At 38.1% G+C, this 232,748-nt stretch overlaps 1 protein-coding gene and 1 non-coding gene across 2 annotated transcripts; one reads left to right on the top strand and one right to left on the bottom strand.

The window, feature by feature from the left end:
- Positions 1-15,327: 15,327 nt before the first annotated feature.
- Positions 15,328-217,316, top strand: AFG1L (AFG1 like ATPase). Its single transcript, XM_047102407.1, has 14 exons — positions 15,328-15,394; positions 15,523-15,666; positions 50,262-50,485; positions 72,075-72,126; positions 82,956-83,057; positions 84,235-84,365; positions 94,590-94,689; positions 121,206-121,264; positions 157,071-157,153; positions 180,054-180,124; positions 180,381-180,481; positions 210,240-210,380; positions 212,878-212,991; positions 215,793-217,316. Exons 2-14 carry the CDS (start codon positions 15,531-15,533, stop codon positions 215,919-215,921), a joined length of 1,443 nt encoding a protein of 480 aa, XP_046958363.1. The 5' UTR covers positions 15,328-15,394; positions 15,523-15,530; the 3' UTR covers positions 215,922-217,316.
- LOC124529510 (small nucleolar RNA SNORA70) lies at positions 71,164-71,301 on the bottom strand. Its single transcript, XR_006966397.1, has one exon. It is a non-coding gene; the product is annotated as a small nucleolar RNA SNORA70 (small nucleolar RNA).
- Positions 217,317-232,748: the final 15,432 nt, after the last annotated feature.

Genomic DNA, 232,748 nt, shown 5'->3' with positions numbered 1-232,748 from the left:
ATAGTGTAGTATATGGTCTATCTTGGGGAGACATAATAAGTCAATAAGTCAAATAAATAATAAATTTGCCAATATGATTGGTGCTGTAAGGAAAGTAAAACTGCAAAAACAAAGAACAAAAAAAAAAAAAGGAAAATAAAACTGGGATAACGTAATAGAGAATGAGACAAGCTCATTAGACAGGGTGGTCAGAAAAATCCTCTCCAAGAATATACCTCTTTCAGAGACTGAAGGGAATAGCAGAATAAGTATGCTCAGACAGGACTCTTCTGGGCCTGTGTCCTGTTGCCAGAGACCAAATGGGAAGTTGGCTTGTATTATTACAACAGTGAGTTCAAGAAATGAGTACAGATTGTGGGGGAGGAAAAAAATTTCCTTCTACCCTTTAAGATCTTCCAGCTGGTTTGAGAGTCAAACTGACATAAGACAGATTAACAGGAGAAAAACACCAAAATTTAATTACATGCTCATGGAGGCCCAATGAGAATGAAAATTGAGATCCAAAGAAATGACTAAGGCAGGCAATTTTTATACTTTTTAGACAAAAAGCCAATAAATCTGTGAAGAATTGACACAGAGCTTAATTAAAGCTTGGGAGCTTTAATTAGTAAGGAATTCTGAGCAGAATTTGGGCTAGGATGATAGATTAGTAAAAAGTACCAAGGTTTTTTCTATAGCATTCTAGGCTTTAAAGTCCCTATCTCTGGTGATAAGGCTTTTTTTTTTTTTTTTTTTTTTAACTTAGTGTGAAAAGGATACCTTTCATGTGGGAGATTTATTTCCTGCTTTCAGGGGGCAGAGAGAAGGGTCTGACTGTGCTTGCACCCACTGTTTCCCAAGTAACTTTTATGTAAAATAACATGCCAGGGGCACCTGGGTGGGTCAGTCGGTTAAGAGTCTGACTCTTGATTTCAGCTCAGGTAACCATCTCACTGTTCTTGAGTTCAACCCCCCATCGGCTTTCTGCTGTCAACAGAGACCTGCTTCGGATCCTCTGTTCCCCTCTCTCTACCCCTACCCTGCTTATTCTCTCTCTTTCTCTCTCTTTCAAAACAAACTCTAAAAAAATTGAAAATAATATGCCAAAGTAGCATATTTTAGGATGGTGTGCTCTTGGCCCCTACAAGATGACACTTTGAATTAGAGTATATGAGAACTAAGAGATCAGGAACTGCTGCATTGTGCTGTCATCTGTGACACTTGAACAAAATATCCTGAGGTGTTCTCATAGAAAGCTCCTGTCTCATTCATTGAAGGCCACTCAGAGCAGTTTTGGACAGCAGCAACAGTTGCCTGCAGTGGGAAGCAGTCAGAGAGGATAGTAACCCAGCATTATAGCAGTCATACAGCTAAGAAGAGCTTCCTGGTATAAACATTGGCAGGAAAATTGTTTTTCAGGAGATATGATTGTATTCCTAGAAAGACCCAAAAAGAATAAGCTGCTAGAATTAACAGGAGAATTTAGTGACTGAATGAAAGTAAAGACCCTATTTATAGTTTTTCTCTGTCCAGGCAATGTCTTAGTCAGAATGAAGACTATATCTATTTTTAGTTATTAGGATTAAAAGAGGAATATCCATGGTGTATTGGTGAAGATCACAGAAAAATATGTCCAATATATTATCTCATTTGGGTAAACAAACAGAACAAAAAAATAATAAAGATATGTACATCTATATGTGCATATTTTTGTATGTTCATGGGAAAAAGTGTGGAAAGATATATAACCAGGGTATTAATACTGGTAACTCAAGAGAGATTGGCAATTGTAGTGGGGATAGGAATGGGAAGACATCAGCATATTCCAGGGATAGGCTAAGATGTTAGAAATATATTACTAATTTTATGTTTTCCTAAGCGCCTAACATTAGAAAAAATAAATTATAGTGTACCTGTATTACTATGGGGCCATGAGAGATAAAAATTGTGTCCCTTCAGTAGTCTATTAGGGTATATATAACACCATAGGATACACAGTTTTGTATCTTATTTCACTTAACAATGTATCTTGAAGATAGTTCCATACTTGTACTGCAGCAAAATATTCCATTACGCGGTGTGCCATAATTTAACTTGTCCCCTATTAACAAATATATATGGGGTCTCAACCTTTCATTATTACAGTATTGTGATGAATTGCCTTGAATATGCCATCATTACACACACATGGTATTATATTTATAGGATAAATTGCTGTGAATGGAATTACTGGGTCTAAAGGATATACAGGTATAGATACTTATCAGAGATATTGCAAAATTTCCTCTGTACAGGTTTAATCAGCTTACACCCTGTTCAGCAATGTACGAAGGTACCTCTTTGTCCATACCTTCACCAACATGAAGTGTTATAAAACTTTTTAATCTTCACTAATCTAAATGGTATTTTTATTTGCATATTCCTTATTCAACTGAGCACAGTTGAACATCTCTTCATATGTTTATAAGCTATTCATATTTCCTTTTTTGGTGATGTACATGTTCAAATTCTTTGCCCATTTTTCCATTGACTTCCTTTTTTTAATGTTGGAGTTTATTAAATATTAAAAGGTAACCCTTTCATGTGATATAAATTGCAAACATCTTCCTGAGTTTAACTTTTGACTCTGCCGATAACGGTTTTTACCGTGTACTCTGTATATAACTTATGTAGTGGAATTTATCAATCTTTTATGGGCTTCTGAGTTTTGAAGCATGCTTAGAAAGTCCCCCTCATCTTATAAAAAAAATTCGTTTTTTTCTAGAATATTTATAGTTTTTTTAAAATATATTTGATCTATCTAGTATTTCTTTTAGTATAAGTATGGATCTAAATTTCCCCCCATTTGACTACCTAGTTGTTCCTACACCATTTATTAAGCAATCTATTTTTTAAAAATCTATTATTTACTCAATGATTTGAGATGGTTTGGTTATTAATTTTTGTTAATGTTTATTTATTCTTGAGAGAGAGAGAATGCAAGGGGGAGAAGCAGAGAGAGAGGGAGACAGAAGATCCGAAGCAGGATCAATAGCACAGAGCCCAATGCGGGGCTTAAACTCATGACCTGAGTTAAGTCAGATGCTTAACCGACTGAGCCATCCAGGTGCCTGGAGATGGTTGTATTATTACACTTAAAGTCACATGAGAATTGTATTTCTCATTCATTCGTGTACCTGAGACTGTATCTGGTGTAATAAAAAATATATTAGTTTTTATCCCTGGATCCTAGCACTGAATTCCTAAAACCTTTGGAATTTTCTGAGTGGTAGGAGTGTCTTTTGTTATTTCTAAGGAACCCCTTTTGATCACACCTGAGTTTATGTTAATGAGGTGAGTCAGGGCAGGTCCCCTAGATAGCTTCAGGATGGGAGCTGGTCACCAGAAAGACCAAATACTTGAGGAGAGGATGGGAAATGTTAACCCCCTCCCCTACCCTCATCTTCTGGAAGGTGGCAGGCAGGAGAGGAAATAAAAATTCCACACATCCCTTCCCCAGACCTTGCCCTATGCATCTCTTCCATTTGGCTGTTCCTGAGCCAAATGGAAGAGACAAACCAGCAAGCATAAGGAAAGTGTTTTTCTGATATCTTTGAGTTGAATTATCAAACCTGAGAGGGAGGAGATTATGAGAAAGCCCCAAATGTGTAGTTGACGGGGCAGAAGTGGATAGCTTTGGCACCCCGTTGGAATAGGCTGGTGTCTGAAGTGTTCAGGCAGTTTGTGTCAGAATGGATTTGAATTGTTGGACACTGAATTGGTGTTGGAGAATCAAAGGCTTTGGAGATGATGTTACTCTGTTCTAGTTGCACATCAGACAGATCCTTCTACTCTCAGAGGTTAACCTCTCTACTTCCACAGTCAAGGAGATCAGCATGTGGTTGCTCCTTAAACAGTCTAAGAGTTTGGAGTCTCTGGGAGGCTTATACTTTAGCTAAATACATCTTAACACTGATTTTCTTTGTATATTTGTTTACAGTTTTATTTAAAGAGGCTAAGTGTTCCTGGAACTGGAGCTAGCCAGGCAGGCCCTGGTTTCATACCCCACTCAACAAAGAAAACCTACGGGTAAAGTGACTCTAAGTGTCAGCAGGCAGGTTAGTAACCACCTGCTGTGTTTTAGGCATGCCCTTTGAGGAGTCTTAATTCCCACCCTGAGATCCCGTACAAAATATCTCTTCCAAAACAAATAATTCTGCCCTCCCCCCTTTTTTTTTATTTAGTGCCTCTTCTGTTTTGGTAAAGCAGGCAGTGTCCAGCTGGTTGTATTAACATCAGAACCACTCTCTTTTGTTTTTTTCAAATTCTTCTCCACTAATTATTCCTTTTTTCCTATATCTTCTCCATTCTCTTTGTGGTAGCCATGAGAATGTGCCTCTCAGATCTCCAGCCTCAGGAAACATAATTAACCTATGGCCTCAGCTGCTGTGCTCTGAAATTCATTACTGCATTTGCTCCAAGGCCACATTTCCCATGAGCTGCTCCCAACCAATGGCTGAAGACTGCTCAGATATCAGGGATATAAGTCCTATTCCTGGGAAAGGAGAGATTCTTCTGATAGACAGTGCTGGATTCAATGTCTAGAAGTCAGAAGCAGCCATGACAAGGAGCTATTCCTGTTTTTAGTTGAGTGGTTGATTTCAGGGCCGGGGAGGGGCAGGTACAGGATGCCTTTTGCAATAGGGCCCCTGACATGCAAAGTAACTTATTTCAAACATGTAAGGACAGGCAAGCTTGGTATACACCTGGATCAGGGCAAAAATAAGTCCTCAGCTGTGGGAGCACTGGAAACCAGGATTACCAACTTTCTGACTAAAAAACTACCAATGTTATCTAGAGCAGTGTTTCTCAGATATTAATGTGCATACAGATCACCTGGGGACCTTGTAAAATGCAGATTCTGATCCAGGAGTTCCAGGATGAAGTCTGAGATTTTATATTTCTAACAAGGTCCAGGTAATGCCAATGCTGCTGGTCTCCAGACCACAATGAGTAGCAAAGATCTAGAGAATTTCAAGAATGCAAGATTAGTTGATGAACTGGTGGGGTGGGGAGCGAGTCCCATTCCAGAAACAGTGGCATCATATGGTCTCTTTAGGTGAACAGATATGTTCCTCTTTGGACTTTTAGGTCCTTCTGGCCATTCATGTGACAAATATGCACTGAGCATCCACAATAAACCAATGTTTTTGGTGCTAGGGGAAGGAGGAGCATGGAGAAGAGGGAAGGTGGTACACAAGACACAGTTCTTGCTTCCAGGATCTTTCAGAATGGTCATAGAGACATAAAAATGAACAAGCCATGTGAGTGGGGTGTGATAAGAGCTGTATTGCCCAGTCTTGAGGGTAGTAAGGGAAGAATGCCAGAAGGAAGTGGCAAGAAGACTAAGACAGAAAGTTGGCGTCTGACGGCCAAGGTGCCTGTGATGGGGTGTGCATGTGTGTAGGAGGTGCCTTCTGGAGATAGAGATAAACATGCAGGGGCCCAGAGGAAAGAAAGAGCATAGCTCAGGAGCTACACATAGTTCAGTGCTACTGGAATGAAAAGGGAATAGAAAGGACTAAGGCCAGAGGGACAAGGCCATGAGGACCATACAGTCCATGTATATGGTTCTGGATGTTATCTAAAGGCATTCTAAAGGAAACCACTGAATAGGAGTGATTTGATTTGATTTTTAGTTTAGAAAGGTCACTTCGGCAGAACTAAGATGGTTAATGGTGGGAATGTAGAAAAGTGAATGGACTTGAAAAATATTTACCCCTGCTTGACCCTACGAAAGTACCGCACTAACAATTGAAAACTGTTCAGACCAAAAGTTTGTGAGATGCCAAGTCAAAGGAGGATGTCAGGATACAAACAGCGCCACGACTCTTATTGGAACATGGAGGGCCTGGCAAATAAATATCTGTGGATTGGTGCTAGTGTTCTAGTGAAAGATCTTAGGCACCAGGACATACACTCCCAGGCATACCAGGTTGATTCCTAATTGTATTTGCAAAAGAAGTAAACTCTTCTAACTACTCATTTGGAAACATATCTGCATAAGAGATATATTTGTCCAGGACCTGTGGGTTGGGTTTGGTAGAGAGCTTGACCAAACCTGCTGGACCAGGGCTTGATCCACTCTAATGCTCCCAAATCTATAAAGATCTCAACTTGGAGTGGGTGTATCACTACAATACTTACCATGCATCACACCACACAGATATCCACACAGATATCACACAGATATCCATATGCTCTTTCCATTTGTTGTCTTATTGTCTAATTCAAGCTCAACATGTCTAAAATTGGTCTCATCCTATTTGCCCTTACACAGTATCTCTAATATTTAAATCCTTTTTGCTGTAAATATTACTTTTTGTCCACCCCTGACTCCCCTGCCATAGCTTAGTTTTGGTTGATGTTAGACTGCAAAGATCTCGTACTTCCTTATTTTCTCTAGCCTATCCTATCCATTATGCATAATACTAGCATGATTTAAATATTACTATTCTGATATGTTTTTATATTATAAATATCTCTTGGCTATATAAATGTGTCTGACTGGAAGACAATACTATGAGCAAATCAATTCTATTTAATCAGGGTTCATGAGAGGAGATGGGCAAAATACTTATAGCTGTGTAACCCTACAAAAGGTACTTTGCTTGTCACTGCCTCCATTTCTTCATGTATAAAATCAGGAAAATAATAGTACCTACCTTACAAGGTGGTTATGAGCATTGAAAGAGTTAATATTTGTAAAGCAATTAAAGCAGTGCTAGACACATGCTAAGCCCTGAAATCTATGTAGGAGTCTGTAAGGAAATCGATTTATCTGGAAAGAAAGAACATGGATGGAAATTCATAGGATGAGGCCCTGAACGCCATTATCAGGAATGACTGATCTTATGTGGCTAGGTTTGTGAGCAGAGGATAGTGAATGTTGTATCTAGATGAAATCTAGTAGTGGAAAGCTTGATGATCCTCTTGACCAGAAACCTGAGCTTAAACCTATTGACAGAATTTTTCAAAGCCTTGATTTATTTACTGTTGTTTTAGATTCAAAACATTGGTCACAGGCATTTCAGTGTAAGGTAATGTCAATTAATTAGGTCCCAAGTAAGACAGCTGTCATAGGAGGTTTACACTACTATAGCTTACATTTGAGAAAGTCACAATTTTCAAAATATGGTTAGTTCCAAAGTATACTTTTGATAAACCAGCTTGGATACTGCATTGTGGATAACAAGGTTAAATAAAGGTTCTAATAAGACAAACAGCGACAATTTAAATAAATCAGATGTTTTTGCCGAAGATTACTCTGTGATTTTCTCCAATTATTCATGACATTTCACCCATTCATATTGTGATCTGCTTTAATAGTGGAAAGAAAAAAAAACCTTGTCTCCTTGTTTATTCTTTGTTCTCAAGGAGATAAGCTGTTTATAAAGATACGTTATTTGTTATTTAAATCACTTTTACTGAAGTTGTTTATTTCCTTGTTTCAGTTTCTAAAAATATTGCAACAATTGCAATGCTTCATAGAGATGTCTATTCAATTCAAAAATGATTTGTACTGAAATTCTTTGCTAAATGGGCACAGGTGCTGATGTGTATAACATGCTAGAGTGAGTCAAAACTAATAAATGCTAAAAAAAAAAAAAGATAAGGGGGATATACTTGTGTCAACTTTTGAAATCTGCAATTAAAAACATTTTAGACCTAAAGTCTCAGGTATTTGTAAAGGTTATCTCTATACTTGTCATTTCATAACTATTTAATAATAGTAATAGTAATAATGATAATAATGAATTAGATAACACCAAAACTCTAAGCAGAAAAATTGCATAATTTAAATCCAGAAATCTATTTCTTAGAAAATGCCCTTTAATCACTTCATAGACTTTCAAGATCATAATTATTATATAAAAGTAATTACATTAGAAGATAATTTACCTGGTAGTAAAGTATCAAATTAAAGCTGAAAAACAGTACTTGTAAACAGAATTATATTTTTAAAAAATTGTTGAACAGCAAACATGGCAAATTATATCTCCTGCTTCTCTCTTTGCTATGCATAAAATTACCTCCAGAATAAATTCTGGTAATCTGATACTATAATGCTTCAGAGTAATATAGTATATAGCTGTGTATTACAAGTCTTGCATATCAATGTATAAACTCAAACTATGGCATATCCTAGGTAATCAACAGGACTGATGTGTAAAATAAAGCCAAAGGAATTTAATATTTTAAGGGACAGTTGATTATTTGTAAGAACTCAAGCTTCAAAATCCAGCTGAGTTGATTTGGACTAAAGAAATGAAGCCTGGTACCATAAATTATAGTATGTATTCCTGCTGAGTAAGCCCTGGATACTGCAAACTTGGGTCTGTGGATGCACATCTCTCCCTTTGAAGTTGATGAGAATTGCTTGGCCTAAGTGAGATACATGCTGGGAAAATTGGGCCCTTACAATTGGTGTGTATAGACATTAGAGGTCTCATGACACTTTCCTCATCTGTTCCCTTAGTTTTCTGCACAGTCTTGGTTTTGGCAGAAGATACTCAACTTCGGAATGAACCCTTCTTGAATTAGATATGTCCTATGATTAACAGATATTCAAGTTTTATCATCTAGAGAGTCTAGATTAGGAACTTCTCTGTTGTCAGTAAAGTTGGGTAAATAAAACTCACCTTGATTTAAAACTTATCCAAGTAATCTCCCCAAGATGTCCAATCGAAAGTAAAACAAAACAAAAGAAATACCCAGCTGATTCCTTTGAAGTCTAGGTCAAATCATTGCTAATTCTGAGACTAATCATCTGCTGCAAGTACTAATATTTATTCAAACAAATGAGTTCATACAATTTTATGATTGCATCTTTGAGTTTTAAATATTGGCTGCATTTCAGGCCAACTTCTATTCCTTAGAATATGCAGTCTATAGAACTGAAAAACATTTGGTCTATTTGGTTGCCTGTATTGCATCCACCAACTAAACCAACTGACAAAACTAGATTTGTTATGACCATCACTGAGTGTCAGTCAAAATTCTATGTAGCATGGTCTACTTTCTTTTTGTCTATATATAGATCTGATTTAAGGGCTGTTTGAAGAACTAGCTCATTGAATAGACAAGCTTTCAGCCTCTATTACTAGTCAGTTAACTTCAAGAAGGAGTAATACCTGTGTTATCTTGGGTAAGTTATTTTTTCTAAGTCTGGATATCCACGTGAATAGTCCATAGTCCATCTATGTGAATGTTGTGTGTGTGTGTGTGTGTGTGTGTGAGATGAATGCTGAACACGTATGCAGTATTAAACCTGGAACATCCTTGGAATTGCCCTGGAAGTACTCAATTTCAATTTTTTTTGTAAGTTGTTTTTGTAATTATTTTATTAATATGATCTTTTTTTCTAATTACACAAAATACCAGAACATACTTAGAAAATAAAGAAGGGGGTAGGGAGTTGGGGCTGGGATCAGTTTTCCAGTTTTTCTAAAATAATATAGAGAAAGTTTCATGAAAACAAATGAGATATTTGGTAAATCGCCCAGTACATGTTTTCTGAGTCTAAGTCATTTGACTGACAGGAGAAAATGGTAAGTTAGGTAGGGGCCAGAGTTTGATTTTCCAAAGGCTTATAATAAAGAAATTTTATTTCATTCTGTAGATAGTAGGAAGGCATTGCAGGTTTAGATTGTGTGATGGGATGTGGTCAGATCATATTTTTGGAAACAAATCTGACAGCAGGCTGGAATGGAGGAGAAAGAGATGTAGCCAATTAGGAAATGGCTGCAGTTAGCCTTGGAAAGACAGGAGGAAGATCCAATGATAATGGATGGATTTAAGTCATATTAACATTATAGGATTCAGGCATATCTGGTGAAAGACTGGATTTGAGGGATGAGGAACAGAAACTAATTGAAGGTGGCTACCAGATTACAAATTTGCATGTGGAGTTGAAGGAGGTTAGAATTGGTTGGGGGTCGCTGCTCTTTTAAAAAGAAAGATGGCAGAGAGGGCATGTGGAGAAATTATATAAGGAAAGCTTCCACTCTACCCTCAAAGTTTAGGTAAGGAACACTTAAGGAGGAAAGATATAGGTAAATACAGACTTGTCATGTGGTTCAAATTAAAAAAAAAAAAAAAAGAATATCCCAGTAAAGGATATTGGAAACTGAAAAACAAACAGAACAAGTTATTTTTAATCTGTTGTTGAAAATAAGTGGAAAGGAACTAAATAAAGATTTGAGCCCTGGACTTGACTTCAAGTATTTTGTCTTGGTAGTCTTTAGTTACAGGTTAAACAAGGTTTCAATAAAGGGAAAAATGGTAACTTTTGTTGGAAAGTTAGCAAATATATAATTCTTACTTACTAGAAGGAATGGACTGCTTGAGACAAAATTTATACTTTATGTAAATTTATGTTACTGAAGTAGGTACTGTATATTGTGTTTAGAAGTTTCCATAGTAGGGTACTTAACCATGTTTGATTAGTTTGTTGAAATTAAGTAACTGAAATTATATTTAAAAATTTTTTAATGTCTATTTATTTTTGAGAGAGAGAGAGGGAGGGAGAGAGAGAGAACGAGAGAGAGCGCGAGCATGAGCGGGGGAGGGGCAGAGACAGAGAGGGAGACAGAATCCGAAGCAGGCTCCAGGCTCTGAGCTGTCAGCAAGCACAGAGCCCGACGTGGGGCAAGAACCCACAAGCCGTAAGATCATGACCTGAGCCGAAGTCAGAAGCTTAATCGACTGAGCCACCCAGGCACCCCTGAAATTATATTTTTGGTTCAGAATCTTTGTGTTTTTTTTTTTAAGTTTATTTATTTTGAGAGAGAGAGAGAGAGAGAGAGAGAGAAAGCGAATGGGGGGGGCAAAAAGGGAGACAGAGAGAATCTCAACATGGGGCTCAAACCCGTGAACTGCAAGATCATCACCCAAGCTGGAAATCAAGAGCCCGATGGTCAACTGACTGAGCCACCCAGACACCCCTTGGTTCAGAATCTTTTAAATACAAATTGTTGGAATTTAGAAGCTAGATATTTGATTCTACTTTATAAAATGAGTTATTATGGTTTTAAATCATTCCTTATGTGTCTTTGAATGAATCATAGTGTTTCTTATAGCTCTGAAGTATTTCTTTGTTACAAATTAGAAGAACCTGTAATTATGAGGAGCTGTAATTATGAGGATCTATGTGTAATGACAAATCAGCGAATAAATAAATAAGTGGAAAATAAGTGCTCTTTGTTTGTATTCCACTTCTGTGATACTGAGTTTGATGGTGTTTTTAATAAATCTTTAAAATGGGCTCAAAATATGAGGAGTATAACTGATTTCATGAAGCAGGTTATTTGCTTTTTTGCAGAGACTAAAACAATAAATTTTGTGTTTTTTATTAAGACTGCTTATTCATTCAACAAACATTGAGTGTCTGCTAATCTAGGTACTCTCCTAAACTTTGGGGATATAACAGTGAACAAAACAGACATAAATTCCTGTTCACATGGAGCTTAAATTCTAAGAAGAGCAGATAATAAACTAATAAATTTGTACAGTGTGTATTATGCCATGAGAGTAACTGTTGTGGAGAAAATAAAGCTGGGAAGGAGGAAAAGGAGTGCAGGGTGAGATTGTAATTTTATATAGGTAACTAGGGAAGGCCTTAACTGAGAAGATATAAGGAAGTAAGGACATGAAGAAGTGAACCAAGTAGATTTCTGGGAGGAGAACATTCCAGGAGAAGGCATAGGAAATGCAAAAGCTTTGGGGTGATAAGCAGGCTTGTGAGTTCCAGGAATAGTAAGAAAGCCAATGTGGATGGACTGAAGGAGGGTAAGGGAGAGGGGCTTGAGATGAGATCACAAAGCCAGTTGGGGTCCAAGTCATGAGGTCTTGCAGGATGTTTGAACAATTGAGTGACAGGGGAAGGCATTCTAGTGGATGTTAAACACAAGAATGGCATGATTCAACTTAAAATTTTAAAAACAAATCTGGGGGAGTCTGGTTGGTTCAGTTGGTAGAGCATGTGACTCTTGATCATGTGGTGGTGAGTTCAAACCCCATGTTGGGTAAGGAGTTTACTTAAAAAAATAAAATCTTTTTTTTTTTAAACGTTTATTTATTTTTGAGAGACAGAGAGAGAAATAGCATGAGCAGGGGAGAGGCAGAGAAAGAGGGAGACACAGAATCCGAAGCAGGCTGCAGGCTCTGGGCTGTCAGCACAGAGCCCGACGCGGGGCTCGAACCCACAAACGGTGAGATCATGACCTGAGCTGAAGTCAGATGCTTAACTGACTGAGCCACCCAGGCACCCCTAAACAAAATCTTTAAAATAAAGTAAAACATAAATCTGGCTGCTGTGTGGAGGATGGACTGTAGGGGACAAGAATGGAAGTGAAGAGACCAATTGGAAGGTAACTGCAGCAATCCAGGAGGGAGGTGATGGTGACTTAGACCAATATGGCGGTAGCAATGTTGATGGTGTAAAGTAATGGGATTCTGAACACTTTCTAAGGTGAAGCTACAAATTCATTGTTGGACTGGATGTGGGATGAGAGAGGAAGAGGATAACTCTCTTATGAGTAGCCTTCCAGTTGCCATCTACTGAGATGGAGAGGGCTACAGATAGGATAGTGGAAGTGGGAATCATGTATTAGGGTATCCTCTTCCTTCAAAGGAATTGGTTTTAGAACAACAATAATAACAGTGTTAGATTTATACTGGGATCCTAGCTAGTTCCTGCCAATGGCTTATTATATCTGTTCCTCTACAGTGTGTCTCTGACAGTGGCTAAAAGGCACTCTAAAATGGCAACCTCATGAACTTAGGGATGAAAAATCATAGTGTATTAGAGTTGGAGAAGAACTAAATATTCCAAATCACCCATATTTATTATGGATTATCATCCTGATTTTTTTTTTTTTGCTTTTAATGAGTTTCATAAATTTGCTACTTGAAGTATTAAGGTTCAGTAGAACTTTCTTCTATTTATTTAAAAAATTCTCCCTACCTTTTGCAAGCTTAAGAGTACATTCCTTATTTTTATAATTCTTGGATATCATGAATCCATGCTGTCCTAGACTCATTATTTTATATTTTGACCTTATCCTCTTTCAGTTTCTGTTTATAAGTGTATATGATTAACCCTTTATGTATATACATTATCTCATTTAATTCTCAGAAAACCTCTGGATGGTAGCTAGGATAGACATTATCTTAATTTTATAGATAAGGAAAACAAAGGGAGAGTTTAATTTAGTGACAAAATCAGAACCCAAATATAATTTATGATTTCTATATAGTATGTTGTCTATTGACTACTTTCTTTCCCATTTCCTTCATTACTTTGTCATCTGGGTTCTTTTCGTTTGGTTTTGACCATGAGATTAGATGCCAACACCACTTGGCATTTTCTTTAGGGAGATTTTAAAAATAAGGACAAAATAATGCTTTCTGATTTTCTGATTTCCTTCTATTACTTTTTCTGATAATGTTCAATGAATTTCAGGGTTATTTTTGCTTTTTTTAATTTGTTTTAGCAATTGCAGGAACTGCAGGAGCACAGGATTGATGTTTTAATAAAATGGTTTATAATGGCTACTTAATTATTCTTCTGGTCATAATGAATTCTCTTGAATACAACAGATGTAATCTAAGTTACCTCATACTGGCACGCAATACTGGCACACAATAAAGTTTATTTGCTATGTTTCTGTTCACTTGCACAGCCATGTGAAAATTTCCTGTAGATATTCCCGCCAATTTGGCATTAAACTGTCTACGAGTGCTTATTTCACTTCCATAATTGTTAAGCTGTTGGAATCTCTAATAAAAAGTAATTTCAGGGGCACCTGGGTGGCTCAGTCCGTTGTGTCCAATTTTGACCCAGGTCATGATCTCATGGTTCATGGGTTCGAATACAGCGTCTGTGCTAACAGCTCAGAGCCTGGTGCCTTCTTCAGATTCTGTGTTTCCCTCCCTCTCTGCCCCTCCCCTGCTTGTGCTTTCTCTCTCTCTCTCTCAAAAATAAATGTTAAAAAAAATTATTAAAAAAATTTAAAGTAATTTCATTGACTAAGGCAAGCAACTATTTTTCCAGAGCAAACAAAATGACACACAGATACTCTCTGAAAATCTTGAATGTGATAAATATGTAAATCAAGGAAGAATAGATTTTTTTCAAAAGATCTTTTACAAAGTGTCACACTCCAAATTAATAGTATTAAACGCAAAAAAGAAATGTTCACTATAGCATGGAGGAATAGTTTGTCATGTCAGACAATACAACTTAAGATAGATATCAAATAGTAAGTGAAAATTTATTTTGAAAGATACAATCAAAATAACTTTTCCATAAACAATTTGACAGTAGAGAGTTTCCAAATTATTATTCTATGCTGTGCTCTTTTTCCTGTTTCTTAGGAATCTTCCACTGTGGATGAATTGTTTGACTTCCTGGAACTCTTTCTAGTGTAGTCTTTTTAATTTTCACTCAATCGAAATGTGGCTTTATCCTTTCTGTAATTCATACTTTCTTGCCTGCCTGCCTTGGTTCACTCTATTTCCTGTTCTTGGAAGGTCTTCATCTCTTGATAAAAGTAAAGCTTCCAGAACGCCCTCCTGATTTCCCAGCCAAAGTGCTCTCCTTAAGTGTTCTCCTTTCATTGATTCCATAACATCTGGTAGAATCTTTTGTTGCTTTTTTTCATCCCTGCTGATGGATTGCCAGCCTCTTCTGGACAGGAATTTGTACTCTCAATACACTTATAATAACTCAAACATTTTTTGTTTAATCAAATTAGGGCAATCACTTAAGAGAAATTCCTCTTTGGACACACTATCCCATGGCCACTCCATCCACTCATTGTCCATCTTGGGCCATTGGCTTTCCTATGCCAGTTATACACTCTTTAAAAACATTTGAGTGTATGCCATATTGAAAATGATTTATGCTATTCAAATATAGAAGAAAAAGTGGAAGGTGCTCATTTCAGGTACTCTGGCAAAGATGAGTCGGACGCTGGAGGCAAAGGAATTAGGGCTACCATTTAGGGAGGTGTGACCAAGTAAACATCAATATTTCATTAAAACATGAGTGCCCACTGGGTCACCTACATCTTACTTAGGTTTCGAAATCTCGGTCAGGTACGCAAACCGAAAAATGCTCAGGGGTGGTGACGTGACCGTACGTCACTACCGCGTTCCACGTTCCAATTCCCTGAAAACGTTTTAGGATCCAGTGCCACGGACGCGGGCTGGCTCTGGGCGCAGGACCGCCCTTCTCCCCAAGCCTGTCCCTCCCCTCGCTCTGCTCCGCCCCCGGCGCTGCCGCATTGCATGCTGGGAGTCGTAGTCTGTCTGGCAGCGCCCGGAAGGACGGAAGGGCACCCGAGTCTAGCCGGTCCTCTTGCTACCGGAGGTCGCGTTCTTCCTCTGCTTCCTTTCGTTCTTTCCTGCGTAGCCTTCTGTGAGCACGGCTTGGTTTGTCTGTGCCACCGTTTCTCTTTTGGGTTTCAATAAAGTTTTCCTCTTCCTCCCTTTGTACAGAGCTCAAGATGGCGGCCTCCTGGTCGCCCTTGGTTACACTGCGCTTAGTGCAGAGCCGGCTGAGAGGGAGATGTGTTGGGTGCGGGGCCTGGGCTGCTGCTCTCGCCCCTCCGGCCACCGCCCCTGGAAACACCTTTTGGAAAGGTCAGTGACTGTGCCATGAGTAGCCCGAGCCGACTGCATATGACCGGGGAAGCCTCGGGTCAGTCACCCTCTTACCTCTCCCAGTTGCCTCCTGGTTTCACGGTTTTCGGAGCTAAGGGTCCCTGGAGAGGAGTTTCAGCCTCTCTTGTCTTTGGCTGGCTGCCCATGAAGGAGCCCTGAGCACTGAGGAAACTGACCCAGAGCAACTTACATTTTTGAGGTCAGAGGTCAACTCAGAGTTTGTTCCCTTCAGGCTTTCAGAGAGTTAACACCTACCTGGTGAGCCCAGGCGTGGGAGTGCCTGGCTTGAATGGATACAAATGTGGGATTGGGGGCCGAGGACCCTTACACCTGCGCCTTACCTACTCTCCTGGCTGGTGACCCTGGCCTGGATCTAAAAGCCAAACCTCGGACTTCTGAGGGCCCTGCTGGCTCTCAGGATTCTGGGAACACAAATGTGCAAGCTTTCTCAGATGGAGTGATCAATTCTTGTTCTTTTCAAGCCACTAGAGGCCTTAGTGGGGTATATTTTGTTACCAGCCTTGCTCATTCATTCATTCATTCATTCATTCAAATTGTTAAGTGTTCAGGAGTGAATGAACATATACTGTGAGTAACCGACTCCCAGGAATACTGATTTTGCTGCTTATATTCATATACTCTCATGAAACTATGCGCCACTTAAAAACAAGGACTAAGTGTCTTGTTTCTTCAGCACAGTGTTTAGTACCTGATGGGCAAGATATATTTTCTGAATGAATGAATGAATGATATTCTTATTGTCTCTTCCATCCACATACCATTTTTTTCTCATCTCCAAGCACCCCTTCTTCTGTGTCTTAATCAATTAACTCTCATTGGCTCATTTAGTTAAAACCTTATCAGTCTTTCATTATTATCATCAATAGAGTTGAAATTAATACTAGAACTCTGATTAAGTCACCTTAGGGTTTTTGTTTGTTTGTTTGTTTGTTTTTTGCAGTTTCACATAATCTACTTACTACATAATGAAATATTTTGGTAGCATAAAGGTTGGGTCATAATATAAACTTTATTATTTTTAATTTTGGAATAGGTAATAAAAACAAATGATACAAGAAAGAATATGGTAAAATGTTAAGACTATTCCACCCCTATCGCTTAGCCACTTAATTTTCCTCCCCAGAGGCAACCTCTAATACTAGTTTCTTTTGTATTCTTCCAGAGACATTCTGTGTATGTACAAACATATATGCATATAAACATCTGTATTTAAAAAACAAAATAGAAGTGGTAACATATACACACCCCTCGATACCTTTCTTTTTTTTTCATTTAATATATCTTGGAGATCATTACATATCAATCAATTTAGAACTGCCTGATTTTAAATGGTTGAAATAGAATTCTATGGATGTATCATAATTTATGAAAACTAAGATATAAGGAACATCATCACAATAACATGCAGTATGCTAAGTGCTTTCTACATATATTATCTCATTTAATTCTCATTATTCTCATCCATTTTGGAGATGATGAATCCAGGGTTGCAGAAGTTATATGGCTAGTTAAGTCAAGTAAAGGCTGTATTTGGATTTATATCTTACAACAAAGGCTTTGCTATGAACCTGTATTCATATATATTTTTTTAATTAAATCAAGATTTTGTTGTTTTCAGAATTATCATTTGGAATTTCAAAACTTACTGGTAACCAAAGGGTTAATGGGACTAATTACAGCAGCAAGCTAATAAGCACAGCTGCAACTTTTCCTCCAGACCTTTTCCATTTGCCTTCAAATTTCCCTCCTCCTTTGGAGAGGTGGATTTGAGGCTTGCTCCTTCATCTCCTTGTTTGGCTACCTCTCAAGCAAACCCTTTTCTGGCTGCATACTTGATGTCTTGGTGATTGTCTTTGCTGCAAGTTGGGCAACCAAACCTGGGTTCAGTTACACATTTGGCAAGCTAGCCAAGACTTTTTTGCCTGGCCCTGCGTGGTTTGTTGGCCGCCCGCTGGTGATGGGGGCCTCGTGACAGGTTGAAGCAGCTGCCTAGGTGACAGGTTCTTTGCTCTAGGAACTGTCCCTAGGGTCCCACCTACCTGGGTACCTCTGACCTTTGGTGCCTAATTTTCACTCTTGTGGCAAGGAAATGTTTTTTTGGGTTCAGTTTGGACAGATGTCTCTTGGTGACTACTTCGTGTGTGATGGACAGCATGTGAGTTTATTTCTTTCTCCCTTTGGTTCGGCTCTCAGATTTCTTACTCCCATTTGGTTGCCATCAAATAGTGGGTTTTGGTTCTCTTAGCCTCCTTTCTTGTTTAAGAAAAGGCTGACTAGGAAGCCATTTGGTTCAGTCAGTGAAGCTCTGATCTTTAGGGAGGAGCCAGAAACTAGGGAGCCATTTGGTTCAGTCTGTGAAACCCCAACTTTTGGGGAGGAACTGATTTTCACAGAAGTACTCTGGGCTTCATGTGTTTTTTTGTTGCTGTAGATTTTGGTATTTTTGAATAAAACTAGCCACTTTCTAACTGGAAAATGGAAAGTGACAATTTGATCCCCACATGCAACCTTTTGGACTGTATTCTCCAAAATTGGGCAGTCTTTTTTTGCAACACCGTTGGCCACATCCATTAATTGTAATACCATCTTGCAATTAGATTTGTGTTGTAAAAGGGGGATATTTGAAATTGGGCCTTTAAGATTTTGTTTGCATCGTGTGTGTGTCCATGTATATTGTAAATTTGAGATATTTTCTCTATCTCCAGATGTTATTGCTGAAATTAATTTGTAAAAGAGCTCTATTTAATTGGTTTAAAGGCTAGCACTTATAAGAATTGGGCATTCTAAAAGAAAGATAGAAACTAACCCAGACGTTTTTTAAATTCACATGATCTTGGAAAATATTTGGTATTAAGGCTAATTCATGGTTATTGGTTTAATAAAAATGACATGTCTTTAGAGTTATCAGCATTAAATGTAAAACTTTTATTCTGCCTGTCTTTACTTAAAGTCAAATAAATTAATGTTCTCTCCATTGAGAAAAGAAAAGAAAACATTAGAACTTTGTCTAATGCCTCAAGAAGTTTTATGAGTATTCTAATAAATATAAATAATTTAAATAAATGTAATTAAGACTACTGGAAATGATAAGGGAGACAACTCTATATCTGAGGAAAGTGAGACTGGTTATTTTTTTTAAAGAGGAATTAAAAAAATTTTTTTTAAGTTTATTTTTGAGAGCAAGGGAGAGCACTTGCATGCAAGTAGGGGAGGGGCAGAGAGGGATACAGAGAATCCCTGCTGTCAGCACAGAGCCCAATGTGGGTCTCAAACTCATGAACCTAGATCAAGAGTCAGATGCTTAACTGACTGAGCCACCCAGGCACCCTATTATTATTACTTTTAAATGGTTATTTAATTTGAGTGAGAGAGGGAGAGAGAGAGAGCACGCATGCAAGCATGCCTGCACTGGGGAGGGGCAGAGAGAAAGGGAGGGTGAGAATCCCAAGCAGGCTCCATGCTCAGCACAGAGTCCAGTTGGGGCTCAATCCCATGACCCTGAGATCATGACCTGAACAGATATCAAGAGTCAGACGCTTAACTGACTGAACCACCTATGTGCCCAATAGCAGGTAGTTTTTGATATTTGTTAGTATTTGTAGACAGCCCTATAAGTTGGGTTGAAACTTCCATGCCTTTCAGAGAAGGCCTCATCAGAATTTTTCAAAAATACTTTTAAGCAAAATTATTCCTAGTTTTGGATTCTCACTAACAATTCAGAGCAACAATGGAGTGGCATTTGGGGCAAAAATCACACAAGCAGTGTTGAGTGCCTTGGGCATTCAATGGAAATTCTATGCCTCCTGGAGAAGCCAACAGATTGGAAAATAGGAAAAATGAACTTTGGCAAAAATATGCCAAGAAACCAACTTAACTTGGGAAGAAGAAGCCTTGCCAGCTTCTCTGCTTTGAGTAGAGTGGCCCCTAGAAGTAAGCTTGGTTTAAGCCCCTATGAGGTGTTATATGGAAGACTCTTTCTATACTCATTTCGTGACTTAGGAATTCCTGATGGGGCTCACGTTAGGGAACACTATCAGCTACATTCGCTATGTAAATTCACGTCCAGGAGGTTGATGTGCCTTTATACCACCTGAATCCTGGAGACTTGGTGTTATTAAAGACCTGGAAGAACAAGCACCTGGAGGACCAGCTCCAGCCACCATAGACAGGACCTTAATGAGATGCTGTTGACTACCCATTTTTCAGGGAAACCAAAGGGAATTAAGCCTTGGATCCATCACACTTGAATAATAGAAATCTACAGGTTCCCTATATCTTGTCAGCAAGAAGAACATCAAAAAGAGTCCTGCTTGGACTGGCAAGCCTTTGATGGACCTGAAACTACTTTTTAGGAGAGCTGGTCTGAAGAAATCAATAAGTACAACAAGCTAGTTGGTTACAACAAATCTCCCCTGAGACCTAGATAAAATATTGTCTAATATTTTAGACTAATAACCAAAGTACAAAAATCTTGGTAATGCAGGATGTTGGGTTTCAACCTGGAACCAAGGAATATTTCTAGATGACTGCAGAAAGGTTCTATTCCTCTAACCCTGATCTTCACCCCCATCTCAGCAGGAAGTAACTAATAGAGGTCATTGGCCCAATTCTCTTAAGAATGAGGAATGGTCAAAAGACAGTGGGGATTGAAACCAGTAACCAAAGGGTTAATGGGACTAATTGCAGTTGCAAACTAACAAGCCCAGACCTCTTCCTTTTCCTTTAAATCTCCCTGACTCTCCTTTGGCGAGGTGGATTTGAGACTTGCCTTCCTGTCCTCTTGTTTAGCTGCATCTGGAATAAACCCTTTCCTTGCTACATACTTGGGATCTCAGTGATGGTCTTTGCTGGGCATCAGGGCAGACGAACTTGGGTTCAGTTATAATACTGCCTCTTATACTCAGAATTTAGCCAGTTTTGGGTGTGGAGATTTAATGAAAATACAGGTAAGGGAGAGGTAAATTTAGTTGTAACTACATACACTCCCTTCCTCTCTTTAAATAAAAAGAAAATTTTAAGTTGAAATGTTTTTCCGTATTTAGAGTACAATTTTAAAATTGGTCTTGTATCCCTCAATCTTGGGAGTGGGTGTTATTTACTGTTTACATTTATATTTATCTCCATTTTTTCATCTTTTCAAGTCTACTCTTTACTGCAGTATAACGTGAGGGAAGCATTGGCTTAATGTTAAACAACGGAAGGAAATACATAAAGGAAAGGAATGAGGGGAAAGGAAGAGCATGTTCTTTGTTTTTATGTCTCATCTAAGCTTTCGTGCCAGCCCTGGCTCCAAGATGTTTTGGAAACTGACCTATGAAGACTTGGGGGGTCCTAAAATACTCTTCATCCAAATTGCCTACTTGATTGCTTAACTTAAAATTCCTTAGGAAATACAATATTATGAATTCCATTTTGGGATCTGTGTATTTCCATTAGTTTATTAAAAATTTAAATTGAAATTTGGTTATCTTATTGTAATTTAAGTAATATGCTCCATTTTTATTTCACTGCCTGTTTTCTTTTAGGTCTAAGTGTATCTTCATTTAATGTAATGTTTAACATCCAGATAGTTAAGGGGAAACATTTTATTCGAGATTAGAGTGGCCATAGTGTGGGTGAAAAATGCCTCAAATTCAGTTGGAGCCTTGTATTTAGGGTATGTGTGTTGGGTGAGCGGAAGTGAATGAAATGGGGTCCCAGCCCTTGAATAGCTCACGGTCTTGGAAGGGAGATGAAATTATAATAGCTAATATTTATCAAGCCCTTTCTATGTTCCAGGCCATCACTGGCAGTTTCTTTTTCTCATAATTTAATCTTCACAAAAGCCCTGTAAAATACTTGTTAACTCTGTTTCATAGATGAATAAACAGGTATGGCCACCCAACTGGGATTTGAACCCAGGTACTTTTTACTCTAGAAGCACAAACTTAACCCTTATCTTCCAGCTCCTTAACATTGGACATTAATAACCCATCATTTCGGTTCATCTTAAGTGTTGTAGGACTACAGAGGGGAAGGCAGCTCTGCTAAGAGAGAGAAGGGGGTTGTAGCACAAGTGTAGAAGTGAGCTGTACATGGCCCTTACTGGTTTATGGGCCCTCAGGGAGAGCAGCTAGAGATGAAGCTGGGAAGGTGGCCTGGCTCTGGTTAAAAGTCCTGTATAGTGTGTGAAGATGTCTAGGCTCAGTGGGATGCTGATGGAGGTTTCATAAGAAGAAAGGTGATCAGATCAGTTTTAGCATGATTATTCTTATTCCTGCCTGAAAAACAGATCAGGAATGACTGAGTGGGGAACATTGGAAGTGCAGTGGTTATTTAGGAGGAAGTTGTGGTTCGGGAGAGAGCTGTTCAGGGCCTGAATTACTGCTGTGGTGAGGTGGAGAGCCGGGCAGCAAGGTGGGGGAAGGGGGGAATTCAGAGGCACTTGCTTGGTAGAATTGCCAGGCTTTGGGGGAGACAAGGAAAGAGAAGGGTTAGGATCAATTCAGATATCCTAGTTTGGGTAATTTGATGGCATCACCGTCCATCTAATCAGGGTAATCAAACCAAACAAAAAATAGGGCCAGAGGCATTTTAGGGAGAGATTCCATCTCGGACTTGTTAAATTTGAGGTGGTTATGACATCCTGGGTAAATAAGTTTAATTAGTTCTGGGAAATATGAAGGTCTGAGACTGAGAAAGGAAATACGATATGTCGAGAGCCACGAGAATGTAAGAACTAGCCTGGGAGTATTTGTAGAGTGCAAAGGAGAAAATTTTCCTTGAAGGAAAGCTGACACTTTATGAGAAGAACCTGACCTTGTCAGAGAACATTAAGAGAGGTCCTAGGAAAACGAGAAGAGAAGCCAAAGAGGAGAATTTTACTAGGTTTTCTAAAACTGAAAATTGGCATATCTGAAAATTATATTTTATTTAAGCTAGCCTTGGAAATTAAGTTTGTTTCATAAAGGCAAGGTAATATGAGAGTCACGTCTTGTGATTTCTTTTTATTATAGAGTCTTTTTGTATCTCAGTGTTGTATTTTTAGGTGTCTTTATTAAATGATGACTCATATTTACCTTTGGCTCCACAGTCTTGTCTTTACTGTATGTATGTATACATGAGATCTCCATTAGGCATTAATATGAGAACAAATGCACCTCAGCCATATGAATTGGTATAATTAATTGGTAGTATATATTAGTGATTAAGAAAATGGGCATTTGACTTTACTACCCAATTAGATGAATACCTTTACGTGCAACTTTGTTTCTTGGATTTTCATTAATATCTATTATTATATTAGAAGAATGTTCATGCCTACTCTTGAGACTGATAACTTTATGATAATGGTTTCTTCCAAATAGTTTTTAAAAAGGATAGCAGAGCCTATTACATAGGCATAGCTGGTACCCTAGATGTAGTTCTGGGGTGGTAGGAGGGGCAGATGAAACAGGGCATGTCTAAGAATAGAACTGGTAGAAAGGAATGTAAGAGGTCCAGATATGGGTTATTGAGCTACTCTAGATTAGCACTGCTTTATACCTCAGGAGCTTCATCCTCTTTGTTTAAGAAAATAATACTTAAATGGGGTATAACTATTTTCTTGATTTGTCTTTTTACAAAAAGTACCACAGAAGTAATAGGTATTAAGACTCTGAAACCTGGTAGTTCAGCCTTGGGTGCAGTATAGTGATATATTCCATATATTTGCTGGCAAGTGATCTAGTCTCTGCTTGAATATATCTAACACTTGTTTTCCTAGGTCACTCATATTTTTCACTGACCTGTATCTAATATTTGCCCCAATGTCTCTCTTATAAACCTTTTGGATATATCTGTTCTTCCTACTTTGTTATGTCTTCCTTACCTAAGGTCCTTGATTGAGGTCCCCTTTCTGCATCTATTCTGCTGGTGGTACCAGATTCTTTAATCTCCAGAATCTTTTTCATAGGTTTTCTTTCCTGTCCTGCTCATGCTGCCTTATTTCTTTTCTTCATTGAGCCCTTTCTAGGAGTTACTTTTCAACATATTATCTGTTCATATACTTTTTTAAAAAATATTTATTTATTTTGAGAGAGACAGATGGAGCACAAGCTGGGGAGAGGCAGAGAGAGAGAGAGAGAGAGAGAGAGAGAGAGAGAATACCCCAAGTAAGCTCTGTGCTGTTAGCATCTATCTATCCATATTCTTCTTTTTTAAAAAAATGTTTGTTTATTTTGAGAGAGAGAATGAGAATGAGATGGGGAGAGGCAGACAGAGAGGGAGACAAGGAATCTGAAGCAGGCTCCAGGCTCTGAGCTGTCAGCACAGAACCCAACGCAGGGCTCGAACTCATGAACTGGGAGACTGTGACCTGAGCCAAAGTCAGATGCTTAACTGACTGAGCCATCCAGTTTATCCATAGTGGATAACCACCCAGGCTATCCATAGAGGGCCATGTATCTATTCATATTCTTTCCTGGATGGCAGTTTTCAACAACTTTTAAAGCCTGAATGTGTATTTCTTTTAGAGTAGTTCCTTCGTAACTCCATAATGCAACTATATCTTAAATGTAAACTGTGTAGATTGCATTAAAAAATTCTTATATGTATGTGTGAGTGTATAAAATTTAAAGTAAATGAACATAACATAATAGATGTTATTTTTCTTTATCATTTGAAAGAAAATAGATCCCTTAGATCTCATTATTAAATAGTGTGTGAACAGGGTGAATATTAAGGAGTTACTCAGTATGCTAGGCCATGCCTATAATTACTTCAGAATAGCTTTATTCAGATTTTTAGGCGGTATTTTACTGATTTGTTATCATGAAATTTAAAGTACTATTTTTTTCCTTTTGTAAAGTTATACACTGGCACATTAAGATTAACTAGCTTCTAAAGCAAAAGAATGATAACCAGCAAGCATTTAGTTTTAATTTTCATAATTTTTCTATTTAAATCAAAAGCACCCTTTTAAAGCCCCTAAATCAGCCTTTTATAAATAAAGTAAATCATCTTGTGATGCATTCCTTGATGATGGCTTATGTTGTTTTTCTAAAGAAAGAGTTTAATTAAGATTTGATTTTCTTCTATTCTGCACTTTGTTTATTCATCACTGAATCAAACATAGGTCTTTAATGCCGCTGGTAAGTCTTGACTTTTTGGGTCATTGATGACCATTGCAGTTTTCAACGAAACAGCCGAATATTTATCTTTCAGGTATGATTTAGAACATAATAAAAGAATAAATGGGCTGCCTATGACCTTAGTATGGACTTCTGTCATTGTAGGGGAAAATTTCTGGTCAGTGGCCACTGTTTACAGTTTTTTAAAATCAACACAAATGTACAAATAACTCATGAATAATTGTGAACACAGTATTTGAATGGATGTTTAATAAATATGCATTAAAAATCTAATTACAGTAATGAAGTTTACAGCTGAAATTTTAATCCAGCCCTTTAGAAATATTAAACGTGCTTTTCCTGATTGTGCATTTTTCTCACAGCAGTTGGGTAAACATTTTAAACTGGAAATCTAAATTTCTTATATAGTTTTGATTTCATTTAACTAAGCGTGTGTTCTTTTTTGGCAACAAGCTTCTTCCTCTTTGTGAAGAAGTGAAGCTCCTTTTATTCCATAACTGTTACTTTGAAGAATTTTGATCAGTTCTATCTTAGGACTGATGAACATGCGGGATACCAGATGAATAATAAAATGTGACCTGCAAAACTAGATGGTGATTTTGGTTTCATTTGTTGTATGAAGACAGTCATTTAATTGGTATTTCCATTTTCTCATCTGTAGAATGGGATTAATTATCCTAATTCTACCTTCCTTACAGGTCATTTATGAGGCTCAAATAAGTTACTATGTGAGAAAATAATTTGAAAACTATAAGAACTGTTACATAAATGTGGAGCTATGCTGGGAGTAATTGAAATATTATTAAAATACCAGAGGTGGTAGATTCCAGTCAGTGAACAGAAATGGAATGAATTCAACTCTCTACAGAATTACTGGAGTCATTTTAATTTGAGAGGAGGACTCTGTTATAATAACAACGGGAAAGAACCCAGTCTGATTTCAGTGCTTTGAATTCTAGAAAATGAAGCTTTTTTTTTTTTTTTTTTTAACGATTGTGGAAGGGGCCTCTGTAGGTAGCCAGGGATAGTTTTTGTTCTCCTGGACTTAACTACCTTTTCTTGGATACTCTGAATACCTAAAGGTTCTTTGTCATGATGTTTCAAAGAAACCTGTTGAAGTTTGATTTATAGTATGAAGGTAAAATCTCTTCATTTAGTAAGAAATTGATACTGTTTTCAAAAGTAACTCAACTACTTGAAAATTATTTTCTGTGAAGAAGATATAAAGATAATATTTTATAGAATCATAGAATATTAGAGCTGAAGAAGTCCTTTGGGTCATGTAGTCAAAGGATATTAGATAGGCGTGTAGTTTCTGCCTTAACTGTTTCTTTCATTTTTGGAGAGCCCTACATGTGAGAAAATTCTTTTTTTTTTTATTTTATTTATTTATTTTAAGTAATCTCTACACCTGACATGGGGCTTGAACTCACGACCGTGAGATCAAGAGTCGCATGCTCTTCTGACTGTGCAGCCAGGTGCCCATAGAAAATTCTTTAAGTAGACTGAAATTTGAGATTTTCTTTACCTTCTCTCCATTCATCTTGAATCTTTCCCCAAGCACAACCTATACAACTCCAGTCCTGATTGCATATATGACAGTTCTTTAAGCATGTCAAGACTGATAATATTGTTACCTTATTTACTCATTTTTTCATTCATTCATCAGATTATTGGGTGCTTCTTTGTCTTGATTCCATTTGACAACTTTTCAAACATTAAAGACTTAGATTTCTTCCATTCATTCATTTATTCCCCAAATATTTCTTGATGCCATCTATATGCTAGACCTAGGGTGCTTGGATCTTGTTACTGTCTCTTCTCAATGTCAGCCATCCCTTGTCCTATTGGTCAACTCTTATGAAATGGTTTCTAGATCCCTGGAACAATTTCCCTTCTTGAGATTACAATCTACTTTCTGAATGTCACTCTATAAATATGGCCCCTGTATCTCAATATATTCCTTCAGATATGTCTGGCTAGAGTACTGTTGTAGGTTACCTTTCCTGTGTCCTGTTAGATTCTGTCTCACCTTAAGATTCCTAGGGCTGTTAAGACTGATCTCTCCAATTCATATTTGATTACTTTTTTCTTTTTTAAAAATAAATGATATTTAATTACAAAACATAGTATATGTGCATAGTAGAAAATACAGAAAAAAACAACCATTAAATATACTTAAAAATTAAGTTATTGAGATATAATATTCAGAAAAGTACACAAATAATAAGTGTAAAGCCTATTGAATTTTCATAAAGAGAATAGATCTGAAATAGAAATCTAAATCAAGAAATAGAACATTTATAGAGCCCTAGGCAACTGTTGTAGACCCTCTAAGTCCCTAGCCCTTGACTTATAATGGTAATCAACATCTTGATATATATATTACTATTGATTTATTTTGCCTGTTTTTGAATTTTATATAAATAGAATCACAATTCTGGCTTATTTCACTTAAAATTATGTTTGTGAGGTTCTTTGATCTTTTTTACACATAGCAACTGTTAATTCATTTGCTGAATATAACAAGATATCGTATGATTATGTCACAATTTTCTTAAAGGTCTTCTATTTTTTTTTTTTTAAATTTTTTTTTTTCAACGTTTTTATTTATTTTTGGGACAGAGAGAGACAGAGCATGAACGGGCGAGGGGCAGAGAGAGAGGGAGACACAGAATCGGAAACAGGCTCCAGGCTCTGAGCCATCAGCCCAGAGCCCGACGCGGGGCTCGAACTCCCGGACCGCGAGATCGTGACCTGGCTGAAGTCGGACGCTTAACCGACTGCGCCACCCAGGCGCCCCAAGGTCTTCTATTTTTTTAATTGCAGTATAGTTGACATACAATGTTATGGTAGTTTCAGGTATACACTATAGTGATTAGACAACTCTATATGTTATGCTATGTTCACCAAAAGTGTAGCTACTATGTGTTACCATACAATGCTACTACAATACCATTGATTATATTCCCTGTTTCTTTCATCTTCATGGCTTATATGATCTATAACTGGAAGCCTGTACCTCCCAATCCCCTTCACTCCTTTTGCTCGTCCCCCACCTCCCTTTCCTTTGGAAACCACCAGTTCTGTGTTTATGGGTCTGTTTCTGGTTTTTTTGCTTGTTCATTTGTTTTTTGGATTCCACACATAAGTGAAATCATATGGTATTTGTATTTCTCTGCCTGGCTTGTTTCATTTAGCGTAATACTCTCAAGGTTCATCTATGTCGTTGCAAATGGTAAGATCTCATTCATTTTTATAGCTGAGTAATATTCCATTGTGTGTGTGTGTGTGCGCGCGTGCGCATATATATTATATACACCATATCTTTTTTTATCCATTCATCTATTGACGGACTCTTAGGTTGCTCCATATCTTGGCTATTGTAAATAATACTTCAATAAACTAGGGATGCATATATTTTCTCAAATTAGTGTTTTTGGTTTTTTTTGGATAAACACCCACTAATGGAATTAACTGTATCAATATGCATTTCTATTTAAAAAAATTTTTTTTTAATCTTTATTTATTTTTGAGAGAAAGCGAGACAGAGAGAGACAGCTCGAGCAGGGGAGGGACAGAGAGAGAGGGGGAGACACAGAATCCAAAGCAGGCTCCAGGCTCTGAGCTGTCAGCAAAGAGCCCAACACGGGGCTTAAACTCATGAACTGTGAGATCGTGACCTGAGCTGAAGTTAGACACTTAACTGACTGAGCCACCCAGGCGCCCCTATGCATTTCTATTTTTAATCTTTTGAATAACCTCCATACTGCTTCCCACAGTGGTGTACCAATTTATATTCCCACCGACAGTGCATGAGGGTTCCCTTTTCTTCAGATCTTCACCAACACTTGTTATTTCCTGTCATTTTGATACTTGCCATTCTAACTGATGTAAGAATTCTACCACAGTTTTTAAATCCATTCTATAGTTTTAGATATTGGGGTTTCCAGTTTTTGGCTACTACTGTTCATCGTACTGCTGTGAATGTTTGTACAAAGTTTTTGGTGTACATATGTATGCTTTCTGTTGGGCAGATACCTGAGAATTGCTGAATCATACAATATATGGTCATCTTTAGCAGATAAGGCCAGTTTTCCAAAAGTATTATATCAATATGTATTTCTACTAGCAGCGTATGAGATTTCAGCTGCCACGCATCCTCATCAATACTTGGTATTCTTTTTAATTGTAGTCATTCTACTAAATGTGTGGTGATACCTCATTGTGGTTTTATTTTGCTTTTCCCTGATGACTGTTGAGGTTGAGCACCTTTTTTACATATTTATTGGATACTTGAATTACAGTCTTTTGTTTAGCTTTTCAGGTTTTGTGCCCATTTTCCTAATGCATTTTTTGATCTCTCTCTCTTTTTTTTTAAAAATGTTTGTTTAGGGGCGCCTGGGTGGTGCAGTCGGTTAAGCGTCCGACTTCAGCCAGGTCACGATCTCGCGGTCCGTGAGTTCGAGCCCCGCGTCAGGCTCTGGGCTGATGGCTCGGAGCCTGGAGCCTGTTTCCGATTCTGTGTCACCCTCTCTCTCTGCCCCTCCCCCGTTCATGCTTTGTCTCTCTCTGTCCCAAAAATAAATAAAAAACGTTGAAAAAAAAATTAAAAAAAAATGTTTGTTTATTTTGAGAGAGAGAGATAGAGTGAGCGGGGAAGGAGCAGAGAGAAAAGGAGATAGAGAATCCCAAGTAGGTTCTGCCCTGTCAACACAGAACTGATGCAGGGCCTGAACCCATAGACTGTGAGATCATGACCTCAGCCAAACCAAGAGTCAGACACTCAACTGACTGAGCCACCCAGGTACCTCAAGGTCTCTTTCTTAATAATTGTAATTCGTTATATATTCTGGATATGAGTCCTTTGTCAGATGTGTAAATTGTAAATATTTTCTCCCAGTCTGTGGCTTTCATTTTAGTTTTTTTCATGGAGTCTTTTCATGGACAGAAGTTCTTAGTTGTAATGCCCATTTATTAGCCTTTTTTTGTGATCCTATTTAAGAAATCTTTCCTTATCTTAAGGTCATGAAGGTATTCTGATATCTTTTAGAAGTTTTATTGTTTTACTTTTCACACTTAGATCTATGATCTATCTGGAATTTTTGTTTATGATGTTAAATTGGGGTCAAGATTTTTTTTTTTTTTTTTAATGTGGATATTCATTGACCTGGGAACATTTTTTGAATAGAGAATCTCTTTGCCAGGCTACTGCGGCATTACCTTTGACATAAATCCAGTGACCATAAATCCACAGTGAAACAGTGACATAAATCCAGTTTCTGTTTTGTTCTGTTGGTCTATTTTTGTGCCAGTACCACAGTGCCCTAATTATTTAGCTTTACCATCTTAGTATCTGTCTGTATGAGTCCTCTAAATTCACTCTTTTTCAAGATTGACTACACCTAAATGAGCTGTCTGGTACCATAGCCACTAGCCACACATGGACATTGAGTACTTGAAATGTGGCTGGGGAACTAAATTTTAAATTAATTTAATTTTAGTTAAATACAGATTTTAAAAAGGATACTTGATTCAGCTATTGGAAGACATTTTTAAAAAAGATTTTATCTTTAGAGCAGTTTTAGGTTCACAGTAAAATTGAGCATGAGGTACAGAGATTTCCCATACCTCTTTAAAAAAAATTTTTTTTTTGATGTTTATTTATTATTGAGAGACAGAGACAGAGCATGAGCAGGGTAGGGGCAGAGGGAGACAAAGAATCTAAAGCAGGTTCCAGGCTCTGAGCTCACAAACCACAAGATCATGACCTGAGCCGAAGTTGGACGCTTAACCGACTTAGCCACCCAGGCACCCCGAGATTTCCCATACCTCTTGCCCTCACACTTACATAGCTTTTGTCAGTAACATTAAGTAATCTTGGAACAATTTAGGAAGGTGAATCTACTTTCTCAACTGTAGATTTTGTGAAGTCTAAGTACAGATTAAATATTTCCAATGAAAATTTAGCATCCAAATTGAGACATGTTCTAAGTGTAAATTACATACTTAATTTGAAGACATGAAAAAAATAATTAAAAAATTAAAAAAAATTTAATGATTATTTTGAGAGAGTGGGAGAGAGATAGCATGAGCAGGGGAGGGACAGAGAGAGAAGGGGAAGGAGGATCTGAAGTGGGCTCCATGCTGACAGCAGAGAGCCGGATGTAGGGCTCAAACCCGTGACCCACAAGATCACAACTTGAGTTAAAGTTGTGATGCCCACCTGACTGAGCCACTCAGTCGTCCCTAAATTTTTTTTTTAATTTTTATTTTTGAGAGAGAGAGAGAGAGAGAGAGACAGAGCTTGAGCAGGGGAGGGTGGAGAGAGAGAGGGAGACACAGAATCTGAAGCAGGCTCCAGGCTCTGAGCTGTCAGCACAGAGCCCAGCGTGAGGCTCAAACTCAGGAACCTGAGATCATGACCTGAGCTGAAGTCAGATGCTTAATCGACTGAGCCACCCAGGCGCCCCTGAAAAAAATAAATTTAAAAGTAAAAATCTGAGTACATGTTGATTACTGTTCTTGATGTTAAGAACTGTGAAGGAGCTGAGATTTTATCCTGCTTGCAGGAAACATGTGAGCTTGTCAGGATTTCTTGAATGTTGGCAGAAGACATGAAACTCCTGGGTCAGAGACAAAGAATTTAATTACTCATGGCCCAGCAGGCGATGTGCGTCCTGTATGCCTCCATTCCCCTTGCCCCTCAAGCTCCATGGGGGGTGGTGCAGAGGTTGATCCAGGTGGATGCTGACCTACTCAGTGGTTTTGTTTCACAATTGAAGAACCCTGAACTTAGGAAATCCTATCTTTTATAAGGGAGGTGCAAGGAAATTTTGGCTTTTGACCTGGGAGAGACCTTATTATACAACAAATATTGTTGGAAAGACTAGAACAAAAGCTGTCTGTTTCTTTACTCACAGGTGTGCAGAAATGTAAAAGATCTATGAAAAATTGTCTTTTAGTAGTTGAAATAATATTTTGGTTATATTGGATTAAATAAAATGTGTGATTGAGATTAACTTCACCTCTTTTATTTTTATTTATTTATTTATTTTTTCAACGTTTATTTATTTTTGGGACAGAGAGAGACAGAGCATGAACGGGGGAGGGGCAGAGAGAGAGGGAGACACAGAATCGGAAACAGGCTCCAGGCTCTGAGCCATCAGCCCAGAGCCCGACGCGGGGCTCGAACTCACGGACCGCGAGATCGTGACCTGGCTGATGTCGGACGCTTAACCGACTGCGCCACCCAGGCGCCCCTAACTTCACCTCTTTTAAAAAATGTTTATAACCATGTAGCTCTTAGGGGTGCCTGGGTGGCTCAGTCAGTTAAGCATCTGACTTCGGCTCAGGTCATGATCTTGCAGCTAGTGAGTTCGAGCCCCCAGCAGCTGTAGATCATATAAATGAACATGGCTGTGTTCCAGTAAAACTTTATTTACAAAAACAGGCAGTGAGCTGGATTTGGCCCAAGGTCTAGAGCTTGCTGACTTGTAATAAAGAACATTTCCATCACCCTAGAAAGTTCATTCTGCCCCTTTTACTCATTTTTTATATCCTATAGGTTGATCACTGTTCTGATTTCTATTACCATAGATTAATTTTTCTATCACAATGATTTTATCTGTTCTTGAAGTTCGTGAATGCAATTATATAGTATATACTCTTTTGTGTCTGGTTTCTTTCACTTTATATAATTTTTTAGATTAACTCCTATGATTTCATGTTTTAGCAGTTTTTTTGCTGAGTAGTATTCTGTTATATGAATATACCCCAATTTGTTTATCCATTCTCCTTTCAATGGACGTTTATTTCTAGCTGGTATAATCTTATATTGGTTATTTTGGATATGTTTTCATTTCTCTTGGGTGTATACCTAGGAATGGCATTTCTGTTTCATATAGTGAGTATAGTTTATAAGAAACTGCCAAACTATTGTCTAAAGTGATTTTACTATTTTATACTCTGAAATAAGTGTGATTGTTCTGGTTGTTATATATCTTTATCAATATTTGGGGTTGTCAAGGTTTTACATTTTAACCATTCTAGTGAATGGAAATGGTGTCCTATTGTGGTTTATAAAGTTGCATCTACTGGGGCAACTGGCTGGCTCAGGCTGGTAGAGCATGTGACTCTAGATATTGGGGTTGTGAGTTTGAGCCCCACATTGGGTATAGAGATAATAAAAAAACAAATAAACTAAAAAAAAAAGTAAATTTTCGTATACCTAATGACTAACATGTTGAGCAATTTTTCATGTGCTTATCACCATTCATGTATCTTGTCAAGTATCTTTTGATACTCTTCTGTCCCTTTTAAAATTGGGTTGTTGGTCTTATTGGGAGATGCTCTTTAAATATACTGGAAACAGGTGGGGTTTTTTTGTTGTTGTTTTTTGTCATATGTATGTATTGGGAATATTCCTGCAGGAATTTTTCTGTAAGATTTTTTTTTTTTTTAATTTTAAGTAATCTGTACACCCAACATGGGGCTTGAACTCACAACCTGGAGATCGAGAATCATATGCTTTACTGACTGAGCCAGCCAGGTGCCCCTGGAATTTTTTTAATTAAAAATTGAGATGCAATTCATATTCCATAAAATTCACCCTGTTGAAGTGTACAATTCAGTGGTATTTAATATATTCACAAAATTGTGGAGACATTACCACTATCTAATTCTGTAACATTTTTACCACCCCCAAAAAGAAACCAAATACTCATTAGCACTCACTACCTATTTCCCTCCTCCACTGCCCCCACCCCTTGGCAACCACTAATTTACTTTTTGTCTCTATGGATTTGTCTGTTGACATTTCATATAAATGGAATCCTACAATACGTGGTCTTTTGTGTTGGCTTCCTTACTTAACATAATGTTTTTGAGGTTTATTCAAGTTGTAGTATATATCAGTGCTTTATTCCTTTTTCTTAGTTTTTAATTTTTTAAATTTTTTAAATTTTTTATTTTTAAGTAATCTCTACATGAAATGGGGGGCTCTAACTCATGACCCTGAGATCAAGAGTGGCATGTTCTACCAACTAAGCCAGCCAGGTGCCCCATCATTCCTTATTATGGCTGAATAATATTTCATGGTATGGATGGATATACCTTAGTTTGTTCATCAGTTGATGGACTTTTGGCTTGTCTCCACTTCTTGGTTAATATGAATAATGCTGCTACAAACATTTCTGTATACATTTTTTGTGTGGACATGTGTTTTCATTTCATGTGAAATGAGTCATGTGTAAACTCTGTTTAAGTTTTTGAGGAATTGTTACTATTTTCCAAAATACCTGCACTATTTTACATACCCATTAGCAATATATGAGGGTTCTAATTTCTCCATACCCTCTTCAACATTTATTATTGTCGTTTTGATCTTTACTCACCTAGTGGGTGTGAAGTGGTATCATATTGTGGCTTTGATTTGCATTTCCTGATCGACTACTCATATTGAACATCTTTTCATGTATTTATTGACTATTCACATATCTTTGGAGAAATGTCTATTCAAATCCTTTGCTATTTAAAAAATTGGGTTATAAAATTGGGTTGTAAGAATTATATATTCTGGAGCCAAGTTCTCTAGCAGATATGTGATTTGCAAATATTTTCCTCATTCTGTGGGTTGGATTTTAACTTTCTTGATAATGTTTCTTATATAAAAGTTTTAATTTTGATGAAGTTCAATTTTTTTTTTCCTTTGGTTGCTTTTGGTGTCATATCTAGGAATCATTGCCTAATCCAAGGTCATGAAGATTTACAATTATGTTTTCTTCTAAGCATTTTATAGTTCTTTACATTTAGGTTTTTGATCCATTCTTACTGGGATTTAGTTGGGATTCAGGAAGTCTGAGTTTCACAGGTTGAGTGTGATGTCCAGACAGGATTGGTCTTAGTAATAAGTCCACACCTGTTAGGAGAATAGATCAAAGATTGACAGACTTTTTCTGTAAAGGACCAGATGACAAGTATTTTTGACCTTGCAGGCCATATGTTCTTTATTGCAACTACTCAACTCTGGTATTGTAGTGTGAAAACAGTCATAGACAATACAGAAACTAGTAGGCATGGCTGAATTTGGCCTGTAGGCCATAGTTTGCAGATCTTTGTACTAGGTAAATATTCATGTGTAGTTTCTTTGAATTTAATATTTACATTTTAAAACCACTTGGAATTTATTTGGTGTGTAGTATGAAGGGATAATCTAATTTCTTCTGTTGTCTCCCAGTTGTCCAAATATCACTTGTTGAAAAGTCTGTTGCTTCCATTGCTTTATTTATTTAACAAATATTTATTGTGTGTCTATCGTATACCAGGCATTGTAGGTGCTAGGTATATAGCGAATTGAGCATACAGCCTACCTGCTTGTAGTTTGCAGTCTAGTTAAGAGGGATAGACAAGATGGATAACAAAAATATAAGTTAGGTGATAAAAGAACAGTGATAAGATTTGGTATGCTTCCTTCTTTTATTATATATTATGCCATAAAGACTTTTTTGTAAAAGTATCTATTCTATTCATTGATCTTTTGATCATAGTGTTTTACATTTATTTTCACATCTGGTAGGCAAGAACCCCTGTATTAATTTTCACGGTTTTCTAAGGATTTTGGTGGAACTGTATTTAACCTATAAATTGTGAAGAATTGGCGATGTTGGTAAAGTTGTGTGTGTTTTTAATATTAGGTCTATTTTTCCAAATTTTCATTTAGGCCTTTGAGAAAGATTTTTTTAATATAAATCTTACAAATTGATGATATTGTTCATCTTTATTCTAGACTTTTTATTGTAATGGTAAGTATTATCCTTTTTTTTTCTCTTGTATTTTCCAACTGGTTATTGCTAGCTCGTTAGAATGATGAAACCATTAAAATATTTTTCCAGTATCCTCCTTTTTTGCTTAAGAGGGGCATAATCAAACTACTGCATTCTTTAAAACTCCTAAATGGCTTCCTATTGTTTTCAAGGTTAAATTCAACCTGCCTGTCATTGCAAAGCCCTGTGGCACCTGGTTCCTTTATAATTCTCCAGTAGCTCATCTCTTGCCCCATTCTGCTTTCCACTTTACATCTCAGCCTTATTGAACTTGTTTCATTTTCTTTAGTGTGTGCCATACTCTTATGTTTCAAAGCCTCCTTAGGCTAATGCATCTCATTCCCTTCCTTCCTAACCTGGCTAACTCCTGTTCATCCTTTTGCTCTCAATTGAAACACCATTTCCTCTGAGTGCCCTTAACTCCCTAAGCTAGATTACTAGTTTTGGCTGTGATCTCCTAGCATTCTTCTCTTCCCTTTATGTACTATACTGTGTCAGAGTTGTTCATCCACTTGTTTGTATCTCTCCCAGGGCACTGCCAGTATTTTGAGTGCAGTTACTGTGTCTTTCCAGCTCACCACTGATTATATAAGAAGTTTTTAGCAGAGAGCTTTGCACTCTGTAGATGCTTTATAAATATTTGTTTATTTGCTGCTGACTGAATTCTTCTATTTAATAGGTTTTCAACTGATTCTTTTCAGTATAATTAAGTTTTTGAACTTAAATTCATCTTAGTTAAATTTTATGTTGGTATTTTCATCCAGTTTTGTAGCACATTAACATCACCTTGAATCAGGATTGTGATCATTGATGTGTCTTCCAACTTTGTGTCCTCTTCCTATTTGAGGGCTAGGTCATTATGTCTTTATTTAGTGCCAAATGTATTAATATTTTGTTATCAAAGCTCAGAAAGGTATGTATATGTAAACCTGGTTTGTCAAAATTCTTAAAAGCCAACTGTGTGAAATATAAGGGTTTTTAGATTCATAGGGAAAGGAATTTCTTTCCTGTAACACTTCATTTTGGGACTTTTAATAGAAAAATCTGCTGCTGGTACATTTTGGAAGTGCCATTTACTAGAAGAGACAGGTTGACCCTAGAGTGTAGGCAGGACAGAGCTCTGGCAGGGCCCGAGGAGGATGGAGATCCAGGAGGAATGGGTTGGTGCTTGCTCCAGGAGGCTTGAGGACTTCAAATTAGAGGGCCTGAGAGAGGTTTGTGTTTTGATTTTCTGTTGCCTGGCTACGACAAGTGGGAGCACAGCCTTCACTTATCCATAGTATTATGGTTGTTTTAATGAGCGTGACATCCTGGTGGTTTGGGTCACTTAGCTTCAGATCCTGGCTTGGCCATTCACTTAAGTTTTCTAACCTTTTAAGTTATTTTAGTTTCTTTATTTGTAAGGAATAATAATAGCTACCTCATCTTTTTTGAGAGAAGATAATGTATAGAAAGTGCTGCCTGTGTGCTAAGTATATAGTAGGCACTTAATAGTGTTAGTTTTCTTTACCTTTCAGAATTTTGTCATTCATGAATTTTCAAATGAATCCAAGTTTCACGAAGAAAACTTGAAGCTGTTAAAATCAACATAAAGCATATAGCTTTCCTGAGTTATATAAATACCTCTGGTAGTCTGTTGATTTTGTATAACTTCTTTGATTATTCTACTGCAGTAAACATACATAATGCCTTGAAGTGGTCAGATTCATCACATTGTATTAAGTATTTTTAGATATATAATTTTTAGGAATGAATAATGCCAAAAAATTGTTACCTTGGAGACTCTTTATATTTGTACGGTCATGTGTCATCTTGCATATCTTCGATTCTTTCTTTTAATCATAGGATATTTTTGAGCTTAGAAATCTTTATAGAAGATTTTTGAGCTGAACCCTGCTTTACTGACAAGATATATGTAAAATTTCTGGCCATTAAACCACATCTTTACTGATTTTGAGTATAAAGTTAGAGATAGATTCTCAAAAAATATTTAACTTCAAGTTTTAAAAAAAAACTTCAGGATGAAGCAGACTTTTAACATGACAGTTTTTAAAATTTTAAATATTTATTTATTTATTTTTAAATTTTTACATGTTTATTTATCTTTGAGAGAGAGAGAGACAGAGCACAAGTGGGGGAGGGACAGAGAAAGAGGGAGACACAGAATCCGAAGCAGGCCCCAGGCTCTGAGCTTTCGGCACAGAGCCCAACGTGAGGCTTGGACCCATGAATTGTGAGATCATGACCTGAGCTGAAGTTGGACGCTTCACTGACTGAGCCACCCAGGCACCCCTTTGATTTTTATTTTTTAAGTAATCTCTCCACCCAAGTGAGACTTGAACCCATGACGCTGAGATCAAGAGTCACATGCTCCATGACTGAACCAGCCGGGTGCCCCTAAAATAACATTTCTTTTTTTTTTTTTTAATTTTTTTTTTACATTTATTTATTTTTGAGAGAGATAGAGCACAAGTGGGGGAGGGGCAGAGAGAGGGAGACACAGAATCCAAAGCAGGCTCCAGGCTCTGAGCTGTCAGCACAGAGCCAGACGTGGGGCTTGAACCCACAAGCTGTGAGATCATGACCTGAGCCGAAGTTGGATGGTTAACTGCCTGAGCCACCCAGGTGCCCCTAAAATAACATTTCTTAAAGGAAAAGTGCTTACCTTCTGCTGAAACAGTCTAGTCCACCATTTTCTAAAGTATCTAAACAATATCTTCAGGATATTCTCAACTATCTACCTATGTGTAGAATTAGAAATCCACTCCAATTTAAAGCACCAAAGAATACAAAGGCCATGTATCCCCTATGCTATTATCACTCCAGCTCTATGGAAACAGTGTCAGTACAATTAAGGTTTATAACCTATGTATTAATCAGGGTTTTCTAGAGAAACAGAGCAAATAGAATACACACACACACACACACACACACACACACACATACATTTAGAAAGAGATTTATTGTAATGAATTGGCTCATACAATTATGGAGGCTGACAAGTGCTAAGATCTATAGTCAGCACGTTGGAAACCCAGAAACCCAGGCGAGTTCAGGTGGTGTAATTCCAGTCCAAGTCTGATGGAAGGCCTGTGAACCAGGAGAGCAGATAGTGTAGTTTTATTCTTTCAAGACCAGCAGGCTTAATGCCCAGGAAAAGCCCATATTTCAGTCCAAAGCTCATATTTCAGGAGTCCAAAGACAGGAGAAAACTGATATCCCAGCTTAAAGGCAGGCAGGAATTCTCTCTGACTCAGGGAGGGTCAGCCTTTTTGTTTTATTTAGGCCTTCAGCTGATTGGATGAGGCCCATCCACATTAGGGAGAGCAATTTGCCTTAGTCTACTGATTCAAATGTTCATCTCATCCGGAAGTACCCTCCCAGACACATCCAGAATAATGTTTGACCAAATGTATGGGCATCTCATGGTTCAGTCAACTTGACACATAAAATTAACTATCACAACATATATCAAGACTATGGTTGTCCTCCTCCATGTGTCAACATTTTCCCTCATGTTCTTAACATGTTTGCAGCAGTCCAGGATTCCCCATTTGACAGAGAAAAGTACAAAAGGCAGGAAAGAATGAGTTCTTGTTCTGGTCTCCTTTTAAAGAGCTTTGGGGAACTTGTTGGAATGGGCACTGGGTGTTGTATGTAAGCGATGAATCATGGGTATCTACTCCCGAAACCAAGAGCACACTGTATACACTGTATGTTAGCTAACTTGACAGTAAGTTATATTAAAAAAAAAAAAAAAAAAAAAGAGCATTGGAGGAAACTTTGGCATAAACTGACTTCCCTTAGGCATCAGTCCTCATTGGCTAGGGTGGTGATCACATGCCCAATCTCCCCAATCCACCATCCGTGGTTGAGAGTCGATTCCAGAGCCCATCCTCCTTCCACCATAATATTCTGCCTCCCTGTTGTACCTGTGGGGACAGATGTTGGCTCTGCCACTACCTGACTATGGGAACATGGACAGGTTACTTAGCCCCTTTGTGCCTCAGTTTCTCTACCTTTATTTCCTTATTTAAAATTTTCTTTATTTTGAGAGAGAGAGCACGAGCACAAGTGTATGGGAGCTGGGGGAGGGGCAGAGAGAGAGGTAGAGTCAGAATCCCAAGCTGACAGCATATGAGATCATGACCTGAGCTGAGATCAAGGGTCAGACCCTTAGCCGACCGAGCCGCCCCAGTGTCCCCCTGACTCTTCACCTTTGAAGATACTGTTAGTACCTATGTCATACGGTAGTTGTGAATATTAAATTAGTTCATATATGTAAAGTACTTAGAAAAGTACCTGGCACTTAGTAAGTACTTAGTAGAGGTCAGCAGTTGTTGCTTCTACTGTTATTAGCCACATGATCTTCATCAGTTTACTTAAGTTGCAGTGCTAACTCTGGTCCAAATTATGGGGATCTTTGAGCTAGATTGTTATAGTTTCCTAACTGGTCTCTGCTACTACTTAAGAAAATATAGGTAATAGCTTTTATTTTATTTTATTTTATTTTATTTTATTTTATTTTATTATTTTTATTTTTATTTTTAGAAAGTGAGAGAGAGAGGGAGGGACAGAGGAAGAGGGAGGGAGAGAATTTTAAAAAGGTTCCACACTAAGTGTGGAGCCTGAGGTGGAACCTGATCACAGGATCCTGGGATCATGACCTGAATCGAGTTGGAAGCTTAACTGACTGAGCCACCCAAGCACTCCTGTGCTTCATAAACTTTAATGTGTATATGAAACACTCAGGTGTTTTGTTATAATGCAAATTTTGATTCAGACTTCGACACGGGGCTTGAGATTCTATATTTCTATTAAAGTCTCTGGGAATGCCTAGGCTGTTGGTCAGAGACTCTAGGATATCCCTTTTATTTTCATCACTGTACAGATCACTGTCTGCTCCTTTAATTTTTTTGTCTCTTTTCCCCTTGACTGGAGTGAAGGCTCCACAAGGGAAGGAATTTTTAGTGTGTTTTTTTTACGGGTGTCAAGAATAATACCCCAGATGTAGCTGGTTTTCAGCGAACAATGAATGAATGAATGAATGAACAAATTTATCCCTGGATTTTTTAGTTATTTGTATAATAAGATTATTGTGAGGATTAATAAAAATAATTGTCATTACTCTAGTCCATGGCATACGGTGAGTGCTCAAAAAAAGTGAGCAGCTATTAATAGATTTTCCTTCTAAAACTCTTAAATTTTGGTAATTCTTTAAAACAGTGGTTCTTAACCAGTTTTCACAAACTTGTTTGACAATCCAAAGGAGGCTATAGTATGTTCAGAGATCTTGCCTCAGAAAAAATACACAATTAACACATATACATACCCATAGTTTGTTTTTAATAGGCTCCCAGACCTCTCCACCCCCACCCTGGTCATGAACCATAAATTAAGACCTTGTTTAAAAAAGAACCGTGTGTTCTATAATAGCTCTTGTCAGGGCTATTGGTGACAGTTTGCCTTTTTCCAGTTTCTTTTATAATTGTGCTATGTAGTTGCCTCTTCTTTCTGCATTGTATGCTACCATGTGCCATTAAAACCAGTGTAATTGTAGCTTAGTATTTATTAATGTAGTGAGATTAGTTAAGTGGAGCATATTAGCTTGTAGACCTCAGAACTTCAGAATTGTTTTCTTCCAAATTGCTCTCCCTGCCAATAGTGCCCCAGCAAACAAACATGGTAAATATTCCCCAAACCTGTGGCATTTCCTGTAAGAAATGGGGCACGAAGTGACATGGGACAAAAAGCGCAAGGATTTTTTTGTAAGCCCAGGGAAAGTGGTCTTATTACAGGAAGCAGAGAGGCTGTGGTGGGCAGACTAAACAGATTTTCTGAGAAAAAGCTAAAACTACAAAGGAGATTGTGATGATGCCTGAATGCATTGAACCCAACCGCAGATCTGGGCAGTGCTGGCCATTAAGACACGCAGGCATTTTGAACTGGGAGGCAGTAAGAGAAAGGGCCAAGTGATCCAGTTCTATGCTTAATCTTTTGTTTAATATGAAGACCATAGAATCCTGAGGTTATGTTCACTTAAAAAAAAAAAAAAAAAAAAGGAAATCGGAATAATCACAAATTCACTCAAAGGTTGGGGAAACTATTTTTTCCTGGGGTGGAGGGTGGGTAGAAATAATTGTTAAAATACTATCTAGGAAGTCATAAGCTCTCAGACAGAAGGACATCATGATAGTGACTAAGTCTTGTATAATGTGAACTATGGAGTGTAGTGAGATCTTCTTAAAACATTTAAGAGAAAATGGTAAAATCAGGTACAAATTGAGGCATTAGAACAGTGCAGGCTTTATGGGCCTCTAAAATCTTCCATTTATGTTTGTAGATCGCTGTGTGGATCTTCAGAATGGCATTTTCCCACTGTCCATTTGGAGTACAATAAGACAAATTAATACAAATCAAAATAATATGGCAGCAGCATCCCATAATTTGTGTACACTGATGTAGTAACAGATTTAATTTAGTGCAGCTTTTGAGAAGTCTTTTGTGTTTCAATTTATACAGCTGCTCTCCAGGCCCAAGCTGGCCAATCTCTCAGCCTTGAGTGTCTTGTCTGATTCTCTCTCTCTTTTTTAGACGTTTTTTTTAAGATCAGTTAAAAAAAGATCAATTTTAGGTTCACAGCAAAATTGAGAGGAAGGTACAGAGATTTCCCACATTCCCCCTTGCCCCCCACATGTATTGATGCCCCTATTATCAATATCCCTCACCAGAGTGGTGCATTTATAAGAACTGATGAACCTACATTGATTCATAATAATTACCTAAAGTCCATTTGGGTTCACTCTTGAACAATGGGCATGTATGTATGTATATATAAGGACATGCACCCATCATTATAGTATTATACAGAGTGTTTTCACCACCCTGAAAATCCTCTGTGCTCTGTCTATTCCCTCCTCCCTGCCTCCCCAACCCTTTGTCTACTATGGATTTTTTATTATCTCCATACTTGTGTCCTTTCCAGAATGTCATATAGTTAGAATATCTGACCTTACAATATGCAGCTGTTTCAAATTGGCTTTTTCCCTTAGTTATATGCATTTAAGTTTTGTCCATGTGTTTTCATGGCTTGATAGCTAATTTCTTTTTAGCGCAGAATAATATTCTATTGTCTAGATGTACCAATTTATTTGGCCATTTGCCTATTGAGGGACATCTTGATTGCTTCCAAGTTATGGCAGTTATGAATACAGCTCCTGTGAACATCTGTATGCAGGTTTTGTGTGTGTGTGTGTGAATTTAAGTTTTCAATTCCTTTAGTTAAAAACCAGGGAACATGATTGCTAGATCATATGGTAACAGTAGGTTTAGTTTTGCACGAAACTGCCAAACAGTCTTCCCAAGTGGTTGTACCATTTTGTATTCCCACCAAGAATGAATGGGAATACATTCTTGCTCCGTATCCTGGCCAGCATTTGTTAGTGTTCTGAATTTTGTCCATTCTAATAGGTGAATAGTGGTGTCTCATTATTATTTTGCTTTGCATTTCCCTGATGACATATGATGTGTAGATTTTTTCCTATGCTTCTTTGCCATCTGTATATCTTCTTTGGTGAGATGTCTTTGGCCCATTTTTAAATTGGATTGTTTTCTTGTTATGAGTTTTAAGAGTTCTTTGTATATTTTGTAGAACAGTCCTTTATCAGATGGGTGTTTTGCAAATATTTTCTCCTGTTCTGTCTCTTGTCTTCCAATGACACCATGGCATTGACTTTCGCAGAAGTTTTAAATTTTAATTGAAGTCCAGCTTATCAATTATTTCTTTCATGGATTGTGCCTTCAGTGTTGTATCTAAGAAGTCATCACCGTAACTCAAGAGTATATAGGTTTCTTCTATGTCTTTTTATAATTCTCCTATGTTACCTTCTAGGAATTTGATAGTTTTGTGTTTTACATTTAAGTCTGTGATCCATTTTGAGTTAATTTTTTGTGACGGGTATATGGTCTTGTACATTTTTCTTGAGATTTCTTCTTTAACACGTATGTTAGTTAGAAGTGTATTGTTTAATCTCCATATGTTTTAGAATTTTCCTGTTTCTTTTCTGTTACTGATTTGTGGTTCAATGAGTTGTTGTCTAGAGCAGACATTATATGATTTCAGGTCTTTTAACTTTGTTAAGATGTGTCTAATGGCCTAGAAGTAGTCTGTCTTGGTGAATGCTCCATGTGAGCTTGGGAAGAATGTGTATTCCCCTGTTGGATGAAGTATTCTATAAATGTCAGTTAGCGCTAGTTGATTGTTAATGTTGAGTTCAGTATGTCCTTACTGAGTTTTTTGCCTGCTGGATCTGTCCACTTCTGCTAGGGGGATGTTAGAATATCTGGCTATGATAGTGAATTCATCTATTTCTCCTTACATTTCTGTCAATTCTAGCATCCTATAGTTTAGTTTGATATTCTGCTATTAGGTGCATATGCATTAAGGATTGATTCTTCTTGGAGAACTGACTCTTTTATCATTATGTAATATAATGCCCTTATTTATCTCTGATAATTTTTCTTGCTTTGAAATCTGTGTCTAAATTAATACAGCTACACCTGCTTTCTTTAGTGTTAGGGTATATATTTTTCGCCATTCATTTCCTGTTAATCCATATGTCTTTATATTTAAAGTGAGTTTCTTGTAGACAACATATACTTGGGCCTTGTGTGTTTTGATCCACTCTGACCATCACTGTCTTTTAATTGATGCATTTATATCATTGATCTTCAAAGTGATTATTGATATAGTTGGATTAATATCTACATGTTTGTTATCTTCTAGCTGTTGCCATTGTTCTTTGTTCTTGTTTTTGTTGACTTCTCTTTTTCTGTGTTTTGTGGTTTTAACTGAGTGTTTTATGATTACATTTTCTCTTTCTTAGCCTGTCAGTTATATTTCTTTTTACATTTTGCAGTATACATTCACAGCTGATCCAAGTCCACTTTCAAATAACACTACACCACTTCAAAGGTAGTGCAAGGACCATGTTATAATAACAAAATAATCCCAACTGCTCTCTTCTGTCCCTTGTATTATTGTTGTCATTTATTTCACTTATATATAAGCATGCATAAACATATATATGACCTATGCCTAAGCATAAATGATTGAATACATTGTTGCTATTATTTTGAACAAATTGTTATGTGTTGAATCAATTAAGAATAAAGAAAGTAGGGGTGCCCAGGTGACTCAGTTGGTTGAGCGTCCTACTTTGGCTCAGGTCATGATCTCACATTTAATGGGTTCGAGCCCTGCATCAGGCTCTGTGCTGACAGCTCAGATTTAGAAGATTTAGAAGCCTAAGGGGATTTTTTCCTGTATTGACACTAAGAACTTGGTTGAGCTCCTGGAGGTAAAATTCAGGAAAGTATGGGAACCCCTCTATGCTGGTTACCCCTGGAGTTTTTAAATCTTGAGTTGTTCACATTGAGCTTCTAGCAATTTGTCAAATAAGTTCAGGTTTTCCTACCCTGGCACTGGTTCCTGGGATGGTTTCCACTTGTGAGTCTCTGCTCCGGTAAGCGATTATTCCCTGTATTTGCCTGTGTTTCTCTTTAATCTTAGGGGCGGTGGTTTGCCCTGCATCCTCCCTTGTCCTATGGATCTGGGAAGAGATGTTGTTTTTTCAGTCTGCTTAGCTTTTTCATTGTTGGGATAGACTGGCAACTTTCAGGCTCCTTGCATGTGGAACTGGATAACTGCTATTTCTCTTTTTATGCCTGCTAACTAGCTGAAGTGATGTCTTATCTTCAGTGTGCCTTGGTTCTCTTTTTTGAAAAATGCAGGTGAAGTATATATACTACTAAATAAAGATGTTAGGCTAGTGAAAAATCAGAAGCAAAGAACTTAAGCCTCTCTATGGACCAAGAGAAACAACGTACTTTGCCCACAGTCCTGATCTTTCTAATGACTACCTTTAAAAATCAGATATTTTATGATTGTGAAAAGGAATATGAAGACTGAAGAGTAGCTCCTGGATTTGGCAATAGTAGGCCTTGGGTGAATTTAGCAGCATCTGTCTCAGTAGAAGCTTGACCACAATGGGTTGAGAATTGAGCAAGATGTGAGGTAGTGGCCAGAAGAAGTAAAGGTAATCAAGTGGTTTGGCTTGTGAAGGAAAGGAGGAAGAACAGATGTCTTATGACTGGTTTTGTTGTTAGTATATAATTTGAAGATAAGAAAGGGTTGAATCGGTATGAAAAAGCTGGTAGAGAGGGGAAGGTTGATGATATAATACAGAGGTGGTTAGTGAAGAGAATGACATCTCTGGAAAGGTAGGAAGGGAGGGGATTCAAGAAATATTTCATAAACACCAGTTATGCCCCAGGCACTGTTCACTGGGGAATATACAGCATTAAACAAAACAACAAAAACTCCTGTCCTCAAAGAGCATATACCCTGGGGGGAAACAAACAAACAAACAAACAAACACACACACACTCTGGGTGGGGAAGGCAGACAGAAAACAAAAAGGTAAATAAGTATAATATATGGCATTTAATATAACTAAATCTAGTAGTTCTTGGCACATATTTAGGTCACATACATATAGTAAAATATTATTAAAAATACCAGAGTATGTCATGCATATTTTTCTTTTTAAACCATTTATACTCTTACTAAATGTCTTATTTCATGAAAATTGTTTTTCAGTTATTTATACATGAGTGAATATTGGATCATGATGATTAAAGAGGGTTCAAAAATTTGAAAGCCTCTGATTAGAGAACAAGGAGGCATTAATATCCTTGATGGTATGAGAAACAACTCTTAGGCTAAGGAAAGAGAAAAGGATGGGGTAAATACAGGTGAGTTTGGAGGTTTTGGTGGTAGGGAGCTGAGGGACTTTGAAGGGTGGTGAGGTTCTGTGAGGGAGAGATTAGGCTGGCAGAGGCTGGAAGAGAAGGATGTCCAGCCAGGGAATCTGTATGAACAAAGGCACTATGAAATGAAAGAATGGATTTGAGATGTGCTGAGTAATCCACTTGACTAGAAGACAACTCCCATTACTGAATCTCCCTTTGCATTTTCCATTTAACCAGCTTCCTGACATTTCTACTACTGCCCGTCCCAATTTAGGCCTTTATTATTTCCCACCCAGAATAGTTTCGTAACCAGTTTCTCTGTACCCAGACTTCTTTCACTTGCTAGTGCCAGTTGATCTGATACATTACTGCTGCATTTTTTTTGCCCCTCCACCCCCACTTAAAATTAAAAAAAAAAGCAACCTTGATATTCTCTATTACCCTGTTACCCATTACATGTGATGGATGCTCAATCGTTTCTTGTATCAGTGGATGCCTTTTGGAGAGTAGAGGGAGAGTAGTCTGGAAATGCAGACTGGGGCCCTGTTCTGGATTTCTCGAACCCCAGAATGAGGATACTGTGTTTGGGGATTCCCAAGACTACCTCCAGGTTTGGTGACTTGCTGGGAGAATTCACAAGACTCAACATATAGTCGCGCTCACGGCTGTGATTTATTACAGTAAAAGGATACAAACACAGTACAGCAAAGGGGAAAGGCACGCAGGGCAAAATCTGGAAGAAATTAGGTGCAAGCTTCCAAGAGTCTTCTCCCAGTGGAGTCACATAAGACATACTTGGTTTCTCCAGTAATGAATTGTGACAACAGATATGAAATGTTGTCTGTTAGGGAAGCCCCATAGAGATTAAATGCCTAGGGTGGAGTGGGGACGGTCACATAGCTACTTATTGCATAGCATGTACTAACATTCTATATGCGTAGAAGGAAACTAGGTATTCAGCATAAGCCACGTTGCTTATACATGGTATAAACGGTTCAGGCACAGTGAGTCACTCTTTCCATTTCTGGGAATGGTGGGAACCCTCTTGGAATCCAAGTTCCCAGCCAAGGGCCCACCGTGTAAGCAGACCTTTCCAAGGACAGTAATCTCAGGCCTGCTGTGCTCACTCTTTTCTCTACACTGTTTGTACTTAATGTGATTCTATAAGGTGGAAAGTGGTTTCAGGGCTGCTTTAGAAATGGGGGTGGTACAGTTGTAGAAATAAAGGAGATGTGAAGAGGGTGGGATTTTGTGCTCTCCTCCCACTTTTCTCTTTAATAAATTTAGGATTCCATGGAATGTTTTGTATGTAAAAAAAAAAAAAAACAAAACAACAAAAAAACCCCACAACGCTGCTGTTAAAATTATGTTTGAAAACCATCCTTTAAACAAGGAGATGAATTTCAAGGTAAATATTGATAAGATCACATTTGGATTTTAGCAAGATCATTTCTATAGTTGATGGAAGATTATTTTATTTTTTTTTTCAACGTTCATTTATTTTTGGGACAGAGAGAGACAGAGCATGAACGGGGGAGGGGCAGAGAGAGAGGGTGACACAGAATCGGAAGCAGGCTCTAGGCTCCGAGCCATCAGCCCAGAGCCTGACGCGGGGCTCGAACTCATGGACCGCGAGATCGTGACCTGGCTGAAGTCGGACGCTTAACCGACTGCGCCACCCAGGCGCCCCGATGGAAGATAATTTAGAGATTGTGGTAAATTTGGGGGCAGTGGAGGTGATCAGAGGCAGGGAAGCCAAGCCAGAGATCATGAGAGTCCCAGCTAGGGTGGTGATATGAGGAAGAGTGGGAGGGGATGGATTAGAGTATTTGCCATATAAAAGGAGTAGTATGGACGGATGATTGGCTGAGGACCTGGTTGAAGAGCAAGATAGAAGTTTTTTATTCTTTTCCATAAAAATCCAGTAGGTGGTCCGGAGCTGATTTGGCAGCTTAACATTGTTGGAGAACTTTGCTCTGCTTTGCTCAGCATTCTGCGGGCCTCTCCTTGCCAGGTTGGCTTTCCCAGCTGCAGTCCCTGTACTTACATGCCAGTTAGAAAAAGGGGAGGGGGAGCAGGAGCGGTTTGCCCTTTCTCTGTAAGGGCATGTACCAGAGCTGCTTGTTTCAGGTTACATCCCATTGGTTAGAATCGGTCCTATGGCTGTGCCTGGCTGCTTGAGAGGCCAGAAATGGGTTATTTAACTGGGCGGCCTTGTACCCAGCTAAAACTTTTATTCAGAAAGGAAGAACAGCTGTTAGAAGACAGCCCTGCCCTATCCCCAACATTCGTGATTTATTTAGAATTTTTTTTTTCCTCTCTTGGGAAAAAGATGGAAATAACCTTGACTGTTCATTTTTCCCCCAAGGTAAGTAATTTTCATGTTACTGAAACAAAGGAAACATGGTATTCAATGAAATGAGAACAATACTCACAGCGTGTCTTTGCAAAAGTTTTGTCAGACTCAAAGATGGGCACAGCCCTATCAAAAGATGTGCCAGGTTGCTGCTGTTTATTGTTGCTTTTACAAAATAGGGAGAAAGATAGTCAATATTATAACTTTGTATGGTGATGGGTGGTGACCATCTATTGTGGTGAGCATTGCATGAGGTATAGAATTATTGAATCACTATGTTGTCCACTTGAAACTAATATAACATTGTATCTCAATTATACTTCAGTAAAAGAATAAATAAAAATAGAAAGTGAGTTTCTGCTCACTGAAACCTGCCCCAGATAAGAAATAGTTATGACTGATCTTGCCACGGACAATCATTTCTCTCCCAGGAGAAGCTAAAAAAAAGGATCAGAAAACCTCACTGCTTTGAAACAGACACTCTATTGTGTTTCACCTCTTTGTGTCCAACTTAAAAGTTGTGGAAAAGGGAAGGAATCTTATAAGCAGAGGGCTGAAATCAGTGTGGTAATATATGAATGCTGTGTGGTTTTGGAGAATAAAGAATAAAGGGGCAGTAGAAAACACTTTGTGACTAGTCTCTGTGTCTCTGCCTTGGTACTCAAGAGCCAGAATTAGGCCTAATTCAGAGGGGCCAGCCCTGCTGTGGGGAAGGATCTGATGAACCGAAGTGGCTTGTTTAATGGAGTAGAGATAAAGCAGAGACTCTGTGGCAGGTTAGGTTTTTAGAAGAAGGGTTACAGTGATAGCTTATGGGGTTTGCAGTTTATTCCTTTTTATTTTATTGTTTTAATTTTTTTTAATGTTTATTTATTTTTGAGAGAGGGAGGGACAAGAGTGTGAGCGGGGCCAGGGCAAAGAGAGAGGGAGACACAGAATTCAAAGCAGGCTCCAGGCTCTGAGCTGTCAGCACAGAGCCAGACATGGGGCTTGAGTCCACGAACCGTGAGATCACAACCTGAACCAAAGTCGGATGCTTAACCGACTGAGCCACCCAGGTGCCCCTATTTTTGTTTTTTAAATGTTTACTTATTTTGAGAGAAAGAGTGTGAGCAGGGGAGGGGCAGGGAGAGAGAGAATCCCAAGCAGGCTCTACGCTAGCAGCTCAGGGGCCCCATCTTGCAAACTGTGAGATCATGACTTGAGCCAAAATGGAGAGTTGGATGCTTAACTTACTGAGCCACCCAGGTGCCCCTACTCGTTTTTATTAAAAGGAGATGATTATATTTATTGAACAGAATGTGTTTTAATCAAAATGAGATTTATAATAACTGCTCACATATACATACTTGTAACAGAAATGTTTTAATGTAACCATTAAGAAACCTGTGGAGTACTATGAAATACTTTCCTTTAAGAAAGTCTAAAGTTGTATATATTTTTTGTTTATAGCCTATACAGTTCAGACACCTGAGATTATGTCTCCAACTGCGACTACAGAGGTTTATTCAAAAGCTTTGGCTGTTTGCCATGGACCACTGGACCACTATGACTTTCTGATCAAAGCTCATGAGCTAAAGGATGATGAACATCAAAGAAGAGTCATACAGTGTTTGCAGAAATTACACGAGGACCTTAAAGGATATGATATAGAGGCAGGAGGTCTTTTTTCAAAGGTAAGATTTGTGTGATATTAAAGATCAAACAGTTAAAAGTGTAGGCATTTTATAAAATGGATTAAGTGCAGTTAGGACAATCATTAAACCGCTTCAAGATTTCTCACCAGTTCCTTTAAACAAGCTCTGTTGGATCTCCATTCCTGATCTCTTGATGCTCCATAGCTTTCTTTTACTTTTGCGGGGGGGGGGGGGGATTCAGATAGCTTCATATTTAGGTAATGACTGATGCAGTCTAGTCCAAATGACAGCTGTGCAATTCAAACACTTCCCCTGTCTCTAGCTCAGGCCTGTCCCAGGATCAGCAGTGCAGAAGGCGGAGTGATTTGTTCTTCCCCTTTCTCCCCTCCTCCTCCTTTCTCTGCTTGCCTGGCTTCTCCAGGGTCAGGATGAGAGGGAAGGAAGATTAGAGAAAAACAGTGGAGTCTTCAGTGACCAGTTAAAAGCTTTTGGTGTGGTAGACACTGACATGCTAGATCTTTGTTGAGGGGCACAATGGGGGGTTCTTTTGGACCCTGGGGGGACCTCCCCACTGCTCCATTTTTGGATCTCTTAGTACTCTAGTTGAATACCTTGCAACACTGCTTTCTGCTGCCTCCCCTTGCCTTTACACTTGACCTTCTTGAGTAGGCTCCTTTCAGGACAGCTCTAGCCAGGACACCTCTTATGGTGTCCACTTAGGCCACAGGGAGAATAACATCTCCTTTCTCTAATCCATACTCCAGCATCAGTAACCCTCCTGGGAACACGTGTCAAGTATTTCCATGAACACTTCAATAGCCTGCTTCGGTAACTGCCTGTGGATTTCCTCACCTAAACAAGCATCCAGCTGAGGAGGGGGATATCCTCTTGTTATATGCTCAATCCTGGTCTTTTTTGGATGCTTCTCTTGGGACTACCTGCTCTTAGCATGAGGTTTATCTGGGGGAAATAGATGCCACAGCATTCCTTACTTAGCTAACAGCTTTCTACCTTGATTACTTCAGTTACACTTTGTTTTTAGGAATATTTTTGCCTTTTGTTTTTCTTTTTGAAGTAATTCCTGCATGGGTATGACTAATACTCTCTTTAGAATGTAGGGAAACTTGTTTCTCCTTGTCCTTAGCTTTGAGCTTTTGCTGAAATTCTGAACCAACAGGAAAACTCCCATTCCTTATTCCATTATAATGTTTATTTATTTTTGAGAGAGAGACAGAGACAAAGCATGAGCAGGGGAAGGGCAGAGAGAGAGGGAGACACAGAATCCAAAGCAGGCTCCAGGCTCTGAGCTGTCAGTGCAGAGCCTGACACGGGGCTCAAACCCACAAACTGTGAGATCATGACCTGAGTCAAAGTTGGATGCTTAACCAACTGAGCCACCCAGGCACCCTTTTTTTTCTCTTTAAGTGTTTATTTATTTATTTTGAGAGAGACCGAGAGAGTGGGGGAGGGGCAGAGAAAGAGAGGGAGAGAGAGAATCCCAAGCAGTCTCCGAGCAATCAGTCTGGAGCCTGATGCAGGGATAGATCTCACAAACTGCGAGATCATGACCTGAGCCGAAGTGGGACGCTTAAACAACTGAGCCACCCAGGTGCCCCTCCTTATCCCAGTATAGAAGCCATTGTCATCAGCAGTGTCATCTTCAAATTATGAGCGATATTAATAGTAATAAGAATTAGAGTATGGCTCAACCAGAGAAACTAGTTTTCTTTTAACTGACTGGCCAAACCATCTTCCCCTGACCAACACAAATATTCTATTATCATGAGGCCTTTAGAGAAAGGTTCAGTATAACATATGTTAGTAGTACTTTATTTAAAAACTCTAGGGGCGTCTGGGTGGTGTAGTTGGTTAAGCATCTGACTCTTGATCTTGACTCAGGTCATGATCTCATGGTTCGTGAGTTTGTTTTTTTTTTTTTTTTTTTTTTACGTTTATTTTATTTTTATTTTTGGGACAGAGAGAGACAGAGCATGAACGGGGGAGGGGCAGAGAGAGAGGGAGACACAGAATCGGAAACAGGCTCCAGGCTCTGAGCCATCAGCCCAGAGCCTGACGCGGGGCTCGAACTCACGGACCGCAAGATCGTGACCTGGCTGAAGTCGGACGCTTAACCGACTGCGCCACCCAGGCGCCCCTCATGGTTCGTGAGTTTGAACCCCACATCGGGCTCTGTGCTGATGGTGGAGAGCCTGCTTTGGATTCTGTCTCTCCTTCTCTCTGCCCCTCCCCTGCTTGTGCACACACACACACACACACACACACACACACACACACTCTCTCTCTCTCTCTCTCTCTTTCTCTCTCTCAAATAAATTTAATAAAACCTGTAATCAAAGTAATTTTACTTAAAAAAGTCTTTAGAGTATACTTAGTTTTATTTTTATGGAAAGAAAAAGGCTGTCATTGTGTAAATGTCTTTTGGTTAAATGGAGTAGGGATTCATTTAGGTTACAGAAAGAAATGGAGATTTAGAGCAAGACTACATATGCAAATAACAATGAAGGGCATCTCCCTCATACAGCCAGGCCTCAGCGGGCTTTACATCAGTGGCTCTGAAAGCGGCCAGTGACTTGATTGGCGGTAGTAACACGTTCTTGCCGATTCTTCCTCCGGTCCTCTGCTGTTCATGTCATTGACTTACTTTGTTGTTCCTTTCCCCCGTGTCCATTTCCATTTCTGTTTGTTCTACCAGCTTATTAACTCTCTTTCTGTATCAGTGGTTTAAATTCCTGGGTAAGAACCTGATAGGACATCCAATCACTTTATCCCTGTTTGGGCAGAGCTTTCATACAGGGTTTTTCAGAGGCCACCAGCCAGTGTACAGATCATATCTCTGCCTAAGGTACCATCCAGGGCTCCCATAAGTGTGGTGATTTCCCCCTAGAAGTAGACTGTGAGTGTGGTGGCCACTATGATTGGCCAGTCCAGCACAATGGTTACAGGAAGTAATAATGAGTTATCCCTTTAGATGGCCACCCCTTCTTTTTCCAATATTTCCAAAAGTCTATAGGTGAGTAAAGAACTAAAAAGTTTGGAAAATGTAGACTGCTTATGTACTGTGTACCTAATTATAGTTTGTAATACAGATGGTCTTCCAAATAAAATATTGGCATAGTTACGTGTCATAGCCAGGAAACAGGATGTTTTACTTAACTGGGTTTTTGGCTATCTGAGAGTTAAATTGCTTTCATGAATGTTCTATTTTGTTCTGTTTCTAGCCCTTTCTCTCCCTTTTAGAAATACAGTCCTTTTTTTTCCTCCTCCCCATTCTGTATCATCCTTGGGGCTCAACTTACTGTGAGTGGTGAACTCACATCCAGTGAAAAGTATCCTTTAATCATTAAAGTATCTGGTTGCCAATGCAACATGGTTTTTTTTTTTTTTTTTTCCTTTAAAATTGTTGTTTGGCTCTTTTTAGGGGTATTCTCCCACATTTTGTCTTTTGATTTCTGAACTGGAAGTGATGCGTCTGCCTGGTAAATTGATAGCTATTTAGCAATAAGTAAATGTAATATTTAGTATATAGGATCCCTGGTTTTAAGGTGTAGTTGTAATCTTATAGAAGTAAGAGATTAGACATCTCGGTAGTTTTATTTTTTTTTAAATTTTTTTTTTCAACGTTTATTTATTTTTTTTGGGACAGAGAGAGACAGAGCATGAACGGGGGAGGGGCAGAGAGAGAGGGAGACACAGAATCGGAAACAGGCTCCAGGCTCTGAGCCATCAGCCCAGAGCCTGACGCGGGGCTCGAACTCACGGACCGCGAGATCGTGACCTGGCTGAAGTCGGACGCTTAACCGACTGCGCCACCCAGGCGCCCCTCTCGGTAGTTTTAAACACATCTACTGAAATCTTATATTTGTTAAATCCTAATGCATCCGTGAATAGTCTTTTGTAGACAAATCAACATCTCTTTGTGATGGTATTTGTCCTGGAGTTCCTTAAGCTTGCCGAATCTTTAACATTGAAAAAGACCCCAACATCTAACATAATTTGAATAAAACATATATAAAAGCTTTAGTTTTTTTTGTTTTTTTTTTTTAAAGAGCTAGAAGTTTATTGAATAGAGGAGACGGGGTTCTTCACCTTCAGACCACACCAGGGAGCTGCCCTGGCCAAGACCTTCAGGTGTCTGAGGAGTACTAGGGTTACACCACCAAAGACCCGAAGAGAGGAAGGAGAGGGAAGGTAGGATCCCTCCGAAGGGCAAGAGAGGAAATTCCTCACCCTTCTGGGCAAGGGCAGTCTGGCTGGTTCCCTCTGGGGCTTTGGATCCTCATTGAGGAGTAACATCAGCCCAAGGTCCAGTTTTTACAGACAGTATGTCTTTCTCTGACTGACTTTTTTCGTTTAGCGTAATACACTCTAGCTCCATCCAGGTCGTTGCAAATGGCAAGATTTTATTCTTTTTTTATGGCTGAGTAATGTCCCATTGTGTATATACATATCGCATCTTCTTTATCCATTCATCAGTTGAGGGACATTTGGGCTCATCCGGGTGCCTGTATCCCTTTGAATCAGTATTTTTGTATCCTTTGGGTAAATACTTAGTAGTGCAATTGCTGAGTCATAGAGTAGTTCTATTTTTAACTTTTTGAGGAACCTCCATACAATTTTCCAGAGTCGTTGCACCAGTTTGCCTTCCACCAGCAGTGTAGGAGGGTTCCCCTTTCTCAGCATCTTATGACACCTGTTGTTTCTTTTATTGTTAATTTTAGCTATTCTGACAGGTGTAAGGTGGTATTGTTGTGGTTTGATTTGTATTTTCCTGATGATGAGTGATCTTTTCATGTGTATGTTAGCCATCTATATGTCTTTTATGGACAAATGTCTATTTGTGTTGTCTGTCCATTTCTTAACTGGATTATTTGGTTTTTGGGTGTTGAGTTGTAGAAGTTCTTTATGTACTTTGGATACTAACCCTTTATTGGATATGCCATTAGCAACTATCTTCTCTCATTCTGTAGGTTGCCTTTAGTTTTGTTGATTGTTTCTTTTGCTGTGCAGATGCTTTTTATTTTGATGAAGTGCCAATAGTTATTTTTGCCTTTGTTTCCCTTGCCTTAGGAGACATATCTAGTAAGAAGTTGCTACAGCTGATGTCAAAGAGGTTACTGCCTGTGTCCTCCTTTAGGATTTTAATGGTTCCCTGTCTTACATTTAGGTCTTGAATCCATTTTGAATTTATTGTGTATAGTGTAAGAAAGCGGCCCAGTTTCATTCTTTTGCATGCTGCTGTGCAAATTTCCTAGCACTATTTGTTGAAGAGACTGTCTTTTTTCTATTGGATTCCTGCTTTGTTGAAGATTAATTGACCACATAGTTGGAGACCTATTTCTTCTAAAAATAAGCACTGATATGCCAAGAAGAAGGAAAATTGGGGCTACTAGGTTTTTTTAGTGAAAGGAGAACTTTAATTATAAACTTGTTGATTTTGGAAAGTAGGATTTATGATTTTATTTTTCTTCTAAGCTTATTGAGAAATTTTTGACATTTAGCTTTGGAAAGTTCAAGGGGTACAATGTGATGATTTGATACTCATGTATTACAAAAGATTACCACAATGAAATTAGTTAATATCACCATCCCCTCACATGATTACCATTTTATTTTTGTGGTAAACCATTTAAGATCTACTGTCTTAACTAATTTTGGGTATATAATACAGTATTATTAATTTTAGTCACCATGCTGTACATTAGATCCCCAGAACTTATCCTATAGCTGGTGGTTTGTACTCTTGGACCAGTATTTTGCCATTTCCCCCAGGCCCCAGCCCCTGGTAACCACCATTTTACAAATTTGGCTTTTTTAGAATTCTACATATAAGTGGGAAAATACAGCATTTGTCTTTCTCTGTGTGACTTTTTTCACTTAGCTATATGAGTATTTGGTTTTTGTTTTTAATGTAAGCTCTACACTCATCATGGGGCTGGAACTCACAACCCTGAGATTAGGAGTCACATATTCTGCCATCTGAGCCATCCAAGTGCCCCTGGGCATTTGTTTTTAATGCAGATATTTAAACGTTCATTATAGTGGACTTTTTTTTCATTGTACTCCTAAGAAACTTGCTGTAAGGCTAAACTATAATATTAAATGCATCTGAATTATTGATGAGAAAAAAAACTGGTGGCAGTGTATTAGGCTGCTTTGATGTACCTGTATAACGATGTTTTCTGTATTAAAAATTTGAAAAAGTTATGAGCAGATGACCATTATATAGAAGCAACAAACTATGAAAAATGAGCATTTATGAACACTTTACCTTTGTTATCAAATAAAACTTACAACCAGGTTAATCTGACACATTTAATGTATGCATAATTGTTATTGTGCTGTGAGGTAATTAGGCATAAATGGTAAGTAGTTCATGTAAATCACTATAATTAGAATTACTTTTACACAGCCAAATCAAGCATTTCTAGAGTCAGGGAGGGAGAGAATTAAATAGAGTGTGGAGCTACTGTGAACATCTCTGTTTCCATTAATCAGGGGTATACAGGCAGCCAGGTTTTTTCATCTCTTGGGAGGCGACATCATAGCCTAAGAGACCTGGGAATAGGAGTGGAAGGCACGGTATTCCTTTCCTTTTCCTCCTGCTCTCTACAAAATAATTTTCAGCTTTTCCCTAATGAGAAATTATTTCAACTTCGTCATACATCCTATCGTCTTTTATTTGGATACTTGTTCTTACCCTCCTAAGAACAATGCATAGATTGCGTAGAAAAGACCTGTCCTGCCTTGAAAGCCAGCTAATCTCAGGTCTTGATGCTTTTCTTGTTCTGGCTTCTAGTACCTGGAGGCTATGAGCAGGATACCTGGAATGCTGGGCTGTAGCCTTTCCTCATAGGGGATGTGGGAGCCCTACTTGTCTGAATCCAAGACTAGGCTATTTGCTGCTTTTCCTCAGTTCTTCCCTTCTCTCTTCCACCTAATGGAGTGAATACTTATTCTCTCTATTCTTCTTAGAACCAGCATTTCCTATAGGTAAAATGGGTTGAGCAGCATGATTTGGTTAAATTTTCTCTGATCCCTTCATTTATTAGAAAACCATAAACAACATTGAATACAAAATGGGCAACATCTGTAGCTATATACAGCTTTATTGAAGACCAGGAATATATATATATATATTTTTTTACTTTTTAAAAAATATGTAACATTTTAATTTATTTTTCAGAGACACACAGAGACAGGGTGCAAGTGGTGGAGAGAGAGAGGGAGACACAGAATCCAAAGCAGGCTCCAGGCTCCCAGCTATCAGCACAGAGCCTGGTGTGGGGCTTGAACCCACGAACTGCAAGATCATGACCTGAGCCGAAGTCAGATGCTCAACCGATTGAGCCACCCAGGTGCCCCAGGAATAATTTTTGAATGAATGTTTCTTGTATCAAATTTTCTGAAAGCTGTAGCAAAATTATGTCCTAACCCAATGTTGGTATTGTGTGTAAGAAGTAAGATCAGGAGTCAGACCATATTGTTTTTTGAGAACTAACATATCCCAGACTCATTTAAAATCTGAAATTTGAGAAACAGAGTGTAATAGGCCTGTTTCCATCTACGGAATAATTAACCAGTGCATTCAGTTTTATTTTCTAAGGTGAAATTATGCCATCAACATAGATGAGAATATCTTTAATAAGTCCCTTGAAATGAATTTAAAGGAAAGGATATAGCCCTACTTCATAATGTTGATGGTTGGAATGCTTTCTGTCTTTATCAACCAAAGCTGACTACTTTGGTTATGGAAGCAAAATTACATAGGCCATAAAGAGGAATCAGTACTGTGGAATCTATGCTGAGATTATAGTCAGATCTCTAGATCACAGGTTGGCAATTATTTATTTACTTATTTGGCAAATATTTTAGGCTTTGGGAACCATATGACCTCTCTCCCAATTACTCGGCTCTGCTGTAGTCAAAGCAGCCACAGAAATACATAAATAAATGTACTTCAACAAATACTTATTTACAAAAACAGGCGTCAGGCTGAGTTTAGCCCACAGGTCATAACTTGCTGATTCCTGCTCTAAATGAGTGCTACCTGAGCAGATTTGATGGCTGGTGGGAGACCACTCATTATATTCACAATTCTACTTAAACTGTACTTAGTCTAGCTTTTCAGTCTTATTTCCCATTACCTCTCTTTATATATACCTGCCTCTAGTCAACAGAACCATTCAGTGTTCCATTAGGCAGACAAATGGAACAAAATAGAAAGTTCAGAACTTAAATGAAAACTTGATGTGCTATTGACTTGGCACTGAAAATCAGTGGGGAAAAGGATGGCCTAGTCAATAAATATGGATGAGACGCTGAGAAAATTGATAATGTGAAAAGTAAAATAAAATTAGGTATCTTTTTCTTTAAACATAAACATAAATTACACAGAATTAATGTCTTAAACTTCTCGAAGAAAATATAAAGGAATATCTTTATGAAGCTGGGAATAGTAAAAATTTCCTATATAAGATAGGAAAACCTAAATTATGAAGATAAAGATGGATACATTTGACTATACTAAAATTTAAAACTTTTAGCTGAGAAAAAGTGATGTAGAAAAGGTGAAAAGGCAGAACACAGACTGGGAGAAAATACTTGCATTAAAAATAATTGATTGTGGATTATTATCTAGATTGCATCAAGAACTATCAAAAACAAGAAAAAACACCTCAGTAGAAAAATGGATGAAGAGTCTGTCTTGTGGGGATAACTAGCAGATGCCACAAAACTGGATAAATAAATCAGAATGTATTTCTAAAATGGAATGTTGCATAACATGGGGATGTTTTCTCTGAGGAAATAGGATACAAAAGGAGGCTTCAGTTGTGTCTAATATTTTATTACTTAAATTTTGGGATAAATATGTTAAAATATAAAGATTTGAAAAAGTTGGGTGGTAGGTAACTAGCTATTCAATATTTTATCCAATTTAGCCTATTTATTATATTCTATAGTAAAAATATTTTAAGTGTAATTGTTAGATATTTCAACAGGTTTCTTAAAATCATTTTTAGGGGCACCTGGGTGGCTTGGTCGGTTGAGCATCCGACTTTGGCTCAGGTCATGATTTCACGATTCGTGGGTTGGAGCCCTGTGTTGGGTTCTGTGTTGACAGCTGAGAGCCTGGAGTCTGCTTCAGATTCTGGGTCTCCCTCTCTCTCTACCCCTCCCCCGCTCATGCTCTGTCTCTGTCTCTCAAAAATAAATAAACATTAGAAAAAACTTTAAAAATACAATTTAAAAATCATTTTGGGGAAATTACAACTTGATGATGTAATTTTAGACTCTACTGTTTCATCATTTGCTTCTTACAAATAGACTAAAGAAGGGGAACTATTAGCACATAGCTCAGAAAGGCCTAGAAAGTACTATAGACTTTCTAGCAATGGAAATTTTTTTCTCTTTCTGAAGTTCCATAAGCTGAATTGTCTTGGCTTAAATCTTTTTCATGAGTGCCAGATGTTTCTGAGTTCTATATATGTAGTTAGGTATTCATTTTTATTTATTTATTTTTTTAATGTTTATTTTTGAGAGAGAGAGAGAGAGCAAATGGGGGCAGGGCAGAGAGAGAGGGAGGCACAGAATCTGAAGCAGACTCCAGGCTCTGAGCTGTCAGCGCAGAGCCCGATGGGGGGGCTCAAACCCATGAACCGCAAGATCATGACCTGAGCCGAAGTCAGACGCTTAACTGACTGAGCCACCCACGCACCCCTGTAGTTATGTGTTCATTTAATATTGATTTAATCTTATCTTATGTTTGGTAATGTTTTGTCTTTTTCAAATAATGTGCCCATTTCAAGTACTGGGGAAATAATGAGCCAAGTGTTTTCTTGCTTTTTTTTTTTTTTTCTTTTTCTTTTTAAAATTTAAATACAAGTTAGTTAACATATAGTGTAATAATGTTTTCAGGAATAGAATTTAGTGATTCATCACTCACATATAACACTCAGTGCTCATCCCAACAAGTGCCCTCCTTAATGGCCATTGCCCAGTTAGCCCATCCCCTCACTAAACACCCCACCAGCAACCCTCAGTTTGTTCTGTGTATTTAAGAGTCTCTTATGGTTTGTCTCCCTGTCTGTTTTTATATTATTTTTACTTCCCTTCCCCTATGTTCACCTTTTTGTTTCTTAAATTCTACATATTAGTGAAATCATATGATGTCTTTCTTTGACTAATTTTGCTTAGCATAATACACTCTAGTTCCATCCGCATTGTTGCAAATGGCAAGATTTCATTCTTTTTGATTGCTGAGTAATATTCCATTGTATATATATACCACATCTTCTTTAGTCATTCAAGAACAATATTTCTTTTCTTTTTTTTTTTTTTTGAATTTTTATTTTTTTTTTATTTTATTTATTTTATTTTATTTTTTTTTTATTTTTTTTATATGAAGTTTATTGACAAATTGGTTTCCATACAACACCCAGTGCTCATCCCAAAAGGTGCCCTCCTCAATACCCATCACCCACCCGCCCCTCCCTCCCACCCCCCATCAACCCTCAGTTTGAAGAACAATATTTCTAACACATAATCTGATTATACCATTCTCCCATTTAAGGGTTCTCGATGCCTTTGGGAAAAAGTACAGACACATTAGTGTGTTCCACAGGGTCCTTGAGAACCTGGTCCCTGCTTCTAGCCAGCCTCATCTGTTTTAATTCTCTGCCGTTAAAGCACCAGCTGTGACAAACTATTTGAAGCACCTTGGGCAAGACTAGGACCTTCTCTTGCCTTGGAGTCTGCCAATCCTACATCTCATCTTCTTTTGTTTAGCACCTCTCATATTGCCCACCTGGTGACCACATATTCCTTTATTAAATACTTTGTTTTCTGAATCTTCTGGGTCTGCAGAGCCTAGCTCACTGCCTGGCACAAAGTAGGTGCTCAGTCCTTAATCCTTGTTTGCAGAATAAATGAAAAATGAACGACAAAGCCATCATTGAAGATTCAGAAGACAATTCTCTGATTGTCAATTCTCTGATAATTCTGAATGATAGGCTGTCAGTCTATCCATGTGTCTGTGTGAGTGTTGGTGTCTCTGTGAGTTTCTATATCCATATGTATCTCTGTGGATGTGTATGTATTCTCATTCCCTCCTTAGCATCAGTTTTTGATAATCCAGGAGAAGCCTGGAAGGTCACTTTAATTCTTCAAATTCAGAACTTCAACCAGGGATATTCAGACCAAGGGATATTTTTCACATTTTTTTTTTTTTTTAATGAATTCCAGATTGGTTTGAGAATTATGCTTGTGTCTTGGATATCTCTCTGAACTAGTAGTGAACCGGAATAGATCACACCTAGTATAGTTTTGTCTAAGCCAGTTAGAATCAGAGTACCAGTTAGGAGTGAGCAGACAGTGTAGATTTGCTGAAGAAATTACCTGCCGTCATTTGTTTCCCAGTGGCACATGTAGGCACTTAAAAATGCTTGTTGCTTGAATGCATGAGGCATTAAAAAGTCATTTGCATCCTCAAACTATGTTATAATAAAAAATGGAGCCATTTCTTATCCTAGTTGTTCTAGAGGTTTAAGCTCACCCCCTCCCTCGCCCCCCCCATACATACTTGCTATTTAGGTACATAAATAGGCTTAATTATAGGAGTAAACTGAACAAATTGGTGTACTTTAGGTTAGGAGGGTTCTTCTGCAATTCAACTGAAGGCATTTTAAAAAAGATTTTCATTTAAAGAGCCTTTATGGGTGCTAACATATAGTTCATTCTTTTAGTTTTTAAAGATCTCCTTAGAAACCTGAAGTGATCTACTTTTATCAGAAAGTGGTCTATGTTGAGAATGATATAATGCTAGTTTTTAAAAGATGTAATTATGCCCAGCATTCCAGCTGGAATCATTGTCTCTGATTCTATCATTTTTGGAGATAATAATGGAATGATGAGGGGAGTGGGGAGAAACAGGAAAAGTAGTATTCCTGCATTTTAAACAAATCGAAAACAACCCTTTTTATTTTAAAGCACCACCCTTATTATCTAATTGTCCTAATGGAAATTATGCTGGAGTAGCAGGTGGGGAGTAACCCGGAAAGGTGGAGGACATGCTATTTCAATTTATAACTTTGGTGAAAATCACCTCGGATTACTTTTTAATGCTAGAATTTTTAACATAAGGAACAAAACATAAGTTAAAATGATTAAATCAAAATATTCAGAATGAGGATAACAAATGTTTACTTTGCTGCAGTTAAAGGAATAGTTTTGGTAACAGTTTTGAAAGCAGTTGTCTAAAATGTAAATATGCAGATACTTTTGGAATAATTTTAGACTGAATTCAAAAGTAAAAGCATTTCACCAAAGGGGGGGGGGCGGGGAGTAAAAGCAATTTAGTTATTAGTCACCACATTTTTTCCCCAACTTTTTATTTTGAAAAATTTTGGAGCACCTGGGTGTCTCAGTTGGTTAAGCATCCAACTTGGGCTCAGATCATGATCTCACAGTTCTGTTCACGGGTTTGAGCCCCACATCGGGCTCTCTGCTGTCAGCACAGAGCCTGCTCAGATCCTCTATTCCACTTTGGATCCTCTGTACCTACTTCTCTCTGCCCCTACCCTACTCGTGCTCTTTCTCTCTCTCTCTCTCTCTCAAAAATAAGTAACCATTACAAAAATTTTCAACAATACTTAAGTCTATGAATGTTAACAATTTGCCACGTTTGTTTTTTTCTCTCTAAATTATATGTTTTTTTCTTTTTGTTTTTTCTTTAATTACCTGAAAGATGCAACATAATAACCCTTGACCCTTAAAAACATCATTATGTATTTCCTAACAAGGATATTCTCCTGAATAACTATATTACCAGTATCATACCCAAGAAATTTAACACTGGTATAATAGTATTATTTAAAATAGGGTTGCCTGATTTAGCAAATAAAAATACAGGATGTCTGGTTAAATGTAAATTTCAGATAAATAATAGTTCTTTAGTGTATGTATGTCTCTTGTAATATTTGGGACATAATATATACTAAAAAAATATTTGATGTTAATCTGAAACTCATATTTAACTGGCCATCCTGTATTTTCTCTGGTAACCCTAAATATGAAGCCCATGTTAAAATTTCTTCAGTTGTCCCCTAAATATCCTTTTAACTCTGTGTGTGTTTGGATTCACACTTTGAATTTGATTATGTCTCATAAAATTTTGGTAGAGTAATGATTGGATATTTACTTCTTACAATGTAAGCCCCATGTTCAAAAGATTCTATGGGTGTAAATGGGCTTTTATATACTGTATATAAACTTCAAAACATAAGTTTCTACTGAATTTAGCAGTTTGGAGTACATCACAGGCAGGACCCCAAACATTGGTGCTATCAGCACATTTTTCATTGGACAGTTGGCAGTTTAGCTGTATTGTTTTGAAAAATTTTAAAGACACTCTTTTAACACCTGCTTTTCCTAATCCTCCCTTTTGATTTAAGTTATTACAGCAGGTCTCCTAAACTTAAGAATGCTCTGTGACTAGAGAGTTCTGTGAGATTTTTTGTTTTGTTTTGTTTTTTAGATTCCACAGATAAGTGAGTGGTATCATTCAGTATATATCTTTTTCTTTTATTTTTTGAAGTTTATTTATTTTTAAGTATTTTTAATGCTTTCTTTATTTTTTGAGAGACAGTGTGTGAGCAGGGGAGGGACAGAGGAAGAGAGGGACAGAAGATCAGAAGCAGGCTATGCACTGAAAGCAGCAAGCCCAACGATGGGCTTGAGCTCATGAACTGCAAGATCACAACCTGAGCCAAAGTCGGATACTCAACTGACTGAGCCACCCAGGTGCCCCTAAGTTTATTTATTTTAAGGAATCTCTAAACCCAACGTGGGGCTCAAACTCACAATCCCAGGATCAAGACTTGCATGCTCCTCCAACTGGGCCAGCCGGGCACCCCAGTACATGTCTTTTTCTGCTTGATTTATTTCACTTAGCTTGATGCCCTCAGCGTCCATTCATGTTGTCACAAATGGCAAGATTTCCTTCTTTTTTTATGCCTAATATCCCATTGTAAATATACACCACATTTTCTTTATCTGTTCATCGATTCATATACCCTTAGGTTGTTGTCATGTCTTGGCACATGTAAATAGTGCCACAGTGAACATGGAGGTGCAGATATCTTTCTGAGTTAGTGTTTTCATTTCCTTTGGATAAATGCCCAGAAATGGAAAGCTGGACATCTATGGGGTGTCTCCAAAAGTGTGCAGTGTGACCTCCCCAAATGGGAGTACGTTAAAATTCACTGTGCTATGAAAAAAAAAAAAGATTATAGCAGTTCATATTCTTACCAGTTTATGAGCCTTCCTTGTCTTCCTACATTTTTGACAACACCGTATTCCCTCAGACTTCTAGATTTTTGTCATGGCAATATTTCATTGTTATATTAAATCACACCACTTTTATCGTGAATGAGAAGTACTCTTTCAAATGTTTAAGCCATTTGTATTTGTTTTTCTTACTGATTTATAAAAACTCTGTTTACTAAGGAAATAAATTCTTGTCTCTAATAAATATTGCAAGATTTTTTCCTTGTCTTTTACTGTTAGCATTTTTTTCCCCCAAGCAGAAATGGTTAATTTCACTGCTTTAAGTCTTTCTGCCTTTTCCATTATAGTTTTTGGGTTTATGTCTTGCTTTGTAAGACATTACACTTAAAGATTGTAAAAATGAATTCACAGGAAGGCCTTTATAAAGATGTTGATGAAAAGGATTACAGGAGAAGTGAAACATTTAATTTGGTGGTCATGGTTCCTGAAAAGGTGGTGGGGGTGGGGGTGAGGACTGAGATCCAGAAATTGAGAGAACATTGCATAGGAAGAGGAATCCTCTTACTTTGTCACAGGAGGGAGAGAGGAAAGGATGGGTGGCCGATATGGGTGGGATTGCAATTTCATATAGGAAGTTGAAAGAGTTCCACCTCAATGCCTTCTGTTTTCTCTCTAAGGAGAAGTAGGAGACATCTGCTGAAAGGATGGGGGAGGTGTAGTTCGGCTTGAAGAGAGCTGAGAAGGTTCCAGAGAAGCACTGCAGAAACAGAGAGTGAACTAACCAGAGAAATGGAATTGCTGGCAATATGAAGGGACTGGCAAGAAGCTGCACTCTAAAGAGATTTCAGACTGTTTCAGCAATATTCCGAAGGCTGGGTGAACATGATGGGAAGGTTGATTTTCTATTTTTAGCTATCCTTCCATCATTTATTTTTAATTTTATTTCATTATGGTTGGACTAAAGTGATTCTTTGGAATTTATTGAGGTTTCCTTCATGGCTTAGCATATTGACTATATTTGAAATTGGGCTACATGTTCCTGAATATATTCTTTATTTGTTGAACATAGGGTTTTACATAGATATAAAATAGCTTGAGTGCACATTGGTGTTCAGATCTTAGAGATGTCTCAAATGATACGATGTTTCTTTCTTTCTTTTTTTTTTTTTTTTTTGGTGCATAGGCTTTGATGGAAACAGACATCCGTAAAACTTAAAGTTTGCAGTCTTGAGCATGAGGGAATGGACCTTGCAATTAGTGGGAACGCCCTGTGCTCTGCCCTGTTCTCAGTAGATAAGGAAACAGCAGGCTGTTGAGTTGATAAGTCTTATCCAGGGTCACAAAACTAATAAGTAGCAGAACCAGCATTTTTACCCAGCCTTTTGGGGCTCATTTCCAGTATTCTTCTGCTCTTTTATGCTTAGTACAGGCAGATGATAGGTTACCACTATCTTTCAACATCATCTTTATTTATTTTTAATTAAAAAAAATTTTTTTGTTAACATTTATTTATTTTTGAGAGACAGAAAGAGACAGAACATGAGCAAGGAGAGGGACAGAGGGAGAGGGAAACACAGACTCTGAAGCAGGCTCCAGGCTCTGAGCTGGCAGCACAGAGCCTGACGTGGGGCTCGAACCCACAAAGCATGAGATCATGGCCTGAGCCGAAGTCGGATGCTTAACCAACTGAGCCACCCAGGTGCCCCTATTTTTTATTTTTTTTTTTAAATTTAATGTTTATTTTATTTTTGAGAGAGAGAGGGAGGGAGGGAGGGGAGGGGCAGAGAGAAAGGGAGAGAGAGGATCCGAAGCAGGCCCTGCACTGTCAGTGGAGAGTGCAGTGCGGGGCTCAAACTCATGAACGGGGCTCAAACTCATGAACCGTGAGATCATGACCCGAATTGAAGTCAGAGCTCAACCGACTGAGCCACCCAGGTGCGCTCCCCACAACATCATCTTTAAACTTACCATCTGCACAGTCTATAATACAGAGTCATTGGAGATTTATCAAAAGCCCAGTGGAGAAGGTGTCGTCATCCTGCTTTATGAATTTCTGAAGATACAAGTAACATAGCAAAACTTACAACTGGTCACTAATGAAACTTGTTCATCTTCAGAGTTTCAGGCCTTTGTTTAGTGTTAAGTGTATGCATTTAAAGGATAGGGCGCGTATCAGAGTCCTGGCAGGAAACCGTTCACAGCAGATGTTTGAAATAAAGACTGAATCAAGATGACTTAGTCATGACTTAATCAGGCCTAAGACAGCAAACGAGATGGAGAATGTAAGGAGGAGCCTGGAGTGGGCTGGAGCTGTGGCATGAGGGCCTGACTGATGGTCCTGAAGGGATCCAGCTCTGCCAGAGACATAGCAATGAAGCCAGGAGGAAACAGGAAGGAATGGTCTGATTTTTCTTTCCTCCCTCTCTTCCATCTCCTGAAGTAGTATGTCACAGGGGCTAACGCCAGCTAGCAGCCAGCCAGCAAGGTTAGCCTCCTGGGGTGCAGAGCTGGAGGAAGGAGATGGTTGGGGGAGGGGAGCAAATGGAGAATATCAGCACCTAAGAATGATAGCAGGGTGGAGTTTTCTGAGACCTAAGAACAAATGATAGAAATTAAAACACTATAGGGGTGCTTGGGTGGCTAGGTCGGTTAAGAGTCTGAGGTCAGGTCATGATCTGAAGGTTCGTGGGTTGGAGCCCCACTTCAGAGTCTGTGCTGAGAGCATGGACACTGCTTGGGATTCTGTCTTTCTCTTTCTGTCTCCGCAACACCCCCCCACCCCCCCCACCCCCCGCTCCTCCCCTACTCATGCTGTGGTCTCAAAATAAACTTAGAAAAATTAAAGCATCATAAAGGAAATTTAATGGAACTGAAAAATAGGGTAAATTGTGAGAAAATGTAAATTAGGAGCATGTAAATGATGTGGGTTTCTGTCTAAGTCATTTTGAAGAAAATTGTGAACCTTACTTTCTGTGAATTCACTACTATAAATAAGGAATTTTAAAACTTCTTTAGGACCCATTTTATAGTCTTCTAAATAGTCTTACTGTTCACCATTTGATTCTGATTTTCCCCTTAAAATACAGATTTTTATCTTTTTATTTTTATTTTTTTTTAAGATTTTAAGTAATCTCTACACCCTATCTCTACTTGGGGCTCAAACTTACAACTCCAAGATCAAGAGTCACACGCTCTACTGACTGAACCATCCAGGTGCCCCGAACTATAGATTTTTCGGGGTGCCTGGGTGGCTTAGTTGGTTGAACATCCGGCTTTTGCTTTGGGCTGAGGTCATGATCTCCCGGTTCGTGGGTTCAAGCCCCACGTTGGGCTCTGTGCTGGCGGTAAGGAGCCTGCTTGGGATTCTCCCTCTCCCTCTCTCTCTGCCCCTCCGCTGTGCACATGCTCTCTGTCAAAATGAATACAAATTTAAAAAAACCTTAAAAAAATATATAGATTTTTAAATCCCTTGAAATAATTTCAGTAATTTTTGGATGACTGAAAGTATATTAGGAGAAAATTGAAAAAGTGAAAAGTGAAAATACTTGGAGTATATTTTGTTTAGGTAGATGGTATCTAACATGTTATAATTATAATATAATATGTATATGTAATACATATTATATAATTTAAAAATATGTATGTAATATATAGTGTAATATAACATTTGCCAAAATGTTTTTTTCCAAAATATGTTGAGTTTGAGTGGGTAAAACAGAAGATAGGACCAAATGCTGGTTTTTTTTTGGCAGCATTGAGTTCTCTCTGTGTCATCTTTTCCTCCCAATCTTTAAGTTTTTGCCTCGAACTTCATTTATTTAGCATATATTGGTGATCTCATGTGGATAGCGTTAGAGACCCTAGACTATTCCCGCAAAGTGTGTTATGAAGAATTATGAATTGCTATGACCCTTGGAGTTACCTAATACAGAACATTGCTTTCAAAAGATTTTTTAAAATTTATTTTGAGAGAGAGGGTAGATGGAGGAGGGGCAGGGAGAGGGGGGTGGGGAAAGAGACTCCTAAGCAAACGCCATGCTGTCAGCACAGAGCCAGATGGGGGCTCTGTCTCACAAACCATGAGATCATGACCTGAGCCGAAATCAAGAGTCTGTCGCTTAATTGACTGAGCCATCCAGGCGCCCTTCAAAAGATTTCTAATACATAGACTATACTTAGAGATTATGAAGTTCTATGTAAGCTTTCCAATTTGAAGCTGTTCTAAAATTATTTAAGAGCATAATGCTTTTTTCTGGCAAGTTGAAAATAGCATAACCAGTGTACAAGAATGGCTCGTATAAGATCTTAAAACAAAACAAATTAAGAGGTTTTGGCAGGAATGGAATCTGTTTTCAGCTGAGATTTAAGAATAGATTGAGAGTTAATGTGCAGAGGAACACAGGGAATGCAGTCAGCTGGCAAAATCAAAGCAAAGAACATCCTTTTGCCTAAATGGTGGGGAAGGGGCATGCTAGAGTCAGGGGCTGGATTTATAGAGAAGGCTGAGAGGGGCAGAAAAGCAAGAAAAGTTTCTAAGACATGTTGGAGTGAACTCACAGACTAAAAAACAACAGCCATTATGTACTAGATTGTATCTAGCCTTTGAGTATGTTCTCAGCCAAAATCCTGACTGCTCTGGTTTGTTCTAAGAGGCATAACTTTTGCCTCTTTCCGTTTTTACCCTTCCTGAATTCTCTCTGCTCTTGCTTACCTTGGTTTTTTGCACAGGTGTCTAGAAATTTGCAGAGTTCAAAGGTTACTTTTCTAAGTGGAACAAAATTTAGTATGGTTATTTGGGTTGACAGTAGTATCAGGCAAAGAGAAGTTGCATTTTGTTTCTTCCTTGGAGACCTCCATCCTCCTATTTTGATCTGGACTTGATTGCCTTCTTCATCTGCTTGTGTCTCTGCTTCTGGAGCAACTCTCTATCTCACCAGGGCTTCCTTCACAGGATCCTTTGTCTTTCCTGGAGTCCAGGGGTTCCTATTTCTGTTAGGGGGATATTATTAAGACCCGCTATGTATGGGGGCACCTGGGTGGCTCAATCAGTTAAGTGTCTGACTTGGGCTCAGGTCATGATCTGATGGTTTGTGAGTTTGAGCCCTACGTCGGGTTCTGTGTTGACAGCTTGGAGCCTGGAGCCTGCTTCAGATTGTGTGTCTCCCTCTTTCTCTGCCACTTCCCCGCTCACACTCTGTCTCTCTCTCTCAAAAATAAGTAAATGTTAAAAAAAATAGACCTTCTATGTATGCAATGTCAATTTTCCATTTTCATACTTGATGGATACTTAGGGTAGATTAGATTGGAAATCGTTGCCCCTCAAATCTTATTCAAGTCTTTATCTGTTGTTTGTGACTTGTTACCCTACTCCTTTGTCACCCTCCCCAATGGCCACCTCAGACATTTGTAGAATGTTTCCTCTATCCCTGGTGTGTAAAATTTCAGGGTTATGACTTGGTATTGGTTTTATTTCCCTCTCTGCTGGGCACTTACTCTTTCCTCCCAAATCTAGAAATGAAGTCCTTCAGATCTGAGAAAAATCTTGGTATTATTCCTTAGATAACTTCCTCCTCTCTTTTCCCTCTATTTTCCCTTTCTGGAATTCCTTTTTTTTGCCAGACATTGGACCTCCTGATGAATTAATCCAGTAATCTTATATTTTCCATTTATTATTGTTGCTATTTATTATATTTTCATTTTTTAAAAAATGTTTGTTTATTTTGAGAGAGAGAGTGGTGGAGGGGGAGAGCAAAAGAGGGAGTCAGAGAATCCCAAGCAGGCTCTGGAGCTGTCAGCACAGAGCCCGATCCAGGACTCGATCTCATGAACATGAAATCATATTCTGAGTCCAAATCAAGAGTCAGAGGCTTAACCAACTAAGCCACCTAGGCACCCCTAAAGACTTTGTATTTTTAAAGTAATCTTTACACCCAACATGGGGCTTGAATTTACAACCCCAAGATTACGAGTCACATGCTTCACTGCCTGGGCCAGCCAGGTGCCCCTCCGCTACCATATTTTATTTATTTATGTATTTATGTACTTATGTATTTATGTATTTATTTTTTAGACAGGCAGTAGGGTTTACTGGTGGTCATGAATAGGGAAGGTACAGTGCCAAGTTTCTCATGAGTGCAGAGTCTGCCCTTTTTCCAAGAGGCCATAATTAGGGATGTATTTGACCCCACAGCCATCTGGGATGAGCTGTTTTCCTACTACCATGAATTCAAATTCATCCACATTAAACTTAGTAAATCCCCGTTTCTTAGAAATGTACATCTTCTGTCAGCCAGAGAACTTGAACTTGGCCTTGTGTGGGGCCTCAATCACATGTTCCTTGTTTTGCAGCTTGGTTACAGTTGGAGCCTAGGTTGGAGATGGGGTGAGGTCATACATCAATGTCCACTGGAAAGGGCTGTCTCCAAGGTCCCTTAGGGCAACCCATACAATCACCAGGCTGCATACACTACCAAGGAGGCTACTGTTCACAGCCATTGCATACTGAGCCCCCACAGGGAAAGAGCACAGCCTACTTACTTAATTGGCTGCAGATCTGCTACCGTATTTTAAATTTCATTCTTAATGTTCCTTTTTAAAAATTGCATTTTGTTCTTGCTTTACAGTTTTAAAAGCTTTTCTCGTTTTCCCCAGCATATTAATTATACTGATTCCAGTTTTATTTTGAAGTTTCCTTTTGCTGTCTAGGTAGTCTCTGTTTCCTCTGAGTTTTTATCCTCTCTGTACTCTTGCTCTGGTCTCCAGCTTTCATCTTGGGCATTTTTCTTTTCACGTTTCTATTGATTCTTGGCTGTCAATTCATTTTAGCATCTTTTCAGATACTGACAAGCTGATCAAAGGCTCCATCATAAGAGGGTGGTTGATTGGTGGTGCTCTGTTGTGAGGTGATCTAATAGGGACCAGGTATTTCTTTGGGAAAAGTCCACACATAAGTAGCTTTGGGCTTTTTCTTTTCTGTAGACTATTTAGTGTCTCCAGAAAAATTCCTCTGCTCTCTTGCTAGCTGGGAATGAGCTAGGCTGTCATTGTTTGGGGAGCCCACTTGGGGAAGACGGCATAGTTATTAAATGACGTAAGGGATGTAAACTCCAGTTGTGTGACTTCAGCCCTTGCCCTGGGCTGCTGTGGTTCTTGCCTCCTACATTAAAATGGAAGTTGGGCTTCATAGCTTTTACATCAAGTTTTTTGTACTCATTATGTATAATAGCCTGTTTTAGTCCTATATGTTATAGTTAGGAACACTGTGTATATGGTGATATTTAATTATTTCCATGTTAGAGATTTATAATTTGTTCTTAATTTACAGCTGTTTTCAAGGAGCAAACCTCCAAGGGGCCTGTATGTTTATGGAGATGTTGGTAAGTGTGCTAAAATAAGTTTTGAGTGGTCCAAACAGGAAATTTCCCAGCTTTAGCCCAGGGATATTTCCATTTCCATCCCTCAGTCTGCCACCAGGTAGGGAATAGGATGGGGCAAAGTAAAACAGGAGGAGAGGATAGGGGAGAGGTGGGAGCTATCTTAGTTTTCACTTTCACTTTTCATAGAGAAGTGACCTGAGCTGAAGTCGGATGCTTAACCGACTGAGCCATCAGGCGCTCCTAGGCACCCCTATTCTTAATGGATGAGTGGTTATGTTTCCTTGGTCTCCCACATCCACATACTGGGCACAAAGACTTGCCTTTTCATGGAAACCTTATGAGCTATTGCTTACCTTCTAGATTTAACTAATCAATGAGTGTCTGCTTCTTTTCTGACTTTGTTCTTGGTGAAATTGTTATTTGGCTTCTGTTTCCTTCAAACAAGTTCTTTTCTCCTGGTCCTAAACCTTTCCCTGTTTACCCACATTTATTGATGTCATAAAGGTGGCTCTTATTTTATTTGGTCTTAATGCTTATCAATTATTTTTTTTATTGGCTTACTCAAAATGCACATTTACATATAGCAAAATCGGTTTGCTCCTCAACTGATAAACCTCAAGCTCCCCTACAGCCATAACAAATTTGTGCTATGAGGAAATGGTAGCAAAAGTTTTTATCTTAATAACAATTTTAGGACCAGAAAAGTATTAGGAGTTGAATAAGTAGTTATGGTGCCTTAAAGATCCAACTGTTCTTTTCTGGGTCCTCCCTCTTCCCATTTGTTTATGAATGCCTGTAAATACCTGCTCTACACTTAGAGATTTAGCAAGTTTAAGAAAAAGAATCGGTGAGTTCATAAACAAGTGGATGATAAGAGATTGTCCTTTAAGATTCATCAAGTTCTTGGAGCTTACAGATTTGGAAAATGTCAAAGAAATTCAAGCTATTCTATTTTGTTTTTGTTTTTTGTTTTTTTTTAGATTTTAAAGTAATCTCTACACTCACCATGGGGCTTAAACTCACAGCCCCAAGATCAAGAGTTGTACGCTCTTCTGACCAAGCCAGCCAGGCGCCCCCAAGCTATTCTTTTTCTTAGTTCATTGGCTAATTGGTATTTTTAAGAATAGCATATGCTTATTTCTTATTTAGAAAGCAATTTATTCCAAAGGCTTATTTACAAAGCAATTTATTCCACAGTTTTATGTGTCTACACCTTTGGGTACTGTTCTCATTCTGTGGTCATCTCTTATTCTTTGCCTCTTTGGAGAACATTTACTTCCTATACCTTCACTTTCACGTTTAGTCATTGCTAAAATCAACATCTTTGTTTCTCCTGTTACCTTAACCACTTACCCATAAATGGAGATGGTTAGTAAAGCACAACTGTTTCTACTTCTGCAAAAGGGCTTTTAAAAAAAAAAACCCAAAACCTATAAAAGTTACTGCATTTTAGTTTGGAAAATACAGCCCTATGCTAACAAATTGAAGGGAGGTATAACAAGCGTCATTCGTCCAAGTGCTTGAAGGAATTGGAGAAGATGTGATAACATGGGATGTTCACAGAGCTGGGTGTGTGGCAACCTTTGGTTAAGAACATCTTTATAGCGTAGAGAGGGGAAGAGAAAGGAATTCTAAAATGGGAAGGAAGATGAACATTTTGGTGGCTATACTCAGTTTAGTTTAGGATACTTACAAAAACAGGTAGTAAAAGGTCAATTCTCAGTTTGAGGGCGTTCTCTGGCTGGGAGAATAGCCTCAGAATGCTCTCCCAAGCTCTTTTTTGTTACTATTTTCCTTTTTTTAGACTTGGGAAACAGGTGTTCAGTTTCAGAGAGACTCATGACAAAGAGAGGTCTGTGTCATAGCACCCCCTTCCCTTCCTTATTTCTGCACTTGCCCTAGGCTCTGTCACTCATGCTTCTTTCTACTCATGTGGAGATGACTGACTCAGATGGATCCTCAATCCAGGGAGCCCCAGTAGATTTGATGCAGTAATTTTCATTCATTTTCACTAATAAAATGCTTATTAGCACATCTCATGCAGAAGGCAAAAGCTGCAATAGAAGTGTTTTTTTTAATAAAATTTTTTATAAATATGTTAAATGTTATATTTATATAAATGTTTTATTAATGTTAAATTTATTTATTTCTTGAGAGACAGAGTATGACTGGTAGAGGGGCAGAGAGAGAGGGAGTCACAGATTTGGAAGCAAGCTCCAGGCTCTGAGCTGTCAGCACAGAGCTGGATGTGGGGCTCAAACTCACGAACGCGAGATCATGACCTGAGCCGAAGTTGGATGCTTAACTGACGCCCCAGGAGTGTTTTGTGGCTTCATTCTTACCCTGCAGTTGGCTTTCTTGGGTTTCAGCTCTGGCTAGCAGACTGCAGTGGTGATGGCGGGTTGTTGATTTCCCTGGTACATTTGGAGAGAATCAAAGGAGGTTTTTATTTATCAGTCCCTTTTCTGCTGCCTCCTGGTTTAACCTCACCTGCTTCACATTGATAATTTCATCAGTCAAAAGGCAGGCTGGTTTTAGGATTAGGAGCTGGGAAGCAAAACTCTGGGCTTGGGGCAGTGATGGAGGACACCACCCCCAGCTCCTTTAGCAGGAAGATTGGCTGTGAAAAGGGCACCGTGGGGAAGGGGGGCTAGCGCTTGAGTAGTCCTTTTTGGCTTCATAACTATATAGGCTTGAAAGTTAGAACTTAAAAGGGTTTTAGGTTTTATAAGAATCTTCTCTTGAGAAAAATACAAGGTTTTATTTAGGATACTGCAGAGACCAAAGCAAAATTGTGAGGTAGATAAAATTTATTGTTGGTTTCTTCCCCACGTTTTTTCAACATCTGTCCTCATTCTTGCGTTCACTTGACAAGTGTCTGCTGTGTGCCAGGCACCGTGTTGTTTCTGCAGAAGGTGGTGGTCAGTAAAAGCAGACACAGTCTTTGCTCACCCGAAACTTACAGACTCTTGTGATGGCTCTAGAAATGTTTTTTGAACATAACCTACAGTAAAAAAAATTTTTACATTCTGACGTACATGTGAGTGTGTGTGTGTGCACACGTGTACACACACACACCCTGAAAAATAGTTTCATGAAAGAAAACTTACCCTTACATGTGGTACATTTTGATATTTTCTATTCTATTCTATGAAAAAATAATTCTGGTTGTAGAGGCAGTTTTTTAAAAAATTTTTTAAATCTTTATTTATTTTTGAGAGACAGAGAGACAGTGCAAGTAGGGGAAGAACAGAGAGAGAGGGAGACACAGAATCTGAATCAGGGTTCAGGCTCTGAGCTGTTGGCATTCTAGGGTTTGTTCCTGCTGTTTCATCTCTTTGGGCATTAGGATTTCTCATGCTGGATCTTCCATGAGACACAGCTTTCTCTACTAGTTAAACTTACCTGGTTGGACTCATATTATTCCAGGATCTTCTAGCCTTCTAGCTAAACTTCTGAACTATTTCTAAGCTGTTTTTAATCTAAACTATTCTAAACTACTTTTTAAGTTTTTGTTAAAATTTTTAAATATTTATTTTAGAGAGAGAGAGAGACACACACACACAGCACAAGTGGGAGAGGGGCAGAGAGAGGGAGACACAGAATCCGAAGCAGGCTCCAGCTGTCAGCACAGAGCTCGACGTGGGGCTTGAACCCATGAACTGCAAGATCATGACCTGAGCCGAGGTGAGACACTTAACTGACTAAGCCACCAGGCACCACTACTTTTTAAGTTTTTAATGGGTTCCATTGGATTAATGGGTTACCGGTCCAGAACATTTGCATTTAAAGAGAGTCTTCTGAGAGTTAGAATTTCACTGAAACTTAGTATATGAAATAGAACTGTAGTGATTCAGCTGGCCAGTTGGTGATTTGGGGCAGACAAATTTTTTTTTTTTTTTTTTAATGTTTATTTATTTTTGAGACAGAGAGAGCATGAGCGGGGGAGGGGCGGAGAGAGAGACACACACACAGAATCTGAGGCAGGCTCCAGGCTCAGAGCCATCAGCACAGAGCCCGACGTGGGGCTCGAACTCGTCAACTGCGAGATCATGACCGGAGCCGAAGCCGGACACTCAACTGACTGAGACACCCAGGTGCCCCCTGGGCAGAGACATCTTTTAACATCTCTGAAATTCTACCACACACAGGCTGTTGCCCACCCATACTAAATCTAATGGTGCTTATCATAGACACATGTAAGGAATTTTACATTTTAGAAAGATCTTTGCTACCGTTTCTTTCCTTTTTTTGTTAGTGTCATGAACTTAACATTTTCTTCATATTCTCCCTAAACACTCTTTGGTGCTGAGGAAAGTCAAATATTAATAATTACTTGGGTATATTTACTAGTCTCTGTTAGAAGTAGAGAAAAAAATAGACATTGGTAGAAATTAATAAGAGAACAAACACAAAATAAGTAGATTAAGTATATATAAGCCATACCATTTTCATATTAACATTTTAAATTTCATTAAGTATTCAGTTACTCAGATTTCTAATTATATCATAAATGTTTCTGTTTTCAATGTGATATTGTTAAGTCTTTGTGTGTGTGTGTGAGTGTGTGTGTGTCTCACATCATACCACAGAAATGCATCAGCAAAATTCAGGCTGTTCATATATATGCAACATACGTAATGCATGTATAATGTTACATACATACATGTATAAACCGATTTGTCTGGTAGGATTTCCTACAACCTGGATCTTGCTGGTGCATCCCTGTGGTATAGTGTGAGAGTCTTCCAACTTTGTCTTTTTCAAGATTGTTTTGGCTATTCTATGGCTTTTGCATTTCCATATAAATTTTATTTATTTATTTATTTATTTGTTTGTTTATTTATTTATTTATTTATTTATGAGAGAATGCAAGCATGAGTGGGGGAGGGACAGATGGAGAGGTAGAGAGAGAATCTTAAGCAGGCTCCATGCTCAGGGCGGAGCTGGATGCGGGGCTCAATCTCACAAACTGAGTCACTAAGGCGCCCTGTTATTTTCTTCTTCAAAAAATAATAGTCACCCCAATGAGTGTGAAGTGGTATCTCATCGTGCATTTCTCAAATGATTAGTGATATCAAGCATCTTTTCATTGTAGGTTTCTTTTGTATTTGTCCTTTATGTGTTTGAAAGTATGCTGCTTTTCCTAGTTTGCTGAGAGATTTGATCATAAATGCGTGTTGAGTTTTTTTCAAGTGTGATGATTATATGGTTTTTATATGTTAAATTTTATTTTGGCAGGGGGTTAAGTTACTTACATGCCAGCTCAATTTATTTGAAGGTGTTTTTAATTGAAATTTTTATTAAGATAATTAATAGATTCACATATACTAGTAAGAAGTAATAATGGAGGTATCTGTGTACATGTTACTCATTTCTCCCCAAAGGTAACATTTTACAAAGACTACATACACTATAAATATCACAAACAGAATGACATTGATACAATTCACTGATCTCATTCAAATTTCTTGTTTTACTTGTACTCATTTATGTATGTGTGTATTTAGTTCTATATAATTTATCACCTGGTGGTTCATGTATCCACCACCACAGTCAAGGGACTACACATTCTGTCACCGCAAGAGTCCCTTGTATTGCTCATAATTTTATAACCATACCTAGTCACCCATTGTTTCTAAGTCCTGGAAACCACGAATCTGTTCTCCATTCCTAAGATTCTGACATTTCAAAAATGTTACATAAATGGCATAGTAGGTAACCTCACGAGATTGGCCTTTTTTTTTTTTTTTTTTTCTTTCTTTCTCAGCGTAATTCTTTGGACATTCATTCAAGTCGTATGAGTTCAGTATCTCTGGAAATTGTTCATCTTACAGTTCCCTGGTGGCCATTCTTTGCCTCACATCGTAGAGGATCACCCTACACATGAGCAGCTAGTATTCAGCCAAAGACTCAAGAATACCCTCATGTTGATTTCTGGAGCTCTTTCATAGCTTCCTTTTCCCTGGCACTTTGCCTTGCAAATTTCACCTCTGTGGGACTCCTAATTCTGATCTCTCTTAACCCATCTCAGCCAGTTGTGGGTGTTTTGCTTGGATTCCTCCGTTCTGTTCAGCAGTCTGGAGGGTGCCTCCAAGCCAAAAGCTGAAGTGATCTAGGGCTCATCTTGTTTTTTCCTTCCGTCATGGATCAGAGTCTTGTACTGTTATTTTCCAGTGTCTGAAAACATTAGTTTCATGTATCTCATCCCGTTTTCTAGTTTACATTGGGATGGCAAGTCTGGAACCAGTTATTCTCACATAGTCTCTCAAATGTTTTCATTTTCTTGGTACACATTGCCAAGCTTTTCTTGCTCCAAGGTGATACAAATGTTTACACATATTATCTGCTGGGTCTTTCATATTTGTTAGCACCTTGGATTCATCTGGAAATAATTTTGGTGTGAAATGTGATGGTAGAGATCTAGTTTTATTTTTTGCAAATGGTTGAGCATTTGTCTTTAGCAATTACTGTTTTTTTTCATATACACTCTTATATATACTCAGATCTGCTTAATTGGTTTAGTTGATTTTTTAAAAAATTCAGTACCACTCAAATATAATTTCTCTAATTTCATAATATATTTGTATTATGTAGTTTCTCTTCTTCCTGTCTTTGCCCCCCCATCTCTATTACTTGCTACTTATCTTGTTTTAGAACATTTTTGACATTTTTTAAAAAGAAATTAACTGCTCAGCAGAATTTTTAAAAGTGTGGGTGTTTTGTTTTACTCAAATGTTAAGTGCTTTATTTTTTTCTAATTAATCATGGGTCTTAGATATCATGCCATATCAGAACATATAGATTTACCTCATTCATTTTACTGGGTATAATATTTTATTATAAGAACATTTCACAATTCACTTAACCAGTTTCCTGTTGATAGGCATTTGTTTATTTTTTATTTATTTTTTTTTACCAAGAGATTGACTTTAGGATCATGTTGTCAAGTTATTCCTAAATTGATTTTTTTAAATGTTTATTTATTTTTGAGAGAGAGAGAGAGAGAGAGAGAGAGAGAGAGAAAGAGAAAGAGAACGAACACGAGCAGGGGAGGAGCAGAGACAGAGGGAGACACAGAATCAATAACAGGTTCCAGGCTCTGAGTTGTCAGCACAGAGCCCGATGCCAGGCTTGAACTCACAAACCGTGGGATCATGATCTGAGCTGAAGCCGGATGCTCATCTGACTGAGCAACCAGGCGCCCCCCTAAGTTGAGTTTGATTGGGATTTGACTGAGCTTTGAAGTAATTTAGGGGAAAAAAATCTCCTTATACTATTGATTTTGGTTCTGAGTATTTTTAAATACTTATCTTTTGATGGATACTGCCAAACTGACTTCCAGAAAGGATTTTTTTGTTTATTTTAATTTTATTTATTTATTGTGTATGTGTGTGTGTGAGAGAGAGAGAGAGAGAGAGAACATGTACAAGCGGGGAACGGGCAGAGAGAGGGAAAGAGAGAATCCCAGGCAGGCTCTGCACTGTCAGCGCAGAGCCCAACGTGGGGCTCAAGCTCATCAACTGTGAGATCATGACCCGAGCCGAAACCTAGAGTCTTAACCAACTGAGTCACCCAGGCGCCCCCAGGAGGGCTGGTTTTATACTACCACCAGAAGTGTATCGGAGTGCTTGTTTTCCTACATCGTCACCAATATAAAAATGTTGTATAATTGGTGTTTTAATTTGTATTCCTTTTTATTTCTGGTAGAATTAAACTTTTAAAAATATGTTTAAAGCTATGTATTTATATTTTTTGTGTCATTTGAATACTCATATTTTTTTTTTGCTCATTGATCATCTGTTTTTTTCTTTCCCCTCTTGAGTCTGTACTGTTTAGTACTCTTTCAGTTGTAGCGGGGGAAAAAAAGGCAGTTGAGTTAGCTGAACCAGAGGAGGAATTTAAAGGTTGGTTTAATTATTCGGTTGAATAATTAATTAATAATAATTATTAAGTTGAATGAATTAAGTTGATTGAACTGAGGGTAGATCTATATTTTTTTATCTTAAATAATGTGTTAGGGATCTCTCTCCCTTTCCCTCCATTTCCCTTTTCCTTCATCTTTTTTGTCCTGTTTTCCTTTTTGGCTTCATTCTTGTTCACAGGTTTGTCATTGGATTCATTGTTGGTCACAATTTTTTGCAGTTATAGAAAAGATTTCTGGAATTTTCTAGGTTGTTCTTTCAGAAAGAAAAGAGATGATGGTCATTCTCAGAAACAATATTCACTGCCCCTGGATAACACTGACCTAACCTAGGTACATGCCGATTGCAGGGCCAACCACAGTGTATATGATAATGGAGTATTTTTGATTGGCCCATCCTGTGATTAATACCCTCATAGAATCATGCTAAGTAGAGAAGTTTGCAGAAGGAAGAGATTTAGGACAGACCACAAAACAGAACAAAACAAAATACACAATTCCATTGTAGTTTTTAAGAGCTTTTTATATTTTAAAGATATGTAAGGTCAATCTTTAAAGTTTCATGAAGGCTGGGATTTTTGTCTGTTTTGTTTACTACTAGATCCTGAGGCATGATAGGGCCTCACACATGGTGTTCAGTAACAATATATTGATTGTATAAATAAAGATATTAATTTTATTTATAGTGATTTTGATATTCAGAAGGTTGAAGTTCATGTAGCCTAATTTATCATTTTTTTCTTTTTGATTTTTTTTTTGCTTTTATTTCCAGAAACGTTTTATATGATGGTGTTGTTAAGTCTGTTTTTTAAAGTGTTAGCACAAAGATTGCATTCAAATATATATTATTCACATTTTTGGTTAGATAATTCATGACTTTTTTTCTGGATCTACAAGTATACTGTGCTTCATGCAGCAGAGTTTGAAACTTTATTTTTTGCATAAATGTAATGATTTAAAATCTGCCACTTACTGTATCAAGAAATGTTATACTGAATGGTTTTACAAAAAATTATTTTTAAATCTAATTGATCTTTTTATTAGTGACCAAATGTGTTTGGTGAATTGTACTTTCATATACAAAAAACTTTCTGGTAATTCCAGTGGCATAGGTTCAAAGTCATGTGAAGTGGAGGAAAGCCAAATAGATTTAAGGCTCAGATTTTACATCCTCAGCTGCCTATCAATATGCGTAGCTCCTGCAAAGAGAGGATGGGCACTGTGGTAGAGTGGTGGTGGAGAAAGTGGTGAGGGTGAGAGAGAGCACCAGCCTGGCCTGGCTGGGCCTGCTGAGGAATGCTGGGTCTGAACCCAGCTCTAGTGCCACCAGTGTCTCCAGAGCTCTGGGCTTCCTGTGAGGGAATAAGACTTTCTGTGCATACTTTGTTGAATGTGATTCTTTGATTACTAATGCAATCACAGTGATTAAAAATTTCGGTGTGTTGAGGGGCGCCTGGGTGGCTCAGTTGGTTAAGCGTCCGACTTCTTTGGCTCAGGTCATGATCTCGTGGTTCGTGGGTCTGAGCCCCGTGTTGGGCTCTGTGCTGACAGCTCAGAGCCTGGAGCCTGTTTCAGATTCTGTGTCTCTCTCTCTCTGTGACCCTCCCCTGTTCATGCTCTGTCTCTTTCTGTCTCAAAAATAAATAAACGCTAAAAAAAATTAAAAAAATTTCGGAGGGGAAGAAAAAAAAAAAAAAAGAGGTCAGAGTGGGAGAGAGCCAAAGCATAAGAGACTCTTAAAACTGAGAACAACTCTTAAGAGACTCTTAAAAACTGAGAACAAACTGAGGGTTGATGGGGGGTGGGAGGGAGGGGAGGGTGGGTGATGGGTATTGAGGAGGGCACCTTTTGGGATGAGCACTGGGTGTTGTATGGAAACCAATTTGACAATAAATTTCATATATTAAAAAAAAATAAAGAATGAAATACAAAAAAAAATTCGGTGTGTTGAATATTAGGTAATTATGAGGGTTAACTATATTAGAATTTCTTCAAGTAGGCCTCATTTTGAAAGACTTAGGTGCTGAGCTTTTTAAGAAAGTGTTACATTTTAAGAACACTTTCTTAAAAAGCTGAAACAAAACAAAGGGGGAAAAAAGACAAACGGAGAAAGAGACTCTTAACTATGGAGAACCTGATGGTTACCAGGGCAGAAGTGGTAGAGGGATGTGTGAAATAAAGTAGGTGATGGGGATTAAGGAGTGTGCTTGTCATGATGAGTTCCAGGTGATGTATAAAATTGTTGAATCACTGTATTGTATACCTGAAACTAATTTAACTCTGTATGTTTACTGGAATTAAAATAAAAAACTTAAAGAGAACATAATATCAACATTTATAAAGGAAATCCTGTAGGATATGCAAGAAGAAATAAAGATGAACCTACAGAAAAAGTGTTCTATTGGCAATTCTCCAGCTCTAACATACATGTATTATTTATTTTCAGAATTTATGTTAGATACTAATCTTTTCTTTTTTTTTAATTTTTTAATTTTCAAATTTCCCATAGTGCCTAAGACCACTCCTCATGCGTATGGCCCAATAAAGCCATAAATATTTATTTAATTGATAAAGTTATTTTATTCATATTGATGCCTTTTGGAAGAGAAACTGAAGGATGAATAATCTGCAAATCTTACCAGTTTATTTACATAATTCTCTGGGAGAAATAGCCCCTGTAATGTTAACTAGATGTCATATTTCCTAATAACAGGATTTTAACAGAAAAGAGCAATGTCAACATTTTATTTTTAGCTGGTTTAACATAAAAAATAAACACTCCTTTCTAAAAAAGTAACATAGTCTTAAGCTTTCCAGTAGAAGAGTGTGGTTTCATTATCCCAAAGCTAATGAACAATCATTAGAGCAATCAGTACATACTGTTTAATATTTTTTTTTTTTTAAGGTACAGGGAAAACAATGGTGATGGACATGTTTTATGCTTATGTGGAAATGAAGAGGAAGAAACGGGTTCATTTTCATGGTTTCATGCTAGATGTTCATGAAAGTAAGTTAAAGGATCTAAAAGAAGGTTTTTAAGTGGACAAACACTACAAAATACTTTTCTTCATCTTTTAAAATTCTTAATCTTTTAATCTTTTAAAATATTAGATTTTGCTTAAAGTAAGGTTTTATTTGGTTTCATTTGTTTTGTGCTATATTGAAATGATTTGTAGCATATTTAGAGTTGATCCTAAAGACAGATTCAAAATCAGTACTTCCCAATAAGAGAAGACAGGTTACTATATGAAGGTCAGGTATTTTCTCCTTCTACTAAGGGTCAATAAGAAATGTTAAAAACTCACTTATTTGGAGAAGTTGTTCTTGATTAGGTCCTTTCCTCTGTGTTACCTTAGCATGTAGGCATTCATGTACTTGTAGGCATGCTTTATTGTTTGTCAACGTTCCTTTTTAAAAAATTTTTTATTTTTATTTTTTGAGAGCGAGCTCTGTGTGCGAGGGAGTGTGTGCAAGTGGGGGAGGAGCTGAGGGAGAAGGAGGAGGGTATTTTAAGCAGACTCCATGCTCAACAGGGAGCCTCAGTTGGGGCTCCATTTCACAGTCCTGAGACTATGACCTGAGCCAAAATGAAGAGTCAGACGTTCAACCAACTGTGCCACTCAGGCGCCCTGCTTTGTTGGTGTTCTTAAGTTATGTGATTTTGCATTACTTGTCTACCAGCTATACTAACCTCACCAGGGCGGGAACATTGTATTTTTCTTCTAATACTTTCAGCATTTAGTACACATATAATGAGTGAAGTGGGACTGGCTAGAGACCAGGAAGCATCCTGATTATGTACGCTAGACGTAGGGCAGGATCACCTCCTCTGCCCCCATCTCTGAAATCCTCAGCAGTAAGACTGATCTGTTGATCCATCTAGTTACCATCTTGTCATCTAGCCTATCATTTGTCATCTCTGAAGTGATTGAAAAGAGGGGGGGATGGAATGACTACAAAGTGTCCTTACAGCCATGGGAATGCATTAATATGTGAACAACTTATTTTGAGGTAGAGAAAGTGCAACCAATTTTCAATAATCACATTTGATTTTATGTGGCATTTACACGTAATTTTTATGTTTACGCTAAGATTTCATTTAGAGATTTAAAAGGTATGTTATAGTTGTCTAAAATGGACTATTAATACAATATTTGATTTGTGTTTAATTTTATCCATTAAAGGAATACACCGCCTTAAACAGAGTTTGCCAAAAAGGAAACCGGGATTCATGGCTAAATCATATGATCCGATAGCTCCTATAGCTGAAGAAATCAGCGAAGAGGCATGTCTCTTATGTTTTGATGAGTTTCAGGTAAGGTAGAGATATTTCATAGATGTAGAATGGTATGCTGAATGATATGTGAAGATTTAAATTCTGTTCCTGATTTTATCATTGTTTTATAAATTGATTTGACACATTACCTCTTATTTTACTGTCTGGTCCAGGAGTCAGCAAACTATGGCTTGCAAAGGGAAAATCTTGCCCATCTGCTTTTGTATGGCCAGTGAGAAAAGAATGATTTTTATATTTTTAAAGAGTCTTTTCAAAAAGAAAAAGAAAATGCAACAAAGGCCATATGTGGCTTGCAAAACCTAAAACATTTACTACTCAGTCTTTTATAGGAAAAGTTTGCCTTCCCCTATATTACAGTCAGTGGATTTACATTTCCCCTATACCACAATGGAGATAATGTTGATTACACAATAATGTCTAAAGATATTTGAAGTTTTTTTAAGTGTTTATTTTTATTTTGAGAGAGAGTGTGCACACACAAGCAAGCATGAGAGGGGGAGGGGGAGAGAATTAGAGAATCCCAAGCAGGCTGTGTGCTGTCAGCACAGAGCTGGACTTGGGGACTCGATCTCATGAACTGTGAGATCATGAACTGAGCTGAAATCAAGAGTCAGACGCTCAGCCAACTGAGCCACCCAGGCACCCCTGAAGTTTTTTTGAAAGCATTATATAAAAAAACAAATGACTCACTCATCTCATTTAGACTTTACAACTTATTTGTGATAAAGGGAGGGAGTTCGCCCTCATTGAACTTCTAAAGTTTTTTCTAGTTTAGGATTCTCTGAAATAGTACGTTTAGATTGGTAATATGTTACTTTCTGATCTTTATTTCCTATGAGAGCAAATATGGCATGCCAGCAAATACCGTGTCTTACGTTTTTCTGTGTCCTAGAGTTTAACAACAACAACAACAACAGATACTCTAGTTAAGAATTATTTCCTCATTTCACTGCTTTCTTTAGTAGTTCTGAAATGCAGTAGTTGATTTTTTTATGATGCGTATCAGAAGAGCAATTGGTTATTGGAATAAAAATAGAAAAACCATAAGTACTGAATATAAACTTAAAAATAGGGCATCACTGGGGTGCCTGGGTGGCTTAGTCAGTTAAGCATCTGACTTCAGCTCAGGTCGTGATCTCAAGGTTGATGAGTTCAAGACCCACATCAGGCTCTCTGCTGTCAGCACAAAAGCCTGCTTTGGATCCTCTATCCCTCTCTCTCTCTGTCCCTTCCCTGCTTGTTCTCTCTGTCTCAAGAATAAATTTTTTTTTTTTTTAACGTTTATTTATTTTTGAAACAGAAAGAGACAGAGCATGAATGGGGTAGGGGCAGAGAGAGAGGGAGACACAGAACCGGAAGCAGGCTCCAGGCTCCGAGCCATCAGCCCAGAGCCCGACGCGGGGCTCGAACTCATGGACCGTGAGATCGTGACCTGAGCTGAAGTCGGTCGCTTAACCGACTGAGCCACCCAGGCGCCCCAAGAATAAATAAACTTAAAAAAAAAAAAAGTATCACTCCCAAAGCTTTTGAATAATATTTCTGGAGCGGAGTGCAGAAATTCCCATGTCTGATTGCGTAAAATAAAGGCCCAGAGAACTTTCAAGGGTAGGAAGGTAACACTTTGTGCCTACTCTGAGGTGGGCCCTGGTGAGTGTCACATTTTATTTAAGCCTCACAACATATTTGTGATGAAGGGAGGGAGCTGTCCTAGTTGAATTGTAAAGTTTCTTAACAGTTTTAAGATTCTCTAAAATGATGCATTTAAATTGGTAGTGAGTTATTTCTTGTTCTGTGTTTAAAAACCTGGGTTGGTGGGAAGATAAGAGGCCAGGATGCCTTTATCCCAAATGAGGCATGAGAAGTCTCCTTTAGTAGCTTGATACACTTAATCTAAGAGCAGTCTTGATTTATGAGAGAAGAGAAAGAAGAATTTTTGCCAGGAATGGTGTTACACTGAGCCATCTAAGGGGGAGGAATCTTTATTTCATTTTCCCTTCAGTCTATTAAGATACCCTGGCATTCACTTTTTGTACTGTACAGCTACAAAGGTCTTCAGAAGAAAGGCTGATGGGCAAGAAATGTTTACTTACTACTCTGAAGAAGAGTACCAAGTACACCAATGTGTTGCAGAAAGAAAAGGGCCTCATTTAGTTTTGTTTTTTTTTTAAATTAATTTATTTTGAAAGAGAGCATGCGTGTGAGCCGGGAAGAGGCAGAGACAGAGAGAGAGAGAGAGGGAGGGAGGGAGAGAGAAAATCTCAAGCAGGCTCCGAGCTGTCAATGCAGAGCCAGAGGTAGGGCTCTATCTCACGAACTGTGAGTTCATGACCTGAGCCTAAACCAAGAGTCGGAACCTCAACCGACTGAGCCACCCAGGTACCCCTAGTTCTAAAAGTAGCACCAAGTTGACAGTTATGCTGTCTTCAATAACAGAAGTCAGCAATCAATCAGGGAAGGCCATTTCTCTTGTTTCCTCATTATGAGTCTCTTAACCACAGTTTCCTTAAATAAAATTGAGTTGGCACAATTAAATTAAAAAAAAAATTATATGTTTATTTATTTATTTTGAGAGAGACAGCATGAGTGGGGGGGGGATGCAGAGAGAGAGAGAGGGAGAGAGACTGAGAAAGAGAGAGAGAGAGAGAGAGGGAGAGAGAGAGAGAGAGAGAGAGAGAGAGAATCCTAAGCAGTCTCTGTGCTGGCGTGGGGCTCAAACTCATGAAACTGTGAGATCATACATGACCTGACCCGAAACCAAGAGCTGGATACTCAACCAGCTGAGCCACCGAGGCACCTCTGAAGTTGAAATTTTTAAAAAGGGTACTAACACCCAACCTTTGTAAAATGATTCATGGTTTACAAATTTTTCTTATATGCTTCATTTAATTCTATAAAATAGTTATGATATTCATTATGTAGATGAGGATATAGAGGCATCAGAATTTCCTCGGTATCGTATGAAGATCATTACCCTTAACTTAAAATGTGTAAATTTTAAAACTTTGAGAGAAAAGATTGGCCTGTTTCTGTGACAGGATGACCATTGACAAGACTATTTAAGAAGCTAAGGAAGTAATGAAAATTTGGCTGTACAAAGGAGATCCTGAGAAGATTAATAGCAGGGCCAAATTACCCATGAGGTGCAGGAGGCACAGTACTTAGGGTCCATGATACTTTTAGGACCCCATGAAAATGTTTTAATTTCTTTTAAAATTTGAAGAAAAAATGAATGTATCATCATGAATTCAGCCTGTATCTGTCTGTATCTGTATATATTTTACACCAACTTAGTCATAAAATACAATTATGTATATAAACACACATTTTCAAATGTATTTTCTAAGTGAGGAAGGGGCTCATGAAGGTAAAACCAGGAAAGTCATAATGTTGCCCTGATAGTGAGGTGATAACAGAAACCTGTCTGGTTGCATGGGGCATTCTCCATTGAGTTCCAATTTCAGAAGGCTGATGCTTGGCTGGGAAGAAGGAAACAAAAGCAACTCTCAGGATACTTATATTCCAAATGAGTGAGTCTTGCAAAAGAAAGGCAGGCAGTAAAAAAATGATTTTTTAAGTTAAGTATTAAGGAGATCAAGGGGGATACAGGTCCCTTGGCTGTAAAATGTTACTTGTCAACAAAGAGAGAGTGGATGTGATGGAACTGTCATCACCTGCCCTGACCAGAGTTGGTTTGATGTTCATTCATTTGTTTACTCATCCATCCCTGTTGCCTTAAATAAAGAACCTTATCCCATACTATAAGACCCTATCTGACCCACAGTCAAATGGACCATGTATGGACATCTGATCTCTGAGTAGCCTACACGGTTGTCAACAATATTGCACTTTTTGGGGGATTGAGCCAGTCATATACTCCATCTCATGTCTTTCAAGTAAAATGCAGTTTTACTGCACAGTAATGAAACAAGGGCAGTTCCTTCACAGTAATGAAACAGGAACAAAGAGACCTAGGAAATAACAATCCCATTAGGGGGAAGACTACAAGGCTGCTCCCTGGACAGCTGCTGAGCTCTCCAGAGCTACCTATGCTCTGAAGCCAATCTTTAGCTCCGGTTCCCAGTAGGTGCTAACAGTGCTGTTCCCATCCTGGTGTCTTATTTATTTATTTATTTCTGATAGAGAGAGAGAGCGAGCGAGCGAGCGAGCAAGCATGCGCATGTGCAAGCAGGGGGGAGTGGTAGAGGGAGAGGGAGAGAGAGAGTCTTAAGCAGTCTCCACGCTCAGCAAGGAACCCATGCAGAGTTCGATCTCACAACTGTGAGATCCTGACCTGAGCTGAAATCGAGAGTTGGACGCTTAACTGACTGAGCCACCCAGGTGCGCTCCATGCATCCTGGAGTCTTAAGTAAACCCCTTTTCTTTATCTGAATCTCCTGTCCCTGTTTCTTGCAAGCAGTCTCGATGAGGATGGAACTCCTGTTTTGCTCTTATCTGCCTTAGTGGTAGGGATTTCCCTGTGGTCTGTAAAAGCTAGCATAAATAGGAGTACTGTTAGGAAATGTCACCTTCCTTCATATAAAATCCAGTACCTCCAGTGGAAGGAGAATTACCTGATAAACTAAAGACAAAAGATCCCAGAGATGAGGTATCTCTTAGGATGCTTTTGACTGCAGGTAACAGAAAACCCAATTTAAAAAGGCTTAAACTCTAAGTGGGGGGGGTCCAGGGGGAGGGATGGAATACAATAAGATAGTGTCATTCCTTTTATTCAAGCCTGCCTCCTTCCTCTCTGATCTTATCTCCTATACTTTCAGCCTTGCTCATTGCTCCCTACTATTTCCATCCCTATTGTTTTCATAGATTAGGGAACCATAGCTAATAGATTTGGGTGTTAAACCAAATGCTTCTTTCCCGTCAGGGCTCTGAAGAAAATTTGCTCAGAGATGGTAAAACAAGACTGAATACCAAATTGATTGCCTTTGTTTAATCCCAAATGCTACTAGAATGAAGCATTCTGGTATGTCAGAGTTGACAACATGAGAGACTCTCTGCTTTTAAGAAAGTTGGGCTGCATGTCTTAGGATGAAACATGTTAGTAGTTTTGCTCTTTTATTTCCTCTACAATTCCAGACTCGAGCCCTAGAGTCTGTATGCAAGACCCTGTATGCAAGAAAAGGCCAATATCTGCATATACCCACTGTTGAGAAGAACCAGGAAAGCAAGAGTATAAGGGCAAGAATATGTCCCTTAAGAGCAGAGATGATCACTGAGCAGTACCTGGATCTCCTAGTTTTAATATCTGGACTGTGTTCCACTGGTCTTAGAGAAGCTCCTCCAACACACCCAAACTGGATTATTTCTACTCCAAATCTCTCCTTGTCTCTCATTCCAAAATTCAAGAGGATAAAAGGATACCTCCAAAATATTGCTGCAGCAGCATTCCGATCCCCAACATCCACACAATTTAGAACAAATAAGCAGAGCCTTTGCACTGAACTTTCTGCCTGGGACAGTCTCTCCTGGATACCCCTAAGAGTCTCTCACTTCTTCAGATCTTTGCTCAGTTACCTCCTTAACAAGACCTATTCCTACAAAATTGCAATTTGCCATTAATCAGTGTCCCTTACTATCCTTTCAAGAAATTTTTTTTAACGTTTATTTATTCTTGAGAGAGGGTGAGAGAGAGAGAGAGAGAGAGACAGAGTGTGAGTGGGGAGGAGCAGAGAGAGAGAGAGGGAGACACAGAATCCAAAGCAGGTTCCAGGCTGTGAGCTGTCAGCACAGACGTGGGCTGGAACTCAGGAACCATGAGATCATGACCTGAGCCGAAGTTGTATGCTTAACTGATTGAGCCACCTAGGCACCCTAAAACCATTCTTTAAAAAAATAACATATCATCTTCTGGTAGATAATATATTACTTATTATGTTTACTATTTATATAATTCCTCCATAACAATGTAAACTTGAAGGCAGGAATCTTTGTGTGTTTTTTTGAATGTTTATTTATTTATTTTGAGAGAGATTGAGAGAGTGAGAGAGGGGTGGAGAGAGGGAGAGAGAAAATCCCAAGTAGGTCCTCCACTGTCAGTGCAGAGCCCAATGAGGGGCTCAATGCCAAGAACCGTGAGCTCATGACCTGAGCCAAAATCAAGAGTCAGTCGCTTTAACTGACTGAGCCACCCAAACACCCAGGAATCTGTTTTTAATTGACGTATCTCAAATGTCTAGAACAGTGTTTGAGGATGAATGAATGAATAATAGTGAGTGAATGAATGAATGAATGAATGAATAAATCTAGTACCAAATGATAAATATTGAGCTAGTCTCCCAACTAAGTCCCACTTCTCTTATGTATAATAACTACCCACAATTTTTCCTGTCAACATTCTGAATTATCTTAACTTTTTTGTCTAATTTAATAGATGAAAAGTGGCATCTCATTGTTTTAATATTTATTCCTTTAAGTAATAATATAGTTGGATTTTTTCTATGTTTATTTACTAACTACTTAAAATTCATCTTTTATGAACTGAGACAATGCCATTTATTGGAATGCTTACATTCCATCTATTATGTGTATTCTGTAATAACATTAGTTTTTGTTTGTTGAGTACTGTGGGGCTATGTTCTTAACTACTGTACTATGCTAAGTATCATTCTATAGCTAAAATTCTATACAGCTACATATAAATAATATGCAATTATACTAGCATATATACCATACATAGATAATACAGCTGACATTTCTTGAGGATTTACTCTAAGGATCATAACAATTTTGCAAGGTAGGTATTGTTACTACCTTCACTATATTGATGAGGAAATTAAGGGTCAGAGAAGTTAAGTAACTTGTCCAAGGTCACACAGCTGGTAACTCAGTTTGAATTCATCATTGGTGCTCTGATTCATTAGTAGTGACAGCTACGTTATATGTTCTCTTTGGTATATGATGTCTTGTGTTATATATTTAAATACATAGATCTAGAGCTGAGTTGACTTTTAGTAGATATTTTAATGACAGAACCTAAAAATTATCCTTAAGCCTATTAAGTCTAGTATAATACATTGCTGATTTTCTAGAAAAGAATTTTTTTGGCCCTTTTCTCTTAACAGCCATATGTCTACAATCATCACATCACTTTTAAAATTGAATCCTACTAGTAGTCTTGATTTTTAACTAGTTATTATTGGCCTTTTGGTAGTGTTAATATAATATTTATTTTACTAGGGAGCTGGACGGGAATTATTGCTGCTTAAAATCAAGAATACATGTGCTCTTGAATTTGAGGAATTTAAAAATTATGTTTTGGTAGCATTCAGATTACATTTCCAGAATATATTCTTCATCAGCTTGGTCATTTTAACTAAGTATAGCATTTCAGTTTTGCCTGTAGTATCAAATATACTATTCTTGTTTTGTTTGAGAAATTTGGCTAGGTAGGTTGTTTTTATGTGTTTTAGTTGCTAAAATAAAAGAACAGCTTTTCCTCAGAGTTTTCTGTAGGGTCTTCATTGTGTTGACTTTGAATGATTATGTTTCTTATTACATCATTTATGAATCTGAAGGTATACAATACTGAAGGAAACCGATTTAAAAAAAAATGTTATTTCCTCCTGTCCCTTTCAGGGACACTGGATGGATGTTTTACTAATATGGTCTTAAAAACAAAACAAAAAAAAAAAAGAATTCTGATGAGCAGAATATCATGCAAAATTCTCCTCTGTAAGCTATCAATATCATTTAAAAAATAGTTTTGACCGTTTTTGTAAAACAGAAAAGCTATTAAAAACTGCTAATAAAAAATAGGTGCTTATTTTTGTGCTAATACTAATTACTGATAATGCATGCTTATGTTTGTCACTCATTACATGGCACTGTACCAATCAGTGGGTGACTGAGACTCGAGCACTTACATATGTAAATTAACCATTAGATTTTCTTTTTTTCCTTTTTTCCTTAAGTGAGTCATAATGGAAAGCAACTCTAGGTCATAAAAAAATCTTTTCTCTTTAATGCTAATGAAATGTCTCCCCTCTCTGTATTAGCAGACTACCCTTATTGGTAATCTGTAGCCTTCTCTTTTGTTCCTGGTGGTAATGAAATGCTGGGTGCTAAAAAAGCCCGCTCTCCAAGAATGTGTGGCCAATTGTCTTCTGTTCACTTATACTGTAAAATTACTGTTCCCCAGCAAAGCTGAACAAGTGCGGGGACAAGATCAAAAGAATATACATTGGCACCCGGCTACACCAAGTGACTCCTGCTTTATTAATTAGCCATAGCTTCTCCAAGTTAATTTACTCTGATAGAGCAAAAACATTTTGTAATACAAAAACAACAAATGATAATTCAACCACGAGTCTTTAATAGTTTGCTTTCTTCAACTTCCAATTTAAATCTTTGCAGTATGTTATAAGCTAAATGTCTCTTCACTCTTCTGAACCTTAGCGCACAAAAGCTGTTTTTAATTTTTTTCAACATTAGTGAGATAGTCAAAGGACAATTTTTATTTTCTAAAATTGGTAACTTTTAATTGATATCATTCTTTTTAAAAGTCAGTGTATTGGGAATCTAATTTAAAAGTGCACTTGCTTCTGAAATTTGCAAGCTTGTTTGTTCTCTCATCAGAAATGCCACTGGTGTTTAAGCATTTCAAAGGGGCCTTCTCTGTGAGTATTTTTGTGGAAGCAAAATTTGACAGTGAACCTAAGCTCCAAATTTAATAATATCACTTTCTTCTTAAATAATTAAATACTACTTTTCATTTTAGTCACCACTTTGTAAGTTCCTGAAGTCTTTTAATTTAAGGAGTCTCCAGTAGTTTTTTAGCTAATGTTTTAAAGTTAGAGCTTGAGACAGCAAAAAAAGATCTGTGGGCACAGCCCCATTTTCTGGTTTGTTTTTGTTTTTGTTCAGGTGGGAAGGAAATAATGTAACGTTTGTGTAAGATAATCACCTGAAAAGAGAAAAGAGATGGAGCCCTGTGTAGCCCAGGTGGTTGTTGTCAGATAGTTGGTAACTTTCAGTATTTTGATCTAATTTGAAAGAATTCCCCCAGTTTCTATGCTCTAACATGGTTTAAAAATAAGAATGTGATATTTATTGTGTGATTTATTTTGTGAATATAAAACAAATTTTATTATCTAAAATGCCATTAAAGAAAAATCAAAATAGCTTTACTTAAGAAGTATCTAAAACCCATTTTATTATATTTATAAGGGAAGGTAACAATGATTAATATCTACCTTCACTGTACATTTGTTTTTGAACTCAACTGCCTTCCCTCCTTAATTTCTGTATTTCTTTGTGATTTTAAAAAGCTTTTTAAAAAGTTATTAAGCTTACTTGTTAATTGTGGATTTTAAAAAATAATTTTAGAAAAGGTAGCTCTATGTATCTCTAACTTAGGTGGAACAGTTTTATCTATATTATGCATTTCTGCTTTTGTCAGAAGGAATTTTTTAAAGCACTGTATTAACCATTCTTGTGAGGTTTTTATTTTTTTCCTTTTTAATAGAAGGAATATTTGTGTTTGCGAAGGTTAGCAGAGGCTGGCTGTGCTGGAAGTGACTGCAGTGCCTTTTGATTATTCATGGACAGTAATAGAAGGCACTTAAAAAGAACAATGAAATTGCTTATTTTTGTGATGGGCCATCTGTTGAATTGTTTTGTGCAACAATTGCACAATAGTATCTATGTCATATCATTCTATTTTCAACAGCAGCTGATTATGTCTCACTGGCTATTTGTCCTTATTTCTAAAGTCCCATGACCATTTAAAGTCACCTTTTCAGGGACCTTTGCCAGAAAGGTATTAGAAATCTCAATCAGCTGTTTATTATTCTTTTTTTTCTTTTTTCTTTCTCTCTCTCTTCTTTTTTTTTTTTTTTTTTTTTTGGTGGGAAGGGGGCGGTGGATGGGGTCTGTGATGGGAGCCGGGGGAGGGATTTGGTCATGTTAGCTCTAATTAATTAGACTTCCTAAATGTTTAGGACAATTATCTATGCTTTCCACCTGTAGTTTATAAAAGAAGTTAACACAGAACCATTTGATAATTTGGGTAGAAATGATAGGCTTGCAAAAAAGAGTCAAGTTTAAAAGACTACTATACACTCTTTTATGGTTTTAATTATCTGCTCTTTTCTTCATGGTGATAATTAGAATTTTTCTCTTGGAATTCACTTCCATCCTTAAAAAAAAAAAAAAGAATAGATGAGCCATTAGCAAATTTGTTAGAGCAGAAGTGAGTATAAAATAAAACAAATGTGTTGTTGTCCATAGGTCACTGACATTGCTGATGCCATGATTCTGAAACAGCTTTTTGAAAATCTGTTCAAAAATGGGGTCGTCGTTGTGGCAACATCCAACAGGCCACCGGAAGGTAAAAACAAACATTGTGCTAGTCTCATCCAATTAGGTGGAAAATAACAAGCTTTGAAAAATCCATAATTTTATACTCATTTTATTGTGTTAGTAGAATCTGATGACTTTGCTTATCATTCATTTTATAACAGACAATCTAAAAAATCAGTTGGTATTTGTGTCTGAAAAATGTTTATATTCTTTGCAAGTTAAACCCATGTGATCCCCTGTGTTTGATGCACTTGCTGTTTTTCTCTGAGTATTAGATATATCATATATTTGTATCAAAAAATGATGCCGGGAGGTGCCTGGGTGGGTCAGTCAGTTAAGCATCTGATGCTTAGACCCTTGATTTTGGCTCAGGTCATGATCTCACAGTTTGAGCCCCATGTCGGGCACAAGCCCCCATGTGGAACCTGCTTGCGATTCTCTCTCTCCCTCTTTCTGTGCACTCTCTATCTCTTTCTCTCAAAAATAAATAAATAAACATTAAGGAAAAAAAATGATGCCAGCAGGAAGGCTAGGTTTGAGGACCCAGAGGGGGCCTTGCAGGACCAGCCAAGAGGATCCTTGACTTTGCGCAGGATAGAAATCAAATACAAAACACCAGAAAGTGAGAACAGGGTTTACTGAAGATACAGAGGGAGCAGATGCAGATGGAGCATCTGGGAGACTTGGGAAGGAAAGGAGCATGAGTCTTGTCTTGGTTTGGGGCTTGGGGGTTTTATTAAGGATTGTGGTCTGCTGTATGTGTCCTTTCGGGCATCCAAGAACTGATTAGAACAAAGATAAGGGCCCAGGTGTTAGTCCTTGGAGCCAGCGGGCCTTGGCATTGAGATGTCTAGTGCTGGGGTGGTCTGGAATATTCACATGACAGCTTCATTGGTCATTCTCACCTGGTCCTTCCTTAGATGTAATCTCTACTGAAGAAGTCATTAACTAACTCCCTGCCCCTTACAAGGAGGAATTACAGCTGTCTGCATTCTGTGGACTGTGTAAAGTGGGGTGTGGGTCCTAGAAAGAACAGAAGCAGGAAAAGGAGCAAAAAGCAGATTTTTATGGAGTTCTTCAGTTTCTCTGTTTCAAAAATACAAGGCTTTCTAATTGCTTTTTAGGGGCTGTAAAAGAAGCTCAATGAAATGAAAGAGAAAACTCCTAATTGAGTCTTAGAAAAAGAGTTGAATCTCGCTTGCATAAGTAGTTTCTAATACTTAATTTTATTCCTAAAAAACCACTTGTGGCTTATTTGAACATTATTTAAGGATTAAAATACAAGTAATATCTAGATAAAAACAAGTTTAAAATGTTTTATCTTTCCATGATGTGGTCAGTTGAAGGCCAGAGGAACCAAAACCAATATTTAATGCCTTCTTTAAAAAATTTTTTTTTTTAATGTTTATTTACTTTTGAGAGATAGAGACAGAGTGTGAGCAGGCAAGGGGCAGAGAGAGAGGGAGACACAGAATCTGAAGCAGGCTCCAGGCTCTGAGCTGTCAGCACAGAGCCCGATGTGGGGCTTGAACTCACGAACCACGAGATCATGACCTGAGCTGAAGTCAGAAGCTCAACTGACTGAGCCACCCAGGCGCCCCTAATGCATTCTTAATGTTAACATCTTTCTACCCTGGAATGCTCTACCACCTGGAATTCCCTGCATGGCTAATTCCTTACCTTTTTCAGGTCTTTACTCAAAAGTTATTTTGCCAAAGAACTGTAGACTTATCTTCTATTTGAATCTACAACCCATCCCTTTTTTTCTTACCTTGCTTCTCCTTTCCTCCTTTATTTTCTTCCTTGTGGTTTATTGTCTATCCTCTTCCAGGATGCAAAGGGTTCATGAAGGCAGTGACTTTTACCTCTTCTGTTCATGGGTATATACTGAACAACCAAAACAGTGCCTAGCTGATCTCAATAGTCTTAGAGTGAATGTTGAATGAATGCATGTTTTTAAAGGTTATCCCTGGCTGCAATACTGAGAATGGATTGTGGGGATGAGATTTCAAAGTTGGAAGTAAGGAGACCGTTGATGATATCATTGCTGCAATCCCGAGGGGAGATAATGGAGCAGTGAGGGTGGTGAGAGTAGTCAGAATTTGGATATATTTTGTAAGCAGAGCCAAGAGGATTTACTAATGGGATGAATACATGGTATTAAAAAAAGAGAAAGAGATAAAGAATGACTCAAAGGTTTTGGCTTGAGCAATTAAAAGGATGAAGTTGATGTTTTCTGAGATAGAGAGGACTATGGGAGAAGCAGATTTGGGTAGGGAGGGGAAAGTACTGAGGCAGATGCATATCAGAGTTTGGATTTTAATGGAAAAGTTTAGATTGGAGATGAAAGTTTGGGAGTTCATTGGTCCCAAAGGAAGCTGGTCAGAGCAGCCAGTGAGGTAAGAGGAGAACCAACAGAGTATCAAGTGAAGAAAAGGAAAATGGTACAAAAGGATGGATGGCCACTTTTGTTAAATGCTGCTAGGAGGCGAAGGGGAGGTTGAGAATTGACCATTGGAATTAGTAACATGGAGTTTATTGGTGGATCTGAAAAGAGAAATGTAATAGTGATAGTGTGAGTTTTTTCCTTAATAAGCCGTGTCATGTGGATGACTTATATTGAGTTTATAATCTGTTGTTACCTAGATCTTATTTTGTGAGCTGCTGTCAAACTAGGTGTCTCTCATTCTGTGTTTGTGTAGTTGATTTCTTTTTCTTCCTATTACATTTCAGCTTATTAGTCTGTCTGCATTGTTCTATTTTATGATTTATGTTTGATTATATTTGATTTATGTTTGTATCTTTCTGAAGTGTGGTTCTAACAGATTAGTTTTAGCTATCCCTACTAACTATGACGTTTATAAAATGGTAATCATGCTGCTATATCTTCAGCCATTCATTAATTAAAACGTAACCAAGTTTAGACCCTCATAGCATACCATTAGAGGCCTTATTTTAGGGAGACATCAGTTAATTAATACTATTAAATCCAGTTATTCAAACAACTGTAGTTATACCTCATCTATTATATTCTAAGAGAATTATGAATGATTCAGATGCACTTATTAAAATATCTATAATACTGTTATAGATAGCATTCTTTTTTTTTTAACGTTTATTTATTTTTGAGACAGAGAGAGACAGAGCATGAGCGGGGGAGGGTCAGAGAGAGAGAGGGAGACACAGAATCTGAAACAGGCTCCGGGCTCTGAGCTGTCAGCACAGAACCCGACGCAGGGCTTGAACTCACAGACAGTGAGATCATGACCTGAGCCGAAGTCGGCCGCCTAACCGACTGAGCCACCCAGGTACCCCTTAATTTTTTTTTTTTTAATGTTTACTTATTTTAGAGAGAGACAGAGACAGAATGTGAGTGGGTTAGGGGCAGAGAGAGAGGGAGACACAGAATCTGAAGCAGGCTCCAGGCTGTGAGCTGTCAACACCGAGCCCGGCGTGGGGCTTGAACTCATGAGCTGTGGGATCATGACCTGAGCTGAAGTCAGACACTCAACCAACTGAGCCACCCAGGCACCCCAGCATTCTTGTGATTTACTAGGGTGATAACGCTATGAGACACAGCAGTGAGTGTTTTCATATTAGATCATCTGTGAAGACTCTCCTTTAGCTGACTGGTGACTTAACTGTGTCATCAGTATTGCCTTTAAACATTCAGTGACAAGCTATAAATAGCAAGGTGGTAGAACAAGCTTGGAACACTGCCCCTGCCACCAGCACCAGTAAAGACTGCCGAAAGGATGATTGCAGTTTGCTGCTCAGTTGGCAGTGATAAACTGAGGAAGGACAGCCACAGGGAAAGGTTAAGGAGCATTCTGGAACTCAAAGCTTTGTAGGAGTGAGCAAAGTTACAGGCCCACCAAGGTAGCATACAGAAATCCAAAGTGGAACCACTTTTCCAGAGAAGACTGAAGGTTCAAGATGTGGAATTACAAAAATTGGGCATTAGCCTCAAACGTAAAGCCTTTTCTAAATATGATCCATTGAAGGGACACTGTCATACACTGTTTTTTGTTATTTGGGTTTTTTTGCCATGGCAGACAATCATCATAAATGGCTTAATATTTTATTATAAAGAAGATGACATATACGTATGTACCAGGAAAATATAAAAGTATAGGACAAAGAATAAATAGGTCACTGGTTGCCAGAGGCTACAGTGGGAAGGTGTTTGACTGCAAAGGGGCAACATAAGATAATATTTTTGGGTGTTTTGTATCCTGGTCATGGTTGTAGTTACTTGTATTCAAACTAATAGAACTGTAGATGAAAAAAGTTAATTAAGATTAAAAACAAATCACATGGATAAGAAATGGCAGAAAAGCGGTTAGAACCTAGGTTTTGTGACTCTTTACACATTATCCTCTATCATTTCTCCTTGTTGGTCATCACTGATCTTTGTCTACCCTGTCCTAGATAAAGTGTGTCCTCTTTTCCAACCATCAAAATGCATTCAACTTTTTCTTTAGGTCACAGCTTTTCATCTAGAGCCTCCAGATAGGTTGTTGTTGTTGTTATTATTATTATTATTATTTTTAAATAGCATCTATTTATTCGTAGAGTGTTATAAGAGGTGGGGGAAGAATCTTCTTATCAGAGGGTTGAGGCAAAGCCCAATGGCTGGAGAGAGAATGACCCGTTTGAGGAATTGGAAGGTAGCCAGTGTGGCTGGAGTACAGTGAAGGAAGGAAAGTAGGATGCAGTGAAGTGCATATAACATGAATCTGGAGAAGTGACAGACCTTATAAAATAAAAATAAGGATTTTGGATTTTATTCTAAGAGAAATGGGAAGACATTGGAGTACTTTCAGTAGGGACTGACAAGAACAGAGTTGGACTATCACTGGGTATAGTGTGGAGAATGGGTTGTGGAGTGGAGTGCAGTGATGCGGTGGACTCAGTGAAGACATGTTAGGAGGCTCTTGCAGCACACTGGATAAGAAATGGTGTTAGTTTGGCATAAGGCAGTTATTGTCACCTAGGGGGATATTGGCAGTGTTCGGGACATTTTTGGTTGTCACAACCAGGGAGGGTGGCAATAAGTGCTGCTATTGGCCTCTAGTAGAATTCTTGGTGGAAGCCAAGAATTCTGTCAAAATATCCTATAATGTGCAGAGCTACCCCTCACAACAAGGAATTATCTAACCAAAAATGTCTATAGTTCTGAGTTTCAGATACTCTGATATATGGTGATACCAATGGATATGGAGAGGATAGATCTGAAAGATATTCCAGAATTAAAATGGATAGTACCTGGTTATAGAGTGGTCACTGAGGAAAAGGTAAAGGAAGATTTAGAAATTGTTTTACAATTTTAGGCTTGTACAATTAGGTGGTGATGCCTGCCATTCAATAAAGACAGAAAAGTCTGGAGGTTAAAGGTCCTGAAGATAGTGCTCAGTGGAGAAAAACCTATTTTTTCCCTTCATTAATTTTTTAGCATCTCTGTTTAATTTTCTTCTACTTCATTCATCTCATTCCCTCCATTTCTAGTTGTGAAAACATAAACTTCATGAACAAGAGTGGGGATTATTGTTGTTGAGGGAAACTGCTATCATACCCTAATTTTTTAACAGCTTATAACTTGTCAGTTAATAGACAAACTAATTTTAATGGAAAATGAGCAGAAACATTTAATAAGGAATTAATAATTTTAATGAAAAATAATTGATAGCCAAGTGAAAGCAACACCAGAATTTAGGAACCTTAAGAGAGAAAAATCGTGTAGAAGAGAAAAAAAGGAAGTAATATTTGAGAGGAGTGAAGGGAATAAGGTACCAAAGAGTGACTGCCTGTATGTTACTTTTTTCTAGTCCTAAATTTGAATTCCTCTCTTGCTTGGGTCCAAGGTCTCACTCTTTATACCCCAGGTAGTTGCTAAAACCCCAAACCAGCATCAGTTCATGATTAGTACTTTAGCTTTTAGCCTCCTGTTTTTTTTGCTGGTCTGTAGGGATTTTCCCACCTTCTTGCAAGCTTAAAATATGTTTAGTATATTATATTTTTAATTTTTTAAAGTTATCTGTTTTGAAAGAGACAGAGCGAGTGGGGGAAGGACTTCGAGAGAGGGAGAGAGATAATCCCAAGCAGGCTCTGTGCTGTCGGTGCAGATCCCAACATGGGGCTCAAACTCACAGCTGTGAGATCATGACCTGAGCTAATATCAAGAGTCGGACGCTTAACCTACTGAACCACCCAGGCGCCCCTATATTTTAGTATATTTTAAGCAACAGTTGTAGTGCAACATTTGTAGTGCTACTGTTTTATACTTTCTAGGATAATCTGATTAAGGCTTTTGAGAGAGGATCTTGGATCAAATCTATAGGAATAGGAAATTGCTGGAAAATTTTCAGATAAAACATATCTAGAGATAGTTTTTATTTAATTTCTTATTTTTATAAAACCCCAATTAAATGGTTTATTCATCATTTTTGTCATTTAGGGAAATACTTTATATGGCCCATATACAAATAGACATAGTTTACTTATCAAAGATTATGCTGTCAGGTCATTAGAAGAGCCAAAAACAAAAATGCACAATTAAAATTTCATATATATGCTACTCAAGTTTTAGGTTCTGAAATAGAATGTCGTTAATTACATGATATTCTAGTAGAGAAAAAAAAATATTTAAGAGCATGGAGAGCCTAACAACAAATTGATAATAGACAAGTAGGTTACATTAATTAAAATGTGAAATTAATAAATTTAAGAACTTATTCAATCAAAAAACGAGAATACATTTTTATGGGGGAAATATGTAAGTTGAACTCAGCTGTGCTTCTTTGACAGTAAGACACAAAGTGGTAAAAGGAAAAAAGACATTTGGGCTCTTTCCATACTTTGGCTATTGTCGATAGTGCTGCTATAAACATTGGGGTGCATGTGTCCCTTCAAACAGCACACCTCTATCCCTTGGATAAATACCTAGTAGTGCAATTGCTAGGTTGTAGAGTAGTTCTATTTTTAATTTTTTTTTTCAACGTTTATTTATTTTTGGGACAGAGAGAGACAGAGCATGAACGGGCGAGGGGCAGAGAGAGGGAGACACAGAATCGGAAACAGGCTCCAGGCCCTGAGCCATCAGCCCAGAGCCCGACGCGGGGCTCGAACTCACGCACCGCAAGATCGTGACCTGGCTGAAGTCGGACGCTTAACCGACTGCGCCACCCAGGCGCCCCTATTTTTAATTTTTTGAGGAAACTCCATCCTGTTTTCCAGAGTGGCTGCACCAGTTTGCATTCCCACCAGCAGTGCAAAAGAGATCCTCTTTCTCCACATCCTCGCTAACATCTGTTGTTGCCTGAGTTGTTAATGTTAGCCATTCTGTCAGGTGTGAGGTGGTATCTCATTGTGGTTTTGATTTGTATTTCCTGGATGATGAGTGATGCTGAGCATATTTTCATGTGTTGGTTGGCCATCTGGATGTCTTCTTGGGAGAGGTGTCTATTCATGTCTTTTGCCCATTTCTTCACTGAATTATTTGTTTTTTGGGTGTTGAGTTTGGTAAGTTCTCTATAGATTTTGGATATTAACCCTTTGTCTGATATGTCATTTGCAAATATTTTCTCCCATTCCGTCGGTTGCCTTTTAGTTTTGCTGATTGTTTCCTTTGCCGTGCAGAAGCTTTTTATTTTGATGAGGTCCCAATAGTTCATTTTTGCTTTGGTTTCTCTTGTCTCTGGAGATGTGTTTAGTAAGAAGTTGCTGTGACTGAGGTCAAAGAGGTTATTGCAAGCTTTCTCCTTGAGGATTTTGATGGCTTCCTGTCTTATGTTTAGGTCTTTCATCCATTTTGAGTTTATTTTTGTGTGTGGTGTAAGAAAGTGGTCCAGGTTCATTCTTCTGCATGTCACTGTCCAGTTTTCCCAGCACCATTTGCTGAAGAGACTGTCTTTATTCCATTGGATATTCTTTCCTGCTTTGTCAGATTAGTTGGCCATACATTTATGGGTCCATTTCTGGGTTCTCTATTCTGTTCCATTGATCTGAGTGTCTGTTTTTGTGCTAGTACCATACTGTCTTGATGATTACAGCTTTGTAATACATCTTGAAGCCCAAGATTGTGATGCCTCTAGCTTTGGTTTTCTTTTTCAAGATTGCTTTGGTTATTTGGGGTCTTTTCTGGTTCCATACAAATTTTACAATTGTTTGTTCTAGCTCTGTGGAGAATGCTGGTGTTATTTTGATAGGGATTGCATTGAATATGTAGATTGCTTTGTGTAGTGTTGACATTTTAACAATATTTGTTCTTCCTATCCAGGAGCATGGAATATTTTTCCTTTTTTTGTATGTGTGTCTTCTTCAATTTCTTTCATAAACTTCTATAGTTTGCAGTGTATAGGTTTTTCACCTCTTTGGTTAGGTTTATTCCTAGGCATTTTATGGTTTTTGGTGCTATTGTAAATGGGATCAATTCCTTGATTTCTCTTTCTGTTGCTTCATTATTGGTGTATAGGAATGCAACCGATTTCTGTGCATTTATTTTATATCCTGCGACTTTGCTGAATTCATGGATAAGTTCTAGCAGTTCTTTTGTGGAATCCCTTTGGGTTTTTCATATAGAGTATCATGTCATCTGTGAAGAGTGAAAGTTTGACTGACTCCTGGCGGATTTGGATCCCTTTTATTTCTTTGTGTGGTCTGATTGCTGAGGCTAAGACTTCCAATACTATGTTGAATAACAGTGGTGAGAGTGGACATCCCTGTCTTGTTTCTGACCTTAAGGGGAAAGCTCTCAGTTTTTCCCCATTGAGGATGATATTAGTGGTGGGTCCTTCGTATATGGCTTTTATGATCTTGAGGTATGATCCTTCTATCCCTACTTTCTTGAGGGTTTTTATCAAGAAAGGATGCTGTATTTTGTCAAATGCTTTCTCTGCATCTATCATGTGGTTCCTGTCCTTTCTTTTATTGATGTGATGTATCACATTAATTGTTTTGTGGATATTGAACTAGCCCTGCATCCCAGGTATAAATCCCAGTTGGTCATGGTGAATAATTTTTTTAATGTATTATTGGATCTAGTTGGCTAGTATCTTGTTGAGGATTTTTGCGTTCATGTTCATCAGGGAAATTGGTCTTTAGTTCTCTTTTTTAGTGGGGTCTCTGTCTGGTTTTGGAATCAAGGTAATGCTGGCTTCATAGAAAGAGTTTGGAAGTTTTCCTTCCATTTCTATTTTTTGGAACACCTTCAAGAGAATAGGTGTTAACTCTTCCTTAAATGTTTGGCAGAATTCCTCTGGAAAGTCATCTGGCCCTGGACTCCTGTGTTTTGGGAGATTTTTGATTACTAATTTGATTTCTTTACTGGTTATGGGTCTGTTCAAGTTTTCTATTTCTTCCTGTTTCAGTTTTGGTAGTTTATATGTTTCTAGGATTTGTCCATGTCTTTCAGATTGCCCATTTTATTGGCGTATAATTGCTCATATTCTCTCATTATTGTTTTTCTTTCTGCTCTGTTGGTTGTGATCTCTCCTCTTTCATTCTTGATTTTATTTATTTGGGTCCTTTCCTTTTTCTTTTTGATCAGTCTGGCTACAGGTTTATCAATTTTGTTATTTCTTTCAAAGAACCAGCTTCTGGTTTCCCTAACACACTCGCATTCTGTGTCTGTCTCTCTCAAAAATGAATAAACAAACAAACAAAAAGGTGTAAAGTTAGGTTGTGTATCTTTGACCTTTCTTCCTTCTTTAGGACGGCCTGGATGCTGTATATTTCTTTCTTATGACCGCCTTTGCTGCATCCCTGAGGTTTTGGGCTGTGGTGTTATCATTTTCTTTGGCTTCCATGAACTTTTTAATTTCTTCTTTAACTTCTTGGTTAGCCCATTCATTCTTTAGTAGGATGGTCTTTAGTCTCCAAGTATTTGTTATCTTTCCACATTTTTTCTTGTGGTTGATTTAGAGTTCCATAGCGTTGTGGTCTGAAAATGTGTGGTATGATCTTGATCTTTTTTCTACTTGTTGAGGGCTGATTTATGTCCCAGTAAGTGATCTATTCTGGAGAATGTTCCATGTGCACTGGTGAAGAATGAGTATTCTGCTTTAGGATGAAATATTCTAATATGTCTGTTAAGACCATCTGATCCAGTGTGTCATTCAAAGCCATTGTTTCCTTGTTGATATTCTGTTTAGATTATCTGTCCATTGTTGTAAGTGGGGTGTTGAAGTCCCCTGCTATATGGTATTATTATCAAAGAGTTTCTTTATGTTTGTGATTAATTGATTTATATATTTGTGTTCTTCCACATTTGGAGCATAAATGTTCACAATTGTTAGATCTTCTTGGTGGATTGACCCCTTAGTTATGATATAATACCCTTCTTCATCTCTTGTTGTAGTCTTTATTTTAAAATCTAGATTGTCTGATATAACTATGGCTACTCTTTTGGCAACCATTAGGATGACAGATGGTTCTCCATCCACTTATTTTCAATCTGAAGGTGTCTTTAGGTCTAAAGTGGGTCTCTTGTAAACAGCATATAGACAGATCTTGTTTTATTATCCATTCTGTTACCCTAAGTCTTTTGATTGGAGCATTTAGTCCATTGACGTGTAGAGTGAGTACGGAAAGATATGAATTTATTGCCATTATGTTGCCTGTAGATTTGGAGTTTCTGGTGGTGTTCTCTGGTCCTTTCTTGTCTTTGTTGCTTTTGGTCTTTTTTTTTTTTTCCCTCGTTTTTTCTCCCTTCAGAGAGTCCCCCTTAAAATTTCTTGCAGAGCTGATTTAGTGGTCACAAATTCCTTTAATTTTTGTTTGTCTGGGAAACTTTTTATCTCTTCTTCTATGTTGAATGATAGCCTTGCTGGATAAAGAATTCTTGGCTGCATATTTTTCTGATTCAGCACATTGAATATATCCTGCCACTCCTTTCTGGCCTGCCAAGTTTCTGTGGATAGGTCTGCTGCACACCTAATCTGTCTTCCCTTGTAGGTTAAGGACTTTTTTTTTCCTTGCTGCTTTCATGATTCTTTCTTAGCCTGAGTATTTTGTGAATTTGACTATGATATACCTTGTTGATGATTGGTTTTTGTTGAATCTAATGGGAGTCCTCTGTGCTTCCTGTATTTTGAGATCTGTGTCTTTCCTCAGGTTAGGAAAGTTTTCTGCTATGATTTGCTTACATTAACTCTTCTACCCCTTTTTCTCTCTCATCATCTTCTGGGACCCCTATGATTCTGATGTTGTTCCTTTTTAATGAGTCACTGATTGCTCTAATTCTTAAATCATGCTCTTTTGTGCTAGTCTCCCTCTTTTTCTCTGCTTCATTGTTCTCCATTAAGTTTGTCCTCTGTATCGCTGATTTGCTGCTCTGCCTCATCCATCCTTGCCGCTGTGGCATCCATTTGACATTGCACCTCAGTTACAGCATTTTTTTTTTTCATCCTGACTAGCTTTTATCTCTGCAGAAAGGGATTCTAATCTGTTTTCAACCCCAGCTAGTATTCTTATTATTGTGATTCTAAATTCTGTTCAGACATCTTGCTTGTATCTGTGTTGATTAAGTGCCTGACTGTCATTTCTTCCTGTTCTTTCTTTTGGGGTGAATTCCTTCATTTCATCATTTTGAAGAAAAGGAATTAATAAGGTAAAAAAACCCTTAAAATTAAAAAATTAAAAACAACACAAAAAAGTCAAATAAAGGATGCTAGATCCTAGGTGTGTTCTGGTCTGGTTGTTGAAAGGAGCTTGATAGAGAAAAAAGGGAAGGATAAGAAAAGAAAAGAAAGAAAATGTTTGAAAGTTTGAAAAAACGAATACAATGAAATAGAATAAAATGAAAGATGGAAGTAAAAAAATAGAATTTGAAAAATTTACAAAAAAGTAAAAAATGTAGGAAAAATGTGAAGAAAAATATTTTTAATAGAAATGGAAAATAAAAATAATTTTTTTTCTCATTCTATATTCAAGAAATAGAAAAGAAAAAAAATTGAATAGATGGACCAGCAAACAGAGTGAGGTATGATTGAAATTACCTTGGTTTCCCCTAGAAGTCGAACTATGAGGCACTTTATAGTCTGTAAACTAAGCAGGCGGAGAGACTTGTGTTGTTCCTGGAGAGCGAGGTTGGTCCAGCTGGGCGGGGCTTAGTGTAACGGCTCCGTTCTCCACTAGATGGCGATGCTTAGCTTACTGGGATGGATTGTTGTGGTGCTTGTAGGTGTGTATGCACATGCGTGGGAAGGGTGAACATCGGGTCACTCAGCTATCCAGTCTCTAGTGTTGGAACTGTGTCCTCCCCGACCAGCAGTTGCACACCCCACCTTTGTCTCTGGCTTTTGTCCACTCCCTGCTTTTACACTGTCTGTGACCAAGCCATCAGGTTGCCAGGTGGCACCTCCCTGCTGAGTTTTATGTCATATGCGGCTGTGTTTCCCAACCCCTCACTTCTGAGGGACTGTGGTTTTGACCCACTCAGACCTTCTGGGGGAGGGTCTCAATGAGTAATGCTGGCCTGCTTCTAGGAATGTTCGGGAGACCATGCTGCTACTGATGCCCAGAGACTGCGGCTGGGTGCCAGCCTGCCCCAGAAAAAGTTCATGCAATCATGTAGCAGCAGCGTTTTAGGGATTATGAAAATAACAACACACATCTGGCACAGGCTTCCTCCCAACATCCTTGTTCCAGCACCAGTGAATGTGGATGTTCTCCGGGATCCACTGGGACCTTTGGCTATGGGGAGGCGGCACAGCCTCTACCAAAAGTCCTCCCAACAGGGGAACTGCCTCTTCCCATGTATCCTAAGGACCCTGAGGATCTTGCTCTCTGCTCCTGGGGATTTGCCCTTCCCACCAGAGCACTGCCAGGTATTGAGTTGCGGAGTTTCAGACTCTGTGCTCCCCCTGTTTATAGAGTCTTAATGGAATTTAAATCCTCTCCTTTCTCCTTTTTCCCTTTTTTTGTTCTGTCCCTTGTGTATTCTGTCCCTTGTGTACTCTTTCTTTTCTCTCCAGCTGATTTCAGGCGGAGGGGATGCCCTCTGTATTCTTCCCCCATCTCTGTCCTCTCTCCACAAGCAAAAACAGCTCCCTGCCCTCTGTGCCTTTCTCCCCCAGTTCACCTCTCCATGCTGTGTACCTGCTGAGTTCTCTGGTTCAGGTTGTGCAGATTGTTGTGTTAATCCTCAAATCAGTTTTCTAGGTGTGTAGGATGGTTTAGTGTTGATCTGGCTGTATTTCAGGGATGAGACACGCAAAAAAAATCCTTCCATGCGGTTCCTCCATCTTGGGCCCTCCTCTAGTTTCTTAATATGATATCAAAAACGTGTATATCTGTTCAAAAGTCATTATTATGCTTAGTTGGGACATTGGTATTTCTGCTACAAGTATGAATAAGGAAGGATGCCACCTATCCCTTTTTAACATTGAACTACAGTAGAGACAGAAAGAGTATAAGAACAACTGGGAGGATAGGGAAGGGAACCAAGGAAAAAACACATATGTTGATTATAGGGATTCTCTGAGATTAATCATACCACTCCTTTTTCAAGGTCATGTAAAAAGAAAATACCATAATATGGGAACAATAAGTAGAAAAGAGAGAAGTAAATATTAGGAAATTTCTGTTTTATATTCTTTAAAAATCAGGAAAATATAGACTGTATAATATAGAAGATCTAAGTGGAGAGAAGACAGATTGAATTGAAAACCTATTTACTCAGAAATCAGAAAATGAAATCACTAATGTTTAAGAAGTATGCAGAAATAGAATAAAGAGAATAAAATGATAAAGAAAAAAAAAAGTAAGTGCGTGCCCTGGAGGAAAGAGGTCTTAATGTTTCTCAAAAAGAAATGTTTGAAATAAGAAAATTGATGATACCAATGAATTGAGTGTAAATAAATGTTTGTAGTTACTGCTTGCTTAGATATTTGTAAATTTTCTTCCCCTTGGAGAGAGAGTTTACTGATTCTGAGTGACAGTATCATAATTTGTGGTACTTACCACTGGGGAAATATACAGTCAAGTATTTTAGAATTTAAGGTATACTTTTCAAATAAGTATAAATAAGGTAAAAGAAAAAATATTTCTTAGAGCAAAAACTAGAAAGCAGAAGAAACAGAAAATAAGTATGCATAGAGCATGAAACAAGATCAAGCATGTCAACAGGAAATATCAATGGGATACATTTATCTATTAAAAACGAAAACTGATATGGCTGAGTTCCTAGCTCAAAGCCCTAAGCTTCTAGCCAAATGGCCTTCTTGCAGACAATAATAATAAATTCTGAATAAAATATATGACACAACTATCTGAAGGTCTTAGAGAGTGAAAAAATGATAGGGCAGATAAGACTTAGAAGTAGGTCCAAAATTGGAGAGAATATCTTTCTTAATGGTTGTCACCTTTAGGGCAGGTAAAGTTAGTACTGTGCTGAATGACTGAAATTCTGATAGAAAACCCACAGTTTTTCTGGCCTGAAGAACCAGATGCAGAGTTTGGGGCTAGCATTACTGCAGAGAAATGAGAAGTGAATCCCAGAATGAACTAGATGGCTGTAGCTCTAAGTTCTGTGTATAAATCCTGCCCAAGTCTCTGATCTCTGAACCATACATTTGCAAAGTAGATCACAAACTTCCTAACTAAAGGTAGGGTCCTGAACTGAGATTTCTGTTTGTAGTTCGAGTCCATCTAAGGTAATTTCTTGCTAAAACAAAAATATTGACAGTCTTCAGAGAATGAAACAGAATCCACAAGGCCCAGAACACAATCTCAAAGTGAAGAATGAGTAAAGTATGACCCAAGAGAGAAAACAATCAACACAGACCAACCCCAATAGACTTTAAAGTAACAATTATAATAATAATTGTTAGAGAAATGAGTTAAAGAAGATATGTTCATAATGAATGAAGAGATAGGAAATCTCAGCAGAAAAGTAGAAATCATAAAAAAGTTCTAAGTTTAAAATTTAGAATTAAAAAAGACAGTATCTTACATAAAAATTCACTTGATGAGCTTAATAGCAGATGGAAATAACTGAGCAGAGAGTCAGAGAACTTGAAATTATCCAATGTGAAGAATGGAGACCAAGTGATAGAAGAAAAGAAATAGAGCTTTAAGAATTTGTAGAACCATAACAAGCTTTAGAACGTAGTTCTAATTGGAATCCCAGAAGGCAAGAAGAAAGAATGAGGCAGAAAAACTTTTGAAGATAATGATAGCAAATTTCCTAATCTGTGGGAGACAAAAATCTACAGATTCAAGAAACTCAGTGAAATTGAAGCGGAGGAAATACAAGAAAACACTGCTAGGCATATTGTAGTCAAACTGCTAAAAACCTAATGTAAAACAATCTAGAAGCATCCAGAGAAAAATAGCATATTAAATACAGGGGAACAATGATTAGCTTCTGATGACTTCCATTAGGAACTATGGAGGCCAGCAACCATGGAACTACGTCTTTATGCTAGGGGAAAAAACCCATCAACCTAGAGTTGTTTATGAAACAAAAATTTCCTTCAAGAATAAAGACAAATTATTGTCTACACCATGATAAAAAAGTTTCTGTACAGCAAAGGAAACCATCAACAGAATGAGAAATCAATAGGAGAAGGTATTTGCAAATGATATATCCAATAAGGGGTCAATATCCAAAATCTATAAAGAACATAAGAAACTGAACACCAAAATTCCAAATAATCCAATTAAAAAATGGGCAGAGGGCTGATAGACATTTTTCCAAGGAAGACATCCAGATAGTCAATAGACACATGAAAGTATGTTCAATATCACTAATCATCAGTGAAATGCAAATCAAAACCACAACGAGATATCATCTTACGCTTGTCAGAATGGCTAGTGTCAAGAAGACAAGAAATAGCAAGTGTTGGTGAGTAATTGCAACCTTTGTGCCCTGTTGGTGAGAATGTATATTGGCATAGCTACTGTGGAAAACAATATGGAGGTATCTCAAAAAATTAAAAATAAAAATAGCATATGATCCAGTAATTTCACTCCTGGGTATTTAGTGAAAGAAATGAAAACACTTACTTGCAAAATTATATGCACCCAGATGTTCACTGCAGCAATATTTACAATAGCCAAGATATGGAAGCAGCCTAAGTATCCTAAGTGCCCATTGATAGATGAATGGATAAAGAAGATTTGGTGTATACACACACACACACACACACACACACACACACAAACACAAACACACACACAATGGAATACTACTCAGCCATAAAAAAACCAAGATCTTGCCATTAGCGACAACATGAATGGACCTAGAGGGTGTTATGCTAAGTGAAAAAGTCAGACAGAAAAAGAAAAATATCTTGTGATTCCACTTGTATGTGGAATCTAAAAAAGAAAACAGAAAAAAACATAAATACAGAGAACAAACTGGTCGTTGCCAGAAGGGAGGATGGGCAAAATGGGTGAAGGGGAGTAAGAGGTATAGGCTTCCAGTTATAGAATGAGTAAGTCATGGGAATGAAAGGTATGGCATAGAGAATATAGTCAATAGTATTGTAATCATGTTATAGGTAACAGATGGTAGTTACACTTGTGGTGAGCATAGCGTGATGTTTAGACTTGTAAAATCACTGTGTTGCACACCTGAAGTAATATAACATGGTGTGTCAACTATAGTTCAATTGAAAAAAGGAATAAAGACAAAATAAAGACGTTCTGATAAAAAAAAAAAAAAGAAGAATTCATCACCATTGGGCCTGAACTATAAGATATTCTAAAAGAAGTTTTTCAGGTAGAAAGTAAATGATAATGGATGGACACTTGGATCCTTAAGAAGAAATGAAGAGCATCAGAAATTGTAAATATTGTGGTAAATATAACTAGCTTTTCTTCTTAATTTTTTTTAAAAAAAATTTTTTTTTTCAACGTTTATTTATTTTTGGGACAGAGAGAAACAGAGCATGAACGGGGGAGGGGCAGAGAGAGAGGGAGACACAGAATGGGAAACAGGCTCCAGGCTCTGAGCCATCAGCCCAGAGCCTGACGCGGGGCTCGAACTCACGGACCACGAGATCGTGACCTGGCTGAAGTCAGACGCTTAACCGACTGCGCCACCCAGGCGCCCCATTCTTAATTTTTAAAAAATAGAAATAATTGGTTTTCATGCAATTATAATATTATCTTCTAGGGTTTATTATTATATGTAGATATGATGTCTATGATACCCATCCCATAAAGTGGGGAGTTTGGAGGTACTTATATTGATGTAAGTTTTCTACACTCTTTTGTGAGGTGATACGATATTGATTCTAAGTAGAGTATGAAAAGTTAAGGATATATATTATAGCCCATGGAACAACAACAAAAATAAAGCCCAGTAGTCAGATGAAAAAGGAATTTAAAAATAAATTCAAATAATCTGAAAATGTCAGGAAAAAATGAACAGAAGAAGAAAAAACAGGGGGGATAAAAAGAATACTAATAAAATCAAAGACCTAAATATTATGGATATACCCTTACTTCCTTGCTGCTTGGTGGCATTGCTCACTTTTCCATGGTGGTCTAGTGCCACTCTTATCTCTGTAAAGCTGTCTTTGAACCATGGTAAACTGAATAGCTTTGTGCTCTGTGTATTATGTTTATACCTTCTGTCCCTTTTCACCTTGAATCATGGTTATGGTCTGGTTGTGTCTGTCAGCTGTGGTAAGCTGAACGGGTCACAACATGGTTCTGAAAAAGTCCACAAGTTTTAGCATCATTAAAGACCTTGACTTCTAGGTATGCCAATCACTGGCAGGAAATTCAACAAATTACCTGAAACTCTCAGTATCAGTTTCTTTATCTGTAAAAGGGAGGCAGAAATACCTGCTTTGTTGTGTTACTGTGATTTGCATACATTGCCAATCGAATTGCCTGATTCCTAGTAAGTATTCTGTAAATCCTAGTTTATTTATTTATTTCATTTATCTTTTGTCTTTAGCACTCATTTCAGCATAGCTATATAGTAGGAATTCATGAATGTATGTTGAATATAAAATGATAATATGCCATCCAATGGGAACATTTAATTAGCTGTATTATCAATGCATTTAGTAACTATTACATCTCCAATTAGTTGTTTGTTTTTTTTTAAAGCTACATAGTACTTGCTTCTTAAATGGTCTAAAGGGACCATTTTCTTTTAATCTATACTAAAATAAGAATCTCCTGGAAGGATAAATCAGATTGGTTCCATAAAGCCATGCACTTTTTTTTGTGTTAATTTATAGGAACACTCCTTTTAATTATCTGTCCTAAAAGTTTTCTTACTCTCAACAGATATGTACTTATATAAATAAGCATTATACCCTGTTACTTTTGACACTTGGAATTCTTTTTTAAGTTTTTATTTTAATTCCAGTTCATTAACGTACAGTGTTATATTAGTTTCAGGTATACAATGTAGCAATATAATACTTACATACATCACCCAGTGCTCATCATGGCAAGTGCACTCCTTAATCCCCATCACCTACTTAGCCCATCCTTCACCACCTCCCTGCTGGTAACCATCAGTTTGTAATTAAGAGTCTGTTTCTTGATTTGTCTGTCTCTTTTTTTCCATTTGCTTGTTTGTTTTGTTTCTTAAATTCCACATTTGTCTAAAACCATGGTATTTGTCTTTCTCTGACTTATTTCACTTAGCATTGTACTCACCAGCTCCATTCATGTCATTGCAAATGGCAAGACTTCATTCTTTTTTATGGCTACATAATACTCCATTGTGTGTATATGCCACATCTTCTTTATCTATTCATCAATTAATTGTAAATAATGCTGCTATAAATACAGGGGAGCATGTATCCCTTTGAATTAGTGTTTTTGTATTCTTTCAGTAAATATCCAGTAGTGTGATTTCTGGTTTGGAGGGTAGTTCTATTTTTAACTTTTGGTGGAACCTCCATACTGTTTGCCACAGTGGTTGCACCAGTTTGCATTCCCTCAAACAGTGCATGAGGGTTCCTTTTTTTCCACATCCTAGCCAACACCTGTTGTTTCTTGTGTTGTTGATTTTAGCCATTCTGACAGATGTGAGGTGCTATCTCACTGTACTTTTGATTTGCATTTCCCTGATGGTAAGTGATGGTGCATATCTTTTCATGTGTCTGTTGGCCATCTGAATGTCTTCTGTGGATAAATGTCTATTTGTGTCTTCTGCCCGTTTTTTAATTGAATTATTTTTTGGGGGGCGTGTTGAGTTGTATATGTTCTTTATAGATTTTGGATACTAACCCTTTATCAGATGTGTCATTTGCAAATATCTTCTCCCATTCCTTAGGTTATCTTTTAGTTTTGTTGATTGTTTTCTTTGTTGTGCAGAAGCTTTTCATTTTGATGGAGTCCCAATAGTTTATTTTTGCTTTTGTTTCCCTTGTCTCAGGAGGCATATCTAGAAAAAAAGTTGATACAGCTGATGTCAAAGAAGTTACTGCTGTGTTCTTTGCTACAATTTTTATAGTTTCATGTCTCACATTTAGGTCTTTAATCCATTTTGAATTTTTTGTGTAAATGGTGTAAGAAAGTAGTCCAATTTCATTCTTTTGCATGTTGCTGTCCAGTTTTCCCAGCACCATTTGTTGAAGAGACTGTCTTTTTCCCACTGGATATTCTTTCCTGCTTTATTGAAGATTAATTGACCATATAGCTGTGGGTTTCTTTCTGGGTTTTCCATTGTCTTCTATTTAACTATGTGTATTTTTGCCAGTACCATACTGTTTTGATTACTACAGCTTTGTAATATAACTTGAAGTCTGGAATTGTGATACCTGTAGCTTTTCTTTTCTTTTTCAAGATTTCTTTGCCTATTTGGGGTCTTTTGTGGTTCCATGCAAATTTTGGAATTGTTTGTTTCAGTTCTGTGAAAAATATTGGTGGTATTTTGATAGGGATTGCATTAAATGTGTAGATCACTTTGGGTAGTATAGACATTTTAACAATATTTGTTGTGCCAATTTGTAAGTATGGAATGTTTTTCCATTTCTTTGTGTCATTTCAATTTCTTTCATCAATGTTTCATAGTTTTCAGAGTACAGGTTTTTCACCTCTTTGGTTGGGTTTATTCCTAGGTATGTATCTTACTGTTTTTGGTATATTTGTAAATGGGATTGTTTTCTTAATTTCTCTTCTGCCTCATTATTTGTGTGTGTAAATGCAACAGATTTCTGTGTATTGATTTTGCATCCTGCGACCTTACTGAATTTATTTATCGGTTCCAGCATTTTTTTGGTGGGGTCTTTCAGGTTTTCTATATAATGTCATCTGCAAATGATGAAAACCTTACTTCTTCCTTACCAATTGGATGCCTTTTATTTCTTTTTGTTTTTTGTGTGATTGCTGTGGCTAGGACTTCTAGTACTCTGTTAAAAGGTAGTGAGAGTGGACATCCTTGTCTTGTAGATCTTCAGGTAAAATCTCTTAGTTTTTTTCTGATTGAGGATGATGATAGCTCTGGGTTTTTTCCATATATGGCCTTTATTATGTTGAGGCATGTTCCCTTTGAACCTATTTTATTGAAGGTTTTTATCGTGAATGGATGTTCTACTTTGTCAAATGCTTTTTCTGCATCTATTGAAATGATCATATGGTTCTTATCCTTTCTCTTATTGATGTGATTGGTTTGCAAATATTAAACCACTCCTGCAACCTAGGAATAAATCCCACTTGATCATGGTGAATGATTTTTTTAATGCATTGTTGAATTTGTTTTGCTGGTATTTTATTGAGGATTTTTACATCTATTTTCATCAGATACATTGGCTTGCAGTTTTCTTTTTTTGTGATGTCTTTAACTGGATTTGGTATCAGGGTAATGCTGGTCTCATGGAATGAATTTGGAAGTTTCTTTCCTTTTCTAGTTTTTGGAATAGTTTGAGAATTATAGGTATTAACTCCTGTTTACATTTTTGGTAGAATTTACCTGTGAAACCTTCTGGTTCTGGACTTTTTGTTTGTTGGGAGTTTTTGATTACTTATTGAATTTCTTTTCTGGTTATAAGTCTGTTCAAATGTTCTATCTCTTCTAAGAATTTATCCATTTCTCCTAGGTTGTCCAATTTGTTGGCATATAGTTTTTCATAATATTCTCTTATAATTGTTTATATTTCTGTGGTGTTGGTTGTTATTTCTTCTGACTCGCTTGTGATTTTATTTGAGTCCTTTCTCTTTTTTTCTTGATAAATTTGGCTAGAGGTTTGTCCATTTTACTGATTTTTTGGTTTCATTGATCTGTTCTGTTATATTGTTTTTAGTTCCATATCATTTATTTCTGCTCTAATCTTTATTATTACCTTCCTTCTCCTGGTTTTAGATTTTTTTTTTTAATTTTTTTTCAACGTTTTTTATTTATTTTTGGGACAGAGAGAGACAGAGCATGAATGGGGGAGGGGCAGAGAGAGAGGGAGACACAGAACCGGAACCAGGCTCCAGGCTCCGAGCCATCAGCCCAGAGCCCGATGCGGGGCTCGAACTCACAGACCGCGAGATCGTGACCTGGCTGAAGTCGGACGCTTAACCGACTGCGCCACCCAGGTGCCCCTCCTGGTTTTAGATTTTGTTTGTTGTTCTCTTTATAGCTCCTTTAGTTGCAAGCTTAGGTTGTTTATTTCAGATTCTTCTTCTCTTGATGTAGGCCTGTGTTGCTGTAAACTTCACTCTAATGACTGGTTTTGCTGCATCCCAAAGATTTTGGACCATTGTGTTTTCATTTTCATTTGTTTCCATGTACTGTTTAAATTTTTCTTTGATTTCCTTGTTGACCCATTCATTGTTTAGTAGCATGCTATTTAACCTCCATGTATTTATAGTCTTTCCAGATCTTTTCCTGTGTCTAACTTCTACTTTTATAGCCTTGTGGTCAGAAAAGATTCATGGTATGATTTCAGTCTTCTTGAATTTGTTGAGGCTTATTTTATGAACTAAAATGAGATCTATTCTGGGGAATGTTCCATGTGCACTTGACTAGAATGTGTATTCTGTTTTCAGATGGAATGTTCTGATTATATCTGTTAAATTCACTTGGTCCAGTGTGTCATTCAAAGCCATCATTTCCTTGTTGATTTTTTTGTGTAGATGATCTATTGATGTAAGTAGAGTGTTAAGTATTATTGTATTATTATTATTATCTATTAATTATTATATTGTATTATTATTGATTAATTCTTTTATGCTTGTTACTGTAATTATGTTTATTATTAACTGTTTTATGTATTTGGGTCCTTGTATGTTGGGCACATAGATATTTACAATTGTTAGGTCTTGTTGGATCGTCCCCTTGGTTAGTATATGGTGTTCTATGTTTCCTGTTACACTCTTTGTTTTAAAGTCTATTTTGTCTAATGTAAGCATTTTTACTCTGGTTTTCTTTTGATAACTATTTGCATGCTAGATGTTTCTCTGTCCCCTTACTTTTAATCTGCAAGTGTCTTTTGGTTTGAAATGGGTCTCATGTAGGCAACATATAGATGGGTCTTATTTTTTTTTGTCCATTCTTTCACCCTGTGTCTTTTGATTGAGGCACTAAGACCATTTACATTCAAAGTAATTATTGATAGATATATATTTATTGTCATTTTATTATTTGTTTTGTGGTTGTTTGTAAAGATTTTCTCTGATCCTTGCCATTTTTTTCATGTTTTGCTGAATTGTTTAGTGATATGTTTGGATTTCTTTCTCTTTATTCTTTTAAATTTTTTTTTTTCAACGTTTATTTATTTTTTGGGACAGAGAGAGACAGAGCATGAACAGGGGAGGGGCAGAGAGAGAGAGAGACACAGAATCGGAAACAGGCTCCAGGCTCTGAGCCATCAGCCCAGAGCCCGACGCGGGGCTCAAACTCACGGACCGCGAGATCGTGACCTGGCTGAAGTCGGACGCTTAACCGACTGCGCCACCCAGGCGCCCCTCTTTCTCTTTATTCTTTACATATTTATTTGTGGTTTTTGATATATGGTTACCATTAGGTTTGTATATAACCTCTTCTGAGATGTTTGGATTTTTAAGGAAAATATCTGTATATCCATGTACATTAGATCCTTGTAATTACTTTAAAAATCCTCTTTGCATCTGTTTCATCTGTAAGTATTATTATAGTTATTCACTGTGGAGAATGTAGAGGTCCTTATAACCATTCTCAAAAAATGAATGTGCCATAATTCCAGTATACTCTCTTATATGACCAAGTGCTCACTTAACTGTGTTTAGAGGTCGTTAAAAAATCGTAGGCAAGAACTTCTGGTGAATTTTTAAACAGTATTTAGTAAACAATGACAAATGTTGATATAAATGTATCATAAAATCTTTGTCTGGGAAAAATAATATTAAACGACTAGTATGAAAAAATTGGTAGCTAAATAACATTTCAGGAGATGGATCTGTTGCATTGATAATTAGCATAATATTTGAATTGCAAAAAACTCTTCAATTTAATGAGTACAGCTCTTTTTCACTTAAGTGTCCTATAAAAACCTAAAGGTTTTCAAGCCAAATGAATTTTGTTTAGAATTCTGTTTAGAAAATACTTTTCAGAGCATAAAGTTTGAATTGTATATCTTTATAAACACAGATTTTTAAAAAAGTTAACCCTTTGAAAAATTAACTCTTGAGACTTACAGGTATTATTATTTGATTTTGCTGATGAGTGGAAACTTTTAATCAAGACTACTATAAGTGGGGCTTTACATCCTACTTTGCAAGTGGGTACATTGTCATGGACCCACTAAAGGGTGCACACTTGTTAAGTTACAACTTATGTGTCCATAACAAAGATGTTATTCTGTAATTCCAAAAGGTTACCTTAACATAGATAGACTTTCATTAGTGTGATATCTTAGTGTTAATTCTATAACATTGTGTTCTTCAGTATTCCCTTTGGTATTTTTCCCAATAAATTTTAGAAGAACTTATTAAGGTATAATATACAATAATTGGTACATATTTAAAGAATACAATTTAGGGGCGCCTGGGTGGCGCAGTCGGTTAAGCGTCCGACTTCAGCCAGGTCACGATCTCGCGGTCCGTGGGTTCGAGCCCCGCTTCGGGCTCTGGGCTGATGGCTCAGAGCCTGGAGCCTGTTTCCAATTCTGTGTCTCCCTCTCTCTCTGCCCCTCCCCCGTTCATGCTCTGTCTCTCTCTGTCCCCAAAATAAATAAACGTTGAAAAAAAAATTAAAAAAAAAATAAATAAAGAATACAATTTATAAAATATTGGCATGTGTATACATCTGTGAAATCATCACCAAAGCCAATATAATGAACATTTCCATCACACTCAAAACTTTGCTCTCTCCCTTTTTTCATCTGTCCCGGGTGTCGCTGTCATCCTCCTTGCCCCTTCTCTAGGCAACCACTCATTTGCTTTTTGTTATTGTAGCTTTAATGTGCTTTTTCTAGAGTTTTGTATAAATGGAATCAAACAGTATGTACCCTTTTTTTTAACGCCTGGCCTCTTACTCTGCATAATTATTTTGAGATTCATCTATTCTGTTGTATGAATAGTTTATCCTTTTTATTGCTAAGTAGTATTTCTTTGGACAGAAATGCCACAGTCTGTTTATCCACTCACCTAGTGATGGACACTTGGATTGCTTCCAGTTTTTGGCCATTGTAAATAAAGCTGAAGTTTTTAGCTTTTATGAATAAAGCTGCTATAAACATTGAGTGTATTTAAAATTATTTTATTTTTTTAACCACTTAGTCATAATCATGGCTGTCAACTCTTATCATTTTTATGCACCTTTCCCAGCAACTTGGTAATTAGGGAAGACTATGAAAATAGCTAATTTTATAACTCATTTTCTACATTTTAGCCATTTTACTCATTTGAGGTATTGACTATAGGAAAGGAAAGCTCTCATTTTGAATGTTGAAATTCCAACAGTCTGGCCAGCATTATCTTACCTTTTATAATATCTCTAAATAAAAATATTAAATGTAACTGAATTAAAGCCTCTGGTCCTTAAGTAACCAAAGAAATTTGCAAATACTTTATACACTGTAATGATATTGTGATGGATATTTTTCTAAAGAGAATAAATGTTTCCTAATGACCATGTTTTATTTCTATAAGCAAATGTGGCAGTTGAAGTCTGTCTCATCACATTTTCTATAAACAAGGAAATCTAGAAAGAACCCTATAATGCAATATTTAAAAGAAAATTGAGACACATAATCTAATTCATGAGTTTTATTATTGAGAAACTTTTTACTGTTCACATTTTTATACTTAAAAAAAATCTCATTACTTTAGATTTTACTTTTAAGAGGAATGTTTTATATGCAATAAAAGTTCAATCTCTTGAATAAAATTCCAAGTCTTTTTTTAGAAGGGAAGAAAAAAGGAAGAGTAAAATAAAATATGCAAAATTTAAAATTTGTTGCCCCTTTTCACTTTTTTGCTCTTGACGGTATGTGTTTATGTGTGAATATGTGTCTAAACATACGTACACTGTGACACATGCATATATGAAAATTATCATTGTAAAGCACAAGATACGAGCAACTTATTATTTATAAATGCATTAAATTTATAGTCTATTGAGAATGGAATGTTAATTTTGGGGTAATTTCTTTTAAAGTAAAGTGACCTTGGGGCGCCCGGGTGGCTTGGTCGGTTAAGCGTCCGACTTCGGCTCAGGTCATGATCTCGCAGTCTGTGAGTTCGAGCCCCACGTCAGGCTCTGTGCTGACAGCTCAGAGCCTGGAGCCTGTTTCCGATTCTGTGTCTCCCTCTCTCTCTGCCCCTCCCCTGTTCATGCTCTGTCTCTCTCTGTCTCAAAAATAAATAAACGTTAAAAATAAATAAATAAATAAATAAATAAATAAATAAATAAAGTGGCCTTAGTGTTATTCACCTTTATGTTAAATATATAACTTTGTCGGGGCGCCTGGGTGGCGCAGTCGGTTAAGCGTCCGACTTCAGCCAGGTCACGATCTCGCGGTCCGGGAGTTCGAGCCCCGCGTCGGGCTCTGTGCTGACTGCTCAGAGCCTGGAGCCTGTTTCCGATTCTGTGTCTCCCTCTCTCTCTGCCCCTCCCCCATTCATGCTCTGTCTCTCTCTGTCCCAAAAATAAAATAAAACATTGAAAAAAAAAATATATAACTTTGATACAAATATATGCACAGCTCTGTCTGTTGATGTATTTTATTAAAAGGCTAATCTTGTCATACGTTTTTAATTATGTACTAAGAATTTTTACTATAGATTGAGATAGAAGGCAATATAATTCCTTTACTAGTAAAATTCTATATTTTCAAATATTAAATACTTTTAAGTATATATCTTGTGTTGAGTTATTGACTTAGGAATATTTGTGATATCTTTGAAATTCTTTCATTGCTTTTTATTATACTTTAAAGCTAATTTGATTGAATGTCTTTTGATCTTCTTTCTGTAATTATTAATTTTTCTTCTTATTAAGAATGAATTTTGTGTAGTACCAGAATGGAAATCATTTTGGCTATTTTTCTTTTGCATGTTTATCTTTTTTATAAATAAAAGCTTTATTTCTCAGGCCAAAATATGAGTTAACATTGATTTTAGGCTATGTAAAATGCTAATACCAATTATTTCTTTCAGATCTATATAAAAATGGACTCCAAAGAGCTAACTTTGTACCATTCATTGCTGTTCTAAAGGTAAGGAAAATCACTTACTTGTGTTCACTGATTAATATCATATTGATTGATAATTAAGGGCTTTTATAGGATTGCCTATGGTCTTGCATTCAAGCAGAATTCATTTTGATATTAGATAGTTATAGTCAAAGACACTAAAGGAGAAAAGAATGTTTTTTATATAGTATTCATCAATGTGTACACAGGAGAAATTATAAAATATAGTCTAAATTATTGTCTAACTGAAACATTTGATAGTTTGCATTTATAAATTCTAATTTGAGGTTTGCTCATAAATATTATAGTGCAATATTTAACCTTATACATTGATTTCTGAAAAAAATGTTTAATGTTCTCTATTTCTTTCAGGTTAATGGTCTTTAATGTGTTTTCTCAGCTATTAAAGTTGCTATTCTAGAGTAGCATTATTACAAAAATATTCTAATATATTTAAATGTGATTGCCATCAAGTTATGAAATTATGTCAAGTTGAGGCACCTAAATAGTTTAAATATTTGTGTGTATCATCACTGCATGGAGTTTGAAATAGTCTTCATTACAAGATGATTAAGAATAAAATAGCCTCTTTTTTCACTGTTAATTTAAATAAATTTTTATACATTTATTCGATAATTCTATATTTTACCAGTACTTATTGAGAACCTAGTATGTGCAAAGTGCTACTTTGGGCATGATGGGTAATGCAATCATGAAATAGGCTGTTCTTGCTTACAAGTCATTTATAATCTAGTTGGGCATATAGGACATACACAAATATCTATAACACAAAGCAAAATGAAGTACCAAAAACAGTACCAAAAATAAGCATATGTGCCAAAATATAACTCCCATAATTCTTAGGTACATAATTTTTCCCAGTCTATAGCATTATAACTGAAGAAGGGATGAGGTTGTATTATTTTTAAAAACCTAAAACCTTAAAAATTCTTATCAAGAAGGAGAAGTAAAACTATTTTTTTCTACAAGTATTCTAAAGATACAGTCAGATAGTCTTTTTCAAATTGTTGGTACCAAACTTTATTCCCTGTGCTATACTTGGGAGAATTAAAACATCTTTTTCCTTGAGCAATTTTAAGTTCCCAGAGGTTTTTAATTTCTCTGAGATATTTATAGATGTAAGGAAAAGTACTCTTTGAAGATTTATGCTGTTAGTATTTTTTTCCCCTTTATATTCATGTTTTGCATTTGGGGGGAAGGTAAATGTACAGTGTTTTCTTCATGCTGGGAATCCAAAGTAATTTGGTACATGTAGATACCAAAATATAAACAAGGAAGCTAAGAAAAATGGGTACTAAAAATAGTATCTTCATGTAGCATAAAATATACAAAATGTAAAGAGAGAAGGCTCACAGAATGAAACAAGTTAAAGGTTCTCAGGGAACTTTGTATGTATACTTTTTTTTTTTTAACCACAAACCTTATTTTTTGGCCAGTAATTTGTCATACTTTAATATATAATAGCATTATTAATAAACAACTAAATTGGCCAGATTGGGTTTAATTTTTTCCCTTTTTAACCCTCTCTCTCTCTCTCTCTCTCTCTCTCTCTCTCTATATATATATATATATATATATAGTATATATATTGTATATATATTGTATATATATACTATATATATTGTGTATATATATAGTATATATATTGTATATATATATAGTATGTGTATTGTGCATATATATATATATATATATTTGTAGAGAGGAATATATATATATATATATATATACGTGTATATATATATATATATACACACACACACACACACACACACACACACATATATATTTGTAGAGAGGAAGAAACCCAAAGAGATAAATTATCCAAATTTGAAATTGAACAAGAACTGAAATAAATAATGTACAATTTGAAATTGAACACAAACTAAAATTCCTAGGAAACTGAATATCTTATTGGATAAGAAAGTATTTAAAATGTCCCGTTTATTCAAAAGACTTTTCACATGTAACAAAACATCAGCCAGGTAAATATATGCTGTGGCTGGTTTCCCTGGAGCTTTTTTGGTGGGCATATGAGGTTTCCTTTGTAAGGAAAGTTTGTTTCATATTTATCTAAATGACATTTCGCCTATTCACATATGCCAGTGTTACTCTTGCATTTTGACCCAGCTGAGAGAACTGTATAGCAGAAGTCAATCTTAAAACTAATAGAGAATCTTTGTTTAATAAAAAGAGGCTATAAACCAGATAGAAATTTATTTGGGGAAAAAGTACAGTGTATATTCACTTTTTCTTTTATGTCCTCTCCTATAAACCAAGTGATAACAAATTGGTAATTCACTACAAGAACTTGTGATTTGTTGCTTGGAGTATTGCAAAAAAACAAGAGCCTATATAAGTTCTTAGTAAACAATAATATTTTTATAAGATAGTAGGAATGATGAGGAGGACTAATATGCTGTTAAAAAACAAAATGTGGTATATTCATACAATGAATTATTGTTTTGCTATAAAAAAGGAATGCAAATTTTGACATTTGCTACATTACAGATGAACCTTGAGAACATACTAAGTGAGAGGAGTCAGAAACAAAAGGACAAATATTATATGATTCCACTTATATGATGTGCCTAGAAATGGCATATTCAGAGAAACAAAAGTAAAATAGAGGTTACAGGGGCTGAGAGGAGTGGGGAATGGGTAATTATTATTTCATGGGTAGAGTCTCTCTTTGGGATGATGAAAAGGTTCTGGAAATAGACATTAGTAATGGTTGTATAACATCATGAATGTACTTCATGCCATTGAATTGCACACTTAAAATGGTTAAAATGATAATGTTTTTGTTATGTATGTTTTACCACAATTTATTTAAAAAAAGAAATGAAAAAGCCATAGTACTGGAAAGAATATAGAAAATGTTTAGGTATATCTCCTCTAGGAAGCCCTCCTGGAGAACTCCTTCAAGCAAAGCAAGGCAAAACCAAAACAAAGCAAAACCTAACCCTTACATATAATTTCCACTGCCATTTAAGTGGGGAGGCTCCAGTTTTGCTCTTACTTGCATTTTCTTTGAATTTATCTTGCTCTTCATTTTCTAATTTACTGAGATTAATTTTTTTTAAATCTCTTTTCAACCTTCTTTCCTAACTGCATTTAAGGCTATTTATTTTCCCGTAAATAGCTGCATTCATTAAGTTTTTATATTTAGTATTTTCACTATTAAGTTCAAAGTATTTTCTAATTTCTATTGTGATTTCTTTTTTAACGCATGTGTTAGCTAGAAGTATGTTTTTTAATTTCCAAACAAGCATATGAAATTTCCTGTTGTTATTATTTTCTCAACAAATGCTTAATTGCGTTGTGGTGGGAGGATATGCTCCATGCAACTTAAATCCTTTAAAATTTGTTGAAATTTCCTTTATGGCCTAATATATGGCCAATTTTTATTAAAATATTCTTTGTATTCTCGAAAATAATGAGTACTCAACTACAGTTGTATGTGATAGTATATATAACACAGTACACCCATTAGATTGGAGTTGTTAATTGTGTTCAAATTTTTATTATTTTTTCCCATCAATTATTATGAAGCTTATGGAAAACATCTCTCACTATGATTATGAATTTATTTATTTCTCTGGTAATTCTGTCATTGACCTTAACATATTTCGAGGCTGTAAGTTGCATGCAGATTTAGAATGATTAAATATTGCTTGTGAATAGAACTTTTATAATGAATTTTTTTACTAAGTAGTGATGCAAGCTTCTTTGTTGTTACAAGCATAGTCATAATTGTGGAAGCATTTTTGTCATATCTGCTTTAAATTGCACACACATAGGGTAATTTTATCAGATAATTTTAACATCTCTGTCATCTTGATGTTTTTTTACAGTGTAAGATCTTCCTGGTTTTTGGTGTGAATGAATTTATCTAGTGATTGTCTTTTTATAGTGTGAGATCTTCCTGGTTTTTGGTATGAATGAATTTCATTTGAAATTTGGACATTTTCATAATCTGTCATGAGACTTTGGATCTTATTTTTTTTTTTTTTCAACTTTTATTTATTTTTTGGGACAGAGAGAGACAGAGCATGAACGGGGGAGGGGCAGAGAGAGAGGGAGACACAGAATCGGAAACAGGCTCCAGGCTCTGAGCCATCAGCCCAGAGCCTGACGCGGGGCTCGAACTCACGGACCGCGAGATCATGACCTGGCTGAAGTCGGACGCTTAACCGACTGCGCCACCCAGGCGCCCCGGATCTTATTTTTAAAATTTTTTTTTATTGTGGTAAAATATATATAACATAAAATTTACCATTTGAACCATTTTTAAGTGTACAATCAGTGCCGTTAAGTACATTCACATTGTTGGGCAACCATCATCACCACCTAGCTCTAGAACTTCGTCTTCCCAAACTGAAATTCTGTACTCATTAAATAATAACTCCCCATTCTCCTCTTCTCCCAACTCCTGGTAACCATCATTCTACTTACTATCTCCATGAATTTGCCATTTTTAGGTACCTTATATAAATGGAGTCATATGATATTTGTTCTTTTGTGTCTGGGTTTTTTCACTTACATAATGTCTTCAAGGTTCATCCATGCTGTAGTATGTGTCAGATTCCATTCCTTTTTAAGGAATAAGATTCCATTATACATATATACCACTGTTTGTTCATCTGTTCATCTATTGATGGACATTGGGTTGATTCTACCTTTTGGCTGTTGTGAATAATGCTGCTGTGAACACTTGTGTACTAATATTTGTTTGAGTCCTTTTAATTCTTCTGTGTGTAATCATTGTAGTTTTGATTCATGTTTCTCAAGTGATCAGTGATGAGTAGCATATTTTCGTGTGCTTATTAGCCATTTGTTTGTCATCTTTAAACTTGAGTTTTAGATGGCTTTTTGGGCACTATTCTAACAGAAGGATAGGCACTGTCTAATTATTGCTAGATATAGGGGGCAGTCCAGGTTCTTTATCAGCATCTATAGAGCAGGTACTCCTTGTTTCTGCTGGTGGAGAGGTTCCACTGACATCATCGGGGTAGGGAAGGCGGGGTGCTCATTATTGACTGGCAGGGATGAATGTTTCTTTTTTAAAAAAATATTTATTTATTTAAGTAATCTCTATCCCCAACATGGAGCTCGAACTCTCAACTCTGAGAGCAAGAGTTGCATGCTCCACTGACTGAGCCAGCCAGGTGCCCCAGGGTTGAAAGTTTCAGTTCCCCACTTAGCCTTCTCTGATGTCACTGGCAGGAGTGTTGGGATGCCTCATTAACAGCCTTGTGAGAATGTATTTCTAGACTCCTCTCAGCCTTTGCTGGAAAGGGTGCAGGTGGCATCAGTTTTTTCCACTGCGGTGTTTGCCACAGTACAAGTTATTGTTGAAAAGTTTCTTCTTTGCTATGCTGCCATTTTCCTGGGTCCTCCCTTATCCATGTCCATTGGCATTTCTGAGATGCTGGCTTCTTCAGTTCCAAGTCTGGAATACATGAATTGAACAGAAAAGCAGAGAACTCACCATTCTGTTGTTTCTCAGGTCTTGCGATCCCTACCTCTTTTTTGTTCTACTTTTTAGTATGTACCTATGTTTATTTTATATATGATCTCTAGGATTTTAAATTGTACATGTCAGGAGGGACAGAGAAAGGATATCTACTCCATCTTCCCAGAAGTAGAAGTCGTTTTATTAAATGTCCTTGTCTGCTAATTCCTTCATTTCTGTCATTTTGGTTTTGTTTTTGTGTTCTGATTTTAACCTCCCCGCCACCCCCCCCCAGTTGTGAGTCCTCCTTTCCTGATTCTTGGCAAACTAACTTAATAGTTTGTGATTGGATGATGAACATTGTGATGATTATATTGAGTGTTACTTCCTTTAAGGCTGTTGAATTTTATTTTGGCAAGTGGTTAAGTTGCTTGCAGATCAGCTTTATCCTTCTGAGGCTTTTTAATTAATGTTTATTTATTTTGAGAGAGAAAGAGCACGCAAGTGGGAAAGGGGCAGAGAAGGAGAAAGAGAGAATCCAAGCAGGCTCCGCACTGCCAGCACAGAGCCTAATGCAGGGCTTGATCCCACAAACCTGTGAGATCATGAGCTGAGCTGAAATCAAGAGTGGGACACTTAACCAACTGAGCCACCCTGGGTGCCCCTTGAGGCTTGTTTCTAAGCTTTGATAGTATGTCTCAAGTAGCCTTTACTGTAAGACTATTTTACCCTTTCTTCTAAATGTGACCCTTCTAGAGTCTCTACTGAATCCCCTTAGTGTCACCAACTTCTCTCTACTCTGTCTGTTCAGAATGCTTGTGTCTCCCAGCTTTGTGTGGATTGTTCTTTCCCCAGTCTTGTGAAGTTTCACCTTATGCACGTGCAATTTAATATTTAAAGATTACAGACATTCTCTATGCAGATATTCTAGAGCTCTGTGTCTGCATAGCTTCCTCTTTTACTGAACTCTGCCATGCAAATCCCAACTTCCTCAACTTCCTAGAGCTCTGATCACTGTCTCCTAAACTGATTTAGACTGCTGTGCTGCAGTCTAGAAATTGCCTCTGACAGAAAGCCATGGGAAGTGTAATGCTTGCTTAACTGGTTTATTTCCCACATCTCAGGGATTGTGTCTTTTGCTACTCATTGTATTATGTCTGGTAGTAGAGGTTTTAAATGTTTTGTCCAGTGTTTTACTGCTTAATGGCAGGAAGGCAAAATTGACTTCTAAATACTCTGGCCAAAAGGAAAAGTCTCTTAGTTTTTTTTTTTATTGAACTATAATTAAAATTTACCATTATATTAGCTTCAGATGAAGCTAATCAACATATTGATTCAACAATTCTGTCTATATATTACTCACTGTTCACCACAGTAAGTGTAGTCACCATCTGTCACCAAACATTATTGACTATGTTCCTTATGCCGTACTTCTCATCTTTGTAACTTACTTGTTTTATAACTAGAAATTGTACCTCTTTTTAAAAAATTTTTATTTATTTTATTATCTTTTCAAATTTTAATACAAGTTAGTTAACATATAATGTAATAATGAAATTCAGGAATAGAATTGACTGATTCATCACTTACATATAACATGCAGTGTTCATTCCAACAAGTGCCCTCCTTAATGCCCCTCGGCCATTTAGCCCATCCCTCTGCCAAACACCCCACCAGCAACCCTCAGTTTGTTCTCTGTATTTAAGAGTCTCTTATGGTTTTTTTCTCTCTCTCTCTATTTTTCTTATTTTTACTTCCCTTCCCCTATGGTCATCTGCTTTGTTTCTTAAATTCCACATGAAAGAAATCATATGATATTTGTCTTTCTCTGACTGACTTATTTTGCTTAGCATAATACTCACACACACATGCACACACACACACACACACACACACACACACACACATACCACATCTTTATCCATTCCTCAGTCGATTGACGTTTGGGCTTTTACCATACTTTGGCTGTTGTTGATAGTCGTGCTATGAACATTGGGGTGCTTGTGCCCTTTTGAATCAGCACTCGTGTATCCTTTGGATAAATACCTAGTAGTGCAATTGCTGGGTCGTAGGGTAGTTCTATTTTTAATTTTTTGAGGAACTTCCAAATTATTTTCCAGAGGGGCTGCACCAGTTTGCGTTCCCACCTGGTGCAAAAGGGTTCCTCTTTTCTGCATCCTCGCCAATGTCTACTGTTGCCTGAGTTGTTAATTTTAGCCATTCTGACAGGTGTGAGGTGGTATCTCATTGTGGTTTTGATTTCTCTTTCCTTGATGATGAGTGATGTTGAGCATTTTTTCATGTGTCAGTTAGCCATCTGGATGTCTTCTTTGGAGAAGTGTCTATTCATGTCTTTTGCCCATTTCTTCACTGGATTGTTTTTTGGGTGTTGAGTTTGATAAGTTCTTTATAGATTTTGGATACTAACTCTTTATCTGATGTCTTTTGTAAATATCTTCTCCCATTCTGTTGTTTGCCTTTTAGTTTTGCTGATTTTTTCCTTTGCCATGCAGAAGCCTTTTATCTTGATGAGGTCCAGTAGTTCATTTTTGCTTTTGTTTTCCTTGCCTCTGGATACATGTCAAATAAGTTGCTGTGGCTGTGGTCAAAGAGGTTGTTGCCTGTTTTCTCTTCTAGGATTTTGACAGTTTCCTGTCTTACACTTAGGCCTTTTATCCATTTTGAGTTTATTTTTGTGTATGGTGTAAGAAAGTGGTCCAGGTTCATTCTTCTGCACATGGCTGTCCAGTTTTCCCAATACTGTTTGCTGAAGAGACTGTCTTTTTTCTACTGGATATTCTTTCCTGCTTTGTCAGAGATTAGTTGTCTATATGTTTATGGGTCCATTTCTGGGTTTTTTGTTCTGTTCCATTGATCTATGTGTCTGTTTTTGTGCCAGTACTATACTGTCTTGATGATTACAGCTTTGTAATACAGCTTAAAGCCCGGAATTGTGATGCTTCCAGCTTTGGTTTTCTTTTCAACATTACTTTGGCTATTCGGGGTCTTTTCTGATTCCATACAGAAATTTGTACCTCTTAATCCTCTTTATCTATTTTCACCTGCCAAGAACCATCAGTTTGTTCTCTGTATTGAGGAGTCTGTTTAATTTTTGTTTCTTTATTCATTTGTCTTTTAGATTACATGTATAAGTGAAATTATATGGTATTTGTCTTTCTCTGATTTATTTCACTTAGCATAATGAAGGTCCGTCCATATTGTTGCAAATGGTGAGATTTCATTCTTTTTTTTCTGGCTGAGTAATATTCCATTGTGTACATCTACCACATCTTCTTTATCCATTCATCTATTGAAGGACATTTGAGTTGCTTCCGTATCTTGGCTATTGTAAATAATGCTGCAGTGAACACAGGGCTGCATATATTTTTGAATGAATGTTTTTGTTTTCTTTCGGTAAATACCCAGTAGTGGGATTACTGAATAGTAGTATGCTATTTCTATTTTTAATTTTTTGAGGAAACTCCATACTGTTTTCCATAGTGGCTACATCAATTTACATTCCTGTCAGCAAGATTCCTTTTTCTCCACATCCTTGCCAATATTTTTCCTTGTTTCCTTCCTTCCTTCCTTCCTTCCTTCCTTCCTTCCTTCCTTCCTTCCTTCCTTTCCCTCTCTTTCTTTTCTTTTGTAGGCTCCATGCTCAACATGTGGCTTAAACTCCTGACCCTGAGATTAAGAGTCACGTGTTCTACCAACTGAGCAAGCTGGCCAGGCATCTGAGTTATTTCTTGTGTTTTTGATTCTAGCCATTCTGACAAGATGTAAGGTGATGTCTCATTGTGGTTTTGAATTACATTTTTCTGATGATGAGTGATATTGAGCAGTCTGTTGCCTGTCTGTATGTCTTCTTTGGAAAAATCTCTTTTCAGGTCCTCTCTCCATCTTTTAATCAGATTACATGGGGCTTTTTGGTTTTGAGTCATATGAATTCTTTATATATTTTGGATATTAACCTCTTATTAGATAAGTCATTTGCAAATTATCTTTTCCCATTCAGTAGGTTGCCTTTTCACTTTTTAATGGTTTCCATCATCTTAGCTTTTAATTGTAAAGAAGAAGACAGGATATTTTGTAATTTAGGAGCTCAGAGCCATATTTTTTTTTTTTACAGATACTTTAAAAATATAAATAGGATAACTTTTTTAAAAAACTTTTTATTTACTTATTTTGAGAGAAACACAGATATCATGAAAGGGGGAGGGGCAGAGAGCGAGGGAGAGAGAATCCCAAGCAGGCTCTGCACTGCCAGTGTAGAGCCCGACATGGGACTTGAACTCATGGAAATGTGAAATCGTGACCTGAGCTGAAACCAAGAGTTGGATACAGAACTGACCAAGTCACCCAGGTGCCTCAGGATAACTATTTTTAAGAAGCAGTGATGGGAACATCTTTCCCATCTTTAGAGGAATCATTAAGTAAATGATGGTACAGTCACATGAGGGGATATTATAGTATACTTACTTGGAATGATATTTTTAAAAAGATTTTAATAATGTATAATAATGTTCACAGATAATTTGAGGGAAAAAATATGATGCAAGAGTATATCCAGTACTCTTAACTGTGAAAGTAATGTACATGTACATGAATAGAAAACTACTAGAAATAAATACCTCAAAATATAGCTAGAACTTATTTCTGAAGAGTTAGATTATAGATGATTTACATTTTCTCTGTTAGACTTTTAAAAGATTTCTTTTTTTAAAAAATGTTTATTTATTTTGAGAGAGAAAGATAGAGAGTGAGCAGGGGAGGGGCAGAGAGAGAGGGAGACAGAGAATCCCAAGCAGGCTCTGCTCTGTCATTGCAGAGCCTGATGTGGGGCTTGAACCCACAAACCATGAGATCATGACCTGAGCTGAAATCAAGAGTTGAACACTTAACTGACTGAGCCACCCAGGCATCCCTTACTTTTCTAAGAATTCTAACATTAGACTTTTCTGGAATGATTTTGTATTATTTTTTGTTTATTTTTCTTTTTCATATTCTTAAAATTTATTTTGAGATAGAGATAGAGAGAGTGTGAGTGGGGGAGGGGCAGAGAGGTAGGGAGAGAGAGAATCCTAAGCAGACTCTGCACTGTTACCACAGACCTTGATGCAGGGCTTGAATTTATGAACAGTGAGATCATGAGCTGAGCCGAATTCAGATACTTAACCGACTGAACCCCCCAGGTGCCCCTTGTATTATTTTTTATAATAAAACCCATTCTTTTAGCAGGTAAATTTTTGTCTACCCTTCTTAGGAAGTCAGCAGATCTGGGTAGGACTATTCACATTCAGGGTTAAGGAATTAGCAAAAAGCAAAATGGAATGAACATAGGTCCTATGTTCAGAGGCTGTTATTAAAAGAGTGAAATGGTGGGCATAGAAAGGAAGCAGCAGGAGCAAACAGGAGAGGTAGACACTCACTAATAAGTAAAAGCACATGAAGAGTATACTTCGGAAGAACTACCTAAGGAAACGGGAGACTTTTGTAGATAAAACTATATGTATATATATACACACACACACACACACACATATATATAGAGAGAGAGAGAGACAGAGTGGGGTAGGGGCAGAGAGAGAGGGAGACAGAATCTGAAGCAGGCTCCAGGCTCTGAGCTAGCTGTTAGCACAGAGCCCGATTCAGGGCTCGAACTCACAAACCGCAAGATCATGACCTGAGCCAAAGTCAGACACTTAAACCGACTGAGGCACCCAGGCGCCCCATAACTTTACTATATTTTAAAAGAAATTATAAAGAAGTTATGGGTACCAGTGAAATAAGAGGACAGGTAAAGTAGCTGCAAGATTAGATGGAAAGTGAGGTGGCAGAGCTAAGAAAATAGAGTGAGGGTAGACACATTAAAAAAGTGAAAAGCATCTTAGGAAAAACAAGTTAAAGGATTGAAACTGCTAAAAATAAAATTAGTGATAAATAGACTTAACTTATGGAAAAGTCACACAAAGTGTAGCTAGAATAGTCAGAGATAAAACAATTACAGTGAAAATGCTAGACATGGAAAGCAGACAACAGATCAATCATTCACATAATTCATATTTCTGAAAGAGAAAAATAAAGATAAAATAGAGGGGTAATATATTTTTCTGATGCATAACTGAATTTCAAGGATAAAGAAAGAGTCATACAGTTAAATAGAAGAAAGGTTGGGGAGCTGGGTGACTCAGTGGTTTGGGCATCTGACTCTTGATTTTGGCTCATTTTATGATCTGGTAGTCATGAGATTGAGCCCTGCAACAGACCTGCTTGGAATTCTCTCTCTCTCCCTCTCTTTCTCCCTTTCCCCCTTTCTCTCTCCTTCTCTCTCCCTTTCTCCATCCCTCTGTCCCTCTTCCCTGCTCTCTCTCTCTCAAAATAAATAAATGAACATTAAAAAAAAAAAAGATGTGCCTTCTTGTTAGCCAAGCTGTCACGAAAATTTAAGCCTGCAGATACATATTTTTGGATATGTGGTATCGTAGGATTTATAGAACTCATGAAACTTCTTGAACAAACTACTGTAAGTCAGAATTCATAACTTTTAAATGGAGATATTAGAGTAATAAAACATTGGTGGTGGTCATTGAATCTGGTTAAATATTGTCTTTTTTATGGTCTGTAAGTCAGTAAAATTTTCTTTGTGTCAGGTGGGAACTTCTGTAATTGAGTTAACTATAGAATGCCAAAGAATATAGAAAAGGGGCCCCAACCCACACCAGCAGTTTGAGTGGAGTAGATGGTACATGTCAGGAGTATTTCTAAAGAACAAGTGATACTTAAATTGAAACTTAGAAATCAAATAAAAATTACCAGGCAAAGTGGGAAAGGGCATTCATCATGGAGGAAAAAACCACATGGAAAAGAAACACAAGCATGAGAATTACAGATTAAAAATTTTGTGATTAGTAATTCTTTGAGATTTTTATAACATAACAACTATTACATTCTTCTGTTTGCTTGAAAGTTGGAAGTTAATTAATTAATTTTTGAGGGCGGGGAGGAATAGATGGAAAGAGAATCTTAAGCAGGCTCCACACCCAGTGCAGAGCCCGACGTGGGGCTCCATCTCATGACCCTAGGATCATGACCTGAGCCAAAATCAATGTGAGTTGGCCGCTTAACCGACCTGAGCCACCCAAGCACCCACTTGCAAATGTATTTAAAAGTCAGATCCCCACCCCCACCCCCACCCCCATAAAAGAATATGTATTGCATGTAGGGTAGTTCCTTGTTACCCACAGTTTGACTTGCTATAGTTTCAATTACCTGAGGATCCCCCTTGGTCTGGAAGCAATGATCCTCCTTTTGACCTGTTGTCAGAGGTCAATAGTAACCTAACACCACGTCACATTGCCTTTGTCACTCACTTACTTCATCGTATCATGTAGGCATTTTATCATCTCACTTCACAAGAAGGATGAATATAGTACAATAAGATATTTTGACAGACCATAACCACATAATGTTCATTACAGTATATTGTTGTAAATCTCTTACTATGTCTAATTTATAATTTAAACTTTATCTTAGGTACGTATGTGTGTGTGTGTGTGTGTGTGTGTGTGTGTGTATAAAACATAGGATATATAGGGTTCAGTGCTATCTGCAGTTTTAGGCATCTTGGACTGTATCCATCACAGATAAGGGGGTGGGGGGAGACTACTGTAAATTAAAAAAAATTTAGTATGTAACATTCCCTTATGTATATTAAAGATGGTTAATACTATGATTATTGTGCATGCTTCAAACTTGAAACTCCTTGCTTACTATATAACACAGTGTCCTGATTTTGCTGATTTAGTCTTAAAGAATCTTTGTTGTGATTTTAATAAAACAGAAGTGATTCTTCTAAGTATATAAACATATAATTGTGAAAGCACTATTCTGTAAAATTAAGTATCTGACTTAGTTCCACATTGCAGTATTTTAGACTGTGATAAACTATACCAGGGATTGTTAAACTATAGCCAGTGGCCAAATCCACTCTGCCACCTGTTTTTGTAAATAAGATTTTATTGACAAACTTCATGCTTATTCATTTATGTATTGTCTATGACTGTTTTCACAGTACAGTGGCAGAGTTAAGTAGCTGTGGCACTTACGGCCTTCAAATTAAAATATTTACTATCTGCTTTTAACAGAAAGTTTTCTTATCCCTGATTTATACAACATGCAAAGGAAAGAGAGATAAGTGTTTAAAATAACATATGTTATAGCACTTTTTTTCTGTGAAGAGTAACTTTTTTATGTGGTGGAAATCCTGTGTCAGCATAGATTCATTTTTAAATCTTGCAGAAAGTGTCATTTTAAGAATTTGCTGTATAAATGGTTGATAGAAGGGAGGAAGCTTCTGGTGAACCAAAAGACAAGACAGTGGCTCAGTATCAATTTCAAATAATTTGATAAGTTGAGAAATACCAGTTTTGTTAGGATCAACTTTCTTAGAAATATCTTCAATTTTTACATTTAAGACAATAATATCTTAAATGCGCATTCATTGTATAATATACATTGAACATAATTTTGTGTTGTAAACATTATTTAAATCATTGTGGTTGAGGGGTGCCTGGGCGGTTCAGTTGGTTAAGTGTCCGACTCTTGATTTTGGCTCAGATCATGATCTCACTGTTCATGGAATTGAGCCCCACAAAGGGCTCTGTGCTGACAGTGCAGATCCTGCTTGGGGTTCTTGTTCTCTCTCTCTCTCTCTCTCTCTCGCTCTCTCTCTCTCTCTCGCTCTCTCTCTCTCTCTCGCTCGCTCTCTCTCTCTCGCTCTCTCTCTCTCTCTCTCTCTCTCTCCCCTCCCCCCATCCAGCTTGTATGTGTGTAGTGTGTGTGAGCTTTCTCTTATTCTCTCTCTCTCTCTCAAAAAAAAATTAAAAAAATATATATATACATAATTTAAAAAATGAAATCTTTGTGGTTGAAAGGAAAGGACCAATTGATATTTTGAGAAGAGTAGTTTCTTAGGTTAATTTCAGCTAGACACTATTATTGGCTTTCTTGATACATGGATTGCCTGGCAAGCATTGTTGCTTTTCTCATCTGATCAAATTCCAGCCATCTATGGTATTTTGGACAGCTGTTTTATATTTGGGTAAAAATCTGTCTCTTTACTCCATCACTTAAACTTAGATACATCATTGTGTCTGATGCATTCCATAATGAGCCCTTAAAGAGATAAATGCTATTCATACTTTTTAGAGTTAAAAAATAATTTTCCATATGATTTTATTAACTTTCTTTTATAATTTTCTTTCTTTTTTTTTTTTTAAAGATTTTATTTTTAAGTAATCTTTCCACTGAACAGGGAGCTCGAACTAACAACCCCAAGATCAGGACTTGTGTGCTCTACTGACAGAGCCAGCCAGGCATCCCTTTTTATGATTTCCTTAATCATTTTAACAATGTGGACAGATCTAAAATAATCTCCCCATGGGAAATGTTCCTGTGTAGTATTGTATGTAGTGTTTTGCTATATGGTGATAGATTCTGTTTTCAGTAATGTGGCATTTTAACTTTCATTCACACTAATGTTTTAGCAAACTATCTTCTTCGTTAAGTTTTTAAATTTCTATTTACAATTAAATGATTAGAAAAGAAATGAGTTAGGTGTTTAATAGATTATGAAAATCACACCTGTAAGCTGGTCAGAAATAACCAACAAGGCATTCCGCAGTATAATTTTCTCTTTGGTGAATATTAGATTACTAAATTATCGAAAAATAAGATACTAGCATTAACTTATAAATATGAATTTTCCTTTTCCTGATAAAGAGTTGTCCATTGGGAAAGCATCATAATCTGATTTGGTTTAACATTTGTTGAGTTTAACTATGCAACAAATAAAAATACTTTATAATCTAAAGTAGTAATGGTTTTATTATTATGATTTTTATAATATTTTTTAATGTTCAGGCAATAACTTTATTTCTTCTACTTGGTTGTTAATGTTTCTCAGTTGTTACGCATCCTTTATCTAAAACTGCCCACTCCCCTCAAAATGCTGAGTATTAGCTTTTGTTTTTGTTTCCTGAGGACTTTTTTTTCCTAAGAAATCTTACGTCTATAGTGAACTCTGAGAATATTCCGGTATTGTGTGATTTCTAGTTACAAACTTTAAAAAAAAATTGTTTATAACCCTCAGGTAAAACACTTTAATGCTCAGACTGCCCAGCTACCTGCATTGGGATTTATAGATTTGTTAAGTGTATATTTGCCATTTCTTCCTGCCATAATTTTCATTTCATTGGTGAAATTGATTTGTCAGTTTGTTCATTATAACTTTCAATACTAGAGATTTCAGAGGGCTAAGTAATCAGAATCAGCTCTTGAGGTCAGTGTCAACTCCGCTGACTGACCTCCACTATGTTGTCACCTGAGTCAGTGTAGCAAGGATTAACTCTGTTAGTGTGATAATGTCTTTACTTAGGAGTTAGGTTTTTATCCCTTAAAGATTGAAAGAAACAAAATGTGGAAAAGTAATAGACTGAAGTCCAGAATTGAAAAGAGTTATGACTTTCCCCCATAAACCACTAAAGTGTTCATTTGAACTTTAGTATTTAATGTTTTAAGATACATAAATGAGTTATTGACTTGCAAAACATTCCTATAATTTGCCAAATTTTAGGCTAAAGAAATTAACGAAATCTATTTTCATATACCTATTTCCTATATGTTTGAGAAAATATGTTTAAGCAAATTGGCTATAGTAACAGGCATTAAACTTTGTGACAGTATTTTTGTGCTGTGTCCTTGAAATAAATAAATATCTAGACTAAAAGTTATTGTAATGTGGATTTAAAATGTAATTCTTGTTCATCTTGATAGCAGAATGTACACCTTATATTAGTCATGGCCTACCTATGGAAAAGTGATTTTGGGTGTATGCCTTTTAAAATAATATTTTCTGTAATTGTCTTACATAAAACGAAAACATAGATTTCCCATGAAATATATAAATGATACATTTATATTTATGTAATCAGAAATAAAATATATAGATGATATATTTATCAAACTGGACTACAGCAGGCTATTGATTATATGTAAAATATAGACTGTTAGGTCTTGAATTCTCTTCTCTTAGAATAATAAATAGTTATTTTTGGCTAAATTACAAGAAATCAATTCTCTAATGGTAAAAATGGTTGAAAGGAAGTGTGTCTTAAATATGAATTAGTTGTTTGACTCATGAGATAAATTAGTTTAATTACACGTGGCAATTTTCTTGGCTAGTGATGTAATGTGAAATAAAATTCTCCCTTTCCCCTCCCTGAAAACTCAAACCAATTAATAGAACTTTTAAGCTCTTTGTCATAGGCCACCGTGGAGGTCTGCAGAGAAGAACTTTAATCCAATAAACATTTCATTTAGATCATGAAAAGAAAGCATGAGGAGACGCTCCCATAAGAGAGGGTGTTACTATGATTCCAGCCATGAAGAGATGTGAGGAATTTGCCAAATTAACCAAGAGGTCCTCATATTTAACGCATAAATGTGTCAAAACTAACAGAATAATTATTTAATTTGCTTGAACTTTATATTGAGAAAACTCTAAAAAGCCACAACTGTTTGCTTCAAAGCCTTCACTGTTGGGCTGGATGGACAGGGCAAAGGGAGGTTGTGAGAAATCCAGATAGCAAATAACACTGGCCGAAGCTGGTCAGAAAAGGGAATAGATAATTAGACGTAATTAGCGTGTATGAATTGTTGTCTCTCTGCCCTTAGCTTGAATAAATTTTGAAGAAAAAACCCTGGTGGTGAAAATCCTTTGATGTAGGAAGAGTCATTGTGGCTTGGCAGCATAAAGGCAGTGTTTTATACTTCTTACATAATGGTTGTGATACAGAAAGAGTGAATGGACTCAGCACCCCCCTGTCTGCTTTATAGCAAGGACTTTTGGATTCTCTTGAAACAAAATGCATCACAAGTTTTCAGTTGTTAGTAATGAGGGAGCGGACCTCATCAGTGCTCGGAGGAAGCCATCTTTAGCTTTTGTTTAAATCTTAATCACAGTTTTGTGTTTTTTTTTCTGGGAAATCTGTTTTCTTAAATCAACACTTCTTTTCCCTCCTTTGCTTGTACCTCCAATAAGAGGAAGGAATAATGATCAAGAAAGCTAAACAGAAGAGTTCAACAAAAATTATCACATAAAAGACTTATACATTTTTGTGGTTTTAGTCCCATATGAAAAAGATGCTTGTTATATTCCTTTTTTTGCCTCAGATTGATAAGTTTCCAGGAAAGTGGTTTTATAATAAAATGTATAAAAAACCTATGAGGAATGATTTTAGATTAGTTTTAGAAGGAACTTATCTTTCAAATTGAAATTACACAAAGTGAAGTGGTAAATATGTTCTTTTTTCACCATAGTTAAGTTTTTAAATGGAAATCAGCTTGGTTAACAATATCACTCAGTAGATTTACTGTAAACTTTACTTATTTGAAGGACATAGTGGAAATATAGGTTTGGGAACCTAGCTCTGTGTGGATATTCTGTGACCACTACTGATAAGACAAGAAATTATTCTTGAGAAAGCATTGCATTTATTTTGAAATCTTCAAAGATCTGAAACAATAAATCATCCAAAATGCATTATCAATTTATTACCATACTGAATTATGTTCACTTTGTCTAAAATATTTTTAAAAGTTAGTCTTCAGAGAAATTAGCTATTTCAAGACTCTAAATCATGTATTTTTTGGGGAGAGGGGTGTTGCTGGTATTAAAAGAGTTTTACATATTATCCTTGGTATCAGAATAATACCCCTAAGTTTTATATTTCTGATAGATTTCCACCCTCTTCCATCAACTATTTTGGTATTACATTAAAAAAAAATCTACCCTTTAACTTCTCAGATTTCCTTCTAATTAATATTCTTCTTTTTACATATTTTAATGATAAGACTTTCTGCAGTAGTCATCAGGATCCATTTCTTAATGTGTAATCTATGAATCTATTTTTATAAGTGTCACTTTGCTTAGTGTATTTTTGTTCTGACGTTTTGATTCTGGATAGACTTCTTTCAAGCCACAATGCTCTGAGATGCTTTTGGCTACTTAACCCATTTTGCATATTGTGCCATTTGTAGAATAAAGTAGCCTTTTATACTTGAAGTTGATTTGAACTCTGAAAGGCAACACCTGAGCATCACACAAAACTGGATAATTATGGCTGATTGTGTTTTTCAGGTATAGGTCACAGGAAATTCATTTGGGGTAAAGTACGTACAAAGCTAAGAAATATGCAGATTTTCTGTTGTAGGATTGTGTAAAAATTATTTACAGTTAATACTTGCATAAAGGTTAGAAAGGTTGATGAAGTGATATTTAGTTTTGCTTTACTATTCACTGCATGTCAGAATGTAATTATGACTGATTCATGAAACTGTCTTAGAAACGAAGCATCTTTATTAAAATGCTGATCAAGATAAGAGCTGACAGTAATAAAGAATAGAACATTTTAGTCTTGTTGCTTTTGAATGATTGCTAATTACCCCAGAGGTCATGTATAGTGCTTGGTAGGATTCATTGACATTATTTCTTTTAAGTCTGCTGTTTCAACAACATCTGAGCATGAAGACACAAACTGTGTGCACATTGAACAATAGTTTGGCCAAGTTTTTGAGGCTTCAAGATATCCAAGAAACCCTTTTTCTGCTTTAGTGCATTTAGCTTTTCTCTCTCAAAATTATAGCATACTAGGGGTGCTTGGTACAAAATATTTTGTATATTCTTTTACTATTGACTGTCTCTACACTTCCCATTTATAAGTTGGTGTTAAATAGTATACACAGGTTATTGAGACAATGTCCTCTCTGAATATACACATAAACACTTAAGGTAAATAAGAACAACATGTAGATTGGCACTAAAATTAGAATTCATAGAAAGGACTTCTTAATGTATAATCAGAATGTACTTCTTACTGTCAATAGTGTGCAGCTTGTTTTTATTGAATGTGAAGTCTGCAATTTGTCTCTAAAGACATGTGGAAGTCCTTAAAGTTACAGTATTCCTCAGTTAATAATGAATAATGATCATTAGGATTCACATATTATGAAGATATGGTTGATTAACTGAATAAACTCTGCCATAATACCTAAAATAACTTAAGTCTTTAAAATTCTTAACAACTGAAAGTAGAAGAAACCATACAGTCATATCACATATTTATGTGGTTTCCATGATATAGCAGAAGAATAATGGGTTAAGAAGGCAGTTCTTTGTGAGCCTGGCTCTGTTCCTGACATTTGGGCAAGTGTCTTGAATCCACTTGAGTTCACATTTTTTTCATCTATAAATGATAGGATTGGACCTCAAGATTGCTAAGACCCTTATTGTGCTACCAATTTTCAAAAAATTAAGTTTCAGAAGTTTACTTGTAAATTATTTTTTTGGATTATGATAGATTTCTCCTCTAAACATTGTTCTAAATGTGGTGTTCAAATCCTAGGCTAGCTGGTCTGCAAAAGCCTAATTGCCCAATTAGCTCAAATATTACACCTTTGTAAGATAAAATACAAGAAAACAATATTCAGATTTCAACATGCATGCTAACTTCCTTTTAGCATTTATTAAGTGCTTAGTCACTAGGATTACAATGGTGAAGCTGTCCTGAAATGAATCCTGCCATCAAGGAAACCAGGGTATTCTATTAGAGGAAATAGACACACCAACAAATAATTATAAGAAAAATATTATACTTCAATATTGAATGGGTTAGGAGTGATTAACTATGTGTTGGGAGTGTACAGTGCTAACAATGATATAAAACAGTGATAAAACCACAAATTTTATTTTTTTAAAAATTTATTTATTTAAATTCAAATTAGTTAACATACAGTGTAGTATTAGTTTCAGGAGTAGAGCCCAGTGATTCATCACTTGCATCTAATACCTAGTGCTCATCCCAACAAGTGTCCTCCTCAATGCCCATCACCCATTCAGCCCATTCCCCCCCCCCACCTCCCACAAATTTTAAATAAATTTTCTATCTTCTGTAATGCTGGTGATTATGAAGGATGAGTGAATGAAATGGAAACTTACGTGAATTCTGAATGGACTCCCATGTGTGTCTGCAAATTTCAGAGGCTGATGAATCTGAGCCTTTTGTTTGTTAAGCTTTTTGTTTTCTTCTTTTAGGTGTGTCCCTGCCATCACTCTTGGCTTAGTAGTCATGCTTATGATTTTGTTTTTGCTCTAATTGGAGTTAAGTGAAGATTTTCCTGAGAAAGCTGGAGAAGGCTTAGAAGGGAGAGATGAGGGCAGAGGGAGAAAGCAGAGCAAGGAATATATGGAAGGAGCCTTAGAAACATTTATACCAGCACCTTATACTGTAAGGTAACATTTATACCTTTTTGAGGCTCATGCCTAAGATTGCCTGGCTAGTGGCAGAGCCATACCTAGAACCCAGATTTCCTGCTTTTACTGAGAGTTCTTTCCACCCACCATGTTGCTCAGTGTGTGTGTGTGTGTGTGTGTAACATTATATATTTGTTATATTTACATATTATAATATTGTCTTTGGGTAGAATTAATTATATTCTCATTTGCTTTTATCAAGGAACTATTTGTCTTTCTTTTATAAAGTATAATCTACTTTATTAATCTACCTTTAGTTGTACATAATGATAAATATAATGATGTTCAATCTTGTTTTAGCTAATCGCTTAAAATTTACTCTTCAGATCTTTTATCAAAGATCGGAATAAGTTACAAGATTGACTAAATTCATCTTCTTTCTCTTCCTCTTGTCATCTTTATTTTATTATTTTTAAGCTTTTCAAAAAATTTTTTTTTTTTTTTTTTTTTTTTGAGAGAGTGCAAGCTTTTAAGCAGGGGAGGGTCAGAGAGAGAAGGAGAAAGAGAATCCCACACAGGCTCTGTGCTGTCAGCATGGGAGTCCCTTGCAGGGCTCGATCCCACGAACCGTGAGATCTTGACCTGATCCAAAGTCAAGAGTCAGATGCTTAACAGACTGAGCCACCCAGGTGTCCCTTTCATCTTTAAATAAAAGTGCTAATGAACAGTGAAATGACAAAAAGCTGAGCAAATATAATGCAGAAGAGCAGAACCAGAGTTCAGAATATTTATAAATGCTATCCTGGATCCTGGAAGTCTTTTAAATTTTTTTTTTTCAACGTTTATTTATTTTTGGGACAGAGAGAGACAGAGCATGAACGGGGGAGGGGCAGAGAGAGAGGGAGACACAGAATCGGAAACAGGCTCCAGGCTCTGAGCCATCAGCCCAGAGCCTGACGCGGGGCTCGAACTCACGGACCGCGAGATCATGACCTGGCTGAAGTCGGACGCTTAACCGACTGCGCCACCCAGGCGGCCCATGGAAGTCTTAATGCAGTCTCTGAAAATATACAAGGATGATTTTTTAAGGTAAATATTTTATTGAGGTTTAGTTTTTCTTTCTCATTCTAGAAGTTGTGATTATAGAAAAATGAATCACATGCATTATGTACTTTGTATTTATAGTATGGTTATATTTTTTAAGATAGAAAAGTTACTGTTTACCTCTGATTATTTGTATAGAAGAAGGAAAAATCTTGTGGGTAAACTTACTGGATTTTCAAAAAAACAGATTTTGCAAAGCTGCAGATATAGTGGGAAGTTCCTCTTAGCCTGGGGATATATTGCCCAGTTCCTTTTTGTGGGAGAAAAAAAGTTTACAGGTGCTGCAGTTATGGGTTGGTAGCATAGTTCTAAAAAAATTTTTCAAAAGGTATATACATCAACTTTTTTCCAGTCTGTGATATGTTATTCATATGTTTTTCTTTTTATTTTTTAAGTTTATTTTTATTTATTTTGAGAGAGAGAGCAAGCAGGGGAGGGACAGAGAGAGGGAGACAGAATCCCAAGCAGGCTCTATGCCATCAGCGCAGAGCTGGATGTGTGTGAACCATGAGATCATGACCTGAGCCGAAATCAGGAGTCTGTACTTAACCGACTGAGCCACCCAGGCTCCCTGGTTTTTCTTTTTTTAACCTCAGGAATGAAAACTCTGGTTTTCTTGGATAAAGTAAACAGTGGGAGAAGAAATGGAATATTAATTAAAATTCTGTTGGTTGTGACAGGGCTGGAAATGTATAATGACTAATTTCAATAAGGCAGCTATCACTTTTTTCCAGGTACTGCTATTTTAGGGACAATACATGGGCTCTCTAAGATCTTTCCTTTTATAAAATTTTATGTGAGATAAATGAATGCATGCTAGGTTAAAAAATCAGAACATCACATAAGTGTATATACTAAATATCAAATGCTTCCCCTTCACTACTCTCCCTTCTCCCCATTTTTTCCCTTCTTCCACCCGTGTCTCATTTCTACTTCCCTCCTCAGGAGTAGCTCCTGTTAAAAATTTAATGTGGAGAAATGACATCAGTATTAGGTTGAGTAAGGCATCTCATGTTCATCCCCCCCCCCCAACAATAATTTGGCATCCATTCACAGACAAAAGTGCCTTTGTGAGCAGTGTTAGATTTAGCACCATATGCCAAATCACCTGGGAGGAGGTTTACCCACCTATGTGTCAGGTAATAGGAATATAGACCTTGGTCCTGGCTGTGGACCAGCTCTCACCTCTCCCAGCTGTGGTCTGGGAGCCCCTGGAAACACTCTCTTAAACAGTCACCCAAGGACAAGAGAGCCTTTGTAGATGTCCGGGTTTCTAGCAGAGGAGTTTCAGCACACTATTGGAGCAAAAACAAAACAAAACAAAAAAACAAACCCAAGTTTGGACACATTGGGAAGGGTCAGAGAAATGGTTTAACTTTAGCTGCATCACCCCTCCCCTAAGGCAGCACAGTTTAGGGCAAAAAGAGATCTTGGTCTGTAATTTCCCCTGCAGGGGAACAAAAGAGGATGTGAGTGATCACCCTGCTTCCCCAGCTGTGTGGGATACAGCGCGCGCGCACACACACACACACACCCTCATTTTGTGGCTGATGCCCTGTGTATGCTCCCAATGGTTGTGGTAAGAGTGAGCTTTGGTAGATGGCTAGTGAGCGTGTTCAGAAAGCAGTCTGAATCTGCACACCAGAGAGAGATCATAAAATTGAGCATTAGTGGCATCTCTGGGAAAATAAAAGGAAAGTTGTCAGCCCTCAGCCTTGTGTGTTGCAGGATTGAGAGAAGGCATGTAAGCATGTGGTCACATCCTCTTTCAAGGGAGAACAATAATTGTAGAGCCATAGAAGGTCTGAGAAAGCCTCCAGATCGCGAGTAGGGCTGATGGAAGGTATTTCTCTCCTGAAAGTAATTAGTAAAGATAGAAGGAGGTGACTGCTACTTCAGATATGAAGACAACAATGCAAAACTCATGAAAACATGATACCACCAGAGGATCACAATAATCTTCCAGTAACTGATCCCAAAGACATGGACACCTGCGGTTTACCCCATCAAGAATTCAAAATAGCTGTTTTAAGGATACTTAATGGCTACAGGAAAACACACCAAATTCAACAAAATCAGGAAAACCATACACAAACAAAATGAGAAATTTAACAAAGAGAGAAAAATCATAAAAAAGAACCAAATAGGGACACCTGGGTGGCTCAGTCAGTTGAATGTCTGACTTCAGCTCAGGTCGTGATCTTGTGGTTTGTGAGTTTGAGCCACAATTCAGGCTTACTGCTGTCATCCTGTCAGTGCAGAGCCTGCTTCAAATCCTCTGTCTCCCCCTCTTGTTGCCCCTCCTCCATTTGTGCTCTCCCGCAAATAAATATTTTTTAAAAAAGAACCAAATAGAAAATCTGAAGCTGAAGAATACAATGAATGAGGTGAAAAAAAAGATCAATATCAGACTTCAGTAGATGAAAGAATCAGTGAGATTGAAGACAGGAACTTTACAATCATCCAGTCAGAACAGAACAGAGGAAGAAGACTGAAAAAGAAACCTACATAAACTATGGGATCTCATCAGAAGAAACAATCTGTGAATTATTATGGTTCTAGAAAGAGAAAAGAGGGAAAGGGGACAGAAAGTTTATTTAAAGAAATAATGGCAGAGAACTTTGCAAATCTGGGGAGAGATTTGGATATCCAACTTCATGAAAATTAGAGGTCATCAAACAAACCCAAAGCATCTTCTCCAAGATACATTATAATAAAACTGTCAAAAGTCAGAGACAAAGAATTTCAGAAGCAGCAAGAGAAAAAGAAATTTGTTACTAGCACACCATAAGGCTATCAGATTTCTGAGCAGAAACCTTACAGACCAGAAGAGAGTGGGATGATATATTCAAATATAGCGTAAATTAAAAAAAAAACAAACACCTGCCAGTCAAGAATACTCTATTCAGCAAAGTTATCCTTCAGAAATAAAGTATAGGTAAACACTTATCCAGGCAAAAGCTGAGGGAGTTCATTATGACTAGACCTGCCTTATGTTATAAGAAGTTCTTCAAACTGAAGTGAAAGAACAGTAATTAGTAACATGAAAATATGTAAATATATAATACATTGGTAAAGGTAAGAATGTAGTCAAATTCAAAATAGTCTTTGGCAGTGTGTTAGCCACTTAAATCTGGTATAAGGGCTAAATGTCAAGAGTATTAAAAATAAATATACCTAAAAAAATAATTATACCTATAGTAATTTGTTAATTAATACACAACATAAAAATGATTAAATTGTGACACAAAAACAAAAAAGAAAGGTAAGTGTAAAGGATAGAGTTTTTATATGAGATTGAGGGTAAGTTGTTACCAGTGTAAAATGCACTATTTATAAGATGTTTTATGTAAGTCTCACGGTAACGACAAAACAAAGACCTGCAGTAGATACACTAAAGATAAAGGGAAGGAAATCAAAGCCTACCGCTATGGAAAATTATTTGTTTACAGAGGAGGGCAACAAGAGAGAAAGAAAGGAACAAGGAAACTACAAAACAGCCAGAGCTGTTATTAATATAATTAATAAGATGGCCTTAGTATGTCCTTATCTATCAATAATTATATTCTAAATATAAATGGATTAAATTCTCTAAAGACGTAGAGAATCTGGATGGATTAAAAACAAGAACAAAAAAGCAAGACCTAACTATATGCTGGCTACAAGCACATAGCATTAAGGACATGTGGGCTCAAAGTGAAGAGATGGAAAAAGATATTCCATGGAAGTAGAAACCAAAAATGAGCAGGGATTGCTATACTTACATCAGAGGAGATAGACTTTAAGTCAAAAATTGCAACAAGAGTTAAAGAAGACCACTATATAATAATAAAAAGGTCAATTCATCAAGAAGACATAACAATCATATATGCACCCAACATCAGAGCACCTAAATATATTAAGCAAATACTAACAGTCTGAAGGGAGACAGCAATACAAAAATAGTAGGAGACTTCAAAAAATGGGCAGAGGAACCAAGTAGATATTTTGCCAAAGAAGACATACAAATGGCTGTGGGTACATGAAAAGATGTTCAGCAGCACTAATCATCAGGAAAATGCAAATCAAAACCACAATGAGATGTCACCTCACATCTGTTAGAATGGCTACCTTCAAAAAGACAAGAGATAAGTGTTGGGGAGGATATGGAGAAAAAGAAACCCTGTGCACTATTGGTGGGACTGTAAATTGATGCAGCCACTAGGGAAAACAGTGTAGAAGTTCCTTAAAACATTGAAAATAAGGCTAGCATATGATCCAGCCATCCCACTTCTGAGTATACATCCAAAAGAAATGAAATCTACTATCTTGAATAGATATCTGCACTTCCATGTTCTTTGCAGCATTATTCGCAACAGCCAAGATGTAGAAACAACCTAAGTGTCCATCAATGGATGAATGGATAAAGATGAGGTATATACATACAATGGAATATTTTTTGGCCCTAAGAAGGAAATTCTGTCATTTGTGACAAAATAGATGGACCTTGAGGGCATTATGCTAGGTGAAATAAGTCCAAGAAAGACAGATACATATGCTATCTCTTACATGTGGATCTTAAAAAGCTGAACTCATAGAGACAGAGTAGATTGGTGGTTGCCAAGAGCTGGGGAGTGGGGGAAATGGGGAGATGGGTACAAAGTTTCAGTTGTAAGATGACTAAGTTTTGGGATCTAATGCACAGCATGGTGAATATAGTTAACAGTACTTGAATGTTGCTAAGTTCTTGCCATAAAAAAAAGAAATGGTAATTATGTCAGGTGATACGGTGTTAGCCAATGCTATGTGGTAATCGTTTTGCAATATGTTAAGTTTATCAGTTGTACACCTTAACCTTACAAATGTTATATGTCAATTATATCTCAATAAAGCTGAAAGAAAATATGTATCTTCTCAAGTACTTTTCTGTACATTTATATGCATACATATCTTTATATATGCCTAAGCATATAGTTTTGTTGTAAATTAGTGGAGTAATAGTTTTATCTAAATCTAAGTTGTGCTTTTTATACCTTGTAGATATCCTGAAGAACTTTTTATATCAGATATAATTCTACCTTTTTCTTTTAAATGACTGCTTTGTATTTCTGTTAATGGCTGCACTATCATTTCTAACCTAATCTGCAATTTTTGTATACTAAGGTTTATTGTGTTTCTTTTCAAATAATGTTAAAAAAAAACCTGTTTACAAATGCATTTTAGTCACAAGAGTCAATGTTTTTGTAGGATAGTTTCCTAGAAATAGAATTTCTAGGTCAAAGGTTCTGTGCAATTAAAGCTTTATTAGGTTTTGTCAAGTTACACTTGTATATTAGCTAACATTGAAAATTAAATGGTGAAATTGAATATACAAATAGTAAGATGATTTTTTAAAAGAAGCTACACTAATCCATCTAGGACACAGCAGGGTATGAATAAATAAATGACAAGAAATCATGTGGATTTAATGTGTGATAACTGAGAATTTTACTGGATGTTGCTTGTGCATATATTGAATCAGTATCATTATTGCAAAATCATAATGGCCAAAATACTTAAAGGTTGTGGAATTTTTGGACTTTTGTTCTATGTCTTTTTCTGAACACAGGAGATATGTGTAGTGGTGAGGAGCACGTGGTCTGCAGACCTGTAGCTTCATTAACAGTATGAGGTATGAGTTGAAAACTTAACTCTATAAACTTAGGGTCATTTAGTTTGAGATGCTGGAGTCCTCTGATGGGCCAGTCTGTAGTATCTCATCACTCAGGTCTTTTTCTATCCTTTCTGCACATTCTCATATTTTTTATTTTCCCTAGGGAAATGTATTCCAAATCCTCTTCATTTAATCAAACTACTCCAATTTTAGAATATTTCTTCAACCTACATTAAGCTTTATCAGTCCTTTGTTTACTTAGTATTCTATTCATTTCCGTTGCTGAATTAGCTTTTGACAACTCATATGCTTTTATGTCTTTACCCACATTGCAAAGTAATGGTGATTTCTTTTTCATCTCATTTTGTCCGAACATAAACAAGAAAGGAATCAATGCTACCAATCTCTGACTGTGATTCTAGGATCATAAACACCAACTCTGGGTGGTCTTATGGCTTTAGTTACCACCTATGATGGACATCGTGGTTGTTTCTCCTAAATTCATTCCACCTCTCTTGTGCTGTGTAGTAGCAATGTGATTTGGATGGGACCAATTGGAGGTGGGGCCAGATTAGTCTAAGCCAGTGGTTCTCAACCCTGGTTGCCCATTAGAATGACCTGAGGAGCTTAAAATAAAACAGACAAAATCAGCCAACCTAAGCCCTCCTCTGCAAAAATGTCTGGGAATGTGACCTGGATATTGGTACTTTCTAATTCCCAGATAAAGCTAATATACAGCTAGTGTTGAGAACCACTGGCCTACCAGTTAGAGTATTCCCATCTTCCCTGCCACTTAGCATTGGTTAGCTTGTGTCATTCCCCAAGCCTCATGAGTTGATTGTAGTAGGCATAATCAGCCTAATCAGCATAGTTCAGGATTTTCGTTTTATGAATGTGGATATATTCTCAGTTTCATCTCTGTCATTGAAGAAACCCTGCCTCGGGATGAAGTTCTTATTTGGAGGAAGATACAACTCCTTGGCTAAATTTTCTGTCTAAACTGAGTTCTGACAGAGACTTTCTCCTTGACCATACTTTAGTTAGCCTCCTCAGAACCCTCTTGTCTCTAAGGCCTCAACCCTGTCCATGTCAGTCTTTGTTGAGTCTAGTTTTAGCAAGAATCCTGCTAAGTCAGTTCCCATTTTGTCATAAAAGCTCCTTAGGAAAGGGACTGTACTGGTTGGCTTTTTCCTGTAGTTTCTAACAATATTGACTTGTACCTAACCTTTGCATATAGATGTTTGCTAGTGATTTGTTCAGTTGATTAATATTAACTGAGCATTTACTATGTACTATGTACTACGTACTGTGCTAGGTGCTAGGGACACAATGATGAACAACAGACATGATCCTTATCTCAGAACTTGCAGACTTGAAACCAAAACCTATTTCTATTACCTCAGTCATTAAAAGAAAACTTCCAGTTTTTTATGTGCAGTATAAAATAACCGGACAAAGTTTCTGAAAAGCTGTTCCATATCATTTTTGTATGGGGTATGGTTATAATAAGTAAATGAATCTGTTCGTTGCAACAAAGCTGCTTCTCAAGATAACCATCAAGACTAAGCCTTACTTGGTTAGCATATAATCAGAAGGCAGGAGAGGTAGGACTTTTCCAAGCAAGGGACAGAGTACTGCAAGGACTTTCCAATAAGCTCATGTGAATTTTGCATTGCCTTGTATTTCCAAGTAAGAGACCTGGTTGCTTGAACATATCCCGGGTATGGAGGCAATATAGCAAAGTAATTAAGAATGTGAACACTGGAGCCAGAATGCTTGGGTTTGAATCCTGGTTCTGGTACCGAAACCCAAGTTCAGCTACCTGTCACTCAAAAGGCCACTACCCAAGAGATGAGTTTTGACTGGAAAGGAATATGAACTTTATTCAGGAGCCTGGCCACCTGGGGAGAAGGCAGACTCTTGTCCAAAGGCCAACTCCAAGGTTTCTGCCTGGCCCAGAGATTTTTAAAGGGGTTTAATCCGTTAAGGGAGTACAGTGATCGTAACATTTCTTGATGCAGACTTGATGATGCCACCTACAGAGTTATCTTGGTACTCAGAAGTTGTGTAAGAAGTTCTGGTTCCTTGATGCCCAGGGGTGATTGTGCAAGAAGGTCTGGTTCTTTGGTGCCCAGGGGTGAGTGTACAAGGTCTGGTTCCTTGGTACCTGGAGGTGGTTGTGCAAGAGTATTCTCTTATTTCTGCAAAGGAGGGAAAGGTCTTCAGATACACAAAGGGAGGTGAGTAAAGTCATTATGTGACCTTAAAAAAAAAAAAAAAAGTTTTGCTAAAAGATTACTGGGCTGATCAGAAAGCCAAGGAGGCTTCAAGGAGTCTTGCTGGCCTCTATGGCCTGGGAACATTATGATCCTTCATTCCTCAAGGCCAGTGGTCTGCACATCTCAAAGAAAGTAAATTAGTTGTGTTACAGTTCAAGGGCTTTAAGTCAGCAAGCAAGGAGTGTGTTAACTTGAAGCTAGTTAAACCTAAGACCAGCTGGAGTGTTGTTACCAGGCTATCAGAGCAAAAGCTTGTTCATTATTGTACTTTCAGTCACCATGGAAGTGCCCAGCATATAATGTTCAGTGTTTGATAGGTTAATCCAAAGTGAATATTGAATTTTCAGGGGACTTGATAAACCATAAGTGTATTTTTTGTGCTGTAAAACAGTGTGGCGAATTTGTAAAATATGTGGGACATCTTTAGTATCATCTTGAAAAATCAATATACAAAAAATATTACATTCATAATTGAATTTCCAAGATTGCTGGATATAAGGTCAATATTCAAAAATCAATTGTATTGCTTCATACGAGTAGCAAACACATACTTAGGAATGCTCATACACTACTGGTGGTAGTATAGGTTTTACAGTCACCTCGGAACACTGACAGGGTTCACTACAGCTGAGCAGACTTACCCTGTGGTCAAGCAGTTACTCTTCTAGGTATATATCCAACAGGAACATGTGCACGTGTGCACCAAAAATCATGTGCGAAGAATACTCGTGGCTGCGTTATTTGAAAGGGCTAATAACTAGAAACAGCCCACATGTCTGTCACCAATGGAATGAGTCAATGAATTGTGGCTTCTTCACATGGTGGATATGAAAAACCGATCAAACTACAGCTATACACAACATATGGGTGGATGAATCTCAAACACATGAAGGAACCCAATCCCAAAGAATACATCCTGGGTGCTTCTACTTACATAAAGCTCCCAAAACAGGCAAAATTCTATGTTGCTACAATCAGGGTACTGGTTACCTTTGAAGAAGTAGAAGAAGATAGATACCAGGGGGACTCCCGAGGTTCTAGTCATGTTCTGTTTCTTGATTGAGCTGGACATTTACGTTTTTTAAGTTTATTTATTTTGAGAGAGAGAGAAAGCGCATGGGTAAGCACAAGCAGGTGGAGGAGCAGAGAGAGAGAAGAGAGAGAATCCCAAGCAGGCTCCATGTGCTGTCGGCGCAAAGCCTGATGTGGGCCTCGAACTCACGAACTGTGAGATTATGACCTGAGCTGAAATCAAGGGTCGGACGGTTAACTGACTGAGCCACACAGCACCCCACTTGTGTACTTTTTTGTACTTGTGTTATACTTACATTATAAGAAGCTTAAAAATATGTACAAGGTTATTATGTACTGAATTATTTAAAATATGTATTTATTTTCGAGAGAGATCTGAGCAGGGGAGGGGCACAGACGATCTGAAGCAGGCTCTGCACTGCCAGCGGTGAGCCCAATGTGGGGCTTGAAATCACGAACAGTGAGATCATGACCTGACCTGAGCTGAAGTTGGACACTCAAATGACTGAGCCACCCAGCTACCCCTATTATGTACTGAACTTTTATATATCATTGCTTAAACTTAAAAGTGGTAACACATGATTATTTTAAATGAGATTGAAGCAGATATCTTAGAATGTATACATACTTCAGCATACATATTTGAATGTATACCTGCCTCAAAAAAAGGTACCCCCACCTAGACTCCCACTCCCCCTCCTTTTTTTTTTTTTTTTTTTTGGTACACCTAGCTAGTCTCCCACGCCCCTCCCTTTGTTTTGGTTCACTATCTGTCTTGTACTCTTACTTGTCATTTACTTACAGAATTGTATTCTTGGCAAACAAGATAGTACCATATTCAGTGTAGCTTTCCTGTATTTAAATCTAGTTATTTCTCTCATACAACTTTTAAGTTATCAGAAAGAATTAAGCTTACAACTGTGTATATAAATATGATCCTAATTTCTCTGTCGTCATCTCTATACATGTATATAAAACTTGAAGGATATATGCTATAAGCAAACTTTTTTCTGAGAGGCGGATGATAGACTTTTATTTCTGCTTTTACACTTTAATATTTGAATTTTTTACAATGAGCACGGATCACTTTTTTTAGCTTAAAAAGATATAGTTTTAAAGCCTTAAGTAAAAAGACAGATCTTAGTTATTCCTGGAAGTAGAAAGGCCTCAGCCATTTTTTCTTGTATTACTTACTTATTCTTACTTATTAAAAATTTATAAAGCCAATCAGTCCAATATTATCAAGAAAAACTTCAATAGTATGTATCTTTTAATTTTCTATTTAATATAATCACTTAGATAAGACGTAAAACTTTAACTTATATGGTTTTACTCTTTTTCCAAATTTTCCATAATAAGCAATATTACTTTTATAGTAAAGAGTATTTAAGGTGGGCAAATCTTTATTATTTCAATTTTTGCTTATGAGGTTGATATATTGTGGTTTTTAAGGCTTTTCTCCACAATGTTTATTGTTCTTTTGTGCCAATTTGGAAGGGAAAAGCCACAGTAGTAGCTTTATAAAGTTATTTTGCGGGATGCTTATTTTTCTGATGGTATTATTCGCAGTTGCTAAAAATATACACAATAGCTCTTGAGGAAAATGCAAACCGCTAGAATATGGTTTTTTGAGTAGTACATTTTTCTTTGCAAAGTCAAGGCCTTTCACTCATGCACATGCTCCCATGGGTATGTTAACCTCCCTCCACTTCCTCTCCAAATTTCCTAATTGCATTTTTAGATTGTATAATTGTATTTGTCCTTTGTATATGTAAATACACAAACTATTTTAAAATAAATTTCTTTTGGTAGCTGATTAATTTTATTCATTTCAAATGGATGGTTATAAGAGGTCACAGGTCTTATAAATATCCCTGGAAATTAGGAAATTAGATCTTGCCCTTTTGACTAGATTCACTAACAGGGAAACTGCTTAGCTTTCACCCTCCTGCAAAGTGTTTTGAAGAACTTAGCTTAAGTGAATAAAATCTGAAAATTTGAGGCTTATTTTTCTTTAAAAATATAAACGGAGTGTTAGTATTTGTCAGACAATTAAGAGCTAAAATCTAAGGGCTTTGGTTGTAGTTCTTTTGCTGCTGATTAGGTATTCCTCGGTGGTGATTAGTGAATGTACAAATGCAATCATTCGGTAGGGCTTAATCACTCATATGAGAGAGAAGTTAGTTACCCAGAAAGAGAAATTGAAGCTTGTGTAACTTCCATTAGTCCTTATTTTTTTAATAGAAAAAAAAAAAGAAGGAAAATTTTGGCTAAATTAGGAGTATTGGGTCATGGAAGATAAATTGTGGTTTAAAAGAAATAGAGAACCTCGGTAAATATACTTACATGAACACATTGCAGTACTATTTATTATATTGCCTGCGGTACAGGTGGCTTATGAAAACCTGGACAGATTTCCTTCAGAGAGACAGAGAATGAAGTGCTGCCTAAACAAGTTGTCTCCTTTTTGTACTGGATGGCTGAACCCCCACAATTGCAGGATGGGCAAGGAGAGGAAGTGCCTGTTTTCCCAAGTTTAGCACATTACTCAAAGTTGAGAAGCCATCTGAGGCAAGGGGAGAGTCCATGTATTTGACAATACCATATTCCTTTCTGGTTAGGTGGGTTATGGGGCTTGAGTCCTGAGAGTGAGACCTGGGGAGTGGATTTGAGCAACTTGGAATGGCAAGTTAGGGATGTCTGTGTGGGGAGGCCAACTGGCTGCATGAGTCTAGCATTGTAGGGTGGTATGACTTTGTTAGGGTCAGGGCTTGTTCGCCACGGGTAGAGTTCAAAAGCTCAGCTTTGAAGACTTCCCCAGGGGAATACCTTCTTCTTGTGGACATAAAATAATCCCTAAACAAATTCACAATTGCTAATATATAAATCAAAATACTCCAGCCTTCTAGCTCAGATTTCTGGGTTATTCCTAAGGTGACCAGGACTGTCCTGGTGTTAGCACCCAAAGTCCTGCATCCAGAAAAGCCTATCAGTCTTGGGGAAGCCCCTCAGTCCCAGGGGGATTGTTGATTACCCTATCTTACTCTCTTGAGCCACTTAGCAGCTGCAGCATAGGAGGAGGAGAAATGTATTCTCATTACCACTGTGTACAATCTCTTGCCTATAGTGCTGATGATAAACAGCCCTCAGCTCTTGGATAGCAGTTCAACCCAGGATGCAATTTCAGAGAAGAATGTTGCTACATTTCCAGCATGCCCAGATATGACTGTTGTGATTATCTACTGCTGTGTAACTAATGACTGAAAAACCTAGAGGCTTAAGATAATATTGCTTCATTATCTTTCCTGGTTTCTGTGGATCAGGGATTTGAGAAAAGCTCAGCTGGCAATTCTGGCTCGTTTAGTACCATAGTGACAACAACTGGAACAGCTGGATCAGACACCTCTGTCTTCCTGTCCTCTCAGGGTCTCTCCAGGTCGTGTCTCTGTATGGGCTGCTATAAGCTCTCTCTGGCATGCTTGCCTTCAGGTAGTTTGATGCTTACCTAGCAGGTCAGGGTTCCAGAGCAAGTGTCCCAGCTAACAAGGAAGAATCTGCCTTGAAGGTCACATCAGATATTATTGCATAGCATCATCTTATCGTAGTCACAAGATTCAGGGGACGGGGAGCATAGCCCCCACTTCTTGATGGTTGGAATATCAACATCCCAATATTTTGGGATGGAGAGACAGTTGCAGCCATCTTTGGAAAATACAGTTTGCCACAATTACCTTGGCCCCCAAAAAGCAGTTTTTCACTAGTAAAAGTAATGAAATTGTTAAAATATGATTTTTTCCTCATGAATTTTCATAGAGCAGTTTTCATTTTGGATGAAAACAAAAAGTTCAACGTGTAAATGTTTCTTGATTTGTTCTGAAAACCTTTGCTCACCATTGTTCTACTGGAGTGTGTGTGTGTGTGTGTGTGTGTGTGTGTGTGTGTGTATAAAATATATATTTGTCCCCTCTTCCCCCTTAAAAGAAAGCCGGTTGACCAAGATAAGTGTAGCAAAAGTTCATAAGCTTCTAGAGTAGGAGTTTCAGGGTGTGTGTGTGTGTGTGTGTGTGTGTGTGTGTATGTGTGTGTGTGATGAGTTTCCATGCACATTTGCAACCTGGGGTAATGGAAAGGAAAGAATAGGGAGAATAGAAGAATGGGACTCAGGGTGAAGGAAGGTGTCTACTGGAAAGCACTCTAATGACATTGATGACTGGAAAGGGGACTAATAAGGGACAAGGGCGGTGGCAGTCATTTGGAAGTGAAGGTCAGGTATACATACAGCATCACTTTAATATGATCATTTGCTTTAAATTGTGGATACTAATGTTCTGGCCCAACTCTCTCCCTTTGTGGTGCTGGAGACCCATGAGTTATTCTTTTTGATAGCCTGTAGCTCCTTATTTCCTGGTAACAGAAATTGGGATTTAAAAATTTTTAATGAGGGGCGCCTGGGTGGCTCAGTTGGTCAAGTGTCTGATTTCAGCTAAGGTCATGATCCATGATTTCAAGCCCCACGTTGGGCACTGTGCTGACAGCTCAGAGCCTGGAACCGGCTTCAGATTCTGTGTCTCCCTCTCTTCTCTCTCTGTCCCTTCCCAACTTGTGCGCATGCTCTCTCTGTATCAAAAATAAATAACCTAAACAAATTTTTTAAATTAAAAAAAATAAAATTATAAAAAAATTTTAATTAAAAAATTAATTTTTTTAATGGAATGCAGTTATGTGGGGAGTTTGCTGATAGCACTGTTTTAGCAAACTTTCAGAAAGGCATGCTGCAAATCTTAACTTTCTTGAACTGATTTTTTGGGGGCTTGATATATACTTAATATTCAACTTTTATGAATCTTCCATGACTTACATTGTTTTGTCCTAAATTCATTGTTTTATTGAGGAAAAATTTTAAAAATTTTAAGAAAGGAAAAGGATAGCAGAGAGATCATAATTCTAAGGCACCACTTGTTTAAGAAGATATTTATGTGTTTGGATTGTAGGACTACTGTAAGACTGTCCAGCTAGATTCTGGGATAGATTACCGGAAAAGGGAACTTCCTGCTGCAGGAAAACTCTACTATCTGTAAGTTTCTTAAGTTCAATTTTCTAAATTTATTATCTAATAATTAATCAGGAAAAGATGAGAAAAATAAGCAGGGTAATTATTAAAGCCTGAAAGGCTAGTTCTGAAACCCATGATTTTTAAAATAGAAAATGTTATAATGTTAACTTCTTTAAACTGTGTTTTTTGCCATCCACATTTGCATGATTTATAATGTGTGATTGGATGAAACCCTAATTAGTTTTTTGGGGAGGAGTGATGACAGATGGTTAGGAAGTAATGAGAATCCTCTTATGAGACTGTGGTATTAAGGGAACATCTTTATTGTGTGAAAGTAATTAATTATTTGTGGATATCTCCTGACAAATGTGCCATTTCTATTCCCCAAAAATTGTTGTTTTATTTTGTTGGACAATCTGTTTGTATTTATCATTGTTGATTGACTTCCATGCACAACTATGTAAAACATATATACACAAGTAAAATCAGGATATATTTTATCTTTTGAAAACTAAGACTTTCCTGAGTAGGGGCAATTTATAATGATAGATGCATGCAGCATGTGCTATTAATGCTGGAAAACAAATACTTGGTTTTAAAATGTCATTTGTGAGAACCTGAAAAGGGACAAGTGCTTTACAAACATAAACTGTTGTTTAGTGCAGGCCACCAGTGTTTGGCACACAGTGGGTTTTCAAAAAACAGATCTGTCTGAGGGCTAATTGTGATTTAACTCAAAGGCATGTTTCTCCTCATTTAAATTTTGATGACAATGTGTATATGAGAGGTTCAGAAAAGTTCTTGTCTCTGCCACCTTGTAAGCAGAAGTACTTTACTGTTTTTGAAGTAGAAATTAGCTGGAAAAATCACATAATTAAAATTGCATACTTTACAGTGTACCGAGGGGAACTATTTCAGTTTATTATTCAGATTCTGATGATTATTATAGGAGGTTCTTCATGTGCCCTTAAGTACTTTGTCTTTAAAGTACTTTATAATTTTTAAAAATTCTTACAGCACTTTTTTTCTGCTTTAACTTGGACCTTTTCCCCCCTCTGTTTCTTTCATGTTTGTGTTTTCTGGTTTTTAAATTTTTCTGATATTTGCAATCTTTCCCCAATTCCTTGCTATCTATTTCGTGATATTCCAGATTGTGTGGTACTTAGAAATTAGTATCGTATTATTCTCTGCATTCTTTTTCAAAGGAGGTAACCCTTGTTCCCTGTTTTCCTACAAAATGTATCCTTATGTGGAAGAATTAAAGCATTTTCCTAAAGGGAAATTCCTTAGGTAAGAGTCTAAATCATGAAATTTGTTTATGCTAGAGAGGTCTTGGTGGAATTGACAGGAGGTGGAAAGCTGCTTTTATTTGGAGCGTGGCCATTTTCTCTCTGACCTTCTCTCGAAGGCTGCCTCTTCCTTTTCCTGATAAAATACAGTTTTAACACAATGAAATTCAGGTTTGTACTTAAAACATACATTGGAGGAAAACGATATCTAACAATGTCTCAGAGTCCAGGAATGAAACTCTGGATCAACTTTCTTAAAAATATATAAATTCATTTAATCCTCAGGGAAGGTAGATTTTGTTCATGCATTTATTATCAAAAGGGCTTCACCATAATCTGATAACCAAAAATAAAGAGTTTAGAGGCACACCTCACTCAGAGAGTAAGGCAGATATGTGTTCCTGAGGAGAATCAGGAATTAAAATCATCTCAGAAGTGGGAGAATAATATTAGATACCAAGACAGGGTGCTGGGAATGTAATTTATATTGTTTCACATGAGCCCTTATGTAGTACTTCTTTCATGACAGAGTAAAAGAAAATTTCCTAGGGTCATGTTAACATTTCTGACTTAATTAGGTTTCTTTTGATCTTGTTCCTTTTTGCTTTTAATTAAAAAAAATTTTTTTTAAATGTTTATTTTTGAGAGACAGAGAGAGCATGAGTGGGGAAAGGGCAGAGAGAGAGGGAGACACAAAATCCAAAGCAAGCTCTAGGCTCTGAGCCTGTCAACACAGAGCCTGACATGGGACTCGAACCCATAAGCTGTGAGATCATGACCTGAGCCAAAGTCGGATGCTCAACCACCTGAGCCACCCAGGCGTCCCACTTTTGATCTTGTTCTTACAGGGAAACTTATTAATTTCCCACATAACAGGTTTTTTTTTAATTTTATTTTTTTATTCTTTTTTTCTTTTCTTTCTTTCTTTCTTTCTTTCTTTCTTTCTTTCTTTCTTTCCTTATTTTTAATTTAATTTTTAATTTTTTAAAATTTACATCCAAATTAGTTCCCACATAGCAGGTTTTTAATGTACCATGCTATATATTGTCCTATTATAGAATGTGTTTCTCTTTATTACCCTCTCTCTGAACATCTGGTACTCATTCCTATATATACAAGTTCAGACTCCTCCTTTGTCAATCTCACTGGCCCCCCAACTGCCTAAAAAGAAAAACAGAATTCTAGCTTCCCTCCAGGGGAACACCAAGCACTGTCTCAGAATTTCATACAAGCAAAATCCTATATATAATTTTTAATTGAATAGAAATATTCATTAATTCAGTATTTTATTAGTCTAACTTTCAAAAAGCTGATTCAAAATGTCCTCAAACAAACACAATCCAAATAATACCAAGAATTACCAGAGATTTTAAAAACTATCCCAAAAGTTGACATGGAACACTTTTTAATATATATGTTTTTAAGTTTATTTTTTATTTATTTTAATAGAAATATAGAGAACAAGCGGGGGAGGGGCAGAGAGAGAGAGAGGGAGACAAAATACCAAGCAGGCCCCGCTCTGTCAGCGCAGATCCCGTCGGGGGCTCAAAGTCACGAACCATGAGATCATGACCTGAGCTGAAACCAAGAGTCAGATGCTTAACGGACTGAGCCCCCCAGGCACCCCTGACATGGAACACTTTTTATGGTTCATAATATTGTCTGGGTTACACAAGAACTAATTCCTGTAAGACATTATGTGTTTGTATGTAATCTATTTCAGTTGTAGTTTTATATCAATTAAATGTAGAAATCTTCCAGTACCTTTATAAATAAGTTCCAGATGTTTTGGACCCATCCAAAGAAGTTTTTAATCTTCTATAAAATAAACTCAGAAACTTCAAATTTAGCAAGTTACAAATGATAGGAAGCTTGAGTCCAGATATATGAACTTTTGCAGAAATTAAAACACCTGTGGTTGTCCCAAATTTTCATCGTGTGAGAATTGCATGCTTACCCCAGAGATGAGCACAAAGCCATTCTCTTCCTGGTTACTTGGTGGATTGGGCTCAATAGGAATCCCATGTGTGGAATATGGTCTGCCAAAATCCAAACAGGTCGACTAAGCATTGGGCTTCCTGTTTGTATTTGGGTGGGGGCTTAGGCCAGTAATGTTTTTGAACTGCCTGGTATTTACCAAGGGTGGCCCTATCCCATGCCTTCCAGAGAATTTTAGTGCTTCACATTAGCTCTCTGCTTAGGAGCTAGCGACAGTGAGGTTATCATTTTTTATATGCAACGAGCATCTCTTTTCAGACAGGAAACACCACTGCCGAGGGGTACATGGGATGCTGCCCCAGGCTATTTTGCTGTCACATCTGTGAGGAGTTAACAGTTTTTCATGGCTAGAGAAGGTCAGATCATGTTCGACTCCCTCATTCTTTCTCTCTTTTGCTTTTTTCATTCAGGAACTGAGTAGTATAGATTCTTTTTTCTAAGTCTGTTGAAGAAACTAGGGTTGGGAGTGGCGAGTGGGTTCCTATTCAAACATCGTATCTTTGTCACACTCACGTACAAACACCCCACCCCCAGCACAGAGGCCATGGCCTCAGTGGAAGACTCTAAACTGAGCCAAAAGGGGTGGGGAGAAAGTAACGGGTCTGGAATTTGATTTTATCCTACTTAACGGCTAATACGTTTGCCTGGTATGGTTTCGTGGATGCTGACAGAAGATACTAGAGGCCGGTTCAGAGACAAAGGATTTTACTGCCCTTGTCATAGAGAGCATGTTGTGTGTTGGTTAGTGCCCTCCTTGCCCTGTAGTCCCATTGTGGGGAGCATGGGGAATTTTGCCAAGGGCCCAGATAAATACCTGTTTAGGCAGTGAACTGTATTATAGTAGAGGAACTCTGAGCTTGGAGAACCTACCATGTTATAACCAGAAGTAAGCAAGCCTGTTTTTTGTGTCAAGGGAGACATTGCCTCATTTCTTAAGGTTTCTCGTGCCAAACACAACCTTGAGAAATGTTCAGGGCCTCGCATTCTTGGTGTGCTTAGCAAAATGTACAGGTGAGTGAGAGACCCGTGGAGGACCGTTTCTCCCAATAGGGGACATTAACCAGACTTTTAACCTTAAAGAAGCTAGGCTTTCTCCCTTCATTTCTTTTGGCTCCTATCCACCAAATCATCCACCACTTCTAGAAATTATATCTAACCACATTATTCACTTATTTAATATTTTAATTAAATTGTCTCAAAACCATCTCACTTTCATGTTTATGGGAGCTATGGATCATATTGAAATGATGAAAAATATGTTACAACTTTTAGGCAAAGCCCAAATATTCACATATTTTTTACCTGGCTTAATATAGTACATGTATTTATCTTTCTTTTGAACCTATTTCGAAAAGAAGTTTCTTCTTTTACCAATAGACATTTCATGACTCAAGTACTCTTAATCTCCCGCTTGGGAAATATTTATCCCAAATAGAAAATAATTTTTGAGAATATATTTTGAACATTAAAAAAAAAAAAAAAGAGTTTGCCACCCCAAACCACACAGCTTTAAGGTTACAGCTCTGTTTGAGGGAGAAGGGTCTGTGAAAACAAAGACTGGTGCTCACACATGTTAAAACATACTTCCCTGCGATTAAAAACTTCATGTTTCTTGCCTGTGATAGTCCCTACACATTCTTCCCTCAACTGAGAGAACCAGATCAGTGAAAACTGAAAACATTTCTTAGCTCTGTTGTCATATCTTTTCATGCCTACAATTTTGGCAGAGAGCTCTCTTCTGTCTGGGAAGTTGCCACCTTCTACTTCACAGTCTCTAGGACATCCTGGGACCTTCTCCTCATTCCCCATCATTACCATTCCAGGTGTCTCTGTCTCAGACATTGGAATTTACAGTGTCAGTCTTAGTTTTTCTTAGCAGGTTAGAGTACCAACCCAGTCATTTCCTGTTCCAATTCCCACTGAAGACCCTCTGAAACATCTGCCAATAGAAGCAATGTAAAAACTGTTAAGTCTAGCTCCTTTCCTTTTAGACTGTAATTTGTTTCAGTTTCATGTACCTGACTGCCCAGAGTCCCAATAGCAGGTTGTGTACATCCCTCTTTGAAACAGTTTTTCTCTCATCATCTGTAAATTTTTATAGTCCAGTGCCAGATATGGGCCCACTGTATTCTTTTCCCTTTAGTTCCCTGAATACTCTTCACGTGTGTTTTAGAGTCTTCTACATTCATATTATTCCTACTTCCGACACTAGTTTTCATGGTGTCACAATGGAGTATTGATAGTATTGAAGGGAAAACACTACATAGTTCAAGAATATAACATTTGTGGGGCGCCTGGGTGGCGCAGTCGGTTAAACGTCCGACTTCAGCCAGGTCACGATCTCGCGGTCCGTGAGTTCGAGCCCCGCGTCAGGCTCTGGGCTGATGGCTCAGAGCCTGGAGCCTGTTTCCAATTCTGTGTCTCCCTCTCTCTCTGCCCCTTCCCCGTTCATGCTCTGTCTCTCTCTGTCCCAAAAATAAATAAACGTTGAAAAAAAATTTAAAAAAAAAAGAATATAACATTTGTTTAGTGGCAAAGGCTACAGAAACATATCCATGTGGTGATAGTTGCACAAAAACAGAGGATGACATAGCATATTCTCATTTGAAGTTGTAAGTTTTTTTGACATGTGAGGGCCCAGTAGCTGACAAGGACAAAGATCCCATCAGGTCACCTTTGTCATTCTTGGGTTGGTGGGGTGGGGGGGAAGCAGGGAGGCTTACACCCTCATGGTGAATCCTGACTGTTGTGGAGACTCTGGCTATTGTACAAGGCTGCTCACCAGGTACAGCGATCAAGTGCAAACTCTAGGATATGCCTGAATGTTCACTGTCAATCAGTGTGAATCAAAGCTCAGTTTCTAATCCTTCATCAAGACCAGACACTAGGCCTTCCCGAAATCTGTTCCTTAAAGGGTAAGGAACAGAATTTCTCCCTCTGGCAGTTAGAGAAACTACCTTCATGGGGTTAAGATTGTTGATGTGGCTAATCCTTAAGCCTGGGGAAGGGAAGAAGATGGTTGGGACATTTTTGACGTTTACAGATTAAACTTTATTCCTTTGTAGCATGATAACACAGAACATATCGGTTTATACACTTATGAGGTCATCATATTCATGAACTAAAATATTTACAGATAGAATAATACAGTGTGTGGGATTTGCTTCAGAATAATCCAGGGTGAGAGAATTATGGGAGGGAAGTGGTTTAGATGAAACAACATTGGCTATGAGTTGAGTGGGTGATTGTTTATGTTGAGTTTATTATACTACTCTATATGTGTATATGTGTGAAATTTTCCATTATAAAGTTTTTTTTAAAAAAGATACAGAATTTTATCTTTTCTGATCATACTAGCAGGAATTTTATTAATTCTTTTGATTCTAAAGAAACAGCTTTTGTTATATTGATTTTCTCCATTGCTTTCTGTTTTCTATTTCATTGATTTTGGCACTTCTCTTTATTATTAATTTTATTCTGCTTAGTTTGGATTTAATTTGCTTTTCTTTTTCTAGTTTTTAAAGATAGAAATTTAAGTCCTTGATTTTAAAACTTTGTCCTTTTTTTTCAGTTTTTTATTATTTATTTTGAGAGTGAGAGAGAGTGTGCATATGCGCATGAGCGGGAGAGGGACGGAGAGAGAGGGAGAAAGAATCCTAAGCAGGCTCCACACTGTCAGCGCAGAGCCTTATGGAGGGCTTCATCTTATGAACCTTGAGATCATGACCAGAACCAAAATCAAGAGTTGACTGCTTAACCAACTGAGCCACCCAGGCACCCCCTGCTCTTTTTATATAGCATTTTAATGCTATAAATTTTCTTCTGAGTACTATATTAATTGCATGTCATACATTTCAGTATGTCCTGTTTTCCCTTGTGATTTATTCTTTGACCCATGGATTGTTTTAAAATGTGTTGTTTAGCTTTCAAACATTTGATGATTTTTCTATACATATGTTGATTGCCTTTTCTTTTCTTTGTTTTTCTCCTTCCCCTTTCTTTTTATTTTTTTAAAGTTTTTACTTAAATTCCAGTTAACATACAGTGTAATATTAGTTTCAGGTGTACAATATAGTGATTCAACACTTCATACAACATTTGGTGCTCCATTCTAACTAATTCTTTTTTGTTTTGTTTTTTGTTTCTTTTTGACTTATGTTTTTTAATTTATTAATTTTAAAAAGCAATAAGAGCAATTAAAGTAGTTACTGTAATATATACTTAATATAACATCCACAAAGATGATAACATTAGGATTTTTTTTAATCCAAGTTAACATATATGTAACTATGATTTCAGGAATAGAATTTAGTGATTCATCGCTTACATTTAACACCCAGTGCTCATCCCAACAAGTGCCCCCCTTAATGCCTCTCGTCCATTTATCCTATCCCATCCTCTCACAAAACACCCCACCAGGAACCCTCGGTTTGTTCTCTGTATTTAAGAGTCTCTTATAGTTTGCCTCCCTCTCTTTTTTTTATCTTGTTTTTGCTTCCCTTCCCCCATGGTCATCTGTTTTGTTTCTTAAATTCCACATATGAGCGAAATCTTATGTTTGTCTTTCTCTGATTTATTTCGCTTAGCATATTACACTCTAGTTCCATCCACATTGTTGCAAATGGCAAGATTTCATTCTTTTTGATTGCTGAGTAATATTCCATTTTGTGTGTGTGTGTGTGTGTGTGTGTGTGTGTGCACGTGCGCGCGCGCGCAGGTATTTATCCATTCATCAGTCTATGGACATTTGGGCTCTTTCTGTACTTTGGCTATTGTTGATAGTGCTACTATAAACACTGGGGTGCATATGCCCCTTCAAATCAAAACTCCTGTATCCTTTGGATAAATACCTAGTAATGCAATTACTGGGTCATAGGGTAGTTCTATTTTTACCTTTTTGAGGAAACTCCATACTGTTTTCCAGAGTGGCTGCACCAGTTTGCATTCCCACCAGCAGTTGATTGCCTATTCTATAAATCTTGCTCTGAAGTCTATGCTTAGTATCAGTGTAGCCACTTCAGCTTTTTATGTGATCTATCTTTTCCCATCCTTGTCTTGCAACCTGTCTGTCTCATTATACTTAAAATGTTTCTTGTAAGCAATACATGGTAGGGAATTTATTTTTTATGTAATCTGACATTCTCTTTCTTTTTTTTTTTTTTAATGTTTCTTTTTGAGAAAGAGAAGCCCAAGTGGGGCAGGGGCAGAGAGGGAGAGAGAGAGAGAATCCCAAGCAGGCTCCATGCTGTCAGTGCAGAGCCCAATGTGGGGTTTGATCTCACAAACCTGTGAGATCATGATCTGAACCAAAACTGAGAGTCACATGCTTGACTGAGCCACACAGGTGCCCTGACATTCTCTTCCTTTAATGAGGTTGTTTAAACCATTTACATTTAATGTGATTATTGCTATGGTTGGGTTTAAATATGCCATTTATTTTTTCTGTTCTTCCCATTTACCTCTTTTTCTGACTTGTTTTATTTTTAAGATTCCATTTTATATCTTATATTAGCTTGTTGTTTTTTTTTTGTGGTTGCTTCAGAGTTTAGAGTAAGTCAGACACTTAACCAACTGAGCCACCCAGGCGCCCCCAAAGTATTTTCTAATTTCTTTTTGATTTCTGTTTCTTTTCCCCACTTGGTTCATTTAGGAGTGTACAGTTTAATTTTCATATATTTGTGATTCCAAAATACCTTTCTGTTATTTCTAATTTACTCCATTGTGATTGAAAAACATACTTCATATAATTTAATCTCTTTTTTCTAATTAAAACATTTTTTAAAATGTTTATTGCCATGAGAGAGAGACAGAGTGTGAGAAGGGGAGGGGCAGAGAGAGAGGGAGACACAGAATGGAAAGCAGGCTCCAGGCTCTGAGCTGTCAGCACAGAGCCTGATGCAGGGCTCGAACCCATGAACCGTGAGATTGTGACCTGAGCTGAAGTCTGACATTTAACTGACTGGGCCACCCAGGCGCCCCTAATTTAACCTTTTTTAATTATTAAGGCTTGCTTTATGGCCTAGGATATGATCTTTCCTTCAGAATGTGCCATATACACTTGAGAATAATGTGTATTCTGCTGTAATTGAGTGGATTGTTTGTATAGATGTATGTTAGGTTTAGTTAGTGTATATTGTATTCTAAGTTTTTCTTTTTTTTATGTTTATTTTTGAGAGAGAGAGAGAGAGAGAGAGAGAGAGAGGATGAACAGGGGAGGGACAGAGAGAGAGACACACACTGAATCTGAAGCAGGCTCCAGGCTCTGAACTGTCACCACAGAGCCTAACACGGGGCTCGAACTCACAAACTGCAAGATGATGACCTAGGCCAAAGTTGGACGCTTAACTGACTGAGCCACCTAGGCACCCCAGTTGTATTCTAAGTTTTATATTTCCTTTGATCTTCTCCTTAATTGTTGTATTCTTATTGAAAGTTGGGAGCACCAGGCTGGCCCACTCTGTACATCATGTGACTCTTGATCTTGGGGTTGTAAGTTCAAGCCCCACATTGGGTGTAGAGATTACTTAAAAATAAAATCTTAATTAAAAAGTTGAAAAAAAGTTGGATATTCAAGTCTCCCAACTATTATGCTACACTGTCTATTTCTCCCTTCACTTATGTCAGTTTTTGCCTCATGTATTTTGGGGCTCAGTTGTTAGGTGCATATGTTTGTAATTGTTATATTTATCCTTATGTATTGAAGTTTATTTAATCTCAAATCACATTTTTTGTTTTAAAGTCTGTGTTGTCTGGGGACGCCTGGGTGGCTCAGTTGGTTAAGCGTCCGACTTCAGCTCAGGTCACAATCTCGCGGTCCGTGAGTTCGAGTCCCGCATTGGGCTCTGGGCTGATGGCTCAGAGCCTGGAGCCTGTTTCCGATTCTGTGTCTCCCTCTCTCTCTGCCCCTCCCCCGTTCATGCTCTGTCTCTGTCTCAAAAATAAATAAACGTTAAAACAAAGATAAAAAAATAAAGTCTGTGTTGTCTAATGTTAGTAGTGGTTGCTCTTTGTGTTGATACTTTTTTTTCTCTTGTGTTTTTACTTTCAACCTAGTTGCATATTGAAACCTAAAGCATACCTCATATAGACAATATATCGTTGGATCTTGCTTTTTATTCATGCACAGTCTCTGCCTTTCAACTGAATTTTTTAATCCATTCACAAGTTATAGTATTATTGATATAGTTGGATTTACACTTGCTCTTTTACTTTATGTTTCATGCCTTTTTTGTTTGTTGGTTCTTCCTTTTACTGTTTTTACATTAAGTGAATATTTTTAGTGTAAATTTTAATCTTTTATTTTTTTCACTATTTTTTTTTGTATCTCTTTTAGTGAAGAGCTATTTATCTCTGAGAAGTATAAAGTTTCATCAAACTGAAATGTCTCAAATTCAAAATGAAGCACTGTATGCTACTATATGTTTTGAGATTAAAAGGCCAATAATGGTAATAAGTCTGTATTCTCAGGCCACCTATAGGAAAAAGTGCTCTATGGTGGAGGAATATAGTTGGTTCTCAAAAGTAGATGTACAATATCTTTCTTATAAGAACCCCTGTTGATATTTTATGAATAAGTAAGGCTCTGTGACATTATAAACTTATAATTGTATATTAGTAAGTAACAACAACTTTCTGCTTTATATCCTGTAGGACATAGGTAGGCTATTATGTCTGTTAAAATCACAAAATTGTCCTTTTTGACATAATTTAGATGTGCACTTAAATATTTATTAATCTTTTATTAACTTAGGGAGTACTGAATTAACAATTTCAAAGATTTGGAAATGTTTGAAATACCTCCTAAAAAGTGGTATAGCAGCAAAAGAAGCTCATCTTGTATAGACTTTGGTATCAGATTCCATCAGTCAGCTCAGCATAACTGTTATCTTCCATTCTTTTATTGAATGGTAATTTGACAATAGCATATCACAGTGTTTATTTTCCGCAGGCCAGACAGGACCAGAATAGAGCTGGCCCACCATTTCCAGCTAAACACACTGACAAAGTATTCAACTATATGGCTGTATTCATCTAGTAAAGTGTAAATAAGCTATATACACAATGTGTACACGAGTAAATTATATGTATGCTTATACCTGTAAAAGTATAGAATAAAGTTCTTAGATTTCCATAGAATTCTTATATTCTTTTTTCTTTCATCTTCAAATAGATTACATGTGTATAAAGGAATTCTTCAACATTAGGAAAGCTGATCTGGCAAAAGTCCTTGGTCTTTAGTTCCTTGCTGTGTACTTTTTTAACTGTTAAAACTCCCTTGTCCTCCCTTTCCCAGATGGATAGGACCGTTTTCTTCTCCTGAAGAGGAGTCAGAGCTTTTTGCTCCCTAGCTTCTTCCTCGTTTTTATTTATTTATTTTTGTAATCTTCAGTCATTCTAGCTTTTCTTAAATTTTATGAAAAGGAAATATTATTGTATCTACCAAGTTGCAGGTCTGCATGTTACACCACTGACTTATTTGTGGGGAAATGCAATATTTAGATTTAGTAGAAATTTTATATGGAGTTTGGGGCTGAGAAGAGGGGGTCAAGGTCTGGAATTTGAGAGCGAAAGGTGCTAGGTCCCACTTTCTGCATTAGACACAGGTCAAGATTAATGGAACCGGTAAGTTACTCTCCAGGTGAGTGAGAATGGTGGGAAATTTAGAGATTGAAATGGATCTCTGAACAGTCAATTAAGCCTTTGAGTGATTGAGAAGATAAATACTAGGACAAAATCCATTCTAACAACTGATTCCGTTATGTAAAACAAACCTACAGGATTTGAAATGCAACCAAGTCTGTTTTATATTAAGGCAAATATAAACCAACTTAATCTTAGACCTGCCTCCAGCCCCAGATTATGTTTGGTAAGAGCACAAAGAGCTGTACAGCATGAATACACAAGGAATCAGTAGAGTGAGAAGGCTCACTGCCAGGGAAGTTTGGCACAAGAACTCTAAGAGGAAGGGGAAATTTCTCCCTCGTTGAATCAACTTTGGCTCTCTGGAATAGAGAACATGGAGAGAGAGGGACCAAGGAAAGCCAACCCTATTCTACTTGTTGATACCCTAACAAGCTGTTGATTTTAAAAAGGGGATAAAGGGGCAAAGTGTGGGTAGCATTCTGTTCCTCTGAGTCAATCCTAATGAAGTGGGAGGTTCTTGAAGAAATTAATTTCCATTTAAATTCATGTGTGACCCTCTTCTAGAAACCTCCACTTCTTTTGGAATTTTAGTTGAGAATTTCAAATGATCCAGCAATAATAAGGTCTTTTTTGACATGTTCTATTTCTCCAAGTTTTTTTGTTGAATGCCTGATTTCCGCTATAGAAATTTTCTTAAAATTGGAATGACTGATTACTTTCCTTTCTGTTTACTAATTTAATATGGAAAAATAAATCATGGTTCTCATACTTCCAAAGCAATCAGGCTTTTACTCCAGGGTACTGTACTCACAGGTTTCCTGTAGGAGTTCATGCCAGATTTTCTGGCAACGAAACAGTGGTCGATTCCAGGGCTTTTCTGACTTAAAGACACAGCAGTACTACTTAGCACAAAGTAGAAACCTGCCCCTCCACTGCAGTTTCCACGCTTAACAAAAAGTGACAGAAGCAATGAAATGGGTGGATTTTACCAGGGCGTTATAGAACAAAGGAAAAATAGTCTGGGCTCTGCCTGGGCCCTGTGTACACTCCACCCCCCCCCCCCCCAAAAAAAAATCATCTGGAAAGAATGACTTTGCTTTTTCTTCAGAAATGATTTTAATTCTCTGACTTTTGATCATCTGTGGGCAGATTTTCTGTTTTGCATCCTATTTGCCCCAAACGCTGGCATACAGTAGCATCCCACTGGTGGGGCAATTACCTAGAATTGAAGGAAGTCACTTAAATTCTTTATCCCTACTCAGTTGTAGGAGCTTATGTGTCTGTTTTACCGGAGGGATACAATTCATAGCACCTGAGCTTAATTTCTGCATTTTCTCCTGATCATTTTCATGCTACTCAAGTCACTCTTTTATTTGTTTGTTTATTTATTTATTAAGTTTTTATTTATTTTGACATAGAGAGACAACATGAGCAGGGGAGTGGCAGAGAGGGAGGGAGAGGGAGAGGGAGAGAGAGAGAGAGAGAGAGAGAGAGAATGAGTCTCAAGCAGGCTCTGCACTGTCAGCACAGAGCCTGATGCAGAACTTGAATTCACGAACTGTGAAATCATGACTTGAGCCGAAATCAAGAGTCGGATGCTTAACCTACTAAGCCATCCAGGTGCCCCAACCCGTCACTCTTTCTTAAGACATCGCACTTTGTGGTTAAAATTGAACTACATGAAGCTGAAGAGAAAGTTTTCTTCCTTGCTATGTGACATGATATTCTTGTAGCCCTGAAAGAAAACTTTGAATTTAGCTTACCTTTTATGCTGAAAAAAATCATTTAATTTAGTGCTATCTTTAGGCTGCAGCTTTTCCATGCAACTGCTGTTGACTACCAGGTATTATACCTTCTTCAAATTTGACTGGTTAGGGTAGAATATCTTTTAATTATGTTTGTAACTTAGGTCAGATTTTAATCACTGTTTGTAGTTATGTATAACGTAGATCCTTGAGTAGTTTTTGTACATTTGTTTTCTGAATATACCTATTGCCAACATTAGGTCTTGTGTCCCAAACACTTAATTTTTTGAAAACTGTCTGATCCTGTTCCTTCGTTGGAGCTTCACAGGCATGGTTGTATTTTTGAGGATAGATTGTTAGGTAAGATGGAGTCATAGACTCATTCCCATTACTCCAGTTTTTCTCCATTATAAGTACCTTTCTTTTCCTATTTTGAGGTTAAAGTCATTTTCTCTGGTGGGAAATTTTATAATAATGTTATGTTCTTGAAATTTCCTACTTAAAAAAGTCAAGAGATCTTAGTGTTTTTAAAAATAATTGATGTTTTTTAATTTCAGAGAGAAAGAGTGTGAATGGGGGATAGGGAGAGAAGAAGGGAGGGAGAGAGAGAGAGAGAGAGACAGACAGACAGACAGACAGACAGTCAGACAGACAGACAGAATCTTAAGCAGGCTCCACACTCAGCATGGAGCCTGACACAGGGCTCCATCCCGTGTCATGACATGAGCCGAAATCAAGAGTCAGACTCTCAATCAACTGAGCCACCCAGGCACCCCTTAAGAATGGTTTTTAAATTTTATGTATATCATAATGACATTTTACTAAGCAAATGCTTCTGGATTAACTACTGGATTAATTATATTTGTATTTTAAACCCCACCCACTTCCAAAAATAATTTGAGGCAACTTACATTAAAATCATTCATGTCCACTAAAATCAACTACAATGGAAGAGATGGGGAAAAAAAAAAACAAGTGTAGGCAAGGATGAAGAACAAGTAGAACTTTCTGTATGTGCCCATAAGAGAGTAAACTGCCATAACCATTTTGGAAAAGTGTGTGGCAATATTTACCAAGCTGAACATTGGTATGTCCTATGAGCAGCAATTTTAGGTATACAACCAACAGACATGTACACGTAAGTTTACCAAAAGGCACATGCTAGCATGTCCACATAGCGCTATTCATGGTTGTCCTGAATGGTAAGCTACCCAAATGCGCATTGTTCAGGACTGGATTGTGTCCTCCCCAAATCCATGGGTGAATCCTAACCCCCAGTGGGACTGTGTTTGGGGATAGGCTTTTAAGTAGATAAATTGAATGAACGAAGCTAGACACATGTTAATAAGGGAAATGAGTTTATGTAAAGCAATAGATACCCTAACACCCAACTTGAAAATAATTTAGGATACGCTCATAATGATTTGATCAGTATCAGTGCAAAATGGCATTTTCCTATGTCTGGAATATTTGTCAACCAGCAAAGATCAGATCTATTAGAGAGGCTGATTAATGCTATGTGTTTTAAAAACCTTCAATTAAAAAAAATCTTTTACCTATTAAATATTAGAGATACTTTTAAAATAATTTTATTTTGTATTTATTTTGTGTTGTTTCCTTTTTTAAAAAATTTTTAAATGTTTATTTATTTTTGAGAGGGAAAGAGACAGAGCATGAGCAGAAAGAGGCAGAGAGAGAGAGAGAAAGAGAGAGGGAGACAGAATCCTAAGCATGTTCCTGGCTCTGAGCTGTCAGCACAGAGCCCAACGCGGGGCTCAAACTCACCAGCCCTGAGATCATGATCTGAGCTGAAGTCGAATGCTCAACCGACTGAGCCACGCAGGTGCCCCTGTGTTGTTTCCTTTTAATATTTTCTACTATCAAAAGTGCATATCCAGTAGAGATCATTTTTATGTTGGTGAAATATACAGCATAATATATTATAATATATAAATACGCAAATCTGTATAAATATCTAAAAATGTCATAGTATATTGTAATCATGATAAGTCATGAATTTATTTTTATGCTATTTTTTTACAGGAAACTGAAGCTTTTAGTAAAACCCTGTACAGAAAAATGATTCACTGTTTATTATTATGGACACACATTATTTGAAAATGCATAAAATATTGTGATGAATACAGAATAACTTATGATTTCAGGAATCGGAAACACTTTTTTGCGGGGATGCCCCCTGATTTTCCACCTGTGTGGTTACCCTCAACTCTCCTCTGGTTCTCCATGCCAGAAGGACTGCAGGTTTTCTTTGGAGTTTTAGTTGCCCTGAGCAGTCCTAACTTTACTGCCTTCAGTCTGAAAGTTGTAAAATGGGTAATTCACCCCATGTTTTTCCCTTTTCCCAAGTGTCAGTTCTTTCCAGAATCTGCCTGCTTCTGTTCACTGTCCAGTGCTTTCAGATTACCTATTTTCTCTTTTGTCTAGAGTTTATAGCTGCCATGGGCAGGAGGGTCACTGGGGGAAGTGCTTATTTGGTTCTACTGGACCAAGAACTCTTCTCGCTTTTCTGAGAGCACACCCTCTACTATCTTACAAAGAAGGCTGCGTGGGAAATGGATTTTTTGAGAAATCACCTGTCCAAAAATATCTTTATTTTGCTTGATTAATAATTTGACTGGGCATGGATAGTTTGGCAATAATTTCCCTTTAGAAAATTTTAGATGGCATACTATTATCTTTGTGCTTCCCTTATTATAGTTGCAAAGTTTGATGGGAATTGATACAAATCAGTTTCTTGACCTTTTATATTTAAACTGTTTTTTCTTTTGAAGTTTTTGGAATATTCTTTTTGTATTCCTGGTTTCTGAAGTTTCATGGTAATATGCCTTGGAATGGAGCCTTTTCCCCCATTCTTTGTGCTCAGTGTTCACAGGACTTTTTTTTTTTTTTTTAATGTTTATTTTTGAGAGAGAGAGAGGGCAGAGGATCCAAAGCAGGCTCTGAGCTGACAGCAGTGAAGGGTCAGGGACTCAAACTCACGAACAGTGAGATCATGACCTGAGCCAACGTCGGATGTTCAACCAACTGAGCAACCCAGGTGCCCCTGGACTCTTTCAACTTAGACAAGCATGTTCTTCTGTTCTAGGAAATTTTATTTTTATTTTTTCAGTGCTGCTGCTTTTTTTTCTCCATAGGTTTTGGAGCTTCTCCTGGTTAGATATTGGACCTTCTGGATTTATTTTCTAATTCTTTTATTTTCTCCTCTGTCTCCTGTTTTTTTGTACTCCTTTTGTTCAGTTTTCTGGAAGATTACTTCAACCTTTTTCTTCTAATTCTTTTCCTGAACTTTTTATTTAACAGTCCTATTTAGAGCTCTTTTATATGCGCTAATTGTTCTTTCCATTTACAGCATTCTTCTTTATTCTATGGATATAATATCTTCTTCTCTCTAGGTGTATTAGAGTGTATTTTTCTTTGTTTCCTCCAATATCCTTTTTTCTATTTCTTTATTTTGGTCTTTATCTTCTATCTTAGAGGTTTTCCTTAAATGCCTAGAAATACTTGGTTGTCCATTCACACTTAAGATTGAAGCATTAAAAAGCTGATTATGGATAGGGTGTTATTGATTGGTATGCCTCACTGGACAGTGGTAAACAAGGTGGCAAGTCAGGTTTTTCCATGGAAGAATTCCCGATGTCACTATCTTACAAGTCTTTCTTTTGATTATTCATTTTCCTCCAGAGCGTTTCCTCCAATCTTTCTACTTCCTAGGGTGGAAATTTGGCTGGTAGGGTTCTGGATGCTGTAGAGGGAGGAACTGTTGGTTTTGCTATTTAATATGTAGGATTTCAGTATGGTGTCTCTCCCCCTTTCTTCGTTGTTAAAACGGACCCAGATGCTAAACTTATCAGTTTCAGCTGGAATGGAGGAGGTAGAGGAATCTTGCTATCCAGGTAAAGGCAGGGAGTCTAAAGAACTGTCTTTGTCTTATTTTCCAACAGTGCCCCTGTTTCCAGCCTGACTGATATCTTCAAGTATATCTAGTAGTGCTGAACCTTTGGAGAGTTTTTAGTGAGAATTGGCTTGCTTCCTATTAGCTTAGCACTCCCATCTCCCACCTTCTGATTTCTCAATCTACCAAGGTCCTACTCGTCCAAACAAACAAACAATGCCAGATTTTTCTTCTTTCAGGCTACCCTAATCTTTCCAAGTGATTGTTGTAGAGAACCTTCCCCCCCATCACTTGTCTTTGAGAGAAGGTAAATCATCCTCTTCTTTCCTAAGGAGAAGGCACTTATGGCAATGGACAATCATCTAAACAAAATCAACAAGGAAACAGTGGCTTTGAATGTCACACTGGACCAGATGAATTTAACAGATATATTCGGAACATTCCATCTTAAAACAGCAGAACACACATTCTTTCAAGTGCATGTGGAACATTCTCTAGAATAGATCCCGTTAGGCCACAAAACCAGCCTCAAAAAATTCAAAAAGATTGAAGCTATACCATGCATCTTTTCTGACCGCAATGCTATGAAACTAGAAGCCAACCAGGAGAAAAAGTCCTAAGGGAAAGAAGGGAGGAAAAAGGGTCTTATCACAAATACTAGACACAAAGACCAATGACTCCTGATCCCGTTTCCCTTCCTTATAAAGATGCTGTGGTGTGGTGAAGAGACGGTAGCATTTGGAGTAGGGCTGATTCTCTTCATTATTTAACCCTGGGGGCAGGAGTCTGGATCCAGTCATTGGTGGCACATTGGTGGTTCTCTTTAGACACTTGGGGGCACTAAGCACTTCTAGCCATCATCTTTGGACCTTAATTGCAGTTTCAGGACAAGAGGAAAAAGTTGTACTCAAAAACTGCGTAATATTTCATTGTGTGAGTGTATTCCTCATTGTGGGACGTTAGTTTCTTTGTTTATTTGTTTTCACTGTTTTGATGTTAGCGGTGTCACAGTGGACAACCTTATAGTTGTTAACCATTATTATTTCCATAGGTGAAATTCTCATGAGTGAAATAGCCGTGTGATATGGTTTGCATGTTTTTAATGTTTTTATTACGTATTATCTGGACGTATTACCTGAACTCTTGTACCAATTTTATACTCCTCCCAGCAGTAAATGAAGAGGGTCTGTTTTCCCCTTACCGAGGCTTGCTCTAGTATTTTTCTTATCTCTGCCAATTTAGATAAAAGAGTAAGGTCTCATGATTTTACTTTGCATTTGTTATCACTAATAAGAATGAATGATTTTACATAGGCTTCTTGCCCACAGAGCTATTTTTTTTTAAGTTTATTTATTTTGAGAGAGAAGGTGTGTATGCAAGCACTTGTGAGTGAGCATGAGTGGGGGAGGGGCAGGGAGCCAGAGAGAGAGAGGATACCAAGCAGGCTCCACACTGTCAGCACAGAGCCTGACCACAGAGCCCAACACGGGGCTCGAATCCACAAACAGTGAGATCATGAGCTGAGCTGAAATCAAGAGTAGGATGCTCAACTGACTAAGCCACCCAGGTACCCCATTGAGCTATTTTTTAATGCAATTTGTCTGTTCAGGTCCTTTATCAGTTTTTCTGTTGGGGTATTATATTAATTATTATTATTAATCATTAGTATGATAATATGCCACAAATATTGCCACTGTGTTTTCTAATACTTTGTTATTTTATTTCTAATACTTTGTTGTAAGGTTTTGTGTTTTAAGATCTTAGATAAGTGACTTAATTCTCTGAGTGTCAGTTTTCTGCTCTGTAAAAATGGGATAATAACACATACTACATGCATGGCAGGGTGGGGTAGTATAGGTAAATTAGCTGTTACATAATAGTTGCTCAATAAATACAGCTTTTGTTCTTCCCTGTGTGGCACATTGAAATAGTTCAGAATCATCTAAATTTTTTTACTAGAATTACAAAGCATATTCAAAGATGTTTAAACCAGATATGAACTTGTATAATTAGTAAAACTCTGAATCTTTTAAACTAATATGGATAGGTAGGTTTTAATTTCTCTTTTTACTTTTCTAATTCTCATCTTTTTTTTTTAATGTTTATTTATTTATTTTGAGAGAGAGAGAGAGAGAGAGAGAGAGCGAGCACACAAGCAAGGGCAGGGGCAGAGAGAGAGGGAGAAAGAGAATCTCAAGCAGGCTCCATGCTGTCAATGCAGAGCCCAACATGGGGCTCGATTCCACCAACCGTGAGATCATGACCTTAGCAGAAACCAAGAGTTGGACGCTTAACTGACTAAACCACCCAGGCACCCCTCTAATTCTCATCCTTTAAAAAAAGGTTAGTTCTGGGTTCCACACCTACGTAAGAGTGACTTGTATGTCAAAATTAAGCACATCGGCAAGTTATCCTGTATAAGGTTGTACGTAGAGTTGACGTAAACTTATATTTGCATTTGAAGTTTTTTTTTAACAGCATTTATTTTTTTCTGCCGGTTATTTTATTGACAGGTGGCTCAGTCAGTTAAGCGTCTGACTTCAGCTTAGGTCATGATCTCATGGTTTGTGAGTTCTAGCCTGGCATTGGGCTCTCTGCTGTCAGCACAGAGCCTGCTTCAGATCTTCTGTCCCCCTGCCCTCTCTGCCCCTCCTCTACTTTCTCTCTCTCTCTCTCTCAAAAATAAATAAAAACGTGAAAAAAAAGTTAGCTCTGATTGATGCATCCTTTTAAGTAGGGAAATCTGGTCTGGTTGAGGGTGAAGACTAAGGTTTTCTTATAAATTACCTGTTAAGGAATTATGAATAAGTTTATTTCTGGTAAGGGTTTCTTTCATATCATCCTCATTTATTTTGTGTCCACATGGATACATCTAATAGAACCAAAAAGGCATACCAGCCCCTCCTGTTTTTAAGACAATATGAAGCTGAGGTTCCTGTCCTTCAGCCAGTCAATAGAACTCACTCCCTGAGGTCAAGTACAAATTGGCTTAGATGGAAAACCGTCTATTCAATTGTACATTACACGAACTAGTTTTGTGAACATTTATTTTTAGGCCACTACAGCAGTAAAAAATTTTATTTTGCATGTTATAATTTCTGAGTAACTTTTTATGATAATAGAATTTTTGTAAGATACTGCTATAATAAAAATAATTGTATCATTTCACATTATATACATTTCACATTTCACATGCAGTGTGCCATTTCACTAATAGTGAAATCATGTATAGTAATTTCATAGATGATGTAGATGTGGCCTGACTAAAGTCTTGTGAGCCTCATTTTATTTTTTAATTTAATTTTATTTTTTTTTATTTAAAAAAAAATTTTTTTTCAACGCTTTTTATTTATTTTGGGACAGAGAGAGACAGAGCATGAACGGGGAGGGGCAGAGAGAGAGGGAGACACAGAATCGGAAACAGGCTCCAGGCTCCGAGCCATCAGCCCAGAGCCTGACGCGGGGCTCGAACTCACGGACCGTGAGATCGTGACCTGGCTGAAGTCGGACGCTTAACCGACTGCGCCACCCAGGCGCCCCTTGTGAGCCTCATTTTAATGTTACAGTATATTAGAGCGCAGAGTAAAACAGAAATCACCACTGATGAAATTTGGAAGCAATTATTTATTGACCAAATATGCTTTTAGAAATGTAATCGTGTTCTGCCTTGGTTATTTTTCAAAATTCATCTCTCCCCTTCTGTTGGGTAACATGCCTATCCTAAGGAGAAGTTAACTTTCTACAAGCCAGCAGATATCCTTGGTGTTTGGCTTTGCTCCTTCTCTATATCCCTTAAAAAGTGCTTTGGCTTCTCCAACAGTTGTTGTGTTTACGCCCATTACAACGTGGAGACAATTCTAAATGAATTCTCAAGAATAATGTTGGCAAACCCATCTAAACATACATGTGCTTGGTGTGGGCGTTGATATTTACATTGGCTTGTGTGATTTCTTTCTACCTTTAAAGTTGTTTTTTTGTCTCTATAATCACTTTCTGTAGTGCCATTTTATTATTTTAATACTACCCTACTCAGATGTCATACAAGGCCTTACTTAAGTCAAATAGCATTTCCCCTGCAAAGTTAACCGTTGCAGATGATGTTTTTAAGATCCTTTCAGGTGGAATGGTTATTACATGGAATGTGACAATTCCATATCCTTCATAATAACTGAATAATAACATAACAAAATGCAAATGGCGTTTTAAAAGCATTTGCTGGAGAACAGTTGAAGAATTAGGTGCTGGTGTGTTAAATGCCTGCTACCTGATAATTATCTCAGGGAAGGAATGAGTTTAGTTTTGTTTAAACTTAATCTAAAGAAAAAATAATTTGTCATTTTAGTTTTCAGTAAGACTTTATTGAGATGATGTCCAGAATTGAGTTTAATTGCTTCCACACCTAGGTGAGAGTGATTTGTATGTCAAAATTAAGCATATCGGCAAGTTATCCTGTATAAGGTTGTATGTAGAGTTGACGTAAACTTATATTTGCACTTGAAGTTTTTTTTTTTAACAGCATTTATTTTTTTCTGCCGGTTATTTTATTGACAGTTAATTTATAAATCTCTCTTTAAAAAAAAAAAGTGACAGGAAAAAAGGCCATAGTGTTATCACATTTGTATTTGTGAGTTCCCTAAACCATATGGTGATTTGTAATTAGAATACAAAGGATTCTTTGATGAGACTAACTTCCAGTAGCCGGCAAGTGGTAGGCATCTCAGAAGGAGAGAGTTTTCTCGAATTTCTGACAAGGACACTTTTGAGAGAAACTGTGTGGTCTATAATTGTCCTTATACTCGAAGTCTGATAAAGTTATTGATGTGCAGATCAAGTTGGTATTTCGAAGCTGGTCATTTAATTCTGGATGTTTGATCCTCTCAGCCAGTGGCTTGACTTGATTTTTTTTTTTTTTTTTAAGCAGCTTCAATATTTAATTTCACATGTACCCTCTCAGTAGAGATTTCAAAGGATACTTTGCTGGATGCTTGACTGCCTTGTCTATTTGCTCTTGTTTTGCATGCAAGAGAGAGCCAGAAGCCTTTCTTCTCATTGTGTACACATAGTATTAATGGATTTACTCTGCCTGTATCGTCTCATTACTGGAAACAGCCAGAAGCACAGAAGTCTTTCAGTGTATGCAAATAAGGCAGAATCATCTACCTGAGAGTTAATATTCTCTGCTTTTAAGTGTATTCTAAATCTAATGTTTGTATTTAGAGCATAACATCCTGTTCTCTTTCTTTATGGGCAAAAAGCTAAGCAGGCTCAGGCAGCTGTTTGATGTTGGCTTCAAGTGTTATTAATTTCATATTCTATTATTCTTTTCACTGTAGCACAAGTGAAGCTGATGTGGAGGCTGTCATGGATAAGTTGTTTGATGAGCTGGCTCAGAAACAAAATGATTGTACGTAAGTTAATTTCTCTTGAAAGAGAATACATTTAGAACACAATGCCCAATCTCCACTGACCAATTAATAAGTTCCATTGCTGTATATGGGTTGATGCCACGCTCAAGTGGCAGTCATTGTATCAGCATTTTGTCTAATTTATGTGTTGAATCATGTGCTATTATTCATCAAGCTATGCATTTCCTATCTGTAAGAGATGAATTTTATAGTAATTATCCAGACAAGATTGAGTCTTTGTTCATGTTCCCATAGTAACTAGACCAAGGATTCTAAAAGTGCAAGGCAGAGAGCTGCGGCTGAATAAAGCCTGTGGAACTGTTGCCGACTGCACATTTGAAGAGCTGTGTGAGAGAGTAAGTATCCAGACACGTCCAGACTCATTGGCCTTTTCACATGTTAAAATACTTCATATTTTCCTCTCTGCCTGTTTCAGATTTTAAAATACCATTCACAGAGTCGGAACTGATTTAAAAGTCTCATTAAGGGAAATACTCATCTGTATATGCCATGTCCCTTTTATAGATATTGGCTCAAAATTTGTACTTAGAGGGATGCTAAAGCAAAATTAGAAATACAGAGAGAACTATCAACTGTTGCTGGAAGCAAAACAAAAATCACTTTTAGGAATGTTCTGTAAAAGTCAAACGTAAGAGAATTATGTTTTTTTTTTCTAAATTGAAGTGAGATTAGTATGTGAAACAAGGAAGATGAAGTAATACCACCATGATCCAAGGAAGTAGGACAGAAGAATTTCTGTCCCTCAGTCCCATTGCCCACCTGTTATTGCCATGACTGACCTATTTGGGTGAGGGTCAAAGAAAGTGAATTTCTATAACTGTGCCATCTATATTATATAATAATATACTCAACAGAGAAAAAAATGTATATATATACACACACATTCATATCAGTGAGAAAGACCTGGATTGTAACTTCATTATAGGTATGAATTCTGTCTTTTAGAAGCTCTAGAATTGTCACTACTCAATGGATATTTAATGTATTTATTGACTGTAAATCTTGAGAAGAATCCAAATTATACATAACTTTAAGCATAATTCCTCAGTTGTCATGTAAATAGTCTCCGACTTATCTTAAGTTTTAGGCAACTCAAGAAAGAATTTTTCAGCGAGTGGGAAGAAGAAAATCTTTATTTATAGTTGCCCACCATTTTATGAGTACTTTTCTTACAAGCTAATGAATTAATTACTTTTAACCAGTGTAATTTTGTAATTTTTAAGTCAGAGATGAATCTAATCTGCAATTGTTATTACAGAAATAAAGCACTTCAGTAAGGTTTAAGAGCTAGTCACATCCTCTGACAGGGTGATGAGGTCACCCCTGGTAGTGAAAGTTGTTCTGGGTAATGTGGATCCTTCACACTTCTACGGGATCGTTTCATCAAGGTTGAATTTTATCTCTAAACAAAATTCTATGAGTGCTTTCATTTAAGTTTTACTTACTTTGCCAGAGAAATAAACTTGAGAAAAATCTTATGTATTCAAAAGATGAGGCTCATCTTTCTTCCATAGAAGGACACCTAGGGAGGAGAGAAGAAGGACAGACCTGTTCCATTTTGGGGGAAGATGGTCTCCTGGAGCAGATACTGAGTATTTACCTATATTTTTTTATGTGATCATTATTTCAGGAGACACTTAGTACCAGGAAAAACCCACTATTCAGGGACTCAGATCTTCACAGTTACTCTGTGGAGGTGGTGGGGAAGAAGGTGTTGCAGAGAATTCTTTTTCCTTTATTTACAAAATTTCAGAACAATTAAATAAATTCAGGTAGAAAGTTACTAGTATACATCTTACCTTTTTTTTTTTTTTTTTCAATGTTTATTTATTTTTGGGACAGAGAGAGACAGAGCATGAACGGGGGAGGGGCAGAGAGAGAGGGAGACACAGAATCGGAAACAGGCTCCAGGCTCCGAGCCATCAGCCCAGAGCCTGACGCGGGGCTCGAACTCACGGAGCGCGAGATCGTGACCTGGCTGAAGTCGGACGCTTAACCGGCTGCGCCACCCAGGCGCCCCTTTTTTTAATTTTTTTTTTTTCAATGTTTCATCTTACCTTTTTAAATCAAGTTATGGTATGAGTCAATCATGAGATTTTATCCCACCCTTTTCTTAGAATTCTGAGGGCCCATGGGAAACAAACTAGGTGTATGCATGTGTGTTGAAATTTTACATGTAACTGCTTATGTCCTAAATTCCTTATCACACATTCAACTGCATCCCGTAAATTGGCATTGCAAAGGCAGCCGAAGGACCAGAAGATGATTTTCAAGATGCCTTTCGACACCAGGACTATGACTCTTTAACTTAAGGGTTGATGAAGAATGTGAGGAAGCAGAGAGAGGACAAAAAGAGTTAGGGATAATTTTTGACATTGGATTTGCACCCTTCCTAAAAGAATCTGACCCACTCTCTACTAAGCGCTTTGTAATCTCACTTCTGCCCTACCTGTCCCCTGTGCTTTAGCCAGGCTGGCTCCTGCCTTATTTGGACATGGTGTTGCCAGAAGTCAGCATATTTGAGAAACGGCACACGTAAATCAGCAATGCTGCAGGAATGATTTTGCTGCTGGGAAGGTAAAGGGCCAGGGAGATTCCTGGGCTGTCTCGGCTCTGGTGATTAATGCCCTTATTCCCTGATGCTAATCACCACTGTTGGCATCCAGACACCATCAGCCTTGACTCTTGGCCAAATAGTAGAGATAAAAGCTATTCATCCTTTAGTATTTAGTCAGAGTGTACCAACCACAGGACACAAACCAGAAGTAGTTCCCAACCAGTGGTTTCGTTTGGAATATATGAAATGAAATAAAGCATAAAATAGAGAAGCCAAATGTTTTTTAACAACTCCCCAAGAGGTACTGTTAGGTACAGTTATAAGTCTAACCATATATGAACTAATGCGCCATAATCAAGATTAATAGACAGATGAAGGCCAAAACATGTATCTGATGGATCTCCATTCTTTGAACGCTAAAAACCAAAAAAGGAAACTCATAAGAAGTTGACAGTGAACATGTGTACACCCATGCATATGCATCAACTGATATATTTTTCTGCTTAGACTTTACAAACACACCTGGCTACCTGTCATTATTTTTAAGACACAAATAACTAACTACTCTTGCAAATAGTTACTTGTGAGCACAGTTATCAGTTGAGGAAACAATTTTCTGCAGGTGTAAAAATTACATTTTTCAATAAGGAAAATTTAGGTATAGTCAGTTTACTCATTAAGCCTTTAGAATTCAGTTTTGGCTCACTTTCTTTGAACAGGGTTCTTTCATTTTTGGTCCTCAAAAGTTTAACCCTAAAGCAAGTGTTTCTCAAACTATTTGGTTTCAGGAACCATTTACACTCTTAAAAATTATTGAGAGACCCAAAGAGCTTTTGTTTATATGGGTTATCTCTCAATATTTGCTCTATGTATTAGAAATTAAAACAGAAAAGTTTACAATATTTATAACTTATTTAAAATAACAATGATAAAAACCATTATATTCAACCCATCAAATTAGCATAAGTAACATTTGTATGAAAAATAACATTTTATAAAGTGAGAATAATTTAGTAAGAAGAATGACATATTTTTTTGCAAAGCTCTTTAATGTCTGGCTTAATAGAAGATAAGGACAACTGCATATCTACTTCTACATTCAATCTTTTGTGATATTTTGGTTTAAGTATGTAAGAAAATTTGGTCTTACAGAGATATGTAGTTGGAAATGGGAAAAATATTTTAAAAAATTTTTTAATGTTTATTTATTATTGAGAGACAGAGAGAGACAGAGCATGAGCGTGGGAGGGGCAGAGAGAGGAGGAGACACAGAATCAGAAGCAGGCTCCAGGCTCTGAGCTGTCAGCACAGAGCCCAACTCGGAGCTCAAACCCACAGACCGAGCAAGATCATGACCTGAGCCGAAGTCAGATGCTCAACCAACTGAGCCACCCAGGCGCCCCTAACATTTTTTTTTTTTTTAACATTTATTTATTTTCGAGAGAGCAAGAGAGAGACTGTGAGCAGGGGAGGGGCAGAGAGAGCGGGAGACACAGAATCCAAAGCAGGCTCCAGGCTCTGAGCTGTCAGCACAGAGCCCGACACAGGGCTCGAACTCACAAACCGCGAGATCATGGCCTGAGCCGAAGTTGGACGCTTAACCAACTGAGCCACCCAGGCACCCCAGGAAAAATATTTTAATAGTCATATCAGATAATTGTGGATACCCTTTTTTTATAAGTTTATTTTTATTTTTTTGTGAGAGAGCATGGGGGAGGGGCAGAGAGAGAGAGGAAGAGAGAGAATCCCAAGCATACTCTGCACCGTCAGTGCAGAGCCCACAAACCATGAGATTATGACCTGAGGCAAAATCAAAAGTTGGATGTTTAACCAACTGAGCCACCCAGCTGCCCCATGGATACTCTTTTTTGATGCTACATGAAAATTCAACAAGAACTTCCTTCCACAGAGCACAGTATGAAAAGGGTTGGGGGGAAAGGGTAACTTTATAGGGGAGAAACCTGACAAACACCACCTCAGACAAATGTGATCAAGGTTAACATCAACAGCAATAATTCATGTTGATAGTTTATACCCTTGATATGATATGATGAAAATAGCACATGACCTCTGTGGTTGTTCTCCCATTACCATAATTCCAGCCTAATCATGAGAAAAACATCAAACAAATTCCAGTTGAGGAACATTCTACAGAATAACTTGCCAGTGCTCCCCAAAATTGTCAAGATCATCAAAAATAAGGAAAGTATGAGAAACTGTCACAGCAGGGGGGAGCCTAAAAGCCATGATGACTAAAAGCTAATATGGTATCTTAGGTGGGATCCTGGGACAGAAAAAGGACCTTAGGTAAAAAGTAAGGAAATCTGAATAAAATATGAACTTTATTTTTTTTTAATTTATTTATTTTGACAGACAGAGAGAGAGAGAGAGAGAGAGAGAGAGAGAATGTGAGCAGGGGAGGAGTAGAGAGCGAGGAAGAGAGAATCCCAAGAGCCCCATTGGTTCATTAATTGTAACAAATGTGCCATACTAATGTAAGATGTTAATAATAGGGGAAACTGGGGGAGCCTGGGTGGCTCAGTTGGTTGAGCATCCAGCTCTTGATTTCAGCGCAAGTCATGATCCCAGGGTCGTGGGATCAATCTCCACAACCAGCTCCATGCTAAGTGTGGAGGCTACTTAAGATTCTTTCTCTCTACCTCTGCCCCTCTTCCCTGCTTACATTCTCTCTCTCTAAAATAAATATAATGCTACTACTAATAATAATAATTATAGGGAAAATTGAGTTTGAGAGTACATGAAAACTCTCTGTACTATCTTTTCAATTTTTCTGTAAGCCTAAAACTATTCTAAAAAAAGCCTATTTAAATTTTTTTTAAAAAAACTTGACAAGAAGATTTTAAAATGTTAGCTACAATGTAGTATATGAAGCAGTATCAGTGTATTTTTGGCATTCTATTATCCTTCTTGAACTTTAAATGGATCTTTTGTCATGCATGACTTTGTAAGAGAATGAATGCACTGGTTACTGGAAAATATTGATTGAGTTATATAGATCTTTCAAATGTTGGCACATTTAATTATACAATATCAAAGCATTATATTCATTAATATAACCATCAGTCTCATCAGAAAAAAAAAAACATATTTGAGAATTGGGAAGCTATCAAGTTCATGGTGGAAACAACAAGCTTTCCAAAATTCCAATTTTCAGTTTTTTGCTCAATTTGATCACTGACAACAAATTACTTTTAGTTGTTTTCCTTGAAGTGACAGTCTTACTTGTTCATTTTCAAGAAAATGTCTGTGAAACATTGTAATAATGTTTCAGTGTGAATAACCATAGTGTGCCTGTAACTCATTCTTTCAAATAAAAATTCTGTTCCATGATAAAAGTGGCTAGTTCAGCTAGCAACTCAAACAACTGCACAAGTGCTTTTCCTCAAGATATGTTTGGTATATAGTGGAAGTGCTTTATGTGTACTTCCTTCACCACAAAGAATACTAAAAAGATGTGTTCTGAAGGGTTCAGATTTTAAAAATCCTTTTTACTGCTTCTTCAAGGACATCTGAAGTGGAACTGGATTTTTTTTTTTTTTTTTTACTGTGAGTACACGGGCAGTGAAGAACACAATATGATTTGGTGCCACTGCTTTGATTCATGCTTAAGTGCCAGAAGTTTTACCCACCATTGCTTTTGCACCATTACTGAAAATGTCAGCACAGTGAAAAAAGTAAATAGTGTCCTAGTATTATTACTGCAAGTTTTGGCCTCAGAGGACCTCTGAAAGGGTCTCAGGGACCCCTAGAGATCTTAGAACTGCACTGTGAGAGCCACTGACTTAAGTAACAGTATTTCTGACTTCTGCTTTGCTCTGCATTTGAGCCAAGTAACTGTATCAAGGGAAGGAAAGGAAACCTGAAAGCTCATGTCATGTTCATAGAGATGAATCTGCTCACTTTCCCTGACTGTAGCTCCGATGTGGGGGGAGTGACCGGGAACAAAGACCACCCAAATATATTCTCCTTTATCCTTCTACAGTTCCCTGAAACAGGGCTTCCCAACCTTCTTCATATCATGACAGGGAGAGAGAAATGGTAAGATTCTTATTAAAGAGTAAAGAAATGAGGCTGCCTAAGCCTTGAGGTCCCTAGTCTGGAGGTGTAGATCCTTTATGGCTTTCAGGAGTACCCAAGGGTCAGTAGCACAGCTACCAGATCGTGTGGATATGCCAAGCCACATGAGTTGGACAATTCTGTACTAAGGTTCTCATCAGGGAGGGGGCTCTCACACTGGAGGATGTCTGTTCTACAGCCAGCTTCATGCTCCATAAAAGGCTCAAAGGTTAGCTCAGATGTGGGAACTCCCAAAGTATCTGACTGTACTTCATGGTAGAACCAGAATTGAAGATTTGATGTAACCTGTCCAGAACATTTTTGGATAGAGTGTGGTGATTAAGAGCACAGAGTGTGATTCCCAAACTACCAAGGAGTTCAAGCCGCTTGCTAACTATATGATCTTGGGAAAGTAATTTAACACATTGGTGCCTCAGTTTTTCTACCTATAAAATGGGGGCAATAATAGTGCCTACCTATTTTAAATATTAAATGAGTTAATACATATAAAGTATTTAGAATGACACATGGCAATGTTTGCCTTATTATTATCCAAGTGCTATAGGCTCTCCTAATTGGGTTTGCTTTTCTGAACATGACCATATTGAATTGTAGATTTGCAAAGAAAGAATCCTGACGATACCAAGAAGCTAGATGTTAACCTGCAGGATTGCAGATGTGAGGAAATGTGCTTGGAGCAGGGAAGAGGAGAGAGGTGTGGGAAGGGGAGAATGATCTGGGCCTCTTTAGTTTTACTTATGGCTTATAGTCAAAACCTTTTTTTATCTATGATGGCACTAATAGACAAACTGCTACCTAATGTATAAGTCTATAATATTATTTTTTCTTCGAAGGGGCCGTGGCTCAAAAATAATCATTACTGACTATCAACCCCTTCATTCCTTGCCAAAGGTTTTCTTTCATGGTGGTATCAGGTGTGGTAATTGGGTAAGTCTCAAGCTTTAAGAGCCTCCCAGAAAACCAGGCCATCGAAAGCTGGGACTGTCCCAGATATAACACATGCCTGCTTTTTTACTTGGGGTTGGATGTGTTTTTATATTTACTGAATAGTTTTTGTTTGCTGAACTATTTAGCCTGACTCTGAAGATTATACTTAATTAAGAATTTTAGCGGGGCGCCTGGGTGGCGCAGTCGGTTAGGCGTCCGACTTCAGCCAGGTCACAATCTCGCGGTCTGGGAGTTCGAGCCCCGCGTCAGGCTCTGGGCTGATGGCTCAGAGCCTGGAGCCTGTTTCCGATTCTGTGTCTCCCTCTCTCTCTGCTCCTCCCCCGTTCATGCTCTGTCTCTCTCTGTCCCAAAAATAAATAAACGTTGAAAAAAAAAATTTTTTTTAAAGAATTTTAGGTTACATCTGAAACTGAATGATTTCGAGAGTCCTCTTTATGCAAGTATTCAGTATCTGAATTGCCATAGTTATATGGTTGCAAAGAAATGCAAAATTATCATAACAAGAAAATAGTCACAAATGAACTGACCACTTAAAAATGTAGCCCATCCTGGGGTGCCAGGGTGGCTCAGTCAGTTAAGTGTCTGACTTTGGCTCAGGTCACGATCTCACGGTTTGTGAGTTTGAACCCCATGTCAGGCTCTGTGCTGACAGCTCGGAGCCTGAAGCCTTCTTCACATTCTGTGTCTCCCTCTCTCTGCTCCTCTCCCACTCACACACTCTCTCTCTCTCTCTCAAAAATAAATAAATATTTTAAAAAACTTAAAGAAATGTAGCCTTTCCTCAAACATCTCTCACAGCTTATACTAGAACCATGCCCCACCCATCACCTCTAAGTCTTTTGCCACTAAGTCACTGCTTGTCTGAGGTAGTAAATACCCTGACAATGTAGATAAAAAGCAAGCCTGTCCATGCAAATGAAGATTGGTCAACTTGACAAAGAAAAAAAAAAAAAAGAAGGATAATGACACCATAAGAGCTTTAAAAGAAAATAATTAAACATTTATGAATTAAAAGAGGATTTTGAGGGGTGCCTGGGTGGCTCAATTGGTTAAGCGTCTGATGCTTGGACTTTGGCTCAGATCATGATCTCATGGTTTGTGAGTTTGAGTCCCGAGTCTGTTTTGGATTCTCTCTCTGTTGCTCCCCCATTTGTGCATGCTCTCTTTCTCTCAAAATAAGTAAATAAACTAAAAAAAAAAAAGAGAAAAGAGGCTTTTAAAAAAACTGATGAAATCCTTAAATATTTTTGTAAAAATATTTTCTGTGTAGTTGAACAACCAAATTGTGAAGTGCAGGATGTACTATTTTAGCATCCTAGAACTTTATCAAGAAAGTTATGCTGAAAATGAATAGTAATTTGTTCACTGCTTATTCTAGGAATATAGTTTATAGGTGCTGTTCTAATCCATATTTTGTTAACCAAGCTAAAATGACATTTTATAAGCATTATTTGCATTTTTCAAGGTAAAGCAAGTTTGGAGGTTGAACTGAAGGATCAGTTTTTACTAATTGTAGATGGTGATTTGTATCTTCCAAGGAAATAACTATCTGTTGGGTTACAAGTTATGATTGTTGTATTTTGCTGTTTTAAAGGGAAAAGGAAAAAAGACCTTTAGAGAAATGCCCATAAAGGAGGGCTGGATTAGAAATTTAAAAACTATAGCCACTTGAATGTGGCCATTTCCATGATGGGTAAAGAAGAATCAGAAGGAATGAAGAAAAACTGGGTTGAGAGAACGCCTTCCTACTCTCTCCATATGACAAGTTTTCTGTTACAGGGCTCATTGCGAGGCTGAACAGTCCTGCTCGCCTTCTGTGCCCAAACTAGGGCAAGCATAGTTCTTTAGGTGATGTAGCATATAGCCAAAAATTTTAAAGTCTGTAAGCCATTGACTACTTAGGCTCAGCTGCCTGAAGCTTCTCTGAGGGAGAAAGCTTGCTTTCATTTGCTGTGGAAATGTACATGGTCCCTATAATGGGGAGAAAGCACCTAGGGATTCCCAGAGTGTCTCAAGGGAAGGATGAATGTGCTGTATACCTTCAATATGTTATCTGTCTTAAGAGTACAATTATTTTGAGGATCAGATTTAGTATTAGACACAACTCCTCATGTTGCCTTTAAGATCACTTTTGTAAGAAAGTATGACAAGCTAATTTGATTCAATATTTGCTTTGGTCTTTGAGAGGAATATGTCATTTACCTGCTCAAGGATTAAAAAGTATGGAATAGGGGCGCCTGGGTGGCGCAGTCGGTTAAGCGTCCGACTTCAGCCAGGTCACGATCTCGCGGTCCGGGAGTTCGAGCCCCGCGTCAGGCTCTGGGCTGATGGCTCGGAGCCTGGAGCCTGTTTCCGATTCTGTGTCTCCCTCTCTCTCTGCCCCTCCCCCGTTCATGCTCTGTCTCTCTCTGTCCCAAAAATAAATAAAAAACGTTGAAAAAAAAAATTAAAAAAAAAAAAGTATGGAATAAAATTTTAAAAATTAAAGTCACTAGCTTTTTAAAATTAGAATTTTTTTATTATTATTATTTTAAAGTAAATGACCTGGGGCATCTGCATGGCTCAGTCACTTAAGCATCTGACTCTTCATTTCAGCTCAGGTCATGATCTCACAGTTCATGAGATCGAGGCCCATGTTGGGCTCTGCGTGCAGAGTCTGCTTAAGATATTCTTTCTCCCTCTTCTACTTCTCTTCCCATGCTCGTGTGATTGCTCTCTCGCTCTCTCAAAAATAAATAATAAATAAATAAATAAAAGTAAACTGAATGATCTGACTTGGAGTATCACAACTCTAAACTACAAAAAAAAAATTAAAAAAAAAAAAACAAAAAAAAAACCAACAACTCTAAACTACAGAATTGAATTCACAAACTACCAAGGAGTTCAAGTCCTGGCTCTGCCACCTACTAGCTATGTGATCTTGGGATGGTAACTCAGCATCTCAGTGCCTCAATTTCTCTACCTGCAAAACAGGAATAATAACAGAAATAGTTCTCTAAACATAAGATCTGTATAATGAAAAGATTGGTAAATATAGGAAATATAAGTCAACCAATTAATAAGACTGTAAAACACTTTATAGGTATTTTATTTTTAATTTTTTTCAAACATTGATTCACTTTTGAGAGACAGAGACAGACCACAAGCTGGGATGGGACAGAGAGAGAGAGAGAGAGAGAGAGAGAGAGACAGAATCTGAAGCAGGTTCCAGGCTCTGAGCCATCAGCACGGAGCCCGATGTGGGTCTCTAACTCACAAACCATGAGATCATAACCTGAGCTGAAGCTGAACGCTTAACCCACTAAGCCGCCCAGGTGCCCTACACTGTATAGGTACTTGTTTGGATTTTTAAAGTTTTAACACTCTGGCTTTTTTAATGCTTACCTACCAACTGGCTCTTTTTATTATTATTTTTTTTTTTAACAGAAGTTTTATATAAGGAGAATAGTAATTCTGTGATTTTTAATTTTCAAGTTTTTCTATTTCCCACCATAAAATACATGACTTGATATTCTCCATAGTACCTTTCCTCTGGATTAGATCAGTTGACTCAGAATTAGTAATTACTTAGTACATTGCTAATTAGAATATTTAGTAAAATATATTCCAATAGATATATTATGAGTTTGAAATGTATTTTATAGAAAAAATTTTGAGAATTGTTAGAATATACTATTTTTGTTTCTAAAGTAACCTGAAGATACTAAGGCCAAAGATTTTGAGAAAAACCTAGAAATGAGTTATAGTATCAAAAAACTGTAAGATTTCTATGTATTTTAGGATGAAACATTACTTAGCTCTTTTATCTTTTTATTGTTAACCAAGAAATATATGTTGTGTAAGATTCCCCCCCTTCCAAGGATTATTACATTGATTCAGTGGCCAGCAACTATTTCTTAAGTACTTCCATATTGGTATACCACTGTGGTAGGAGGGGTATAAAAGAAGTATAAGAAGTTTACAATTTAGTAAAGGAAATAACATGAATGCCAGACAGTGTTGTAGAGTGGAAAGAGGCCCAACCGAATCAAGAGATAGGAATTCCAGTACTTACCCAGATACTATGTAGCTGAGTGGCCTTGGGCAAGTCACTTAACATCTCTGGGTCCAAGTATCTCATTTGTAAAATGATACAACTAATTTCTTTCATTCTTTTGAGCTGTAACAAGTCTATTTTGAGGAGTTGTGCTCATTAGTATGTGTTATGAGTACGTCAGGAGTTAAAAGTAAGGATAGTAAAGATTGGGAAGACTCTGAGGAGACATGAGACTTAAGGAGGAAATTGATCTTGACCTTGATAGGTGAGTAGAATTTAGATGAGCAAAGTGAAGGTATTTCACCATAATCTGAAGCCAAACACTGAATGTTTCAGGAGGAACAGAAGATACTTTCCTAATGAGAGTACAGTACATGTTAGAAAAGAGGAATAAGCATGAAAATTTCAGACAGATCCACCATAAAGACCAGGCAGAGAAATTTAGACTTCTTACCATGATCCACAAGAAGTCATTTTAGATTGAGCAGGACCATGGTACATAAAGTAATAGGATGATTAATGGGGCAGTACACTCTAGGAAAGGTTGTAACTTACCAGCATGTTCTAGTGGGTCAGCAAATAGTATCTCCCCTTGGAAATGCCCTTCTTTCAAGAAGGAAAACTTGGATAAATAAACCAACATGCTAGGTAATTGTTTGTTACCTTTTATGCAAGGTAACAGAGAGAGCCCTACCCTTTTTATATTTTATGGTACTTTCTAGTCATTCAACAGATATTTCTTGAGTACTTAATGGAAGGTTGGCATAGTTCTAGGTGCTATAGGGGGTACTAAGGTGAATAAGAGTTAGTCTGTACACTCATACAACTTTAATTTAGAAGAGAAAATATGATCAGTACATAGATCACTGGAGTGTGAGGCAGATTATAATTAGTACTATTGTATCAGTGTGAGCAGAAAGTTGTGGGTAATTAAAGAGGAACTAGGCCTTAAAGGCTGGAGGGTTGAAGATTCTGCTGGCATGGAGAGGAGAGAGTGTGAGGGTAGCTGTTTGGTTGTTCCTAAGAATAGGGCATCATGGGGGCAACCTTTGATCTCTTCCTCCTCTGAGGTTTTGTGTTTTTATGAAAAATAGGGAAGTAGGAAATGGCAGAGTATATTCAGAGAATTGAAGATTCAGGAGGGTTCTACTTCCGTTAATGACAGAGTAGCACCTATTTGACTAACCCACCTTTAGATCAGAGCTGTAACTCTGGACAAAATCTAAGAAATAACTGTCTGGGAGGCACTATTGAACAACCAAAAGCAGGGAGAAAGCTCAGGCATCACTTGGAAGAAAGGAAAGACACTGGTGAGTTTCTTATTTTTGTAGGTTTTTGTTTTGTTTTGTTTTTTGCCAGAGAAGAGATCACAGTTGTTTTCATATGGAACATCTAAAACTCAGTAGAAACCTGAAATATTCCTGGCTTGAGGAATGAGAAGAGAGCTGGAAAATAAGAAAAGAAATGATGGAACAGAGAGAACTACAGAGGAAGAGCCCAGAGTTCTTCACAGAGACTGCCCAAATCTTGGGCTGACCTGTGAACTGCACATGCACAGCTAACACTGAAAATACTGAACAGAGACTTCAGCTGCTGCTCATCATAGAGGAGACAGAGTTTGGAGTTTGGGACTAGCCAAGTTAATTACCTGCTAAAATAGCAACAATAGAAAATCAATATACTTTGGTAGAATAAAAAGAATTCCAAGTCTCTAACAACATATCATTCACCTTATCTAGAATACAATCCAAAACTGCCAGCTGTGTGCAGACACAGGAAAATCTGATCCATTTTAAAAGAGAAATGATAATCAACAGAAACTGACCCTGAGAGGATACAGATGTTGGAATTAGAGGGAAGGATTTTAAAGTGTTTGTTTTTTTTTTATATCTACAGTCAAGGATATAAGGGAAAATATACTGGTAATGAATAAACAAATAGGAAATCTTAGCAAAGAAATTGAAACTAAAAAAACCAAATAGAAATTCTAAAACTAAAAGTTGAGAATTCTAGATCTAAAAATTTTTAAGTTTATTGTACTTCATACCAAACTGTAGAAGAGTAGAGTCAGTGAACTGATAGGTCAATAGAAATTACGCAATGATCTGAAAAACAAAAGTGTTGAGGGGAAAAAAAAGCAAAACCTCATGACATAAACTGTATCAAAAATCAACTATATCATTGGAGTCCTAGAAGGAAAAGAGAGAATGGGGTGGAAAAATTTTTTAGAGAAATAATGGCTGAAGTTTTTCCAAATTTAAGAAAAGATATAAATTTACAGATACCAGAACCTCAACAAACCCCTAGCAGGTACAAAGAAAATCACTCCTAGGAACGTCATAGTCAAATTGTTGAAAACCAAAGATAGAGAAAATTTCAAGGCAGCCAGGGGCACAACAGTATGATTGAAGACTTCCTATCAAGAAGCAGTAGACAAACAGTGCAATATCATCTTTAAACTACTAAAAAGAAAAATCACCCAACAATCAAGAACTCTTTTTCCAGACAACTTAAGGGTCATGGCTGGAATTTAGATAGTATGTAGGAGAGTGGTATGCACTGAGTCAGAATAGGTGGGTTGAAGTCAGTATAAAGGGGCTTGCATATCAGGTGGTAGAGTTTGAATTAGAACCTTCATCAGCATAAAAAAAACTTGTCATTTTTTAACAGATCTATATTGGATAATCTGCCAAAGTTGTATAAGATTGTCTCTGCTGCTACCATATATGGAACCTTTGTGCATTAGATAAAGCTCCCCAAGATGGGCATGGAGCTAAGTGAGCAAATCATGCCCTTATGTGCCCCTTCCTCTAGATTGATGCTACCCCTCATCAGGGTCTGTGGCTTGGAACGCAGAACATGGGTTGAATCTGTGCTCCCAGTTGCCCCCTAAAACAGGTGTACATGATAGATTGGAAAGAACAAGATGAATATGAGGGAAATATGTAAGATCGGATGCCGAGAGATCTCAGGGCCAAGGGCATGCCACCTAGGGCTCTGATGTTTTCAGTTTGGATGACCAGAGGGATGGCAGGATAATCTGACAAATACCTGATATAGGAGAAGGGGACTTACAAGCAACTGGAAATCTAAGACTGAAGATACAGATCTGGAAGTCATTTATAGAGATGTGTTAGTTTGAAGTTGAAAGGAGTCCATGAAATCACCTGAACTGACACTGAAAAAGGAAGAGATGAGGGGTGTGGATGGGATTGGAAAATCTTACCATGGGATTTAGTGGAAGGAAACAGAGTCAGGGTCCTAGTACAGCTGAATCAAAGGGACATTAGAAACAACTAAAATCTCCCACCATTTCTTGAATAATTTTTTTATTTTTATTTTTATTAAAAATTTTTTTTAACGTTTATTTATTTTTGAGACAGAGAGAGACAGAGCATGAACGGGGGAGGGTCAGAGAGAGGGAGACACAGAATCTGAAACAGGCTCCAGGCTCTGAGCTGTCAGCACAGAGCCCGACGCAGGGCTCGAACTCACGGACCGCGAGATCATGACCTAAGCCGAAGTCGGCTGCTTAACTGACTGAGCCACCCAGGCGCCCCTTGAAGAATTTTTTTAAATGGAAGTAATTTACTAGATTGGTAACATCTTGGGATTTGGAGGTTACTATGTAAAATGTGTTAATAGATGAATATAACAAGCCTCTGCTCTTAACTTAATCTTACTGTTTTCCAGCCTTAATATATGTGGAAAAACTCTGTAAAATATAAATTATCCTTCACACTTACATGGAGATACAAAAATTATCTTACATACATTTTCCCCCAGTTTTATTGAGAAATAATTGACATACATCACCATATAAGGTTTAAAGTGTACAGCATGATGATTTGACTTACATATATTGTGAAATGTGATTACCCACAACAGGTTTAGTTAACATCCATCATTTCATATAGATAAAAAGAAAAGGAAGAGTGATTGTCTCATAACTGAAAGTTTGCACCTTTTAACCACATTCCTCCATCTCCCTTCCTCCCAGCTCCCCACCTCTGGTAACCACAAATCTGATCTCTTTTTCTATGAGTTTTTTTGTTTTTTGTTTTTTAGATTCCACATATAAGTGAGTTTAAGTTAGTCTGTTAACTAACAAACTTAAAAGATGTACTGCTGTTGAGTATCTAAAGTTCTTACATTTTATTTCCCAGATTCCCTTTTGCTTCCCATCTAATTAAAATAAATAACAAAATAAGCCTTAAAAAGAAATAGAAAAAGAATAATTTAGGCATGTATTTATTTGTAGCAAAAAATATTACAGATATACACATATACTCACAAATAGAATTATGTAGATTTTTTAAAAAGCAGGGCAAAGAGAAAATAGAGAATAATTAAGTTGAAAGGAAAAGTTAGTATATGTAAATCCATGTCATAAACCTCTACAAGGTTCTTACACTGATTATATCAGCTGTCAGCTTCTCCCAAAGAGGGGGAAAGATGTTCAGTAAGTTATAAGACATAGAATTAGTTACTCAGGAGAAGTGAAGCTTTTTCTGGCACTTGGACCCATAGGGACTTCTAAAAGATGCCAGCAGACAGTTTTCTCAGCACTATTTCTGCTGTCAATACAAGTTTGTATCACACAGATTCTTATAAACAAGCTGGGGCCCTTATGACAAAGTACTGTTCAATGAAACTAGTGCTATAAGAGGTCAAAAATGCCTTATAAGTAAGCTTTTCTGTTATCAGGTTGATCCAGAGAAATTGCTTAGAAATTGGATAAATGCTTGGAGGTTGGATAGACTCATGTTCAAACCTTTCATGAATGTTGTATATTTTAATAAAAGTTGAGTAGCAGATAATTCAAGGTTGTCTTTTTGGTAAGAAGATGGAGTGAAGAATTCTGTTGGTCTTACTCTGAAGCATTTGGCCCTTTGTGTATCTAACAGCACAGAGAGGCATTCAGCCTTGCTCTAATTAACTTTTTAGTATCTTTAGAATATTAATTAGTATTTTTCACCAAGTATTTCCATGATTTTGAAAGCAGAAGAGTGGGAGGAAGAAAAATTCTTTGATACCCATTTCTTTTCCAACTCTGATTAGGCTTTTTCAGTATCCAAGTCTAAGAGGATTGGGGAGAGTCTGTGAACTCTCACAGGGAAAAGCAAAACAAAAATAACAAAATCTCTGCATTTGTAAGACTTTAACAGTTTCAGAAGTCATCATCCTCAAATTTAAAATAAGTTACTTGCAGGTGCCTGGGTGCCTCAGTTGTTAGGCGTCTGACTTTGGCTCAGGTCATGATCTCATGGTTTGTGACTTCAGAGTCCCACATCTGGTGAGCACAAACCCTGCTTTGGGTAAAAACATGAATCTGCTTTGGGTGTGCCCCGCTCCTCCCTCACTCCCTCCTTCTCCCTCTCTCTCTCTCTCTCTCTCTGACCCTTGCCCACTTGTGCCCCCCCCCAAAATAAAATAAAATAAAATAGGTTACTTGCTATTCTATATCCTCTTGCTTTTTAGTGTCTTAAATGTCTCTTTTCGTGCCTCCTTGCTTTGATTTCCAAAGGAAGGGGTTTACATTGATGAACCTTTCTTTTCAAACGCACGTTTAGAACCAGTAGCAAAGGTGTAGACCCTCATTTGGGGGTAATCTTTCAAATTTCTTCTGGATAGATCTCAAAGCCAGGCAAATTTAGAACAGTCTTTCCTCCAACAGAGATGTAGCAAATACTGCCCTCTACTGAGGGGATACGCAGGATGGCTTGACTATGTTAATGATCAAGTGCTAGTCTTCAGTTACTGATTTCAGTGAATTTGGTGGAATCATGTTGTTACTAATTACTTCATCATTACTGTATACATTCTTATTCAAATCATTATATTAAAAAATAGAAAACATAAGGGATGAAACATTTTAGCCTTGGCCACATACATTATTACCTCTGTCGTCTGTACAATCAGATATAATGTCTGAGGCATTAATAATAATGTTTAAATTTCCATTTGTTTTAAACCAGCTAATAAAATCTTTTTACCAGTGGGAAATTAGAAGGAGGTTGTTACCGTATTGTTTTCATAAATGAGTTTGTAAAATGCAGTAATGATGAAGTAATTAGTAAAAAAAAAAAAAAACAGGAAAAATGTGGAGATAACTTAAAAACACAGTGTTAGAAGAATGTGAAAAAGTAGGAAATCGTTAGCATCATCATCATTATTAAGAAGCACCACTGAATGTAAGCATCAATACAGCTCCAAGGAAATACATAAACATTTTGGTTTTCTGTGCTACAGGCTATAAATCAAATATTTTTGTGACAGTTGTTGGAGTTTATATTTCCTAAATGAACTGGAAGTATTCCTGGGAATAAACCCAGCGCAGTGCTTTTCATCCAGCAGGTACTCAATAGATCTGATTTGATGTGGTTTGTGTTTTAAGAAAGTTGTCAGTTCTGGAATCTCCAGATTTAGATATCTCCAGAATTTGGAGATTTATTACATACAGAAAGCTAGTCAAGTCAGAGTGAGGAAAGAGTGCAATCACCTCTGGTTTGCCACATAGATTTTTTTGTTGCCATTGTTATTATACACTCCATTAAAAATGACACGCACAACCCCAAGAGCACTGCATTAGCCCATCATTATCTCGAGGGGATAGAGAGTTTGCTAAAGATCCGGTAGATTTGGGGAGAACTAGCCTTCCTGCCATTGAGACTCTAAGTCAAGGAGTAAATCTTTCCCTCAGCACACCAGAGAACATTTTCTGAAGTAGAGTGTGTAAGAGATGGTAGTATTTTCTGGAATAGTGAGCTATTTCCCAGTTGAATGGTAGGGACTTCATATTAATGTGATTTCTCATATTAAGGTGCCGTATTACCAGTCTTGGGAAATTATGTACTCTACAAATACACACATTTCAGTGCTTTGTTTTTCTAGTTATTATCTTTATTGATTTGGTGTACATAGTTGTTTTAACAAATTCATATGATATTTTTAGTTTGTTTTGAAAAGGATACATTCATCCTAATTAAAGTGTTTTTTTCCCTATTAAAAAGCACTTTTCTTTAAGATATGATGTATTGTCATTTCTGTATACACAAAGCAAGATGCCATGCATACTTGTGTAATGAGGGGCTATCAGGGTAGCACTACAAGGAATTTATAAAGAGAAGTCTATACAGATAAAGAGTAACCCTTAGGACAATATAATCTAGACAGCGCTTGAAATAATAATCATCCTACTTGAGCTGAAATAATGGTGGCAGAGCAAGCATTAGCCAGGCAGAGAAAAAAGAAACTCAAGCTGACAGCTCATTCGTGTGTGCTGAAGTGGACCAACCGCTCATTGCAGGGCAGAAGGCAGCCTGGTGGTAACGCTCGTGCATTTCACACTGGTGTGGCTTTGAGAAAATCCCCGCTCCTGGCACCAGGGTCAAACCGAAGCAGACAGCTGTGCCGTTTCTCATACAGGAGAAAGAAGACAGCAGGCAAGCTCTTTATTCCTAAAAGTTTTTTAGAAAAACTGTGCTACATATAATCCAGCTGTATACTCCCAGTAATTAAGGAAAACAAATGCTCTTTGCAAACTCATTATAGATTTAAAGTTCTTTAGGTTTTCATCAGGTTTCCACAGAAACAAAGAGTTTGAAACAATAGTCGAGAATGCACAAACCATCGAATAAGTGGATTTTAATTGTTTCTGTTTAGAAAATTATTCAGATAGCCAGCCACATCAGAGACTATTAAACTTTTTAATTGCTCAGGTAAAAAGATGGAGAGTGCCATCATTATCTATCATAAGAAGAATCTGCATTAGATAATGCTACTTGAATTTTGAGCTAGAATAACATACTCAAGGATGCTACTAACTGAAGTGGCATTTAGTAGTCGAAAATAATCATATGCTTTAATTATTCATAGGACACAATGCATGAATTTATAATACTAATTATGGTTTCAAAAGGTGTCTTATGCTATGGTTTACTTACATAAGAGGATCAACTAATGCAAACAAAAGTATAAATACTTACAACTGCTATAGAGATCATGTGCATGCAATTTTGTGGTGTGTTAGGTCAAAAGAGTAGAGAAACGTATCTTTGTGTTTTGCGAAGTTCTTGTGAGAGTTGGTACAAAATTTGTATTTGTTAAGCATTCAGTAGTTACCATTGGTTCTGAAGAGGACTTGATGATCATGTGTTTACTTGTTCACTAGTCTTGTATTATGCAAGATCGTGTTCCCTGGGCTGGTAGGTGCCCCAGACACTTGGGTGGACAAGATAGTACTGACCCTCCTGGGACTCCCAGTCTCGTACAGTGGAGTAAATGAGGGTGGCAATTGCAGCTTTGAATAGATTTGTAACTCCTCAAGCTCTTTAGTATATGCATTTGTGGTAACTGTTTTACACATTCACTCTTCATGATTATTAGGGAAGAGAAGAGGCAGGGGATTAAATAACTGAAAAGCAGGGGCGCCTGGGTGGCTCACTTGGTTAAGTGTCTGACTTTGGTTCAGGTCATGATCTCACAGTTTGTGAGTTCGAGCCTCGTGTCGGGCTCTGTGCTAACAGCTCAGAGCCTGGAGCCTGCTTCGGATTCTGTGTCTCCTCCTCTCTCTGCCCCTCATGCTCATGCTCTGTCTTTCAATAAGATATAAACGTAAAATTTTTTTTTTAAACAGCTGAAAAACAAAACCAAAGAGTATACTTTGCAATCAGTAAAGATCTTCAACATTGTTTTGCTACATCATTCAGTTTTTACTCTTTTGTCATAATATATTTTGTTTCCCTTTTGGAAAATACAGAAAAATCTATAAAATAAAGAAGATCATAAAATATTATAAAATATAGACTTCTAAGTCTGTCACTATCTATAACAATTGTTAGCATTTTTACGTATTTAGTCTTTTTCTTACATATATATTTTGAGCAAAATAGGTACCTTAGTATAATTATAATTTTGAAGTATGAGTTTTTCACTTAGCTTTTTATCATAAGCATGTTTTCATATCATAAAATATGTTTCGTAAACATTATTATTTGTTGGCAATATGTTCCATTATGTCAACATGCCGTAATTTATTGAGCCTTTCCTCTGTTGTTTTATTTTAAAGTTGCTTTTAGTTCACATAGTTATAAATAATCCTGTATATAGCATTTGGTTGGATTTCTGGTCACTTCCTGTAGATTGATTTCTAGAAACAGAATGATTGGGTCAAGTCGATGACTTCTTTTAGGGCTCTTAATACAATCCAACAAAATATTTTTGGAGCATCTGAACTAATTTACTCTCTTAGCAGCAATGGATGTCTCATTACCTACTTGCCAGCAGTGAGTAGTATAATTTATTTTTCTTTGCAAAATTGCTATATGAAAAATGATATATCATTCTTATTTTGTCTTTCTTTGGTTACTAGTGAGCTTGACTATATTTTTCATTTGTTTATTAGCCTCTTCGACTTTGCTTTTAGTTCAGGAATTATGTATTCGTATCCTGTGTCCATTTTTCTGTTGGAATGCTCTTATAATTTTAGTTTCATTGCAGTCAGTCTTATCTCTCTCAGTTGCCTTTTTCATGCCAGCTTTTTTTCTCTCTGTGACTTTCTGTTTTTATTTGATTGGTCCATGTCTTCTGGTATTCTATTGGGATGCCACATAATTTTCTAGCTTTTTTTCCTTCTAGCTCTTGTATACAGTTAATCACCAAGTTTTATTTTTAGACATGAGTTCTGTGCTACACCATAAAAATGCCATAATTGATTAAGAAAAATAAATGAACATAAAACAAATGACAGTATGTGTCTTTACATATCCTCATCACTTATGTAAGACCAATCTTGCTACAAAAGCTAGACATACTTTTCTACGTGTGCTGGACTTGCTAAGGACTTTTAAAATATGGGCTTTTCCTAGTAAACCTCTCTGTAGCAAGTATAGTGTTTCAGTTAGCTATTGCTACATAACAAATCACCCCCAAAATTCAGTAGCTTAAAAAAATAAGCCTTTATTATTGCTCTCTAATCTACAGGCTTAGCTGGAAAGTTCTTTTAATATATTTTGGATTCACTTATGCATCTGCAGTCAGCTTTGCTGATCTTGGTTGGGTTCTCTCATCTACTACGGGCAGGTGGGGCAGCAGGCTGGAGGCTGGCCTCAGCTGCTTTCTCAGCTTAGACAGTTGGCTCTTCTTCTTATGTTCTCTTCTTCTTCGGGAGTCCAGCCCAGCTGTTGCAACAGAATGAGCAGAAGTGTGCAAAGCCTCTTGAGACCTAAGCTCAGAACTGGAAAATTGTGACTTTTGCCTCATTCTGTTGGTTGTGGTAAATACAAGTCTGGCCCAGATTGAGGAGTTGGGCAGACAGATGCTAAGACATGGAAGAGATCGAAAGTCACAATCTAAAGAGTGTAGACAAGGAGGCAAGAACAATTGGAACCATTATCATAATTAGACTACCCCACAAAGGCATTCTTTATTTCTCCAAAAATATATTAAATGGGTTTAAACTGAAAATTTTTTAAGAGAATTTTTAAGTTGCACTTGAATGCCCCAAGCATATTTAAATACCGAATACTAGGGGAAGTAAGGGTGAGTAGTCCTGTGGCAGCATACCATTTGGAGGGTGCACAGGGCTAGATGAGCTAATTTGTCAGCATCTATATGTGTTTCGATGAAAGTGTTTACTAAATTTCTGTTATATAATCAGAAGAAAAATAAACTTACAGACATATTTAAAATGCATCAAATATTAAATTTGAACAAAACTTTAACATCTTTTCAAATTTGTAATGAGAAAAGTTGCCTCCATTAATATAACTTTTTAAAAATCAGCTTTGGGGGTGCCTGGGTGGCTCAGTCGGTTAAGCATCCGACTTCAGCTCAGGTCATGATCTCACAGTTCATGAGTTCAAGCCCCACATCGGGCTCTGTGCTGACAGCTCAGAGCCTGGAGCCTGCTTCAGAGTCTGTGTCTCCCTCTCTCTCTGCCCCTCCCCCTCTCATGCTCTGTCTCTCTCTGTCTCAAAAATAAATAAAAACATTAAAAAATTTTTAAAAATAAATAAAAACCAGCTTTGATTTGAAATGGATAAGTGCAGTTCCTGATTAAAAAATTTTAATGATAATCTGAAGAAAACTTGAAGAGAAATTTTTGATAGTGACCATCTTGTGTGAAGAAGAATCCTTATCCACCTAGGAAATGTGAGAAAGTCTTCCACTTCCAATAATGGTGGACTCTGTCAGTAATTTGCACTGATCCTGTCATTAGGATGATGAAGGAAGATGGATGAAATAAGAATTAGGATAAGCTAGCTGCTGAAACAACCCCAAATCTCAGAGGCTGAACAAATGAACGTGTATTTCTTGCTCATATCACCACCCAGTGTAAGTTGGCCAGGACACTGCTCCATGTGGTCCTTCACGGAACCAGACTTTGTCCCTGTTGTGCTTCCACCCCTCCTTCGAGTCCTCAGAGCTCTCTGTTCAGCATGCAGGTAAGTCAAGGCAGTGAGGATCCTGTGGGCCAGATCTAGAAGCCATGCAGATCACTTTCCTTTACATTCCACTGGCCTTAACCTGATCACACGGCCACACCTAAGTGCAAGAGAGTCTGGGGAATAGTGTCTAGCTGGGTGCCCAGGAAGATGAGGAAAACATGGATAGTGGTGAGTGCTAGCAATCTTTAAAAAAAAATGAGCTGAGTTGAACTGAGCTTACTTTTTTTTTTTTTAATTTTTTTTTTTTCAACGTTTATTTATTTTTGGGACAGAGAGAGACAGAGCATGAACGGGAGAGGGTCAGAGAGAGAGGGAGACACAGAATCGGAAACAGGCTCCAGGCTCTGAGCCATCAGCCCAGAGCCCAACGCGGGGCTCGAACTCATGGACCGCGAGATCGTGACCTGGCTGAAGTTGGACGCCCAACCGACTGCGCCACCCAGGCGCCCCAAACTGAGCTTACTTTTGGCAGCCTCACTGATTCAGCAGGACAAAAGTCAGAGTTTAGGACCAGCTCAGGATGGGGACCTAGTAAACTACCCCCACTTTGGATGGAACCTTGAAGGACTGAATGCTAGGAATAAGTGTGAACTAGAAGTCAACTAGCTCTCTCGTGGACTTCGGTCAAATTCAGTGAGCCAAGTGACTCAGAATACTTCAAGCCTCGAACTTGGCTTTATTTCTATGAGTGTTTTTTTTCCCCAAGATATACGAAGATACACAAAGCAAACATATGAGGAGACAAGACACTGTGGATGTGAACAAGAACAAGAACAAATGATAGAATTAGGAACTCCAGATATTGGAATTATGAGTCTCTATTTTAAACAACTAACCTTACATATTCAAAGAGGTTTTTTTTAATAGGCTTGGAAATTTAAGTGTAGGGATCTAGAAAGGTACATTGGCTTTGGAAAGAACCAATAGAAATTCTAGACCTATAAAGTACAATAACCAAAACAACTCAATGGATGAGTTTAAGAGCAAATAAACCAGAGCTAAAGAGAAATATAGTGGACTAGAATATGGGTCAGAGGAAGCTATCCACGGTGAGTCATGAAGAACTGAAAAAGGGAAAATACAAAATAAAGGATAAAAGCAATGGAGAATATGAAGTTTAGCTTAGGTTCTCTTAGAGTACCAGAAGGAGAAGAATGATGGAGCATGGAGCAGAGGCAATATACATGTACAGATGGACTAGATGTTGTCTGACATTTATGGAGAAAAGGAATACAGCACATTCATCATCAAGCTTGCATGGAGAAAATTTGCTCAAATTAAAACATGACATAAATGGAAATATATCAATCTGGGCTGTGACAAAATGGATTTTGACATCACTAGGCCTTTGATCAGGGAACTCTGGCGCTTGGCCGCAAAAGCTAAACGTGAACTATTGGGAGATGCTACCATTCACCTCATCCCCTCTGTCTGGTTTTCCTAGTGTGAAGAACATAACTATATAACTAAAGTCAAATTTCACCCCAAATATGAAATCCCTTATCCTTTTGTCAGACTGTACAGGAGAAAATATATGTTCAGCCTTATGTTTTATTTTCTTTTTAAATGTCCCTGAAAAAATAATACTTCCATGATGAAGAAAACCTTGGGGGAAAAAATGTCCATGAAAAAACTGATATTATGATCTCACACATATGAGATAGGGTATAAGATGCCAATTATAAAAAATGACCCCCCACCAGAAATACTACTTTTGTTATTTAAAAGTAACACAGTTCATGGGGCAGGGATGGGGGGAGATCAAAAAGGTATAACAAAATTAATCTTTGATTCCACCACCCAAAGATAACCACTGTTAACATTTTGATCTATATCTTTCTAGACTTTCCCTACATACATACTAAGATATACAACAAAGGCTTGCCTTGGGAATGGGGAATTTGGGCCAACTAAGAAAGAATAGGAGTTTTTTTGTAGGTGGTTCAATTATTTTGGAGACAAATGGGTATAAAAGAAAGAATAAGTCTGCTCCTTGGGCTGTGTTGTGTTTTATTCACACATTCATTTGCTAATTCATTCAGTAAGTATTAAGCACTTCCTATGTGCCATGGTGCCATGTGCTGGGGGTAGGCACTCTTCATTCTGTGGGCCTGGTGCCTTCCCCCACCTGTAGTGCTAATGGTATTACCAAAAAAGTGGGAGGGGGCTGGCCTGAGACATGCTATTTTTGTCATCTGTAAATATGACTTCATGGAGCGCTAATGTGCCTGGCTGACAGAGACCGCAGCTTTTACTTCCTGAGTGCAAAGGCAGAAGCAAACTGGAGTCAGCCGAACTATTCACTTGTTTGGGCTCCCTGGCCTCATGAGCTCAGGAAAAGGTTATTTGATAGTTACTAGAAGAGTAGCTACTATTCATTAAATATCTGTTGTATGCCACATAGGTACTGTGCAGATACCATTTCATTTGCTTTTCATGTGACCTCTTAAAATTAATTTAAAATTATATTAATAAATTAATAAAATAAATGTGCTTTTCACATGACCACTTTAATAACTAACATTTATTGAGCACTTACTATGTGACGGCCACTGTTAGAAGATTTTACACGCAGTCAGTACAGCGAAGCTTCAGCACAAACCTGTGAGACATGTCCTGCTATGATCCCCAGTTTACAGATGAGGAGATGGAAGTTCAGAGACACTTGCTCAAGGTCGCGTGACTGGATGTGACCAACGATTCCAAAGTATAAAGTATGTTTTTGCCCACAACTTTAACTTATTTTATTAATGAAAAATCGCATTTCTGAGTAATAAAAAAACAAACAAACCCATCTCTCACCAAAATCAATTCTGAGAGTTTATCACTTCTTGGATACTTCAACATTGAATCTAGTATAAGAAAACACTCTTTACTAAAGATTTCACATTTTAGATTAATATTAATCTAATGTTGGAGCTGATTTCCTTGGTTAATGATGTCCTCCTTCAATTAATACATTTCATTCTTAGGTTTTATTTATTTACTTATTTATTATTATTTTATGTTTATTTATTTATTTTTTGAGAGAGAAATAGAGACAGAGACAGAGAATCCCAAGCAGGCCCCGCACTGTCAGCACAGAGCCCCACGCAGGGCTTGAACTCAGGAACCATGAGATCATGACCTGAACCGAAATCCAGAGTCGGGTGCTTAATTGAGTCACCCAGGCGCCCTTCTTCTTATATATACATTATATATATATATATATATATATATATATATATATATACATACACACACACACACAACACACACATATGTGTGTGTGTGTATGTATATATATATTTTTTTTTTAGTGTTTATTTTTTTTTATTTTTGAGAAAGAGAGACAACGTGCAAGCGGGGGAGGGGCAGAGAGAGAGGAAGACACAGAATCTGAAGCAGGGTCCAGACTCTGAGGTGACAGCACAGAACCTGATGCAGGGCTCAAACTCACAAACTGAACTCATGGACCAGAAGTCAGAGGCTTAACTGAACTGAGCCACCCAGGTGCCCCTCTTTTTATGCTTTTAAAGAAAAAATTATATTGTTACCTCTCTGCAGCCTAAGTTGGGATTTCTTTGTCAGTGAATAACCTTTACTAGTTTTAATGTTTTTTGTGGTGGTGGTGGTAGTGGTAGTAAAATAATATATAATATAAAATTTGCCTTTTTTTTTTTTTTGGCCATTTAACCATTTTTAAGAGTGAAGTTCAGTGGCATTAAGTCCATTCGCGCTGTTGTGCAGCCCCCACCACGGTTCATCTCTAGAACACTTTCATATTCCCAGACTGAAACTCAGTATCCATTAAACAGTCACTCCCCAGTGCCCACTGTTTTGTTTTTTTTTTAACCATTGTTTTAAACTGTATAAAGCTTAATTTTCTTTACATGAATGAGCATGTAATTTTTTAGGGATATGATATTTGCTAATATAATGGCAAATGTAGAACCTACTGACAAAGGTATATAATTTGTAAAAATAGCTGAGTGGGCAAAATTCTGATTTTCAGTTGCCCTAGGCACTCCAGTGCACTTCTGATGATGATTTTCCTTGGGCATGTAGTTATACTGATAGAAATCACATCCGTGCATAAAGAACGAGTTTAATTATACATAACTACATACCTAAGATGAGGTTTTACATTTTTTTACATATACTTTCTGATTTACAAAAGATGAGACACTAAATTCTCACTGATCTTAAAAAAGTAGCGTGTCACCCTCAGAGCGAGTGTCCTATTGTATGAGTTACACGCTGTATCTTGCCTTCCCCCTCCCCCTTTAGGGAATTGTTTTCCTTCTAGGGGATTCCACAGGCTCATTTGGTCCCTGCTGTGACTCTGAGGACTGGCAAATGCACAAAGACTGATTTAGGGGTTTGGATATGGTGGATGGGGGAGCAACGCTAACTGGTCCTATTTAGAGCGACACTTTACATCCTCAACTCGTCTGTATTGAGCCTAATCATTTGAGCTCAAGATAATAAAAATAAAAAGCAGCCAAAGTGATTTGAGTGCTAATGTATGCCCTAGGCACTGTGGTAAATGCTTTGCCTGTATTATTTTGTGTCATCTTCACAATCCTGTGAGATAGGAATCAAACTCCCATCTATAGATGGGAAAACTAAAGGAAGAGAGGGTGCCTGGGTGGCTCAGTCAGATCATCTGACTCTTGACCACAGCTCAGGTCATGATCTCATGGGTTTGTGAGATCAGGCTCTGCGCTTACAGCATGAAGGAGTTCTTGGGATTCTCTCTCCCTCTCTCTCTGTCCCTCCCCGCTTGCTTACTCTTTCTCTCTCTCTCTCTCTCAAAATAAACATTAAAAAAAAAAAAAAACTAAAGGAAGAGAAAGATTAGGTAGCTTGCCAAAGGTGCACAGTTAATAAGTAACACACTGAGTATTCACTCCTGGTTCTTAACAACAGGCTTGACAGCAGGGTTCCCTTGAAGACAGCCAAGGTTAAACAAACCAACAACCCCACAGTAGAGTCCCTATATGGCCAAGTGAGTTGGGGAGCCTCAGCTAAGGCCAGGCACTGGGTCTGGAGGTAAAGGCTGTCCAGCCAGGGAAGGAAATGGGAAAGGCAAGGGTCCCCTCTTCCAGCCCCATTTGGTACCTGGTTGGTGAGAGGAGATGTGGAGAAGGGACATCTCTAAGCAGATTTCCAAAGGAGCCAGGACATTCTTTGTGCTTCTTTGTGCCCTGTCTCCAGTCTCGTGCCCCTTTGCTCAGGGTCTCATAATTGCTGCATGCTTTTTTTTTTTTTTTAAGTTTATTCATTTATTTTTGAGAGAGCAAGAGAATGCATGAGTGGGGGAAGAGAGAGAGAGAGAGAGAGAGAATCTCACACATTGTCAGTGTGGAACCTGACTCAAGGCTTGATCTAATGAACTGTGAGATCATGACCTGAGCCGAAGTCAGACGCTCAACCAGCTGAGCCACCCAGGCGCCCCAACTGCTGCATCCTTCTTAGAAGCTGCTCTCGCTTGGGGCGCCTGGGTGGCGCAGTCGGTTAAGCGTCCGACTTCAGCCAGGTCACGATCTCGCGGTCCGTGAGTTCGAGCCCCGCGTCGGGCTCTGGGCTGGTGGCTCAGAGCCTGGAGCCTGTTTCCGATTCTGTGTCTCCCTCTCTCTCTGCCCCTCCCCCGTTCATGCTCTGTCTCTCTCTGTCCCAAAAATAAATAAACGTTGAAAAAAAAAAAATTTAAAAAAAAAAAAAAAAAAAAAAAAGAAGCTGCTCTCGCTTGAGGGAACCACTTCCCCAGAGCTTCACTCTCTGATTTACTCTCACCTCCCCACACTTCCGTGAGAGGTCTACTTTCCTGAGTGACTGGATTCAGCTGGTTGCCGGGAGAGTATAGGCTTAAATAGATGGGCTCTGTAGTGGAAATGACTGTCTCTCCTTGTCACAAGTCCCTAATTCTCCCAGGAACATAGTCATACCTGCATTTCTGGAAGAAGTTTTGATGCAAATAACTCAAGGAAGGGAGAGGTTTTTGGACAGGGTGGAGTGTTGGTGGATTCTGCCCGAAATTGAGAGGCTTCACAGCCTGTGTCCCAAGATGTGTTTGCAGATAGTTTTCACGATTTTCATGAGCTAAATTCATGTTTCAGGAAGAAGTGCCTTACGTTATAGGTGAAGCCTTTGTGAATAATTTTGTGAGCCTTGAGTGTTGGACCCTCCTCACATTAAGAGGGAACATGTTCCTCCAACTTATGCTCAAGGTCTCTGTCTGCTTCTGGTGAGGAAACCCTCTAGTATCTCCTATAGAAGCTGGCAGTGTTCACTATCTTGCTCTTGAACACTTGTACTTGAAATTCAATGGAAGATTTTTTCTGATGATTTTTTTATTATTATTTTAATATTTAATTATTTTTGAGAGAGAGAGAGCATGAGCAGGGGAGAGGCAGAGAGAGAGGGAGACACAGAATCCGAAGCAGGCTCCAGGCTCCGAGCTGTCAGCACAGAGCCCGATGCGGGGCTGGAACTCACAAGCTGTGAGATCATGACCTGAGCTAAAGTTGGATGCTTAACTGACTGAGCCACCCAGAGGCCCCATTTTCTGATGATTTCATACTGAAGCATAGTCTGTATTTCAAAATGGTGACATCAGAGGTGGCTTGTCATTGTAAGATAGCGCCATTTAGTGGTAGTGACAGTTTGCGGTTGAGCCATAAGAAGGATTTGTTGGGACACGTTTACAGTTATGTCATAGAAATAAAAAAAGTGAAGGCTGAGTTTAAGACAGGGACCTACAACCTAACAACTGAGGCAGCTCAAGATACTCTTTCACTCCTCACCACACTCTGTCCTCTCTCCTGCCCCTTTCCTCCATCGCTATTACAGTTTCGGTAGACACTGCTCTTCACCTGCTGTGAAAACTGCTCCATTTGGTCAGGTTACCCCAAACCACCCCCTAGATCCGACTGCAACCAGAAAAGGAGGTGTTTTCAAATTAAGGCAGGGCAACCAGAATTGGCTTTAGGTTTCTAGTCTTTATTTCATTTTAATTACAGCCACTTGGAGCTAGTGACTATCTGGAACTGTCAAAGAATTTCGATACAGTATTTTTACGAAACATTCCACAATTTACGCTGGCCAAGAGGACGCAAGCTCGAAGATTCATAACTCTCATTGATAACTTCTATGATTTCAAGGTAAGGATGTAGTGCATTTTCTCAAGACTAAACATTTTGAACTGTGGAGCCAGCTTGCCTGGGCTGGAATCCTGGTTTATTCTCTGTGCCTCAGTATCCTCCTCTGCAAATTGGGGATAATAGGATTTGCCTCAGAGGATTGTTGTTGTTGAGGGCAAAATAAGCTAATCCATGAAGAACACTTAAAACGTTGTTTTGGTTGTTTTGAGGATTAAATGAGCATGTAAGGCAACTCGAATATCATGTGGCATTTGAGGGCAGGAGGAAAGTACCAGAATCCACTAGGAGGGAGAGGTGAGATTTTAATGTTTCATTAATTCATTCATTCAGCAACCTTTTTCATGCTAAGCAGTGCTAAATGCTAGAAATTCAATGACAGGCGAAGCCAGGTCTAGCGCCTGCCTTCATAGAGCTTATAGTCTAGTGTCAGAGAAACATTAATCAGACATCCACAGAGCTAAATGTGAAGTCACCACTGAGGACTGATCTCTTGGAAGGAGAGAGAGGAGTATGGTGCTCTGAGGGTCTGGGGGAGAGAAGGCTGATCTTTGGAGGTGGGGGGTGGGGGTGGACACAGGGAAGGCCTGCTGTGGACCGCCTACATCAGAATCCTCTGGGCTACCGAAGGCCCACATTCCAGAGCCCACCCTGTCCCCAGCCCAGCAAATGAGCCCTAATCCCAGGGCTGTTCATCTGCAGATTCACAAGCTCCTCCACCGCTCCTTATAAATAAATGCTGGAGAAGCGATGGCTAAACTCCAGTGCAGGTTGAAAAGGGGTCACCAGGGGGCATGTTTGCAGCTTGCAGCAAAGGCCCTGTGGTAGGCCTGAGCACAAAGGGCAACCAGCCTGGCTCAGGCACGGTGCCGAGAGGACTCTGCCACAGTGAGTCACCTCAAAATGTGCCACACACTCCAATGGGGCCAGCATACACATGCTCAGCTAGACAGGAGAGGAAGGAAGCTAGGGGATCAAGTCCGGTCTCTTGTCTCCTGCATCACTTATCCAGACACCCTGCTCTGAAATAATCATGTGGGGTCCAGCATGAAGGGAGTGAGCCTGGAGGTGGCCCTCTGTTTCTAGAGGGCAATGCTTCAAGAAGAAAGTGGCAGAGGGGCATTAGTAGGTGGTTCTTAGAGTAAGAGGATTGATAAACTCTAACTTGTTCATGTTTCAGCTAGGAATAACTTAAGGAAAACATATGCCTCTCCCCCTGTCCTATCTCACCCCCCATTGTTTCACTTCTTAATTAATGGGAAAGAAGATTTCTGTGGCAATATGATGGAATACCAGAACCACTCTCCTAACATTTGCTTTAACTATATATCACACATGTAGGGCTGATATTCTTTTTTAAGAGAATCATTGAAATTCTCTTATTTCAGAAGTTGGGAGCGCTAAACAGACATTATTCTAGAATGTATTCATGGAAATTTGTGAAATCAGAGTATTCCTGTCTCAATGATGAAAGAAGTGTCATTTGTGATTAAAAAGAATTTGTAAGAGGAGGTAGGAGACCGTCTGGAGATGGAAAAACTAGTCCCAATGTCAATACATTATTTTCAAGTATTGATATCGTTGTTTAAATAATGATTTTTTATTTTCTTTTTTTTTTTTTTTAATTTTTTTTTCAACGTTTATTTATTTTTGGGACAGAGAGAGACAGAGCATGAACAGGGGAGGGGCAGAGAGAGAGGGAGACACAGAATCGGAAACAGGCTCCAGGCTCCAAGCCATCAGCCCAGAGCCCGACGCGGGGCTCGAACTCAAGGACCGAGAGATCGTGACCTGGCTGAAGTCAGACGCTTAACCGACTGCGCCACCCAGGCGCCCCAAATAATGATTTTTTAAAGGATAGCTGTGAATCCTGAAAACAAATTCAGGACTTGTTAAGCATCAAGAAGAGTATGTATTATCTTTAAATTTGTGGACATAGAGTTTATAAAGATATAAAAGCTGTTTCCAATATATGGTCACATATGCACACTCAAACACGTAATCAACAAATATTAATGCCAAGCTTAGTCTTTTTGAAGAATGTCTTAGTGTAGGATGCTGATATAAATGTAGGTTCTAGAAATTCAGGGTGTAATTAGAGTAGCAATGCATTGAACTTAGCAGTCACCTCTGCAAGGAGCATCTTTGATGTACACAGAGACGGGCTCCAACCAGCCAGGTGTAAATGTCAACATCAAGGTGTAACCGAAAGACCACTGGACTTCAGATTGGGAGACCTGAGCTGGCATCACGAAAATCTTTGCTTCCTACTTTACGGGATATTACAAGCTGTAAGGAAATATTTAGAAACGTACTATGCAGTTTAAAAATACCACTTTAAAGAAACACAAACTATTAGGAAGAATACAGATGTTCTAAAAGCGAACATCTGAACTCCCTGTAATGACAAACACAATTTTATTTCATGAGAGATTTGCTCTTACTTTCGAGTTGTGACATGTAAGGAGTCATACCATTTCCTCATTCTCCTCTCTTTCAGGTGCGCATAATTTGTTCTGCATCGACTCCTATATCAAGCTTATTTTTGCATCAACATCATGACAGTGAGTTGGAGCATAGCAGAATACTGATGGATGACTTGGGGCTGAGCCAGGTAGGCAATATTAACATAATCTCTTTTTATTATAAAACAGCCTAATTGTTTTGGGTTTTATACGTGGCTACATTTTGAAGAAGGAATGCGATACGTATTTAACTATTGACTTGCTGCTTTCTTCTAAAGCCATTATAGCAGACTTTCTCTCAATGTCACTAAAGTAGAGAATAAACTCTTAGGGTGGAAGGAATCTTCATGATCATTTTTTGCATATAACGAAAACGAAGACCAGAGAAGGGGACCAGTGGGCCTGTGATCATCCTGCTGACTAATGGTGGGCAGGCCAGAAGCTGGACACCAGGGCACCTGTGTCTGGTGCTGGGCTCATTCTGCTACACCATGCTGCCTTTTTCTTTTTTTTTTTTTTTTAATTTTTTTCCATGTTTTTATTTTTTGTTTTTGAGACAGAGAGAGACAGAGCATGAGCAGGGGAGGGGCAGAGAGAGAGCAAGACACAGAATCCAAAGCAGACTCCAGGCTCCGAGCTGTCAGCACAGAGCCCGACATGGGGCTTGAACCCACGGACCGTGAGATCATGACCTGAGCCGAAGTCAGACGCCCAACTGACTGAGCCACCCAGGCGCCCCACCATGCTGCCTTTTGTAGATATTCTTCGTGTCTACTGGACTTGTAGAGTGCAAGATACAGTATCCAAGCATGCAGGCTGACTATTCCAGGACCGTAGAGTGCCTGGCAAGACCCTTGGTTTAAAAAGAAGTCCATCTTTCATCTCCCAACACCTATTCCATAAACATGCTATAGAGAACCAGCCAGTGCTGGCTCAGTCCTCCTGGAGCTTGGGGTCTGGTGATTCACCCCAGGCCAACCTAAAGTGATTTTACATTTCCTTATTCTGTATGAACATTACAGGGGATATTTCTCAACAGTTGAAATATTAGTCAAAATTTTAAAGCTATCCATAAACAATAATCTCCAGAATGAGGGGAGCCCATTCTTCCAACCCCAGAGTTGAAAGACCATCTGGAGTGAGGAAACATTTCCTTATTGACCCAAGTAGAAATTATGCAATCTTAGGAGTTTGGGGAAATGAGGCCTATAATTCATTAAAAGGTGAACTTCTGGGGCACCTGGGTGGCTCAGTCAGTTAAGTGTCTGACTTTGGCTCAGGTCATGATCTCACGTTTGTGAGTTTGAGCCCCATGTCAGGGTTTGCGCTGACAGCTCAGAGCCTGGATCCTGCTTCGAATTCTGTGTCTCCCTCTCTCTTTGCCCCTCCCCTGCTCATGCTTTGTGTCTCTCTTTTTCTCAAAAGAGAAATAAACATTAAAATGTTTAATAATTTTTAAATAATTATTAAAATGTAATAATAAATAAACATTAAAAATTTAAAAAAAAAAAGAAGAAGGTGAACTTTCAGGACACTTGGGTGGCTCAGTCAGTTAAGTGTCTGACTTTTGCTCAGGTCATGATCTCACGGTTCGTGAATTTGAGCCCCACATTGGGCTCTGTCCTGACAGCTCAGAGCCTGGAGCCTGCTTTGGATTCTGTGTCTCCATCTTTCTCTGCCCTTGCCCACTCATGCTGTCTCTCTCAAAAAATAAATAAACATTAAGAAAATAAAATTAAAAAATAAATTTTGAATATTTTTTTTAAAAGTGAACTTTCAAAATATGACTGCTTAAACCTATGTGTAAAAATAAATAGCTACTTATGAATCTATATGCTAAGAACTTTCAAAATGGTGGTTTCTTTAAGAACGATACGTGTATCCAAATAATATCTTTTACTGTTTGAAAAAATACACTGGAGGGGCTATATCATCTCAGTTTCTAAAGTTTTTTAAATCATTGGCGCTTCAGTTTTTCTCCCTAGGATCAGGGTTCACATCTAGGGTAAAGTAAGCTCAACATGTGGGGCCAATAATCTATGAAGGAATGAGGGCTTTGGACCACAGGGTCATGCAGTTTTGCAGTAGGTCAGCCAGGAATACGTGGACTAAGGAGTCAAGAAGTTTTCTCTGAAGAAATGTGGTAGAAACCCCTAAGGAAAGAGACACAATTTCTCTTTCTCACTTACTGGCCACAAGCCCATGTTGCTATCACCAGTCCCAGGCTGTTTGCTGCCCTCACTGAGGGATCCCCGACTTAACCGTGGTTGGTGGGATCACAAAATGTCCCAGCAGCTCAAGACCAAAGGGCAGCTCTGCCTTCCCAAAGTAGGCTTCCAGGCCACTCTCTAGGCCCACAGGGGACCTCTGTGTCAGCCCATTAGGAAAAGGTTCTGCAGGAGTTTATCCTCAGGGCCTCTGGTTGGGAATGTGGCCCTGCCTGTGACGCTTCAGAGGGACGTGTCAGCCTCTTCCAAACTTGCCAGAACTGCCGTGTTTTGGGCATTACTTCCTTCTGGTGTGCACTTTTGGAGACAGAATTCTTTTCTGTCTGACGTGTCCTTTCTTCAGATTCTGCAGAAAACTTTCATCGTGCAAAAACTTTCTTCATGCAAAAATGTTCATATTTGGATTTTGGGGCATTGTTTCAGCTTTAATTATTCTTCTTATGTTTTGCCTATCATTTTCTCCCTGGTAATTTGTTCTGTCCATTGATTATTGGCTTAAATTAGTGGATTCTCTAGTATCCAGAGAGATTATTATATATGAAAAGAGATTATTATATATGAAAAAAAAGTGTATGAAACATTTTAAAATCTAAATCAAAAAAAGTAAACCTAAAAAGTTGTTTTAACCCTGTACTTAGTTTTGTAAATCTTCATTTGTGGTAGTTTTAATTGGTGCTGGGTTGTTTCCTTTGTTTTGTTTTGTTTTGTGTTTTGGTAACCAGGATTCAGCAGAAGGACTTTCCATGTTTACCGGAGAAGAGGAAATCTTTGCGTTTCAGCGCACGATTTCCCGGCTCACAGAAATGCAGACTGAGCAGTACTGGAATGAAGGGGACAGAGGCAAGAAGTAACCGTGACTTTTTCATGAATAAAACTCAGGACAGATGATCACGGCGGGGAGAACTCTTCATTATGGAACTTGAAGGAATCGTTTTCTCATCGTTAATTATGCATTTTGTCCTCTGGACCATTTTTATCTAAAATTTCTCTCAGAGATGTAGTAGTGGATTCGTAAGTCAAAGCCATTTTTGTAGGTTTACTTTTTGCCTATTTATTTGGCTTTATTTCTGCACCACAAAATTAAAATCATCACCCCTGAAGATTAATGTAGGACCAGACCTTTTGGTTTTGTATTAAGCCACTTGAATGATCCTTAAACACACACACACACACACACACACACACACACACACACACGCGGTTACATGCGGTGTCATTATGGAAATCTCCGGCTTTGGCTACATAGTAGCCTCATGATACAAATGCATCTTTTATGAGAGGGGAGAAAAACCCCTATATTTCAATTCAAAGCCAAGAAACTTTCTGATCTTATTATAAACTAAAGAGAATAACATTTTAGAATATGGGCTTATATGTGTGATTTTGGGGGGCCAAGAATGATACTAAATCTCCCAGGCCTTCAGGATTCCTCACAACCGAGGGTATGTTTTTTGACCTGCTATCAGGCTTGGCAGAGGCAGGACCAGATCTTCAGTGGACACGAAGTTGCCCCAAAAAAATTGAGGATGACACCATAGAATAAGGAGCGAGGGTGTCAAATTCTAACCCGCAGGCAGATCCCCCAAGTCTGACTGCCAGTAGAGGAATAGATGCCAGGAATAGGGGCCAGCGAGAGGGTGTCAGGAGGGGACAGAGTCCTGGGCACACAAAGTAGCAGAGCGGATTCCAGCTCATCTGACGCCAGCAGGACCCCAGTGGACGGGAGGCTCTGCCCAGCGCTCGGAAGCCTTTGGTCTGGCTGCCAAATGCCACTCCCCACTCTCGCCTCTGCTTCTGTGGTGAGATGGACTTAACTGTAAATGGGAAGGAACACTGATGAACCTGCTTAAATAAAATCTGACTTGTCCTTCATCGAGGTCTTTCCTTCCTTCATTCAAGTACAACCTGACTTTGCTATTATCCCAGAAGGGATCTGAGTTGAGGCTGTTAATAGGATCTAAATCCCTCTTCCAGGAAAAAAGAGAAAAGGAAAACTGCGAAATCTATAACATATTGTGAAAATCAAATACGTGGGGGGAGTAGGCACAGTTCAAATGATTACGGTTGTCAACACAAGCCCTTTTGAATCTTTTGAATTTATACGTGAATCTATCCACATGGGTCTATTTTGGACATTAACCTAAGTCAAGCAGATAGATGGATAGGGTACCCAAGTATAGAGAGAAGTTTAAATCAAGGATCCTGAAGATTAACTGTGGGTTTAAAAACATTAAAAGTTTTTTATTTCTGGGGTGCCTGGGTGGCTCAGTCATTTAAGCGTCTGACTTCAGCTCAGGTCACGATCTCATGGTTTGTGAGTTCGAGCCCCACGTCGGATTCTGTGCTGACAGCTCAGAGCCTGGAGCCTGCTTCGGATTCTGTGTCTCCCTCTCTCTCTGCCTCTCCCCTGCTCGCACTCTGTTTATCTCTCTCAAAAATAAATAAACATTAAAAAAACATTAAACTTTTTTAAAATTGAAGTATAGTCACACAGTGTTGCATTAGTTTCAAGTGTACGTGATTCCACAAGTCCGTACATTATGCTGTGCTCACCACAAGTGTAGTTATCATACAACGCTATTACAGTACCATTGACTATATTCCCTATGCTGTACCTTTTATCCCTGTGACTTATTCATTCCATAACTGGAACCCTCTCTCTTCCATTTCCCTTCACCCATTCTGCCCATCCCCCCAGCCTCCTCTTCCCTGGAAACCATCAGTTTGTTCTCTGTACTTGTGGGTTTGTTTCTGCTCTTTGTTTGTTTTGTTTTTTAAATTCCATGTGTGAGTGAAATCGTATGATATTTGCCCTTTTCCATCTGACTTACTTCGCCAGCATAATACTCTCTAGGTCTATCCGTGTTGCTGCAAATGGAAAGATCTCACCCTTCTTTATGGCTAAGTGTAAAAATATCTTCATTGAAGTGAAACAAAAAGAGTTCAAAAACAGGCCAAAGAGGTTAAGAGGGACAAAGGTGGGATATAACCACTGTCTGCCAGATTTATTGCTAGATATTTATATTATCTCAGATAAAAAATTTAGCCTAGAGAGTTATATAATCATCCCTGTTTATAGATAAGGAACCAAGGCTTGGAAAAGTTAAGTAGCTGGACCTAAGATTCACAACTACAAAACTCACTTGTTGTGCTTTATACCACATCACCTCTATAAAAAAGAGGTTATTTTTAATATTTTTATAAAAACTTCAGTGAATATGAATTTACAACAGAACCATTGCTTTGAACTCTGTAAGTATAAAATGTGTAACTTGTTGCCATCAATCTTAGCTTTTTGCTTTTCACATTTCTTTGGCAATTATGCTATACCTTAATAAAAAGACCGTATGAACGGATGGACAGACAGACAGACAGATGGCCAGCCTGACTGACAGAGGAACTGTCTCTAAGGGTGTGGGTGTATGTGAACTAGTCTGTACTCAAATACTATTGTAAAAGTTCAGCTGAGGTAAGGTATTTGGAATTAGAATTTCATTTTTCTATGGAAACAATGAGGTGATGTTAGGGCCCTGGCTCACTGCACAGAAGCCCATGGAATTCTCAGTGTGACTGACCCATAATTTTGGTACTAAAGAACTTTAACTTTTAAATATTGTTTCCATAGGGCAAATTGTAGTTCAGGTTCCACCTGAGTACTTGGATCATCTCCCCACCTCTGTCCCATCCCCTATGCCTCACCTCCTCCAGGGCCTGGCAGTATAGGCCATAGTGAAGGGGCTGTCTGAGCTGGGAGTTGGGGAGAGGAGGGAGTTACATGGTGGCTGGAAATGGCACGTCTTTATCCCCATCTACTCTCCACAGAGTCTGTTTCATAAACAGCCTGCAAGAAAAAGAAACAAGTCTTAAAGAATAGCTGTTACCAAAAAAAGAAAAAAAAAAGCTGTTACCAGGAAACAGTATGGTGCTAAAAAAAATTAATGCCAAAATGAGACATGAAAAACAACTTTTAGATTGGAAAGCAGTGTTTCAATTCATGTGTTTTTCTTGCAAATCCTGTCCCTATTACATTCTCAACATTCCAGTCTTTCTCCCTGGGGTTGCATGAAATCTCTCAAAGCAAATGTTCTCTCTCTCTCTATTTTTAACGCGTTAAATTGATACTTGAAGATGGAGGTTTGACCTGAGTATTTTTGTGGAACCCTCCCATGCACCTTAGAAAGTCAGACCGAGGAAATCTTTATAGTCAGGAAAATACCCAGGGCACCGTCCGCAATGACCACTAATTACCAAACTTAGAAGCAATCAAGTAGAGAAAAAGGGCAACTTTTCTTTAAAAGAGAAAGAAAAATCTGATCATTGCATTTTTCTTGGATTACCTTAGCAGCAGATAGGCTTATTTGCCAACATCAGTAATAATGAAAAGAAAGATGTGGTGGGCCTAGAGAATTTTTAACTTATTTCTGATGTTTATAAAATGTCAAAGACTACAGTACCATTCTAATCCAATTTATGCATTTTCAGTGGGATTTAAGATTTTAGCCATAAGGAATACTTGAATCTTCCTGAAGTAGATTTCTTGTAGCTGCAAGTGTACAAATAACATCATATTTGAATTGCTTGGAATTCTGAAAACAAATTTAAGATTTTACTTGTAAAATATGTAAGTGGAAGAGCTCATATCCACTTATTTATTTAGCATTATTTAAGAAACACATGGTGCTTACTATATGCTGGGCATGGTTCTAATACTTTATAAATAAATTCTTTTGATCCTTAAGAACAATCCTGTGAGATAGATTACCATTTTACAGACAGGGAAACTGAGGCACAGAAAATGGTAAAACAACATACTGAATTGCTAGGATGTACATTGGAGCCAGTAAAAGTACCCACATACTGATTTATTATCTGTCCTGAAAACAGTCTCCCTGAGTCCGTACTTGAACCTCTACTTGTAGCACCTCGTCTGGGATACAAGCACCTGAGAGATAGGGGTCCCCGGGCTCTGACATTTGGGTTCCTGACTGATAGCCAGAATTTGTGTGGCAGCAAGTCTGTAACAAGTGATCTTGTGTTCTTGTAAATCACCGTCCTCAGATCTACTGACCCGTAAGACATCCCTTGCTGGTAGAAAAAGATTTTCTTTGGAGATTGAGTTTCCACCTTTTTCTTAAGGCAGAATTAAGATTTGTTTTTCTCATTGGCGTAGCAGTTCATTTTCCTGGATCACAAAATTAAAAATAATAGGGGCACCTGGGTTGGCTCAGTCGGTGAGCGGCCGACCCTTGGTTTCGGCTCAGGTTATAATTTCACGGTTCATAAGTTCGAGCCCCGCGTCAGCCTTCTGCTGACTGTGCGGAGCCTGCTTGGGATTCTCTCTCCCTCTGTCTCTGCCCCTTCTGCATGAGCTCTGTCTGTCTGTCTCTCAAATAAACTTTAAAAATAATAAGATCTGTCTTCTTCATTGAATGTCTGCTGATCCTGTCCAGTTTCGCACTGGAAACTGCCCATCTGTTATCTCCGCAAGGCACTCAGCCCCAGTCAGACATGTCTACCGACCTGCTGTCTGTGATAACGTCAAAGTCCAGAGGACCTCTGTCTTTCCTGCCTGCCTGGGAAGTCCTCCAGAGGTTTTCCTGAGAGGTTTCCTTTCTCAGGGCTGTACTTTTTGGGTCCCCAGTGGTTGACTGCTAGTCTCTATGATGTGCCTTCTCTTCTCATCCAAGTATAGTGGGAAGGGTTCAGCATCTGGTTCTGCCAGCTTTTGCTTTGTGACCTTGAACTAGTGCTCTGAACCTCAGTTTTCTCATCAATTCTCATCTGTAAGTGAGAATAGTAATACCCATCTCACAGAGTTTTTCTGAGAATATTTGGCGAAAAGCACTTTGCAAGTGGTAGATGAAAAGCAGTTATAGATACTAATGACTAGAATCACAAAGTAATAATAAATGCCTACTCTGCTTCGCATTCTAGCGCTTGAGGAAACAAAACAGTAGATGACACATCCCAACTCACTAAGGTTTCCGGCTGAAGAGAAAATAGACACGTTAAAGTGCTAGACCCAAGGGCATGGAATTCTGGCTTAGTGAGATGCTGTGAAGATTGTTAAATTCAAATATATTCTTTCAGGACCTGAGAGCAAATAGATTGCTGCCTGTTTGGCGATCATCAAAGATTTCCCAGAAAGAGGGCACCATCTTGTGGTCAGCGGGATGAACTGACAGGAAAAAAAGTCCAAGAATGACACAAGCTGCGTATTCCCAGGCCTAGGTCCCACTCCTGGGGAGCCCGATACACTTGGTCAAGTGCGGGGCCTCGGGCCAGTACTTGTTAATGCTCCCATGGATTCATGTGCAGCCAGGGTTGATCGCTGCCCATCGGGCGCTTGCCCGTGACCACACGGCCAGTAACCACACAGAGTTGGGCCTATAGCTGGGTCTTCTGACTCCCACACCTGGAGCACTTCCCAGGGAGCAAAGGCTGCTGCTCAGAGGTCCTGGAGCCCAGGTCACTGGCACAGACGGACATCTCCAGGGCCTCCCTTCTGCCTCCTAGTGCCTGTTCTCTTCCTTCTTTCGCTTCTCATCCTTTCTTAGACTTTCCTGCCTTTGGCCCCCATTCCCACTAACAACAGAATAGCTAACCCAGCATGCTCCTACCCTGTCATTTCATCCATAGCAGTCTGAGGGAGATCCGAATATTCCTACTTTTTTATGAGGAAATGGAAGCCAGGGGTAACACAGCTGGGAAACATGTCTTCTGGACCCAGATCCTGTGCTCTGTGGCCTTCCCTGCTCCAGTAGTAATAAAATAAAAATAACAGCCCCCATTTATTGAGTCATTGTGGACCCTGATGTCTGGGGTAGGAAAGATGTGGGTGTAGGAGCATGTACAAAGGGGCTGTTCCTCACTGTAACGTGTGCGATGGCAAAGAACCAGAATCACAGTGGTTGGCAAGACTTTGAAGTCCCAACTGGCACAATAACTCTGTAAAAGGAGGTATGATCACTACCAGTCTTTTTGTTTAATGAGAAAATGGATCGTCAAAGAATTTGCCTAAGTGGAGGCCACCTAAGGGAGTCTGTCAGTGGGGGAATGGCTAAGGAGGGTGCCCTGAGCTTGCAGGGGGTCCTCTGCAACAGTGAGAAGCAATGACCTGGATTTATGTATGGTATCATGGGCAAGCCCAAACTGTCCTGCGGGAGTATTAGATTCAGTACCATTAATATGAGTTTGGAAACCCATACATAAAATAACCCCCAATATTTTTCTAGGGCATGCAAAATCTAAATGTATTAATGGCAGATAGATTGGAGGGAAAGAATATATACTAGAATGGATGCTTCTGGGGGGGGAGGGAAATGACATGGGGTGTGGCAGATGAGAGGGAAAAACAAAAGGGTGGCCTTGCATGGGCAAATGATGTCACTGTGTCATAAACTGAGGAGTATAAGCCACATAATTTGATGCACCAGAGGTCCCTAGAAAGAAGACTGGAAGGTATTTGGAATGAGGGTTTGAAGGGAAGTGAGGGGTGAGAGTGTCCCTTCAGGGTTGATTGCAGCTGCTGGGAAGGTCCAGCCAAGGTTGGGGGGGTGGGGGTGGGGGATGGTTGCTGTGAGTGCTACAGGAGCCAGTGGGCAGGGTCACCAGAATTTTCCATCACTGGGCCTCCAGGGAGATGCAGAGACAATAGACATTTTAGGGAATGGCAATGACTTTGTAGAAAGTCTGTGCAAGGATGGGAAACTGGGGTGCTGGTGAGAAACTGGGGAGGCAGGAAAGGCTGTGGTGTCCACACAGCAAAAGAGCTGGGCGGGGGAGGGGACGAAGGAAGGAGGGGACTGACCTTCCTCTACTGCTGCCTTGTGCAAAAAGAAGGCTTGAAGAAGTAAGGAACTTGATAAACTGTTTACTCTTTTTGTTAACGTTTATTTATTTATTTTGAGAGAGAGGAAGAGCGAGAGCAAGCAGGGGAGGGGCAGAGAGAGAGGAAAAGAGAATCCCAAGCAGGCTCTATACTGTCAGTGCAGAGCCCAACACCTGAGATCGTGACCTCAGCCAAAATCCAGAGTCTGATGCTTAACTGACTAAGCCACCCCGGTGCCTCTGGACCATTGTTTACTCTTAAAATTACTGCAGGTTCCAAAGAGCTTTTATTTGTGTGTGTGTGTGGGGGGGGGTATTTAACCATATGAGAAATTAAAATTGAGAAATTAAGTGTTAATTCATTTTAAAAATAATAAGCTCATTACATATTACATGAATAGCATTATAAAAATAGCTATATTTTTCAAAACAAAAACAATTTAGTAAGTGGCGTTGCTTAAAATTTTTGCAAACATCTGGCTTAATAGAATATAGTCAGAGTCTCATATCAGCTTATGCACTCCATCTGTTGTGATGTGACGCATCATGTAGCTTCTGGAAAATTCAACTGTATACCTGTGAGGGGGTGACAAAGGTAGAGAATGTCTTGGTGGTATTATGAAAAATAGTTTCGATCTCATACTCACTGAAAGAGTCTTTGGACTATATTTTGACAAGGTTGAATTTTATTGCTAAAGGGATAAAGGATTCCTATGAGCCCAGTGGGGCCCAGCAGTTGAGAGCTGGTCTAGGGAGCTGGACTGGGGAGAGGGCACTGGGCATGGAGGTGGGGGGGCAGGTGGGGCTAAGCCCGATGGGAATCTGAATAAAGAGAAGATGGCGGTCAGTCTACCTAATGAAACCTCTCTCTCTCAAGCCAGCCCTAACTTCCTCATTGCCAACTGCAGAGCCCTGGCTTTAGCCTTCAGTATCTCCTGCTGCTCTGAAGCACTTAGTACTTCACCACCCCAGCCCCACCTTTACAGCTCTCTCTTCTCTAGCCGCCATACACCAATACTTGATTCTCCTCCTTCTTATCTCCTCCTTCTCTGCATGCCCTTGGCTCTTTTTCCTTCTTCTCACCCCCTAAGTTCTTTCTTGAACCCATTAAAAATGGTAATTATAAAAAGACCCAATATTATACAAAATACTTTCACCCCTATCATTTTCTTCATAATTCTCTTCTTGATTCCTACAGCTACAAATACCACCCGATGCCGGTAATTCCCAAGTGTGTATCCCCACCCCTGACTTCCCCCCATCTCCCAGTCTGTACTGCCAACCGCCTATTGGACCTCTCCTCCTGACTGTTCTTTAAACTCAGTATGTCTAAAATGGTACTTCTTTCAACCCAGTCTTCCAAGCCCACAGTATCTTCTTGCAATGGTATCATCCCAGGCACTCAGGCAGCTGCAATACTCCATGAATTGGCAAGGACCAGTGATGTCAGAAAAAGAGGAGAAGTGATAGATGTTAGAATCATGTCGATACATGCTTCAGAAATGGTTCAAATAAGTGTTTGCACAGGACCAGACTTGGTAGGTCATTAATTCTTGGAATGAATAGCAAATCCAATAATCCGAAGGTGGGAGCAGTTTGAGCAAACATGATCCTAAGCCCTCTGGGCCTGTCCTGAGTTCTACGGTAACTGAATTAGGTTTGGAGTCTCCACGGGCCTCATTATTCGCCCTGTGACTGAGGATATTGGAGACTTACAGAAAGGTAGAGGCTGGCCTTCAGGAGTACAATAGAAAGTTGATAGTTCTCATTCCTCTCTTTCATTCTCTAACTCATCAAATTAAGGGCTTCTTATGGTGAGGCACTGCCAGATGCCATGTGGGCTATAATGATGTAAATGCTTACAAAATAGTGGTTATTTTGCTAAGAGAATCTATATGTTGACTGAACTGTTTCCCTAAGGAAATCGCTCCAATTTCAATCAAAATAAAACCTAGAATTAGGCAAGGATAAGCCATACTTGTTGAATTTCCCAAAATCTTAGCTAAGACAAAGACTTTCTTCATGTTTTGGGGGACACAGATAATAAACTCAGAAAGTACTTGGGATCCAGATGATTTGGCTTATCACACTTAATTTGATTATCTTCAGCTTGCACCTCCCCTTTGCTTCAGCTCTCCCTCCACAATCCAGACTCCTCCTCTGTCCCCTACCAGAAAGGGATACTCTAATAGACACAAAGATACCTCCAAGAACCGCACCCCCCCCCCAAGGAAGACCAAAAAGAACCCCCTTCCCCAGCCGTGGCAGATGTTAGCAGAGCTAATGCATCATCCAGTTTGTCTTTCCTTCCAAGCTTACAGGAGGATCATACCTCCTTTCCCCTAGACTGTTAGGCAAGTCCATGTAACTAGTTCTAAGCAATTGGTTGTGAGCAGAAATGGTGTGCCCTGTAGCTTCCAAGGTGAAGCATCATCAGGTGGTTTGAAGTCTTCTAGATTGCTCTTCTCTTGCCATGGAAAACACGGAAATATATTAAGACAGTTACGCCCAAGACAGAAGTAGCCTGGAGCACTGAGCCACCACATGGAAACCCATGGTGAATGTTGCATGAGCAAGGAATAAAATTACATTCTGATAAGCCATGGAGATTTTTGGTGGTGTTTGTTTATTGCAGCATAAATGAGATTATTTTGACTGGGTAGCAGCCATCCCCCAGGCTAGCTCTTTTCATTTTGGTTAATTGTCTGAGGACCTCACAGCTTCCTGAGAATTCACACTAAGGATGGCTTCTCTCTTCAGCTTTATCTCCAGATCCATGTGCTGTGTCCCTGGGAGGGTGGAGGTATGACAGCTTATCTCTATATTCTCCCAAACCCCAGCATTCGTACATAAGCCATGACTGTCCTTACCAGCCCTACCTCATTCCTTAACTTTAAGTACTTTCCTACTTCGTTTTTGTTCACAGTCATAGTGACAACATTAAGTGGATAGGTTTAAATTTGTTCTGTAACTTGAAACCCATGCTCGAGGGGCGCCTGGGTGGCTCAGTCGGTTAAGTGTCCGACTTCGGCTCAGGTCATGATCACGATTGCACGGCTCGTGAGTTCGAGTACCTGGACTCTGGGCTGACTGCTCAGAATCTGGAGCCTGTTTCAGATTCTGTGTCTCCGTCTCTCTCTGCCCCTCCTCCGCTCGCACTCTGTCTCTCTCTCTCAAAAATACAAGTAAACATTTAAAAACATTTAAAAACTAAAACCATCCTCGCTTGCACTCTAGTGACAAGGAATGTTGCTTCAAGTTACTTAACGCTTGGAGTTCAGCCACCAGTTGCTTCAAACTTTAAGTAGCTGCAAGTTATAAAAACCGTCTGCTCAAGTACAAAGTCAGCACCCAGACAAAACCATCTTCAGAGATGAAACCAACCAACCAAAGACAAAAGGATACAACCTAAAATCAAAAAGTGCTGGAGCACATGCTTATGCTGACTCCTAAGGAATTCAGTGATTTATTGGATGAATCTTCACTCATCCAAGGGCATTGGAATCCAGAGGCAACCTGACGGAAGGGCCAGGTGGGCAAGAAAGAGCACTGGTTAGGAGTCAGGAGTACATTGGAGACCCTGTATTGTGTGTAGCCACACACAACCTTGGGTAAGTCATCTGTGAAGTTTTCCTGTGAAGCTCTGACATTTTATAATTTGATTAAATAGTGTACAGATATAAGTGGCCAATAAGCACATGAGAAAATGCTCGGTAACTCGTTAGGGAAATGCAAATCAAAACCACAATCATATATCATGCCACACCAGTAGGATGGCTAGAATCAGACAGATAATGACAAGTGTTGATCAGGTTGTGGAGAAACTGGAACCCTCCTATGTCACTGGTGAAAGTGTAAAATGGTGCGGCTTTTGAGAACAGTTTGGCAGTTCTACAAAATGTTAAACATAAAGTCACACCAAGGTGAATGAGACAAACTCCCTAGCCATGATGTGCGCATGATCTTCCCGGGACAACACACGGACATAATGTTGTAGATGCCAAGAGGGTAGCTTGCCCAGGTGTCCTGGGAACACTGAGGGGGCTCAAGTCAGTCAAGAAGTTTAGTAAAAGGCAGGGGAAGAACAGAGTGACAGACATCGTGTGCTTAGGGAGAGGTGCAAGATGGCAAGACCTATCCCTCCTCTCCAGGAGATTAACCTGATAAGAAGGAAGAATAGAGGGCAGGGTGTGATACATACCATGAGAAATTACTAAGTGCTCTGGATATTCAGAGGAGGGAGATAGAATGACTTGAACGTTATTCTTCTGAGTGTTGAGAGAAATGGGCTATCAGTTGGTCCTCCTAGATTTAACAATTCATTTTTAGAACACCAAATTTAGGATGCATAGTGTAAAAACTGCTGCTAGCCATTAAAACATACCCATATTTTGCACTAGTAACCTATCATATTAAAAAAATGTTTTTTAGTGTTCAAAAAATTTTTTTAGTGTTCATTCATTTTTGAGATACAGAGCACGAGTCGGGGAGGGGCAGGGAGAGAGAGAAACAGAATCTGAAGCCGGCTCCAGGCTCGGAGCTGTCAGCCCAGAGCCCGATGTGGGGCTCAGAACCCACGAACCGTGAGATCACGACCTGAGCCGAAGTCAGACACTTAACCAACGGAGCCACCCAGGTGCCCCGAGTAACCTATCATATGTTTAACCGAATTCTGTAACATGCAGAATGTCAAATTCAATTGCTAAAGAAATATCAGTTGATTTCTGCTGAATAGAGTAACATAGTCTGTAGAATTAAATATAATTGCTTATGCCTTTGTGGTGTGGACATAATCAGATTTAATGGCACAAAAATAATCCTCTAACCATGATAAGGTAACACTGAGTTTGGGGCAAAGGAGATGCCCAGAGCACAGGTGAGCGACACCCTCGTGTTAGGATGCCTGTGACGCAGCCCACACTCTGAGAAGGAGGGAAGGACAGCTGTGGCGTGGCTGGCAGGGCACTCCTTCCGGGGCGTGCAGGAGGGACAGGATATCAACATCCAAAGCTGTTGTGGCACAAGGCAGACGGTTCCAGGGTAGCCTTCTGATGCCGGCTGAGGGCAACTCCCTCGCCCCGTCTGGGCTGGTGCGACCAGCTCCCAGAGAAGCCCAGGGCACAGCATCTAATGCGGGGCTGAACGGGAACTGCAGCCTGTGTGTGGATTCTGGGACCTCCTATGCACCTGCCTCAGAAAGAGCTTTCTTCCCCAAGGTTCTGGGCTGTCCCCAGTTTGGGCCACTGAGCTTCAGTGCCGTCAGCTCGGCCTCGAGGCCAGAAACTGTGCCCCAGGGTTGCATGGGTGGGGAGAGGTTGTGCTCACATCTGTCCTCTCCCTCACAGTCCGCATTTGCCTTGTTTAAGTCCCGGGCAGAGCATAGCTTCTGTTTCTGGCTTCTATTCGTGGTGGAACGGGTCTGGACTGGGACCAAGAGACATCAGCTCGGAGCCTGGCACTGTGCCGGGGCAAAGCCCAGTTCTTAATGTCCTTCCCACGGAGGGCCAGCTTGCTGTTTGGAGTCTGACCCTCTAGATAGCCACGTGACCTTGGTGTGTTACCTAAGGTCGCCCTGCCTGCAGGTTCCCGTTGTAAAATGGGTGGGGCAAAGCACACTGACCTTGCAGCCTGTTATGAGGATGAGCACGTGGCAAGGTCAGGCATCTGTTTGGTGATCATGGTCATCTATGATTCTCTTCCCGAGAGACGTGCTGGGTCACATACCCACTCTGATCCATTAGTTGGCCTGACATTTCAGGTCCGTCGGAAGGATTTGCGAGGGGACCCCGAGGCAGCTGCCCCTTGAATTCAGAGACCCAGATGATGACTGGAGCGGTCCACTGCAGCTCGCTGACCATCAGCCTTCCTACTGCCACGCTCGCTGCTGTCTGTCCGCGGCCTGCCTCCAGCCTGGCAGCACAGGTGAGCTGGCGGAGGGCCCAGCTTGAGCCTCCCTCCCCGGACATGATGCCTGCAGGGCAGCGGGACCCACTGGCACCATGATGCCATGGCAAGCAGTCTCAGCCTCTAAGCTGAGGCTTCACCTCTTCAGTGTCAGGCTCCATCGAGAGCTGAGCATGAATGCCCAGAGGCCTTTTCAGAGCAAGGGAAACACGGCCCATTCTGTACACAGATCCTCTGAGGCCTTTGCGCAGATTCTCGAGTGGCCCAGGGACCCCACGTTAAGATGTGTGCAGTGGCCTCTCCTAGTCAGGGAAGGGGCTTAAGCGCCCACCTGCTTTCTGGAAGGCACCAAATTCAGGGTGTCCCGGCCCAGGCACCGATGCCAGAAGTGCCGAGGGTGAGCTGCCCTCCTCTCAGGCAGGCCAGGGCCCCCACGACACACCTCCAAGTGTCTGGCACATTTGGAGAGAGTCCAGCCAAATGCCAACGTTATAATCAGCAAGTTTGAAGCAAAATCTTTCACTTTTTTTAACACTGTTTTCCAGCCATGAGCTTTCCAATGGTACAACGAAGCATTGATACGGTTTTCCGGACGATCGGGAAAGGGTAAGTTATTGTATTGCCCCCAAACCCAGTGAGCCACACGACCACCTGTGAAGCCTCATGCAGATTATTGGAGACCACCTCAAGACTCTTGAGTTTCAGTCTTCTGTGGAGGGGCCTGGAAATCTGCATTTTAAATAAATGCTCTCAGAGAAGCTGATGATTGAGACTGGGAAACAAGGACTTAAGACATTTAACATTTCTAGAGAAATTTGTGGACAAATCAAATACTCGAAGTTACATCCCCGAGGGATTTTAATGTGTCTATTAGTTCTACCACCTTTTTTTCTACAACCTAAGTAAGGTAACTTTGAGAGGTGCATAGAACACAGTGATTTTTTTTTTTAACTGAAATAAGAGAAATGAAACAGATTAGATTTAAAAAGAAGTTAAACTGGGGCGCCTGGGTGGCTCAGTCAGTTATGCGTCGACTTCAGCTCAAGTCATGATCTCATGGTTCGTGAGTTCAAGCCCTGTGTCGAGCTCTGTGCTGACAGCTCGGAGCCTGGACCCTACTTTGGATTCTGTGTCTCCCTCTCTCTCTGCCCCTCCCCTGTTCATGCTCTGTCTCTCTCTGTCTCAAAAATAAATAAACTTAAAAAAATAAATAAATAAATACAAATAAGTTAAACTAAAGCTGCCTTATAACCTCATACATCAGATTTCATTGGAGCAATTTCTACTTTCTTATATTCATCCCTCTCTGTCTCCCTTGCCCCCTTTCTCTTTCTATTTTCCCCCATAAGTGGATTTGGGGTCATCTCAAATGAGACTTTTATTAAACTTACCCTGTAACAAGTATTTTAAGAGGATACGAGTGAAGTCTTTACCCAATATTTATTTATAAGGGTCAGCTGCCCTGACCCTTATATTCGTGTGTGTGTATGTGTGTGTTGGGGTGAGGGGAACAGACAGTTAACAAATGCACATAAAAATAAACAAGAAAACATCCAGGTAGGCTTAGTGTTGAGACGAAAGTGGAGAAGGTGCTGTGATGGAAAGTGCCAGGCTTCCCTCGATCAGGTCAGAGAAGCTCTTGAGGAGGTAGCATCTGAGTGGAGCCCCAAATGACGTAGGGGACCAACTGTGTGACCTCGAGGGAGGGTGTTCAAGACAGATGGAAGCTACTGCAAGGACCCTAAGGCAGGACCGTGTTAGGGATGTGGGAGGAACAGAAAGAACATCTGTTGAGTCTGCATCTAAAGACCTTTTTTGTTCACTGTGCAAAATTTTTTATTAGAAACCCAATGTACCTGGAACACTGTAGGGGGGGGATACCGTACTGTCCCATCCCGTGACCTGTGGATTGTTGAGTTTGTCCTTGCGAGTGACATGGTGAGCTCTTCCTCTTCCATCTATACGTTCCCCTGACAGGTTCTTCTTCGTGACATCTCCTAAAGGCCACTCCATCATCTTCTCTCCATCCTTTCCCCTTGTTGCAATGGTACCAAAACCTGTACCACTGAATAGCATGCTACCTCCTCCAGGAAGCCTTTCTCAATCCTTCTAGGGAGAATGAGCCAGAACCAAGGGTCTTTAGCTTCATGCTCCCACAGCCCTTTCTTGCATTTCTCCAGCAGCTCCTACTTCGTCCTGCCCTGGATTGTATGCCATCCCTTATTTATACATCTCTCATCCCAGTACATGAAGAAGCCTCAAGAATGAGGTCTAGGCTTTATTCAGCTGAGCCCTGCCCCCACTGGGTTGGTGGGCATCTGCGCGTGAGAGGGCTCGCTGTTGGTGGAGCCCCTCATTCCATTAACCCAGGGGCGTGGAGCACCTGAGCTTTGCTCTACCTGTGCTAGATTCTTGGGGGGACGAGAAGGATACGGCCCAGCCCTTGCTTTTCAGAAGCTTAGAAATCTATATTGGTGGGGGAGGGGCAGGCAAGACTGGCACCCTGGAAGTACCATCAGGGGCAGTGGTCTCCAAACTGGGGGGGAGCACACACCCCAGGAGCACTTGACGAGCACTAGGATGCAGGAAGAAAGCATAAGCAGCTCTAGTTTGTTGTACTGCTTACTATCGATTTAGAAATAAATGAAAAATTTAGAAATAAACATTGTTTTACTGATTTTCGCTATCTGGCTTGCCCTTGACACCTCTCTAGGCCCCTTGTCAGACAGCCACAGTCACATGACTCCCCAGGGAGAGGTTGCAGAGGTTGCCTGGGCCTCAGTGCCCTCACTTGTCCTTGCTAGTGACGACTCACCTCACACTCCAGTTTAGGTGTTACAGGATGTCATCAACATGGCTACTTCTATAAAGACAAGACCTTGAGGGGCACCTGGGTGGCTCAGTCGGTTGTGTGTCTGACTTTGGCTCAGGTCATGATCTTGCAGTTTGTGAGTTCGAGCCCGGTGTCAGGCTCTGTGCTGGCAGCTCAGGGCCTGGAGCCTGTTTGGATTCTGTGTCTCCCTCTCTCTCTGCCCCTCCCTGCTCGTGCTTGTCTCTCTCTCTCTCTCTCTCTCAAAATAAACATTAAAAAAAATTTATTAAGACGAGACCTTTAAGTAATAGGAACTTTAGGGGCGCCTGGGTGGCTCAGTTGGTTAAGCATCTGACTTCCGCTCAGTTCATGATCTCACGGTCTGTGAGTTCAAGCCCCATGTCAGGCTTTGTGCTGACAGCTCAGAACCTGAAGCCTGTTTCAGATTCTGTGTCTCCCTCTCTCTCTGCCCTCCCCTGCTCATGCTCTGTGTCTCTCTATCTCTCTCTCTGAAAAACAAACATTGAAAAAAGATTTTTTTAAATAAACAATAGGAACTTTATGATATTTTGCTAATGAAATGGTGGGGAAAAGGAGTTGGCCATGAAAATCTTTTGTATCACAGAGAGGTTCTGGGGTTAAATTAAAAGAATTGTTGGACTTAAAGATGAACTACACATTTTTTCCTTGACAAACGGGCAAATAAGAGAAGAAAACATAATTGTTCCAACTATGCCCGCCTTTCCTGGGATCAGTGGTTTAGTAATGGGCTACCAATGAGTATGTTTTAATGTGATACCTTCAAGGGATGGGTGATGTTTTTAAATGAGTGTGAGAAAAGAGCAGCCTTCCCATAGTAGTAGCAGCTGTAAAAAGAGAGCATTTTGAACATGTCTGGGAATATTGCATCATAATAGGATTTGTGGCCAAAAGTGATGTTAAGTGTCATTAGTAAGAACTCCCACATCTGCACACTTAAAAAACAGTCTTTCAAATTAAGGGTTCATTTGTTTAAAAAAGAAACCCACAAAACACAATACCTTTTGGTGTCGGGAAGGTGGAAAAGAACCTTGTAAGTGGTAGATAGAACTGAAATACTAGTGTCATGAATTAGTAAGTGCAGCGATTAATA

Source organism: Lynx rufus, unplaced genomic scaffold (genome assembly GCF_022079265.1).
Source record: "Lynx rufus isolate CCGP_SWC_20201006 ecotype Redwood Valley unplaced genomic scaffold, mLynRuf1.p SCAF_6, whole genome shotgun sequence".
Classification (NCBI taxonomy): Eukaryota; Metazoa; Chordata; class Mammalia; order Carnivora; family Felidae; genus Lynx; species Lynx rufus.
Note: the sequence above shows the minus strand (reverse complement) of the source record. Positions and strands in the feature narration are given on the sequence as shown.

Bases quoted from the DNA above. Each gene is read 5' to 3' on its own strand.
- AFG1L (XM_047102407.1), top strand. From the start codon at position 15,531: ATGGCGGCCTCCTGGTCGCCCTTGGTTACACTGCGCTTAGTGCAGAGC. The intron at 72,127-82,955 runs GTAAGTGTGCTA...TTTTTTTTTAAG, and splicing joins GTATGTTTATGGAGATGTTG to GTACAGGGAAAACAATGGTG. The intron at 84,366-94,589 runs GTAAGGTAGAGA...TGTTGTCCATAG, and splicing joins TATGTTTTGATGAGTTTCAG to GTCACTGACATTGCTGATGC.